The 207,944-nt window shown below is 38.5% G+C and overlaps 2 protein-coding genes across 7 annotated transcripts; one reads left to right on the top strand and one right to left on the bottom strand.

The window, feature by feature from the left end:
* Positions 1-17,127: 17,127 nt before the first annotated feature.
* Positions 17,128-139,761, bottom strand: SLC49A4 (solute carrier family 49 member 4). The gene is made up of 9 exons (XM_020985954.2): positions 139,213-139,761; positions 115,986-116,082; positions 94,101-94,366; positions 81,863-81,992; positions 75,296-75,404; positions 71,759-71,826; positions 54,643-54,770; positions 38,267-38,449; positions 17,128-17,806 (listed from the first exon to the last, which is right to left on the bottom strand). The coding sequence occupies exons 1-9, from the start codon at positions 139,598-139,600 to the stop codon at positions 17,691-17,693; spliced, it is 1,485 nt and encodes a 494-aa protein (XP_020841613.1). The 5' UTR covers positions 139,601-139,761; the 3' UTR covers positions 17,128-17,690.
* Positions 139,762-141,273: 1,512 nt separating this feature from the next.
* HSPBAP1 (HSPB1 associated protein 1) lies at positions 141,274-197,224 on the top strand. 6 transcript variants are annotated; one of them, XM_078146739.1, is made up of 10 exons: positions 141,292-141,431; positions 141,770-141,882; positions 167,692-167,877; positions 177,533-177,616; positions 177,874-178,058; positions 179,100-179,236; positions 186,004-186,175; positions 188,995-189,078; positions 196,349-196,459; positions 196,593-197,224. In XM_078146739.1, exons 3-10 carry the CDS (start codon positions 167,739-167,741, stop codon positions 197,142-197,144), a joined length of 1,464 nt encoding a protein of 487 aa, XP_078002865.1. In that variant the 5' UTR covers positions 141,292-141,431; positions 141,770-141,882; positions 167,692-167,738; the 3' UTR covers positions 197,145-197,224. The 6 variants fall into 6 exon arrangements, with proteins under 6 accessions (XP_078002864.1, XP_078002863.1, XP_020841608.1 ...); XM_078146738.1 differs by lacking the exon at positions 141,770-141,882 and having other exon boundaries at positions 141,274-141,431; positions 188,995-189,051; XM_078146737.1 differs by lacking the exon at positions 141,770-141,882 and having other exon boundaries at positions 141,275-141,431.
* Positions 197,225-207,944: the final 10,720 nt, after the last annotated feature.

Here is a 207,944-nt window from a genome sequence, read left to right as displayed (position 1 = left end):
TTTAAATGGTGCTTTTGGGGGTACCAAACCTATGACTTTCATCAGTTTAGGGAGCTCTGGGGGAACAGCTCTTCCTTGTATCAACACAGATGGCGGCTGCTCTGCAGATGATAGTCTTGGAGAGTTGCTGGGGGCAGTGAAAGATTTAGTGACTTGCCCAAGGTCACACAGCTAGTAGAAGTCAGGAGTGACTTGCCCCCCAAGTTTTACCGATTTTGAAGGCAGCTTGCTATCTGCTACATCATAGCGCCATTTTAAACATCAGACGGGGAAAACAATGGGAACCGCCCAATGAAGTTGTGATTGTCCTCTAACGTGCACATATGTATTGTGAGTGCCCAGAGAAGGACACTAAAGAGGAGGAGAGTATAAACCAGAGTGTAGGGATGGGTGAACAGCCTAGGAGGAGCAAGACCTAAGGCCATCAAGAAAGCTGGATTCCTAGGGCCGGTGCTAGGGGCACACCAGATAACTTGCTAAGTAAGGTAGCAGCTAACGAGCTAGAGGAGTTTCCTTGGGGCTCAAAGACCTTCTCTAGTGACCAAATTGGGCCTAAAAGGTAATATTGCTTCTTTTGGGACCAGAGGGAGGAGGAAAAAAAAGTGTGTGCCCTAACTCCAAAGGGCAAGGCCTAGAGGAGTAACAGCAGGGTACACCTGGAAAGAAACTAGTGCTTGAAGGAGGCAGCAAAGAACACTTGACTTGAAGCCAAAAGACCTGAATCTCAGTCCCCATTTATTAGCCATAAAACTGCAGACAAGTCACTTAATCTCTCTGAGTCTCAGTTTCTTCATCTGTAAAATGGGGGTTAATAGTAGCACCTACTTCACCGGGTTGTAGTGAGGTTCAAATGAGATACTATAAAGTGCTTCACAAACCTGAAAGTCCTCTATAAAGGTGAAATCATCATCATCATCATCATTATTTTTACTTACACAACTTTTTTCAAAGGGGAAAGGAAACTTCTCTCACCCACAAAGGGCCATGGAAGTGTGAGTTATTACTGAAACCTGTGTTTTCACAGGTATGAAGACCAACTCAACGACTATTTGTCAAGCTGTCTCTCTTCTGGCACTTGGCTATACCTCCTGGAGCCTGTTTCTGTTCAGTCTCCTTTTCCCTTTGGAGCTTGTTGTCCTAGAGCTAGTTTGCCTCCCAGGTCGGAAGAACTTCAGGGCCCATCTAATCCAAACCATACCAGAACAAGAATTTCACCTTCCAGCTGATTATCCTCTACATACCTGATAAGAGGGGCTCCAGTGGGTTGAATTCAGACCTCTGGAAGCAGGTCATTCCACCTTTGACAAACCTAATTGCTCAGTAAGTTTTTACTTACATCAAACCCAAATCTGCCTCTTCCCATCTTCCACCCATGACTTCTAGCTCTTCCCACTAGGGCCAAGCCAGACAGCATCACCTGTCCTTCTGGCTGATCCTCATGTGGCACCATTTCAAGACCCATAGCTACACCGGTTGTCCCCTTTTGGTCAAAGTCCTTCCAGAAATGTGGACAAGAAACTGAACACAACACACAGCTGGAGAGGTCTGACCAGGGCAGAGCACCATGGACCGTCAACTCCCAAGTTCTGGAACATGTGATTCATGTAAAGCAACCTAAGATCATGCTAGCTGGTTTTTTTTTTTTTGGCTATCACACTACAACACTACACACTACAACCAAGCTTGTAGGCCACAAAAAACAAAACAACAACACACTCCAACCAACTCCCTCAAAACAATAACAACAAAAACTGATTATTTTTTAGACGAACTGTAATATAGTACAAAACTGTGGATTTACAGAGAAATCCAAATAAACAAGTGTTATGTATATACAAATAAAATATGTTGTGTGCCTCTGAGAACGGAGGCAGTAGAATAAGGAGCCTGGACTGGGTGGAAGAGTTATTTTTCTTGAATTAGAGTTTCTTTGGCTAGCTTCCATCTTTATGGCTATCCCTGGAAGGTTGCAGTTGCTGGAATTCTGCCCACCCACTAAGTGCAAAATTACATCAACCTGAAGTCAGAAGTCCCAGGTTCCACTCCAGATTCTGCCCCTAACTTGCCTAGAAGATCTGGGGAAGTCACTTCAAATTTCTAGGCTTTAGTTTCCTCATCTATAAAACGAGGCAGTAGGACTCAATCTCTTAAGGCCCTTTTCTATTTAAAAAAATTCTAAGATCCTAATGAATCATGTGAAGTTGTTTTATTGTCTAAGGATTGTAAGGCAAATCAATTTCCCTGGTATGTTGCATAACCAATAATTCGAACAGCCCAGCTGCAAACTTGAAAAATTATTTTTGTCTTAGAGGTTAAGGTGGGCAACTAGATGGCAAAACGGATAGAGCATGGGGCCTGGAGCCAGGAAGACTCATCTTTGTGAGATTAAATCTGGCATTAGATGCTTACTAGCTGTGTGACGCTTGGTAAGTCACTTAACTCTGCCTCAGTTTCCTCATCTGTAAAATGAGCCGGAGAAGGAAATGGCAAACCACTCCAGTACCTTTGCCAAGAAAACCACAAATGGGGTCATCAAAACTCAGACATGAGTGCAAAACAACAAAGAGGTTAGGGTAGTGGATAGGATGTTTGCCTGATTATTCTTTGGACTTCTGAATAAAAGATGTGTTCTTCATTTGACTGGCTCATGGTCACACAGCTGGCGTCGTCACTGGGATTAGAACTAAGGTGAAATGATTTCAAGTACGGTCCAGTTATCACTACACCAGCTGTTTCTCTTAGCTACTTTTGCCACAGGTGATTTCATAGTTAAGAATATTTTCTGAGGACCAAGTGGTTGGTCTTAGGAGACGTTCCTTCTCTAGCATATTTTTCTCACTTGCTCTGTGGACATCTGCCTGGGTTTGGTCCATTTTCCCACTTGCTCTTTCCCCACTTGGGAAGAACTTCCTAACTATCAAGGGATTTGGCACAAATAGAGGACTGAAGGTTATAAGAAACTCAATATTTTAGTGTCAGTATCAATGTACTTGGAAGCAAGAGGCTGAATCTGATGACTTTCTTAAGATTGTTAACAGAGCTGGAAGGAAGGCCACCTACAGATGAGAAAACTGAGGTTCAGAGAGGTCAGGTGACTTGCCCACACTGTTTGCGTTAGAGGTAAGATGAATCCAGGACTTCCTGATTCCAAGGCTGGCTTTTTATCCATTTCATGCTTCCTTGGAAGATCTTTGCAAGAGCCCATCCAGTTTTATGATTCTCTTTACATTTACATAATCAGTACTTATTATTTGTTGAATTGCATTTGTTGAATTGACCAGCTTCTATATATTAGTAACTTCTGAAGGTTCCTGGAGCCAGACCTTTATCTTGTACTGTAATGGAAAGTTAAGAAATGGAAGGTCACCTAGTTTAATCTTACCATTTGGCTGAGGGGAAACAGATTCAGAAAGGACTTGTCCAAGGTTTTACACGTAAGTGGCAAATCTAGGATTTTAACTCCAGAGTCAGTGTTCTTCCCACTACAACATGCTGCCTCCTCAGCCTCTTTCTAGTAGACATGAGCTGCTTTGTTCCTTGGCCTCCATTTTTATAAGACTTCTTTCTGCTAAGTCTCCCAGACCTTCAGGGGCAGGAGTTGTTAACCTAGTATTCATGAACTTAAAAAAAAAATCTTGATAAGGAATTTCAATATAATTGGGCTCCTTTGTGATCCAATTTTATTGTATATATTTAAAGACATTATTTTGCAAAGGGGTCTGTAGGCTTCATCAGCCTGCCAAAGGGGTCTATGACACAAGAAAGGTGAAAAATCCCTCTTCTAGGGAGTCTGTATACATCTACCTTCTTGAAATTTCCATCTACAGTTTCCTCATCTGACCTTTATGGACCTGGACTGATACCAGCAAACTTGCTTTTTCCAAAACCAGCCAGAGGAACTGAATGTCTTTCCCTCTCTTTAAAGTGCCACATGCCATTTTACACACCACAAAACATGTTTTGACAGAACAGTAATCAGGGCTAAAGGGAGAACTTTAAGAACCCCGAGAGCATGGGACTGGGGATTAGCACAACATTTCTCAGATAGGGTTGGAGCCCACATTGCACAGATGAGCCATAGTATTCCCCACAGGCCATCTGGTGGTATAGACATTGATTTACGGGCTGAGCTAGCTTTCTCTCCCTCTCTCAAGCCCCTGCTTCCCTCCTAGAATAGAACAATGGTTATGAGGCTGTAAGGGAACTACTCTCTAACAAACAGTTGTGTGGGTGGAGGAAATCCACCCTTTGTAATGGTGAAACTGAGTTTTAAAATGTTCAGAAAGAAAATAAGGCAGAGTTCCTTCACACACAAAAAAGGCAGTTTGTGTTAGAAAACCTAGTTTTAAAAAATCCACAGGAACTGACAGGTTGATATGAAAAGGAATTCAATATTAAAGAGAGAAGGGGTAGAGTGAGTGAAATAATATCGCTGTCAACAGTAACCTTTTCCTAACTAGAGGGGAGGACAGAGAGTGACTGAATTCTGTGTATGACTCCATTCTCTTTGTGTTCTCATTGCCTCATATAAAAAGGGAACCAGATTAAGGAGGGGCTTTCCTCCTCTGATCCTGGAGAACACACAGGTGTTAACGGCCCTCCAGTTACCGAGCAGGTAAGGGGGCAAACTGAGGCTTTTGTTTTGAATAAGGTCGTTAGTTCATAAGATCAGATCATCCATTCCAACCCTCTTATTTTACAGCTGGGTACCTGAAAGGTTAAATTCCTTGCTCAAAGTCAGAGAGGTAAGTGGCAGAGATGAATTAAAGGCTGGCCTTTGAGAGCCTTTTAATGCAAAATTACACCAACCCCAGAAGCACCTCTACTTGAATGGCTGAGAAGACTTGTAACTCAACCTCAGATCTGAGAGTGAGATTCATAACTTAGGCCTGGGAGAGAGAAAGCCAGAGTGATTGAAGAGTAAGAGATGTTGAAGTGGAAGGTGAACACAGTAGCAAGCTGTAGGAATCTTGCTCTAAATAGTGTTTTCACTGCTGATCTCTCACTGTTTAAATAATTTATTCTACTTTAACCTTTTTTTTTATAAAGTGCATTTTTAGAGAAAAGGAAATAATTGCTGAATCCAAGCAGGAGGAAAGCTTATCATCTGGATCTGAGCCCTCTTATCCAGGATTATTATTTACCTGGTGGCAGCTACCAAAACTGCAAAGTGAGTGACCAAGAGGATTTGACAAGTGCCTACAGAACTCTCCTTAAGATTTAAAGCAAAAAGGGACCTTAAAGGTCATCTACTGCAACCTCCTCATTAAAAAAGAAAGAAAGAAATACAGAAATTGAAGTGTAAGTGATTTGCCCAAGGTCACACAGGCAGTGAGTAGGTCCTGGGATTTGAATCTAGCTCCCCTGACTCCATATCCAGGGCTCTTCCCACTGCACCATACTGCCTTGAAAAAGCAAAATTGTTAAGTGAAGCGATGGGAAATGTTGACATCAAGAGGGAAGCCTAAGAGAGCTGCGGTGCTTCTAACAGCTGCTCAGAGGTCATGGTAGCTGGGAGATTAAGTGTTAGAACTTTGGGTTATTTCAGTGAAGATTATCCTGCAGTCTATTCCTCTGAGTTTGGTGTCTGAAAACGTGTAAAATATGAGTGTTCCCTAACCTCACATAGTCTCCAAGACGGCAACGGCACAACACCAAACTTAGTTATCTTACCATTTAAAAATGCTGTCTTTCTATTTTCAGACCTGTTTCCTGCAGGGTTCTCAATACATACCAACAACCACCTAACTCTGGTTGGCCAGGAGGGCTTTTCAAAGTGGCAGAAGGGGAGTCCCTGGGTCCATGAATCCGCTCTAGATTGGCCACTCTTCTGCAGTGGGTGTCAAGTGTGCAATGACTAATTAACTCCCCTTTCCATACTTTGATCTATTCCTTTTTCTGCAGGTTAGATTCCTGCTGTTTTATAGCACCACGGACTTAGAGCTAGAAGGGACTTTGAAGGCCATTGAGTCCAATTTAAAGGAGGTCATTGAAGCCCAAAGTGGTGAAGGACACACAAGAATTAAGTGGCAGAGCCAGAATTCAGAATCAAGTCTTTTGACTCTAAACCCTGAGCCTTGATTACTGTGCAATACTGCCAGTCCCCTCTTTTACACCTTCACCTTTATTTCCAGCCCTTGCTCTTGGCTGGACCCCAACTTTGAGGGCCTCCTGAAGGAAAACAAGAGAGGGGTTCAGGATGTTAGGGAGAGGAAAAGGAAAACGGAGCCCAAATCTAGGGATATAAACCAAAGTGTTTACACCTCACCAATAACGCAGATAAGAAAAAGCTGTGTCCTATGAATTAGTTTAGATCATTATCTACAAAAGGACAAAAACAGGACTAATAAAAATAGATGGCACATATTACACTTAGTTTCAGAAGTGTACTCCATTGATATTTCATTAAGCACTGCCTTTCAGTAGATGGAATGGGTGGCTGGACAGATGACCTCTTTCAAGGTCCCTTCTAGCCCTATGATTTTAAAAATCGTTTTATCTATTTAGATAAAAGCATTGGATTTTTAGTACCATATATGTAGGTCAAAGAAGCGATTGATCTGAATCTGTGGGGGTTGGGGTTATTTCAGAACTTCCTTAACATGGGGTTTTCAAGTCTTTAAAAGGATAGTTTATCTTTTCTTTGGGGTGGGGGAGTATGGCATAGGAGAAGGAGAAAAATAATTAAATTCAGAGGTGGAGAGGTTTTTTGGCAAATGAAATCACTTTGCAGGATTAGAAATTATGAAAATTTTATGGCTTTTTCCAGGGATCTCCAGTTGCTTTTGGGATTCAGAGTTTCAAGAATAGCTGTACTAGGTATGGATTAACCCATATGACCAAAACATGTAGACAAGGTTGGGTTCCGAGGGCTCCAAGGAACAGCTCCTTGATTTCCAGAATAAGCCTTTCCTTCCTGCAATTTCACAATTAGGCATTCATTATTTTGATTTAATTTTGTTCCCTTTTAAAATACATAGAAGCAAAATGTTATCAGTCATTTCTGTAAGAAGATACATGAATTTATGAGTCTTTCCTCAAAGCAAGTTTGGATAGAAGGGCTATAAAGGCAAACAGCACAGGAAGGAAAGAGGGGGAAGAAGGGAGGCAAGCCAGAAGGGGAGAAAAAAGAAAGGGAGGTGGAAGAAGAGAGATGAGGAAAAAACTTTGCTACCTGGCAATTTTGTCTACACCTAGGCTTGGGTTTGAACCTTTATTCTAGGATCTGGAATACAATTAAAGAATCCAGTTCAGCCAGGAGAACTGATGGGATGGCTATCTATTCTCTGCTGCATAATTATCTATGCATGTGTGAATGTCGTATATGCGTATTACTGAACATTTTGGTGTATAAGACTCTTTGTGGACAACTTTATGGATTTTAGGCTTACATGATAGCAACAAATTGACTTATTTAACAACACCTATACACACAGATGACATTTTTACTAGGTGGGAGTAAAGATTTAGCCCATTTTATGTACCTGGAAAATATCTGCACGCTTTGCAGAAACAATTTGGCAGCGTAGACAAATACTGTAATTTTCACAAAAAGAAATCCTGTATGTTATTTCAAATTAACTTTGCTGTCTCTGAATACCACACTGCTGCAGAGAAAGAAGTTCAAAGAACAATTGGAAAGATTGACACGACAGTCTGATTTCTACAGACATGAAACTTTGCTTCCTTAGAATGAATCAAACCAATCCAACAGAGATTTTATTGGTTTAGATTTGTTCTCTCAACTCACTTTCCATATTGCTATCTGAACATCAGAAGATAGACTTTCTTTTATTGTATTTGGCGAATTTAATAAACCACGAATTTTGTATGAGAAGTCCTTCAGGAAAACAGAGTAGCAGCTTATCTCCCACTGACTAGAACCTCACAAATCATTTCCTTTTCACAACAAAGGGTATATACCAGGTATTGGAGCCATGAGGTTCTTTGTTTTTGTAAAGCACCTACTTGTTGACAACTTCAGTAATTTATGAGTATTGACAATATTGGGTTTCAATAGATAACAGGATTTCAGAGCTTGGAGAGACTTTAAAGTCACCTACTTCAATCCTCTTGCTTTTATAGATGAGGAAATGGACATTAAAAGACGTAGTGACTTGCCCAAGGTCACACAGGTAGCTAGATAAAGGCAGTATGATCTCATTGAGAGAGTGCTAGATGTGGTGTTAGGAAGACACAGATTAGGATTCCATTTAAAACACATTAGCAGTGAAACTGTAGGAAAATCAATTAACCTCTCTAAGCCTTGGTTTCCTCACCTGAAAAATGGAGATAATGATACCCATTTCACAAGGTTGTTTTGAGGCTCAAATGAGATAAGGTATTCAACGTGCTTTGCAAGCCTTGAAGTGATACATACACATGAGCTATTTTATAGTTAATATTAGATTACATCAAGCCATCGAACACTGCAGGACCTCTTAAAAGAGATCCATAATTACTCAAAAGAAGTTGGCCTGAAAAATGCCTGAAACCAGATTTCCTAAATAAATCCTAGTTCATCCCTTTCCCTACTCTCCAACACTGATATTGCCAGACAAGCTTTCCTCCCCCAAACTGGCAATTCAGAAATACCACAATCCATAAATTCACATTAACTAGGTCAAAAATAAATAAAAAAGATATGGAGACAAGGGAGAAAGCTGGATGAGAGAGAGGAAGGGGAAGGAAGAATTGACAAGAAGGAAGCTAAACTCTCGTCCTACTTAAAGTTCATCTGTTTCATAAGCAGCATGAGACAGAACCACTAAAGCACCAGAGAAAGCATACCCAGAAGTTGAATTTTCAGTTTGCAACCAATCAACCAGGAAATATTGGAATGGGCTTTCAATAAAGACAAAAAAAATTGAAGAAAAGGAATTGTACAATGTTACTCATTCTTCCCCCAAGATACAGAACATTGCTTCCCACAGTCTTTGATTTCCGTAGCATGAGTTAGGGGCCCAAGGAATAGTTTTCTCTGATATTTCCTATTTAAAAATTAAAGATGATCTTTACCACTAAAAAATAATTTGTAAAGACATGAGAAGAAAGTATGCCCTTTCTCTATACACAGAGTTTGGAGTGAGTGAGGCTAAATTAAAACACAAACCATCTATACCTCTAATAGGGAAACTAGAAACATTTTGGCATGCATTGTTTAATCTTAGAATGCAATAAAAAGTTAGATAGCATATTGTCTCTAAGGCAGGTATTCTTCACCTTTTTTTTTTTGCAATGGACTTTTTATGGAATTCTGGTGAAGCCATAATGCTTTTAAACATATAAAATAAAATACACAAGATTGTAAAGGAAACCACTTATATTGAAATATAGGGATCAAAAAATAAGAGTCCATGGACCCCAGGTTAAGAACCTCTGCTCTCGGTGAAATTTCTTTATGCATAATTAGCTATATTTGGTACAATCTCATTTGGAAGAGAAGTGAAATAATAACTGACATTTATGTCTAAGTTAGCTCCATGAAGTCTTATCCTAATGTCGTAAATGGGCACGCAGGGTAACCTGGGTTTGTAAAGGCTAATTGAGCAGAGAACAACTAAGCTTTGGCAAGTTTTATCATGCTGGAGAAGAGAGGAAAGTAAGGTCTGGGTGTCCGAACTGATTCTGATCTTGGCCTGACTGTCCAAGGACCAAACTACAGCTTAGTGAGAAGATAGATGTTCATCATGAGTAATTCCTCTGGCCATAGCGACCCATAAAACAAAAATAAAAAATGACTCCCATTCCCAGGCATTCTCCTCTATTTCTGTAGTGACAGTTGGCAGAATGGAGATAAATAAGGGAGAGGGTGTTAGGAACCATATAACTTGTAGACTGTCTACAAATGTTAATTTTTTTCTGTAGTCACCCTACATGCGTGATCTTCGCCCAAAGACAAACCAAGTGACATACTGCTGGAAGAACTGTAGTACATCAGTACTGATATTCTTGTGAACAGATGAAACTAGAAGGCAAAAGGAAGTTACAACTAAATGGAAGGAGGCTCTACATATTTTATTTGGAGAGGGGAACAAAGGATTTGGCAGAGCTGGTTCCATCATGTTCCCCAAAGCAACAAGAAGTGTCATTTCACAGGACAGCCATCTCTGTCTGTCTTTCAGTCTGTGCTCACGGATGAATACAAACAACAACAACAGCAATGACAAGGAACCTTCACGAAGATAACTGCAGCTGATAACATTCCCCAAACCAAACAAATGCATACTCTATGTACTTGTACATATGCCAGAGGAGCATATCAACTGGGAAATACGGCTCAAGTTTGAGAGACGGAAGAGGCCAGAAGCTTGTTTTAGACTATTCACAAGCCTCATGCCTATATATCATAAACGCTTTATTCCAGAAGAGAGTCGGAAGCTGATAGAGACGGCAAGCACCAAACGACCTCACAAAAATGAAACCAACTATAGACGGGGAATGGCTGCTTCCTATTGCCAGAGTCATATCTGAATCAGCTTTCTGTGTGCAGTTAGACCACTGCAGAAGGTCAAAATCAACATCAGATTGGAGGATAAAAGATTAGATGATATGGTATACTACTGCAACAACTTCAACCTAATGTATTCAAAGGAACCATTAATGTGAAAACAGCAAATGGAAAAAGGCAATGCCACTGACCTTGATTATCACCATTTCTGCAAAGGCTTAATAGAAATTAAGCATCTGACTCAACGAGGGGGGCCAGAAATCATGTTTAGCCAGCAATCACTTGATCTTCTTGCCAAGATGAGAGAAATACCAGCCAAGAGTAACAATAGTTTAGAATACAAACTCATTTGTAAAAGACATTTGTATATTATATATGTAGGCTGGTGGTAGATGATTGCAACCAGCAGAGTCTCATAAAACAGGGAAAAGCAATGGAAACAAAAACAATTTACAGAGAGCTTAATATAAAAGCCTACTGGATTATATCATCTTGAGAGGACTGAGAGGTGAAAATGCCAGGACAACAAATGGAAAACGGAACAAACTTGTCATTGTTTCTATGCCAATCAGTATTCATCATTAGTAATGGTCAAAGCACAAAATTTGAACTCTAACACCTCAGACTACGTTGTAAGGTATTTAAGATGGTACTTGAGAAGATGAACTTGGGAAGAATGGATAGACTAGAAAATGGACACTGAAGAAATCCGTGGAAATCCACCATCTCCAAATTTATTTTTTTAGAAGACATCACAGTGAGAGGAACAGTAGTAAAAAAAAAAAGTAAAAAATATTATTTTTTAAAAGGTGAATGAGAACATCATTAACTATAGACTCATATGCCTACCTTCTTATCTTGGTACAATCTTTATGAGAAAGACCTACACACACACAGTGAGGATACCCTTGATGAAAATGGAATGGGTCGGTTTCTTAAACAATTCTCTACGGTAATCCCAAAGAGATCAAACAAATGGGAAAAGGACCCATATGTACAAAAATATACATAGCAGCTCTTTTTGTGGTGGCAAAGAATTGGAAATTGAGAGGATGCCCATCAAATGGGGAATGGCTGAGCAAGTTGTGGTATATGAATGTAATGGAATACTATTGTGATGTAAGAAATGATGAACAGGCTGATTTCAGAAAAACCTGGAAGGACTTATACGGTCTGATGCTGAGTGAAGTGAGCAGAACCAAGAGGACTTTGTACACAATAACAGCCACGTTATGCAATGACTAAGATTGTTAAACTGAACCTTTCTCAGCATTATGAGGATCTAAGACATCTCCAGAGGCCTCGGGATGGATAATGCTGTTCACATTCAAAGAAAGAACTATGGAAGTCGAATCGCTATCACTTATTTTTATCTTCTGTTGAGTTTTGTTTCATCTTTCTGATGGTTCCTCGTATTGGTTTTAATTTTCCTTACAACTTCACTAATGTCTAATGTGAAATGTGTGTTTTAATGGTATGTAAATGTAAAGTCTATATCAGATTGTGTGCCGTCTTGGGGAGGGTGGGGGGGAGGAAAAGGGAGAAAAATTTTCAACTCAAAAGCATATGGAAAAAATAAAAAAAATTTTAAAAAACCCACAACAATTCTCTATGGTAGACCACATCTTTATAGTCACATAGTTGCTTGAAAAGTGCAGAGAATATAAGATTCCACTGTATATACTGTTTGTTGATTAAAAAATCATTTGACTTTGTAATGCCACAGAAAATCTCTCATACATGTGTTATTATCACATAAGATTACTTGAAAAGTGTAACCACAGAGATAATTCCTTTCAATGACCTTATGATTATTGTCAGGCAAAGGATAAAACAGGCATTTGCCACTGTCATACAGGATATCTTGCTCAATGTCTAAAATGAAAAGGGATCCCTTATACATAAGTGATATTCTCCAGATGCTTCTGACAGCGGATGAAATTATGTTTATTATATCAAGTCACAGAACACTGCATGACCTCTTCAAAGAGATCCAAGATTACACTCAAGAGAAGCTGGTCTGAAAAATGCCTTAAAATGGACTTTTGTCCAGATTATGATGTACTGTTGGATGGTCAATTCACTGAGTTAACAGAATCACAGAAGCTTGGGGGCCACCTAGTCCAATTTGTAATTGAACAAGAATCCTCTCTATGAAGTACCTAAGTGATCATTCACTCTCTGAGTGAAGACTTCTGGGGAGGGAAGGAGCAAAACTGATTATTCCTGAAGGAGACCATTTCACTCTTGGATGGCTCTAATTTTTAGGAAGTTTCCCCCTTACATCAAGCCAAAATATGCCTCTATGCAACTTCTACTCATTGCTCCTAGTTCAGCTCTCTGGGGCCAACTAGAACAGGTCTAATCATTAGCACATCATAGCATACATCTGGGACAAGCATAGTAGATGGACAATGAATCAGCCTCAGATTTGAACAGAAGGAATAAAGTTAGCTGGACTGCATTTGGGAAACTGCTTTCAATGATCTCAATATGCTCCCTAGAACAAAAGCCTATATTTAACTCCCTCTCCCATCCCCCACCCCTCCAAAAAAAAAAATTCTCCCAGCAATGCTGTCTGGTTGTGAATCTTGGAAGATCATAATTTCTCAAGAATCAAAATTGTGGATGACCCAAAAAGTAACAGAGAAACAAATGGTGTCTGGAAGTAGGCCTTAGTATTATTTCCAATGATAACCAATAAACAAGAAATGACATGAAGGATATCATCAAGGAAATGGATGACGGGAAAAGTGAGGTGAGGGACTGGAACCCACAAAATATAAAAATGACCTTATGGAAGGCCTCCAACACATTAGGTGGATCTATGAAAATAAGTAAGAATTACACAGGATGAGGCAGTATAGATAGTTAGCTAACTGTATCAATGGAAGAAATAGCCACACTGATGAGATTTATAGTATTGAAGTATTAACATTCCTGGTCCAGTTAAAAAGTGTGTTCACACACGTTATTTCATTTGATCTAAGTCCTGTGAGGTAGCTAAGGCTAATAGGATTATTGCCATTTTAAAGAAAAGAAACTGAGGCTCATTATAAGTTCAGGGATTTGTCCAAGGTCATACGACGACTAAGTGGCAAAACCAGAATTTAAACCTAGGTCACCTGACACTAAGTCAAGTGCTTTTTCTATGACACCAGGACATCTCTATGAAATCCTCTCTACTGAAAAGTTTGTTCGTATGGCTATGAAAGAGTTCCCAACATGCTTCAGTTTCAAAAGCCATTTTGAGAATTCTGCCTGCGGTACTCAAAGAGAACACATTCACAAAGAGAACTACACTGGAAGTTGGGTCACCTGCGTTCTGGTCCCAGGGCTTACACTGACTAGCCCTGTGATCCAGGCTGCCTCTTCATCTCTCTGAGCCCAAGTTTCCTCATGAGTAAAAAGTGAGTGATTATGATACTGTCCTGCTTATAAAAGAGGATTGTTGGGACCACATGAGACACATGGGACTGCTTTTTAACTATAAAGTACTATATAAATATCAGTCACTTTTCTACTTTCCTACCACATAAAGTCTCAGAGAAAAATGACTGTCAAGGTCCTTTCTTAGCTTTAACATTCCTTGAGCATATAATGGTAATTCACAATTATATGGCACTTGACAGTGTAATTTTGAGTAAATGTGAAGGCTGCTCTGATTTAGTCAAAAGTCTGAATTATAAAAGTTATGATTTCATATATATAGTCACCCACTCTCCGGTTTAATCCAGATTACTTTTCATTGCAATATTACAGAAACATTTGTCAGCCCTCTTTGTGAAAGGGAAGTATGTGGCCCATGGGGCTAGCATAACATGAGGGCAACAAGAGATGACCGAAAATGTCATGGGTTTGCAGTTAGAATAGTCATTTCAGTGTGTCACTACAGAAATGAACATATTTCACATTAACTTAAATTTCCTACTTGGTTTGTCTTTAAATTTGATTTAAAAACGTGGATTTATCTTAAACATAAATAGCAAAATGCTTTCTGTGACTTAACAAAAGGAGTTACTGAAAGGTAAGTACATTAGTGTTTAACATCTTCAACTAGAAAATTCTTTAGTAAATGATACTTTAATAGCTGAACTTCATACAAGCAAATTTTAACTTCCTCCTTCAACAGACAGATGTGGACGTTGAATGGTGTTAAAGGTCTCTCTCAAACCACAAACATTTAAACACACACTACAAAGTTTATTTGTAGCCTTTTGTCTTTTTAATAATAGTACCTTTCTTCACATTTAGGCAATAGTGTAGGTACACAAATTCGACCACTTTCACTGTGGATACTGCACAAAAAGATCCTATGCATTAAAATGAAGCCTGTCTACTGGTATGGTGCTTGTAGCACAAATTAGCTTCTCTCCTATACTGTTTAATTTAGTAAGACTAGGCTCTCCTCTTCTATGGAATCTTATATTATTCCATCCATTCCAATGTAAGATCTAGAGGTCTCATAGAACTAAAGATGCTTATGAAGGAGAAGAAAAAAATCTCATCTACAAACAGCTAACTTCAATCTCTGTATCTCTTGCTTCAGGTCATGACATTTTAATAGCCTCACTACCATTAACTCATCTTTTTATGAGTTACGAGAAAAATTATTCATGAGCACTACAAAGATGCTAAAATTAGACTGAAATTCTGGTGTAGTGGAAGGAGCACTGAACTGGAAGTTGGACCTAGGGGTCTAGTCCTGGCTATACCTCTCACTGCTTTTGTGACCTTCTTTAAGAGACATCTTGCTGTTTCTTCATATGTAAAACGAGCAGCTTGGACCAGATGATCTCTTAATAGTTCTTTGGAGCTCTACCACTTCATAATTTTATGATCTATCTCATTCATATGGTATCCAAGACAGCCCCCCTCACTATATTTTGATGTACACAGTTACAGGCAAAAATACCAAGAAAAAGAAAATGTGACTTTTACTGTTGAGCTGGCTTGAAGTTTTTAAAATTCTTATTATTTTTTAAAAAAGATGTTTCCTCCTAAATCCTTTTGTCTCTTTCTAACAGCTTTCCCATATGAGGCCTAACTGTTTGAAAGAAAAAAACCTGAACTATACTGATCTGATAGAGAAGCAAAGACCAAACCCATCTCAGGCATGCTGTCTAACTTAACAAAGGGGTATCCTGTTAGGTGACAGAGTTACAATCATTCCTCACCTGGGCTGGACTAGAACCAGTAAGTTATTCGTGTATGATACTAGATACACTAGATCCCACACTTTATTCATGAATGCCACTCAAGCCTTCCTGCTGTACTGTGATTTCAAAGAGCCATTAATTACAAATAGAATATTCTCCAGAAAGAATTCTTGCTGGAGCAGAACTCTATACACCAAAATTTTCAAATGTATACTTTTGACATTAAATACATATCTTTTTTTTCCCATCAGTTCCCCTGATACCTTCACTACAAAATAAAGATTACGGTTTACCCAAACCCTCAGCAACCTGAATTAATCTTTGAGATTCTCACTTCCATTTACTAAAATAAAGTAATAATGTTAATAATAGGTGTCATGGTTAACTGGAACACAGCTTTCTCAAAATTCTTCCCTTCCTCTGTCCCTCCAACAAATTCCTTCCATTACTGAAAAGTAATGCCCAGAGAGCACTGAGGTTGCAGATGGAGATAATACGCAAGTGACTGACAGGTGCTATTTTTAGATTTGGGACTTAGAGAAAGACAACCAGGAAGCTGCTGCTGTCTCAGTTCACTCCTGTGACTCCTCATGGTTGAGGCTGTGATGGAAAGCCTTTTAATTCTAAACACAAGGGACACAGAAGAGAGGCAGAGGGAAGGGAAGCAGAGGCAGCTGGGTTGTGTGTATTTGGGATAGACATGGCGTGTAAAATGGTGAGCTCTGATGAACTCTCTCCTCATCAAGCTAGAACAGTCAGCTGGTTGTTCCATTAATTTAACCCTTTGTCTGCCTCAGGCCAAAAAAAATAGCAGAGGCTGGAGAAGATGACAAATTCCCCTGGATATTCTCTTAAGTATGTTCTGTGTGCCCCAAGCCCACCATTCTTTATGTCACTGAATGACTTTCCTGAGAGGTAACCACTGGATTCTTCTTGACAAAGCTACCATCTCACAATGGGATATTCCAAAAGCACAAATGCACACAAACACACACACTAAGCACATCCAAAACTGAATACTTTGCAAAACAAACTAAGCTACGAGAATATAATTCAGAAACCACCAGCAGACTGACCAAGCTTCAAAGTGACTGGAAGCCATAAGATATGTCCAGTTAACCAAGATGCAGACAGGCACATGTTGGCCCCGGACTTTCCACTCCACACTTAAATCTATGGAATGGGAAGGTTTAACATGCCCATATGATTTGTCATTTCGCTATAAACAAAACCATTATATACCAATTCAGAAAGAAAGGACTTACAATACTGAAAGTGAACTATCGCACTGAAAGTGAATATGCTAAAAATTTAAGAAATCTGAAACTAGAAATCACTTTTTAGGGTACATTTAGGAAAAAACTATATTTCAAAGTAAAAATGAGAGTCTGAATCCAAGATAAAATGATGGATGTGCTAGAAGGCAGTCAAACTGTAGGTGCAGCTGGAAAACAGCCAGCATTTGGACTAGTACACTGGAAACAGCTGGAGGAGTTTGACCCAATCATAAATAAAGAGTCATATGAGAAATGGTTTTATTAGAAAAAAAAAAGTAGTGTACAAGTAGGTCATTACTGTAATTTACACATTCGTTGGCCACTTAATATTAAAATCTGGTAACATGTTTTAAACTTCTAAGGAAGTTACTGGAATTTTTCCTATTCTGATCTGTGACTCAGGGAAGGAATCTTGATAGTAGAGGAAACTGACCCAATATCACCCTTCAGTTCCTCTTCATGACTACATTTAATCACTTAGTAGTCTAGCACTAGTACAAAAAAATGGACAGTAAACTGTTTCAGGGAGTGCTTTTTCTGAAAGAGAAGAGGCCTCCAGCCCACAAATCAGGCGTCTATACACCAAACAGGTATATTTTAAAATCATCTATTACCACTCAAGTCTTGCATTATTGTTACCTAGTAGTAATTAAATAAACATAAAAATAAAAATCTGTACCCTAATAAAACCTCCGAAAGTTTAATTTCTTCTCTTCCCTCTCCATTTAGTTGTGCAATTCCAAGCAAACATCTGGTATGCTGTTGTGATGGCCAGTCTCTGTAAATTCCTCCCAGTCTGTGCTATCAAACTGAGACAACAACATCAAGGTAGAGTCTATCATAGGATTCCCTGAAGCACAAAATGAGGAGCAGACTGAGCAAACAGGACCCAGGAAGGCACCAGTTGAACCAAGACAACTCTGCAAAAACAAAACAAAACAAAATTTGTAGTTAAAAAAAAATCCAGGTAATACACTAGCAAAATGCCAGCTACAGCTCCAAAGCAATCTACTTGGCACTTCAAAAGGCAGTTAAAACAAAACTTACCTGACAGGGTGGAAACAGCTTTCAATAAACACTGACAATCTGGCTTGTGACTGAATGATATACAACACAGATGCTGGGGCTTTGCTGTGGAGTTCTTTTAGTCAACATTATTGATGACTTTTCACAGCTGACTTTAGGGGCAAAAAAAATCTATCACTTTCAAGTGAAAACAAATCACTCTCAAATGTCAATTTGTTAATTTTAAAATGCCTTCTATGGTGTTCCCAAATGGAGTCTCCCTCTCCCCCAAAATTTCTACCCAGGAAATAATAACTAAGTGTGCTAGATTTTGAGATGTAAGAGCTACACCTCTTTAGGTAGGGAAATTAAATCTTAGTATAATTTTTTGTTATATATTTAAAACTATTAATAAACAAATAATCTAATAAATATGCAAAATAAGGAGTAAAATCTTACATAAAATCTATCAAACAAATTAAACCACAGACAAGCAAAAAAAAAAAGGCTTTGTTCTGTGTTCCTGTTCCATAACATTCCCCTAATGGGTATATAGTTTTAGTTCCTGGGAACAGCAAATGATTTTTAAGTGCTATCTTAAAATTCAATCTTTTAATCTAATCCTTTTTCTACTCTGGCTTTAATTTGTTAAACATCTATTTCTGAGGGGTTCCAAAACTCTCCCTCTTAGTCACTTAAATCAGGAGTCCCTAACAGGCTGACCGTTGGCTGGTAAGTGTCACCTCAGCCTCTCACTTCCTTTTCACACTACAGCATGAACTTGGTGGAGCCTGGAAGGTGGGTAGCGAAGGGTAGAAAGAATTGAGTCTGTTCTGCCCTCCTCCAGCATCAGTCCTCTCCCTCTCCATCCTTTGTACAGAGCTCTCTTCCAAATCTCAGTTGAGAGTGGGCCTCTGGGTGAAGTGGAATGTACAATATCCTTACCCTGAAAAGTTTATTTATTTGGAAATGAAAACAAAATAAAGCCCCAAACCAGGAGGATATGTACAAAAGCTACAATACGGTAAATTAAACAACACTGTGGTCAGCAGCAGTACTCATCTGAAATGCCAGGATCAATCTTGTTTCTAGACAGACGATGAAGCACACTTCTCCCCTTTTGGAAGAGACTCTAGGCACAGAATGTTACATTTCCTTTTAGATATAGTCTCTGTGCTGATTGGTTTTACTTAACTGTTTTTCTTTATTACAAGGGAGTATTCTAGTGGGGTTGGGAGGTGTAATACTGGAAAACAAAAAAGAAATACAACTCCGTCCTTTTTATTAAAGCAATGCAAATGGCTACATCTAAAACACTTTACCTCCAATTTACTGAAGAAGCGTAGCCATTTAAAACTGCATGTAGTATTTTACCTCAGTAGTTCTGCAGAATTCTGAATCCTGCCTCAGTTTCCAGTAGTTATATTAAGAAATTTAGCACTGCTGCTTCAGAGGAATCCAGAATTCATATCGCTAAAAAAAGCAATTTATGTTTAAGAATGGAAAACACAATTAGGAGCTTAAAATCAAGCTGCAGGGAGCTTCTCTCTAGATTATGTTTAGCATACTTTGTAGACCCATACTTTTCCTCATTTTTGAAGTAGATATGTTATCTCACAGGTTGACAGTATAGGTCATCTTCTAGCTGAAGTTTTTCTAACACAAAGACTTACATTTTCAATGCTCCTTTCATAGAAAGCTGTATTTCAGGCTTTCCCTGATTTGACTATATGATGAATATTTTAAAAGGTCATTTTGACCTTAATAAATCCTGTATGTTTTCTGATTATTACCTCAAAATGGAAAAACTTGTCAATTTTCACTAACACAAGGATGGGTCATTAATTAAGGTGACTTGGGCATATGTTCAAAGTGCTTTATTTCTGACACATGAATAAAAATACTGCCAATTTCATATTGTTGAAGCTAGGAGAAGTACACATTCAGACTTGGTAATAAGTAAACACTTTATCAAAAATAAAAATTTACCTTAGTTAATGATTTGTCCTCACAGTGTATATAATCTGAGTTTTTTCTAAAACAATAATCTCAAAACAAGCAAAAAGAAGTAAAATGAAGGTACTATTTTTCAAGTATATATTGTGACTTTGGGTAATGTGTAGCCTCCCTGAGAATCCCAGGTGCTCTGATTTAGACAGTTCAGAGGCTCTAGAACTGGCAGGAATCTCAGGGAAAGTGATTTGCTCAAGGTCACAAAGGTAGTTAGTGGCAGAGATAGGTCCTGAATCCAGGTCACCCCAATCATATACTCTTTCCGTGACTTCATAGTTGTCGCTCACGTTCAACTAAGACTGCAGACTGCTGCTCAAATCCTAAGACATCTCATTCCTCTGCGTAACAGATCTCCAAACCTTTACTACTCCACTCATCTCACTGATCCAGGTATTCCTTCCAGGGATGAAAATCACAGCCCACCAGTACTTGAATATCCTGTGCTAGTCTTGTTTACATGCTCCCATAAATGATATATCACAGGGGGCCCTACCAATATGCCAAGAGCCTTCCTCACATTCTCTTAATGGTATGCAATCTGTCCATCAGTTGGTTATTCCTCACTTTAACCACGCGACTAGTCCCCACCCCCCCAACTCTCCTCCATTCCCTTTTGAGTCTAGGTCTTTCTATCTTGTCCAGGCTGGCTATGCAGTGGTCACTCCTAAGCCTGGTCCCACTGTTTACGGGTATGGAAGCTTTCACCTGCTCTGCTCCTGAGCTGGGCTGGCTTGCCACTCATTAGACAGCCTGGTCCCCTCTACCCCTTGAACTCGCCATATCAGTAGTAGGCTTAGTGCTGCTCAGATCTCTCAAACTCAGGCAATCCACCAATCAGCCTCCTTGTGAACAGGGATTACAGGAACAGGCCACCACATCTGGGCCCATCTTTTCTGAACATAAACTTTCTTTGACGACATCCTTTATATTGCTTCTCTTACCTAATTCTTTGTGATGCATCATAGCCTGCTCTCACCCACCACATAACTCTCTACTATGTTTCATTTTTCAGAAGCTAATATTCCATGACAACCTCATATATTATCAATGGAAGAATATGAGCATTAAAAAGATGGGACTTTTATTTCAGGGAAAACGCTTGGGGTCAGTAAAAACTGTATAGTTTCCCAAAGGCAAACCTTCCTCAGTTCAATTTGAAGCCCAGCTCACTCCCTGTTCGTTTGCAGTTTGTCCAAGAAATATATACTGGTGGACAAGACCTACAAGTTTGACCACACAGCTGTATATCAGTCTGAACAGGCATTTATTTCTTTATCCCCTAAATTTCTCCTGTATGAATAGATAAGCTAAATTCTTTTGAGTGATGATGAATACCATTTAGTAAGCTCTTTAGTGTTTTCAAGTCTGGTGCAACGCTAATTGCAAATAGCAGCATCTGAAAGCCCTCACCCAACTATAAGGAAGCCCCTTCCCCCCAATTTACACTTGATCTGTCTCTGTAACAGTGGCAAACATCCGACGACCACATGTCTCCTGGTCTTAAGTCTCCCTTGATATTACTAATTTTGAAACGATATCCACTAATAATAACAACTCACACTTAGTTGGTGCTATAATTTTTTTTACAAGGCGCTTTCCTTCCTGTCACATGATAGGGCAGGGTTAAAAAAAAAACAGATTCAGAGAGCAGGTACCAAAGCTAGGAACAGAACCCAGATCTCCTACCATAAAGTCCAACGGCTCTTTCCATAATATTTGCTGCCTCCTTTAAATAACTAATCTGTCTAGGTATGTGGAAAGCTCTAATTTTAAGGGAGATGGGTCTAACAAAAATTATCACAATAACATTCCAAATGAAATTTAACTGACCACAGCTTAGGGCACCCGGTAATATGCAGGGATGAAAGGTTTAGGAGTACTAATAGGCTTTATTTGTTTCAGAAAATATGGCTGATTAGTTTTCCCTTATAGACCTCAGTGCTGTAAGACATGGATGAATCAATGTTATATGATCTATCAAAATTTTCTTATTTTCACCCTTTTAAAAATAGGTTTAGGTTCCAATTTTCACATTTAAAATTAGGACATCTTTCTTGTACATCTATCCTGAGCTTCTTTCTAAAGATGATTTGATTCCTGGTGAATGTGGATGACATCTATGGCTCGTTTAGACCAAGAATCTATGAAAACCAAGTCATGGGCCTTCTCACAATACATCATGCAGCATCCTGTAGAAGATAAAAGTATTTTTCCAGACTGCTGCTTAGCTTGAAATTCCCAAATACATGTTGACCAAATGATTATATTATAAGCAGGAGTGTGCTGGCAAATATTTAACAACCAGCTCTTGGGGGAAGGAAATGTGCCCACAACATACTTTTACATTTAATCTGTACTACAGTATTAATAGTTCCTCCCTTACTTTAAATACAGACAATCAACAAAACAATAAATCGCGCCCTGACTTGTAGTGTGTGCTGATTACTTAGGTGTGAAAGCTTCTGAAGAAGGAAATGATAAACCACTCCAGTATCTGCCAAAAAACCCCAAATGGGATCACGAAGAGTCAGACACGAATGAAATGACTGAACAACAACAAAAAAAAGCTCATACTAAAAATTTAACAATCAATTCTTGAGCTGGTTTGAGTTGGATCCAGCCCACCTTTGATTATAAGTCCCCAAGTCCTAGGAAATAGCGTGGAGCTACATGGGGTATACAGGATCACAGAGAATGCTAGAGCTGGAAAAGACCTTGGAGATCATTTAGTCCAGGTGTCCAACACTTAGGGTGGAGCCTGAAATCGATTAAAATGCAATTGGGAAATATATAACAAAATAAATAAAAACACAACAGAATGTGGATAATGTGAATAAGAGGTTTTCTAAGTCAACATGTAGTCGCAGGGATCCCCATGCGGAGCTTAGGGGCTGGCTCCCTGTTTCTATCTGAGCTTGCCACCCTCAGCTAGTCTAATTCCCATTTTTTTTTTAAGGCAATTGGGGTTAAGTAACTTGCCCAGGGTCACACAGCTAGTAAGTATCAAGTGTTTGGTCTGAGGCCGGATTTGAACTCAGGTCCTCCTGACTTCAGGGCCAGTGCTCTATCCACTGTGCCACCTAGCTGCCCCCATTCCCTCCCATTTTTCAAATGACAAAGCAGAGGCTAGATGAGAACTGAGGTCTCCTGGTGCCTAATTCATTCAGTACTCCTTCTACTGCACCAGCTTGTTACAAGAAATCAGAAATGTTAATTTCCTGGGCTGCTATACTTGATCCTTCTAAGGCCCCCCAAGAAGTTCATAAAATTCATGCTCTAATGAAGGAGGGAAATGGGTTTACAATTTTAACCATAAGCCTGTTACAAGGTCTTCTAAAGCAAAATTTTTAAAAAATGCCAGACTTGTCCTATCTGCTGCATTTTGCTACACCTCTATTACTTGTAAATCAGAATCCACGTTGATTTCTTGGGTCTTAATAGCTATTTCTTAACCATAATTGCTCTTCTAAAAAACAGATACTGCTACATAGCTGACTCTGTAGAGGCAGCCAGTGGCACGGAGGAGAGAGGGCTGGAACTGGAATGAGGAAGACCTGAATCCAAATCCTGCCACTGACACTAATCAGCTAGATCACCCTGGGCAAGTCATTAAACCGTAATAGTACCCACCTCAAAGAGTTGTTGTGAGAATGAAGGATAATATATGGAAAGTATTTTGTAAACCTGAAAGCGATAGGTAAATTCAACTACCTATTATTTCTACTACCACCACCACTACCACCACCACCACCACCTCCACCACCACTACTATTCTGTTAGAAAAAGTACCCACTCTGGGCAAACCCAAACTTCAAAACTGATCCAGTAAAGAAGCAGGTGGAAACACTGGCCCTCCTATCTGGATGGTGGGGGTCTGAATGAATTTAGTTTTGTAAAATACAGAAGTAATCCTAACTCATCTGTAGCAAAGTACCATTTCAGACGCAAGGGGAAAAAAAATCACCTGAAAAATTTTTGCCAAACTAAAGTGGAAAAGATGCTACCAGGAACTCTTTCCCACTTTCCCCTTTTTAGACCAATATTACTCAATAGTCTATGGTAAAGATAATTGAAATTGTACATGACTCTATAATATTAGGAGTTCTTAAGTTCTCTGCAGACTCTGCTAAGGTCTAAGGTTTCTTTCAAAGGTACTGGCAGAATAGTCTACAGTTTTTCACAGTGTATGCATGGACAAGTCAGCTACTACTTTATTTGTCTTAGAGGCAAGAGGAAAGGGAAATCTAAATTTAAAGTCCCCCTTTCTTAGAGACCTGGATGAGTAGGAGTTGTAAGGCGATGTGGACCAGTGCAAAGAACAAAGTATTTGGAGTCTCTGAAACTCTGTTTTCTAATTTGAGAAAAGGGGATAATGCTTTCACTCCACACCTCACAGGACTGTTGCAATGAAAAAGGTTTTGTAAATGCTAACGTTCTAGTGCTATATATAAGTTCTTATTCTTGTTCTGGGGTGGGGAGGGAAAGAGTTTCAAGACAGCTCAAGTTACCACGTGATGCTAAAGAAAGACTCTCAGCTTCAACTTCCCAACCTATAAAGTGCAGTAATGATAATTCACAGGGTTGATTTGGGGGAAATGATTGATAGACCTTAAAGCATTTCATAACTGTGAGTTGATATCAACTATAAAGTAACACTTCTAAGGAAGCAATCACCTTTTCAAAGGAATTCTCAAACTCATCGTTCCACTTCCTTTTCTCCTGATAAGCCAAAATGTTCTTTCCCTAGTATTTGATTCTAGATTCAAGTTTTCTGGAGATGTAGGTCTCCAATCAATATGTGTGTCTGGCCTTAATTTTTACCTGGATTTGAAGTTCAAAAGACGGAGAATACAAAGTGTTTTTAAATATATAGGTAAGCATTACTCCCTTCTTCCACAGCATATTTTTAGGTTTCACAATAAAAGATGCAACAATGAAATCTACAAAAGTAGACTCTTTATCTGACAACAACCATGAAATAGTTTAACTATTTTTAGGATCTCTTGCTCAGGGCTACAATCTGACAAAATATTCAAATGTCATATGGCTCTTGACTTGAAATGCCACAATGGAAATTAGTCAATAAGAATGGGAAGACTTCCTAGACCAATTTGGTGAAGCTGAAGCAAAAAACTGGGTGGCAACTTTCACTTTTTCTTTATGTGTGTGTCTCATTAAAATTCTAACCCTACAAAGAACCTCTAAAGGCTTAATGCTGCCCTTTTCCCAAACAACTGGGCCTAGTGAGGCTATTTTTACCTTAGGGGAATATTGGTTTCCAGGATGGTCTGCTGAATAGATTGATTTTCTAATATTATTCTCCTTCACGTGAAACATCAAGCTTAAAAAGTTTATCTAGGTTAAAATTTATTTTGAATTACTCATTTAAAGAAAAAAAAATCTAATTTATTAGTTATATTTAGCAAGTCAAATATTAGTTGGTTAGTTCTTGCCACCTGGTAAAACCTTCTCAGTATACAGATAAGGAGATTTTTTTCAATCGTAGATCTGGCCACATTTCCTATTCAATAAACTCCATTGACTTCCTTTTGCCTCTAGGATAAAACAGAACTTCCTCTGTCTGGCTTTTTAAGCCCTTTGCCACCTGGCCCTAAACCATTTTTCTGGCTTTACAGTACACTACTAACCTTCCTGAACTCCATGTTTCAACCAGAGGTGGTCTCTCTGTCCGTCACACATGACATTTCATTTTCCATCTTCAGCTTTTTTACTGGCTATCTCTCATGCCTGGAATGTACCTCTCCTTACTTTCATCTTCTAGAACCCCTCTGTTCGTTCAAGACTCTCAGATCCAAGCACCACCTTCTAAATGAAGCCTTTACCAATCTCTGGTGCCCCTCCCCCAACAACCTTGTACTTATTCCATATCTCTTTAATCTGCATAAATTTATATGTACATATGTTATCTCCTCTATCAGACTGCAAACATTAAGATCAAGGATTGTTTCATTCTTTGTATCACCAATGCCTAAGCACAGTGCCTGGAAAGTAGGAGAAGGTTAAAAGAAAATGCTTGTGAATTAACTGACTGATGGACAAAATCTGTTCTTGAGTTTTTTCAATATGTTCTCTAGGTGCTATACTCAATATGCCAGCAAATTCAGAAAACTCACCAGTGACCACTGGATAGGAAAAGATCAGTTTATGTTCCAATCCTAAAGAAGGGCAATGTGAAGGAATGTTCGAATTACTGAATTGTTGCACTCGTTTCACATGAAAGCAAGGTTATGCTTAAGATTTTGCAAGTTAGGCCTCAGTAATATGTGAACTGAGAATTGCCAGAAGAGCAGGCTGATTTTCAGAGAGACAGAAGAACTAGAGACCAAATTGCCTACATTCACTAGGTTATGGAAAAAGCAAGGGGATTCCAGAAAAGCATCTACTTCTGCTTCATTGTCTGCACTAAAGCTTTTGGTGCGGCAGGTCCTCAAAGAGATGGGAGCACCAGATCATCTTACTTGTCTCCCGAAGAACCTGGATGCAGGTGAAGAAGCAACAGTTAGAACCTAACATGGAACAACTGAATGGTTTAAGGCTGTATGTTGTCACTTTACTTAACTTAACATGCAAGTACTTCATATAAAATGTCAGGCTGGATGAATCTAAACTTGGAATTAAGGTTGCTGGGAAAAATACCAACAATCTCAGATATGTAGATGATACCACTGTGAAAATGGTATCAGAAAAAAGAATCAAGAAGCCTCTTGATGAGGGTGAAAGAGGAGAGTATAAAAGATAGCTTGAAGCTTAACATAAAAAAAGTAAGATCTTGGCAATTACTCCCATTGCTTCCTGGCAAACAGAGGGAGAAGAAATGGAAGCAGTGTCAGATTTTATATTCTTGGGCTCAAAGATCACTGCAAATGGTGACTGCAGCCATGAAATTAAAAGAAGCTCGCCCCTCCGAAGGAAGCTATGGCAAATCTGGACAGCATACTAAAAAGTACAGACATTACCTTGCTGACAAAGGTCCCTACAGTCAAAACTATGGTTTTTCCAACAGCAATGTACGGCTGTGAGAGGTGGACTATAGCGAAAGCTGAGTGCTGCAGAATCGACACTTTTGAATTGTGGTGCTAGAGAAGACTTTTGAGAGTTCCCTGGACAGCAAGGAGATGAAATTAGTCAATACTTAAAGAAATTAATTCAGGCTATTCACTGGAAGGTCAAATACTGAAGCTGAAGTTTAAACACTTTGGCCTCCTATTGAGAAGAAGGAACTCAATGGAAAAGACTGATGTTAAAGGCAAAAGGCAAAGAGGACAGCAGAGGATCAGATGGATGGTGTTACAGAAACAATGAATATGAACTTGGACAGACTTCGAGAGATAGTAGAAGATAGAAGGGCCTGGTGTGCTATGGCCCATGGGGTCATGAAGAGTTGGACAATGCTGAACAACAAAATCTCTAGGGTACCAATGAATACCCAATGAAATAAGCTACCTTAGACTCCAATATATTTGATTCTTTCAAGTTCAAATGCTCTAACCTATTTAACATTGGAGGACAAATTATTTTGCATCTGACGATGAGATCAACAACCAAAAAAAATCAGTTGTGGGGTTTTTGTATTTGGAAGACTGATATGAGATAGTTCTTGCTCATCCTTTTCTGGAGTATAATTGCTTTGAAAAAAGGTAACTAAAACTAGTCCAGACTAAAAAAGAATCTAAATAAAAGTCTCAAATAGCAGTCCTTCACTTAAGATGCTAAAAATGATCTTAAAATAATCATGCCAAAGGTTTTTTAAACTAATAAAAGACTGTACCAAGAAAGTACAAAAAGAAACTTACAGCCTTAAATATAAAATATAAAAGCATGTACATAACAAAGAAATTATCTACCCTAATTTGTAGATTCTTTAATTCTTTCATCTACCTTTTTTCAGCAGTTATTCTACAGCTTTGTCTCACTGGGCTTTAAACAGTTTAATACCCCTGTAAAGGACTAGCGTAAAAATCTCCATAATGGTAAAAAAACATAAATACATGACAAATACATGATAACGCAGAGGCTAAGGATGTTGGCAGAGTTTAAATAATCTTTGGTCAGTGGTAAGCACAGAAAGGGCCCACTGTGTTCCTAGTCTGTTTCTGGTGGTTTTTTTTTTTTTTGGCAAGGCAATTGGGGTTAAGTGACTTGCCCGGGGTCACACAGCTAGTAAGTGCCAAGTGTCTGAAGCTAGATGTGAACTCAGGTCCTGTTGACTCCAAGGCTGGTGCTCTATCCACTGCGCTACCTAGCTGCACCCCCCCCAGTCTATTTTTATTTTCCTGTTGTCCCCACTAGCATCAAAGTATATCTGATTCTCTGAATTTCTATTGTGCTGGCTGTGCTAATCCTAAACTCTTGTTCATTTCAACTGCCCTATTCTCTACTTCCAGTGGCAGTCATAGAGACACAGAATCATGCAGACTTAGCTTGCCACAAATTAAAGCAGTTCAACTTCATCCTAAAAACTCCTTAGCAAAATCTTTAAATTCTCCTTTGTTGATTCCCTAAATATAGCAGCTATTCCAAGACTCACCCACTTAGGAAATTCCTTTGGAATTGGGAAACCCCTAATCTACCTATCCTTCCTAGCTCTCAGGAAATGACTTATTTTCTACTTTACTTAATTCAGGAATAATACTGAGACTTCTCATTGCCTTCCATTCCACCTCAGCAATTTCCTGTACCAACCCTCTCATGCTGTCCTCCAATCTCAGCAGAAGAGCTGTCCCTGCCCTTAGCAACTCTAATTCTTTTACCTGTGCTTGCCAGATCATTCCCTATCTCCTAGGAGATTTCGCTCTCTCATTTATCCTCTTTATAGTATATTTGGTGTTTCCTTCTGTCTTTAAACATGTATGGATCTCTCTAGAACTCTTGTCCTGTGTCACTTTTTACTGCCAAAATTCTTGAGTTAAGTATTCTATAACTTTTGCTTTTATTTCCTCACTCTTTAATCCTTTGCACTCTGGTTTCTATTTTCTCCTGTCCTCCACCAAAACAGATGACTCCTAATCACCAAATCCAACAGCTTTCTCCCAGACTTCGCTTTTCTTGACCCTCTTTTCAACTTTAGATCACCTTCCTTAAAATTCCTCTTCTTCCACTGGCCTCCGAGGCACTGGTTCTCCTGACAGTGCATTATAACAGAGAGAGCTGGACTTGATTTCAGGTGATTTGACTCTTATGCAAACACTCAAACACCAGGTCTTACCTGAGGCCTTTCCTAAGTCTCTCAATCTTTTAACTTCTCCCTACCCTCAAATTACCTTGTTTTACTTTGTATATATTTTATACATGCTTTATCTGTATAAGTTATTTCCTCCAAAGAAGGTGGGGCAGAGGCTGTCTCATGTATGTGTTTGTATACCATTTAAATGCTGCAATCCCATTCCAAATACTTACTAGCTGTGTGAACAGAGGCAGGCTACTTAATATCTCAAAGATTTAGCTCCTCATCTATAAGATGGGGATAATCATGTCTGCAATACTTATCTCACATGACTGTTTGAAAGAAAGAGCTTTTCAAACCTAAAAGCAACATATAAATGTAAGTTCCATGTCCCAAGATAGCCCATCCCATTTTTGAATTATTCTAATTTTGGGGCATATTCCCTTACATTAAAACCTAAATCTGCTTTTCTGAAATTTTCACCCACTGCTGCTACGTTTACTCTTTGGGGCCAAGCCAAACAAATCTAGTCCCACTTCAATGGGACTCTCCATCAAATTGAAGATAGAGATCACGTCCCACAGAAGTATTCTCTTCCCTAAGTTAAAAGCCCCAGTTCCTTTTCCAGGTTAAACATTTCCACTTCTTTGAACCAACCCCTATATGGCATGATCTTGGGGCACTTCAGCATCTTCTGAACACTTTACAGATGATCAACAGCCTTCCTAAAATCTGGCAGCCAGGACCGAACACAATACTGCAGATGTGGTCTTGTGAAGGCACAATACAATAGAATTTTCACATCTCTAGTTTTGAATGAATGTATGAAACATCTATTAATCACTTACTATGTGAAAAATATAGTGCTAAGCTCTAGGCATAAAACAGAAAAGCACGACAGGCCCTGATCTCAAGGAGTTCACATTCTAATGAAGGAGACAACACATATAGACAAGCCAGATGTCCCATGGTCCTTAAAGTGCAGCAACAAAGCAGATGTTGATGCCTCTTCCTTAATGTCATTATTGAATGTAACTCTTTTAAGGGTTCTTGGATTCATGGTCCTGGGCTGCCTCTGTTAGGATTTGAAGGGAGATGTGGTGAAAGTGGTGGTGGTGGTGGTTAGGCCTGCCCGGCACATGTTGCCGCCTATCTTTCCCAAAGGCACCATTCTGCTTCAGCTAGATTTGCCCTGTATATAGCAGCTGGTTGGCACGGCTGGACTTCCTCATGGATGATAGCTGTGAGGGCGGGGCTGGAAGCAGAAATGGTGCTCTTGGGGGTGATTTCCCTCCCAGGGCTCCCATGCCTATCTACCCTTTGCTGGCAGTTGGTCAGCAGTTGTTGCTGGTAGTGAAGAGGAAGGTGGTCCCCTTCTCCACAATGATTTCTCCCCTCAATGATGAAAGTAGAGGCTGGGTGGGAAGCAGGTTTGGTGATCTGGAGGGCACTGCTACTCCCAAGGTTTTGGGGTTTGAGACTTTGGGCTTATCCCCATTAGGGTCTGAAGGTGGATGATGGGTCAAGGTGGTGGTTAGAAATCTGACTTGCTTGGCACACATTTCCTCCTTTCTCTAGCTCCGGCCTTCTTGCTGTGTTAGCTTATATGACATTCAAGAAGTTTCTTAGACATTACGCTTCTTAATGTAACCTAAGATTGCATTAGTAATCTGTTGATTTCACACAGTTGATTCATATAGGTCACTAAAATCCTCAGATCTATTTGAGTCACACTGTTATCTAGCTACAACTCCCACATCATGTACTTGTGAAACTGATTTTTTAAAAAAAATTCAAATATAAGACTTTACATTAATCACCATGACATTTTTTCTTATTAGATTCAGCCCAATGTTCTAGCCTAATGAGTTGGATCTTCATAAAAAGGATAAATGGTATAGGGCCAAACACAGATGCTAAGGGCACTCTAGCCAAGACCTTCTAAGCTGACAAAGGACCATTATTGTGGACTGTTTGGGTTTGAACATTCAATCTATTCTGAATTCACCCAACTGGACAAGTGCTTTGGTCTGTCTTGTCCATAATAGTGTAACAGACTTTGCCAAATGCTTTACTTAAACAGAGGTAAGCTCCATCTGCACTTTCCCTGATCTACCATTCTGGGGGCTCTGTCAAAAAAATGACATGAAGTCAACCCTGAATGACTGTTCTTGATGAACTTATGCTGACTCCTGATGACCACTACTTTCTTTTTACCAATGAACCTTTTAATACTCTTTTCTAGAATTTCATCAGGAATTAAAGTCAAGTTCCTTTTCTTAAAGGTTTACAGACTCCATTCTTTTCTCCTTTTCTTTAACCCCAGGCCACTGCTTACGTTGGTCTCTCTCTAGTTTTCTGTTATTTTTCAAAGACCAATTAGTGACAGTGGTTTGGGGATCCCATCTACCAGTTCTCTCAGCACCCTGGGAAGGAACTACTTCTATGACGTTGGCTGGTAGTCTCAAAGGCAGCTAAAAAAAGATGTTCTCTCCCTTATTTGAGTATCAACTTCCTATTAGCCATTTGTATTCTGTCCTAAAGATCATTCTCCTTTGCAGAGAAGAGTGACCTGTTCTGCTGTCAGTTACCATACCCTTCATCTCATATAGCAGCCCAATTCTTTCTTTTATCCTCCTCCTTTTCCCAATATGGCTTAAAACAAAACAAAACAAGAAAACACTTTTCAATTACCCTTAGCTTTTTTCACCAATCTTGGCTCATCCGGAGCTTTATCACTCTTGACACTATTCTCACATGCTCATGCCACATTTTTTTTACTCCTCTTCCCTTGCTTCACTCTTTGGTACATAACTCAAAAAAAAAATAATAAGTTGGTCAATAAATTCTCTGTATAACCACATTATTCTTTTTTAAACAATTCCTCTTCATTGAAATTGTTTTATGTTTGTTTGCTTTCACAATTTCATTCTCATGTGCCTCTCATCCCACCTGGGCTGATTTACCCTGATAGAATTTGAGTCCAAGGAATCCTCTCTATCCTTTCTCTGAACCCTTTGAAAATTTCTCCCAGTATCTAGGATGATGTCAGATTTTGCTCAGAGGTCCTTTGCTTCTCTATCACAAATTCTAGGCACACTCCATCTATGCTTTAAGCCATGGTTCAGAAAGCTCAATTCTTCTCAGATGTCATCTTCTTAACTGACAGTCTTTATTATCACTTTTTTTTTCACTGTCAACCCTTCCCAGTGTCATCATTTCTAATATCTACCACTTCTGCCACCCAAAGATTCTGTCACATTTCTTCTTTAGACCACTTTTCCTTTTCCTTTCGTCTCTCTTCTTTCCTATTCCCACCATTTCTTCTTTGCTTTGCTGCTATCAAGAAATGGCTTTAACATGAATCACATAACAAAATGGTTCTGTTTCTTCTCTCAGAAAGACTAACTAGGGGGGCGGAGCCAAGATGGCAGAGTGAAAGCAGTGACTTGCTTGAGCTCTCCCCCAAACCCCTCCAAATACTCATAAAAAATGGCTCTAAACAAATTCTGAAGCAGCAGAACCCACAAGAAGAAAGAGTGAAACAAATTTCCAGCCCAAGATAACCTGGATGGTTGATCAGAAAGATGTATCCCACCAGGGTGGGAGAGCAGCGCAGCGTGGGTGCGCAGGCCGCAGCAAACCTGGAGCAGGCCTCAGAGGAATGAATTGTGGGCAGCTGTGGAGGTTTCCAGACTCCTCAATCCACAAATGCCACAACTTTGAAGGTCAGTGGGAAAAGTCTGTTTCTGCGGTGCTGAGAAAGGAAGGTGGGGTTTCAGATCCATTCCCCAAACGCTGGCCCTGGGGGGGGGGGGCAGCTGCTTCCCAGCTTCTGGCCCACAGACTGAGGGGGAATCCAGTGGCTGATCAGAGAGGGATTGCAGGGATCTCTTTGCCAGTGCTGAAGCAGGAATCTCTTGCTTTGCCTGTGTTTGGATCACAGTTCTGGGTGGCGGTGCTGGGGTGAGGAGGGGCACTGGCGTGGTGGAGCTTGTAGTGGCTGTGGAGAGGAATCCTTCCTCACAGTTACAGGAGAGAAAGGATACTTGTGGTCACAGGCCAGGAAAGGAGTAAACACCTGCCCCTTATCATACCACCTTGGAAGAACTGAAAATTTACAGGTCCCTACAAGTATCTCTGAAAACAGCTATACAAACCCCTGAAGCTTGGGACAGTAAATTCTCCACATTGGAAGCAGACTTAACAAAGAGTTTAAAACTCAAGTAACTGGCTGGGATCATGAGCAAGCAGCACAAAAAGAGTCAGACTGTATTATCTTACTTTGGTGAAAAAGAAGATCAAAATATACAACCAGAAGAAGACAACAAAGTCAAAGCTCCTACATCCAAAGCCTCCAAGAAAAATATGAATCAGTCCCAGGCCTTGGAAGAGCTCAAAAGGGATTTTGAGAAGCAAGTAAGGGAAGTAGAGGAAAAACTGGGAAGAGAAATGAGAGTGATGCAAGAAAAATGAAAAACAAGTCAACAGCTTGCTAAAGGAGACCCAAAAAAATACTGAAGAAAATAACACCTTAAAAAACAGCCTAACCCAAATGGCAAAAGAGGTCCAAAAAGCCAATGAGAAGAATGCCCTAAAAAGCAAAATTGGCCAAATGGAAAAGGAAGTCCAAAAGCTTACTGAAGAAAATACTTCCTTAAAAATTAATAGAGCAATTGGAAGCTAGTGACTTTATGAGAAATCAAGACACTGTAAAACAAATCCAAAAGAATAAAAATTAGAAAACAATGTGAAATATCTCATTGGAAAAACAACTGACCTGGAAAATAGATCCAGGAGAGAGAATTTAAAAATTATTGGACTATCTGAAAGCCATGATCAAAAAAAGAGCCTAGATCATCTTTCAAGAAATTATCAAGGAAAACTGCCCTGATTTTAGAACCAGAGGGCAAAATAGAAATTGAAAGAATCCACAGATCTCCTCCTGAAAGAGATCCCAAAGGAAAACTTCTAGGAATATTGTAGCCAAATTCCAGAGTTCCCTGGTCAAGGAGAAAATATTACAAGCTGCCAGAAGGAAACAATTCAAGTACTGTGGAAACACAATCAGGATAACACAAGATTTAGCAGCTTCTACATTAAAGGACTACAGGGCATGGAATATAATATTCCGGAGGGCAAAGGAGATAGGATTACAACCAAGAATCACCTACCCAGCAAAACTGAGTATAATCCTTCAGGGGAAAAAATGGTCATTCAGTGAAATAGAGGACTTTCAAGCATTCCTGATGAAAAGACCAGAGCTAAATAGAAAATCTGACTTTCAAATACAGGACTCCAGTGGAACATAAAGAGGTAAACAGGAAAGAGAAATCATAAGAGACTTCTTAAGATTGAACTGTTTACATTCCTGCATGGAAAGATGATATTTGTAACTCATGAGAACTTTGTCAGTACTAGGGTAGTTGAAGGAAAAAAATTATATGTATGTATATATAGATAGATAGATAGAGGGCACAGGGTGAGTTGAAGATTAAGGGGTCACATCTGGAGAATAAAATTAAGGGATGAGAGAGGATGATACTCGGAGAAGAAAGGGAGAGGCAGAATGGGGTAAATTATCTCACAAAAAAAACAAAAGAAAAGTCTCTCACAGTGGAGGGGAAACAGGGGAAGGTGAGAGGGAATGAGGGAATCTTATTCTCATGATTTGGCTTAAGGAGGGAATAACATACACATTCAACTGGGTATGGAAATCTGTCTTACCCTACAGGAAAATAGGGGGAGAAGGGGACAAGAGAGCAGGGGGATGATAGAGAGGAGGGCAGGTTGGGAAAGAGGGTAATCAGAAGCAAATACTTCTGAGGAGAGACAGGATCAAAAGAAAGAATAGAATAAATGGGAGGGCAGGACAAGATTAAGGGAAATAGAGTTAGTTTTTCACAACATGTCTACTATGGAAGTGTTCTGCATAACTGCACATGTACAACCTATACTGAGTTGCTTGCCTTTTCAATGAGGGGGTGGGGGGGAGGGAGGAAGGGAGAAAATTTGGAACTCAAAGTTTTAAAAACACATGTTTTAAAAAAAATGTGTTCACATGCAACTGGGAAATAAGAAATACAGGAAATGGGGTACAGAAGTCTATCCTGCTCTACAGGAAAATAGAAGGGGAAGGGGATAAGAGAAGGGAAGGGGGAGAGATAGAAGAGAAGGTAAACTAGGGGAAGGGGTATTCAGAATGCATGCCATCTTGGGGTGGGAGGAGGGGGGAGAAATTTGGAACTCAAAAACTTGTAGAAGTGAATGTTGAAAACTAAAAATAAATAAATTTATATTTTAAAAAAAGAAAGACTAATTGTATCACTGTAACTACAATCTTCAAATTTTTGGTGTAGCTCAATTATTTTTATTGCTATAGATACTGGTAGGCATTTTGGATTACTTTCAGGTTCCTAGGTATTTAGTGCTATTGAGAATGTTTGATGTTTGACTGCTGGTTAAGTGGAAGAATCACTGTACTTAGGGATAATGCTACATTAAAAAAAAATACAAAATAAAGTTGATAAGCGTCCTCATTTTAATTTTAATACTTTGGTTTCTTAAATGTGCAATGATCAATCTTTCCATGAGCTCAAGAATAATGCTGCTTTTATTCTTTAGTAAGATGAGTATTTATAGAAAATGTTATATCTCTGATTTTATTTTTCTCAAAGAACAGGAACAACTACAACACTAATTTTTGTGTTGTTTTATTTACTGTATTGACAAAAATATTGATTCCTTAAGATTTCTACTTCAATTTTTGCACTTCAATAGTTATATGGCATGAAATACATAAAGTTTAACCATAAAATGAATTTGTATAGTAGTTTTTAATTCAATTAAAATTAGCTTTACACTGAATACAAATTTAAATCTAATGGCAGAAACCTGAATTAATTTTCTCACTGCAACTTATTTGTCACTTCGTTATTGTCAGTCAGCACAATTGAAATAGTTCTACATTTTGTAAAGATGACATCTGAATATATTACCTCTCACCTATATTTTATACATCTTTTATGTTTGTAGCTGTTTTCATATTACCCCCTCCCCTCATTAGAATGTGAGCTCTTTGAGGGCAGGGATTATATTTTTACCTTTCTTTATATCCTTAGCACACTGCCTGGCACATGGTAAAATATTTAATAAATGCTTGTTAACTGATATACTGGAAACTATTAATCAAAATATGTGTTCAGGCATTTTTCACATAGGATACTATCAATACAAACTATTTAGGTCTAATTTAAGTAACACCAAATGATACAAAAGACAAAAAGAACCACAAAACAAAACATCTTGGAAATGAATTTACTTATTTTTGATGTAAAATCAATCAGTTAACAAGCATTTAATTAGTAATTACTATATTCAAAGCACTGTACTAAGCACTGAGGACACAAAGGCAAAATCAAATAATTTATCATTTTAGCCTTCATTAAGGAAATGTGGCACAGGGGTTAGATAGTTTTCCTCAGGGTCAGGCAGACTTAGGTTCAAGTCCTGACTCTATTAATCATGTGACATGGGTCAAGTCGTTTAACCCCTCAGGGCCCCAGACAACTCTCTAAGATATAAGTTGTGGAACATTTGCCAATCTTCATTGATGGAAGGAGTCTTCTCATTAGGATTTCCCTACAATGAAAATAGCCTAGGTCCTGACTAGATTTCCCCATCCTCTCCTCCAACAAAAGCCCATGTAGCAAAACACTGTATTATATTTGCCAAAATCCTTAAGCAAGAGAAAATCACAGCTCTTACCCAGTCCATACCAAATTGTCATTTGGATCTCCTGGGTGAGAGAACAGGAAAAGTCATACGGTAAGGGAAGGTAGGAAAATAAAGCTAGCATATTAGATAAGTCAATGCTCATCATTTGTTTAGAGAATGCTATTTAGAGAATCCCAATCAGGGAATTTTCAAATTTATGTGTATATTCCATAATAACTGTGATATGAGCCATTGGTTATATTAGAAATATCAACTGAATTATGATTTTTATATCCATTGTTTGTACCTATTATCTTAGGGTGCTTTTTTTAGGCATGTAGATAAGGCACAAGAATAAGAGAGAGGTCATTATAATGATAAGAGTCAGGAGATATAAGTTCTGGACCCAACTCTGCCACTGACTAAGTATGCAACTTTGGGCAAATCACTTCACATATTTGGGCCTCAGTTTCGTAGCCTATAAAAAAGAGGTTGGATTTCATGATCTTAAATATCCTTTCCAACTTAAATATTCTATAATTTGTATGTAGTCTCTTGTACAAGCGCTTTATTCAACAGAATCAGAGAGAATTGAGTGCTTTAAATTTAACAGAAAATAACTTAAAATGTTCCAAAATCAAATGTCCCTAAAATGACAAGATTGCAGAGGATCATGGAGGATCTCCGTGATTTTACAGATGAGAAAACTGAGTCCAGAGATGTTTATGTGAACTGACCACAGTCACACATGTTACTACCAGGATTCTTTCTACCCCACTCCTAGTAAATGTGTAAATATGAAATGGATCAATGACTGGAGCAGGGATTTCTAATCACTGCAGAGGATGTGAATTATCCTGATCAGGGTTTAAATCGGAATGCCTTCAAGTCTTTTGAATGATGCCTAAAGTAACTGCCCTCCACATAATCAAGTTGAAATGCACGTGCACAAACCTGTACTTACTTAATGTTCTATCTATCTACTATATTCATGTATACAAATACTACACAGAATATTCATATATAGATATAAAATATATGTACATTTCAAGATTCCTCCAAAAGTTTTAGAATGCCTACAGATTCATTCATCTATTAAGAAATATTTAACACGGCAAGTAGGGGCATCTCTGGCCTTGGAGTCGGAAGGACCTGAGTTCAAATCCGGCCTCAGACACTTGACACTTACTAGTTGTGTGACCCTGGGCAAGTCACTTAACCCCAACTGCCTCACCAAAAAGCACAAAACAAAAAAACATTTAACAAGTACCTACTATGTAGAAGAATCTGTGTTAGGCAATGGACACAACAAATGAGGGTGTCACTTTTGTCATTAGCATGTGAAAGATTCGTGAAAGGTAACTGATATCAACGAGAATTCAGCATATAAAATCCCATACGTTATTACTATATAATGTCCTTAGAATATATTTTGATAGTGAAACAAAGACTCCTTTCTTACCTGTATGATAAAATGTAAGAAAAAATAAAAGCACTCCCATAAACATGTTACTTAAGAAGGTAACAACTCCACAAGTAATTCCTTCTGGAACGGGGTAGACAGTTTCCACAAAAAGTTCAAAGAAGATGGGAACGCTGCTATTCAGGAATACTCCCAGCAGAATACAGGAGGCATATAATGTCACTAAAACAAAAATACAAACAGATTAGTTTTATGATAGAAGCAGCAGGTTACATCAGAGAGATCACCTGAGGGTTGTTTCTTAAGGACCAGCTCTGGCTAAAGTGGCTGACAAGGATATAAAAAACATCACTCATCTGTCAGCCCTCTTCTTTACCCCTGTTTTGTGGGGCAGGTGGGAAAAGATTTTGCAGCCAGCAGTTATCAGTGTCACCATTATTTTCTCCCTTTTAGAGCTGCTGTGTCAAAGTGCAACATGAATTTAATCACCAGAATATAATTTAAAAGATTAAGTTCTCTTTTGGTGTATTACTATAGCAAAAAGGGATATACAAAATTTATATCTGCTTTGAAACTGAAGGAAAAAATTAAACCAAAGGGTAAATCTATGAAGCATACAAGGAACCATGAAAATTATTTATGTGAGGAGACAAGTTGATATGGTTCCCAAGGGCCAAAGAGCCATTGAATTTCTGGTAATATATGACTACTACAGATAAAATTACAATACAGGGAGTCTCCAACTTATGAACACACTGCGTTCCAAGAGTTCCTCAAGTCAGATCTTTGTTTCTACAGGAAATACTTTCTGAATTTCAATGTCATAAATGATGGGTAGACTCCCAGGGCAGCCACAAAAGCCTATTAAACCCATATTGTGACAAAAAATACATATGCTATTAGAATAGTAAAGTGATACTAATTATTTAAACTCCAATACTAGTTAATTTAAAAAAAAACCCACAGGAACACAAAATCATTCATTTCTGTCAAAGGTGACATCTGAAGGAAGATCCACAGGAGTATATGAGCTCACTAAAGGAGAGAAAAGGACCTAAGACAGCAATAATATCTATGGGTAATATCTACATTTGGGGTATGTGCAATGTCATGTACTTAGGTTGGGGATGGATATATTAGCACCTAGACCTGGACAAGTGCTTAGTGAATCTTTGCTCAGAACAATGGATGGTATTGCTTTTTCTACTGAATTCCTTTCTTGAGCAGCAGCAAGTTTCTACATCCAATTGTGTTCTCACATTTCCTGTTAGGTAGCAAATGTTGTATTCTATTATGCTTTCATATATCATGTTACTCAGCACTACCGACTCACGAATGTGCCCATCTGGCTGTCCAGAATACAAAGGGGGATAGAATCCTCCCGTTCTCACTCACCCAGGGATCATTATACATGCCAGACACAGGCTTAACATGGAGTGAACATGAAGTGACTTTTGGTTAGTTTCCAAAGACTCCCCATCTAACTATTTTAACAGGTTGTCTGGACTAACACTGTTTTTGTGGCTACTCATTCCCCTACTGAGACTATAATAGGAGTGGGCAACAAAGGGAAATTTGACCACTCAACTACAATCTTTGACTTAAATTGTATGGTCTTCCCTATGCCTGAGGGCTAAAGATCCTAAGGCTCAGGAGTAATAACGTGGCTTATACATCTCCACTTGGCTCATCTCTTTAACTGGACAGTAGTTATGGATATTGACTTGTATAGATATTATTTAATAGTGCTCTTTGAAACTTAGTGAAATGCCATCAACTCGTAACAGTATTTTCATTTTCATTAATAACAATAAGTATAAATTGTTTTTTAAAATTCCATTTCTTTTTTTCTTTTACCCAGGTACAAGAATGGCAGATCAGGTGAATGCTATGGATAATTAACCTAAATTTTAGGACAACATATCTAACTCATGTTATTCTTGAGAGATGTGGGTTAGACAACCAGCCAGTTACTTAAAGTGCAGTCATCATTGGCACAATGTCAACTAAGTGCTCCAGAAACCTTGTCCTGTTTAGGAACAAATTTAAAGTCTTTCTTACATTTGGTTTCAAAAAAGGCCAACTTCACAAGCATAAGATGGGGGAAGAAACTGCTATAAAAAGATACGGACCTTTTATTAGACAATGAGCTCAGTAAGTCAACTGTATGATTCCAGTTAAGAAAGTTAATAGAAACGATGTTTTCAAAAAGACACAGTGTGTAAAATTACAGGGAAGTATTCAGGTTCAGTTCTGGGCATTATATTTTAAGATGGGCATGAACAAATTGAAGTGTGCCCAGAGCAGGGCAACCAAGACAGCGAAGCCTCTTGAGTTCATGCCATATGAATATCAGCTGAAGAAAAGTGGGGTTGCTTAGTCTAAGACTTGGGGAGGGAGGAAGGAAAAGGAGAGGATAGTTTTCTCCAAGTATGTGAAGGGCTGCCAAGAAGGATTAGACATGTTTTATGCATTTCCAGAAGACAGAAGTAGCATTAATGGATAGAAGCTGCAGAAAAGCATTACTTAGGTTTGATATAAGTAAAAACATCTTAAAAATTAATGTTACCTAAAAGTGGAACAGGCTGCATTCAGAGGGGGAGGGTTTTCCCTTCACTGGAGATCATGAAGGAAAAACTAACTGTCCACTTGTTGAGTCCAACATAGAAAAGATCCTTATAGAAAGGGAAAGCAGGACCCTTAAGGGGATCAGGTTGCCAGGAAGGTAAAGGGCTGACTGGTGAAAAGAACTAAGGGGAAAATGAATCAGTCAGGGTATTATCTATCTCTATTTGTATGAAGACTAAGAAGAGTTCTTCAAGCGTCTTGTAATTTTATAATTTTACCTTGTTGTTCTGTTATTTTCAACACTTTCTCTCCATTTAGTTACTTCAAGGATTCACAATTTCATCAGTGTGGCCACTCTGTTCCCTTAAGCCAAATGCCAACCCTTAGTACCTTTCCTGACGGTTTCACCAATCATCACACGATGATCAATTCCCTGGTGATGAGCCTGCTCACACTTAGTGAAGACTGTCTAAGCCTGTGCTTGAAGCCTTTCCAGACTGACAAGACCTTCCAGAGCTTTGTGCTCTCTTGTCATAGCCTTTGAGACTCCAGAGACACCTTCATCCCAAAATGAGGCAATGAAACAGAACTTTAGGGGTGGTCACTGTTGTTGATTTAAATAAAAACTTTTAGAGAAAAGTGAGTTTTGGAGATGATAAGTTAGAGGAAAAGTCCTTTTCAAAGAAATGCTGGGAGACAGGAACATAGCACAAAGAGAGAGGTAATGGCAGTGATTAATAAAGATGGGAAGAAAATGGGGACATAGAGAGAGACAATGTGAGATGGAGTCACCTTCCATGTGCTTCCTTCTCCTAAACTGGAGAATGATACAAAAGAGCCTAGCAGAATTCCATTCTCAGAGAAGAGAATGATATTTTACTGGTTTATTACTCAAAATGTAAAGAATTCAGATAAATGAATTAGAATCTAAAAGAACAATTCCCCTCTCTACCTCTATAGTATTTCTAACTCAATGATAGACCAGTTTCTAAACTAGTAATGAAAATAGTTGTGTGCAAGACCAGAGTCAGAGGGCCTAGATTTGAATCTTGGCTCTGCTGATTGTTAACTGAGTGGCTCTGCGTACATCCCTTAACCTCTTTACATTTAGATTTCCTCATTTTTAGATTAGAAATATTAAGACTGATGAGTTCTAAGGTCCTTCACTTCTTACAAATCACAGAAATTGAGAAATAAATGAAAAAAATTTAAACTTGCTTGACAAGAATAAAAATTCACTCCACTGGGCCATACATTATTTGAAGTTCTCAAGATTTTAAAAATTAATAATACTATAATGTTATACTAGTAAAATGTTTTCAACTTTTAAATGTAGTTGCACCCTACCCTTCATTCTTCTTTAGGCTTTACTCTTGACCCTCCTCTGGACTTTCTCTAATCATGTCCCCATGGCCAGATATCTTCATCTCTCTTCCTTCCCCACTTTTCAGCTTCCTTTTATGTCTTGTTTTCTCCTCTATTAGAATGTATGCTCCTTGAGGGCAGGGACTATCTTTCTTTCTGCTTCCATTTGTAATCCAGCACTTGGCACAGTGCCTGGTACAGATAGTAAGGGCTTAATAAGTGTTTGTTGATTTGATATCCATTATCTCATCTGATTACTGCATTAATCCTGTCAGGCTAGCAGAACAGCCTTGCTATTCCAATTGAACAAATGAAGAAATTGACTCACAAAGGGGACAAATGACTGGCTCAGGGTGGTCAAGTGTGTTAGTAGCAGAGCCAAGACTAGATTTCAGATCTCCTAATCCAGTATGCATCCCACTTCTAAAAACACTACATATAAAGTGATAACTTCAGGGAAATCCAGCAAGACTTTCATGAACTAATGCAGAGTGAACAGAACCAAGAAAACAATTTATACCATATCAACAGCATTGTAAATACTAACAACACTGAAAGACTTAAGAACTCTGATCAATGCAGTGCCACATCCCAATTCTAGAAGAGCAATAACAAAGTCTATCTCCCAATGGAGGAATGATGAACACAGGGTGCAGAATAAGACAGACAGACAGACACACACACACGGACATAGCCAGTACAGAAATTTGTTTTACTTGAGCATACAATATTACTATAAGCAAGAATGCACTTTGGAACAGAATCAAAAGACTACAAAAGTGAAGACAGAACTTTAAATAAGACAAAGACTATTCTGCAATAGGAGATTTGGTGAGAAGGTGTAGACCTATAAATGACCACCAAATTGTTAGACTCACCTATGAACAGAGACAAATAGGCATTGTCTTAACTCTTAGTCCTCTGGAAGAATGACTGAACCTGGTCTCCCTCCTTGTGTCCTAAAATATTCATTATTCTTAATAATAACTATAAGCTACAAGTGTTTTGCTATTCTTTATTTCAATATGACACTGGCAAGGGGTGGAAAGAGGAGAGAAAACAGATCTTCATTAATCAAAAAAGAAAAATGAAATGCTAAAAAAATCATACATAAAGAAGGGCTTTGTTCGATGTACCTAAAAAAAATAATTACAACTGCAGAAGTAGCAGAGCAGGTGGCTTAAAATTTTCGTAGGAAACCACAGACAATGTGAAATAACGTAACACATTTCATTACAAATTATTTTACTGATTATAATTAAAGAATTTCCTTCAAGGGGATATTCATATTAATATACTATATATAATAATATAATATATTGGATAAACTTTAATTTCTTTATGCATTGACTCACTTCTTGTGATAAAATTATGAACATTAGTGGAAATGATTAAACTGGATTTACCAAAAAAAATTTCCAAATTATTTAAGGTAAATTTGACATTGCAATAAAAGTAGTTTTTAAAGGGAACTTGGACAATTAAGAGATGCTAAGAGTAAAAGGAACCAAAAAACACTCGCACATTTCTTCCCATGGGTTTTCATAATGTTGATATACATTTGCATTTGTATATCAATATCCTGAAGCCCTACATTTTCTTTATTTTGAAAACCAGATGTTTTGTTCTTTACTAGAAACTAGTTCATATTAATAAAATAAGTAGTATATAAAATGAAGCTTGCAGAAAATGATGCAGATATTTTGGTAGAAAATTATTCCTGTTATTTTGTGTTACGTTTAATAATAATTTGCTTGCACCCTTTTGCTGATCTTCTTTGTTGCCATAGTTTAGTCTTGGAAAGATAGATAATTATGTTTACAGGTTCTTATCCCTAGAAAGCAAATTAATTATCTTATAGAAATGAAGCACAGCTAATAATCCTCAGTGTTAGTAGACATGGAGTTAAAGACTGATTGTGAAATCAGAATTAATGAGTCTGAACTTATTCATATTTTTCATGCCCCAAAGCAACATTTACAACCCCTGAAAAGATAATTTATTATTAAATCACAGAATAATAGGGCTGGAAGAGATGCTGACAGTTCATCTGGTCTAGCTTTCCTTTTGCATTTAAATAGCACTTTCTGCTTGAAGACTCAATTCTTTTCTCAACAATCTCCAGGAACGGTATTTATTCCAGTGTTTCATCACCTTGATAGTTAAAAAATTGTTTCCTAAGTCCTATTACAATTTCTCCTCTTAAGCTCATCTTCTCTTGTTTATTTATTCATGGATATGAGTAACAAGTAAGTACCTTACTCTAGAAAAAGTCATTCATATACTGGACTTAGAGACAAGAAATTTCTTCTTAAAGTTAAACAACATTAGTTCCTTTAAACTTTATTCATATCACTTCCTGTTTCTTGCCTTATATTTGTCATTTTTCTCTGAATTCTCTCCAGTTTCTCCACATCTTTTGGAAAGTGTCATTTATCAAAACTGCTCAATGGAAGCACAATGTAATGGAGTATCACTTTCTAGTCTTTACATGTCCAACACTAAACCATCCCAGTAGGAACATATATCAAATAGTTCTGTAGTACAATTCTAACTCTGATCCATATTTAGCAGGTGGTCAACTGTAACCTCTTCCAGGCCTTTTTCTTTTATACTAATGCCTAGACAGTTATAAACCTACCCTGTAACACCCTAGTAATCTTCTCAAAATAGCTGATTTGTATGCTATTCTGTTTGTTAAAAGCAGACAAATAATTTTGTTTTGGGAACTTCAATTCTAAAGCATTAGCATTTTAAAACAGCATTTTTAATATGAGCAGATAAATCTGACCATTTTATTCAACTTCTCAAGTACAGTAAATACCTTTTATCAATAACTTTCTATCTAAGATATAAACATCTAGATTTTGAAATTGGCAACATTTATCCCCCATGGGAAAAAAACTTTGGTTAATGGCACTAACACACAAGCCTGGATGATGCCCTGCAAAGCAATTCTAGCACTGAGAATTTAAAACTGTCAGCAGCAGGAGTAGATACACAGTGCTTAAATTAGATTTCTTTGATGGCATGATGAAATGGTATTACTGAATTTTAACTAATTTCTCATGTCAGTAGTTATGAGTCGCATATATTTTCCACATATATCCTTTTAAGATATAGCAGAAGCCATCAATTTGCCATGAAAAAAGAAGGGAAAAAATGCTTTAGATACTTTCCTGATCACAATGAAAATTATTCTTGGTTAAAGGAAATATGAATTTGCCAGGAACAGTAAAAAAGTAATTAGTAAGCTCTCTTCTACAAAATGTCTGTTGCTTAAAAGGAATTAAAACAGCTTCTTACTGTTAAGAGCTGTTAAGGGGTCCCCTGAACTTCGTCTTTCTGAGTAGCTAAATTTTCCAGAAACACTGGACCCAGAGCATGCAGGAGGCCCTGAATTGTCAAGGATGAAGCCCCACCAGCCGACATAATTTGTTGTTTGCACCCCAAGCTGGATTCCCTGTGTGCCCATGAGAGGCAAGACACGCGCCAGTCAGACTGTGCCAGGCTAGGAAAAATGCTTATGTAGCCCTTTGCAGATAAGCAGACCCTCCTATTTTAATTATCTACTGGTTCCCAAAGGAAAAGAATGCTTTTTGCCATCACCTTGCTCCTCCTCTTTGGGAGTGGTTTTGTTCTTTTCCCCCACCTGTACTGTACCTTTTCCTCCCTTGCCACGCCTCTTCCTGTTTTCTCCCCCTCCTTTTGTTGTACTCTCATAACTATGCAAACCTCTCTAAGGACTGTGAACTCTTTGGGTTCTACGTGAATGCTCATTTCTCTTGTAATAAACCTGGTTTTTACATGAGTCTCATGACATAGGGATTGCCTGTGGACATTACAGAGGCAGAAAGACTATCAGCAACAGATTTGTTGATTTTCATCAAGCCACATTAAAATGTGTCTTGGGTTTCCCTACATCTAGTTAGTGCTGAATAATAAAAGGTAGTCTATTATGGCTTTCATTAACAATAACTAATATTTACTGAAAGCTCTCAGAACACAAGAAGCCCAGGCTCAGCCATTCTCCCAGGTGACTAAATTGAGACAACGCCTCTCAGGAATGACTTAACCATGAAACAGACCCAAAATAGATACGTTTCTATTCACAGATGAATCTAGCAATTTGGTGGTCCTTTGTAAGTCTACCCCTTCTACACCAAATCTCCTACTTTATTTCAGTCTTTGTTTTATTTAAGATTCTATCCTCATTTCTGTAGTCTTTTGATTCTGTCCCAAACTGCATTCTTGTTCTCAAATTGGTATAACAGAGGTTTCTTGGGGGGAAAAAAATAGTTTAATGGAGTTTCTTAAAATTCAAATCCTCTATGAAAAAGGCAGTAAGTTAAAACATGTTAAAAGCTTAAAGATGCCACTTATGGAATGATAAGCTTCTAAGTATATAGTATTTGGGTTCAAGTGATCTTTAAAGAAAGGTTTTACAATAAGTTTCAATATACTCATGAGCTCTATTAGGTTTCCAGTCTAAAGGAGTTCCCAGAGAATCATTTATGAAAGTTAAAGACAAGCAGTCCAAGGATCAGTGTAAGACAAAAGACAACGGGGCCTAGAGTCAGAAGACCTGGGTTCCAATCCAAACTCATCTACTTAACGTCACGCAAGACAATGACGATGATAGCTAACATTTCTATAGCACTTTAAAGTCTGCAAAAGGCACCTTCCAAGTATTGTCTCACTGGGTCTTCACCACAACCCTGTGTGGTAGATGCTGTCATTATCCCCATTTTACAGAGAAGGAAGACGAAGCTGTGAGGGAAAGACTTGCCCAGGGACATGGCCAGGAAGCCAGTGAGGCTGGATTTCTGCTCAAGTCTTCCTGAATCTAAGTTCATCACATGATCTCTCTGTTTCTCTTTCTCTCAGTCCCTCCCTCTACTGGGCCACCAGAGGCTTGTCACTGGATAAGTCACTACTTCTCTGTATCTTAATTTCCTTATCTGTAAAAAGGAGATACTTGTTTTATCTACCTCACCATACTGTGAGGAAAATCACTTTGTAAACTCCCAAGTTTATATAAAAAGGATAATAATTGATAATGAAAATTATTATTACTTAATCTGAAAGAGATCATTTAACATTAATAAGAGCTAACATTTACATATGAATCTAAGGATTACAAAGCACTCTACAAATATTATCTCATTTGATCCTCACAGCAACCCTGTGAGGTAAGTGCTATTATTATCCCCATCTTACAGATGAGGTGACTGAGGCTGAAATCAGTTAAGTCACTTACCTAGGGTCCCCCAGTTAGAGTAGTGTTTGAGGGAGGATCTGAACTCAGATCCTCCTGATTCTCTATACCAAAGATATGCTTAGCTTCAGCTTTTACTCTTCTGGGACTCTTCAGTCCTAGTGTCTTTCTGAAAGTTTTGTATCACAGCAGTATTGATTCAATTGAATTTAATGGGTGATTTTAAGTATTATTGAAACAATGATTTGATTTAATTTAAACCTACCCCTATCGTGACTACTTTTAGGTAGTTAAATTGAAGACTACACCACAATGGCGTTTTTTAAAACCTGAAAGCAACATTTTCTTTGCATTTACGTTGTTGAATTTGTCTTGATTAGAATTTAACAAAAGAGGTAAACTGGGGCGAATCTCCACACTAGATATCATTTATTATGAGAGACATGTGACCTGATAATAAAGGCTAAGACCCCAAAGTGAGGGTGCAACACATTTTTATAAGCATAGAACAAAACAGAACTGCAATCATCTAATTGGTTAGTTCACAGAGGTGAAAGACCATTACTGGCTTCATCAAAGGAAGCAGGCCTAGCCCCCACATGCTATAAAGACCACCTCTCCCTATCTCTAAGGAATACCATGGTAAATTAACAGGTCCTAACTACATCCTGAGGTCCCTGATAAGGGCAGATTTACTGATAAATGGGGAATTAGACAAGACCCACTTAATTGTTAAAGATGGGACAAGGTCAGGTTGTCCTACCTTCTTACTGACACCCCACAAACCTTGGAGGAAATGTTGAAACGGTATTTTGTGAGAACATTAAGAACAGCATTTTTCTTTAACTAGCAGCAATTGTATCCTTGGTATTTCTATTCAGAATGGGGTAGGCTAAACTTTAGCACACATAAGCTTCTCCATTCAAACCTCAGAGAAGGGGCTTCAATTTGACAGAGTATTGTCACAGTATAAAATCAAATATAAAACACAGGATCAAAAATTAATTCCCTCACAGTCATTATGTATATTTGTTCTGCTAGTTCTGCTTACTTTGCACCAGTCTTCCTATACCTCTCTTATTTTTTGTATCCATCCTTTCTTACACCACAGCAATTGTCCATTCTATTTATGCACAACTTGTGTGGCCATTCCCCAATCAATGGGTACCACTTTGCTTCCAGTTCTTTGTTACTACAAAAAGTGGTAGTATAAATATTTTGGTCTGTATAAGAGCTTTCTTTTTAATACAGATCCCTTTGGGTATATGCCTAGCAGAGGGGTCTCTGGGTCAAACATTCTGACCTCATTGTAGATGTGAAACAGTACACTTCAACATTACCAATGATCTCAGCCCTCATTTTCCTTGAACTCCCTCTAGCGGGTGACACTGCTGATCATCCAATTCCTGGTCCCTAGCTGTGGGTCTCTCCCAAGACTATCCTGGGCTCTCTTTTCTCTCTTAGTGAGAGAGTACTCTCCATCCTCTCCCATTCACCCCTAGAAATTACTTTGTATTTACTTATCTGTGTACGTGCGATTTTCTTCCAATTGAATGTAAACTTCAGGACAGGATGGCTTTTCATTTTTGTCTTTAAATCTCCTGCACCTAGCACAAAGTCTAACATAGAAATTAATAAATGCTTCCTGAATGAGTGAATCAATCAATGACGCTGGTACTCATCAGTATTTGGTATTGATTTATATTTCTTCTTCATTCTGCGTGTGTGTGTATACATATTTATGGGGACTTCTTGTTGGCCCACTACAATGTGAGTTTCCTGAGAATAAGGATCGTTTCATTCTTTGGAATCCTATCCTCAGCACCTCACTGAGTGCCTGGCACATTGGAGGCACTGAGCCAATGCTTGTTGACTGACTGATCTTTCTATAAATTGACTTTGGATTATTTTTCCTTAAATATGCCCATAATGAGATTTACATGTCACTTTTCTGCTCAACTCATCCAGCTTTGAGGTTCATACCTGTCAGCTCAGCATTTTTTCATCTGGAGAGCACTGTTACTTAAACAGACCTGGAGATTCACATGGCATTGTCATGTCCAGATCACTGGTAAAAACATTCAGCAAAACTAGTTCCAGAGTTTGAGAGGCTTCTTCACCACACTGGGAGCACTTCTTTATAGAGAAGTTTATCTCCACCCTTTCTCTGAGTCAGATTGCTATCCATGACAAAATAGTAACAATAGTTGTCACTTATATAGAGAGATGTAAGGCTTTCAAAGGGCATTATACAGATTATCCTATTCAGATCCAACAATTATCCTATGAAGGAGGGACTAAAGGCTCGATTAACCTCAGTCTCTACTAAAACATTCTACAACCTATAGTCTTAAAGATGCCTGGGGCATCTTTAGAATGGCACATAAGTAGTACGTATGTGCCTATGTGCTGGGGGCAGGACCCAAACCCAAGTCCTCCCGGTTCCCAGGCTAGCTCTCTATCCATTTCTCTATACTGTCCTTACCCATGGAAATTACTTTGTGTTTTACACATACTTTGTATTTACTTACCTGCATACATTATTTTCCCTAAAGAGAAGGTAAGCTCCTTGAGGATAGTAACAGTTGGTGCCAGTGAGTTTCACACACACACACACACACACACACACACACACACACACACACACACACACACACACACACATACACACACACACACTCTTCAATACTCATAACAGACTCTTCAAACTAGCCAAAAAAACTCCAAGGACTAAAAGTAGCAGTCACCTTTAGAGCTTAAAAAAGACATTTTCTTGACCTTGCAGGACTCTGATGGCTGCCGATTAAAGGATAACTACTGTTTTACTCTTGGCTATATTCCTAGACTTAAAAATTACTGAATAGATTTGAACTTAAGTAAAATTTGGGGTGCTATTCAAGTAGACCTTAAGATAGTCCTTAACTTTGATTTGTGGTTGAATAAAAAAAGGTGAGAGAGATATGTGTGTGTGTGTGTGTGTGTGTGTGTGTGTATAATATATATATACACACATATATATGTATACACACATGCATATATATATGTATATATATTCCAATATAATTTTTAACAGATTTGAACAAAATCTGGTATATGTTTAAAGGTTACATAACTTCAGTGTGATTGCACTGAATTTCATAGTTCATAAGTCACTGGTACACTGACAATAAAAAAAGTATCACTTCCAATTCATTTGTTTTGTATAAACACAGCCTTGGTTCAACTTCATTCTCAGGATGTCAACATAATCTCTGACAGTCTGACTCAGCTCCCTCCTCTCCGTCCCCCTAATATCGCGGCAGGATATCTTCTGAATGCACCTCAAATCATTTATTTTTACAATGTTTTGATAAGCATTTATTAAGCGTTTACCATGTGCTAAGCACCGTGCCAGGTGCTAGGATTAAAAACACAAAATTAAACAATCCTTTCTTTCAAGTAGCTTATATTCTAATGAAGGAGAGACAATAGCTACATGTATAAATATGAAGAGAATAAATACAAAAATAAAAATACAAATAAATATAAACATTGGAACAGTTTGGGTGGGAAAGCATTAGCAGCTGAGGGGAAGGAGAATCAGTACAGTCTTCCAGCTGCCTCTCGAAGAAAGAAGATGACTTCTAGGAGACAGAAGTAAAGAGGGAATGTATTCCAGGCATGGAGGAGAGCCAGTACGAAGACATGAAGATGAGAGTTAGAGGACCACGTGTGAGAGGAGGAACAGGGACGGTCAATTTGGCTGTACTGCACAGCTGGGAGCAGGTGGGGGGAGAGGGAGCCTGGAATGATCACTTGGGGTCATGTCGCAGAGAATTTTAAAAGCTAAATGGGAAGAGTTTATATTGTATTCTAGAGATAGAAGTCACTAGACTTGATTGGGGAGAATTATGACATGGCCAGGTATGCACTAGAAAAATCATTTTGGCAGCAATGTGGAGTATTGACCGGAATGAAGAGAGACTCGATGCAGGGAGGCCAATTATGAGGCTGGCGCAATAGTCTATGGGAGAGGTGCTGAGGGTCTGAACTAAGGCTGTAGCTGTTTAATGGGTCAGATGTAAGAAATGTGAAGGTAAGATATGCCAAGATCTGACAAGTGATTACCTGGGGTGAGGGAGAGTAAGGAGTCAAGGACAACATGAAGGTTACATATCTGGGAGATAGGAAGGGTAGTGGCACAAGTTTGGAAAAGGGTATCGAGGGAAAGATTGGTCCAGTTTGGATATAATGAGTTTGAGACGTCTTGAGGACACCTAATTTGAAGTGTCCAACAGGCAACTGGAGGTGTAGAACTGAACATAAGAAGAGAGACTTGGGCTGAACACAGAGACCTGTAAGTGAGAAAGAGAAGTGTAGATGGAGAAGATGGCCTAGGACAGAAGCCTGGGAAACACCCAAAGCTGAGGGGTATAACTTGGATAAACCTGAAAAAGGAGATGGAGAAGAGAAGCCAGACACATAAGAGGCAGACCAAGAGAGGAGGGGCCAGGAACACCTAAAGACAGAATATTCAGTATCAAATGCAAAAGAGAGGCGGAGAAGGATGAGGTCTCAGAAAAGGCCATCAAACTTGACAATTACGAGATCACTGCTAACTTGGAAAAGAGCAGTTTTGTTTGATGACAGCTCAGAAGCCAGAACTGCAAGTGACACTGTTGTGACACTGCTCTATTTTGGTTCTCCCTCTTACCTGTCTGACCTTTCTTTATTAGTCTTCATTGGGTCATCACTTACTTCTTGCCCCCCAACCATGGGTTTTCTCTAAAGCTTTTCAGGAGGTCTTTCTCTGCTACACTCTCTCTCTCGTTGATCTTATTTCTACCGGTGGATTCAATAGTCTCTATGCTGATGCCTCAAATCTATACAAATTCTCTCTAGAATTCCAGTCCTGTATTGCTAAGTGCCTGCTGCACATCCTTACCTGGCTATGTCTTAGGAACATGGATACAGACCCAAGAAGTATCTCAGAGATCATCTTGTCCAATGCTCTCATTTTTTTTTTCTTTTTGGTGAGGCAATCGGGGGTAAGTGACTTGCCCAAAGTCATATAGCTAGTAAGCGTCAAGTGTCTAAGACTGGATGTGACAACCCGCTCACTTTTAAAGATGAGGGAACAGAGGCCCAGAGAGCTCCAGAGACTTTCAAAATGCACACAGTAAGTGGCAGAACCAGTATTCAAATCTAGACATTTTTGCTCCACATCTAGCATTCTCTTGTTGTTGTTGTTATTATTACACCACACAATCTCTTCAATCAGCCCCTGAATTTTAACACATCTGAAACAGAACTTATCATATTTCTGACTAAATCCACTTCTCCAAATTTAGGATCATCTGTCATAAATCCAGAGCTAGGAGATGCTGTAGAGATCAGTCCAACTTCCTCAGTTTTACAGATGAGAAAACCAAGGCTCAGAGTGTTATCAAAAATCACACAGATAGTAAGTATCAGAGCCAAGATTCACACTCAGGTCCAGATGCTTCACATGCGGCACACTTTCCTCTGTTCTGCACAGCCTCCCTGCCTATTCCATCCCCATATCCCAGGTTTGATACTTCAGAGTCATGCTTGTCTCTTCCTTCTCCCTCATCCTTTCACATCTAACCAGTTGCTGCGTCCTGTCCAATTCAATTCCAATAACTCTGGCATCCATTTACTTCTTTCTATTCAGAAGACCACCCTGTCAACCTTATAACTGGTTTCTCTGTTCCACTGTCTAAGATCAGAAAAATTTTAAAACTTCAAAACAAAAAAAGGATGCTTATAAATGTTTCCTATTAATAGTCAACAACTGCAGTGCAGCTCAGCTCAGCAAACAATTAAGAACTTGCACAAAGTTCTGCTTTGAACTGTTGAGGCAATAATTTTTGACTAATCAAAATTTTGGAGTTTCTTTTAGATGGGAAGTAAAATGAAATGCACAAAAAGTCAGTTTTCAGAACAGAATTTAGCTGAAAGGTATTTATTTTAAAACCTCCTGGGTTCTGTTTACACCAAACAATCTTGTAAAAGTAAACCGAGAGTAGAGTTTAGTAGCCAGAGCACCAACCTCAGGGTTAGGAGGACTTGAATTCAAATGCTAACTCTCCAACTGGCTGTGTGACAAAATCATTTAATTTCTGAGGGCCCGAGGCAAATCTCTAAGAATGAAATTGAAGAAGAGGTGCCCATCTGTATTGATTTATCAGAAGTATGCTATATAAATGAAATCACAGGTCTGGTCCAAAAAATCCCTAAGTAGTATGCCATGTCATATTCTAGATCCAAGGAAATTTAACGCCTGGTATAATACAAAGATGAAGCATGAATTCTCAAATGTAGATTGCTGGTGTTTATCAACAAGGTCATAGAATAGTACATAGGCTTAAGTAGAACAGGGATTTTGTATGGTGCAAGTGACTCCTTCTCCGGGACCACCATTTTAGGAAAGACCCTAGTCACGTATGCTTCACTCCATCCACACAACTGGATTTGCTTGGAAATACTCTTTCTCCTCATCTGCCTCATTGCCTCCCCGTGGGTACCCTTTCTCTCTCGCCCCTTTTCCAATTTCCCTTTATGGATTGTCTTACTCCATTAGAATATAAGCTCCTAGAGGGCAGGGACTGTCTTGTTTGCTTACATTTGTATCTCCAGCACTTAGCATAGTGCCTGGCATAGAGTAAGGTAGGTAGATGGCACAGTAGATAGAATGTGGGACCAGGATTCAGGAAGACCCAAGTTCAAATCTGGCCTCAGATATTTACTAGCTATGTGACCTTGAGTAAGTTACTTAACTGCTATATGACTCATTTCCTCATCTGTAAAATGCGAATAACAATAGCAACTATTTCTCAGGTTGTGAGGATAAAATGAAATATTATTTGAAAAATTCATTGCAAACCCTTAACACACTTACATAAATAACAGCTGTTATTATTATTAATAAATGTTCTATTTACCCATCTATTTTCTCTTATGATTCCTACATAGAGACATTTCCTGATGTAAATAAGTCAGCTACCTACCACTTTCCTAATTCAAAATCCTTACTGAAAAAAATAGTTTCAGATTCTGGGTGAAAACTAAACTTGGTCTTTGAGCTCTTTTAGATAAGATGACAATGTGAGGATTACCCAAGGGCATTATACTATCCTTTTCAAGTTTTACATGATCAAAAATTATCTACATGACAGCAGAAATCACTGCACAGTCCCCAGGTACATATTATAACATGAAACAGGAAAAACTTGTCCAGAGTCCTAAAAGATTCTATGTGTACCTGTAGTTAGAGGCAGGTGAGTAATGCTGTTCAAGCAGGTCAGAGTGAACCAAGTGGATGAGAGTGTAGCTCCAGAAAACAGTAACAGAAGGATTAGCTTCAACATGCCTCTGATAAAATCTGCAAACCTGACAGGAAAAAAAAAAGGATTCATTAACTCAAATCATATTTTTCTCATTATTTCAGTATATGACATTCTATAAATCAACTAAAATTAGGTTAAGATCAGAATTTCCATGTATTATTTTGAAATTTAGTGTTTTGACTGCCATTTCATTGTAGAAGTATGAAATCACATATCTCTGCTAAGAACCTCAACCTGTATGGAAGGATGTCTGGATTTGGAATTGCTATTAGAAGTGAACTTTCAAATTTTATTTCTTTACAGCTCCCAAAAGCTCAATATAGAGCTCATTTCTGTTCTCAGGTAGTATTAAATGTAGTGCCATTGTTCTTCCTTATGACTAAAGCAAAATACCTTTAAACCATATGAGAATCATCATTTTAGAAGCTGGTACTTTATAGACACAGTTCATTTAAATTAAAAAAAACCCCAACAACTTCCTAGAGCCAAGGAACATACCTGTCATTTTTAGGCGTAAGGAATTTGAAAGCAATTTGCTAACATTCAAAAGGAGAAACTATTCATGGCATAAGTCAGCCAAGAAAATACCAAGAATTAGGAACAAGAATATTTAAGAAGCCAAACAAGTTTTTACCAAACAAAGCCACCATCTTCTTGCAAGACTGTTTCAAATTCCAAAACCCTTGAACCTAAAAGCTATAGACAAATGGATAGCTCCCATTTCTTTCAAAGCAAGTATACAGGAAATAGTGTTAAACTCGGAATTGGAAGACCTGGTTTTGAACTGCTCTAGGCAGGTCACTTAACTCAGTTTTCTCATATATAAAACAGGAATAATAATATTTGCACTATTTAGACCCACAGGGTTGCTGTGATAAAAGCACACTGAAAACTTTCAGATGGTGTGAGGTGTTGTTTCATTCTCATTTATTCTATTGAATGGACTTCAGACAGGAATGGACTCAGGACTATTAGAACTAATATTGCTCTTTAATTATATTTAATATTTGGTGAACTATTATACATATAAATAAAATAGTTGATTTAAAAAAACTGAATGAAAGTACTGGGATGCAAGCTCATCTTCTGTGAATTTATAGAAACCATCTTTGGGGCAAATTCAGTAGCAGATATGACAACAAGAATGACATGTACCTCATCCTATTCCCACATAATTTTAATTTTTTCCCTTAAATTTCCATACTTTAAAATACGGGACAGTAGCAGAACAGATTAGAAAGCATAATCAAATAATATGCTATTTAAAAAAAAACCACTTAAAACACAAAAAAAATCACAGAAAGCTAAAGAGTAGGGCTCTAGTAGAATCTATTCTGCTTCAGGTGAATTTAAAAAAAGCTGGCATAGAAAGCAATCTCAGAAAAGATAACAGTAAAAATTGTCATGGTTAAAAGAGATGAGCAAGGAAAATATGCTTAAGGGTATCATAGATAAGGAAATGCTATCAATATTTCATATAAATACATACATACATACATACATACATACATATATATTAATGTATGGAACAAATAGCATGGAATCTAAGTTAACTGAATTATTGGGAAATGAAAAGTTAACTGAACTATTGGGAAAAACAGAAAGTAAAAGTATAATTATTAGGGATATCAATGTGCCCCTTTTATACCCCAAATAAGTCTAACAAAAAGATAAACAAGATGTTAAAGACTTGAATAGAATTTTACTTAAGTCAGATATAATAGATCTCTGGCAATTATTGAATAGAAATAGAAAAGAATATTCAGATTTCTCAGTTATATGCTTCATAGTTACAAAAACTGATTATGAGTCACAGCATAAAACACCTCTTAACAAATGCAGAAAAGAAGAAACATTAAACACATTCTTTACTGACCACAACACAATAAAATTGTAATCAATAAAGTACAATACCCTCCCTAATTAACTCAACTATGCTACTTACTACTCACCAAACCATTTCAATCCTCCTCAAACCTCTCATGGCTCCTCCTACCCTCACTACTCAGCTGAAGACCTTGCCTCATGTTTTACTGAAAAAAATGAAGCCTTTTGTCAAAAACTTCCTCCTCTCCCTTCTTCCTCATCTTATCACCCTGATGCCTTCTGTTACTATCTCCTCTTTCACCTGTCTCATATGAAGAAGTGACCCTTCTTCTTGTCCAGGCAAAACCCCTCTACATGTGCAATTATTCCCATTTTCTCTAGCAGGATGCTCCCTCTATCATTCCCACTCTTTCATGTATCTTCAAAGTCTCCCTGTTTAGTGATAGCTTTCCCTGCTGCCTAGGTGCCCATGGCTGTCCTATTCTCAAAAAACCCACACTCCATCCATCCATCCCTACTAGTTATCATTACCCCATATCTCTCCTGCCTTTTGGGCCTCAACTTCTTTACAATGCTGTCTACCACAGGTGCTACCATGTCCTTTCCTCTCACTCTCCTCTTAACTTTCTATAGCCTGACTTCTCACCTCAACATTCAAATGAAATTGTTTTCTCCAAAGTAACCAAAAATCTTTTAATTGTCAAATCTTACAGCCTTTTCAATCTTCATCTTTCTTGACCTCCCTGGAGTCTCTGACACTGTTAGTTACCCTCTTCACCTGGATATTCTCCTATCTAGGTTTTTGTGACACTACTACTCCCTTCTGGTTCTCTTCCTACCTATTTGACCAATACTTCTCACTCTACTTTGTAGGGTCTTCATCCAGGTAATACATGCTAACGTGGGATGTCCCACAGGAGTCTGTCCAGGGCCCACTGTTTTTCACTTGGTGATCTCACCAACTCCCACAGATTCAATTATCATCTTTATGCTGATGATTCTCAAATCTACTTATGCAGCCCTAACCTCTCTGCTGACCCACAGTCTCTCATCTCCGACTATCTATTAGACATCTTGAACTATCTGTCTCAGAGTCATCTAAAACTCAACACGCCTAAAACTGAACTCATTATCTTTTCCCCCAAAACACCCTGTCCCTGCAAAGCTTCCCTACCATTGTCCTGGGCAGCCCCATTCTCCCAGTCATTGAGGCTCAAAACTCAGGTGTCACCTTTGATTGCTCACTCTCTTTCATACCGCATGACCAATCAAACGTCAAGTCCTGTCATTCCTAACTTGGTACATCTCTCATATATGTCCCCTTCTCCCCTCTGACACTGCCACTACCCTGGTGTAGCCCTTTATCATGCCACCTGTGGATTATTACAATAGCCTTCTGGTTGGTCTTCTTGCTACAGTCAACTCTCCATTCAGCTGGAGGACACATGCGGTTAGTGGGAGGGACTTGAATGAATATCAAGCAAAGGAGACTACGAATGAGTGGTCAGACAGGTAGAAGTAGAACTCACACAAAAGAGAATACCCAGAGGTGGGTGATCAAGTCTCAAAGGCTAGAGACAAATAAAGAAAGATGAGGACTGAGGAAAGAGAATTTGATTTCACAATTAAGAAATCAGGGCATTTTTGGGGAGAGAGCAATTTCAGTTGAATGAGGCTAGAAGCCAGAAGGCAGATAATTATTAAAGTGAGAGGAAAGAAATGGAGGCCACAGCTATGGACGGCCTTTTCAAGTTTAGTCAAGAAAAGGGATGACAGTTAGCAAGGAGGGACAGATCAAGTGAGGGTTTTTAAGGATGGAGAAGATGCAGGTGTGTTTGTAGGCAGCACGGAAGTAGCTAGGGAGAGACTGAAGATTAGTGAGACAATATAGGTATGAAAGAGGGTGCTGTCTTCTGGAGAAAATGGGATTGCGTGGGATCACATATACATGTAGATGGATTTGCCTTGGCAAAGAGAAGGGTCGCATCTTCAAGTGAGATGAAGATGAAGAAGAGAGTTGGAGGGGCAGCTAGGTGGCTCAGTGAATAGAGCTCTGGCCTTGGAGTCAGGAGGACCTGAGTTCAAATTCAGCCTCAGACACTGAACACTTACTAGCTGTGTGACCCTAGGCAAGTCACTTCACCCTGATCACCTCACCAAAAAGAGAGAGAGAGAGGAGAGAGAGAGAGAGAGAGAGAGAGAGAGAGAGCGCTAGAGAAGGAATCTGAGTTTATGTGAGTTATGTGACAGAATTTAATCCTGAAGAATATATGAATCAAAGAAACAATAGAAAGATATCATCAAATCTAACGACAAGAGAACATGCAGCCAAAGTAGTCCTTAGGGAAAAGTTAATAATTCTAAACATTTTCAACAACAGAGAAAGAATAGATCAATCAACTGGAGATATAACTAAAAAACTGGGACAATAACAATGCCTAATATTGCTTTGCAAAGTACTTAACATATATATTCTTATTTGATTCTCACAACAACCCGAAGAGGTAGGTGTTTATATTATACTCACTTTATAGATGAGAAAACTGAGGATAAGAGAGGGTGACTTGCCCAGGGTCACACAACAGATAACTTGCCTGTGATTTATGGTGGAAATAATCTGCTTCTGAATCACTATCATAAACTCATTTCTATAAACAAAATCTACATAACTCAGTCACTTGTTTGATTCTGCTTTACTGACAAATTGTTGGTTGAGTTCATGTGGATTTTACCCAGGGAGAGCCTTCTGATTCCCCTCTTGGTTTTAGCTTTTTTATAGGCTCCACCCAGAGCTAAATCACTTCTGCTCACAGCTGACAAATTCAATGGCATATGGAGTTAACCACCTTTATTGTAAAGTATCTGTTTGTCCTAAAAGTACTTATGCAAATTTTTAACCTGTTGAGTCACATCAAGTGATCAATACAAGGTTCTGACACAACTTTCTCTTTCCTCAGTTTTGCTGAGGGATGATACTAAGGTTTAAGGCTAGGCAGAATTTTAGCAGGCTTAAATTGACCTCTTGGAAAATACAACCTTTTATAACAATTGTTCTTGATGTTATTGTGTTGATGGTGTGTTTTAAATCATTTACTGTCCATGAGGACATCAGCTTATTCTAACATTCTATGCGTGGAACCTCTTTATTCATTTGTGGTATATACCCTAAGCCATGCGTGTAGAACTGAGTCAAGGGCTTTGTCATAATCAACGAAGTTGGTGTAAATATTATGACATTTTTGGATAGCTTATTCAATAACCACTGAATTGATGAGGAATTGCTCTTACTCCCCTGGGAACTTTTGGTACACCTCTTTTGCTCTTCAGCCAGTATGTTTTCTTCTAAGTGTTTATATATTTTTTCAGGAATAGTGAATGTGAATGCTTCTTATAAAATACATAGACACATAACTGGTCTATATTAGGAAGGCTAACTGGCATCCTCATCTTTTGGTAATAAATATGTGATTCTTTATGTTAAGAAAGCTGGGATCAGGTATTCATCATGAAGGAAACTGGTAAAGTGTTTGATAGTAATTCCTGCACACTAAGTAATATTTGAGCCAATAATTATGGATTTTCTCCAGATTCCTCACTTCTTAATTCTACAGAAAGCTAATATTTCAGTCACCTTCCTTGACACAACCATTCCGTAATTCATTATGTCACTGATACACAAGCTTTTTGTTTTGAGTTTAATCCAACTTGTGTCTGCCTTGTATTGGTCTTCTTTGGACAACAGAGAGGACCAGAAATTTTTCACATCTTTCTCTTTCTCCTCTTAAATTCTTTATTTCTCAAGCCTCTGATATGTAGTATTTGCTTGATGCTGAATTGTTTATTTGGAGTTTTTTTGCACTACTTTGATTCCTTGTACGGTCATAACATTTGGTTGTTACTATTTTAACAAACCTACCTCGGTATTTTGTTAATTAGGTTACAACACCATTATGTAAATGATAATATCTAGGTTATAGGTGCTTGATCTGACCAGCTAGGCTTCCCACAGGAAGAGTTAACTGAAAGGTAAGATTGGCAATGTTTTTCTACTAAATTATGCCTTTTCAAAGGCATAACTCCATTGACAGATATACGCACATAGCCATTATTACTAATTACCATATCTTAAATGATGATTTGCCATTAGATCAAGAAAAAAAGATACACAATGAAAACATAAGCAAAAGTATTTTTTCACTAGTACTTATTTATTATCAATCACAATTTATTCCAATCCTAGTTTTCTACCAAGACTTGAAGAGAATACCTCTTTCAATTCATCCTGAATTTTTATAGTTTGAATCAAAAGCTTTTGCTGAACATATGTACAGCCATTCCCCTCAGAGAAAATGGGTGTCAAAAGCCATTGTTTTGGTTCATCTCTCTGGTAAGAGAGCCCTAACTACCTGCTTCCATTCAATAATGGGCAGTATTTGTTTGCTTTAACTACACATTACAAGTTCTTGCCTCTGGTGACTTTGAGTCTCCTAATGTTTCCTCACTGCTACTAGTTTTCTTGCTTCTTCATCCATGAACAGAAGCAAAAAGAGAAAGAAAAAAGCTATATAATAGAACATCTGTGAACTATAAGACTATTTTTTTTTTCAGTAAGAAAGATTCCTTCTTGCAATCACTGGTTTAACAATGTTTCAGACTTCTACTCTGGGCCAGAAATTCTAATTTTGAGTGTGTGGGTGAGTGATATACTGAAACAGAAGTTTATCAATAAAAAAGAAGGGATCTGCTTCCCTTCTGAACTTCAGCTCTTATTTCCTTGAAGCCAGAAGCTGCTACTCAAAATCTGCATGAATTAAAATGGTAAGATCATGGATTTACAGCTGCAAGAGACTTCAGAGGTCATACGATTCAACTCCTTCAATTTACAGATGAAGAAACTAGGGCCAAGAGAGGAAAAGTGACTTGTTCAAAGTCACAAAGGCAATGAATGGTGAAAATGGGACTCAAACCTAGGTACTTTGTTCTGGCCTTTAGCAACTATCATGTGCCTGTGATTTGACATACAAATGTTTCCAATAAAGCTTGAAGTTACAAAAATATCAGTTTTACCAGAACATTAATTTAAAAAAATTAAGCTGAACTTTAAGCAAGACTTAATAAAAGATATATATATATATATATATATATATATAGATAGATAGATAGATAGATAGATAGATATACACACACATACATATATAAATAAGTAAATAAAAAAGAGAGAGGTATATAGTGATAGCATGAGAATAAAAATGAAAAGTTCTAAAGAAAAGGCAGTTATAAAGCTAAGAAATGGGGCCATATGACAGGAAAGCAGGAACAATCCTTACATTTTGAAAAGGAGCTGAATGGTTCACAAGACAGAGTCAGGTAAATTCATATATCCTTCTTTCCATGAAAATGCTGATGCCCAGTAAATTATCTCCCTTGGCCTGAAAAATTAGGTGAACACTAAAATGTCATTTCACACTTCTTAAGCAAAATGCTTTCTGGTCAGAATTCCCCTCAGAAAGGAAAAGGCTACCTCCTATTCAGCCTCTAGCACTTATTGTGAAGGTGGGAGATAAAAAGATATCGGAATAAAATTTTGTTAAAATTTAATACTGTACCTAAATTGAAGAGTTTTTAGGCTGTTCCACATCTTTGAGATTTATAAATTTCATGAGCCCAGAAGCTTCAGGAAGGAGTGAGAAGTTAAAATACTTGCAGCATAAGGAACAAAACATTTACTTATAAAACTTGACTTAAAACGGAGAAAAAAACTTATAACTAGGGCAATTGTTAGTTGACCAAGGTTGGACTTATTAAGCTCAATAAAGGACAACATTCACATTGTGATTTCAAAAGGACTGGGAAGGTCCCTGCCCCCACCCAGTGCCTTTTCCATTTGACTGGCTTATAAACTGCACACCATAAGATCACAGATCTTAGATTATAGAGCACAACAAGAAGGACCCTGAGAGGCATCTAGTCCAAACATCTCATTCTGTAGATGAGGAAGCTGAGGCCAACAGAAATTAAATAACCTGCCCAAGATCAGACAGCTACTAAGAATGGTCCCTTTGGCTCAAGTTGACTAGGGCCATATTTCTTTGTTAAAATGCAAATTATCTTTAGAATAGGTGATACACTAATCCTCCTTTAAATCCTGGTCAGGCCTGGATATCCAAGAAACCCTGGTGAAGCAAGAAGAAACTGATGCCATCTCCAGCCAGCCATCTCTAGAGAAGTCCAAGCAGACACAGATTCTCCAACAAATGAACCACTAAGTTAGTCCAGACTACATGGTCCAATATGGTCACTCAATCAATAAGCTTTTATTAAGTGACCACCATAAGCCAGGCATTGTGCCAATCACTTCTGATACAAAGAGAGGCAAGAGTGGGTTAGCTCCTGTTCTTAAGGGGCTCACAAGCATGGCTATGGACTCTCTAGACGTGAGTCTGAGGATGACGAGGCACAGTACTTATATAAGGGCCCTCCAAAGAACTCTTATCAGGGGCCAGGAAGACTTAGGGACCCTTTTCACCTACCTGGATAAAAGCCAACAGAACCACAGAGATAATACCATAATTGTAGTAGCACTCTTACGGTGAAGTCTAGTGCCTAGGCTTTTACCTGAGCCCTCTCTGACCTCTCAGTCCTTGGCTTTGTTTGCTGGTGTATTCTATCTTGACTACCTCGAATCTTGCTATTTTTATAAGTCTCAATATATGCCCTGTCTGCTTCTGTTCCTGCTCTGAATCCTGCAAAACCACTGAATTCACAACTTCACCAACCATTTACAAATTTACACCTTGTTGGAGATGCTTTGACATGGCCTGGCAGCAAGGAGACCCTGTAGGAAAGAAACACAGAATAGGTACCTGGGAGAGGAAGGATACAAAGAGAGAGGAAAAGGGGTACAGCAAGGGAGAAGAAAAGGAACCAAAGAAAAACTATACCTATTTGACAAGTTTCCCCAAATGCCAGCTTTGCTAATTCCACAAAACAGAGCTTTTAGAAATAAAAGTGAAATGTGACATGCTTGGTTTCCAGGCCTAGGAATAATTAATTCACCTCTACCTCCCCTGGGCAGTTAGGTGGTGCAATGGATAGAGTGCAAGGCCTGGAGTCAGGAAGACTCATCTTCCCAAGTTCACATATGGCCTCAGACACTTACCAGCTGTGTGACCCTGGGTAAGTCACTTAACATTGTTTGCCTCAGTTTCCTCATAAGTAAAATGATCTGGAGAAGGCAATGGCAAACCACTCCAGCCAGTATCTTTCCCAAGAAAACAGCAAGTGGGGTCATGAAAAGTTGGACACAACTGAAAAAATGATCCTCTTCCCCCGACTCATTGAATGTAGAAGGGAAAGGGAATTTCAAGTAGGTCCAGGCCTTCAAAATTTAAATAAAAATACTTTTAATAACAAATAGTGGCAAAGTTTACCTGTTTTCCATATAGAGAAATATAGTTTTAAATTAGGTATTTGCCTCTAAGGGACTTGCAAGTGATGTTGCTTTTCCCAAGCTACAGCCAGATTCTTAATCAATGCCACTCTACACACACAAGGTACTTTTATATAAATGTCACTGGTCCATTTCCCTTGCCCCTACTCCCACTGGTCCATTACTGAGGAGCTTTTGGTTTTTCTGGGGCCTCTTGAGAAGAAAGAACAGCAAAGAACCAGAGGCAGATTTTTCTCTCCCTTTATCTGAATGTGATTTTACATTTGTTTTGTTTTGAGGTTAATCATATCACGGATTCATTCAGTTAGAATTTATTAATCAGCCACTATGTACAAGGCACTATACTGGACAATGGGGACACAGAGACAAAATGAAAAATGGTACTCACGGAATATGGAAAAGGTAAAGTTAAAGAAAGTCAGTTTTCTCAAGACTGCTCAGAGCAGCTCCTAAGAGGTAACTGCAGGTTTTCAAAAGGCAGGCCAAAGTAATAAAGGCTCTGGTGGACTGTGCCAAGCTAGAAAAGCTTCCAAGCATGTGCCTGGCAGTGGACTGTTCTTGGAGTCTCATCTCCAGGTGAGGAATCTTTTTGGTCAGAGAAACCCATAAAATTATCTGCTGAGGTGTGAAAACATTGCAAGTGTTAAATGTGGAAGTCAAATCACATTGATGAAATCACAAAACTTCTTTTTTTTTCTGGTGAGGCATTTGGGGTTAAATGGTCACACAGCTAGTAAGTATCATGTGTCTGAAGCCAAATTTTAACTCAGGTCCTCCTGACTCCAAAACCAGAGCTCATCCACTTAGCTGCCCCAATCATAGAACTTCTGAAGTATTAAAGTAAACCTAGAGGTGAGGGCAGTCTGGTTTTTAGACAAATGGTCTATTATTCACATAGACTTTTGACTGAAACATCACTTAACAACATACAATTCCTTCAGTTCTAATTTTATATTCATTAATCAAACCCTGGATCTATAACTAGGTCTCCTGGGAGGATCCATTCTCCAGAGAGGGGAAATATCCTATAGAGCTAATCTGCATATCCTCCAAGTATATTCTCCACTGTAAATTAATAGACTTTTTAGGACAAATCAGCCTCAAATGAACTTGAATGAGTCAAATTTTTCAGGACCTGGTTATCTCTGGAAATAAGCTGATCATAAAGGTCTCTGACTTATCAAAAGAGACCAGTCTCAGAACCCAAGAAGATCCTATTCATTTAAAGCAACCAATCATCCCCAAACTAAATAGCCTGTTGACCTATCAATATTACCACAATTACAATTACAGATATGTGGTCTCTTCCAAAAAGAGGTCCCACAGCATACACTCAAAGGACCACAGTAAATACAGAGCAGGGCTTTAATGTGGCAAAGGTTAAGTCTAAGGGATGCTAATATCTCTGTAATTGATGTGACATTGAAGTCAGACTGCAAAAGGTCACAATATTTTTCCGCACTCATAACCTTTCTTTTGAGATAATTAAAAAACCCTAATGGCTGCTTCCAAATTTGTCCCTCCTGTTCTAGCAACATATAGTTAAAACTAAAGCAGCTACAGGGGAAAATGGAATAGAACATATTTATTATATGTCACTTTTGATGGATGATTGCTCCTTCTTTGGCCTATTCAGTACTTATCTCTGTATGGCTGAATCAATGATGACTGAATGAAACTGGATAGAAGTTGTAATTAGAAAAATTAGGTATGATTCTTGTCAAGTATGACAGACTGATGTATTTCAATGTCAGTAAGTGCCTTCCCTGACAGTAGCTATCTCCCTTTTGGGGGGCTTTTATTTTTAGTTCAACAAGCTGCTAACAGGCAAAACCTTAGATGTGGGATTTTAGAAATTACAGTGTCAGTTTATTTTTTCCTTCCCCAGTACCGCTAGTGGGTTTAAGTCTAGATACAAAAGTACACGACGTCAAATATCCTTAAGCGTTTGGACGCTTCGTGACTTACAAACTTGATTTAACACCACTCTTTCTTCCCCCAAAAGATGTAATTAGGCCCTCCCATATCTGGTAAAGCAGAATGGCTACTCTGATGGGAATTTAGGTTAAATGTGTTAAGTGACCTGGGGACTGACGTTTCCATCACTTTTTTTTCTCCCCTGGATAAAGTAAACTGTTCTCCCCTCTTATAAAAATGACAGCTGGCATTTATATGCTTTCAGTCATGAAGCGCTTTACTTATATTATCTCATTCGTGTCTTACAACAACCCTGGGAAATAGGTGCTATAGGTATCATACCAGTATTATAATGAGGAAAATTGACATTTGAAGAAGATAAGTGACTTGTCCATGGTCACACAGTAACCAGGTCTCTCCTGATTCCCAAGTTCAGCATTCCCATCCTAAAAATGTCTTGACACTATGGGTGAAGATCATAACAGTACTCAAAAATAAAAAATAACCTTACTAAGCTTGGCATCAAAGAAGAGATAGGAGAATTTCCCTCCATCCCTTCTCTGATGAGGTGGGGCACTCTAGGTGTTGAACTCTGCATATGCCACACTTGGTTTTGCTGAGCTGTTTTTTTCTTTCTCCTTTAATTTTTTTGGTACAAGGGATGGCTCTCTGGGAGGAGGAAAATATTGGGAAATATTTATGACGTACAAAATTTAGACATTTTAAAAAAACACTAGAAGAAAAGAGATGATGAATATTTTTTTAAATAAGAAAAATTATAGATACTAAAAGGATCCCCAACCCTCATGTGTTTTCCCATGTAACAAGGGAAAAAACAGTTAAGCAAATTCTGAGACAGCAACAAAGTCTGAAAATATGTGCAACATGAAACACCCATAGTCTCCCACCTCTGCAATGAAAGGAGGAAGATGTGTTAAAGTTATCTCAAAAGACACCTGGCCTAGCCTGGAGAGCCTTCCTTGTCTCTAATAGGAATAAATCTACTTCAAAATTATTGTCAGAATATAGGTATCATAGATGACTAGAGTTGGAAAGGATCTGAAAAGATAATCTACTTCAGCATTGCCTAAAGGGTGGGGAGCCTGCGGCCCACAGACCACATATGGCCCTCTAGGTCCTCAAGTGCGGCCCTTTGACTGAATCCACATTTCACAGAACAAATCCCCTTAACAGAAGGATTTGTTCTGTAAAACTTGGACTCAGTCAAAATGCCATACCCAAGGACCTAGAAGGCAAGATGTGGCCCTGAGGCCGCAGGTTCCCTTGAACTATCTACATATCCCTGTGGTTTGGCAAAGCCTAAAGGGTCCCAAGAAGGGGAAAAATAAACCCTCATAAAGGCAGAGAAGCACACCCAGCAAACTCACCGCTTCAGTGTCTTGTCACTCTTCACCTGCCAAGTGGTGCTGTACCTGCAGGGCTGGGGGGTACTTGGTAACGTAAAAAAATGACACTCTGGAGCCTGCTACCATCTTTCATGTTTGATGCCTACTTGACTGTTGCTGGGCACAAAGGCCAGGTTGTGGGTGAGGCGCTGAGCTGAGTTGAGCCAAGCCACCTGAGGCAGGCTGAGACCTCTAGCACCAGGGACACCAATAACAGTACCGGGGCCATCATCAACTCATGCCTATGAGTCTCTGTGCTGGCCCTGGAATCAGAGACATCTCCTCCCCTGGAGGAGCTGTTTGTAGCCTCCACCCCTGGGGGTCATAATCGGGAGCCTTGGGGCTACCAACCAACTTAGAGAGCTCTGTATCTTCTGCCCTACACCCCACTCACTGTGCTCAGGGCACCTCTCACTTTTTTCTTTTTTTGCTTTTAGGCAATTGGGGTTAAGTGACTTGCCCAGGGTCACACAGCTAGTGAGTGTCAAGTATTTGGTCTGAGGCCAGATTTGAACTCAGGTCCTCCTGACTTCAGGGTCGGTGCTCCATCCACTGTGCCACCTAGCGGCCCCCAGGGCACCTCTCACTTCTCTTCTGCTGCCACACACTGGACTTTGGCTGCTCCGAAAGTCCCCATCACCGCCTGTAAGCTCCTCTCTGCCCGTCTCCCACTCTTCACTTACTTGCTACATATTCCTTTTTGCTATGTTATCCTTTATGTTAGGTCTCTCCAGGATACACCCCACCATATATCTTAGCTTTTCCAGAAAAGTCCCAATTTCAAATACTCTGTTTCACTCACAAAACAGCCAGATTTTTTTTTTTTGCCAAATCAATATTTGGTTTGGGAAAGCAAGGCTCTGAGGATAAAGAATCATCTTAACCTTTCATCTCTGTTTTCAGCTGCTATCACTCTTCTTCTGCATTGAACCCTAAAAGGAATAGTACTTCACTCCCTCCCACAACCCATTAAATTTCATCCTGCCTCCCTGTTCCCTTGTGCTTCTATCAAGGCCCAGCCTGTCTGTCATCCACAAAGCTTTTCCTCAATACTCCAGCGCACAATGATCAATTCCCTTTGGCACTTAATCATTCCTTAAATGTTTTGCATATCTTCTCTCCCAACTATTAAAAATTTTAAACTGTTTTGAAAGACTATGTCTTACTTATTTTTTATTTCCTACAAATACTTACACAATGAGTGGCACATAGTAAGTTCTCAATGAGTTATTGAGACTGAGTTAATAAAATGAAAACAGAGACTCCCTAAAAGAGGACAGACTCTTTCTTCCCTGAAAATGAGGGGAAAAGAAGCCATCAAAAAAGTCTGCTCCTAAACTTTAAGAAAGACTCAAAACCATTTGTTAATTAATGTTTACTTGCTTAAAACAGCAATTTAAAGTGTAGTTATTTCTTTCTCTAGAAGAAGTTTTAGGAAGGTTGATCCATATCTTTTTATCCCTTCTTCTTTAACACTGCTCTTTTGTAAATGATTAGAAATGGAGAGAAAAGGGCAGCTAGGTGGCACAGGGGATAGAGCACTGGTCCTGGAGTCAGGAAGACCTGACTTCAAATCTGGCCTCAGACACATAACACTTACTAGCTGTGCGTGATTCTGGGCAAGTCATTTAATTCCAATTGCCTCACCAAAAAAAAAAGAAAAGAAAAGAAAAGAAAAAGACAATACTGGTAGCTCTAGAGCAGGAAGGGTCAGTCCTTTCATTCTACTAATTAGGAAGTTATGTGACTGATCCAAAGTCATACAGCCAGTGTCAGAGGCAAGATTTGAACCTTAGTTTCAGAGCCACTGTGCCTTATACCTATTGAAAAGTTTTATGTACCCCATTTTAAATTTAATCTTTGATCTAGTTTAAAAGGGAGTAGAACATACAATTCCTTGCTTTAAAAAAAAAGCACCTGATTAATTTTTAAAAATCATAGAAATCAAAAATTTGAAAGGGACTGTAGAAGAGATTTCAATGCACTACATCCTTGACAGAAGGGCAGCCAGCACCTACTCGGACAAAATGACAAGGAACTCATCACTTTACAAATCTGCCTGTTTTATTATTGGGAATTTCCTTCCATACACAGTAATCAAGATCCATCTTTCTCTAACTTCTACCCAACTTCTTTAGTTCCTTTCTCTTGAAGTAACCCAGAATCAGTCTACTCACTCTCACACGTCAGCCCTTTATTTAAAGACAGCTACAAAAACTCCACTGAGTCTTTTGGTTTTTCAGACTAAATCTCCCTTGTTCCTTCGAGTGCTCCTCAAAAGAGCTCCCGCAGCCCTCATCATCTGGGGTACCCTTCTCCAGATGCATCCAAGTTGTCCAATGTCCCTTTTAAAGAGAAAGTACCCAGAACTGAAGACGAGACACTGCAGTTGCAGACTGGCTAGTACAGAGTGAACCAGGACCAGTATGTCCTTTGATCCTCACATAATGCAGGTAAAGATACGGTCCTTTTAGCAGGAACATCCCTGTAGTGGTTCATATTGAACCTACAGTCAGCCAAAAGCCTTGCTATTAACTGCTGTCATCTCTTCTACCTTAGAAACTGATTTTTGAACCTAAATCAGTTGGTCAGTCAGCCAACAAGCATTTACTAAGCACCTACTACGTGCCAGTCATTGTATTAATTGATGGGAATACAAAGAAAGACAAAAACACTGCCCCTGCACTCAAGGAGCTCACATTCTAATGGGGAAAACAATGTGTAAATACTGTACATATGAGATAGCCGTGTTAAATTTTACCTTTCGGTTATGAATTGCTAGCTTACTTTGAATCTTGATTCTGTCATATAACATATTAATTAGCCCTCTCAACTTGGTGTTCAGTTTGCATGGCCCTCACGTCTATTTTTGTTAATCAGTGGTCCCTGATTAGGAAAAAAAAAAGGTCATTGTACTTTTCTTTGAACACTGTTACTCAAATTTAGCATCAAGAATCTTTTGGGGGATCTTAGTAACTAAAATCAGCTTGCATGAAATCTACAGGGGACCTCCTCTATACCACGTTCTGCGATATAAAAGTGAACATTGTTTCATCATGGCTACAAATCCTATATTTCAGCCTATATTCAGAATGCTGCATAATTACCTACAGATGCACCTCTTTATATAAGGCCAGATGAACCCATCTGGAAAATCACTTTGTACCAATTCAAAATGAAGTATGGTGGATTAAGTTCCTAACCTGAGAGCCATGGAGTCCTCAAATCTATATGCACACCAAGCATGGTTATTCTAAAATCTTCACTCAGCTCCCCATAAAGAGGAGTCTGTGAACTTTCTTTTGATGTGAAAAAGAGGTCATGATGCTCAAAAAGGTTGGGAACCACTGGTGTAGTGGGAAGAACACCACGCTTAAAAGTAATGAATGACACCTGGGTTAGAGCCCCAACTCTGCCGCTAATTAGCAACGACAACTAGCAAGTCTCTTGGTGTCTTTGGGCCCAATGTCCTCATCTATAAAATGAGGAGAGGTTAGTACGGTTTCGAGCTTTAATAGTTTTCTTATGACATGACCAAGTCAAAAGTTCATGGGCCTCTGATCCTTTTTATTCATGTCATAAAATAGTAGCAGGGTGGCCTTCTCTGAAGCTATCCAGGGCTGGCTGAGGACTACTCACCTCTGACCTCTGAGTAGGCATTGCATGTAGGCTCTTCTAGTTTCCACCTGTGATTCTCTGGGCCCATGCCCAGCTGGAAGCAGCTCCACTGGGTGGTTCTTTCCTGCCTTTGGTTCCATGTGACAGCCATCCTCTACATGAGCTACCTTTAGATTTCATGCCCCAATCTCCTACAAACCACACATGCCCAAATCTGTAAAGGCTGTCTAGGAAAGTGCCTCTCTGAAGGTCTTAGGGTTGCTCCTGATTGTACCTTGTCCTTTCAAAGTAAGTCTCATTTTGATGTTTCAGTGGAAAAGAAGACCCTATCATCGGATGATTAGTGGTTTGCTCTTAGCTACAATATTCTAACTCTCACACTGTTAAGTTAGTTGGCTGTGTACCACTAAAACCACCTGCGTTCTTGATTTACAATCACATCAGTAAAAGATGCTTCCTTCACACAAAGTTCTGTTTCTGTACTAATTCTGCACTCCCCCTTCCCCCTCCATTCTAAAACATAACCCTCTTCCCTGTCTTATCCCATGAGTGGCTTGTCAATTATTCATCATCCTATGGAAAGCATTCAGTTCTAGCCTATGGGAAAAAAAAGAATTACAAAGGACACTGAAGGAGATGTAAAATAAAAATTAAAACTGTAATGCTGCATTCGGCAGTAAACAACTAGGAAAATATATGTGTAACTGTGTCTTCCTTGATGTAAAGAAGTGGAAATCAATGACAAACCTAAATATATCCACAGTCTACTTTAAGAAGGTAAGAATTTTAAAATGAAGCATGACTCATTCTCACCTTGCAATAGCTATTCCAACAATGCAGCCTCCAACTATAGACCAAAATCCAATCCAGCCAGCATCTACCTGATTAAAGAAAAAAGGGACAATATTTAGCATTAGGTTATTTATTACACTACTATTTAGAATAAAATGGAAAAAAGATCTCCAATGACCAACAACTTGGTAGGTAATTGGCAAATAAGAATTATAAAAATCTAGTAGGAAAGAAGATTTAATGAAATACCTGAATACAAGAAGGATCTGTTAACTTATCACTCAGAAAGTGTAGGGAGTTGTTTGATGTACACAAAGATTAAGTGACTTGCCTAGGGCCACAGCTAGTAAGTGTCAGAGGCAGGGCTTGAACACACATTTTCCAAGCTACAGCCACTATACCATGCTAGCTCTAATGAAACTGATAAAACAAGGAACTCATGTTCAAAGCAACACTTTATCTGAATATTTAAAATAAACAAATCAAAATAAATAGTTTGGTTCCTATGAATCAAATTTTGCTGCCCCTCAAGGAGTTTACAAGCTGACTAAATGAAGAGAACTAAAATATAACTTGATCAGATAACAACTGAGTATTAAACTGTACAATATTGACTACATATGTATTGTAAGTATAAATGTATAAATGAATATATATATTGGCTGCAGTAATCTGGGAACACTTCATGGTAGATGTGGGGCTTACGGTGGGCTTTCAAATGTGAGATACAAGTCCAAGTCTCCCTAGTCTGAAAAAACAATCTTGCTTTTTCTTCTAGAAACTCTCCCATTTCCCTTCTCCCTTTCATAGTTAAACTTTTGCAACACCCGCTGACCTTCATTTCCTTACCAAGAACCTCCTTTGTCCCTTGCTATAAATATAGCTTCTGACCCAAGTTCCTATTTAAACAACTCTCTCAGAAATCACCAGTGGCTCTGCCTCATCACTCAATTCAGTGTGCCTTTTCCCACTGCCTCTTGCATTTTCTCTGCAGTATTTCCCATAATTAATGATTTTTTTTCCCTTTTAGATACTCTTCTTCACTGGCTCCTATAACCCTCTACTATCCTGGTTCTCTTCCTACATCTCTCACATATCCTTGACTGTCTTCTTGTTTGTTTGTTTATTCTGTGAGGCAACTGGGGTTAAGTGACTTGCCCAGAGTCACCTAGCTAGTCAGTGTTATGTGTCTGAGGCTGGATTTGAACTCAGGTCCTCCTGACTCCAGGGCTGGTACTTCATCCGCTGTACCACCTAGCTGCCCCTCCTTGACTGTCTTCTTTAACTTGCTTCCCAAATGTTAGTGTTTTCATTTTTCTTTACTTCTGCCACTGTGGTGGTAGAGATTATTGTGATTTGCTTTCAGCATTCAAAAAACACAAAACCAAAAACTATCACTAAAACTTAAAAAAAAGCAACTACATAAAAACAACAAGCTAAAAAAAGCCAAGAACAACAAAACAAAATGTAGGCACTGTTCAAGATCAGTCTGCCTTTGCCTTTTACCGCTTCCTTTTCTCTTTCAGAGATTGAGAGCAGTTTGGTAAAGTGGAAAAAGCAATGGATTTGGAGTCAAGACGATCTGGATGCACATCCTGTTTCTGTGACCTACCACCTATGCAACTCTAAGCAAGTCACTTTATCTCTACAGGCCTCAGTTTCCTCATTTGTCCAATGCATGCAAGGTTTGGATTAGATGGCCCCTAAAGACCTTTCCAGTTCTGAATATATCAATCTATGATCCTATGGTCCCAATTCCATAGCTGAACTATCACCTCTATGTGGATGTCCTCGAACCTCTGTTTCTGCCCTCACCTTTCTAACCTCATAATTCCAACAGCCTACAGGACGTTTCTACCAGACTTCCATGTTTTCACAGAAAAGTATAACAGTGAAAAAAAGCACCAGACATTCATTAATGTACTATTAGTGGAGTTGTGAATTGGTACAGCCATTCTGGAAAGCAACTTGCAAATAGGTACCCAAAGTCAGTAAACCCTGCAAACTCCATGGCCCCAGAAATACTGTTATTAAGACTATATACCTCAAAGACATCAAAGAAAGAGGAAAAAGACTCACAGGTACGGAGATATTCATAGTAGGTCTTTTTTCATTTATCAGTAAAGAATGGGAAACTAATGGGGTACCTATTAATTATGGAATGGCTGAACAAATTATGGTGCACGAATATAATGCAATACTACTGTGCTGTAAGAAAATGATAAAAAGGAAGCTTTTGGTGAAACCTGGGAAGATCTGTATGAACTGATTTGGAATAAAGTGAGCAAAACGAGTAGAATAATTTATATAGTAACAACAACACTATAAAAACAAACAACTTTGGAAAACTTACGAATTCTGATTAACCCAATGACAAGCCACAAATCCAAAGGAGCAACAAAAAAGGATGCTGTCCACTTCTGACAGAGAGGTGATAGGCTCGGGATGCAGAATGAGATATTTTTTGGGGCATGACCAACACAGGAATTTATTCTGTTTGACTACATATGTATTTATTACAAGCAATTGCTTTTTCTTTTCTTTTCTTTTTTTTTAAATGGAGGGAAGGAAGCAAAAATTGATTTTGTTCATTTTTTATAAAGAAAAAGCTTTAAGCATGGAATGAGAAGATCAGAAAACCTGAGTCTGACTACTTACTAGCTGTTGGGGCCCTGGAAAAGGGATCTAACTCCAGACTCTGTTTTTAATAACAATACTTTGTTAAGAAACCCTACCCCATAGGGTTGTTAGGAAGATAAAAAGCATAAGACATATATTAACATTTTAAAACTGTAAATCACTATACAAATGCAAGGGATTATTTATTAACTCAATACCAAAAGTAAACGCATTATCTTCTCATGTCCAAACAAAACAGGTATTTTTTCTAATTTCCATTTTTCTGTTTAACAGCACCACAATTTCCCTGGTCATCCTTGTTGGAAACCTCAGATTCCTACCTGTCCTCACTTCTCATATCCAATCATTAAACCTTGTGAAAATCTCCTTTACAATGTCTGTTTCACCTCTACTCTTCCTTTCATTTTTTTTTTTTGCTGCCACTACTTTGGTTCAGGTCCTTCTTATGGAATACAAGAGTATAAATGGATTTCCTTATTTCCACCCTCTACTTCAGTTGGCCAGGTTAATTTTGCCAAAGTACAAAACAGCCCCATAAAGTCTGGGGTGAGATCAGGTATTGAAAATAAAGGTGAGGAAAAGAATCAATCAACAAAACTCATCTTTTTTTTCCTTAAAAAAATCATTTATAAGTATCTTTTTCATTACCCAAAGAAGCAAGAAATAAGTAGTTGTTACTATAACCAAAGGAAGCTGATATATTTTAAAAATTCTTTCATTGCACAACTCCTTTATGTGAAGTTCTCAGCATGTTACCATGTAAGGTTTTTGTTTTTTCAAATGACAGTATGGTAGTAATGGATTAAAAGTTATGAAGCTAAAATAACAAGTTATTTGTTATTTTAGTTAGAATGCTATTAATATTGCAATCTGCATAGGTTAAAATACCTCTATAATCTAAGCAAGAAAAATACTTACTTGGCTGACATGAACTGGTGTTAAAATTAAATCCAGAACTCCAGACCAGCCAGCAAATACACCTAGAGGTATAGCATAGGCTAATGCTATCATCAGAAACCTCAAATTGCTGTAAAAGATACATGAAAATTACATGTTATTATAAATGCAAAAAATACAATCTAGAGTTCAGAATCAATGATTTGTTGTTCAGTCATTTCAGTCAGGTCTGACTCTTCATGACCCCATTTTGGGGATTTTCTTAGCAAAGATACTGGAGTGGTTTGCCATTTCCTTCTCCAACTCATTTTACACATGAGGAAACTGAGGCAAACAGGGTTAAGTGACTTGCCCAGGGTCACACAGCTAGTAAGTATCTGAGGCCACATTTGAAGTTAGGAAGATGAGTCTTCCTAACTCCAGGCCTGACACTACCCACTGCACCATCTAGCTGCCCAAGAATCTATAATACAAGTCACTTAACTTTCCCGGGCCTCAGTTTCTTCATTTATAAACAAGAAGGTGGACTGGAAGGCTTCTGAGGTCCATTCTTGTCATAGATCTATGATCTAATGCTTATAAAAAATGTCGAGAGTTTGGAAAGTAAATGACCAGAGTTAGAAATAGAAAAAATTTGGCTAGTTAAAAAAAAAGCAAGCTTTCTGATGAGATGTTAATACTTAAGGCTAAGCATCCTTATTCTCCTTCAATTTCGAAAATTTGATCTTTATTAGAATAAACTCTTTACAATAATGTTTTTACATGAGGTTACATTAATTTTATTATGGAGATGAAATTTTAGCACAGTGAGAAAAATTTATCTATTTGAAGTATTGAGTTCTAGTTTCAACTCTGCAATTAATGAATTATGTGACTTTGTGTAAGTTGCTTGTTAAATGAGGATTGAGATGATTCCTAAGGTCTCTGCCAATTCTAAAATTTAGATTTTATTTTTTATTGAGTAGAAGACAGAAAATAAGATGGAAATGTTCAGATAGATGTAACTACATTATTGGTATGGGTAGTACCTCCACCAACATAGATAGCAACCACTATCAAAGTTAGTTCTGAGAGGCTACAGGTGAAAACTTCATCACCTTAAGGCTAACCTAGTATTGATCTTTTCTGAGAATAGTTAAAGTAGTCCTCCAACAAGAGATCTGCAGTGGGTTTTCAGATGCATACTCAGAGCTTCTTCAGAAAGAGAGCATGGGCAAGAGCTTGTGCTCAACTGGCACAGCCTCAAGAACCCGGGTACCTCCACGCCAACAGTGTGGCATGAGAGTAGGACCTACTAATATAGGAGTTATACAAGCCATTATCAGACTCAGAGATCTTTATAATTACAATTGTATAAAATATAAGAATGCCCTTGTGTAGAGAACAAGTAAGGCACATTTCTAACTACAAAGTGAAATACTGAATACCAATTTATTTTCTCATCAATTTCCGCTATATTATTATAAAGATGTTCATTTTTTAACAAAATAAAAGGCATTAACAATTTTACTTCTATTCTGGATGCCTATATATATCATCTGCCCAATTTTCTCAGTCTGTAACTAACCTGTTTTTGAAGACCTCCTTTTGTTCTTGAACTTAAATGTGAGGGAAATTAATATTATACTATTATATTAATAACAATTATTGTGATCCACCCTTTCTCCTCTTATTTGTTAAAACCCATTTCCTGAAAAGGTCAGTCAGCCTCTGAAGGTGATGGCTCAGAGATGAGATTTGCTCCCAGTCCCCAAGATACATGCTAGTTAACTTAGGGCCAGATACCATGCAACTGATGCTACTTCCTTAAATTAAAAGGTATATATATATTGTTTGCACAGCTGTTCCTAAGGTAACAACAACGACATTTATTAAATGCCTACTGTGTGCCAGGCACTGTGCTAAGGACTTTATAATTATTATCTCATTTGATACTCACCACAACCCTGGGAAGCAGTTGTTATTATTATCTCCATTTTACAATTGAGGAAACTGAGGCAAACAGAGGTTAAGTGACTTGCCCAGGCTTATGTATGGGTCTTCCTGACTCCAGGCCAGACTTTCTATCCATTGACCACAGCTGCTGTCAGAAAACAGGAGGTGGTGGTATAGTAGAAAGAACACGGGTCTGGCTCTGGCACAGGGCTTGTTGTGTGACCTGAAGCCAGTGACTTAATCTCACTGGGCTTTAGTTCCCTCAACTTTAAAATGTGGAGCCAGATGACTCTTTTCAATTCTAAGATACTATGATTCTAAGGTAAAAAGACAAGAAGAAAAGAAGTGACAAAGAAAATTTTGCAACTCTGATTTCTAAACTAATTCACTGCCTCAGGGAGCTGAGGTCTCTAGGGAAAGTGTCTTGGGGTCAACTTCAGTAAAATAGAGGCCAACCTAGGACTTGGAATATTTTTTAAAGGGTAAAAAGTTTTGCAGTTAAAGAACTTTTAAACCAACTACTGGAGGGTGCGGGTGCAGATTAAATAAATGCATGAGAATGGGACTTAAAATGCTTCCTGAGGCCCAAAGAAAAAAATGGCCTATAACACCAGCCAAAGCCAGGACACAGAATGCTGCAGGCACTGTCAGGCATGACTGGCATCTCAGGATGCTTAGGAGAGTCTGACTGGGAGGGGAACTGTCAGTGAAATAATTAAAAAGAATATCAATAGATTTTTTTTTTAAATTAAGGCTATAAAGAGGTCACAGAGAATACAAGTTTTAAGGATTTAATTTTCATTATTAATAATTAGAGATTTAATAGGAATCTATATGTAAAGTCTATATCAGATTACGCACAGTCTTGGGGAGGGAGGGGGTAGGGAGGTAGAGAAAAATTTTAAACTCAAAAGCTTATGGAAGTATTGTTGATAAATCAAAATAAATTAATAAAAATTTTTAAAAATTAGAGAAAGTTACTAGAGTTTAAGTCACATCATTTTTAATGTTCAATTATGTAAAATTTGAGAGACCATGGTCAACATACTCAAAATTTTTAAAAGATTTAAAAGAGCAGATAAATTACCTGACACTTTTCTAAGGTGTTTAAATTTGAGTAAAATGTAGACCTGAAGAATGGCAACTGCTATGCTTTTATCAGAATGCTGTCAAAAGAATTTCTATCTACAAAATCATACAAGTAGGAAGAGAGTTAATGGATTGTTAGAAGTGGAAAGGCTTCCACTCCTTCCACAGTGCAGACTCCTCCCACAGAATCACTGACAGATGGTCATTCGGCATCCACTGCAGCGGCAGAGAGCTTAACTGATTCCAGGGCGCCTTATTCCATTATTGGACAGCTTAGTTCAAAATATTTTGTTTTGTTAATTTTTATGTTGAGTCAAAACCTATGCCCCTTGTAACTTTTACATACTAGTCCTAATTTTATCCTCCTATACAGAAGAAACCTCAAAATAGTTCAGACTATTTTGTCACTTATTTCAAGGGCCCTGTCTGTGGGAATATATATGATCCAGAAATATTTACGGGACCAAAAAAAAAAAAATCTCTGTAGTAGGTAAAGGTGTACTTGATTGAAATTATCACAAACCAAGATACAAGTGTTTAAAGACATTGGTGTACCTTAAGGATCTCTCCTAATACCCTGGTTCTTAATTTGGGATCCATGGATTGGTTTCAGGGAATCCATGAACTTGGATGGGGAAAAAAAATCCATTTTCATCAACATCTAACTGAAATTTAGAATTTCTTTCCATTTTAGCAGCACAATAATATTAGGCTTCACCAAAGGGGTCCATAACACAAAAGAAGTTAAGAACTGGTGCCTTAAATCAATCTTTTAACGTGCAATTGAAAGGATTCAAAGGGGAGCTCAAAGCATCAAAAAGGGGAATTTAGGGAGAAAATCTGAAGTTCCTGATCCATATCTTACTATCATGCTTTTCATGAGTTTCTGTGGCCATCTTCTGCTGAAGAGCTTCTTTAAACTTGGCCCAGCTAGCTCCCAAAGACACCCAGCCTGTGACTAGGCTCATAATCAAAAAAACTGATCATTTGGTAGGTACTTCTGTTTCACGGGCATTACTTTAAAGAAGAAAGTCTGGTCCAGGACCATCTTCATACTACTTTGAGGCATTAGACCAGGGTTCAGTACCACTTAACTACATAAATAAAACTCTAATGATGTGATAATATAGATTCCAATACCTCCCAATTAAAACTAGGGAAGAGCTTGGTTACTGGCAGGAGGTAATGTGTAATGGCAAAACATCATCATCATTTAAGACAATATGTATTTAATTATGCCTGGTGCTTTGCTTATAATAAGCATGGTTCAAAGAAAAATTATTTCTATCTGGCCCTTGCTCACTAGGACCCTGTCATCTGAGAGATAAACGTCAATAATAAATCAGAAATGCAACAGAATGAAAGTATTACAGCAATGCTTTAAAACACAGAATAAAAAACATTCAACCAATATATACAAATGCATGGTAAGATCAAAGGATCAGAGATTTGGAGCTGGAAAGGACCTTGAAGATTGAGTCCCCACTTTTTTTTAAACAAATTAGAAAAGTGAGGCCAAGAGAAGAAGTGACAAGTGGCAGATTGGGGATTTGGGCCCAGATCCTCTGACTCCAAATGCCACGGCTTTGTTACTGCACTACACTGCTTCCCTATGAGGACACCTGCATTATCATTTGAGGTCATAGGTAAATGCACTTTAAGTGGTAGGGAATGGAAGCAGTACATAATGTGACTGAAAATCAGAAGACCGGCCCTGGGGGTGTTTTATGACTGGAGGCAAAGGAAAGCTGTCAAGCAATTCATGAAAGTGCTAAGATTTAGATCAGAGCTGGTGGGCTAGAGTAGCAGGTTTTGCACACAAGGCCCTACTTTAAAGAAAGTCTGGAGGCAGAAGTGGGGTAAGGAGATGAAGGGAATTTTAAGCAGATGTGTTTGAGTTAAGCTGAGGAAGTGAACTAATATATCGTTAACAAGGGAAGATGTAGGATGCAGAGAGGCATTCAAGTGAAGGACTTTAAAACGGAAGGTAAAAATAGTACAACTGCACCCATAAGACAAGTGGATGTAGTGATCAACTTAGGGTTTGTTATGTTTGCTCTAATGTCCCATATAGGTTGATCTGCTCCAGAACAGATTCTTAAATATAGTGTGTGTGCGTGCGTGTGTGTGTGTGTGTGCGTGTGTGTGTACACCGTATATGCATTCATTAGGTAAAAACATAAGAAGCTGATAGCTACAAAAAGGGGAAGAAATTGCCTTCTTTGGCTGTAGTAAAAACAAGCTAGCAAGTACTGATGGTCAGGTTCGTCACTTATACCATGGTGTAAATGAGGACAAGCTCACTGATGTGATTCCTGCGTGGGTCAGCTAGCTTTACACAGAGCAGTAATTCACTTAAAACACTAGTGACATCTTAACTATTGGCAGACATTCATCAGATATGTGTTATGGATCACAAGGGGCAGAAAGAAATAATGCACACAAATTCACCACCATTAATAGACAAACAACACAAAGCATGTTTTCCTGAGTCAGAGCAAAAGATGCAACTTTTATTTATGATACAATATGGACCCAAAGCATTAAATTCTGTACAGGAAACACTTGTGACCATCCAATTAAATTTAAGTTATGCCAACAAACTGAGAACATAGAATCTTGGCACCTTGAAGCATGGCATAACTGTCTGGAAATTAACAGCAGGATAGCTATTAGTTATATAGAGAGGGGGCAGCTAGATGGTTCAGTGGATAGAGCGCTGGGCCTGGAGTCAGGAAGACCTAAGTTCAAATCCGGCCTCTGACACTTAACTAGCTGTATAACCCTGGGCAAGTCACTTAACCTCTGTTTGCCTTAATCCTTTGGAGAAGGAAATGGCAAATCACCCCATTATCTTTGCCCAGAAAATCCCATGTATTAGTGTGCTATGGTCCATGGGGTCATAAAGAGTTGGGACGTGAACAACAAGTTATTAGCTATGCATATTTAGTTTCTTTCCCTGCCACACTAAGCACAGGATAATAGAACTAAGGCTAGAAAAGACCTCAGGGGCCATCTCATTTTCCTTACTCTATTAAGAGGTTAAGTGAGTTGTCCAAGGTCACATAAATTATTAATGGCAGAGCCAGGATTTGAACTCAAGTCTTGTAACTCCAAGTTCACAGCTCTTTCCAAGGCATTAAAATCACTCAAAAGAATTGAGTCTAACAATACATAACAAGGGGGAAAACCATGCTTGTGTAATTTTTTAAAAGTATGTCAGAATATTTTCAGTGATAGCTTTATATGTGGTTCAGAAGAACTCAACTGGAGGACCGTTAGTACTGTACAGCTATGATGCATTTTTTACGTTGCAGCAAAAAACTAGGAAATAAATTATTTGATTTTTTAGACTAAGATTTTTCACGCTAAATTTATTTTTATTTTTGACTGAAGAAATCATCCAGATATGCAACCACTCACTTCCTACTCACTTGTTTAACAATACTGCTGGAAGAGAGACTTTCCAAGATAATTTCCTTTTCTATTAGACTCAGAAAACCTGGAAATGTCTTTTAAACTGCTAAGGAAAATCATGCAACGACCCTAAGCACTCTCACTTACCTTAGGAGCCTACAGAAACTCCGCCTGTAGCTTAGCCGCTGGCTCGCCGCAGCCACACTAGGGGGAAATGGAGGCCGTGTTGGGAAATAGGCAATCGCTGCAAAAAAAGTCAGGCACACAATTCCAAATTCTAAAAAAGAGAGGAACAAAAGAGCAAGAGCGATTAACTAGTCGCCCTGCAACAACTGCAGATGTCAAATACAGCATTTATCATTGATTCCGAGCATCTATTAAGTGCTCATTACATACTTACTTATTGACCGAGGGTGTTAGTTAGGGCTTCACAAAAAACTGTAGGCATGCTCCCTGCTCTAAAAGAATATGCGCTCTAATTAACAATGGAAACATTGACAATGGAAAACCTGAACAATCAGGGGGCAAACGTTCCATGGAAAAGGAAAGACTGCTGCAGCGCCCTCAAAGTACCCGCACCACAGTTTCCGCCCGACCAAAACCTTTATTCTAGTTCATAGCTTATTGCTCCCTACCTTAGGGAGGCGTGTGCCTTCTTCTGGGGCTTTAGGCTGGGGAAAGAGAGGCAAAATCAGGCCCATAATCTACCGAACCTTAACCCCCATTACCCCACCAGGACTTCTGGCGCTCAAGAGACCCAAAGTTTCAGGAGCTTCTTGCCTACCTCCCACACCCGTTTAATTTTTTCCTAGCTTCTTTCACACAAACAACATTTTGAACGTATTCAGGCAAATTATGCTTTAAGCTGGATTGGGTGTATTTCTCTGCAGTGCGTTTTGCAAACTAAGAGTGTCTGCAATCTCTCTGAAGAGTAGGGGTCTATCTATACAGGTGCAGATGCATCTTGTTTGGTCGCTGCTGCTACTAGGCAGCTAGGCGGCACAATGAATAGAGCTCTGGGCTTGCAGTCAGGAAGACCTGAGTTCAAATCCAGTCTCAGGCACTCACTAGCTATGTGATTCTGGGCAAGTCACTTAACCCGGTTTGCCTCAGTTTCCTGATCTGTAAAATGAGCTGGAGAAGGATGTGGCAAAGCACTCCAATATGTCTGCCAAGAAAACCCCACCCAAATGGGGTCACAAAGAGGCAGACATGACCGAAAAAATGACTAAACTAAAAATAAAACAAAACCCAACAACTACTACTACCACCATTATCACCACCACCACCACTCCTACTACCAGCTAACATTTATATAGTTTACTATCTGCCAGGCACTAGGCTAAACACTTCACAAATACTATCTCATTTGTTCCTCACAACTTTGGAAGAGGCAGGTACTGTTATTACTCCCATTTTACAGAGCAGGAAACTGAGGCAAATAGCGTCTAAGTGACTTGCTCCAGGTCACATAGCTAGCAAGTGTCTGAGGCTATATTTGAACTCAGGAAGGTGAGCCTTCCTGACCCCAGGCCCAACACTCTTATCTACTGCACCATCTAATTGTCCTATTAGCATTTTCCTCCTTTATTCTGGCTTGTCTCACAGGGCAGATTGCTACATTTCCCCCACTACTGACAAATAGAAATTAAGTTCCTCCTCTCTGGACTCTCCCTGGGTGCCAAGTTTCCTGTTCATATGAGAAGTGGCACTTCTGTGCACTTTGGTTCACATGCTGGACACGACAGACTGGATGGAGCATTAAAAATAGGTAGAGTATATGAGATAAAAAGGTGGCAAAAACAAATAGAATGTAGTTGTAAAAGGCAAATCAATGAGTCTAGGATGATTAGATTTTTCCTAGAATGAATCATATTTATTAAATTAATAAAAATTAAAATAGTCATTCAGAAAAAATTCAGCAAAAACATATAGAAGGCTTTACTTTCAACCATAATATAACACTCTGAGGCATAAAGGAGGCCTGTGCTATTTGCAAAGATCTGGTAAACAGAGGAAGTTCTGAACAAACCAGAAGGGCATGTGAATAAGAAATTAAGATAGCAGTAACAGGATATGAAAATTAAGGGAATGTAGGTAGGCATGATACAGAATACAACCCCTTCCCCAGAAGAATAACTATATCCTGCAAATCCCTATAATGCTTGGGGCCTACCAAAGAAATCATATCTTCCCCTAGAGTACACAACGAAGGCGTTTCCTTTTCTAAAAATGTTTTGCTTATGCTTTTCATAAAAAAACCACTGTGGTCACTTCCACAGAGTGCTCCATTCTTCCAAACAGAACTCTCCCTTGCCTCAAAGAAACAGGCCAACAAACGGTAAAAGTGATCAAGTACATACCTTATATTCTGTGCTATAGCTTAATAAGCTCCTCCATACAGCAGTGTAGGCCAAGCACAATGCAGTGCAGTCAGCCAAAAGGACAGATTAGTGCCAAACTGAACATCAGACAGCTTAATCAATACATGCGTGCTGAAAGGCCTCTCTACAGAGATGCTTCTTAAAAGTCTGCTGTTTTAGCAAGCATTCTTTATCCTTATCCTATGCTCCACCACATCTCTACCAACATGCTTCTTCAACTGGCTGCTAGAGTCAAGATTAATGATTGCACTGATCTGAGTGCTCTTGGCTTTCAGTGTTGTTTTTCTTTACAACCTTTGTGATCATCAAATATACTGTTTTCTTGGTTCTTGGTTACCTCATTCTGTTTTAATTCACACCAGCCTTCACAAGTTTCTCATCTGTCACCTCTTTCAAAGCAGCTGTTTTGTATTTCATTCAGAGACCATAACCTGGTCCTTCCCTAATTTGTGGGCACTGGCTTAATTTCCCCTTTGCTGCTACAAAAAGTGTTTCTATAAATATCTTTAGTGTTTAGGGCATCTTTCCCTCAGTCTCTCACCTCCCTGAGTATGTGCCTAGCAGTGGTGTCAATGAATAGGCACAGTTTGGTAACTTTTATGGGATAGTTAACAAGGACATTTGTTTTTGGCAAAACTATTGCTTAAAGACTTAGAATCTAAACCTATAGTACTATGGAGTACTTTTACTAGCATCAAGAATGGAGTTTTTTTTTTAAGTGTGGTAATAGGTAAGGAGTATTAATTTCAAACTGTGCTGAAGTAGAATAGAGTGAATGTACTCTGAAGGTCACAGTGCGTGGCTGAGTAAGAACAGAGATTCTTCACTTACATCTTACAGACCTCTATTAGGAGAACCAGTACTCCAAATGACGGCACTGAGGCACTGTAAGATCTAGCCATATCCTTTGAAAACAAAGACTAAATCATGTTATACATAGTCTGAATAGTTTATTTTATTTTATTTAGAATATATTTACTTATATTAGCATGACATTTATTTATAATACAGCATCCTTTATTATATTCTGATTCTTTGAAAACTAGTTATCTAAATATTTGATGGCTTACTAGGGATATTTGGTTAATGCCTCGTTTCTTCACAATTTAGGATAAAGGAAGCTTATTCCATATGAAAAAAAAACCCCTGAACTTCTAAAAGTTAGATACAGTTAGAACTTTTATAAATTATGTAACAGATAAATTAAAGGGTGATTACTTCCTTATTATAAGAACATTGTCCCTTCAGAAATGAGTTGCCCTAATTAGGAACTCCTTATGGTTTAGCATATCTAAGTGTTTATTTACAATTCATTAATTACTTGGCAGGGAAATTTAAGGCTGAAATGTTAAAATTCATTGCTAACTGGATAATAATCAGAAATGAAGTTAAAGTATCTCAATAAATAACAGATGTCAATGGGAAAGTATTATTTATGAAAATCAATTTTACAAATGCCATGAGTAACATATGAAAAGCACTGGACTGGAGTTAGAAGACCTGGGCTTCGATTGTGGCTCTGCACTAAATAATTACTAAATAATCAAAGCAAGTCGATTATTTGCTCCGACTCTCACTTTCCTTGGTTATAAAATAAAGGCTGAAGGGTCAGACTAGATCAGGGGTCCTTTTTTGGGTCCTGGACTCCTCGACAAATCTGGTGGAGCCTACTGACCCTTTTTCAGAATGTCTTTAAATGTATAAAATAAAATATGTAGGATTTCAAAGAATATCAATTCTACTGAAATACAGTTAATAAAAATATTTTTTATAAAAAGTTTATGATCTCAGTTTAAGAACCCCTGCACTGCATGATTTAGTTTCCAATTAAATTTTTTTTTAAAAGGTGAGGTGATTTGGTTAAATGACTTGCCCAGGGTCACACAGCTAGTACGCATTAAGTGTCTGAGGCTGGATTTGAACTCAGGTCCTCCTGACTCCAAGGCCAGAGCTCTATTCGTTGCGTCACCTAGCTGCCACTAATTAAATTTTAAAAAAGAAAATACTGTTCATAAAGTGAGATAAAGCTATACAACATTTAATTATAAAGAGTTTTATTCAAGGGTGCAATTAGAAATGGACAATTTTGAATCTTGCACTTGAATGCCAAATAAACTCATTCTGATGCTTAGCTTTCTTTCCTTCCTGTAGTTCCGTTATCCACATATTAGATGATTTCAGAGTCTCTCATTTTAAAAGAATACAGACAATTCTTGGTTATTTGCATTAATGGAAGGAGGCAGTGGCAAGAGTAATCTAAAATTTCAAAATGATTTTTAAAACAAATTGTATTTATCTTTGGAGGCATACTGTTTGAAGATTTACTTTCATAATCATATATGCTCAAGTTAATATTAAAATTATTTTACATTGCCACAACACACCAAATGACAGATGAAGTCCAGAAATAATGGTTGTGATAAGAAGCTACTCTGTGATTACAGATGGCTAAACCATAAACTATACCTTTCATGTTCCAATAATCAAGAAGCAACTTTTCAAATTCCAGTTTAAAAGCTGGACCTAAACCAAAGATCTGTCACTGCTGTTGCAGTATGCAGAATGCGGAGCAGATAGGGCTGTACTTGGAGTGGAGACCTGACTTCTAATTTTGCCTCAGTTAGGAGCTACATGTGAACTCAGGGCTTTTGTGAAGATCAAATGTGATAATATATGTAAAGCACTTTTCAACCCTTACAGCACTATATAAAAAGGAGCCATTAGTATTAAGTATCTCCACTAGGGATTTCCAGATGTGTCATTCTTACCTGCTTACAACTTACATTAAATATTACAATAAAGCAATTTTATGTATATCTTAAGAACATGACTAGGTTTGCAAGTTTGTTTAGTTACTTGAAACCTGTCTAATTCTTCTTGCCTCTTACGAGAGGCAGCATGGCAGAGGAGACAGTGAACCAGACATGCTGTCATGAGACCCAGGGTTAGCTGTGCTATTTACTAATAAGGGACTTTGTAGACTTCCCTTCTGTTCTCTCACACCCAGGATTTCCTAGGTTTTTGTGCAACTCAACTGAGAAAACAAGTGGAAAGTGCTTTGTACCTGTAATGCACTACAGAAACACAGAGTGCTATTATATAGATTAGGAATGCAATTTCCTTAATTCAGGTTATAGATGGTTATGCAAGCTACTTTCCTATACCCCAGGCTGGCTCTCTGGGAGGAAAGGGAAGGTGAAGAGAGAAGAATGTAGAGGAAAATCTAGGCAATGCAAAAATAAAACATCAAAGAAAAAAAACTTTTTCAAAAAAATTTAAAAATAAAAGGTAGCTAAGTGGGGGGAAATAATTTATATCAAGTTCACAGATGATTATTTGATGACTATTCTAATTAATCCATTTTGTTTTACAAAGAAACCATGGATATACAAAAATCTAAAGTTAATACTACTCTTACTGGTCTATAGGCCCAAGAGAAACAGGTGGCAAGAAAATCTTGAAAATCTAACAGGTCACAGTGATGGACGACAAGAAAACTCTAACCCTGACATTTTACAACCTGCAACATCCGATCCCTGCACATTTCTCTCTGGCCACGTGTTCTAGATTACCTTCTCTGGATTCTGATCCTAGTACTTTGCTCTAGATGAGGAGGCCTGAATGCACAAAGGTTCCTGTGCTGTACGACAAAGCACAGACCTTTTTGCTTTCTTTGAGCTCTTCTTGTATTTCATCTTGTGATTTTCTCAGCACTGACAATTCTTGCTTAATTTCTTTGAATGTGCGGTTATCCATTTTAATCCATCTTGTGGGACAGGCTTGTGTTTTTTCTTTTTACAGCACCACTGTTTCTGTTACTGCAGAAGAACCAGATGCTCTACAGTACTACGAAATTTTTATCAGTATCACATTTTGTCATCTTTAAAAATTTTGGTTGGTTTTTCTTTTTTTGTACTTTTTTTAGCTGTTTCTCTTCTCTTGGATATTTTTTGGTTGCTGTTTGTGTGATGTGTAAGAAGTCAGGCTCCCCCTCACTCCAACCCCTGGGATCAGGCTGGTAATATATTTTTACAGACACCCACTCCACCTAAGCAGTATGCTAAAGAGACCAATCACTCCAGGTTTCTCTTTTTTGAGTAAGACAACTTTAATTTGTGCATTGGCCTCACAGTGCATCCTTAATACTTCTCTGTCACCTTGCATATATTGGTGGGACTGGCTTCATTGTACATCCAGATGCAATAAGACACATAATTTCAGAGGACAGCTGGTCATCTTGTATTGCAGTGCTCATAAGCATTTGAAAAAATATGACCATCAAAGTAACTGCAGCTTATACAACTACATCTGCTGCAGAGGATTAGAAGGTGGAAAAATTCTTTGTACTTAATAAAGCCCTCTAAATTAAATTAACTTAAACCTTAACACTCTGTGACTTCAATACAAAGGTGAACATCAGAAGGATAACAAAGATATACCGAAAATATGATTCAGGAATAAAATGAAAGAGGCTAAAGGCTTGGGGCTACACAGAAGCCTCATGCCTATATATAATGAATATTTCCTTTGAGAAAAGAGCTGGAAGATTAAATATGTTGGAACACAAAACAACGTAAAAAAATTGACATTTTTACCAGATAATAAAACTCATTATTAACACTGTAGCCATTGCCAAATCACCAATACAATCGAACCACTGATGTGTTAGAGCAAAGATCAACATTAAAAAAAGAACAAAAATGAGAAAAAGATATAGCATACAATTAAAGCAACTCCAATTAGACTATTTAAACAGGTTGTTTACATCAAAAAATGGCAAATGGACAGAAGAGTACACATATCAACAGCCATGTCACAATTAGATCAATAATGTAACTGCTGCTGGAAAAGGTGTGTCAATCTGTTTTCCTATGGGTTCACTCGCCAGTTCTGTGACTCTTCAAAATCAAAAACCCTTTCCCTGGCCCCTGCTCCCTTAAACGCGTTGTCTCCTCCTTTGGAAGGTGAGTTTCCCAAGAGGATGGGCTCTCTTAATTTTTTAACATGTATTTCCCATGACAGGAAGCACTAAATGCTTTTCATTCATTCATTTCCTAAAGACGTTTGACCAATGTAACTAAAATGCTACAAGAAGTGGAAGGAAAACTAAATTTTAAGAAAACCTGGCATAAAATGAAACTAAGAAAAGTCATCCCAAGGGCATTCAAAGACAAAACAGTAGGAGAACAACAACTGATGAAAAACGGAACCAATCTATCAAAATATTTGTATAAAACACACTGTCGTTGTCGTTGTTGCTGTTTGTCTTCTGTTCTACAGGAGGACCGTGACATCAGGGAGGTGATGCCGTGACAGGCAAGTGAATTGAATTACAGTGAAGGATGACCGTGCAAAGTCACCAGCCTCACTTTCTCCTCCGGAGCCATCTGGGTCCAGTGGCCAGATACAGATCAGGACAACTGGAGATGGCCCAGGATGCGGTGGGAGACCTTGGCCTTTTTAAGCTAAGGTCTTTAACAGGTCTCAGTTTGATTGCCCGTTCAGTGATTAAGGATAAGTAAGAAATGAGGCAGAGAATGGCCTCTTTTACCTAGTCAAAAAAAAAAAATCAATCTGGGAGGGGAAGACCCTAAAGGGTTTCTGGCCAAAACAGAGTCCCCTCATTGTGAAGATGAGAAAACAGTCTGAGAAGTAAGTAATCTACTCTTGACTACATAGCTAGTAAGGCCCATCTCCTGCTGTCCTGATCTATATCTGGCCACTGGACCCAAACGGCTCCAGAGGAGAAAGTGATGCTGGTGACTTTGCATGGCCCTCCTTCACTGTAATCCAGTTTACTTGTATGTCACAGTATCATGCCCCTGATGTCATGGTCCTCCTCGAGAACAAAGAACAAACAACAACCTCTGTGAGTAGTAGTAGGAGCTGCCCTATTAGGGACCCATCTGGAACTGGCCAGTTGGGAAATACAGCTCTCTTTTCCTTCTTTCCTTCCTTCCTTCCTTCCTTCCTTCCTTCCTTCCTTCCTTCCTTCCTTCCTTCCTTCCTTCCTTCCTTCTTCCTTCCTTCCTTCCTTCCTTCCTTCCCTCCTTCCTTCCCTCCTTCCTTCCCTCCTTCTTCCTCTTCCTTCCTTCCTTCCTTCCTTCCTTCCTTTTCCTTCCTTCCTTCCTTCCTTCCTTCCTTCCTTCCTTCCTTCCTTCCTTCCTTCCTTCCTTCTTTCCCTTCTTTTCCCTCTGTCCACACAGGGTATCATACCCTTACCTTTGGGTGCTCTGCCCAAAGAAATGTAAATTTTGATTACTGAAATCTTTCAAGATAAAACACATATCACTGTCAAGGGCAGTAGACATAGTTAGACTCTAACATCACAGTCTTGAACATGCTGAATAAATGGCACTGAAGAAATCCAAGACAAGTCGATAAAGATGGGGTGCACAGCTGGACTACAATAAATATACACAGAGGAAGCCCACGCTGGGGGTGACACGATTTTGTGGATATGCAGGGATAAGTTCTTAAGTACATGGGAGAAGAAATGATATGAAAGGCATGGGGGAAAATATCTCAGACCTTATTCTTACCAAAATAAAAAATGAGAAGAAGAAGAAGGAGGAGAAGAAGAGTGACAAAGAATAATAACTATTAATCTGTAGGTTTACCTTCACAACTCTAAAACACTTTAAAATAAACACAGGGGATCATTGTTAAAGGTATGAAATAGGAACAAGAAGGTTTCTGTAACTGATTCCAAGGCAGATCACATCTTTACCCATTACACAACTGATTGAAAGGATAAGAGAATATACAAGATCCCTAGTTGCTACTGTTTATTGAATATTAAAAAAACATTTGAGTCAGTAGAGAAAAATGAAGTCTTAACAACAAAATGTTTCCTACATATCAAACTCCTGTAAGAATACTTGAAAGATGGAAGGGAGATAATTTTGTTCACTAACCTCTGATGATTAATATTGAATGAAGCATAAAGAGGAAAATGTATGCTCCACAAATGTCTGCCTGCCACAAGTTTCTCCCTACTCCCTTCATAATCCACTCAATCATTGTGATTTTCCTCAAGGAGAAGTCTGACCATGTCGCCCTTCCACCCAATAAACTCCAGTGGCTCCTATCATCACCCCCAGGATCAAATACAAAATTCTGTTTGCTCTTCAAGCCTTTCACAATCTTCTTGCATCTTTCCAGTCTTCTTATACTTATGCTCCTCCAACATACTCTTTGATGCAGTGACATTAGCCTCCTTGAAGTTTCCTGAATATGTCACTCTATCTTTTGGCTCCAGGCATTTACTCTGGCTGTGCCCCATCCTTTGGATGATCTTCCTCCTTATCTCTGTCTCTCGGATTCCCTGGCTTCCTTCAAGTCTCAGATAAAAATCACACCTTCTACAAGATGTCTTTCTGAATCCCTCTAATTCTAACTCCTTCTCTCTGTTATTTCCTATTCATCCTGTATATAGCTTGTGTGTATATAAATGTTTGCACATTGTCTTCCCTACTGAATGTGAACTCCTTGAAGGCAAGGGACTGTATGTATCAGCAGCACTTAGCACAGTGACTGGTAAATGGTAGGCACTTAATAAATGCTTAACGACTGACTGCTTCCCTGCTGATTGTAAACATGCCCATGACTCCCCTATCCTTAAGAAGCCCTCACTTGATCCAACCATCCCCACCAGTCAGAATCCTCTATCTCTCTTTACTTTAATGGCTAAACTCCTAGAAAAAGCTATCTATAACTGTTGCCTTCACTTCCTTCCACTTTAGCGTCTTCTAAAACCTTTGCCATCTGGTTTCTGATCTCAACTGGAACTGCCCTCTCCAAAGTCAACAATGATCTCTTAATTGTCAAATCTCTTGGCCCTTTCTCAATCTTCACCCTTCTTGACCTCTTTGCAGCCTTTGACACTACCTGTCTGAATGTTCTTTTTCAGTTTCCTTTGCTGTATCTTCAACCAGGTCCCACCTCCCAAGTGCTAACTACGTAAGTACCTCACAAGGCTTGTCCTGCATTCTCTTCTCTTCTCCTGAGCCATCTTTTGTCTCCACTCTTACCCAGTCCTTAGTCATTGAATTGTGGCTTCAGACAAACTGAGACCTAGAAAGACCTCAATTTAGAAATGCCAAGGTCACCCGCTGCATCCCGGGCCACTGGCAGTCGTCTTGCCCTTTGTCTTGCCACTGGACTTTGATGACCCTGGAGGACAGAGTGAGGCTGAAGACTTTGAGAAGTTCTGCCCCACTCATATCCAATTCCAGAGCAAGTCAAGAAATTAACCTCCTAATGTCATTGGTCCTGAAGGACAAATAGCAACAATTATTTTGCTTGATGATCTCTTCAGATCCCAATGGATTCAATTATAACAGATCTTAACTGCAGATGATTCTCAGATCTATTTATCCAGCCCTGACCCCTCTCTCGATTTCCAATATGAAATCCTGAACTATCTATTGGCATCCCAAACCACATATGGCACAGATATATTAAACTCAAAATGTACAAAACTGAACTCACCATTTTTTCTTCTCCAAAACCTTCCCTCTTGGGAGCAGCTAGGTGGCGCAGTGGACAGAGCAGTGGCCTTGGAGTCAACAGGACCTGAGTTCAAATCCAGCCTCAGACACATAACACTTACTAGTTGTGCGACTTTGAGCAAATCATCTAACCCCAATTTCCTCACCAAAAACAACAACAACAACAACAACAACAACGACAACAACAACAACAACAACAACAACCACCAACCACCAAAAAACCCCTTCCCTCTTCCCAATCTCCCTATTACTACCAAAGCACCACCACCCTCCCAGTCACCTGCCAGGATCACAGCAAAGGTGTCACTCATGACTTCTTACTCTCACTCCCCCAACAGATGCAACATGCTGCCAAGCTCTACTGATTTACCTTCACAACACCTCTTCAGTATGTCCCCTTCTCTCTTTTGACACAGCTGCCACTCTGGTGCAGGCCCTCATCATCTCAAGCCTTGACTATCTGCCATAGCCTCCTGGTGGGTCAGCTGTCACAAGCTGCTCCCTACTCTAGTTTGTCCCCCACTCATGTATCAAAGTGACTTTCCTAAAGTGAAGGTCTGACCATGCCACTCTCCTATTCAATAAACTCCAGTAACTCCCCATTATTTCCAGAATCAAATATAAAATCCTGTTTGACTTTTAAAGCCCTTGACCCCAACCTGCCTTTCTAGTTTTCTCACATTTGATTCTCCTCCACATTTTTGTGACCCAGGGACACTGGCCTTCTTGCTGTAGCTCCCCGTCTCCATCCCTTTTTGCTGTTTGTTCCCCTATACAGGGAATGCTTTCCCTCCTTACCACCTCCTCTCGGCTTCCTGCAAGTTCCAATTCAAATCTTACCATTGGCAATAGGTCTTTCCCAGTCCCCCTTAATGCTAGCTCCTTCCCTCTAAGACTGCCTCCAATTTACCATGTATATACAGCCTGTATATACGTAGCTGTTTACACGTCTCCCCCATGAGAATGTGAGCTCCTTGTGGGCATGGCTATCTTGCTGGTCATGTGCTTAATAAGTGCTTACTGACATGTGCCTAGAGCTTCGATTTCATTGCTGTAGTGAACTCCTGGTGTGGAAACAGCTGCATATCAGCGACTCTTCCTTAGAGCACTGCCTGGGGACATTGAGAGGTTAAGCAACTTTCCTACTCAAACTCAAATATTCTTGACTACAAGGTCATATTGGGGGTCCAATATGCTGCCCCTTCTGGCTTACACATAGTGGTTATTGTTGATGAGGTGATTTTAGCTTTAGGTGTTGGTAAGGTATCCAAGAGGACACCCCACCCACACCCCCAAGTTTGAAAGAGATATCACTTAATAAGTGAAACTGAAGAAAGGGGGGGGAAATGGAAATAAGGAATAACCATCTATGCAGCAATAATATGTCTTAACAGTGAAAATTGTCTGCAAATGCTTAGGAAAATTCTAGCATAATAACTGAGGTGAAGGACACAGAATGAAATGAGAAAGAAGGAAACTTTAAAATACCTGCATATAATACCATCTCTATACGATCCTTAATATGGATGCTGTTACTTTCTGAGGTTAGTAGATGTGAGGTTTCATTGGGAGCTGGAACAATAAGAGGTCCAACTAGGAATGCACAAGCTCCACCAAGGTAACTGAGCATGGAGGCGATCGCTGTGGCAGTAGCTCGTTCGTCTGCAGAAAACCACGTAGTGGACAGGAATGGAGCAGCGTTCATTATGGTCGGGCCTGCTAATCCATTGAGCAGCTGTCCTCCATGGATCAGTCTGGAATTGGGGGGAGAGGGAAGGAGGAGAATGAGATACAAGTGACACAGATCTGAAGGAGTCATCCACTCTATCTTCTGACATGGGAAGTGGCACTTTCAGATGGGCGGAAGAATTTCTTAAGAAATGATGGTTTAAACAGAAAAGCAACCCAACACTACAAAAGGAAGAGCTAGTCACATGGAAAGGATTCCTCTGGCAAAGTCACCCCCCAGTTTACCTAAGCCTAGTCTTGTCCTCTCTGTGTGGAAGCCATCTCTTATGCCATATATTCTCCCAGCTAGATGGAGATCAGCGGTCACTGAATCCAGCCTACACATGAATATGACCTCTTCTGGCTGGTATATGTGGCAAGTGATCATCTGGCCACCACCTCCTGAGGGAAGCCCATTCTGTTTCTGGAAAGCTCTAATTATTATAAAATTTTTTCTTTGCACTTGATGACCTACATATGACTCTGAAAATTAACTGATCCCACTCTCATTGATACTGCTTCTGCCTCTGGGGCCCCGCAGAACAAGCTGAATGTCCTATCTCACATGACAGCCCTTCAATTAACTGAAGCCATCTGCTCTGTGTGCCCATTTTCTCCAAGTTACCTTCTCACCCTGTTTCTTCAAATGCTCTTCATATAACATGTTTTTCAGTGTTCATACATCCTAGGCTACCTCCTCTGGCAGTGCTCCAGCTTATCAGCATCTTTCTTAGTACGTGTTACCTAAAGCAGTATACAAAACTCTAGATGTCTCCCGACAAGGGAAGAGTACTGGATCTGGTACCAATGCATTAGTTGTTGGGATGGGATTTGAATTATAACGGCTCACAGGATATCCAGAGATCTTTTCCCTCTTATTTTTTAAAATAAATTTTTATTGATATCTTTGTTTTTGAGTCATCTAAACTTCTTCCTCCTCTATCTCTTCTTTTCTCAAAGAGCCATCCCACACAACAAAGAACATTTTTTAGAGTAAAGAAAGAGTAAGAGAGTATGTCTAATTTTCCACACTGATGGACCCCCCTCCCATGTCTGCAAGGGAGTGGCTCCTCTTTATTTTTAGATATTTATCAATCTTTTATTTTTTACATTAATTTTACTCTTCACCATCTCTAGGGCCATGTCTTATAATAATGAGTAAAATAGAAACAACATTAACAACAACAAAGAACAATTCAGCAGAAGTAACCAACCTTGGCTGCCTGGTGAACAAACTTGGTTATGAAACAAATCTGACAAGTATGACATTTTATACCTATGCTTCTCTACTGCTACAAAGAAAAGAGGGAGGTATTTGTTTATATCTCTTCATCAGGGTCAAGCTTGGCTGTTATAATTACACAGTATTTAGCTTCAATTTTTTGTTATTTTTTTCCATTTACATTGTTCTAGTTTTCACACATATTATATATTTTCTTGGTTCTGTTTACTTTGTTCAAATAAGTCTTCCCATGCTTTTCTATATTCTTCATATTCATCATTGTGTACAACACAATAACATTCCATTATATTCATATACCACAGCTTGTTTAGTCACTCCCAATCAAAGGCAATCTACTTTATTTCTAGTACTTTAAACAAAGCATGAAAGAAAGCATCATGGATCTAGAGCTGAAAGGGACCTCTGAGGCCACTTAAACCAATCTCAAGTTATATATGAGGAAACTGAGGCTAGGGGGGTTAAGTGACATTCCTATAGTCCCAAAGGTGGTGTCAGAGACCCGATTTGAACCCAAATCCTTTGACTCCAAACTCAGTACTCTCTCCATGGTATTATGCTGTGTTTAATCATTTGACATCCACATTTTTTGGCAGTCTGACTACTGAAGGTAGCAAGAGACTTCAATCAAGATTAGGTCAAATGCACTATTTTCTATGGAATGTAATGTCTGAGTATCCCTGAATAACCCACTGAACCTCATGCCCCTCTGTAAAACTCAACTACCAATACCATAGATCGTTCAATTATTCAATAAATCTTCCTCTTCCCATTCAAGCTGAACCTGCCAAGCTCTTCCAAGAGTCACCCTGTGAACCATTCACATTTTTCTGATCACATAATAAGATTCACTCCTTTCCAAGAAGGTTCTTCTGTATTCCTGTTTCAATAGGATGTTTTAGTATGAAATCAAATGGATTCTCACCTCCAAAAAGATTCACAGGACCTCTATTATGCAGAGGTGTGCTGATAAATGTTTAATGACACACTTTTTTAAAAAAATGCATATTCCAACACACTTTTAAGTTTAATCTGAATTATTAGCATTTTCCCCATCATATGCTCAAATGTAGACAACCAACTAAACAATAACTCAAGGCCTGATTTATCATGTTTGCTAATTTCTGAGGTATAAAAGCAAATTTAACAATCAGCTGTTGAAAGTCTGTCTGTGCTGGCTCCAGCAAAATTCAGTACTTGGTGGACTGGGAGAGCTATGGAACAGGTCAGTCCTGATACCCTCCACATAACGCCTTGCCAAACCAAGGCCTAGAAGAAAGGGGAGCCCTTTGCTGCAAACACCAGTACCTGCTAAGAAGTTTTTCCTAAATCTGCCCATTCAAATTCTACCCACTGCTGCTAGTTCTGCCCTATGAGGCAATGAAGAACAAGTCTATCATCCCTCTTTCCCGGGGTAGTCCTTCAAATAATGGAAGTCAGCTGTCACAGCCCCTCTTCAGACCTGTCTTCTCCAACCTATACATCTCTAATTCTCAATCAAGCAATCTTCATGGCATAATCTTAAGACCCAGATTACAAATGTGCAGAAATGAACAGATAAATGCTCCAGATGTGGATCCTGTCAGTCGTGTTGGCTAGCCCTCTGGGCTTTACACTATAGGGTGTGTTCTGAAAGCAGTAATGCCTACATAAGTGTCTAGTAGGGCCAAGCCCCCACATTTCCAACTTCAAGGCAGATATTTTGTTTTACTATGTCCACATAGAAATCTTCCTCAGCTCCAACTGATGCTATGGTGTCAACATACTCATCTGGGAGATGTTTGTTATTTACTCAACTCTAATGTCTGTTGTACTATCGTAGAAGGGAACCAATTTGGACAGGCATGATTGGTCCTTCAGAAAACTGCATGGGCTGTTGCCTAGATCATGGGGCTCTTTTAGATGACTGCCAAGGGACTGTTTTTTTTTAATATCTTTCTAAGCACTCAAGTTATGCTGACAGGTCTATAATTTAAGCTCATGTTTGTGCTTGCTCGCCCACGCTCTCTCTCTCTTCTCCCCCTCCCTCCACCAAAAGCACACTCACTATATATGTTCTTTTCTACTTTTTAGTGATTTCTTTTTCTGTGGGTCCTGGAAAATAATAGTAGTGCTTTTTTTTTTTAAATAACATCTGTCAATACCTTAAGTACAATGTGCAGGATAGATCTGACTACAAGACATTTTACATTTACAGAGATAACTATAATAAATTAGAAAGGGATTTATTTGCCCTACATTACTACAGAAATAATTTATAAATTTAGTTTATGTTAGATATTCATATTTCCAGAGTTTGGGAGGCTTGTTGTACTTTTGGTTACAGATGAATGATATAGATTACCTCAGAGGAGTAGTTAATAAACTTTTAAAAACATAAAAATATAAATGCAAAACAGAAAGTTCTGACAGAATATTAGACCTATATTTACCCTAAATTATTTTCATATAATTGTTCTTAGTTACAGTACTTCATTCATATTGGTCAGAAGAAAAGGTGGATTAGTGTAATATCACTGTGCTCAGCTTTGGAAATAGAATTTAAAATGCCTTTACATCAATATTCTGCTCACAGTTCTTCCATTTTACTTATAGGTCTTATTATCTCTGTTATATTACTTATGAATGAGTAGAATACAGTAGATCATACATTTTGGATCTATACCTCTTATTTTCCTTTTGGGTTAAAAAATTCTCCAAGGCTTTGAAAGACATAGTTTTTTATTCCTGAAACTTAAAATGATGACAAGGCATATAGTTATTCTTGTAACCAGAATTAGAAGCAAAATAGCCATTGTACCACGAAACCAAGGCACTGACAGACATTTTTGCCTCAAATGCTGAGAATTCAAAGACAACATAACCAATGATATAGCAAGGTAATAATAGCATGGTGGCAATTTCAGTCAAATTTGTACATCATAATACTGATGTGTGTGATTGTTCAGATATTATACTGTCACACTCTTCTGAATAGATATTTTCCCCCATTTTACTTTAAAGTGTTTGAAATGGAGACTTTGAAATTACCAAAGTTTTTTTCAAACAGGAAAAAGTGATCTCTAAAATCCCTTTCAGTATTCAAAAATGATGACTCCATGATTTTTTTTTAAATTAGGGGTTATTGGTCTAGATAGGGAGAATGAGGATTTGCTACTAATTGCTCATATTTAAGGTTACAAAGCACCTTCCTCACAACAACCCTGTGAGATAATTTAAGTATTACTGCCCTTTTTTTGTAGATGAGGAAACTGAGTCTCTGAGGAGTGTAATGATTTGTCCACTTTCCACAGCTAATGAGTATTTAAAGTGGGCTTGGACCCAAGTCTCTTGACTCCCAAATCCACTGCTCCTTCCACAATGAAATCTTCAGGAAGATAAATTACATAATTTAATTTTTACCAATGCCAGCCTCATAGAAGTGAAATTCAGTAGGTAAGTTTTATACCCCTGCTTCCTGGCTATCCTTCAGAATTTAGGATTTTAAAACTTGAGTTTGGAGCTGCTGTATTCCACTTCTGACTACAAATCAAGCTCCTAGCAACAAGACACTCCATAAAGTTGGTACTTAAAAAGTTTTACTGAGTGGAACCCAGAGTAAGGTGAAAAGGAGGAAATATGTCATTAGAAGTAGAACCAAAATCAATCTGCATGTTTTTTAACATCTTGAAGGGAGGGGCACTTCATCTTGTTCATATTTTGCCTGATCTTTTTTCTTCAAGGTTGATGGGTGTGGCAGTATTGCTTACTGAGGATGCTTACTTTTATCCCAACTGCCCTGCCCAATAATAACTCCATTCAGGCACGGGAACACAATGATTTTTAAAAATTTTTAGCAGCTCTCTCAATATTTAATAATATCCTGTTAGCATTAAATATTGAGATTATTTAAAATTCAGTATTGACAGAAGATATAAAACTTACTCTTCATTACTGAAGATTAGTTTTGATACTCAAGATGTGGTACTCAGTATGCCAAAGTGGGAAAAGGTCTATGCTCTCTAGCATTCATTGCATGAATAAAACAAAATTACACTGTACAGGCAGTCTCTGTTCTCTGCCATAATTTATTTCTGAAAACCAGGTGGTAAAAGGAAATCATTATAAAACAGACTCTGTTCTTTCTTTCTAAAAACATTTTTTTATTTGTCTTAAGACTTTTATATTGGTTATTTCCCAATATACTTCCCTATTCTGACTATACCCAACACTGTATTCCCCCAACTCTTTATGGAAAGGAAAGAAGTATGTCATTATCTGCTTTCTGCAATCAAAATCAGTATTTGCAATTAATATGAGTGAAATTAGTAAGAAAGTATGCTGTTTTTGTTTACATTATTGCAATAACTGTATATACTGTTCTCACTGTTCCAATCATTTTGCATTATCTGTTTTTCCATGATTCTCTGAATTCTTCCTATTTGACAAATTATATATTTTTAAAGGAATGACATGATAATGAGGAGGCAGATTACATTCTAAACCAAGCACTTAGCATGAGATAAACTGAATTCCTTTGAGAATAGGGGCTATGTCTTGTTTCATTTTTTTTTTCATCTCTTGTGCTCTGCATATGGTAGGCACTTAATAAATGCCTATTGAGTTGAATAGTTACTATTTAAAAATATCATATAAACAAAATAATTACAGCTGAAGACCTGAGGCGCAGAGCAGTTAAGTGACTTGTTCAACATCATAGGTAATAAATAGCAGAGCTGGCATTCAAATTCAGGTCTCGTGACTGAAGCTCAACATTCCTTCTGCTGTATTACTGTCTCTCAAAATATTTCAAAGTTTACAAATAGCACACAAAGATACTACATATACGTATATGCACACATACATATATGTATATATATATATATATATATATATATAATTTGTATATGAATTTGATAACATGCAACCTATAACAAACATTAAACATTTTGCAATAGGCTTTTAAGCTGAAAAGAATCTCAGACATATTCCAGTACCACCATTTTGAAGATAATGAAACTTGGGCCCATAAAGGTCAAGTGATTTGTACAAGGTCACATGAATTGTAAGTGGCTCATGCCTTTTGACTCCAAATCCAGAGCCCTTCTAATGACATCATGCCACTTTTCATTGTTTCTCCTTGATTTCACAGAATTTAGAAAGTATTTGGAAGGTCTAAACTTTAAAAAATTCTGTCCAGAGAAGTTTGAATTGATACCATCCTTTTTTCTTTTCACAATTATCCCTGAAGTTAAGCAAATACATTCAAAATTTTTACTTTCATTACAAGATGCTACAGAGGTTATTTTAAAAAAGAATCATGTACTGGGACTCCAAAGATTTGGATTCTAGTTCCCATTCTGTCACTAGGCAGAATTCTCTTGCCCAGGTGACTTGATTTCTCTGGGCCTTAGTTCGTACATGCAAGATAACTGATCAATTAATTATTTACTGAGGGCTTGCTACCGTATATGCCAGGCATTGCTGGGGACAGAGGGTAAAGACAAAAGCTGGATATCTTGACCAAGAAGCGTACAATCTAGCTCAGAAGAGACAACATATACAGGTATATACGATAGAGGTACTTAATATAATTCTGAAAAGAAGGAAGTAGCAGCAGGCGGAGAATGGAGGTGGGAGGAGAATCAGGAGAAGTTGTCTATACAAAGTGGTGCTTGAGTTGAACATTAAAGGAAACCAGGGATTTTAAGAGGTGGAAAAGAGAAGGGAGGACATTCCAGGTATGGGGAACAGCAGTGTAAAGTGACCATGATGACAGATGGAGTACTTACTGTGAATAAGGGACACTAAGAAGACCAGTTTGTCTGGACCATAGTATGTGTGAAGGGAAGGGACATGTAGAAAGACTGGAGAGACAGGCTGAGGCCAGGTTATAAAAGGCTTAGATTATTAGGTGATCTCCAATGTTCCTGCCATGTCTAAACCCACTATGATTCTGATTTTAGCGGTGAGGGCCTGGAAAGCAGTAGTCTCTTGAATATGGTTCTCTTGGTCATCTTTTCTATGTTTCCTCTCCCAAACAAAGAAGCTGTCAAAAGAGCCTGGAAAGGTAGAAGGACAGTCATACTCTTGCTCCAGTAATGCCGAGGTGGTCTTATGGGCTGAACGTATGGCTATAAGCATAAAGGTTTTTGGACGATGGCTAGTTAAGCAAACTCCTACCATTAGCCTCAGTCACTGCCCCCCAAAGGACTTCCAAGGCAAAGGCACTGAGAAATGAAGTAAAAATGTTAATTAGATAGCCCTGACTGATGAGAGCAGTAAAAAGCATAAAAAAAATCTGGGACCACTTCTCCTTGCCTAACAGTGGTTTAAAGATTAATATAACTCTCTAACTATAATTAATAACTTGAAAAATGGCACGTTTCCTCTGTCTTCCTACAAAAACAAGCATATTTTTTATATGTCAGAAACAATTAAAAATGTGGTAAAAAAAAAAAAGCTGACATCTCCTCCCAAAGCCATTCAATTCTTAGTTGTCACATAGTAATTTCATTGCAAAAATATTCTTGAAACAGTATCTTTCAATGGTTTAATTATGGATAATGTGAGCATAACATTCAGACAGTGCATCATAGCTTAAAAAAGGTAATGACTTTGATATTTAATACCTGTAATATAGCATTTTAATTATGTTGCCCTTCAGGCAGCACTACCCTAACTCATCTAGCAGGAGGAGGAGTGGAATGCTGAAGTTTTATGATTCCTAAAATTTTAAAGGGTAGAAGGAGAACAGGGAGAAAATAATCTGTCAAAAAATTCACAGTATGAATGCTGAATGTCAAGGTATGAAACTCAACTGCATAAACTTAACAGTCCAGTACTTTTCAGGCACTATTTTTTTCAAGAAGCAAACAACCAATTTATAGAATCATAGAATTTTAAAGGGGAAAAGGACCTCAGAGATCAAAACAGTCTAACTTTTCATATAGCAAATGAGAAAAGTAGAGTCCAGATAGTTCTAGTAATTCTCGTTTAGCGAGTAAATGAACGAACGGAAAAAAAAAAACATTTATTAAGCACTTACTCTGTGCCAGATACTGAGCAAAGTGTTTGGGGGGGAGAGGGAGACAAATGCAAGCAAGCAAGACAGTTGCTGCCCTCAGGAAGCTTGCATTCTTATTGGGGGACTCATAAAGGGGAACAATAAAGTAGAGGAAGATTGTTATTTGTCCTTCATTCACAAAGAGGACCATGACATCAGGGAGGTGATACCATGACATACAAGTGAACTGGATTGAAGCGAGGAGGGCTGTGCAAAGTTACCAGTTTCACTTTCTCGGTCAGAGCTATCTGGGTCCGGTGGCCAGAAATAGATCAGCACAATTGGAGATGGCCCAGGATGCAGTGGGGAAAGTAGAGGGAAGAGGGAGGCACTGGACAACACGGCTGAGAAACAGGTAGGAAGCCTGGTTCTAGGTAAGCTAAGTTGGAAGCTCACCTCTTAGCGCATTCCTGGAGCCCCAGAGGCACAGTCCAGGACCCAACTGGAAGGAGATGACAGGATGACCCAAGTGTAGGTAGCATAGTTTGGAAATGGCTGGGAAGTGACATAGAGACTTGGTTCTGGGCAAAGTAAGGCAAAAGCTAACCTATCAGAGCCCAAGGTACTAGAAGCAGAGCCTGTCACAATTTTATATTCATATCACCAGCATCTAGCACTATGCCTGGTATGTACTAGGTGCTTAATATTTGCTAGTTGATTAAATTACTCGACCAAATTCACACAGCAGTTAGTGGCAGAATCAGGATTAGAACCAGTTCTCTTGACTTCTAGCTTCTTCCTCCAGTCTGACATCAACACCAACTGGTGCCACAAAGTGGCAGCATCTACCGTACTGTCTACTCTGGGATAGCCCCATTATTCCAAGGCCTTCTAGACTGAAAGTTAGGTTGGTCTTACATATAATATCTTACTGGAATGTAGCCATGTCCCCAGAGGACCTTAGGTCTAAAAGACTGCCCCCTTCCCTAATATTATCTAAAATACTAATGATTAACTTGGTGTCTTTTAAAATTCAGTACCCAAGGATATTTTACTTAATATTTTTAGCTGTTTCATGTTTGTTGACTTTCCCCAAAAGATCTGAGGACACAGACCAAGTTTTACACTTCTTTATTGGCTAAAGATAATGCTTTACAATGCTGGGACTCTTAAGGTAGGGACTCATGAAATACTGTTAATTGATTGAGTGCGAGGACAACACCTTATAATATCCTCTACTAACTCTTAGCAGAGGGGCTAGACATGTGGTATATACTCACTAATATAATGACTGGCAGAGTGAAATAATAGAGGAGGTTATCATCTTCCCTCTTCCCTTTCTGTTTCCTTCTTTCCCCTGCCTTCCCCAAATCAGATCACCTATACCTTCCCAGTTTCGTCCCTGTATTTTGTTGTTGTTGCTTGGTTATTTCTGGTTATGACCAACTCTTCATTACCCCATTCAGGGTTTTTCTTGTCAAAGAAACTGGAGTGGTTTGCCATTTCCTTCTCCAGCTCATTTTACAGATGAAGAACTGAGGCAAACAGAGCTAAGTGACTTGTTCAGGGTCACACAGCTAGTAAGAAAATGTCTGAGGCCAGATTTGAACTGACAAACACAAGTCGTTCCGACTCCAGGCTTGGCATTCCATCTACCACACCACTTAGCTGCCTTTCTTGCCCCTCCATACTAGTAGAGGAAAAGGAGAAAAGAATTGAGATGTTGTCCAGCTGACAGGTAGGAAAGTTCTTCAGATGCAGCTAGAGAATCACAGTCCACCTCACCTACACAGATCACAGCTCTGGGTTAGTGGCAGAAGCCTAAACACTGCCCTCAAGCTAAACCTTGGGGGTTTGGTTGAGGCCCAAGGCAAGCTGGCTCACCTGAAGGTGGGGGAGAAGCAGATAAACTCTAGAACACAAGAGCTACTTACTATCAGGTATATTTGCTGTCCTTTGTAAGCAACTTTGAGCCATGCAGATAGTAGCTCTGTCAATCTAGAGGACAAGGATCAAAACACTTCAGTGTTTGGAAACAGCTATATTATTTTTATTTTAATCAATGTTCAGTGATTTTAAAAATAAATTTTAAATGTGAAAGTTTATGTTTTTCAAAAATGCATGATTTCACCACTATGGGTATATGTACTCCATTGATGCACAACTACTATGTTAGTTAGCATCAGAAAATGGAAACACAGCAGAATTTAGAGCTGGAAAGGATTTTACTAATCATCTAGTTCAACATCCTAATTTTAAAGATGAAGATACTAAAACCTAGAAGTTAAGCGAATTGTGTAAAATTCCAGAGATAGTTAATAATATATTTGGAGTCATAAGATCTTGACCTACAATCTAGCATTCTTTGCATTCTAGATACTCTGAAAGCACCTCTGGTTTTTGTATGCTCAAAATTCTTACAAGCAAAAAGTCACTAAGTAGCCATCAGGTTTGTATATGTTATGGCAATAAACAATCCCTACTGAGAGGCAGTAGAGCACAATGGATAGAGTTGATTTTAGTTAAGAAGACTTGAACTCAAATCTGCCTCTGACACAAACTAGATACATGACTTACCAAGCTGCTTAATTTCTCAGTGCCCTAGGCAACTCTCCAAGACTATAAATTGCAGAAGAGTTTCCAATCTGCATCTGTGGAGAGTGCTTCACAACTAGGAGTTACCTATACAGATGAACTCTCAGGTATGGACCTAAAGATGACTATACATATTTGAAATGAGTTTTGTTTTTCTTGGCTTCTCAATGGGTTCAGGAGAGGGAAGAGGAAGAGAGAGAATTCAAAACTGAAAATAAAATTGAATTAAAAATTCATTTCTACTATACTGGTACAGAATTAAAAAGGAGGAAGAGAGTGGGCTAAGCTGCATTTGGGAAATTGCTCTGTATTTTCCCTGCATTATCACAAGCAGCAACCTGAAAAAAAAAAGGTGACCTTTTTACATGAATATTCTTCTGGTTATGCTATATAAATGAATGTATGAATTTTTAGAAAGCATTTATTAGGTGCTTATTATATGTAAAGAAAGCACTGTGCTAAGTACCAGGGATATACAAAAATAAAAGAGTCATTGACCTCCAGTAGTTCACATTCTAATACAGGGAGACAAATCACTGTGGAACTCATGAAAGAAGAAAACACCGTGAGTGACCCAAAGGGTAATAGAGATGCATGATGATTATTAATAGTTTTACCAAGATTTTACCATATAAGAAATGGTATCACATACAGTAAATGTATGATTAGAAAAAGAGATAGGTTGGCATATACCAGCAACAAAAGACATACTATTAATCTCTTTAGTATTACAAAGCCACAGAGCATGGTCTCCAGTACAATGGGTAGATAGATGTCTTACAAGATAAGTAAGATTGGATTACAATTTAAAACACTAGAGGATATGAACAAATAGACAAGAACATGGATCCACTGAAATACTGAAATACTCTGTTATCTATTTTATTTTACTTAGTATTTATGAGAAAGTAGACTTTTAGCAAATGAAGACGTTAGATATTTTAATCAATATTCTGTATGCTGGCATCCTCATCCCAAATGAAAAGGTTATTTTTTGTTTTCTTTTGAGGTGAAACAATTTAGTCAAAGTCCATTAAAAAAACCTGACATTTATATAGCATTTTGAGGTTTGTGAAACTCTTTACATTTAACTTGAGCTACAGATATTGTTACCTGGTTTTACAAATGAGAAAATTGAGTCTCACAGAGTTTAAGTGACTTGCCTATGTTCACACAACTAGTTAAGTATCTGAGACAGCATTTGAATCCTGGTCCTTCCTGATACTAAGTATAGCAGTGTTACCACTGCAACATGGTGTTTCTAAATGCTTATCTCTGAGGACTAAGGTGTGCTGGTAGCGCTTTGACCTACCCTCTTACCTTTCACCAACTTTATATCAAAAGGAGAATAACCATTTATTGGGCACCTAGTATGTGCCCAACATTGGGCTTTACAAACATTAGCTCATTTGACCCTCACAACACCCTTTGAAGTAGGTGTTATTTACAGTTGAGGAAATTGAGGCAGAAAGAAAGTCAAGTTACTTGCCCAGGGTCATGAAGCTAGTATGTGTTCCTAATTCCAGGTCCAGCCCTATTCACTGCACTACCTAGTGGCCTGTAGAATTTGACTTGTTGCTAGAATTTTGATTCTAAAAAGAACCAAAATTAAACTGTATGATGGGATTGTCTTCTTTTGAGAAAAACTGTGACATTTTTACTTTCTTTAGTCCAAAATAAGAAGGGGTTATTTAAGTAGCTTAAAGGAGCAGAAAGATTATGAAGGAAATAGAGACATTGTATTAAAGCAGTGCCTCACTGGTTCAAACAACAATACAAAGCTACGTAATTTGTGGTCTTTGCAATTTCCTGACAGTAGCCCTCTTCTGATCATTTCAGAAGCTGTGGTCCAGCTGCTAATTCTTCTCTTCTGGTGATCCAAACCCTTACATAGTGGCCCAAGCTTGCTTCTAATTTCTCCTTTTAGGAAGAACTGCCAGGTAGTCTATGGCCAAGTAAGTGGACCTTCCTGCATCTACTTTATTCCATCAATAATTCTGCCTCACACAAGAATCATGAATACAGTGGATTTTTATGCCCAAAGACAAGAAATACCATTTCAAGTGGGACACTTTGTCATTTTGTCTTGCAGTGCAAATGACCACAAGCAAAAAGATCACCAAAAATGCAGGTTATATCTAAACATTAGTAGAGAATGAAGAGGTAGAGAAATTCTAGGAAAAATTTGATAAAATACTCAAGTAAGTAAGCCTATATACTCAGTGGATTCAATATGAAGGAGGCACAGGGAAGATGGCAATACACATGTTAAACAATATAGTTCAGGTTTAAGAAATGAAAGAGGCCAAAGGCTTGTAGACTATTAGAAGTCTCATGCTATCAAATGTTGACTACTTTCTTCAAGAAAAGTCAGAAAATACTGGATATGATGAGCACCAAATACTCTTTAATAGATACTTTAATAGAGATTAAACAAAAGACTGGCTAATGACGTGGGAGTGTTATAAGAAAGTATCTGTCTGTGTGGGGTCAGACCACAAATACAGCAAAGGTCAAAATCAACATCAAATTAAAAGAAAGGATGAAGATGAGAAGACACTGTATATCATTAAAATAGCTTTGATGTGACCTATTCAAATAAATCAAAGCCAGGGGCAGCTAGGTGGAGCAGTGGATAGAGCACTGGCCCTGAAGTCAGGAGAACCTGAGTTCAAATCCGGCCTCAGATCCAACACTTGACACTTACTAGCCTGTGTGACCCTGGGCAAGTCACTTAACCCCAACTGCCTAAAAAAAAAGAAAAAATAAATAAATCAAAGCCCAAAAATTGGAAAATGGAAAAAGCAGAGGACACTTATTTTAAATATCAACATTTCTGCAAAAGTTTCAGGAATGTAAAGGAGTGACCAAAACAAGGCCCACTGTAGATGGCAAACATTTGATTTCCACGCTAAGCTGAGAAACATTAATGCAACAGGACAGTGGGAATAGAAGATTACTAAAAATTTCACCTCAAAAAACAGCCAAGAATAGTGTTGGCAAAAGCAAGGATGAAGAAAGTTTCACATGGGATCAAAATGCCATTTCATCCCAAAAGTACCTGTTGATTAAAAAAAAAGTAGGATAACAAATAAGTGGAACAAAGAACAGATTTATCCATTTTTTCTGTAGTGATCAATTTCAATCATTAATGTTAGTAGAACTACCACATTTAAACCTCAGTCCCCAGTGTGCTATAGGGGGAAGCAGAAATGTCACTTAAGACAAAGTCAGGAAGACAAAGTTAGTTGTATTCAAGTACAAACATTGGAAATATGTGCTGGCAGTTATAAAAGCTTGAAAGTGCTGAAGAAACTGTCTGATAAGTTAATTGAGGCAAAGGAAAATACACCCAAAATGGGAAAAACCATGGATGACTGAGAAGATATCAATAACTACCAATTTGTATGCCATTCTTATTTTTACAAAGTCTTAATGAGAAAGATATATACACAGAGGGTATCCTTAATGAAAAATGAAAAGTGAAGAGGCAAACAATTTTTTACAGCAGACCACATCTTTATAGCCACACAACTGCAGAGAATACAAGGTGCAGAGAATACAAGATTCCATATGATTTATTGTTTATTGATTATAAAAAGCACTTAAACTCAGTATGAAGTTTTAAAGCCTCTCCCCCAACAAGGAATATCATGCATACTTTAAAAGCATACAGAATTCCTTGATAAATGAACCACAGAAAACTATTCAATGACCCTCTGATTATTATACCAACTGAGGCATTAAATAGGAAGATACATGTACAATGAAGGCATTCATCATCATCATAGAGAATTTTCCTTTAAAGTCCAATGGAAGAGGGAATCCCTATAGTGAGGTCCTTCCGCTGCTCCTACTTACTCATGAAATTATAGTGAGTGCATCAAATCTAGACCACCACCAGAACTCCTAAGGGAGATTTACGATTACTGAAGCGACTGGTCTATCAATTCACACTGAAAAAACTAAATGAAAAACTATGTCCAGGCTAGGATATATATAGCTAGACAGCCAGTCTATTGAAGCAGTACATCAGTACATATATCTGGACAGATATTGCAGATGAACAGACCTGAATTAGTGGAAAAAATCATTCTGAGTTGCATTTGGGACACTGTGTCATGTCTTTAATGATCCCAAGTTGTGCCTCAACACAAAAACCCATCTTTTAAATTCCAATATACTCTTGAAGCATTTTGTTTCAATTCTTTTACTGTAGTTAATGTGTGTCTCTGTGTGTGTATATATATAAATATTTTTGGCTCTATTCACATCATTTGGTATGATATCATATAAGTCTTTCTACACTTCTCTGTATTCATCATATTTGTCATTTCTTACAGCATCATAATATTCCACTACATTCAAGTACCAAAATTTGTTTAGGTATCCCTCAATCAAGAGGCACCAGATGGCATCTCTGAAATAAGAAGTAAGCTTTGCCTAGTCAAATAGGTTTGTTTGAAAAAATATTCCTTTTCAGTAAATAAATAAATGAAAGGGCATTTATTAAGTGCTTATTATTTGCCAGGGCACTGTCTAAGGATACAAATAACAAAAAGAGACAGTGTCTGACCTCAAGGAACTGAGTTTGAGTATATGTGGAGCATGTTCTTATCAATCAGTGATAATGAAGTGCTTATCATTGACAGTGGTAAAACCACTACTGTAGTGTTATGATAACTATAAGACATTATAAAGATAAGAGTAGCTAATGAAAAGTCGCTATCTCAGAAAGAACCACATACAGGCAAGCACAAGAAAAGTAAAAAGTAAAAAAAAACTCCCTATGTATTCCCCAAATTTAGAGAGCAAATTATGCTTTTTCTCCACATTTATATCTATGCTCCTAGCATTTGATGAGTGCATCTTCCCAATTTTCCTCCTTATCTCCTATCTCATCAGAACTTAGAAATATTCATTTGGAACTCACCCCCTTTTTTCCTAAGAAGACCATATAAATGAAGCTATGAAATTCAAGGTGAGCTTCCATCCCCTCAAGAATATATGATAAGAGGATATGAACAGATTAAAAAAAAAAGAATGAGAGAAAAGAAACCAAAACAGTCAATAATGATATGGGCGAGGAAATGTCCTAAACCACTAATAAGAAAAATGCAAATTTTAAAAGCCTTAAAGTTTCATTTCATACCCTGCAAACGGGCAAATATGTTAAAAGACAGAAATAATCAATGTTGTAGGGTAATAGGAAGACACTCACACTAATACATTATTGGTGGAGCTATGACTTAGTTGAACCATTACAGAAAACAATTTTAGATTATGTGAGAAAAGTCACTAAACTATACATGTCCTTTGACCCAGTGATCTCACAATCAGGTTTATATATCCTAAGGAAGTTGAAGGCAGAAGCAAAGGTTCTATATGTATCAAAACATTCACAGAAACAGTTCTTATGGTTCAAGAAACTGGAAACAGTTGAGGTCTTGCATATGAAGATATTGGAATATTACTGTGCCAAAAGAAATGATAAAGATAAGAAATTCAAAGAAGCATGGAAAAGATGTATATGTGTATGAACTGATGAAGAGAGAAAGAAGAAGCAAAAGAACACAATGATTATGATAATATAAGGGGGGAAAATTCAAAAAGGCTAGATGAATTCAGGTAAAATATAATTATCAGTCTTGGTTCTGGAAGACACATGCTTTCCTCTTCATCACAGAAGACTACAGCAACAGAATAATGAATATTCTGTTGGACAAGGCCATTTTTTGCTTAACTGTTTTTCTTGGTTTGAAGGGGGGAAGGATAGATAAAGGAATAAGTATATAGCACTTACTATGTGCCAGGTACTGTGCTAAGCACTTTAATAATATCTCATTTGATCCTCACAGCAACCCTGCAAGGTAGGTGCTACTGTTATCCCCATTTTACAGTTGAGGAAGCTGAGGCAAACAAAGTTGTTAAGTGACTTGCCCAGGGTCACATACCTAGTAAATGTCTGAGACTTTTAACGGGTGAGTTCTGTTGGGGTAGGAGGTATAACAGATGACTGACGTATAAAAAAAGAAAAGACAAATTAAATTTTAAAAAAATTTCTCTAGGAAAATATAAGATATCATTGTGTGATGATCGAGGATAATGTTTTTAAAGTAATTCTCCACAGTTTAAAGGATTTATATTCTAGGATTAGCCTGAAGTACTTTGGGGAATCTAAGCTTTACGTATTTAACTGAAAAGGGTTTAGCTCTTGAACGAACAAATTTCTCAATTTTGCCACAAAAAAAGACAGCATTCCTATACTATGGAAAATAATAGGATCTGCATGTCATTCTTACTCTAAGCTCTCTTCTCTTGTTGTAATTACTGGGAGGTGAGGAGAGACATTAATTCATTCTTTTTAAAGGGAAATATGTAAATTAAAATGAACTTGGAAATAATTTAGAATCTTTTACCCTGAAGTGGGCTTTAAGCATATTAACAGTTATGAAACCCAGAGCCAATATGGTGAAATAGGAAGAAGTAGTACAGTCCAGCTCCCAGCAACCCCAGACCAGAGGACCAAGGCCCTAAACAGGGCTTGGCCAGCAGCCTGGGGCTGCCCAGTCTGACTGGAACTAAGCCCAAGGCCCACAACAAGGCTAGTCCAGAAGCATAGTTGCTTTGAAAATGCTGAGTCCTTCAACTAGATCACAGGCACTAAGGCCAACTGCTGTTTACTGCAGAACCACCCATGGGCAGCTGGCTGCCTAGATACAAAATGGGGTCTGGAGCCTGAAAGTCCAAGAGAGCGATCAGACAGCGCCCTCTATACGACTGCATATGAGGCCTGCGCAAAGATTTCAGCTGCCTGGCTTAGGCCACCGCTAAGATCCTTGCAAAACATAGTACTCATAGCAGCAATACCCTAGACAAACAGACCGTGACCATACAGGGGCCCAAAAGTCATGTGCAGAGCCTAGTCCTAACACAAAGTTCCAATACAGGAAGTAAAGTTGGAAGAATGAGTAAAATAAAAGAGAGAAAGAGCAAGGATGATGTCGGGGAGGCCTAAAACACACACCTTAAAGAGAATAACTTCAAAATACCTATAAACAAAGCCTCAAAAACAAACAAACAAACAGCCTGGCCACAAGATCAAATACAATTCTTAGAAGAAATTAAACAAAAGTTTAATAAATATTATAAATAAAATGAATAAGACAGAGAAAAGAAATGGAAAAGAAATGAGAACCCTGAGGCAAAGCCTTGGAAAGAGAATTAACAGGTACCAAAAACATTACCCTAGTGGCAGGTTCCTTGAAAATTAGAGTGGTCCAATGATCCAAGACAAGTCAAAGGACTCACAAAGGAAAATGTCATCCATATCCAGATAAAAGAACTGATAGACTCAGAATGCAGATCACAGCATATTTTTTTCACTTTATTTTTTCTCATGGTTTTATTTTTGATCTGTTTCTTATTCCACAACTGTGATGAATATCAAAATATGTTTTACATGATAGCATATGTATAAACTATAACAAAGCACCCACCATTTTCAGAAAAGGGGAGGGGAGGGAGGGAGGGAGAAAAATTTGGAACTCAAACTCTTGTAAAAATGTTAAAAATTTTCTTAATATGTAATTAGGGGGAAAAAAAATACTATTAAAAAAATCAGAGTGGCCCAAACAGAAGTTATGACTCCAGGGGACCTCAAGAGTTACTAGAACTAGGCTGCTGGATTTTGGGGAAAAAATATAGTTTATCAACTGTTAGGCTAGAAGAGCATCTGTCACAACTGATGGATGTCCCATGGATTCTCCCAGGAGGCTGTTTTTCAGACACTTATTCTTTTATTTTTTCTTTAATTTTTTAGAAACTGGGACACATTAATATGATTTCAATTTCCATTTCTCCTCAGGTACACTGGGGCAATCAATGAATCATTTATTAAACACCTACGTTCCAGGCACTGTGGATATAAATAAAGAAACAAATAATCGGGCCACTCTAGTGACACTTTGGTTCTAAAAGGACAAACGAAGAGCTTCAGTTCTTTAACTACAGAACCAATGCTTACCAACTAGAGATAATACATATCACAGAAAACTCCATGGTGATTCACCACTAATTTTAATGGGGGCCATCAATCAACAATCAGGAGTAAAAAAATTAAATATAAATAATACCAAAAGTCGATTTGGCTGTGGGCTGGACTGATTCGATAACAAAGGAAATGATTCTGTGATCATTAATTCACTAAACTGAGCTACTGGTTCACTGATCACACAGCTAGCCCTCTTTATATCAGGTTAATATAATTTAGAGTTAGGAGTTCCTACAAATGTCCCTTCAGAACTCTGCAGTAAGCAGGCCCAGCCCTCATTTTGTGCTGTTCCCTCTCGTAAAGCCAGACCACACAATGGCACGGCACCAGCTGTGGCTCAGAAGTACATTGCAGACTCCCCTGCTAAGCTCACCTTCAGGGCATCATGGCATCATCTACGGGTACATATTACAACATTCAGCACTCAGCAGAGAAGGATGATTCTTATCCTTCAACAGCTCGAGATCCTTTATGTTACTTATGGTCTCAATGTATAAGAAGAGAAGTGGCCTGTCCATTAAATTATTTCCATCTCCTTTCATCTGCTTATGGTATTCATATGGAGAGGTCAAAATAATTTATTAAATTCTCTGTGACCTTTTAGGTATCAACCTGAAAGAATGAAGTCTGGGACAACTGAATAGTTCAAGAAGAGAATGCCTGTCCACCTCAATAGTTTGAGGAAGGGGATCTTTATATTTATGTAGTTGAAGGTAGACTGGGCTTGGGAGTCAGAGGACCTGCATTTGAGTCCCAGCTTAGTCATACTAGCTGTGTAATCTTGTGCAGTTTCCTCATTTGTAATATGGAGATAATAGTACCATCTACCTCACAGGGGGATCAAATGAGGTAACCTGCAGCAGATAAAGCCTTGGACTTGGAGTCAGGAAGATCATACTTTAAATATGCCTCAGACACTTACTAGCTTTGGGGCCCTGAGCAAGCCACTTAATCTAGGCCTCGATTTTCCTCATCTATAAAATGGGGATTAATAATTGCACCAATCTCACAGGGCTGTTGTGAGGTTCAAATGAGATAATATTTATAAAGTGCCTGGCATACATTAGATGCTTAATAAACGCTTGTTAAATTTTTTTTATTAAAAAATTCAAGTGCTTTGCAAACCTTAAAGTACTATATAAACACCAGCTATTACTATCAAGGAAAAGAGTGAAAACCTCAGAAAGCTCCAAGTAGAGTTTGCCAAAGAGCCAAGAGAGTGGATTGATACTTCAGTGGTAGTCTAATATACAGTGAAGGCTTTTATACCTGGTCTTTAGACTGGTAAATCTAAAAATAGATAAGTTTACCTCTTCTAAATTTCTCAGGGTCAGTTGGATAGTCTTATACCATAAAGTGACTGCAGGGTCCCTATTGTATGTTTCTGTTTCCCTAAGATTTGGATCCTTGGAAATCTCTTAAAGATCTACTATTGAATGCTCTGGGTTATCTGCTAGTTCTAGCTCACCCTCCAAGCAAGGTTCAAGACAGAACCATATATGAAAGAATCCTAAGTGAAAATTACTGTAGAAAAGGAGTTCTTGACCTTTCTTACATGTGCCAAGGATGTCCTTGAAAGACACACGAAGCCTATGTACTCTTTGTTGTTGGGTTGCTTCAGTTGTGTGTGACTCCATTTGGGGTTTTCTTGGCAAAGATACTGGAGTGATTCATCATTTCCTTCTCCAGTTTACTTTATGGATGAGGAAATTGAGGCAAACAGCATTAAGTTAAATAACTGCCCACTGCGCCACCTACCTGCCCTTTATGTTCCATGAATCCCAATAAAGATCCCAATATTTATATACCAATAGCTGCCCCATGCACTCCTTAGAATGTTTTTAAATGCATAAAATCAAGTGGGTGGGATCACAAAGGAAGCCAATTACATTGAAATACAGCTATCAAAATATTTTTTAAAAACAAGTTCAAGGACCCTAGGTTAAGAATTTGGGCTCTAAAAAGAAATACTTCCAATGGTTCACCTCAACAGATCTGCCAGCACACTTAAAATCAACAATGAACAAAAATCGCTGCTCCAATTACAGCCCATTAGATGAATGTGTATGTGCTTGTCTGAGAGAAGGCTGCAGTGTGAATTGTATGGAAGCTCCAAACCATAAAATGAGGTCTTTATTTAAAAGTGTTTTTTTATGATACCTTTTACATCTGAGTTGAATATATTCTATTCCTCCTATCACTAACTTATTCTCTCTCATCCTTTTAACTTACTTATCTGTTCCTAGCAATGCTGTCTCTAATTTCTTTTAATCTCCTTCCTAGCCAGCATGCCACAGTTAACTCAGCGCCACAGATAATACAAAAGAGCAGAAAACATGTATATTCGTTTGTACTTTTAAAGAATACATTTCTATACTTATATCTGAATAGGGATAGTCTCAGAATTAGCAATATATCAGACAAAATAATGTTACCATACCTAATTTATACTGCTTTGGAAAGACATCTCTAGTTCTTCACTAAAATCCAAACCAGTTTTAGTTCTTCTTTTTAAGATACAAAAATTTAAACTCCGAATTTCCCAAAATTGGCACATGTTTTTAAAACAACAAACTGAACAGTTTGCTATTTTCAAACACTAAAATAATAAACCCTGATAAAAGTGGAGAAGAAATTAAGTGCTACTACATACAACAGGGCCCTCTACTGATAGACACTCTCATAAAGAAAAAAATGTATACATATTGGAATCTGACTAGTAACAAAGGTTAAAAAAAAATGAAATTTTAAAAGTTAAACTACAGAATTTACCTTTTTTTAATCACTAAGTCTGATGATACAGGTATGCACCTTAGACCTGTTCCCGAAACCATAAGAAAGGATGTCAGCAACACAGTTACTCGGAGACCTAAAACACAAAACAATCTGAATTATTTTTCACTTTTTAATCACATTAATAACACATCTGTTTATATGATATACTATAAACACCACTCAAAGATACCTAGTTCAAAAAATTTTAGTGATTCTCCACCCCCTGCAAATAAATGTCTGATTTTAAAACTCTATGTTGAAAAGGACATTAGTCCACTACAGTTATACCCTGGAATTCTTGTATAACTGAGATAGCAAAAATTGGATGATTTCTAAGCCCTCATCAAAGAAGCAAAAAAGGAAGTAGGTATTCCACAGAATCAATAATCTATTCTCTCTCCTCTTCCTAGTCCTACTGAGGCACCAGAGCTTATCAATCATTCTAAGGAAGAGAATACGAGAGCCCTACCTGACCCTTGCAATACTACCTGCTAATTCATACTGTAAATCCTCAATCACCTGCTTCTGAGTTTCTCAGCTGGACAGTTTCCTCTGCCTTCATTGAAGAGTTTTGTTCTATGAGCCCCAAACGAATTCCTAAAGAGCCTCCTACTTTCTCTAGTCATATCCCACCTCCAAGGTGACTTCTGGTAAGTGGGACTTTGCCACCAATTGGTAAGTTGTAAGTAAGCAGTTCTCTCCCCCAAAACCACAATAAGTAGAAAATGACTCTAGGAGACTTACTTTCTTCTTCTGAATAGGGCCTTGCTCTGTTAGATCAAGGAGCCCCTAAAGATCTGAAAGGGTTCAAGAAACCAATCCAGAAGTTACTGTCCCATAGCTACCCAAAGAATAGCTCTATCACCTCAATGGACCCTTCAGACATACATGGTACAGGGAAAGAACAATGGATTTAGAGTAAATGTGGGTTCAAATCTTTCTGCTTACTACCTGTATTACTTTGGGAAATGAGCTTTAAAACTCTTTGGGCTTCAGTTTCTTCAGTGGCATAATGAGATGGTTATCTCTATTCAGAACTGGTCATTTCCTGCTCTAAATACTAGGATCCTACAGTTTAGGGGAGATAGTGGAAAGAGCACTGGTTCTGGGGTCAGGATACCTGGCTTCCTATTTTCTCTCTGATACTCATTCCTTTTGTGACTTGGCCAAGCCACTTAATCTCCCTAGGCCTCAGTTCTTCCTCTGTAAACTGAGTATAGGTTGGATCCACAGATGGCTTCTGAAATCCCTTTGCAGTTCTAGAACAACTCTATGATTTTGAGAATTATGTCTCTAATCCTGAAGAGGGCTACTGATCTCCTGTTACTAATATGAGTTAAATATAACAGCTTGAATTAATAAAGCATTTTCCTCACAATACTGGGTGGTAGGTAGTGCTTTATAGAGGAGAAAACCAGGACTCTGGGGGATTAAACAAATAGACCAGGTGTCCTATCTCCCAAGAATCCTACTGGTCATTCCAACAATTCCTTGTTTTACCTTAAGTATCCCCCATGCCTTAGGCACCTGTAGCATATTTCCAGGCCCTTGGATTGGAACCTTTTCTTTATTCTATCCTGTTCATAGGATTATACATTTACAGGTTCCTCTCAGAATCCTCAGCTTTCTTTAAGGTGCAGATGAGGTGCCACCTTCTGCCTCTATGATGCTTTCTCTGATTCCTGCCCTACCACCAAAAACACCTGTTAGACTTCTCCCCGTCCTCGAATAAACTTGTGTTTCCTTATTGGTACGTATGCTATATCATACTACCAAAATGTAGGCTCCCTAAAGACAGAACCTGTTTCATTTTTGTATTTTTATCCTTAATGGACATAACTGTGTTTTGCATATAGTTGGTGCCAAATTGAACTTCTGTCATTTCTGTACACCTCTTCTCCTCCCCACCCCTACTGGTCATTACTCAATCTCTTCCTTTCTATCTTAATCACTATAGCTCATTTATAATACCTATCATATCAGAACTAGATAACCTCATGACATGTTTTTATTGAGATCATAATTGTAAAATGCTTAGCATAGTGCCTGGTACATAGTGAGTTCTGTGTTTTGCCACTGTATCCCTTAGCCTAATACAGTTCTTGCACATATTCAGCACACGTTTGCTAGATTTGTTGATATGATACAAGATTCCTTAAAAAAATGCAACCATAACTTTTTTCAGTGATGCTTTAATTATTAACATCAAGTGAAGCATAAAACAGGATGACTTATATTCACTTCTTGGTGCAGTAGCCCAAACACTGGACTTCAACTCTGACCACAAAGTAGTTCAACATCTGCGGTTTGTATTAACAAAAACAACTCATTAGCATTAGTAGGAGATCCATTTTGAGAATTTGCTGGATGCGTTTTACATATGAGGGGAGGGACAGCTTCTTCAGGAAAAAGAAAACTTTGGTGGTAAAGAAAGGAGTGTGTGTGAGTGTATGAGTGTGAGTGTGAGTGTGAGTATGAGTATGTGTGTGTGTAACAAAAATGCAGAGAGACACAAACTAGAAATAGCTCCTTCACCTCTATTTCTTTCATGGGTTATCCCCCTTCTGAAGACCAACGTCTTTAAGGGGGCACCAGCTTACTCCACTTCCCCTATTCAAGAAGTGGGTACTTTCTGCTTTAAGGAAGCAGAAAGTACCTTGTTTCAAACTAGGCTCTGGGAGGTAATGACTGATTCAATAAGACTGACCCTAAGCAAATCACTTCAACTTTCTTGGCTTCACTTTCCCCATCTGTAAAATAAAAGTAAAACTGGATGACAGCTAAGGTCCCCTCCCTTCTAGTTATAAAATTCTGTGCTTTTAAGTTGACCACTGAGGCTCTTGTTCCGAGTCCTCCAAAAGAGTCCTGACAAAAAAAAAATCCTTAAGTTCAGTTTTATTCCTGGGGAAATTTCTGGGGAACAGAATACTTGGTCCAGAAAAATTACTGAAGAATCTGCCTGTTGCATCTCTCAGCGCACACCCTCCACTTTTAGTCCTGGCCATTAGTTTCACTTCTTGTTCTTCTTCAAGTTTGTCATCTCAAGAAATCATTAAAGAAATGGCAAGTTACCTCCCATAAATCACCCATTCAGTAAGGAAACATTGTTTGTGGATGTGCCTCAGGTTAGGCAGCAGAAAGATGAGACCGGGCTTGTTGGGAGTGTGGCCAAGGGAAACTGTGAATAGGTGATTCATTTACTTATACTGGCCACATTTTTGGCCTAAGTCCATTAGTGCTTAAAGTGGTGACTATTGCAGACCATGCATTATACAATTTTATGAGCCGACTGTGCATCTACATTAGGTAACAGCGTGGTATAGCAGAAGATCAGCAGAGAAGGATGAAAGCTGTAATAGAAGCATTTATTATGAGTCAACATCCCTTTGCAGATGTATCAAAAGATGGTAGTTCCAAAATATGTACCTTATTTACACAAAATCTATAATACTATATAGATAAAACATTGGCAATAAATATCACTCCATTTTTAAAAGTCCAAAATTTACCTGAATGTAAGTATTTCCAAAGTTTGGGATTGAATTCTAGACATTTTTAATGAATGTAAGAAACTAAAATTATTTGGGATTTGTGGGGACAGTGCTCAGGATCAAGGCTGAGGAAAATAAAGCTTGTAAACATCAGAAGCTCCTGTAAGTTGGTAATGAAGGTAGAATTAGAGTGTGGAGTCAGATGACCAGTTAGGGCTCATAATATTAGCATCTCCTCTACCACACCTATTAGTTACCTCTGTGTTCAACTGCGTTACTAAGAACAAGGACTCCAATGCAAAATAAATGGTCTCCTCAGAAGCACCACTACCTAGTACATGGGAGTCCGTGGGTACCTTTTGAAAGAACCCCGATCTGCCCAGAAATCTGCTCTTCCTCTGAAGGGCCAAAAGCTCCTGGGTAGACAAGAAGGATCTTGCATATTCAATAGCCACAGCCCCGCTAATTAGTTAAGGCCCCCTAAAGTTCTCCCCAGAGATACAGTTAAAACTGGGTAGCTCTGAAATGTCCAGGAGACAAGTCTTCATTTAGCTAAGAAAACTCACAAAAGGGCCTTTCCTTGGTGCTAAAACCAGGCCCAATTAAGTTGCACTTATATGCTGCTGTTATTAGATTACCTGATAGTAAACTGCACCGGGGCCCAATCCTGAATCATTACTAGTGCTGTGGGTACATACTGACTTAATTCTAAAATATAATATTATCTATGTTTTACTGTATTTTAATTTATTTTGTTAAATATTTCCCAATTACATTTTAATCTGGTTCAGCCCCATATAACCCAAAGGCAATGTTTTTGACACCTCTCTCTATAAAACTACCAAAATCCTGCTAATGTGTGTTTCAAGAATCATGTCAAGTGTATGTAGCCTGGCTGAGTCTAAATTTAACCTAGGATGTGGTTATGCTTTCATCCCTACTTTTATGCCTGGGGTGTGCTGTAGGTCTACTTCATCTGTTCTTGGGTTTGTCAAATGCAAGGATGGTCTGCAGAAAATCAGAGGTCAGAACAAGGAAAGGACTCAAAAACAGACAAAAGCCAGAAGCCCCAAAACACACAGATAGAAAGGAGAATAAAAAGGAAATATATTAGAAGACAAGGTGATAAGTTACAAAGCCAAAAAGGTGGCTTTAAAAAATGTACATGGAAAAATCTACAGGGATCAGAGGAAAGTAGTGACATTAGTATTTTAGCAAACAGCCTGAACAGCAGACACACTGAGGCAACCTCCTGTCCCAGCTAAGAAACCACTAATCAGTTTTCTGACAAAAGCCAAATCCAAGGTTTGCTCAGCCTGTGATTGTGGGGTGGAAGCAGTTAAGTGAGTACATTTTATAGGGCAGACCCTAATAAGAATTCTGTTGTTGTTGTTATTGTGTCTTTTTAGCTGTGTCTGATTTTTTGTGACCCCATTTTGGGGTTTTCTTGGCAGAGATACTGGAGTGGTTTGCCATTTTCTTCTCCAGCTCATTTTACTGATGAGGAAACCAAGGCAAACAGGGTTAAGTGACTCACCCAGGGTCACACAGCTAGCATCTTAGGTCAGATTTGAAATCCGAAAGATGAGTCTTCTTGACTCCAGGCCCAGCATTCTATTCACTGCACTACCCAGATGCCCTAATAGGAATACTCCATCCCTAAAGCATTCCCAATGAAGATTTTACTGTACTTTAATGCAGACTGGAATTACGGATAATAATTATTGGCTGGAGAGAACCTGAATTTCTCTGTAACTCAAGAGAAAGACAGCATGGTCTAACCACAGGATCAAAGAACTGGAGCTAGAAAGGCCTAGAGGTCACCTAGTCCAGAAGTGTCAAACTGAAATAGAAATAGAGGGGCCACTATAGGATCCCAGGTCACATACTGACTTAGAAAACCACCTATTACCATTATCCATATTCTATTGTATTTTTATTTATTTTGTTAAATATTTCCCAATTACATTTTAATCTGGTTCTGGCCACATCTGCTTTGGAAGGTCATGTATCTTATACCTCTGATCTAGTTCAGTCCCTCACTTTACAAGTGAAGTAACTGCAGTCCAGATAAGTCGAATGATTTGCCTAGAGTCACAGAGTATTAAGTGTCAGAGAAAGGATTTGAACCCAAGCCTTCATCATTTTTTCCACAAAAGAGTTTCCTTCTAAGAAGTAAAATTCCACATTTATGGAATTTGAACAAAATGCCTTGAAGGATAGATGGGATTTAGTTAAGTGAAATGGGAAGAAAGGAGTAAAGATTAAGTAAGAAGTAAAATTCCACATTTATGGAATTTGAACAAAATGCCTTGAAGGATAGATGGGATTTAGTTAAGTGAAATGGGAAGAAAGGAGTAAAGATTAAGTGTGAGGGTGGTAATGAATACAAATGAAGGACAGCAAACGAGGAAAAGTGGGGAATGATCACTGGAGTCAAAAGATCTAAATTAGAATCCAGGGCCTGACACAGTATGACCTCTGTGGCCTTAGGCAAACCACCTCCCTTCCTAGAGCCATGGTTTCTTCACCAGTTTAAAAAAGGGGGAGGGGGGGGATAATTAGCTTGTAAGTTACCTTCCAGCTCTAAATAATATAATCTAATGACAAACCAGATAAGAGGGTATGTGTTAGAAAGTGGAAGAAATTTTAATAGATAACATGGGGTCAAATTATAGTTGGCTTTTAATTTTAATACGGAAGAAAGATAGAGTCACTAAAGGTTTTTGAGAGGAGCCTAATGAAAGTGGCAGTTAAAGAAGGCAGCGAGGTGGCTCAGTGGATAGAATCCTGGGTCTGGAGTAAGGAAGACCTGAATTCAAATCCAACCTCAGACACTTACTTGCCGTGTGACCCTGGATAAGCCATTTAAGTTAAATCTGCCTTGATCTACTGAAGAAGGAAATAGCAAACCATTCCAGTATCCTTGCCAAGAAAACGACATGGGTAGTACTGGTGTGCTATGGTACACAGGGTCACAAAGAGTAAGACACAACTGAACAATAACAAAAGTTAAAGAAGATTCATCAGGTGGACCTGAGTATCACAGAGAGAGCTGACCCAAGTTCAAGTTCCACAACTCATATTTGTTGGCTGAGGGACTGGAAAAGTCACTTAACTTCTCAGTGCCCCAGGCTACTCTAAGACTGAAGTTGCAGAGCAGGTGCCACCATGAATTGGTAGACTTTATTTACTTGAAGTTCACTAGATTAATTTAATCATGGCACAAGTCACAGATTGGAATTAGGGAAGTCACGTGGCTACTGCACTAATTTAGATATGATGTGATAGCTTGGAATAGGGTGACAGAAATTAAGAATGGAAAAAAGAATTGGAATCAATGGATGCTTTCAGGGAAAACTTGATGATTCACAGAAATGTGTGAGAAGAAAACGAAGAGGCAAGAAAATTCTAAGGCTTCTCTGAATCTTAGGGAGGAAAGCAGTAGCACTGACACAAAGACTGCACACTTTGGAAGTGGCTCTAGTTGTGCTGGGAAGATGATGAGTTCAGTCATCCTAAAGTGACTTCTGAGTCTGAAGCAAAATGTATGTCAATAAGCCAAGCAGCAATACTAGCAAGTGGCACATAAAGCAGTACTGGAAACCAAGAAGTGGAAGTGACCCTATCAAGGTGACAGCTGTTGTTCGTCCTTTGTTTCAGAAGAGCACCAATGACATCACAGATGACGTGCTGATTCACACACAGAATGGACTGAAATGACGCACAGTAGCACAAAGTTGGCAGCCTCACTCCCTCTTCCCAAGTCACCGAAGTCCAATGGCAAGACCTTAGTGTCTTTGATATCTGACCAAGCTCGAAGTTCTCCACAGTACTTGCTTAAGCCACCTTCATGTCCATTGGAACAAACTGTTCTCGTCTGCCCATTCTGCTGGGGAAATCTTCATATGCTTAGGGGAGACATTCCCATCAGTTATCCTCAACCTGGGTTAGCCCATCTGCTGAGATGGTTTACCAGGATGTTATCAACCTCAAATGCCATAGCTTCTTGGAGCCAAGGTGAGAGCTGAGTGCACCAAAGGTGGATTAGCAGCCCTGAAAAGGGCTCAGCAAGCCATCATACCAGAGGTGCTATTCCTCCCTGAGTACTCACACACCCCATGGTGATAGCAGAAATTATGAGAATGAATAAATTCTCTAAGGGAAAATGTATAGAAAAGGAAGATCAGAAGGTCAGGAACTAAGGCTTGGGGAATGCCTCAGGTTAGGGTGTAAGAAAAGGAAAAGGAATAAGGGAAAGAAGCAGAAGGAACTCTGAATAAAGTAGAAATTCAGAGAAAAGAGTTTCAGGAAGAGAAGGATGCACAATGCCAAAAGCCATAAGTGTCAGACACAAAAGTGCCCCAAATTTCAGTATGGAAAAAATTCTTGTGGCTATCTGGCTGAGAGCAAGTCCAGTAGGGGAACTAAGAAAACATCTTCTCATTTGTTTATAAGGAAACAAAATAAGAGATCATGGTAAAGATATACATGTGAGTTTTCATGTTCTAAGATGTGATTCCATGGGGTAAAGGTATAACACCTCTTTATTTTCCACCCCATCTCTCTCAAGATCAACGTTTAAATGTCAAGACTAGGTTGAAGAAGTGGTTCTCAAAGGGTGGTCCCTTGGTCAGTAAGTAATTTAAAAGGGTCTTTTCTACAACAGGTGCATTGATATGACCTTGAAGGTATCAGGAAAATTATTATCTAGTTTGGACTTAAATGCAACAACAGTGGTTGAGTTCTGTTAAGAAATGGGCAAGACATTCCCCAGTTGATAAATGGTCAAAGGATATGAACAGACAGTTCTCAGATGAAGAAATTAAAGCTATCTATAGTCACATGAAAAAATGCTCTAAATCATTGCTGATTAGAGAAATGCAAATCAAAACCACCACATCACATCTATCAGACTGGCCAACATGACAAAACAGGGAATGATAAGTTGGAGAAGATGTGGCACTAATACATTGTTGGTGGAGTTATGAAATGATCCAACCATTTTGGAGAAGAATTTGGAGCTATACCCAAAGGGCTACAAAAATGTGCATACCCTTTGATCCAGCAATAGCAAACAAATGGGAAAAGGACCCACATGTATAAAAATATTCATAGCAGCTCTTTTTGTGGTGGCAAAGAATTGGAAATTGAGAGGATGCCTATCAATTGGGGAATGGCTGAGCAAGTTGTGGTATATGAATGTAATGGAATACTATTGTGCTATAAGAAATGATGAACAGGCTGACTTCAGAAAAACCTGAAAAGACTATATGGTTCTGAGTGAGTGAGTGAGCAGAACCAAGAGGACTTTGTACACAATAACAGCCACGTTATGCGATGACTAATATTGTTAAACTGAACCCTTCTCAGCATTATGAGGATCTAAGACATCTCCAGAGGCCTCGGGATGGAAAATGCTGAACACATCCAAAGAACGAACTATGGAAGTCGAATCACTATCACTTATTTTTACCTTCTGTTGAGTTTTGTTTCATCTTTCTGATGGTTCCTCCTATTGGTTTTAATTTTTCCTTACAACTTCACTAATGTGAAAACATGTTTAATAGGAATGTAAATGTAAAGCCTATATCAGGTTGTGCACCGTCTTGGGGAGGGTGGGGGGGAGGAAGGGGGAGAAAAATTTTCAACTCAAAAGCATATGGAAGTGATTGTTGATAAATCAAAATAAATTAATAAAATTTTAAAAAGAAAAAAAGAAATGGGCAAGAAATGAGATAATAGATACTCTTCTTAAGTTCACTTTTCATGTTGGTGTGTTCCCTAAGGATGTAAAAGTTACACAATAAAATACCATTTCTTCCTACACTAGAAGTTTAATGGAAATACCAGTTTTCCTAAGTAAAAATATGTAAAGAAGGTTTAAATATGGTACTTGTTCGCCATTATAAACTTATTTCCTTTCTGCCCTTTTTCTTATGGTTTACTTCTTCCTAGTAGTGCTGATAGGGTTCCTTTTTTCAAACAATTTACATTTTTTCTATAGAAATCTATTTTTCTAGAATGACCACTGTGATTCTAACTCATCCAAGAAAAAAACAGGGAGAGAGATTTCTGTTTAAATAAAGACCAAGACCACACCACTCTTTAAGTGACACAATTAATGATTTTAACTATAAAATGAGAAGTAGTCTGGCATAAGGAATAAAGAGCCAGCCTCCAAACCAGGGAAACTTGGATCCAATTTTCACCTCCAATACATAACGGCTACTCGATCCTACAACTCTGCACAAGTCAGTTAGCCTCTAGGCAACTCTCTAAGACTACAAATTGCAGAAATGGTACCAACTATATTGTTAAAGGAAGCTCCCTTACCCCGGGTTCCCTCTATAGTAAATAACAAGTCCAGGTCCCTGTCTCTACCACTGTCTCTTAGCTATATAAAATAAAATATAGGCAACAAATGAGGGAAGTGTACAAATAATAAGGTGGATTTTAAATCTGTAGTCACTGGACAGAGATATATAAAACTAACCATAAATTCAGTTTTTAGAAGATAAAGTCATGAAAAGGATGGGATAACCAGGTCAGGTTAAGTAAAAGCTACTTTCTTTGGCTAAGGTTAACCAACCAAATAAATTTTCCTATTTTTCAGATATTAGTAACAGCAATATAACTCAATTTTAACTTGGAAGTTATGATATGTTGTATAAATACGTTGGAACCATTTTATAATGATTATAGCCCAATTCTTTAGCATTGCCCAATGGCAATGATAACCCCAATCCTTATTAAAAAATAATACCACTGTGCTTTAATGTAACATTTGTACTCTTCAAAGTACTTTTTCACAAAAGGCTATCACCCAGAAGATCCAGCTTTAGTAAGACTTTAAAATAATAATAATTCACTATTTACATAATGCTTTAGAGTTGTCAAAGACACTGGAGTGGTTTACCATTTCCTTCTCCAGCTCATTTTACAGATGAGGAAATTGAGGCAAACAGGGTTAAAGGGACTTGCTCAGGGTCACACAGCTAGTGAGTATATGAGGCCATATTTGAACTCATGAAGATTCTTCCTGACTCCAGGCCCACTGCTCTATCCACTGCACCACTTAGCTGCTCTTCTGAGCCTTTTTGTGTGTGCATGGTTTGTCCTTCACACTTACTGTTCATACACTTTACATTCCAGACAAACTAGTCTACTTGCTCTCTTACTGACATTTTATCTCTTTTCCCCATGCTTTTGCACACACAGATTTGTCTCCTAGAATCCCCAGCTTTCTCTAAAGCTCAGCTGATGTCATCTCTTAGAGGTCTATCCTCATTCTTCCAGGTGCTGGTGTTTTCCCCTCTGGAAAATCATTTTTCTGGCAAGCATGTTTGCACCAGTAGAATGTGATTTCCTTGAAGGCAGGCACTGATTCACTTTTGTTCTATCACCTGAAAGGAGTCTAGCACACAGCAGACATTTTATTAAATGCTTTATGAAACGAAATGGACTGATGCTCCATTTACTTAATTGGCTAAGTGAAACATAATGCCTAAAATCACTTAATACAGCGCAAGAGTACTGACATGTCTTGAATGAAGAAGAGTTTCCAAGAAAAAAAATATGGCCTAATTAGTTTTCTTTCTTTTTTTCTTTTTTTAACCAAAAATGGTACAGCCCAGACTGATGAAGCCTCTTATTCATAACACTTGGTTCTAAACGACTTTTGTGAACTTCCAGTCATAGGCGCCAGTATCAAAAAACAAAGATTTGCCACCATTAAGGTTATTCCAAAGAATATGCCACAGATTCTAAACATATTTGCAAAAAAAGAAGTTTCATAAATGTTTTGAGCAATGACAACATCCTTGGAATAAGTTTCTCAAAGTAACCACTTTTTAAGGAGGCAACATGTATTTCAATGCATAAATTCTAGTAGGTTTATTTAAAAACTAGTAATATTTTATACTCACTCTTTATACTTTTGTTACTTTGTTTATAAATTAGTTCTTCCATCACTACCCCCATCCCACCAAGCCATCTCATCGTAATTATATACCTCCTAAGCTTCTTGACTAAATATAAATATACTTCAATGGATCAAGAAAAAAAAATACTTTTTTGTTTGTTCATCCTTGAGAAAATTCCATAATTACTTCTTATAAAATATGTATTCTTCCTTTCCTTACCAACCACTGATTTACTCTTTATCCACATTTGATGTAAATACCTTATTATTCATTCATTTATTGATTCTATTGACCATGTTTTATTCATCCCTTTGAGGCATTTGCATTAGGCTGTAAGCTCCTTGAAGGGTGAGAAATAATACCAAGCCCAAGCAATTCTCTACAGTATTTGATACTAACATATCCCTGTATGCAAACAGATGCTTAATAAATACATTTCACTCACAATGCTTATATGAAAATGGAATTCTGAAATAACAATTATAGACAGCACATATAGGTATACTGTAGAATAGTTAATGATGTAATATGACAATCAAAAAAGCCAATACAATCAATCTTATTAGCTGTAATAATGGAAGCATAACATCCAAAGGTATATATTCACTAAATCCTGTCCTAGTTAGACAGCATTTGAAGTATTACATTAAGTTGTAGACATAACATTTTAGGAAGGACACTGACAAGCTAGACCAGGATTGACAAAGGAGACCAACCAGGATTATGAAATGAATTAAAACCATGGGCTGTAGTTGAAAGGATTAGTGATATTTAATCTAGAGAAGTTGAGAAAAGGGCTGTTATAAAAAGAACTATATTTTTTTCTTTTGGCTTGGCTCAAGAGTGAAGAATTGGGAAGCAAGACATAGAAGATACAGTGAGGCTCAATGTAAGGAAAAGAGAACAAGGATTAACGAGAGGAAAAATTTTCTAACAATGAGAGCTATCTAAATCTGGAATGGATAGCCTTGTAAAATAGTAACTTCCCTCTTGCAGAGGTCTTCAAGCAGAGTCTGAATAAGCACTTCTCAGAGAATGCCATAGAAGAGATTCCTGTTCAGATATGGGCTGAATTGAGTGATCACTGATGTCTTTTCCAACTCAAATTCTTTGATTCTATTTGTGTTAATGCTGCTCTAGATCAAGAAGTCCTAAAAGAGAGGGACCATCTTGATATCATTTGTTCCATAAAACTATGAGCCAAGATTTGTAAATTTTGTGTCTGATCAATTAAAACAGACCTTTGATTCCTATGAAGATGCATGTAAGCAAATCTAAATTTTATTAAGTGAATCATTATTTTAAAAGGAGGCAAATTTTTTAAAATCCTACGGTAAATAAAAAGTATCATATTATAATTTAACTTCTTGGTCAACCATTCAGGCTTGCAAAAAACCAGTAAATGCTCCTGATGTGTCAATCTGATGAAAAGATCAAGGAATCAGAGTCATCTAAGTCTATTTTCTTAACCAGTGCCAGTCCTTAAAGGCAAGGTTTTATTTTTTTTCCCTGTATCCCCAATGTTCTGCACATAGTACATACTTAATAAATTCTAAATTAACTCCTTTTACAATATACATCCTGTGTTTAAACACTTCCAGTAAGTTGGATTTTAATACCTCATATGGCAGCACATTGCATTTTTTTTACAGCTTCCATTATTAGAAAGTTTCCTTATACTGAGCCAAAACTTACTTCTTTATAACTTCTGTTCATTGTTCTGAGTTCAATAAGTGAATCATAAGCTCACCTTGTACCAGGCACAGCATTGTAAAGTACGGGAGATAAAATTAGAGGAATGAGATAGTTCCTTTTCTCGAGGAGTTTAAATTCCAATAGAGAGTAAAATATGTTCACAGATAAGCAAACAAAGGCTATACTGAAAATCAGCACACAGCAGCTTGAAGGACTGGGGTCCTAATAACTGGAGACATCAGGAAAAACCTCTTGAAGAAGGTGGCACTTAAACTAAGCCTCAAAGGGAGAGAGGTATTTCAAGTGGTAGAGGTGAGGAAGGATAGTTCCATGGATGGGGCTAAGGGTTTGTGAAAGGGGAGGGAGGCAGGAGAAAGAGTGCTATAAAAGGAGGATGGTAAATTGGCTAGCATGATTGGATAGTAGACATTATTAAGGGAAGTGATATGTAATCAGTCTACAAATACGGACTGAAGCAAGATTATGAAAGGCTTTGAACGACAAAAGGAGGAGTTTCTATTTTGTACTAAAGGATATAAGGAACTGCTGAAGCTTTTTGAACAGAGAACACATCAGACCTGTTCTTTAGGAATTTGGTAACTCTGTTGAGTTGAGATTACAGAGAGTGAGAAAGACTTAAAACAAGGAGACCAATTAGGAGGCAAAAGAAATAAGGGGTTGAGAGCCTAGACTAGGGTGGCTGTGATATAAGTAGAGAGAAGGGGACAGCTGCAAAAGATTTTGAGGAAGTGGAGTCACTGACTCCACTGTCTCTCCTTTCACTCTCTACTAAACCCTCTGCTGTCTAATTTTCAACCACATCATTCAACTAAACTGCTCTCTTCAAAGCTACCAATGAGTTCTCAAAGTGCCGAACCTGTTTTTTTCTCAATCCTTGTCCTTCTTGATCTCTCTGCAACCCTGGAACTGTCAATCACTCCCTTCTCCTTTATCTGATCATAATTTATTCCTTTATGTGATCATAATCTGCTATTATCCACCTCTGCCTCTGCCTTGCAACCCCAAATTCTGTCCTTCATCCTCCCAATACTGCATCCTTCAATCCTTTTCCCAGGCCAGCATCCCCACACCAGCTGTAGTCTCTTCCCTCTCCTGAACCTTTGGTAAACAATTTCAACTCTACTTTCATTGTCTCTTTGAAATTCCTTGCCCCTTCTTCCTACCAAAGATCTTTTCCAGTCAAACTTCAGCCTTGGATTAGTCCCACTATCCTGTGCCTCCATTCCTACTTATGTTCTGGAGACTGACATTAGAGAAAATTATGAAATAATGCTGACTAGGTCCACTACAAATTTCTATTACATAATCTCAACTGGGCCCTCTCTGAGCTATGGTAATCCTTTTACACCTCCCTAACTGAGTTACTGTCCCATAACTCAAACCTGCCAAAGGGCAGGTACCCTCAAAGTCTCAATCAAGAACCTTGCCTCCTATTTCACTGAAAAGTGAGAGTCGTCCTTCTTTTTCATATTACAACACTCAAATGTTTCTCCCCCTTTACCCTTGTCTCATTAGAAGAGTTAGCCCCTTGCCAAAGCCACCCCATCTGCCTGCAAAAGTGATTTCATGCCATCCCATCTCCTCCAAATAATTGCTCCCTTTTCATCCCCACTCTTTCACTTACCTTCAATTCCTCCTATCTACTGGCTGCTTCCCTGCTGCCTACAAACATGCCCATGTCTCTCTCATCTGCAAAAATTCTCACTTGATCCATCCATTCTCAATAACTACTGAGCTATGTCTCTCCTTGCTTTAATCGAGAAATTCCATGAGAAATCCTTCTACAATTAGTGCCTTTACTTCTTTTTCTCTCATTCTTTAATTCTTCTCAGCCCATCTTCTAATCTCGCATTCAACTGAAATTGCTCTCTCCAAGGTTACCAATGATCTTTAAATTGCCAGATCTAATGTTCTTTCCTCAGTTCTTGACTTGTCTATAGCCTCTGGTGCTGTTGACCACCCTCCTCTGTATTTCTCTTCTCTCTAGACTTTTCTGACACTGATTTCTCTTGGTTCTATGCCTACCAGTCTTTCTCTTGTGCTAGATTTTTTCCAGGTCACATCCAGAATCATGGGTATCCTCCAAGGTTCTGGGCTAGGCCTTTTTCCTTCTCTTTTTATACTATTTTACTTGATCTTATCAGTTCCCATCATTTCAGCTACTACCTCTGTGAAGACAACTACTTGCCTAGCTCTATCTTCTCTTGTCCTCCAGGTTCACACATGTAACTGCCTATTAGACTTCCTGAACTGGATGTCCTATAGACACCTTAAACTTAAGATGTCCAAAACTAAATTCATTTATTTCGTCTTTCCCCTGATACCTCTACTCTTCCTATCTTTCCTATTATTGTCAAGGGCACTACCACCCTCCCAGTCAGTCAAGGTCAAAACCTGGGTACCATCCTCAACTCTTTATTCTTTTTTTTTTTTAAGGCAATGGGGGTTAAGTGACTTGCCCAGGGTCATACAGCTAGTAAGTGTCAAGTGTTTGGTCTGAGGCTGGATTTGAACTCAGGTCCTCCTAACTTCAGGACTGGTGCTCTATCCACTGCGCCACCTAGCTGCCCTCCCTCAACTCTTTATTCTCTTTCAGCCCCACATACAATCTTTTGTCAAGTTTTGTCAGTTCAACCTTTCCAACATCTCTCACACATACCCCTTTCTCTCCTCTGACCCTGCTACAGTCCTGGTGGACAATCTCATCATCTCACCCTAGACTATTGCAATAGTTTGCTAGTTAGTCTCTCACAATTTTCTCCATTCAGCAACCAAAGTGATCTTCCTAATAAGTGCAGGTCTGACCATATCTCATCCCCCTCAGTCAATAAATCTAGTTCCATATTACCTTATCTCTAATATCAATTACAAATTTTTTTTGGCTTCATAGCCCTTCATAATTTGGCTCCCCTTTATCTTTCCATTCTTCTTATACTTCACTCCTCTCCACATACTCAGTGATCCAATGACATAGAACTTCTTGCTGTCCCTCTCAATCTCCTGATTCTCTACCTTTTCATTAGCCGTCTCCCATGCTCTTCCTCCTCAGCTCCACCTTTCAACTTCCTTCAAGAATGAGCTTAAACCCACCTTCTTCAAGATGCCTTCCACCTCCCCCTACCTCATATCTTCCATCTCAGATTACCTCCCACTTATACTGCACATATCTTACATAGCTGCTTGCAACTTTGTCTCCCTCATTAAAATGTGAGCTCCTTGAGGACGGGACCATGTTTGTTTGTTTTAAAAATTGTTTTTCTTTGTATCTTGAGCACTTAGTAGAGTGACAAGCACAAGGCAAACCCTTAATTAATTATTTTTGTCTGACTAGAATCAGCAAGACTGGGCCATTTATCTGGGTATAAGGCAGGGATGGGGAACTTCCGGCCTTAAGGCCACAAGTTCCCCACCCCTGGTATAGGGGGATAAAGGAGAATGAGTAGTGGAGAAAGACTTACTCACTCAAGAGAACCAAAAGAATGTGCCCACAACAAAGGTCAGAAAGTTAATGGAGGTGTGGATTTAGGCGAAAAGACAACTTATTTGGGACTTATTTGAGTTTGACATCAATGAAGATGTTCAATAGTCAGTTTGATAAGTGGACTGAGGCTAAGGAAGGAGAAAGAAGAGGGCTGGATATGGAAACTTGGGAGTTATCTGCATAAACAAAAGAGTCAATCCAGAAAGTTGAAGAGTTCACCAAGAGTATGTAGAGAGAGAAGCTAAGAGAGCCCAGGACAGAGCCCTGGGGGACAGCTGTGATGATCCCGCAAAGGAGACAGAAAAATCTAATGTAGGAAGAGATCTACAAGAGGTCAATATCAAGAAAATCTAAGGAGAGAGTACCTGGAAGGAGGGTATGACCAACAACAAATGCTACAGAAATCCAGGATGAGGATTGAGAAAAGGCCATCGGATTTAGCAATAAAGAAATCACTGGTGAACTCAGAAAGAGCAGTTTCAGTTTAGTGGTAGTGATGGAAACTAGATTTTAACAGGCTGAAAAATGAGTGGAAGGTGAGAAAGTGGAGGCAATGAGTGTTGACAGTTTTTTCAAATTAATTTGTCTGTGTGAGAGAGATATATAGGATGATATAGCTCTCTATTCAGACTTTGCCTCATATTTCATTGCAAAAATTAAGGCCATTTATTGTGAGTTTCCTTTCCTCTCCCCACCCCACAATTACATGCTTAGGTCATCTCAGCACCAATCTACATCTTCTCTGCTTTAGTCTTGGAGGATGAGGTGACCCTTTCCTGGCCAATACCAACCTCTTTACTTATTCCCTAGACCAAAGGGCACCTAAACCAACCTCCTACCACTGCTTGCCTAGTTAAGAAGCTTGCCTCTTAAATGATCTCCTCTTGCCAATATTCTTAATCATTTCTGTTCCACTGTTCCACTGGCTCCTTCCCTACTGCCTTGAAACATGTCCTTCTTGTCAAATAGCAGCTAAGTGGTATAGTGGTTATAGCCTGGACTTGGAATGAGGAAGACCCGAGTTCAAATCTAACCTCACTCACTAGTGATGTGATCCTGGGCAAGTCACTTAATCTAAGCTTCAGTTTCCTTATCTGTAAAAGTAGAATAATAGTACCTACTTCTCAGGATTGTTGTAAGAATCAAATAAGTTAAAATATGGTCGACATTTTGCAAGCCTGAAAGTGTTCTATGAATGTTAGTGATGATGATGATGGTAATCTTACTTTTAAGAATTCTTTAACCTTCACTTTCCCCTACCATCCCCTCAGGTTCTCATCCTATATCCCACCCCATCATCCCCATTTGCTCATCTTGTCAACTGCACCTACGTAATCTATTCAGTTTTTGGACTTGTCCTGGGGCAAAATGAATAGTAAGGCAAACCTCACTACAACCTTTTATAACTAGCTTGCTGTTTGCTGCCTGGAACAACAAGGGATGAACCTAATTCTAAAGACTGAAGAAGAGAGCTTGAACACGACTATAATGGAAGTGTTTTGCATTTGCTTGGCTTCTCAATGAAGGTGGGTGGGGAGGGAGGAAAGGAGAAAATTTGGAACCGAAAGTTTTAAAAACAGATGTTAAAAACTGTTTTCACATGCAACTAGGAAATAAGATATATAGGCAATGGGGTATAGAAATCTATCCTGCCTTATAGGAAAATAACTTTTTTTTAGGCCTTATTCTCCTTGCCTTCTCCATAGCTTTTGACATTGGATCGTTCCCTGGCTGTAGGAGTCTTTACCTTTATGTAAGACTCAGCTCAGTGCTACATTCTTTGAGAAACCTTCTCTAATCATCCCAGGTGTTAGTGCTCTCACTTTTCTCAAGTTACCTTGTATTTGTCCTATCTGTGTATCTGCTGGATCTCATAGGCTAATGTAAGTTCTTTGAAAGCAGGGTTTGTTGTTTTTTTTGGGGGGGAGGCGGGTTTGTCTTTATTTTCTCAGTTTCTTGCTGATGCTAGGTAGGTTCTTATGTCTATTGGATTGAATATCAGGATTCTGATCAGCACCTAGAGCTTGTCTTGCACAAAGAATGCAGTTAATATTTACTGGTGATACTTTGGCAGCAATCCAGCTTTTAGATTTGTTAGTGATACAGACAACTGCTACAACAGGGTAAGTTACTACTTCTAGTAAGTGGGATAAGGCTGCCCAAAAAGCTAATGAAATCTCAGACTGTTTTAAAAGAAATACTGTCATTGTACTGGTCAGACTACATCTGGAATACAACCCTCAGTTCTAAGTGTCATCATTTTTAAAAATACAACTGATTACCTGGATTTTATCCAGAAGAGAGTAATAGGAATGGTGGCAAGTCTTAAAGTTATGTCATTTGGGTAGCAATTGACTCAGGATGTTTGGTTTAGAAAAGATTTAGGCAGGGATGGAATATGTAAAGGATGCTAATTCCTCCTCCATATTAGGAAAATAGAAGGGGAAGGGGATAAAAGAAGGGGGGGGAGATAGAAGGAAGGGCAGATTAGGGGAAAGGGTATTCAGAATGCAAGCTGTCTTGGGGTTGGGGGAGGGACGAGATGGGAGAAAATTTGGAACTCAAAATCTTGTCAAAGTGAATGCTGAAAACTAAAAATAAATAAATTAATAAAAAAAATTTTTAAGAAGAGCTTAAAAAAAGGCTTGGAATTGCTACGGTGGAGAATATATTAAAGAATCAATTAGGGAAGACTAAAAGAATTGTCACTCAGCAATGAGGGCGCAATTGAGATTGGATAATAAGAATCAGTAGTGGTCTTATCCAATATGATTGAACAGAAGCCCAAGAGTAAAAGTGCAGAAGGCAGATAGTTAACAAATTGATAGGACAAGAATAGCTGAATGATAAGGGGCAAGGAACTGGAGGACAGAAGAATATATATAACTGAATTGGTTATTTCTATAGTCAAGACTGTAAGAAGAAGAAAATGAGGTCAGAGAATGAGTAATACAGTAAAGGAGTTTTACATTTTATTCTCCTGGCCCAACATCTTGGGGCCCAACTGAAATAGCAACCAGCACTGGACAGGGTGGCCAAGGATATGATGCATTTTGGAAAGAATCCTGCTTCAACAAACACAAGACAAAAAGTTTGTTAATAGATCTAGGTTTAGAGGTAAGTAAACAGGACCAAGGGAATAATAAATACGAGCACTAGAATAATGTAAAGGAAAACAACATTACATGGCATCAGAATTCAAATCAACAATGCATGACTAATGGTGACACCAGATATGAAACATACTAGCTGATGAAACATTTCCATTTCCTCAGTAGGGAGGTGCTGGATTATGAAAATGGAATGAGGCACTCAATGTTGAACACCGTAAATGTGTTGCTTTGTTTCAATTTAATGTGCTTCTTTGTTACAAGGGAGTGTTCTTAGGGGAAGGGTTAACAGGAAGTGATGTTGAGATGAAAAAGAGAGGCAACAAAAAAAATTATTAGAGATCTAGTAGATACCAGGACTACTACTGTGCTGTAAGAAATGATGAGCAGGTTGATTTTAGAAAAAACATGTAAAGACTTACATGAAATAATGTTGCTATCCACTTCCAGAGAAAGAATTGATAAATAGAAGTATGCCCAATATGGTTTTACACACACACATACACATACACACACACACACACACACACACACACACACACCGTGTTAAATGGTGGCCTTCTCTAGTGTGGGATGGGGAGGGAGGAGAAAGTTTGAAACTTAAAATGTAACAAAAAAAAATTAAATTTAAAAAAAAAAAGAGATCTAAGATGGAGGGGAGTTGGCTAATGTAGTAATGATTTTAGAGTGCACAATAGAAGGGGATGGCAGAAAACTGAAGGACCCAGAGAGTAGTAGAGCAGAGCAAGATGAGAAGGACATTTGGGAAGAAGGAAATTTTTACCCAAGCAGCCCAAGAATCACAGGAATGGCCACTCAGTCTCAAAATATTAAGGAGCTGGGGATGGAGGTGGAAGGTATTTCCATAAACACCTGATGAATGGGTTCCTCAGGCACAGCATGAGCTCTGGAGACCCTTCCCAAGATATCCACAAAGGACACATTCAGAGGATATCTCCCTTTGGTATTGCTCCACCCCAAACACACAGAATAGGTATTATGCTCTAGGTCTGAAGGAAGAAGCCTTGGTCCAAGAAACACTGGTCCTGGTGGTACAAGACCTATTCTTAAGACCAATATGCCCAAAATGAGGAGAGACATTTAGCTTTGGTAATTCATCTAAAAAGACTCAAAACTTCGTTGGAATAAGTTTCTGGGTCGCAGCTCCTCAATAAGTTCACTGCTATCAAACTTAATCTACTTGCAAGGGAGTATTAGATCTGAATTCTTTAACATCTCCAGTGCTGGTGCCTAATCCTAAATAACTTCTTCTCATTACTCATTTGTAATAGAATCCACATTAACTAAAGGCCTGATTTCTCAAATATATAGAGAACTGAGTCAAATTTATAAGAATACAAGTCATTCTCCAATTGATAAACAGTCAAAGGATATGAACAGGCAGTTCTCAGATGAAGAAATCAAAGCTAGCTATAGCCATATGAAAAATGCTATAAATTACTATTGATTAGAGAAATACAAATTAAAACAACTCTGAGATACCACAGCATACCTATGAGATTGGCTAATATGACAGAAAAGGAAAATGAAAAATGTGGGAGGACATGAGGGAACATGGGGACACTCAAGCACCTCTGGAGTTGTGAACTCATCCAATCATTCTGCAAAAGGGCTATAAAACCACGCATAACTTTTGACCCAGCAATACCATTACTAGAGATTAAAAAAAAAAAAGGAAAAGGACCTACATGTACAAAAATATTTATAGCAGCTCTTTTTGTGGTAGCAAAGAATTGGAAATCAAAGGGATGCCTATCAATTAGGGAATGGCTGAACAAACTGTTGTATATGATTGTAAAGGAATACTATTGTGCTATAAAAAATGATAAGCAGGATGCTTTGAGAAAAACCTGGAAAGACTTACACTGATGCAAAGTGAAGTAAGCAGAACCAGAAGAGCGTGCACAGTAATAGCAATATTGTAAAGTGATCAACCCTGATGACTAAGCCATTCTCAGCAGTACAATGATCCAAGAAAATTCTGAGGGACTTAGGATGAAAAATGCTATCCATCTCCAGCGAAGAACTGAGGGAGTCTGAATGCAGCTCGAAGTACACTTTTTCTTTACTTTCTTTATTTTTCTTGGATTTTTTTTGGTCTGTTTTCTTTCACAACAACACTAATGTGGAAATATGTTTTGCATGACTGCACATGTATAACCTATATAAAATTGCTTGCCTTCTCAAAATGGGGGGGAAGGGAAGGAGAGAGGAAGAGAATTTGGAACTCCAAATTTATAAAAACAAATGTAAAAAGTTGTTTTTATCTGTAATTGGAAAAAAATAGAATATTAAAATTAGAATCCTCATCCACCCCGAGATATCCTTGACCTCTCGCCCCCAAATGCCTCAGGAAGTCAAAGTACTCACCAAGGGATAGCAGGAATAAACAATAGTTTTATATATTATGATTTAGAATGTATGATTTGCTACTTCCTCCACCATCAGAAAGTAAGAACTTTCAGGCCTCTGATCCTTGGTGTTACATAATAGTAACCCCTTTGACCTTACAAACTGAAATGTGATGCAAGAAACCTTCCTAAATTTCCTTCCGCTTAACAGGGTTTTTTTTTTTAACCCTTTTTGTACCATCAACTCTCTGGAAGTTTGGTGAAGCCTATGGATTCCTCAGAATGTTTTAATATGCACAAAATAAAATACATAGCATTTCAAAGGGAAACTTTGAATTGACATCTTGTTTTGAAATAGTTACAATTCTTTTTTTTTAAATTCGCAGACCACGTAAAGAAACTCTGAAGGTAAGGAGGCTTGTATAGCTTTGAGACAAGATGCCTAAGACGCTCCCTTATCAACAATCTCCAACACCTTTTTTGGGGGGGCATCGTTCCCTGGGGGGTGGTTTGGGGCTATGTGTCGGGGGTGCCTGGGAGTGTCTGTTGGGGTAGTGTGTTTGTGCAGCATTGGGGGGGTTATCCAGAGAGTTTGTGGCGGGGGAGGGGAGGTATTTGGCACGTGTATTAGGAAGGTAGTAAGGGTGTCTAGGTGTGTGCGAGGAGCCATTAAGAGTGGAAATATTTGGGCAGAGGTGGGTGTGTTTGGGGAGTGTGTTGGGGTTTTGAGTGTGTGTGGAGCGCTGTTTGGATGCATGTAGGGCCTTCTCAGGGTGGAAGTATTAGCCCTTTGGGTGTGTTTGTATAGCCTCTTCAGGTTCTGGGTATATATTGTGTTTTTGGGTGTGTTTGGGGAAGGTGTATGTGTTGGGGAAAATGTGTTTGGGTGTCTGTGGGGAGATTTTGGGGGGGAGTATTTGCGAAATGTTGGGGGCCTTTGGGAAGTGTCTTGGGGTTCTGGGTGTACTCGGGGCAGTGTTTGTATATTTGTTGTGTATGGGCGTGTGTTGTGTGTCTGGGGGTGTGTACGTGTGCCCGTCTTTTGGGATGTGCTTCTGTATGTGTATGTGTCTGTGTGTGTCTGCGCCTGGGTGTGTGTGCTGGGGCCGTGCTCCCCCCGCCCGCTCACCTCTTTTGTCCAGCAGCCACATGAAGGCGAAGCAGGGCAGAAAGCCGATGGGCCCCCAGAGCACCAGCAGCGCGATGTCCCAGCTGGAGAAGCCGTAGGCCCGGCGAGCCGAGTTCTGGATGGGGCCCCAGGTGTTCCACACCAGGCCCTGCAGGAAGGCCAGCAGCGAGAAGAGCAGCAGCACCAGCCAGCGCCGCCGGTACACGCGCCCGGGCCCGGCCAAGAGCTGCGCCGGCACCGCGGTCACCACCGGAGCGGCCCCTCCGCGCTCTGCGGCTGGGGCCCGGCTCCTCCCAGCCGCCCCGGCGCCAGCCCCGGGCCTGGGCCGTAGCAGCGGCCGCCGCTCCTCCTCCTCCTCCTCCTCCGCGATGCTCCAGCTGGAGCCCATGGCGACGCGGGGCCGGCTGCCCGCCCTCGAAGCCGGCTGCCCCTTACTCTACCCTGCCCTGCTCACGCTGGCGGCTGGAGCCGGAGGCGGCGGGCTCACTCCTTCCTCCTTGCTCCGACGAGCAGACGAGCCAGATTCCCGGAGTCCTACTCACGCGCCTGCGCAGCGCGAACCGGCCCGGGTGCGGGAGCCGGCGTTGGGGGAGGGAGGAGCAGCGCGCGGAGTCCGCACTCTGGAGCCAGCTCACCTGGTTCCCGCTCCTCCAGCTTACTTGCGGATTGGGAAACCGGCTCTCGGGGCCACGGGTCGAGGAAGTGCCCGGGGCGTGCGTTATGTGTTTCGTGAACAGCTCAGCCGAGTGGCATCGACTTATTTGTAACTTCATGGAATCACGGGACTGGAAGGGACATGAGGTCATCTAGGGGAGATAAACTAGGATCACTTTCAGGCTCTTCAGCCCCTCGTATCAAAGTTGAGGAACCTGAGTTCCACAGAAGCAACACCAACTGGTGGCAGAACTGGGAGGCGAACCTAGGCTCCCCCGAATCTTAGTCCTTTTATGTTGGTACTTGTTTATTGGATTTATACATCCTAAAAAGCTGCAGGCAACATTTATTAGGCGCTTACTTAACAGGCAATGTAATAAGAGCTGGGCGTAGAAATACAAGCAAAAAGACAGTCCTTGACCTTAAGCAGGGAAGGCAAAGAAAGCATCCAAGGGAGTTTTTAAAAAGCTGTGTGGAGGGGAGCGAGATGGGGGATGATGGGAGATAAAAGCAGAAAGGCCCAAAAAGATTTTTACAGAAAAATATCTTGTTCCTCCTAGTTTCCTTTTTTGTTTTCTTCCCCCTCAAAACTCTTGAGTTCCTTCGGTAATTAGCTGTCTGTAATGCTTATACATCCTTTATCATACTTATTTTTTTTCACGTATTTTAAGGGCATACGAGATTATAAATTCCTCGAGCACAGGAAGCATATTTTCTTTGTATTCGAGGCAATCAATATTTATTGATCGATTGACCAAAGAGGCTCTCGATAAAGTTAACGGGTAAACCGGAAATTGTGTGTGACATCCAGCTCGCTAGTTTGAATATGCAAACTCAAACCTGACGGCCTGTTTGTAGGTAACCCACTTCGGGTGACCTGCCCTTTCAGGAGAGGCAAATGAGTCACACCACGAATAAAGAAGCACACCATATCTGAACTTCGCGTCCCCAGGCCCGTATTTAAGCCGCCGGGCCGGGGGATCCCGTCATCCGGGCCAGGAGACAAAGGGTGGCCGGCCCGAGAAATCACCAAGGGGAAGAAGCCAGGAGACTCAGAGAGACCCACGCGGCCGCTTCTTCTCCCTCTGGCCTTCCCTAAAATTCAAGCACGAGCCCTCTTGAATGCAGTCAGAACTAGAAATAGAAAGGGAATAGAAAACGGGAAGTTTGAAGCAAAGCGAGAGTACAGCAGAAGCATTAGACCCGAAGGAGGAAGGAGTGTCCACAACAGAGGGGAATACAAACAAAACCCACGTGTCCCACGTTTCTTCTTCAGGGAAGAAAAATAAACAACCCCACGTGGTCCTGCCTCCGCCCTCCCTTCCCCCCACCCCCCCGGGCTGGGTGGGTTGGGCTATGGGTCACGTGACCATCGCCGAGCCCGAGACTGCACCGGGAGGTGCCACGTGATCGGCGCTGAGCGTTTGGACGTTTCCGGGGCATCTTGGGTAACAATGCCGGAGTGATCGCGCTCGCATCCCACGGGACCACTGAGGAACCTGGGAGTGAAGTAGTCATGACGACCGCGGCGGGAGCCGGTCGGGACAGCGGTGGTGGCGGAGAAGGTAGGTGCGAAGCTAGGTCAGGCCCTCTAGAAGGCCTAGGACCCTAAGAAATGAGGAAGGGAAAGAAGTGGGCAACAGCCTGACTCCGGGCTTCGGACTCCTTCCCAGTGGTGCGGGCCCTTTTGCTCCATGGACTGATGTTGCTTGAGTGCTCTTTAGACCAAGCCGCCCCTGACGTCGTGGGGAATGAGAATTGTATTTTCGTGATTCTTCTTTTAATGAGAGAATCCTCTCTTGCATGTAGAATAAAGCATATACATCTGGGTCATTTGCAGTCGGGATCTGGGTTTACTGGCAACAGAACGTTTATTTATTACTAAGCGTTTACTGTGTTCCAGGTACTGTGCCACGCTCCATCTCCCTTCTTTGTCCAGGGCTCCGCGAATACCTGCAAATACTCTCTTTACCTCTTCGCCTCAAAGTCCCTCTTTTGCTTTAAGATGCAACTCAGGTACCCTCTCTCTTTCTGCAGGAAGCCTTTCTCCAACTGGAGTACTTTCTCTTTCAAACTATCCATACTAAAAAGTGAATAGAACGCTGGGTCTGGAGTCAGGTGTGACTTCAAATGTGACTTCAGACACTTACTAGCTGTGTGACCCTGGGCAAGTCACTTGATCCCTGTTTGCCTAAGTTTCCTTCTCATCTGTAAAATGGGGACAAAGTAGCCACTTTTTCCCGAGGAATGTTGTGAGGATCAAATGAAATAATTGTAAAGCACTTGACACAGTTCCTGGCATGTAGTAGGTGTTGTGTGTGTACACACACACACACACACACACACACACACACATATATGTGTATATATATATATATATATATATATATATATATACCTATATGTAATATGTGGTTTTTTTGGTGAGGCAAAGGGGTTAAATGACTTGCCCAGGGTCACACAGCTAGTGAGTATCATGTGTCTGAGCCTGGATTTGAACTCTGGTCCTCCTGACTCCAGGGCTGGTGCTCTGTCCACTGCACCAGGCACTGTATATTTTAGCTATTATTATTACCTTGTATTTAACCACTTTGGGTATGTAAAGTTAGTAAAAAACATTTGTACATACATAAAAAACATACAAATATACATACATGTATATACAGGGTGTTCCAAAAGTCTCAGTACAGTTTTAAGCTATTAAAACTTAAAATTGCACAGATTCTTTTGGAATAACCTGTGCTAATTATATGCTGAATATATTTTTATATGTATTTGGCTCTTCAGTTAGAGTATAAACTCATTTTCAATAGGGATCCTTTAATTCTTTTGCATCCCTGATGCCTGGTCCAGTACAGGCATTTAGTAAATGCTTGTTGAATGATTGAAAACAGTCCTTGCCCTCAAAGAGCACACATTCTAGTGGGGAAGAGTGTAAATAAATTTGGAATATAAAAGAATTTTGTATGTATGTTGTGTATATATACACATACACACACATCAGAATAAGTATTCTGAGAGTAAGGTGCTAGCATTTTGGGGGAATAGGAAAGACCTGGCATCTGAGCTGTTTTGAAAGAAGCTGAGGAAGCCAAGAGCAGGATTTGAGGAGCAAAGTGTTGTGGGTGTGGGGGACAACCAGTACAAGAGCAGAAGAGTGTAGTCTGAAATAAACACAAGTTGCAGGTCTACTTAGCTGGATTATTGAGTGTGGGGAGGGAAGTAACATGTAAAAATACTGGAGAGTAGAAAATGGACAAACAGGCTGAAGAACTTTAAATGGCAGAGGACCTTATATTTAATCCTGGAGGCAATAAGGTAGCCACTGGAGTTTATGGGCTTGGGGGAGTGGGATTGGAGGCATGATCAGATCTCTTTTATGAAGATCACAGGCAACCAATTGAAGCAAGTTTGCTAGAGGTCTTAACTGCTAACTAAATGATTAGGAAAGTAGGGTCAGGTGAGTCTTGAATGTAGGCAGCACTTTGTAGACTGCGCTAGTAACAGGTCCGTAGATCTTTCTGAAACATTTTCTTTGGCTGTCATCGTAGGAGGTATGAATCCTCTATCAGTAGTCTAGTTTATTTCTTCAGGAAAAACAAGGCTCACATAAAAAAAGAATAAGGATATACAATGAGACAAATGTGTGCACTAAAATAGGGACTGGACCTGTGATTTCGTTAGTATAGGGAACTCCCAGATGAAGAAAGTCCTTTTACCAATTTGGGTCTGTATTTTCTTTGCATCTTTGACCTTTATTTGTGGCCTAGAGGAGAGGTAGCAAACACCTGGCCACATTCAGCTGACAGCAGTTTTAGGTGGGACCCAAACCAGATTAAAATGTAATTGGGAAATATTTAACAAAATAAGGAAAAGTATAATACAATATAGGTAGTATTACATTTTAAAACTAAGTCAGCACGTGGCCCACAGTGATCCTTATGTATGGATCAGTGGCTCTGAGTTTGACACCCCCCTGGCTTAGAGGACTGATGGGTTTGGATGGGATACCCAGGGTCATACAGCAGCAAGGTTTGAACCCAGGTACTTTGGGCTCTGGGGCCAGCTGTCTTAACTGTTAGGCACTCTTGCCTTTCACTTGTACATTAAGTATGAGTAAAAAGTATACGTTCTGTAATGGTAAAGAATGTGAGGCTTAGACCTTAGGGGACTATTACAATTAATAAATATTTGTGTTCCTATGTGAGGGCATAGTGATGTATCCTTTGAGGGGTAGGGATACAAAATTAATCAACATTAAGTACCTCCTATGCTCTGGGCACAGTGCTAAACTCGGGATACAAATACGAAGAAAAAGAAAATCCTTACCCTTAAGAAGTTTATACTGTAATGGCAAGCTGAGGAGGGAGGGGTAAAAAAGATACCAGTAGCTGGGGCACGAAGGAGCTTCCCAAAGAAGTCCAAAAGCAAGTGTAACTGGTGGGAAATGGAGAGAAAAGCTGTGCTGAGCCCTCCTTTCAAAAGAGGCCCTGGAGGCCATCACTCTGCCCTAGTCAGAGAGTTCATTGAGAAGTTCAGAGGTATTGAGTACAGGCAAATTGAATCTTACAGGATAATGAGATTTTCCAATGATTTTCTTGGGGAGGGAAAGCATGGGGGAGAGTTCCAAGAGTCTTTGACATGGGGATAGGGACTGGGCTTGTGATTTAATCCATATGAGGAAATTTCCTTCTAATGCAACTTAAAGAGTTAGCAAGAAAGAGCACTGAGAAGTTAAATGACTTGGCCCAGCTTTCCTTGCTGTCCTCCTGACTCGTCTCCATAGGGCTTTTTATACTATGTCTCCCCCTTCAGCTCCCTTTTAGGTGTTGTCTTCTCCCACTAGAATGCAAGGGCTATCTTTTTGCTTATGTTAATATTTCTAGCACTAAGCACAGTGCCTGGCACAGTTAACTTGTTAGCTTGTTAACTTATTGACTTTGGGTCGCTCAGTGTGGGACTTGAATGAACCCAGGTGTTGCTGGCTCTCCCTGTCCACTACCCCTGTTGCTTTTCGCTTGTCTGAAGGAGTTTAAAATCTTGTTAGGAAAGAAGTAAACATGTAAGTTAAATGTTACTATAAGAGACAACAGGTCTAAATATTATCTCGTAGGATTAATACAAGAGATAGTGCAGAGCATTGATTTGACAAATTTGTAAGGCATTATTAACCTCCAAGTCCTATGGTATTATGATGGTAAAGGTATTGAATACTGTGTAATTTTAGATAGAGAATCACTGTGGCCTGGATTGGGCCCACATTTAAGTTGGCTTCAGATAATGGAAAGATGGGACAATGATGTCAGCAAAGGCACAACTGTGGAAAAATTCCAGGGCTTGTCTTGTAAACAGTGAGTTTAACTAGCTGTGAAGTTGAAGGTTTGGTGATAAGGCTGGAAAGGTAGATTTGGGCCAGATTCTAGAAGACCCAGAGTGTCAGCCTAAAGAATTTAGATTTAATAATGGGCAATAACAAACTGTTTTAAGGTTTTAAGCATGGGTGAGACAATGTAGAGTTTTAGAAATCACTTGTTTGAAGGTGGAAATAGACTGACAAATGGTTGCTTAGTTATTCTTCCTAAGACGCATGTCTTCAGAAAGCATTCATTAGCTCCAGGTTGCCTCTGAGATAAAATATAAATTCCTTTGCCCCAGGGTTCAAGGCTCTCCATAATCTGAATCCAGCCTTTCTTTCTAACTTAATCATAATACCCTTTACACACAGTCTTTTCTAGACACACTGGACTATCTGAATTCAGAATCCATCTCCTACATCTGTGCATTTGTATAAGTCATCCTCTAGGCCTAACATGTACATAACTCAGCTCTGCCTCTCAGAATACTTATCCTTCTAGGTTTAGTTCTGGTTCCAGCTCCTGCTTGAAACCTTGCCTAATTCTTCCAGGTGTTAATGCCCTCTCTTTCCTCAAATTACCTTGGCATTTATTATATTTTATGTACATTTTTTATTCCCTCTTTCCTACAATAGAATGGAAGCTTGATATTAGTTGTTACAGTAAAAATATCCCCATTAAGTTCATATGATAGGTAACTGCTACCAGATAACTAAACTATCACAGTTCACAAATTCTAGAGGTTAAAACCTAGGTTTTATTATGCTTGAGCACAGATTCCAGGATCAGAAAAATAACAAAGATTAGGATTCTAATGAAGATTTTATAGAGAAAAAATGTCACAGAGAGATGTAATTTTTAACATTTAAGAGTCTTGAAATCCTCTCAGGTCATAAAAATCACACAGACCTCTAGTCAAACAGACTTAGTTACTTATTGAAAGTTATTTCCAAGGTTCAGAGTTTACAGTGGGTTAATTGAGAGGGCTTCTTGATTTAGAGGTAGGGGGATCCTTCCACAGAAAAGTAGGTTCAGTTACTTTGGGGAGCCCAAACTTCCTTTTGGCTTATCTCAGGAATGTAACTGGTTTCAGCCAGGTTGGTAACCTAACTAGGAGAAATGGCCTTGTACCCCAAAGAACAAAGATTAATAAAAGGAAGTAAAAAATTGTTGTAATACTGGCGCTGTTTCATTTTTGTAGTGAGAATTAAACCAGCATTGTTCCAGATGCTGAAGATGCAAACACAAAAACAAAACATTCTCACTTCATTTGATAGATGAAGCCCGGAGAGGCAGCAGCTTGTCAGTGTTCATCCCAGTAAGTTCTAGAGCCTGGACTTGGGCCTGAATCTTCTCATTATAAAGATTCTTACCTAACCCTCGGTTATATGTTGTTACCAACTGTGATATCAGCTGTGGACCTATAGGTAATTCTCCTGGCCATTTTGAGCTTTAGTTTTCCTCATCTGTACAGTGGAGATAATAAGAGTTAACGCCGTTTACCTTGCAGACTTGTCCTGAAGAAAGCACTTGGCAAGCCTTAAAGCATATACAAAGTATTATTGTTGTAATTAAGTATTTAGTATTAGTGTTTAGGACATAGGATTTATTTTTAAAATTTTATCAACAATCACTTCCATAAGCTTTTGAGTTTTAAATTTTTCTCCCCCTCCTTCCCTTCCTATGTCCCTCCCCAAGAAGACACACAATCTAATATAGGCTATACATATACATTCTTATTAAACATATTTTCACATTAGTGATGTAAATAAGAATTAGAACTAATAAGAGGAACCACCAGAAAGAGGAAACAAAACACAACAGAAGAAAAAAAAAATAGCAAATAGTATGCTTTGGTCTGCATTCAAACTCCATAGTCTATCAAAGGCAGTCATCACTCAGTGTGGCTGTTACTGTGTACAATGTTCTCCTGGTTCTGCTCACTTTACTCAGCATCAAACCATACAAGTCTTTCCGGGTTTATCTGAAGTCTGCTGTTCATCATTTCTTATAGCACAATAGTATTCCATTACATTCATATATCACATTCACAGTTATGATAACTATCTGTGTCTTTCCCTCCATCCTTTTTTCCCCCTTTTATGCTTTCCTTTCTCTTTTTCCCTCTTCACTAATGTTTTGCTTTTAACCACCACCTCACTCAGTCCCACTTCCCTTCTATTAGTCCCCTTTTCTCTCCTATTGCCTATAAGGCATGTTACATTTCTGTATCTGATTGTTATTCCCTTCTTAAGTCAAATCTGATGAGAGTAAGGTTCAAACAATGCTCATCTCCCTCCCTTTTTTCCCTCTGCTCTAATAGGTTTTTGTGCCTTTTCCTGTGATGTAATTTACCCTTGTCTGCCTCCTCTTTTCCTTTTCTCTTAGTACATTTTCTTAGATCAGATTAATTCACTTACTTGGATCCATTTAACCCACTTGATTAGATTTTTTTCATCATTACATCAAAGTCAATTTATACCCACCCCCTTTTATTTATACCCCTTTAGCATGGTGTAATAACAGTACCGTTCTCAAGAGTTACAAGTGTCATCTTCCCTTGTAGGGAGGTAGAGTTTGCCCTTATTAATAACATGTTGTTACTTTCTGTCCCATTTACCTTTTTATGTCTCTCTTGAGTCTTGTATTTTGAAGATCAGATTTTCTGTTGAACTCTGGTCTTTTTATCAGGAAGGTATGGAAGTCTGCTATTTCGTTGAGTATCCATATCCTCCCTTGAAAGATCATTCTCATTTTCGCTGGGTAGTTGATCCTTGGTTGTAATCCAAGCTCTTTTGCCTTAAGGAATATCATATTCTACACCCTATGGTCTTTTAATGTAGAAGCTGTGAGGTCCTGTGTAATCCTGACTATGGTTCTGTTATATTTAAATTGTTTCTCTGGCTGCTTGCAGTATTCTCTCTTTGACCTGGTAATTTTGGAATTTGGCTACTATATTCCTTGGTGTTTTCAATTGGTGGATTCTTTCTATGGCTATTTTACCCTCTGGTTCTAGGACCTCAGGGCAGTTTTCCTTAATGATTTCCTGAAAGATACTGTCCCGGCTCTTTTTTTTCCATCATGATTTTCAGGTAGACCAATACTTTTTAAATTGTCTCTCCTGGATCGATTTTATTTTATTTTTTCTGATTAGCAATTTTCTCTCTTCACTTCTCCCCAACAATTTTGAAGAAAAAGTCTCACATGTATACATTGTCAAAGAAACAAATTCCCATATTAGCCATATCTAAACATTTATGTCTCATTCTTCATTTTAATTCCATTACCCCTCTGTTAGGAAGTAGGTAGGTAGCATTATTGGTCCTCTGGAGATGTGGTTGGTCATCGCTTTGATCAGAGTTCTAAAGTCTTTCAAAGATGTTTTTCTTTATATTATTATTATATAATTATATAATTATATAAATTATTCTAGTTATGCATATTTCATTCTGAGCTAATAAAGAGTGAAGAGCATAAGATCATCTCTAGCAGTTCTCAAACTTCTTGCTCTTAGGAACTCTTTTCACTCTTAAAAATTATTGAGGACCCCCAAAAAGCTTTTGTTTATGTAGGTTATATGTCATTTTTTCTATATTTACAATAATAGAAATTAAAGCATCTTAGTATTTTTAGAATAGTTTTGACTTCTCAGACCCCCTTGAAAGAGTTTCAAGGACACTGAGGGATCACTGATATGGTCCATCTTCTTCATAGGGTGTATGTAATATGAGTACCAGGGTAGGAATCAAGAGCCATAATCTCAGATCTGCAACTGAATGATATTGCCCAAATAAGTCACTTATTCTCTTGACCTCAGTTTCCTGACATACCTTACAGGGATTAATGAACCTGCCTTAAATAAACCATTGATATGAAAATTTAAAAAAGATAATATGTATGAATGCCCTTTGAAAAGCTAAAAGTGCTATACCACTGTAAAGTAGTGGTGGTTTTTATTGTTCTGTAGCTACATCTTCATACAGCTCAGTAACAAATGGTGGTCAGGAAAGCAATTGTAGTTTTATAGGAAAAAAAAGCTATTCCAGCTGAAGGAAAGACCCTCCAGAAGAAACAAATGTATAGACTCTCAAGTTAATTAGCCTAAGAAGCAAGGCTTCTGAAATTTGACAACTGATTGGATATGTGAGGTGGAGAGTGAGGAGCCAAGAAAAATTCTAAGGTTATGAAGTTGGGAGATTGGAGAAATGGTGCTGCTTTCAATGGAAATAAAGGGAAGTTTGGGAAAAGGGGGGGGGGCGCAGCCCCCCCCCCCCCAAAGATAATGACTTTTGTTTTGGACGTGTTAAATTTGAGTTATTTCTGGGACAGCTAGTTTGGATCTAGTTTGAAATATCCAATAAGCAGTCAGTGATACTGGGACTTGATATTTAGATTTGTGAGCCATTTGCATAGAAATCATAATTAAACCCATGGGAAGTGATAGAGGTACCTTAAGTGAGTGGATAGAGAAGAGAGTCCAGGACACAGTCTTGGAGAACACCCACTATTGGGACATGATAAGGATGATGATCGAGTAAAGGTATTGGCAAGAAACAAATCAGACAAGTAGGAGGAAGATCAGGAGACAGTAATGTTAAGAAAACTCAGAGTGGAAATCTCCAAGAGGAGATGATGGTCGTAGTGTCACATGTAGCAGGGAGGTCAAGAAGGCATAGGACTAAGAAGAGACCATTAGAAGGAAATTAAACCCTAAAACTACCTCTCTGCTGAGGTATGATGCTGGTCCATGGGTATGGTATGTTTGCACTTATTTTCAGACTTTTTCAATCTGTTATTTCTTTAAAAATGTCATCAGGATAGTTTTCAGGGAAAGGGTAATAATACTAAGGGGAAATTTTGGTGATATAAAAAAGACATCAGTAAGCATTTATTTTTAGAAAGATCATTAATTCTTTATATATTTTGGATATCAGACTCTTATCAGAGATATTTCATGTAAAGGTCCTTCTCACTTGATAATTCTTTTGCAGTGATTTTGTACTTGCAAAGAGCCTTTTTCTTTTATATAATCAAAATTGTCTATTTTTATCTATTATAATCATTTCTATTTCTTGTTTGGTCAGAATTCTTCCTCTAACCATCTATGAGGTACCTACTTTATTTTCTGCTAATTTTAAAAAATGGTGTCACCGTTATTTAGGTATAATAGTCATCTGAATTTTGTTATAGTATATTGAATAAGATCCTGTCTCACCTATTTTTAAAAATGTTTTATTAATCCTTTTTTATTATTTTACATCACTGTCATTTCTCAGTGACTGCTACCTCTCTAAAAAAGAATCTTTCTCTGTAATATATAAGTATGATCAATCAAAATTAATCATACTGTCATACTAATCATATTCATTGGCCATGCTTGAGTATGTGTCCTACCACGCTGATAGTCACTACTTTTCTGCTGAAAGGAGGGCAACATGTATGTATCAGGGTCCTGAAATCTGTGAGTATTAATTTCCTTTACATTCTTGTATTTTTATATGAATTCTTATCCTGGTTCTTCTTCATTTTCCATCAGTTTATACAAATTTTCCCCAGTTTCTCTGAATTCTCTGTATTTGTCATTTCCCAGGATATAATATAATATTCCATTACATTTATTATGCCACAATTCAGCCATTTACCAGCTGATGGACACCTTCTGGTACTTGGATACTATAAACAATTTCATAGTAAAAAATATTCCCCATATATTTAACTAGTGTTTACCAGCCTTGTCTTACACTGCTTCTTTTCCTCCAGTGCTGCATCCTAACTGGATTATTTGTTATTTCCCCAAGGTGTCCAGTACTTTCCTATCTCTATGCCACAACCTTTTAAGGTTAAAATCACAGGTCTAGTCAGAAAAGAAAAAAATTTTTTTTGCCTCATATGCTAGGTAAGTAAAATTTATATGAATCAAATCCAAAGTTGTTTGAGGACCACTGCTCTAATATGTATCATGTAACTTCCCCTGTTGGCCTTTACCCCCCAACTCCCAAAGCTAGAAGTGAAACTAGAAGTGATTTCTGTTTTCGCATTTGTTCATATTACATTATTTGCCCTTCTTAAGTACTTGTTCTAATTTGTGTTGTCTGTATGCATTAAGGACTGTGACTTTCTTTCTCCTCCTTGTGTAGCACCCAGTGTCCTACATTGTGCATAATTCAATAAACACCTTAATGTTTATTGAATTAATACTAAATGAACAAGGAGTAAGCAATTCAGGTCTCTTCTTCTTCATTAGTTATAATGAAGCAAATCATATAACCATTCTGTATCTCAGTTTTTTCATGTTACCTATGGAGTAATGTACTCCTTTCCTGACTGCCTTTCAGAGTTGTTTTGAGAAACAAGTAAGGTAATGAATGGGAAAACAATTTAAAATTGTAAAGTACCCCACAGATATCAAGTTTTTGAACCTTATGAAAGCTACAATTTTCCCTTTAAAAACTATAGTATGTTTTTTCCTCTAGAATTGTATCTGGCATGGAAAAGATGGAATTGCTTTTGGTGTGAGGTATTTTGCCTTTGTCATGCACTATAGAATATTCAGGAAACTTGGTAATCTGTACTTATTATTTTCATATTCATTCTTACTACTCTTAGCATAGTATAGTAAGCTCTCAGTAAATGTTTGTTGACTTACGAGTTCTAATGCTTAGGTATAAATCTAGCCCAGGTATTAACTAGGTATTTACTGCAACATCGTCAGCAAATATAGAAAATTGTAACACTAGGCTTCAAATTGCCTTGCCTTATCACAGAAAAAAAGAGAAAACTTACTTTCAAATGGTATCTCTGTCCCAGAAGTTGACGACAGTTGTAACTGAGGCTGTGGAAAATTGGCTAAATAAAGTGAAACACTTAAGAGAGAGAAAGGACTATTGTGATAGCATGTACACTGCTGTTGTGGGTTTTTTAAGGAGTTTCCAAATTACTTAAAAGGAAAATATTGCACCATTTTAGATCTTAATGTAGTCTCCTTCCTTTTAAAGGCTATTGATGTTGCTTCAGAGTTTTTTAAAACTATGAGTGGATTTCCTGGCATGGGATAATCTGATGTATCCCAGGGCTATTGAATTAATGCTACATAGTATTGAATTCTTTTTTATAGGAACTCCAGTTTCATTAATTTAATGAAGCAGTACATTGCTGATTAAACTATTGAAAAACAAATTATCCCACAAGCAGCTTGTTTCATTATTTTACTTATGGGCATAATTTCTGTAAATATGCTTGTTTCAGTGTTGTAAAATATAACTTTTATTCCACTGACTTGTGATCAACTTTTGCAAACAAAAATCTCCCTCTTTTTTTTTTAAACCACCTGTTAAATAATTCCAAAAGACCAGTAGTGGTGATAAGACACCACATACAAATTGCTAAAGTATAGTTAAGTTTGCATAGAAAAAGTATAGAGGTCTAGACAAGCTGTGAAGAAGGATAGCTAAATCTGTGATGAGAGATCAAAGAAGAAGGACTTCATAGAGAAAGTAGCATTTGAACTGAATTTTGAAGGATGAGTAGAAATTCAATAAGCAGAGGTTGGAGTGAGATCGTTCCTGGTGTAAGAACTAGCATGAGCAACTGAGTCAAGAAGGAAAGAGTGGACCTTGTATAGAGAAGAGGGTTTGGCTTAGTATGTGGGAGGGAATAATCTGAGATAAAGTTGGGAAAGTTAGTTTGGAGCCATTTTGTGGTCTACCTTGAATGCCAACCTAAAGTGTTTGGGCTTGATTTAGTGGGTAATGGGGAACCTTTGAAGTTTTTTAAGTTGTGCAATGAGATGTAAACAGAATTGGACATTCAGAAGATTTGGGTAGTGGTTGAGCTAGATGGTCTCTGAGTTTCCTTCCAATTCTAACACATGGAATTTGACCCTCAGGGCAACCTTAATATTATCTGCATTTTAGAGGTGAGGAAAATGAGGAATCGAGAGATTAGGTGAATTTGCCCAGGGCCGCAGTGCTGTTAAATCTATTAATCTGAAGCAGAATTGGAACCCAGGTTTTCCTGATTCCAGTTTCAACATTCTATGAGCTAAACCTCATTGGCTGCTACTGTTCTTTTTAGCTATGTGGCATTATATAGAGAGCAGTGAACCCAACCATTCTATCAACCAATCAGCAAGCATTTTTAAGGGCCTACTATATGATTTTGCTAGGTAACTGAGGACAAAAATGAAGAGAAAACCATGGGTTCCCTCACGGAGTTTACATTCTAGTGGCACATCTTTATGTAGCTGTTACTGCCCTCTGTTGGCCATTTGTCTATTTGCATATGGATACAACTATATGTAAATAAATTTTGCAAGTGAGATAATTATTTTATTGCCATTCAAAACCATTGGGCAGTTTTCTCTGATACTTGAGCTAAACAATAAAAAAAAGACTCAAGTGGGTACCCCAGTTCTACCTTTTTCTTTCCTCCTTTTAAAGTCATGGAAATAAATTGTTAGGCATTTGTCTCACAAATATAGTACGTTAGAGCAGAGGTGTCAAATTTGGGACCAGATGTAATTCGGAAATGTTTAAAAAAATAAATAAAAATACAGTACATAATAGATAATATCAGTTTGTGATTTTCCAAGTTAATATGTAATCAGCAGGAATTCTTTTCTATTTGAATTTGATACCTGCTTTAAAACTTATAAAATGCAATGCTAAGTCAGGCCTATGATCCCCACTAGTAGTCAGTCTGTTTCTTAGAGTTGCATTAGATCAGGGTTACCCTTGTTGAAGGAAAAAATATTAATACTGTAATCTGAACAAGTCTTCTGGAAACAATTTTATTTTAATATTAGTATCCAGGCCATTTCTAGTTTACTGAGATGTCCAAAATGGCATAATTCCTCATATCTTATGTTGTGTAGCTACCCCAAGATGATATGAAGTAACGTTTATAGGAATCTTAAGAAGATCATAATATGTTAAAATACAGTTTTGGGTTCCAAAACAGTAATCACTCCCCCATTACTTTAGTATTAAAAATGGGTCCCTACTCTCAGATCAGTCTCATCCTTTCTTAGAGTGGATTGTAGCAGACCCTTACTTCAAGAATGGGGAAAGAAAAGATTTCTTTGTAGATGAGTCTAGAGTCCAGTCACTTCTTGTAGAGTGGAAGGCTAACTAGATCTAAACTAGACCAGAGTTAGGATGGGTATCAGAAAAGCCTTGACTTTAGTTCTACTTACTTGGGGGGGGGGGCAGTTGGGGTTAAATGATTTGCCCAGAGTCACACAGCTAGTAAGTATCAGAGGCTTCATTTGAATTCACATCCTTCTGACTCTAGGGTAGTGCTTTATCCACTGTGCCATCTAGCTGCTTCTGTACTTGCTTTCTAAAAGGAAAATCCAGAGAGGTTTTTAGACTAGAAAAAATATTATTTCTTAATGTTTTCAGTTTAACTAAAAAAGGAAGTTTTAAAAAAATTTTTGGATAGGCAATGGGGTTAAGTGACGAGGGTCATACAGCTAGTAAGTGTTATGTGTCCGAGGCTGGATTTGAGCTCAGGTCCTCCTGAATCCAGGGCTGGTGTGTATCCACTGGGCCACCTAGCTGCCCCCAAAAGGAAGTTTTTAACAGGCTACCACATTCTTCATGGTTCTGAGATATAAGCTCAAAAATTAATGGATGTACTTGCAAACATCTCCATATTTCCTTAATTAAATCCATATGGATGTGAAATATTTCTGTTGTCAGCCCTTTGTGCTACTCTTGGGATAACACGTACTATGATTTTTCAAGGCTTAGTTTTTTTTTTCCTTAGACCCTAGTCTTGAATTTCCAGCTTTCTCCTTTAATTTAAGGACCTTGTTATAATTCTTTATGTACCGTTCTAGCTACATAATGTGATCTGTTAAATTCATTCTTCTAACAAATATTTGTTCTTAAAATAGTAGGTACTCAATAATTATTTGCTGATGTCATTAAATAAGCAAAAGCCTATTCTCAAGTATTTTGGTGTTATAGCCACAACTTTCAAATGGATCCTTGAGTTCAGTTGATAGAGGAATTCTAAGGGGATCCAGAAGGTCCTGTTATTAAGAAAATAAGGTAGGGAAACCTTCTCTTCACCTTTATCATTCCCCAGAAGGGAGCCTTGAAAAGAGATAACAAGAGAGAGCTAGAGACATACCTATTTAACATCTTCTTCCAATCTTATTTTATGAACAGTTAAATTTTAATTTTTAAACTTAAATTCAAAGCATTTCAAAAACTTTAGTGTAATGGTCCTAAGGTGTGTGATCAACTGTTCAGAATACCACCAGCTGCCTAATAACTGGATGTCACAGTGTTATTCAAACCCAACATAATCTTTTGTTTGTTTGTTTTCTAAGCAATGGGGTTAAGTGACTTGCCCAGGGTTGCACAGCTAGTAAGTGTCAAGTGTCCCAGACTGGATTTGAACTCAGGTCCTCCTAACTCCAAGCCTGGTGCTCTGTGCACTGCCACCTAGCTGCCCCAAACCCAGCATAATCTAATACTGAACTAATTATCTTTTCCACCCCTTTTCCAAATTTCTGTTGAGGATATGGGCATAGCATCCTTCAGTTAGCCATGTTTGCAGCCTTGGCATGGTACTTGACTCCAGTTTTCTCTCAGACTAGTGATGTCAAACTTAAATAGAAAGAAAGAAATCCCTGCTGGTTACATATTTTCTTAGGAAATCACAGATTTATGAACTTTATTATGTTAAGTATTTCCCAATTACGTTTTCATCTGGTTGGGCAGCAATCTGGGCTAAGTTTGATGCTTCTTTCTTATATACCGCATAGTTAGTTGTCAGATCTTGTCATTTCCACCTCCACAACATATGTCAGTATCTGTTCCCTTCTTTCTACTCACCTGGACACCACCCTAATTCAGACCTTCATCATTGCTTACCTGGAGTATTGCAGCAGCCTCCTAATTGGTCTCCTTGTTTTAAGTCTCTTCTCTAACCTTTCTATCTTTCGCATAGCTGCCAAAGTGATTTTCCTAAAGCACAGGTCTGACCGTGTCACTTCCCTATTCAGTAAACTTCCATGCCTCATTTCAACTTCGTCTTATACTTTTTTATTTCTATTTTTGTGTGTTTTGTAATCGATAAAATAATTGATGTAATAGTACATCTACATAACATCTAAATGAATAAAAATTCATATCCAGGGTATATGCTCTTTTACCAGTAGAAGTGTCGGATACCACTAATCCAGTGTGTTGAATATAGGCTATCATTCATTCTATTAGATATGTTATTATTTTACACAACAACAGTTGACATATTTGTCAAGAACTGTGATTTCATAGGTAAATTCTCTTCAGTAGTACAAACTGCAGTCTCTGTAATTGATGGTCTTAGAGAGTTGGAGCACTAATAATTTTAGTGACTGTGGTCCCATAGCTAGTCTGTCTCTGTTCTCCATTTAGCACTGAAATGTGGTTGAACTGTGCCCAATAAGTACCAAAAATCTTCCGCAGAAACTCTCATTTGATAAGACTACTGAAATCAGGTAGTTTCCTGGGCTTCAGCTGTATTTCCCCTGCCTAAACCTGCTCAGTGGTTATTGCTCAGCCTAGGAAACCTGTTGCCTTTAAGCTGAAGGATTCACCAAAAGATTGTTACTGTGTGCCCTGTGAGTTCACTTCAACAGCTATTGATTGGGGCCCCACTAGGCCTCACAGTAATACAGAGGTGAGTAAGAAATGGTAGAAAGGCTTTCAAGGAGAGAGGCTACACATTTGAACTCTTGTGCTGCTATTAGTAGCAGCAAATATAGAGGAAAATAGTAGTTTATATTCCTTAACAGTAGAGTCCCAAGAGCTTATTTGTGGTCTTTTGTACATTACCCTTTTAGGGTGTTAACTATTCAGAAGGTTTGCATTGCTTGTTAAAAACAGCAGGATCATATGTAACTCATTTTTATAGAGTGCTTTCAGATTTATAAAGCACTTCTTTACAACAGCTCTATGAAGTAGATAGTACATTATTAGAGCAATCTAGTTCAGATACCTCATTTTATAAATGAGGAAACCAATAACCATCTCCTTTTACCAATGGAGAAACTGAGGATCAGGGAGATTAAGTGACTTGTCCATGAATGTCCAGCCAGTAAGTGTCAGAGATAAATGAACCCAGGTCTCCTGACTCTAGTGCACCTTCCACTCTATCATGCTGTCTGTCACTCTGTTTGCTCCATTTGTAGAGTGGCCAATTTTAATCCTTCTAGATTCAGCAGGGCCTGCTGAAATGACATGACTCTCAATAGAGGTTCACTACCATTACTCATTAAGGGACACATGGCATCTGCTGTGGTGGTCTCAGAACCAGCCATTGGGTTTTTAAAGCTCACATTTATGTTGCTAGAACCCACTGAAGAGGAGGAAAGCATTCTAGAAAAGAAAATGATATGCAATAGATATTGATTCTTTCTAATATATCCTAAGAAATAATGGAAGGATCATTGAACTAGGAGTCAGAAGACCAGAGTAGTAGTTCCCAGCATTGCTGAGAACTGTGTTTTACTCTCTTACTCTTCTCCTTCATCTATAAAATGAAGGACTTCTTCATCTGTAAAACCCGAGGGAATTGGACTAGATGACATCTAAGGTCTTTTCCACACCTAAATTCTGAGTCTGTTATGGCTCCCTCTTTTGCTATTCTTAATCTCTTCTTGGTTTGGGTCTTTCTGACCTCATACCTGAATTTCTGCTATTTCATATTACTCTCTGACTTGCTTCTCTCTTCCTCTCTCTGATGCCTTCTGCACTTTTTTTCTATTTCCTAAAATGCTGCTTTCATCATAGAAGGTTAGAACTAAAAGACCTTTCAGATCATCTAGTTCTAGTCCATTTGTTATTGTTGTTCAGTCATTTTTTCAGTCGTGTCCAACTCTTCATGACCCCATTTGGGGTTTTCTTGGCAAAGGTACTGGAGTGGTTAGCCATCTCCTTCCCCACCTCATTTTACAGATGAGAACATTGAGGCAAACAGGGTTACATGACTTGCCCAGAGTCACACAACTAGTTAAATACCTGAGACCAGATTTGAACTCAGGAAGATGAGTCTCCCTGACTCTAGGCCCAGCACTCTATTCACTGTGCCAACCTAGCTTTGCCATCTAGTCCAATCTCCTGATATTCAGGAGAAACTGAAATCCAGAGAAGTGGTTCCTTGTCCAACATCAGTTAGCTAGAGAGAGGAAAAGCAGAGGTAAGACTCTAGGTCTCCTGAATTCTGGTCCAGTGCTTTTTTTGGTATACTAGCCCATCTACCACTCCTGAGTGCAGTCTGAGCCAAATTAAGATACAACTGGGAAATATTTAACAATACAAAAATACAACAAAATATGAAGTTACATTTTAAAATTAAGTTACTATGTGGCCCTTGGGGATCCTTATGTATGGATTAATGACCATGTTTCTATTGTAGTAATACTCCCACTTGGACAAGACATCCAATTCCATTCTGTGTTCTCTAGCTGATTGCTTCCTGTAGTATGCCCATTTTCTCACTTATCTTCATTCTCTTCCTGTCAACTGGCAGCTTCCCTACTGCCTAAAAACATTGCCCATGTTTCCCCATCCTCAAAAAATCCTTACTTGAACCATCATTCTTGTTGTCATCCCATATCTCTTCTCCCGTTTGTGGTTAAATTCCTTGAGAAAACAGTCTACAATTGATGCCTCTGCTTCCTTTCATCATACTCTCTTGACTCTGGCTTTGGGCTTCCAACCACAACATTCAACTGAAACTGCTCTCTCCGAAGTTGATCTCTTTACCATTGATCTCTGTATTGCCAAATTGAATGCCCTTTTCTCAGTCCTTATCCTTCTTGTCCTTTCTGTAGCCTTTAACACCCTTGACCACTCTCTTCTCAATACTTTCTTCAGAACACAGCTCTCTCCTGGTCCTCCTGCCTATCTGACTACTCCTTCTTAGTCTCCTTTGCTGGATCTGCATTCAGGTCCCTTACCATAGGTGTCCCTCAGGGCTCTGTCTTGGGCCCTCTTCTCTCTACTATTTTACTTAGTGATTTCGTCAGCTTTCATGGATTCATTTATCATGTCTGTTTATTATTCTCAAATCTGCTTATCCAGCCTAACTTCTCTGCTGATCTCTAGTCTTACATCTCTAACTGCCTACTTGATATCAAACCTGAATGTCTCATAGACACCTCAAACTCGGCATGTCTAAAACTGAACTCATTATCTTTTCTCCTAAACCCTCCCCTGTTCCACACTTCCTTATTACTATTGAGGGCACCACTGTCCTCCTAGTCTCCCAAGCTCACAACTCTGTGTCATCCTTGAGTCTTCAATCTCTCTCATCCCTCCCCCTCATCAGGTGTTTTGCCAGGAATTGTTGTTTTGACTTCTGTAACATCCTTCACATATACCCCTTTTTCTCGTCTGACCCTGCCATCACCCTGGTGCAGACCCTCATCTCAGCCCAGGACTATTGCAATAGCCTGCTAGTTGGTCTGCCTTCCACAAGTCTCTTCCTATTCAGATCCCATAGATTCAGCCACCAAAATGATTTTCCTAAAGCATAGGTCCAGCCATGTGCTTCCCCTAGTCAATAAATTCCAGTGGTTCCCCATCACCAGGATCAAATACAAAAATCCTTTGGCATTCAAAGCCCTTCAGGATCTAACCCTGCCCCCAACTTTTCCACTCTTCTTGTACTTTATATCCTCTCTTCCCCCCATCCCCATCTCTGAGATCCAGTATCACTGTCTATCTCCTGTGTCTGGAATACTCTCCCTCATCTCTGCCTTATTACTTCCCTGGTTTTCATCAGATCTGAGCTAAAATCCCTTTTTTTTTTTTAACAGGAATTCTTTCCACCAATTCTCAGTTCTTAGTGCCTTCCCTCTGTTTATTATTTCCAATTTATCCTTTATAATTGCATGTTTGTGTAGTTGTTTGCATGTCTCTCCCATTAGATAGAAAACTCCTTGAGAGCAAGGTCTGTCTCACTTTTCTTTGTATATTTGAAGGGCGATCATGTGGGAAAAGGTTTAGATGTCTGTTCTGCATGGCCCCAGACAGCAGACCTACAAGGGGTGAGTAGAAGTTGCAGAGAGATTCAGCTTTAATGAGAGGAAGGGCTTTTTGACAATTAGAACTGTCCATTGTCTCAGTAGAATGAGCGGGCTCTGGAGGCAACGGCCCCCTGACCCCCGAAGGTTAAAAGCAGAAGATGGTTGGCCGATTGTCAGGATTTTCTGTAGGGGAGTCATGGTCAGGTATGCATTGGACTAGATGATGGCCTAAGAGACCTCTTCTTACTCTTGAGGTTATGTAATTGTTTTATTTCCTCCTGTTTACCTCTGCCTTTCAGCATGCTATTTACTTTGCCTAGATTAGGAGGTAGTAGGATATTGTATAAAAAGTTCAGAATTTGAATCTAGAGAAACTGAGTTCAAATTCTGTTTCTGCTGCTTACAACCTTTGTGACCTTGAGCAAGTCACTGCTCCCCGGATTTTCCTGTTTTGGAAACTTAAGAAAGGTGTAGGGGGATAGAAGGATGGACAAAATGATAACATCTGAGATCGAGTCCACCTTTTATTATGTGATCATTTGAATGTTTTTCCCTGCCACCATCCTGATGATCCAGGTCCTTTAATGCTTTTATGTGTGGCTCATGTCAATCCAGTTTTATCTCATAGCCTTCTGGAGATCATTTCCCCCCCTATATTCTCCATAGCATCTAATACAGTGAAAGGCATACATACATTGAGTAACTATTTCTTGATAGGCTTATGCTGTTTCCCTCCTCAAATTACTTTGTTAAGTACATGTATGCACCTATTTGTAAGCTCCTTAAGGGCAGAGACTGTTTCATTTCTGTATCCCCAGTTAACTTACACATGGCAAATGCTTACTTAATAAATCTTTATTTGAATTGAAGGGCAGGCTTCATGAAAATGTCATATTGCCCTGTTAAAAATGTGTGTATAGAAAGTCTAAGTCACAAATAATAAAGGAAATGCTCATCAAAACAACACTGAGGTTTCACCTCAGACCTTGCAGATTGGCAAAATAACAAAAAATGGCAATAATCAATGTTGGAGGGGTTGTAAGATGTGATAGGCACGTTGTTGGTGGAGTTGTAAAATGGTACAACCATTGTGCCTTGTAGCACACTGTAAGTACTTAATAAATATTTATTGACTTAACTTTCAGAGAAAGTCCAGAGAAGTCTTACAAATGAAGTTGGAAAGAGAGAGGCTACAAAAGGAGAGTGATAAAACGATAACACCACTGTGGGCAAGTAGATGGCGCCATGGTGCACAGAGTACTGGACCTAGATTTAGGAAGACTCTGAGTTAAAATCCGGCCTCAGACACTAGCTGTTTGTCTCAGTTTCCTCATCCATAAAATGAGCTGGGGAAAGAGTTGGCAAACCACTCTAGTGTTTTTGCCAAGAAAATCCTAAATGGGGTCACAAAGAGTTGGCCATGACTAAAACAAGTGAGCAATAACAACAAAGGATAACTATTTCAGTTATGGAATTACTTATACAAAGTCTAGCCACAGAGTACAAAAAAGAAAAAAAAAGGAGGAAGAAAGGCTCTTTTCATTCAGAAGCAATGAAATCACATCACAGGTCAGGTCTCCTCTATTTCTGTCCTGTTTCAAGTGCCAAGCAGTGGATGTCAGCAATTCAAGAAATATATTTTCTCTGAAAAATCACCTTCACCTATGGAATGCTGTTACACCACCTTTAGGTATATACCTAATAGCAGTATTACTGGTTCAAAGGGCATGCACAGTTTTATAGCCCTTTCAGCATGTTTCCAAATTGTTCTCCAGAATGGCTGGATCAGTTCACAACTCCTCCAACAGTGCATTAGTGTCTCTTTTTCCACACCCTCTCCAGTATTTGTCATTTTCCCTTTCTGTTATCTTACCCAATCTGATGGATGTGAGATGGTACCTCAGAGTTGTTTTAATTTTCATTTCTCTAATAGGTATTTAGAGCATTTTTTAATATAACTAGTGATAGCTTAGATTTTGCCCTCTGAAAACTGTCTATTCACATCTTTTGATCATTTACCAATTGTGGAATGGCACTTCTTATAAATTTGACTCATTTCTCATATTTTAGAAATGAAGCCTATATCAGAGAAACTTCTGCAAAGACTTTTCTTCCAATTTCTTTTTGTTTTCTTCTAATTTTCACTGTAGTGGCTTTATTTGTGCAAAAATCTTTATATAATCAAAATTATCAGTCTTACATAAGAGTATTTTTAAAAGACAAAAAAATAGAAAAAGAAGAAAAATCAGTATAATTGATCAATCAATACACTGAAAAAGTCCAAAAACATGTGTAATGTGTACACCTGTGGACCTCCCAACTCCACAGCAGAGTAGCTTTGAGGTATCTTCTAATTTCTCTCCATTCGAGTGCTGCTTGATCTGTATAATTTTGTTACATTATCTTTTGATTTTTTGGTGTGTCATTTTACTTACATTGTTGCAGTAATTGTGTATGTTGTTTTCTTGGCACTTTGTATTTATCACATATCGGGTTTTTTTAAAATTTTATTAATTTATTTTGATTTATCAGCAGTCACTTCCATATGCTTTTGAGTTGAAAATTTTTCTTCCCCTTCCTCCCCCCTACCCTCCCCAAGATGGTGCACAATCTGATATAGGCTTTACATTTACATACCCATTAAACATATTTTCACATTAGTGAAGTTGTAAGTAAAAATTGAAACCAATAGGAGAAACCATCAGAAAGATGAAACAAAACTCAACAGAAGGTAAAAATAGTTCTTTCTTTGGATGTGGACAGCATTTTCCATCCCGAGGCCTCTGGAGATGTCTTAGATCCTCATAATGCTGAGAAGGGTTCAGTTTAACAATATTAGTCATCGCATAATGTGGCTGTTATTGTGTACAAAGTCCTCTTGGTTCTGCTCACTTCGCTGAGCATCAGACCAGATAAGTCTTTCCAGGTTTTTCTGAAGTCAGCCTGTTTATCATTTCTTATAGCACGATAGTATTCTATTACATTCATGTACTACAACTTGCTCAGCCATTCCCCAGTTAATGGGCATTTATTTTGTTTCTAATTCTTTGCTGTCACAGAAAGAGCTAGCTGCTATAAATATTTTGGTGTTTATGGAGATTCTCTTCTTATGGCTTCCTTGGGGTACAAGCCCACTAATGGAATATATGGGTCAAAGGGTACAGACATTTTAGTCACTTTGTTTGAATGATTCCAGACTGCTTTCTAGAAGAAAACTTGTAAGTCATCGAGTCCAGCCTTCTTATTTTACAGGTAAGGAAACTGAGGCTGAGAGTAGTTAAGCCGTTTACCTAGAGTCACAGTAAGTTTCTGAAGAGTATTTGAATTGGTCTTCTTAACTCCAAACCTAGTGCTTTTTTTCACATGATCACCAGCCTGCATTGTTATAAGGTAATTTCCTATCCAATTCAATAAACATTTATTAAACACCTGCAGTGTGCCAAGCACTGTGCTGAACACTGGACATACAATTAATGAAAAGAAAGACAGTCCCTGTTGTCAAGCAAATTACAGTCTGAAGGGGGGGGGGAGACAGCACAAAAAGGGAGGCAGGAAAGGAGGAGTGCAGATAGGGGAGTGGAGGAGACACCCTTGTTCCATAGATTTGAAACCAGGCAGAGTAGCAGATGCAAAGTGGAGTGAGCTGAGTCCTGTTTCTACCCTCTGTAAAGGAAGGCATTGGAAGGAGTTTGGTACTCCATCCTCCAACTCATCAATCTGAGGGTAGAGGAGGCTGAGGGGAGGTGATGTCAATCAAAACTTCAGTTATCCATGTGGTGGTGAGTTTAGAGATGAGATTATGATGAGAGTGTCATCTTGTTCTGTGGGGTTAAAACTACGAAGAACAGCAGATATAAAGTGTAGATTTCCATTTGTACTACTTAAATACTTACATATTTAAGATCACTAACCACAAAATTTTTACTTTCTCCAATTTAGAAAAATTGTAATGATGTTAAAGGCTTTTATTTGTATAATGGAATCTAAGATATAGTTAGTATATTGAAAATCATAAGTACTTGCCAAACTTAAAAGTCTTTAATATGGAAGAAAAAAAGCAGTTCAACAGATATTTAAGTATCCCTCTAGGTTCTTTGGGAACCTACCAACATTTTGTGTAGAGTAATAAAAGAATAAAGCAAATTACAATTCTATTTGAAATCTAATTTTTATTGGTAGCCTAGTTTTTACATCATATTCCTTTATAAATGTGTCCTACCCAATTCCTTACCCAATGAGCCATAACTTCTAAGAAAGAGTTATTTAAAAATTAATTTATTTTCATTTATCAACAATCACTTCCATAAGCTTTTGAGTTTTAAATTTTTCTCCCTCTCCCTCCCCGCCTCCCTCTCGAAGATGGCACGCAATCTGATATAGGCTAATACATATACATTCCTATTAAACATATTTTCACATTAGTAATGTTGTAAATAAGAATTAAAACCAATAAGAGGAAACAAAACACAACAGAAGAAAAAAATAGCAAATAATATGCTTCGATCTGCATTCAAACTCCATATTTTTTTCTTTGGATGCGGATAGCATTTTCCATCATGAGGCCTTTGGAGACATCTTAGATTCTTGTGTTGCTGAGAAGGGTTAAGTCTATCAGAATTAGTCGTCACACAGTGTGGCTGTTACTGTGTCCAGCGTTCTCCTGATTCTGATCATTTCTCTCAGCATCAGTCCACGCAAACCTTTCCAGGTTTTACTGAAGTCCGCCTGTTCATTTCTTATAGCACAATAGTATTCCATTACATTCATATACCACAACTTGTTCAGCCATTCCCCACTTGATGGGCATCCTCTCAATTTCCAATTCTTTGCCACCACGAAAAGAGCTGCTTTGAATATTTTTATATATGTCGGTCCTTTTCCCATTTTTATGATCTCTTTGGAATACAGCCCTAGAAGTGCTATTGCTGGGTCAAAGGCTATGCATATTTTTATAGCCCTTTGGGCATAGTTCCAAATTGCTTTCCAAATGGTTGGATCATTTCACAACTCCACCAACAATGCATTAGTGTTCCAATTTTCCCATATCTTCTCTAACATTTATCATTATCCTGTTTTGTTTTTGTCATGTTTTGTCATGTTGGCCAATCTGATAGGTGTGATGTGGTACCTCAGAGTTGTTTTGATTTGCATTTATCTAATCAATAATGATTTAGAGCATTTTTTTATATGACTATAGATGGCTTTAATTTCTTCATCTGAGAACTGCCTGTTCATATCCTTTGACCATTTATTAATTGGGGAATGACTTGTATTCTTAAAAATTTGACTTAATTCTCTATATATTTTTGGAGTGAGGCCCTTATCAGAGAGCCTGGTTGTAAAAATTCTTTCCCAGTTTCCACTTTCCTTCTAATTTTGGTTGCATTGGCTTTGTTTGTGCAAAACCTTTTCAATTTAATGTAATCAGTAGTTATCCATTTTGCATTTTGTAATGTTCTCTATCTCCTGTTTGGTCATGCATTCTTCTCTTTGCCATAAATCTGAAAGATAAACTATTCCTTGCTCTCCCAGTTTGCTTACAGTATCAGCCTGTATATCTAAATCATGAGCCCACTTTGACTTTGTTTTGGTCTATGCCTAGTTTCTGCCATACTCTTTTCCAGTTTTCCCAGAAGTTTTTGTCAAGCAGTGAGTTCTTATCCCAGAAGCTGGGGTTTTGGGTTTATCAAATAATAGATTACTATAGTCATTGACTACTGTGTCTTGCATACTTAACCTATTCCACTGATCCACCTCTCTATTTCTTAGCCAGTACCAAGCAGTTTTGATGATTGCTGCTTTATAATACAATTTAAGATCTGGTATGGCTGGGCCACCTTCCTTAGCATTTCTTTTCATTAGTTCCCTTGATATTCTGGACCTTTTGTTATTCCAAATGAATCTTGTTATTATTTTTTCTAACTCTATAAAATAATTTTTTGGTAGCTTGATTGGTGTGGCACTGAATAAGTACACTAGCTTAGGTAGAATTGTCATTTTTGTTATATTAGCTTGGGCTTCCCATGAGCAACTGTTGTTTTTCCAAGACTTTATTTGTGTGAAAAGTGTTTTGTAACTGTGTTCACATAGTTCCTGGGTTTATTTCAGTAGGTAGACTCCTGAATATTTTATAATGTCTACAGTAACTTTAAATGGAATTTCTCTTTCTATCTGTTGCTGTTGGGCTTTGTTGGTAATATATAGAAATGGCGATGATTTATGTGGATTTATTTTATGGCCTGCAACTTTGCTAAAGTTGTTTATTATTTCAAGTAGTTTTTTACTTGATTCTCTAGGGTTCTCTATGTATACCATTTCGTCTGCAAAGAGTGATAGCTTTGTTTCTTCTTTGCCTATTCTAATACCTTCAGTTTCTTTTTCTTCTCTTATTTCAAAAGCTAACGTTTCCAGGACAATATTGAACAACAGTGGTGATAATGGACATCCTTGTTTCACCCGGATCTTATCGGAAATGCTTATAACTTGTCCCCATTATATATGATGCTTGCTGAAGGTTTTAGGTAGATGCTATTTATTGTTTTAAGGAAGACTACATTTATTCCTGTGTTCTCCAGTGTTTTTAATAGGAATGTGTGTTTAAGAAAGATTTTAAAAGGAGGTTTCAGGGGAGAGATTCAGCAAAAGCAATTAGCCCATCAACCAGTCTGACAGTGTTCAGGATGCCTCACCTGAAGTCCCACCACCTCTGCATTTTTTCAACTCTTCTCCAGAACCTATTTTTGTCATTGTAATCACACAGCATTCATTTAATTTTATTCTTTCTGTTTACATCATTGTAGCCATGTTTGTTTTCCTGGTTCTTCTTGCTAATTATTTGCATGTTGTCTTTCCTATTAATTAGAGTATGAGTTCCTTGAGCACAGGGACCATTACCTTTCTTCATATCCCCAGCACTTAGCACAATGTAACATAGTACATTTAATAAATGCTTGTTGACTAACTTTACTGAGCATCAGTTCATATCAGTCTTCCCATGCTTTTCTTCATTCTTCACATTCATCATTTTTTACAAGTGTAGTAGTGTTCCAGTACATGTTTGTACCACAATTTTTTTAACCATTCCCCAGGAGATGTATACTTATTTTTCCAGTTCTTTGATATCACGGAAAGGGCTCTTATGAATACTTTGATATGTAAAGGATTTATCCCTTCTGTTTTTGGTGTCCCTAAGGTGTAGATGACCGACCTGGGACCTCTAGATGAGAGGGTATGGACCTTTTGGTCATTTTTTTAGCATAATTACAAATTGCTTTCCAGAATAGCAGGACAGCTCCACCATCTGTATGTTAGTGTGTCATATAGTTGCAGTTCAGTAGGAAAATTCATAGTAGTCTGAAATGTTATCACTTAATTTTCCTTTTCCAACTTTTAGAAAATGATAGTTTTACACATTTATTAACCTAAAGCCATTTGTTTCTCTAGGTGAACTTGTGAAACCTTTTACTCCAGAGAAAGCAAAAGAAATTATAATGTCTTTGCAACAACCGGCAGTCTTCTGCAACATGGTTTTTGATTGGCCAGCCCAACACTGGAATGCCAAATGTCTTTCCAAGCTCTTGTGTGGAAAACAGATACGATTTAGAATGGGAATGAAAAAAACGGATACAGGTAGGACTCCAAGTAGATAAAATATTTATAATGACACTTCAATGCCATTTCTACTTTCTCAGCAGTGGTTTTCATGTTTCTAGAGAAATATTAACCTCTTTTCTTCTGTTTGTCCTTTTGTATTACAGAGATAAGAAGTTTATTGGAGGTTTTGGTTAAAATGTTAGCTGCTATACATTTTTTTTTTTTTATAACCAACACGTATTTCCTTGAGTAAGCCAATGTAATTCTTTATAAAAACACTTGTACATGTTTTATACACATGTATTGCTGTGTTTTATTTAAAAGATGTTCCTGAAGATACTACTATAATAGTACAAAAAGTTTATGCATTTCATGCATTCGGTAAATTTTTCTTTGATGCATTCTGCATAAGTGAGTTCAGGAAAGTCACCTCATTTTTCTCAGCCGCAATTTCCCCATAGGTAAAAAGAAGAGATTGGACTAGATGGTTTCTGAGGTTCTTTGCAGTTTTAAGTCATAGAATCTAGATTGTTCTTTCAGCTGTGGATTCACTGTCTAAAGAATCTTCTAGATAGACTGTTGTGTCATTCTGTATACAGTACCTGACCTTGGATGTGATTCTTCCCTCTTTGCCTGAAGGGAAAAACATGACATGTACTTGTTTGTAATAAAACATCGAAGCATTTAATTAGCTGTCTCTCATATACAACTCTTGGAATCCCTGTTTTTCTTCAAGACTGTGGTAAAACACACCTGCTGCTTGAAGCCTTTCTTGGTTCTCCTGGCAGGATACTGCTCTCCTTCCCTCTTTCTGGCCACCTACACTGCACAGCAGTCATTTTGCTTCCTTGCCCTGGAGGACTTCCTACAGCCTTTTGGTGTAGCAGATAGAGTTCTGGGCTTGAGTTAGGAAGAAGTGAGTTCAAATGCAGCCTTTAGGTGTGTGACCCGAGCAAGTCACTTAGCCTCTGATTATTTCACTTTCCCTATCCGCCAAATGGGGATAAAATTAATAGCTTCTACCTCCCATGGTTGTTGTGAGGATCAAATGAATTAATAATTATGAAGTTCATTGCAGCCCTTAAGGTGCTACCCCGATGCCACCTTCCTGAGGATCCATTCCATCCAGTCCCAGAACCTCTTCCAGGCACCTATAGTTCCACAGTTGCCTTGCTCTTCCCTGATTTCCAGCTGCACACTGCTGCCTCACATCCCAAGACAAACCCTATATAGACAGTAACTCACCTGAATTCCTTTCTTAGTGACAAAAAGTCAATTCTACTATATAACACAATATGTGTATTCCCAGAAAGCACCATAAAAAAACACAAGGTTTGTGGGAAAACTGGGGTTTGGACACATTATTCAAAAACTCCGCCAGTGACACACAGAAAATATATAATACATATTTTACACTTACATATGTATTCTGGGATCCATGGACAATGGCCTTCTTACTTTTCCTTGCATGTGACATTCCATCTTCTTACCCCTGGCACTTTCACAAGTTGTCCCATCTGTCTGGAACTCTCCCCTCATGTCTGCTGCCTGGCTTCCCTTCAGTCTCAGCTGGAGAGCCATCTTCTGCCAGAAAGCCCCCCTCAATTCTAGTGCCTTCTTTCTGAGGTCCATCTTACCCTGAATATATCCTGTTTGTACAGAGATGTTGGCATGTTGTCTCTCTTATTAGACTGTGAACTCCTGGAGAGGAGGCATTGTTTTTTTGCCTTAGTGTCCTCAGATTTTAGCTTATTGCATGACTCCCAAAACTACTTTCTCTTATATTTACACATGTTTACATATTCATGAGTATATATGTAATATGCAATAAAATGTCTGTACTTAGAGGGTTTCCCAAAAATAGTTCACTTTTAAGCTTAAATAACTTGAGATTCTACAAACTTAAAAATAACAACATTTGAAAGGTTAATTATTTAAAATTTCAAAATATTGATTTTTTTTTTACTGAAATTCAACATACCTACCATCTTGTGGTTTAAATTAGTCAGTTTTTGAACTTTGTGAAAAATTTCATTAGCTGCTGTTCAGTGACTGAAAGGATTGTGTTTGTAAATCTAGTCTTAAGATTATTGAGAGAATAAGATTTTGAAGCATACATAATAGTTTTTGGAGACCTTCTCAAGAAAAGGTCTAGTGAAAAATAGATCATGTGACTAGGTGGCCAAGCACATGGACCTCCTCCACCAATCCACTGGTTTCAAAAATTGTATTCCAGAAACTGACAGCTGTAGTGCACGATGACAAAGAGACTTATCTTGTTAAAAAATTTAAAATTATTGTTCAGAATTCACAAAACTACTTGTGAGAGAATTTTAAATAATTTAATTTCCAAATTTTTTTTAGGATAAGTTTGTAACAATATCTCTGAAGTTAATAATGCTTAAAGTGACACCAAGATTTTTGGGGATTCTCTGTGTGTGTGTGTGTGTGTGTGTGTGTGTGTGTGTGTGTGTGTGTGTGTTAAAGTCAAAGTTTTATCTTTGCATCCCAGTTTAGCACAGGGCAAGGTACTTAGTAAACATATAAAAAATATTTGTTGATTGATTGTGTCCATAATCCCTTTAAAGAGCCAAGCTTTGGCTATTTACTCTTCATCCATAAATATCTTTTAAACTTTTCTTTTTTTTTTCCCTTATTAACTTTCAGTATGAGGGATTATGGATGTTAGTAGTGGTACTCATTACTCAAAGCAGTGGTGAACTTCTGATTCGTTTTTACTTGACTTTGTAATGCCTTTTTATACTAATTAAAGTATTTCTCATATTCTAGGACTTATATGCAATATGTGAAGCTATGTGATATAAACCCAACCCCCAAAATGCCCAACTTTTCTTGCCAACACTTACTATTTCCTAAAACAGACTAAGATGACACCTTAAACAAAGTTTTCTTTTCTCCATAAACTTGTAGCTTAGGAGACAGCTGGGGGGGAAGGAATGGCTCTGGAGACAGAGGACCTGCATTCAAATCCCACCTGTGATGCTTTCTTCCTGTGTGGCCTTGGGCAAGTCATATAATCTCCCTGTGTCAGTTTCCTCAGTTGTAGAAAGGGCAGTTGGGGGGTGAAGAGGAAGAAGAGGCAGAGTTGGTCTAGATAGCCATTGAGGTCCCTTCTGAATCTACATGAGAATTGAGAGAAGCACCTTAGACTTGTCTAATTTGGAGAAGTTAAGTGGATTCCATTGACTGTAGCTCCCCAGGCAGATTATTCAACCCTGTGTTTAGACAAATATCCTATTAATAGGTCTTTGTGGAGAAAAAAGTGAAGATTTAGACAATAGTACAAATAGATAAGTAACTTTCAGTGTGAGTTTAAGACTTTTCATCTAGTCTTATACTCTCAGTCAGTAACTATGATTTTTTGCTTCGAAATCCACACTTCCACTGGTGTGCCTGGATTATTTTTGTAGACATTCACATGCCCCTACTGTAATAACAGTTTTTTTAAACTTTAAACCTTAAGTCTATCTCTGTTTCTCAGCAGTGTTTTTCCAGTATTCCTCAAAAATATCACTCTCATCAGATTAGTTTCCTCCCTGTCCCACAAACACACCATTTACATTGCATTGTCTTCATTCTTTATGTTATCCTTACCTGGAATCTCTTTCCCTCTTTCTGGCTCAGATAGAAACACGACACCATCTTTGAAGGGGTCCTTTCACGCCGCTGTCTCACTTTTTATTCTCTTCTCCTGCTCTAAATTCTTAGGGCATTTGTATCACGTAATTTGGTGTGATATTATACCTATTCTAGAATTTTTGCCATCATTTTATACGTGTTATTCTTGTCAGCTAAAGTAAGTGGGAAACTCCTTGGACGTTGAGACTTTGTATATTCCCTCAAAGTATTTGTCACAGTGATGTACAGATAGACACCCAGGAAATGTTGGTTGGTTATAGATAATTTGTTCTTGGATAATTCAAAATTTGATATACCTTAGCATCTTTCCACTATCTCTGGTTGTTGAAACAGGATAGTTTATTGTTCCCTTTTCTTTTCACTTGATTCTTTGCAGGGCCCAGGGAAAAAAATTAAGAGCATGTGAGCACATGAAGCACCTCATGTGCTTACCCTAAATAGTCAGTTGTCAGCTGCTAATGGTGAGTTTGACACTTTTCTCTTTATTACCACCAGAAAGTCCTTTATTATTTTGGAACTCTTTAATCTTAGCACTTATATTTCTCTATCTGTGAGTACTTCTCTCCCAGCCTTACCTCTAGGCATATTATTTGGCTATGTTAAAAGTAGTATCTCTTAATTGCTATAACTTTATCATTTTTAAATTAAATATCAGACAAGAATTAATATAAAATTTGTCTCATCCTTTTAAAAAAATTACTGAGGCATATATTTATACTTGTTAAGAGTTTCTAGATATTTTAAAGACTAATGTGAATTTAATCTCCTATAGTTTAAATGTTCATACTCATGCTGTCTAGGTTAAAATGCCTAAAATTCTCTGCTATTGTATGAGAAATTTCAAGTTACTTTTGTAGAAATAGTCATTTATTCTTGAATTAGGAAGTAAGATCATAGACTTTTAAATCTGGAAATAGCTAATTCTTGATACATAAATGCTCTTAGGCAATTTATGAGTCAATTTCTTTAGCCTAGTAGATGCACTTAATGGTAATTATCAAAGATCAGCATGCAGTATTGAATTGTAACATTGTAGAAAGAGCCCCAAACTATAACATGCCCATATTTTATTTTCATTGTATTTGACTATTCTGTTTTTGACTGGAAGAGTGATTTCCAGAAGCTTTTTTCACAGACTCAGAAACATGCTTATTTATAAGCTGCCAAATACCAAACTTAGCTGAATTTCCTCTTAAATAGCAAATTTGACAGCCAGCTAGATAGAGGTAGCGACTGCCTGAACTGCGTAGTGAAAAATGACAGAACATTAATGATAAAGTTTGAAAGGAAAGAGTTTATGTGCCTAAAATAAAAAATTTTAAAAACATGCACTCTGAAATTGTTATGATAGAAAAATCAGAACAGTGAAAAATAAATGTCAGTTACAACTGTCACAAAGAAAGAATGGAAGAATTCACTTTACAAGTAGCTGAATTACAAGGTTTCTGATCACATCATTCATTCCTTTGTATGGTAGTGTTGAGCTAGGTAGTGTGTCCAGTGTGAGTAAAAGGAAGGAAAAGCACCAAGGAACCTGTCATATTGAAACTCTGGGAAATGAGGTAGTAGTACAGGTGGATTTACTATCTATGTGAAGGCTTCAATGAATGAGAGATGGAGTGGGAATGGGGGGTGGTAAGGCCTCTCACCACAAAACCATTATAATGATAACTGTCAAGGCAGCATAGACCTCTTACCACTCCATGGATCTGTGATGTCATTGATTTCCATGCTCCCTACATCCATGCCTGCCCATCCTGAGCAGATGTTGTCCATTTCCTCACATAGCATTCCCCACATCAAAATACATCAATAGTTAATTAAAAGGTCATAATTATTATGATACAGCAGTTAAGAGTTAAAAGTAAAACATTCCTGTGTGTTGAGATATAATGTGTTGAGTGATATGAATAGTATTATTCTATTATACTAATTATCAGTTCTGCTAATTGATAATTATACTATTATATTAATATCAATAGTGTAGTTATTTTATCTTCATCCTCCCTTAACATTTTGTAATCTTATCTTTGGGTACCTCTCTCTTTGAGGAGACAGTTAGCTAGGTGAATGTCAAGAAATATCAACAGTCAAAGTGGTAGAGCAGTTTTAAAGTCTTTGGAAAAAGAGATTTCTGTACATTTGCCACACAACAGTGAATAACCATTGGAATCAGGTCTGTGATCCTACACAACAGCCATGTATGTGTCTCTTGGTCTCAAGCTGATCATGTGGGGCTTGCGTGTGTGTGTGTGTGTGTGTGTTTTGGTCAGTGAACTATCTCTGGGAGTTTCTAGGAGGAATAAATACTTAAACGTGCTTTGAACTACTCGAGTCGTGAGGAAATAATGTATCTTAAGCAGACAGGAGACATTTGCCTTTTTTTTTTTTTGAGCTGAATTCTATGGAGTGAAAACACGTGAATATTTGTTAATATTGCCAGGCTTATTGAAATGGTTACCCAACACATAAGTCATTTTCCTACCTGTATTTTTAAAAGGAATGTGTTATTAAACTACTTTACCACTTATGGTTTGTTTTTGTTGCTGTTTTCAAATGACCAGAGATATATGTACCTTCTGGATAAAGGTTATTCTAGTACAAAGATTCTTAACCTAGGGTCCTTGAAATTTTTTTAAAATAGTTTGATAACTGAATTTCAATGTAATTGGTTTCCTTTATAATCCTGTGTTATATTTCATGAATTTAAAAACATCCTGAGAAGGGATCTCTAGACTTCACCAGACTGACAAAGGAGTTCATAACATCCAAAAGTTAACCCTTGCAAATAAAAGTTTTCACGAGCTTTTCATGAGCAGCAAGTCTTAAGGTGAGCAAGAACAGAAATTAAGATGTCTCGTTGTCTCATCACCCACCCCCCACCTTCAACCCCCTGCCATGTTTCTCTGTTGTGTTGTGTTTTGGGGAATAGGAAAGGGGCAAAAGGAAAAGCAAATAGAAAGGCTGGTTTAATAATTTGGGAGAACTGTTCCAGGACAATTTCCTTAGAAAAGAGCTTCTCCCTGCCTGCCTCCTTCCAAGCCCTGAGCAGCACAACAGACCTAGAGAGGACTAGCTCTAGGGTGTGCTTAACTTAGAAAGGTCTCCACAAGAATACCTAAGCAAATGTTTAAATGAATAGACATTTTTTCACTGAAAATGAAGATGTTTATGATGTAAAAGGAGATTCTTAATTGGATCTCATTAAAGATAAGGAAGAATATTTAGAAGTATGTCTAACAGCCAGTTTTTTTTTTTGTTCTCTCTACAAATATGCCTCGTTAATTTAAGAAGGTAAACATATTTATAGATTTAGAACTGGAAAGGACCTTCAGAGAACATCTAGTCCAGTCACTCCATTTTTTACAGTTGAGGAAATGTTAGTCTCAAGTGAGGAGCAGCAGCCAAGTAAAAGAGAAGGGACCCTGGAGTTGAAACCTAACTGAGACTTCCTGACTGTCACTCTTGAGCAAGTCGCTCACTCTCTCTGAGCCCCAGTTTCCACCTTGATAAAAGAAAAAGAATGAGGAAAATGCTTTATAACCTTAAAATACTATAGAGATGAGCATTTTCTATGGCCAGGCCTTCAACAACAAGCTGTACTCCCCAAAAAGATAAATTAGAAGGTGATTATTTTTGTAGAAGGGTCCGTGGTCTGATGCTTTACAAATCAACTTCTCAAGAGACAGTGTGGAGTAGCGGATCAAGAACTGTACTCAGGAATCTAGAATACCTGGATTCAAGTCCAGCCTCCAATACACTGGCTTCATGACTTTGGATAAGTCACTTATGTGACTTTAAGTGCTTCAGGCAACTCAGTAAACATAGACATTGCAAAGAGGTGCTGATCTGCATTGGCGAAGGGGCTCTTTATGGGGAGCTCCCTACACCCATGAAATCACTGCTCTGGTCCAAAATAAATATCAGCTTTCCCTGGCACATTTATTTTCAGGGGGTGCACACAGCTTTTCCCGAGCATGTATACAATCTGTTGTATAAAGTGAAGCATTTCTGTGTAACACTTTATGTGAAAAGATCATGATCATAATAACAACAACAATAATAGCCAGCATCTACATAGCATTTATCAGCTGTGTCCATACATGTCATGGCATACAACAGGATATCATAGGAGTGGAGTACAGGTGATGTGAAAGAGACTGCTTGTTAGGCATTTGTCTCTCTTCCTGGAACTACACGTAAATGTATCCACAGTCGGGGGATCATCTCTAAAAACTAAGGGCAATGATAGGCATACACCAGGACTATTTGTCAGAGGCGCTTGGTATACTCAGTGCATATCCAGTGTTATTTGAGTTATTAGCCAGTCATTCTGTAAGTTTATATAAGAGCTTTATTTTGCATAAACCTTATTGGATCCTTTAGCAAAATAAGAACCCCAGTCTGTTGATAAGGGACTAGGAATAAGTATGATTAAATAGTCTTTTCTAGGTATTGGAGCTTGGGTGGGGGAAGGGGGGAAAAGGAGGGACTTAATTATTTGATTGCTTATAGAGCCATTTATCACCTTGCAAAAATAATGAAGTTAGATGGATTGTGATATCATAATGTCCTCTGGTCATCTCATTCATTTCTAGGCAAGGAAACTATCTCTTGCCCTGGAGATGTCTTTTCTCTTTCGGAAGATCTTCCAGAGTTAATGTTTTAAATTAGTTTCAATTAATATTTACAGTGTGCTGCCACGGGTTAAATGGTATAACACTTGCTGCATTGCAGTAAGGTTCAGAACAAAAGACCAGGATAAGGGAGGGATAAATATGGGGACAGACATACATTTATTTAGAACACAGAAGAATACAGTATCTAACAGAGTATCAAAATAGTAAACTGGATCAAGTAGCAGTTTATCCAGCTCAATATTCTGTCTTCTTACAGAGGAGAATATAATAGATGCCCTCCACGATACCACCTTAATAAGTTAGAAGTACATGCAGAACATCCGTAGATCCTCTTTAGAGATTTGTTATAGATCTTATATAGCTTTTATGTCGTTTCCATGTGTTTACTACCCACTGTAAAAAACAACAAAACAAAAAACCTCACTGAATCAGAGTAAATGGAGGGAAGGCCAGTCTGAATTAAATAATATTTTAAAGAAACGGAATCTTATTACTTTGAAGTCTGTTTTATACCTTGAACTATTAACAAGGTTACATAGGACCTTCTCTAATGAATATTTAAGACACATTGGTATGGACAGCATCCATTTTCATTCATTGTGTTGAAGTTCTAAGTAGGTTAAACATGCTCCTTTTAAACTATTAATTTATTTTTAAAGACCACTTCTTCATAGATTAAGTAAAAGCAAATTTTCCACCTAGGTCATATTATCACCAATTCTGAAATGGTAGGCTGTGAGTTCTGGGGATATTAATGTCACAGGATCATAGAATATAAAATATCAATGGACTTCAGAAATTATCTTCTCCAACTTTCCCGCTTACACAGTAGGAAATTAAGTCCCAGAGAAGTAAATTGATCTATTAAATTTCAAACAGCTGGGATTTGAACCCAGTCCTTCTTGACTTAGTTTTTAAATAATAAATGTTATTGATATTTTTGCTTTTATATCACAATCTTTTTTGAACATACCCTCCTACCACCACCTTATAATAAATAACAAGAATTACTAAACAAGTAAATACAGGGTCATATCTGACAGCACATGCAACTTTCTGTATCCATAGTCCCTTCTAACACTCTTCCAGGAGAGAAGTATGTTTCCTCATATACTCTCAGGCACTTAAATTTTCCCTCTTATGGTGTTGTTCCCAATAATACCATGTTTTCCCTTTTATTTTCCTTAAGATTCAAGGATAACTCTCCCCTCATCCCTTTTCCCCAAGTTCTAATACTTTAGAATTAGAAAAACAAGTCTAATTTCATCCTATCACATGAGAATTTAATAGACTTGGATTACATTCCTTCTGAGACTTCATTTTTCCAGACGAAAATGTGTGTTTTGTACAGAAGCCACTGTATTTCCTTCAACATTTTGATTATCTTTCAGTGAATCATCCCCAACTCGATGGAGCTGTGTTTGTCTGCATTTGCGATATAGCACATAGAAGTATACGGTGTGTCCTAAATGCAGGTACTGAGATGCAGTGTGTTTACCATCTTGAATCTTAAGGATTAAAAAGCGAAACATGGCAATTTGTGCTTAATCGTTAATGTTTTGGTATGGACTATTCTGCTGTGCTGTCATTTTACTTTTATTCTAATAAAGAAGCTTATGTTAGTAGTTTATTCATGGAAAGCTACAATTGTAATTGTCAGAATCAACATCCATTTTTCTTCTTGGAATGGGTATTCTGTATACATTTAGCATTGTTTTCATTTATGTTGCAGTTCCTCAGTTTGAAACGATGTGCAGTTATGTAGATGCCACACTTGAGGAATTTCTGGTCTGGAGCTGTGGCCAAAGTGTTAGTGTTGCTGGGCCGTTTAGCCATTATGATAATTCCAAGTTCTGGGCTTATGCTGACTACAAATATCTCGCCAGTGTATTTGAAGATAATACAGATGTTTTGCAGGTAAGGCATTATCTTACTTTTCATCTGGATAATAACTTGACCTTAAGAAAAATTTAAAAACCTTAAAAACTCATTAAAAGTCAAAATCCTTTGCAAGCAGTTTACCCTCTTTCTTCACGTATCTTCCCTCTCAAATGCCGTAGTTTAAAGTGTTTAATGTTTTACAAAACCAAGTTAATAGTATTGATACAGACTGAAGACAGCAGAACATAATTTATACAAGAATATCAGTGTTACTTTATTTTCAGTTCCAAATGCCCTTTCCCCCCTTGCCTTACCTATTGAGAAGGCAAGAAAACCAAAACTTATTATAAATATGTGCAGTCATGCAAAGCAAATTTCTGAATTATCACAGAGAGAAGAAGATAGGCTTCGTTCTGCACATTTATGGCTATCAGCTTTCTGTCTGCAGGTGGGTAGCTTGTCTCACCATGAGTCCTTTGGAATTGTGGTTAGTTATTGTGGTGATCACAGTTTCCAAGAAAAAGTTTTGAAAAGTTTAAGAACTTTGATCAGTGCAGTGACCCAACATGTTTCCAGAGGGCCTGTTATAAAGCACATTAACCCACCTCTGGACAGAGAAGTGATGGATATGAGGTACAAAAAAAAAGATACATTTTTGTACATGGCCGCTGTGTAGATTCATATTGCTTGACTTTGCCTGAGAAGTGATTTACCCAGAAATATACGTATCCCCTGTATACCTCGAGAGAAGGTGTGAGGGACTGTACTGCAGTGGGGAGACTAGCTCCTTTCTTTTGGAGTTGGACTTTGAAATGCAGTTTCCCTTCAGAACAATGACAAGTGGTTATTGTTGGCTTGTTGGAATTCGTTATTTTAGTACTTTATAAAGTTCATAGGTTCAGTAGGCTTCTGTGGGTTGACCTAGCCACTTGACCACCATGCCCAACTTCATTTATAAGGGACAGTGCCTCTGGAGTTCCAAACAACAGACTTTCAAATGAGCTAACTTCTGTGATGCAACTCGTCAAATAATTAGTTGATGGATTCATTGATTGTAGCTTCTTTTTTCCAAAACAGAATGTGGTATGGTCTGACTTTGGTTTTCCTGGAAGAAATGGAAGAGAAAGCACATTGTGGATCGGCTCACTGGGAGCCAACACACCCTGCCATTTGGATTCTTATGGTTGTAACTTAGTACTCCAGGTACAAGGAAGGTAACCAAGAATGTCTTTGTGAAGGCAGCATGATGTAGCACAGTAATTTCCAAACTGTTTTCGAGGAGCGTTGGTGTTCCCAGTGAGGGTTCCATAAGGATAAAGGTAGTCTTAATTCTTTGCCTCCTTTTATTACCTCAGCCTGAGAAGGAAAGGGAAGGAAATAAGCATTTATATAGTGCCCACTCTGTGCCAGGCACTGTGCCTTAGTGCCTTTTACAAAGATGATCTCATCTGATCACAACATCACACAAGACCTAGCGAGCTTCTGCTGTAAACAAGAGTCAATATTGGAATATAATATTCTGAGAGGCAAAAAATAGGGGCTTACAATCAATAATTTATCCTGCAAGGCTGAGTATAATCCTACTAGGGGAAAAAATAGACCTTTAGTTAGAGTATAAGACTTTCAAGCATATTTGACAAAAAGACCAGAGCTGAGTAGGAGCTTTAAGATAAAAACCTGAGACCAAAGAAACCTAAAAAGATAAATTTATCTGAGTAATTGGCAGGAAAAGAAACCATAGCCCCAGACCTATCTTCAAACATTTGTGAGCCGTTAGTGTATCGTAAGCCCCCAAGTGTTCTATGGCCAGAATATTTGTCAAAACACTGATGTACTCATCTTCTCTCTTCCTCTCTCATATACTGTATGTCCTTTCTCGCTTTAATGAAGCCAATTAATAGGTGCTGTTACACCAACATTATTATTTGAACCTTAGAATTAATCAAGCCTACAAGCTTCTGTCTTCCTATTTCTCCCGCTGCCTTATTTATTAGTAAACATTTTTAGTTTAATTAAATTTGTTAAACTAGTTTAACATTTTTCTTTCTGCTGCCCCTAATCTGTTGTTGAGAACTACCACTTGTCAAGGAGACAGTCCTTTTCCCTACTACATCTTTTTTTGTTAATTTATTTTGATTTATCAACCATCACTTCCATAAGCTTTTGAGTTTTAAATTTTTCTCCCCCTTCCCCCTCCCTCTCTCCCTAAGATGGTGTGCAATCTGATATAGGCTATACATATACATTCCTATTAAACATATTTTCATATTAGTGATGTTGCATTCCGTACCACATCTTATTCTTTTCTTACTCATCTCAGCTCTGTGCTTCCCCAACCCTATCCCATCTTTCACCTGCTGTTTCCTCCCTATACTCATTTCATGTAATTCTGTATTTCTTTGAATTTTCTTTGTAGTTGTTATCTCTTATGACATAATATTCCAGTTCATTGATATTCAATCATTTACTCATCTGTTTCCCACATTTTAAGCACTTTGTTGGTTTCTAGTTCGGGGAGGGATTTTTTTGTTTACTGTTACAGCTGATTCTATTAGAAATATTTCCTACCACTAATATTGCTGTGCTTTTGCTGTATGTTGCTATACGTTGTTGATCTCTTCCTCATCTACTTGTAATAGTTGTAGTTGTAGTAGTAGTAGTAGTGGTGGTGGTGGTGGTGGTGGTGGTGGTGGTGGTAGTGATAGTAAGTTGTCACTAACATTTATGTAGTGCTTTAAGGTTTACAGAGCACTTTGAGGTAGGTGCCATCATTATCTCCAGTTTATAGATTAGTAAATTGAACCTCAGAGAGGTAAGTGATTTGCTTAGGGTCACATAGCTTGTAAGTAGTACCTGAAGTGAAATTCAAACCCATCTTAACCTGACTATAGTGAAGTACTCTATCTTTGCTGCACTGAAGATGTCACTTCCCATTACATCCTCTAGTGCTGAACGTTCCTTTTCTCATGTTTTCACAACTCATGGGACTAGGAAGGATAGCTAGCATACTCAACATTGCCCTGGATTAGAATGAGATGACTTGGGTTAGAATCATGACTCTGTCATTTATTACCATTGTGACCTTTGGCAAGTTACTTTACCTGACTGGTCCCCCCAAAAGAGGGGGTTGGAATAGATGATTGCTAAGTTACATCCTTATTTTAAGTCTACAGCCTATGATCCTTATTTCACTGCCACTTGTAGACCCTTGCTCTGCCACCATCACTCAACAGCTTTTCCTTTGAAGTCTATTCCATGTGATTAAGTCACCCATACCTGATCCTTATCATTACCACCTACCATTCTCCAGGATGCTCTTCTGTCCTCAGTGACTTAAATACTTGGCTTGCCTTTTTCTCTACCTTAACTCATCATTCTCAGTGACTTCAAGTTGATGACTTTACTATTGGCTCTGGCTTTGGAATTCTTGCACTTCCTCACTCTTGGTGTTACCCTCCTTAGCTGGACCTCATCTATTCCTAGGAGTGACATACCCTGGACCTCACCATTATCATGAGTCACCAACTGCCATTATCTTGAGTTATGAAATTCTCCTCTCAGCAAAATCTCTTGCCCTTTTATGACCTCACTACCACCAAACCTTGCTTCTTTCTCTCATTTTGCCCTTAGGATCCTCAGTCTTGTTTTCTTAATCTGTCAACTTTGTTCTGGCTACACCTTCATCTTTATACAGTCCTGACCCATGAGTCAGAAGTTTCAGCAGCATGGCATCTCCACTCCTGAAATCCCTTGTGTCCTTCTCCTTCCACTATTCTTGTTAATCCCATGTCCTGGGTAACCTGTGCTATTTTCCTTCTCCATTCTCCTCTCTGAGTCGCTGAGCACTGAAGGACATTACAGATTGGTGTTGACTCGTTCACCTATAAGAAACAACTAACATTCAAATAGTACTTTAGAGTTTGCAAAGTGCTTTCCTCACAATAACCTTGTGAGGTAAGTAGTAGCAGTACTGTTAGTGGCAGGGTGGCATATTCAGTGGAAAGAGTCCTGGATGCAGAGCCATAGGCCTGTATTCAAAATGTGGCTCTACCACTTAGTATCTCTGTGACCTTGACCATATCTCTTACTGTCTTTGGGCCTCAGTTTGCAAAACTGTAAAATTATAGACTGCATGATCTCCAAGGTCCCTTCCTATTCTAAATATATGATTCTGTGGCCCATATTTTACAGATGGTTAAGCTGAGGCACAGGGAAGTGTAGTTACTTGTCTATGATCCTATAGTGATCAAGTGATAGAGCTTAGATAGGCTTCAGGGTCTTTCCCAAGTCCAGCACTGTGTCTGCTGTCACACTTATCTTATACAAAAACAAGCTCTCTAATTTCAGCTATGTCCTCTTATGTGATTGTATGACAGTCATTGTTCATTTCTGGTTAGCTAGATGCCTCACATATCACTACAGCTGTTCCGTGTTTCTGCAAGTCCTCCAGCTCCACAGTGATTGACTTTCTATAAGCAGTTGACCTTAATTCCTACTTTACTGAGAAGAATAAAGCCACCTGTCCTGAGCTCCATATCTCTCCCTCGTTCTCTCCCATCTAATTACATGTTTTTTAAAAATTTAATGTAATTTCTAATTGTATGTTTTTTAAATTAACGAGCATTTACTTTCTCCCTCTCTCAACTCTGCCCCCCCCCAGAAAAAAGGAAAGAAAAACACACCCTTTGTAACAAAGTCAAGCAAATTCCTGCATTTTAAGTCCATCATCCTTCTTTCAGGAAGTGGGAAACATTTTTCATCATTGGTCTTCTAAAATCATGGTTGTTATTGCATTTATCAGTTATTAAGTCTATCAAAGTTTACATTTGCAATGTTGTCATTATTGTATAGATTATTCTCCTGGTTGTGCTCACTTCACTCAGCATCAGTTCATACCAGATTTCCCGGGTTTCTCCTCTTCATTTTTTTCCTTACAGCACCATATGATTCCACTACATTCACATAGTATAATTTGTTCAGCCATTCTCCAATTGACAGTCACCCTCTTTAGTTCTAGGTCTTCCAAACCACCACCACGCCCTGCCCCCCTCCAAAAAAAAAGAGACTAAATATTTTTGTTAAATCTTTTCCCTCTTTCTTTGATTTCTTTGGGTTGTAGTCCTACTAGTGATACTAGTGGGTTCAGGGGTACGCAAAGTAAATTTTGGCTAATAGTTCCAAATTACTTTCCAGAACAGCCATACCAATTTACATTTCTTATCCAGACTTATGCCTAATACTTATACTCTTAATCCCTTGTCTTCCTACTTTCTGAAGGACCTTGTTTCATTCATCATCCTCACTTTTGTTCTCCCTTTACCCTTAAACATGCTCAGGTTTCCCCCATCCTACAAATAAAGTTCCCCTGTACTTGCTGCCCTGCCTCAGACCACCCATCTGTCTTAGAATCCTTTTATTGCTCAACACCTAGCAAAAACTAGTCTGTACTCACTGCTTCTTTCTTACTATCTTCATCTTTCTGAAATCTGTCACCACCATACCATTCTCTCTAACCAGTGACCCAGGTGAGAAATCTAAAGGCCTTTCTCATTCTTCATTCTGCCTCTACTTTTTGAAGTATTTTACACTGTTGACTACCCCATCCTTCTAGGAGAGGGCAGTGTCACAAGATCCTAGAGAGAAGAGAGTATCAAGGAGAAGAGGGTGATCCACCATGTTAGAGGCTGCAGAGAGGTCAAGAAGGATGAGGATTGAGAAAAGGCCAGTAGATTTGGCTATTTAGAGATCATTAGTAACATAATATAAACAACAAAACCAAATTCAAAAGGTGAAAAGAAAACAGTGATCATAAATATGTGTGTATTCTTAAAAAAAAGTGGTATCTATGTTAACTTTGTGAAGGTAGTAAAAAAGTTCTCGTGTGTTTATTATGATTGATGTTCCAGTGATGACTTAATTTACACAGATGTCAGTGTATTCCTTTGGTTCTGCTTTCTGTTCGCAATTTTTGTAGTCTGTGTTTCTTTGAATTCTTTGTATTTGTTATCTATTATGACACAATATTCCGGTTCAATGAAATGCCCTAATTTATTCATATCTTCTCCACATATTGGGCACTTAATTTGTTTCTAGCTTTTCGGGGTTTTTTATTTGCTATTACAGCTGGTTTTACGAGAAATATTTCCTACCAATAACATTGCTGTCCTTTTTTTTAATTGAGAAAGCAATTAATGACATCTGAAGGGTTAAAAACATATCTCAGTACCGTCATACTTATTAAGCTTTTCTTTCTTTTTCCTTTAACAAGTATTTATAAAATGCCCACCATGAAGAAGACATCTGTTTATCGATCTGTTGACATCAGGCTGCCAATCTATTGCGAACAAATAATACACTTTGAAATTTGAAATAAGTGTTTGCAGAGTCAAATCTGTTGGCTTAGTTTCTTGAGCAAAGATGGAGAAATGATTAGAGCTTTCAGAGTTAGCTTCATGTTTAGTGAAATCTGTCTTCATCTCTAAATAGAAAGATAAGATTGTAGTATATTTTGCATGTCAGGATGATATTGATAATCATGTAAATTGAGGGAAAACTCAGAGATCCAGAAGTAAGCTACTAAAATTCATTGTACTCTTGTAATATACAAAGTCTTATAATGGAAAACTATAATAGTGTATTTCTAAAAGTGAAGCCATAACTTCACTCATCTATCAGAGTCCTTCACAATTTTATGGGAAGATACACCTTCATTTCAGATAATTTAATTTGGAATTTGAAAAGCAAAGCAAAGGTAGATATTTCATTTTAGCTATTTGCTTTTGGGTGTGGGGAGTGGGGAAGGTAGATTGTGACTGTAGTATAAAAAAATTCATTAATTTTTTTGAGAGAATTTTTGAAAGATCAGGTTATGCATGAGAATGCTAAATAGTGTGCTGGACTTGTTAGGACGACCTGAGTTGGGCTTGTACTTGTGTTACAAGTGTGACCTTGAACAAGTCATTTAATCTCTGAAGCTTAGTTCCCTTATCTATAAAATGAAAATAGTAGTGCCAGTGCTATCTGCTCTATGCTGTTGAGCCTCAAGTGAGGTGCACTGTGTCACACTCTTTAGAGTACTTATATATTAGTTATTATTACAGCTCTGACAGCTACATCCCAATTGGTTATAGCAACAATAGCTTAACATTGACATTCTTGTCTCAGAGTCTCATAAGCCTTTTCGTTCTTCTTTTTAACACTGAAATATACCACTTCAGAGTGAAATGAGCACCTTATCATTCTTCTCCCTCGTCTCTCTCTTTCACTATAATTTAGTTCCTTTTTCCTTCTTGCATCTGTCCTCTTCACTCTAATTTCCTTCTTAATTAACTTAATTAACCGTAATCTAGTGTTTGTTTATATTTGAATAGTTTAATTTAAAAAATTAAAAGTGAATATACTAATTTACTGTTTTTCTTCAATAGTTAGCCCCTATTTCTGTTTTAAAGGCAGTGTACATATTCATTGCTTAAATGACACTCACTTAAAAGATTCTTAACTTGGGAAATTCATGACCAGCATAATTAAACTTTTAGAAACCATGTCATAGTTTGCATGGTTGAAAGTGCTGGTTGCATTTAGCCTGGAAGAGAGAAGGTGTATCTGCTAATTATCTTTGAATATTTGAAAAGCTATCATGTTGTAGAACAGAGAGTGGACTCAGTCCATAGGGCAGAACAGGGTGCAGTGGATGGAAGTCACAAGGATGTAGATTTCAGCTCAGCAGAAGATAGAACTGTATAAAAATTAAAGTCTACCAGCTGGGAAAGGCATCCAATATAGGCTAGATGTAGTATAGAGAGAATTTCTGCAGTTGGGTTACCTTTAAGGTCCCTTTCAGCTCTAAAAGTTTATGATTCTTTGAACTGAATTTATTTTACTTGAATTTTAATTAATTCAATTAATTAATTACTGTTACGTCACGTTGTCTGTTATCTAGTACATAGAGTATTAACCATAATCTTTTTTTCCCCTTGGTTAGGAAAAGATGGCATCTCTTCCCTCCTGAAGATACTGCTTTTCTTTATCCAACCAGAATCCCCTATGAAGAATCCAGTGTTTTCAGCAAAGTCAATGTTGTCAATCCTGATTTAAAACACTTTCCTCAGTTTCTGAAAGCTCAAAGGCATATGGTTACACTGTACCCAGGACAGGTAATTCTTTCATTTAAAAGGGAGAGAGGAGAAGACATTCCTTCTCATCCCTACTTCCTTACCTCTTCTAAGCTGAAAGCCTTTCCTTCTTTTCACTATCCCTGCCTGCTCTTTTTCCTTCAGAGAAACAAGTGTCTTCTGGCAGTGTATTGGAAATGGGCTGAGGGAAGAGAGTTTTGTTCCTGTTACTGAGGAGTGAGGAAAGATTAGCCTCCAAGAGTTTGCTGTGGCGCTTCGGCGCACTTCAGCCTCTCGGAATGTCCTCATAATTTCTTCAGATAGAGTAAGGATTAGACAGAAGAGAATGCAATGAGAGTTTGGACCAGTGAGTGCTGACCCATGAGGCAGATCAGATAAAATTTTAGGGCATCTCAATGACTGAGGTAGTTAGATGATCATCATGGATAGTGATGGACTGAGTTCAAATCCTGCATGAGCATTTACTGGCTTTGTGACTCTTGGGAAGCCATGTTAGCCTCTTTCAATTTCTTCATCTCTAAAATGTAGATAATAAGGGTTGTTTTAAGAATCAAATGAGACGATGAAGACAACAATGTTGATAGCTAGTATTTAGACAATGCTTTTAGGTTTACAAAGCATTTTTCAAATATTATAGGTGCTATGATATATAAAGTGCTTTGCAAACCTTTAAAGCACTATGTAAAGGCTAATAGTTATTTTGTTATTAAAATGAACCTGGTTGTGAACAATTGCCAAAAGTGAAATGGGTATCTGAATTAACTTCAAATAAATTATATTATGTTACATTACATTATATTATATTATATTATATCTTATATCATAGCATATTAATTATATTTAAATTATATATAGTTCAGTTCTCTAACTATAGATTTTTAAAAATACATTGTTATTTGCCTTCTGGTATTTGATTACTGGTTATGAAAGTTTTTGTGGTCTCCTATTAGTTGCCTTTTTTTCTTGAAAAGCTGTCCTGAAAACCCCTAAAGAAATATAATTGTTACAAATGTTATTTTTCAGTACTTATTTGTTCCCAGACACTGGTGATAATTGAAGTGGCCAAGAACCAGTAGATTATAAAGTATATACTTGATAAGTAGGCCTGTGAAGCAGAAACTGACTTTAAGTCTTTTTAGATAAAGAAGGAAGAGCTTTTCCTTTAGATAAGAATAAGCTTTACTGTTGAGGTGTCTACCAGATTTATAATAAAAGTACAAAATATTTCATTTCAAATATGCAACTGAAGGAAAACCTTCTGAAGAGATCACAAATTTTTGAAAATAGTTCTCCAGAGTTTATGATATTCAACTACTATTTGACATTCCTGGGTCTCTGGGTACATACGTGTGTGTTGTCAAATGTGAACATTACTTTAGATGCAAAAGAAGAGTAAGGGGGGAATGTATCATAGATTGATCTATTCACACTCTCACACTCTGTCAGAAAAAAATAAAAATGAAAAATACCTTACTTGCATTGAAAGTTGATCTGTTGGACTACTGGATCCATTAACAACCAGCAAAAAGATTTTCTAAGCCAAGGTTTCTATGTTGAACATACCTCTCTCCATATCCCTAGTACACAGCCATAGGATTTTGTTCATGCCCTGAGATATGACTGTCAGTCATGTAGGATGTTTTTATATTTATTCATATTGTCTGATCTGATCCTTAGCCTATATCCTTGGATCCCCAGCCCAGTAAACTGCCCCTGCTAACCTTAGTTATCCAAATAGCAAGAGAATATTCCTTTCAGGAGCTGATAAACTGGATGGAAGATAAAAATCTTCTACTCTTTAAACTCAAAGAAGTTCTCTTTCATATTACTGCAAAGCAATGTTTCATAATTAAATCTGGATAAAAAAAGTAAATTGTTTAATTTTAAGAGCTTATGAATAGGTAGTCTTCTCTCTTAAAATAACCCACTATTTAAACTCTCTCTTATCCTTCCCAACCCCAAGGAAGCAGGTATCTTTCCTTTCCAGTGATAACCCTGTCACCTGTGTTCTTAATTTCTGTCTCCCCTGTCTGGGAGCTTCCACATCTTTCTTTAGTATTTTAAATCTTCCCTTCTCCTCTGCCTCCTAGAAAAGGATGAATAGGGTTGGAGACAGGGAGAGGTGACTGGACAAGTTTCCCCTCTCTTGAAAAAGTCTTTATTTGACGTTGTTGCCTCCCTCTAGCTGCTCTCCCATTTTTCTTTCTTTTATTGCCAAATTCACATTAATAGTCTTTATCTGTTCCTTCCATTTGCTCACTGCCCACTGACTCCTGTAGTCTTAACTTCCCACCTTTCTCCTGAAGTAACACATAAAGGTCATCACTGAGCTCATCACCAGGTCCAGGGCCTTTTTTAAGTCTTAGTTTTCTTTGCCTACTTGACAGAATATTTTACTGCAAACCCTCTCCTCTCCCCTCTAACCTTGATCCTCAGTCTTCATGACACCACACACTCAAATTCTTCTGCCCCTTTTCCCTTTAGTTTATTTTTCCTCCCACACTCTGACAGCCTTTGGCAAGGCCCTACCTTGACTTAACCCTCTGTTCTCCATGTTGTACTCTATCCCTTCAAAGTCCTTTCTGCCATCATTTAAATCTCAACTTGTCTAAAATAGAACTTATCAATTCCCCATCTCCAGTTATCTGAATCCTATCCATTCTTTAAGAAATGTAGTTGTCTTTTAATCACTCGTCTATGAAGCATTTCCTGATTTTTCCAGCTTTAGTACCTATTCATTTATCCTCTGATTTTTTTTTTAGCAACCTAAGTCCCTGCTCCTAAATATTAAAAATGAAATGTCTTACTAATATACTAACAACTGTTTTTCTTACTTTCAGGTCTTGTTTGTTCCCAGACACTGGTGGCATTATGTAGAATCCATCGACCCCATCACTGTCAGTATAAACTCATGGATTGAACTGGTATTCTTTTTACTTTTGTGAATGAAAATAATTTCTTTAGGATCAGTGTAGAATATGTAAAAATAAAGCGAATGTTACTGATGTTTTAACAGACAACTTATATAGATGAATGAGGATTGATTGATCCTTTCAAAATAATCACCTGGAAAGTTACACACTTAATTAATGCTGCCATTACTCAAAACATTCTTGGGGTCCTCTTAGAATTGCCTTTAGAGCCAGCAGCATATTCTTTTGAAGATCTACCCTGTCAAGTCATCTTGCAAATCATTTTCTTTGAATTTATGCAAATCCATATGTGTGAGTATGGTGTACAGTACCAGTCATAGGAAGAAAGAGATATTGGGGCATATGCTGTGGACCAACTTGATTTAGGTCAGGTAGGGAGGCCTCATGAAGTTGATGGAACTGCAATAGTTTTTAATAAGGAGAACTAGGTTTCCCTAGAAGGATAAGGAACACTGTTCTAGGAAAATAAGACTACTTTAGAGAAATTTGTTCTTGCAGAATAGAGGCTAGTTGAAGGCACAGAATGATGGCTCAGAAGGGAGTTCCAGAAGGGATTCTAGTCTCCCAACTCAGTACAAAAATCACATCCACACCATAGCTGATAGATTTAAGAAGTCAGGCCCCATTCCATTTGGGGGTAGCTGCAATAGAATCTGAGTCTCACCAGTACCTGGTCAGGTATCCTTATGCTGACATCCCCAACAAGTGGTCAAGTGGTCATCCACTTCTGTTTGAACATCTCCGAGAAGGAAGACCCATAACCTCCAAGGCAGCCCTTTCACTTTTAAACAGCTCTAATTGTGTGTGTGTGTGTATGAGTGTATGAGTATGAGAGAGAGAGAAAATTTTCCTTGCTTGAAGCCTTAGTCTGCCTTTTCACAACTTGTACCCATCACTCCTAGTTCTGCCCTTTAAGCTGAGGCAGAACAAGTCTCATCCCTCTTCTATATGATAGCCTTTAAAAAACTTGCAGACTGTTATGGCCCTCCTTTACTTCTTCAGGCTAAACATCCAGTCTTCTTGTGACAAGTTGACTTACTTAAGTTTGTCTAATTTTCTCTGAAATCTACTTCAGATGTGGTCTGTCCTTGCTTTTATACACTGATTTTCTTTTCTTGCAGCGTTAAGATAATATGAATTTTTTTGGCTGTTCTGTCAAATTGCTAACTCATGTTAAGCTTGTAGTCCTCTAAAACATTATCTTTTTCATCAGAATTGGTTTGCCTAGAGTATGGACCAGCCTGTACTTATGAAGTTAATTTTTGGAACCCAAGTAAAGAACTTTACATCTATCTCTGTTAAATATAATATTAACATATTGTGCCCAACACTAGGCTTTCAAGATCCTTTTGGATCCTAGTTCTATCATCGAAAGTTTTTTTCCCCCCTAATTTCCTGTTGTTTGCAAATTTAACATATTCCATCTGTATTCTCAGCCAAGTAAAAATTTTGAACAGCTCAGGTGATAGGAGCCACTGAGTGAGATGACAGACTTGCACTTTAAGAAATCATTTTGACAACTGAATTGAGTGGGGAAAGACTTGAGGAAGGCAGACCCACTAATAGGCTATTACAGTAATCCAGATGTGAGGTGAGGAGGGCCTGCACCCAAGTGGTGGCACTGTTAGAGGAGAGATGGGGGCATATCCAAGAGATGGTGCAAAGGTGAAATCAGGCCTTAGCAACAGATTGGATATGGGGGGGGGAGGGGCGAGAGGTAGTAAGGAGTCCAGAATGGCTCCTAGGTTGCAAGCCTAAGGACTAGGAGGATAGTGATACCTTAAACAGTAGGGAAGTTTGGAAGGGAGGTGAGTTTTGGTGGAGGTTGGGAGGGGTGCATTGGAAGTGTGAGGAAGGTGGAATAATAAGTTCAGATTTTGTCATATTTAGTTTAAATTGTCTACTGCACATCCAGTCCAAGAAGTCTGGTAGGCAGATGAAGATATGAGACTGGAGGTCAACAGAGAGACTAAGGCTGATAAGTAGATTTGAAAATCATTAGCATAGAGATGATAATTGAATCTTTGGGAGCTGATGAGATTACCCAGAGAAATAATATAGAGGGAGAAAAGAAGAGGACCCAGGAAAGCCCTGTGGGACGCCCACAGTTAGTGGGAATGTCCTAGATGAAGATCCAGGAAAAGAGCCTGAAAAGCAGCGGTCACATGATAGGTAGGAGAACCAGGAGGAAAGAGTGTTTCAAAAACCTAGAGAAGAGAATATCATGGAGAAGAAGTTGATTGACAGTATTGGAGGCTTCAGAGAAGTCAAGAAGGATGAGTATTGAGGAAAGGCCATTGGATTTGGCAATTGAGATATCATTGGTAACTTCAAAGACAACAGTTTCAGGAGAATGATGCAGTCAGAAGCTAGGCTGTGGAGAGGGACGAGGAGGTGGAAGCACCAGTTGTAGATGGCCTTCTTAGGTTTATCCACAAAAGGTCAAAGAAATATAGGGCAATAGTAGGGATGGAAGGATCAAGTGAGGGTGGGAGAGAGAGACGTGAGCGTGCTTGTAGGCAGTAGGGAAGCAGTCAGTAGATTGAAGATAAATGACAGAGAAGCAGTCAGCTGTAGGAAGACAGGATGGAATGAGATCTCTTTTACAGCCAGTTTCTTGTTGGTCAGAATTGGATCCAGAAATGCAGTTCTTCCTATTGTTTCCGCAGTTTTTCAGAGGAAAAAAACATCATTAGAGAAGCTCACAAATTTATTAGCTGTTCTGTTTCAAGCAAAGGGGGTGTCAGCAGATGTTTGTATCATTAAATTTCCACTGTTAATACAATATCATGCTTCTGTACCAGGTTTATAAACTGTTTCCCAAATTCCTTACTTAATTCCATCTTCTATTCAGGTTGAAGGTAATATGACCCCATAGTATTCTCTGTCACCGTCCATTGAATCTTCCCAATTCTCTCTACTGTGTTTCCTTATCATATTCCTAGACTTCCTAAAACGACTATATCTTCTTAATATACAAGAATGCTCTGCCCACTTCCCTTTTTATCTGTTCTATTCCTTTTGTATCAAGAATATCCCCTTCTAGACAATTATTTCTGTCATGAGTCTTTGAAGCCAAATTTTCCTCTTACACTAGAGTCTCTCTATGCTTTACACAAGAGATTTTTACAAGAGGTTTTCCTCTTTATACTATTTTGCCTTGTACATTTTTATGTAGACGTGAGTCCTTGGGTTTTGTAGTTGGTTTTCTTCTTGGATGTTGTCATCCGTGAATCCTCTGGTGCTCTTTTTTTCCTGTGTTGTACCTGCTAATCTTTATGACATCAGTTTTCTCAGATCTATGTGTGCAGCCTTCTCTTTTGCTCCATTTTTAAGCCCTCTCTAATTAGATTTAACAATATCCTAGGCAAATATACTTTCATTAGCCCTTGTTAGCTATACTCCATCCCCAGCCCCCATAATTCCTATGTTTACAACTATGGTTCAGGACTTTGAATTTCATTCTCAACCACTGTCTGAACAGCCAACTGTCTATTCTCCAAATCTACCTCTTCTTAATTCACCTGCTTTCATTCAACAGCTAAGCTGAGCTTTAGAACTCCAGGTTATATTTTTATGGCACTGTGCCATGCTCTTTTATTCATCCCATTACTCTTGTTTTCCACCTCCTTTTTGTTTCATGGATTCCCTTTGCATCCATATCAGTCTTTTCAGACAAATATCATTTTTCCACATGATTATTTCTTGGAATACACATATAGATAGTTCTCTACTCCTCTCTGTGGAAAGAGCTTGATACTTATTAAGTAACTCTAAATGGTAATTGGTCCATCTTCCCCTCCTTCTCTACATCATTTTCTTCTGCATGCCAAGTGAGAATTTCCCTCTGCCCCATTACATCCTTATCTTTATTTTTTCTCTTCTCACCCTCCACCCTATCCCCCACGCTGTGAATATTAACCTTGGAATCAGCATTGATTTCTCACTCTCCCTCACTTCCCATATCTTATCAGTTGGCAAGGTCTCATTACTTCAGCCTCTGCAAATCTCTCAGATCAGTCCTGCTTTCTGCACACTTAGACTCTACCCTTGTCGCCCCCTTTTTCCTGGACTATTGCAGTAAGCTCCTAAATGATCTCCCTGCTGCTACTCCATTTACTTTCCTTACTTCCAGTAATCCATCTGTCATACCACTGCCAAGATGGTATTCCTATAGTCAGCTTTCCTGCTCAGAAAACCCTCCTGGCTTTCTGATGCCTTGAGGATAAAATACAGATTCCTCTGGTTACAACCTATCTTTCCATATTGATTTCACATTACTCTTCCTCACACCCTCAGTGATGGCAAATTGACCTACGTGCTGTTCCCCAGGCACAGCCTTCTGTCTGTCAACTCTGCTTATGCACAGCCTGCCCCTATGGTGGAATCCTCTTCTGTCCTTCCTCGCTCCCACCTCTTGGAATCCCTGGCTTCCTTCAAGGCACAGCCCGAGGACCACCTGCTTCATAAGGATTTTGCTATCACCCCCCACACTTCTAAGTGCCCCCCAATCCCTTTCTACATTTTTATATTTCCTTATCTGGGTGCATGTCATCTATCTCCTCCCAATTGTGAGGGTTTTAAGAACAGAGATAGTTTGATTTTGTCTTTCATCCCCTAGCATCTAGCACAGTATTTGGCACTAGTGGACATATAGCAATGTTTTTCAGATTGAATTTCAAGGAACATCTCATTCCTCCAATAACCTGGACACTAGAGATGCATTCTTTCAAACCCTTTACTTTTCTATTTTAAGACAGAAGATCTGGGTAGCTGTTACAAAGTACTTGGTAGAACACAAACCCAGAACATTCCCTGCAGGTTGCTGCAGAATTCCCCTTTCCTTCTCTACTTGCTTGAATAACCATTTTTGTCTTTTTTGTAGCTCTTTTGGTCAAATTTTAGACTAACAAGTGTGGCAAATAAAGCATGAGGTGGAGATTTTGTGAGATATACATACTTCATTTTGCCACAGATCTTCAGCCATTTCCCTCTGCTTCCCTGCATGCCGGGTTCTCTGTCCCCATTAAGGGGATAAAGCTTAGTTAATATCACAGAGAAAAGAAGACAGATGGCATGGTACATGTGGACACAAGTACAAGCTTGACAGAATCCAGTTATCTAATGAGATATTCTAACCTCATGTCACCTTTCTTCTTCTTTCTAGATAACTCCCTTTATTTCCCTGGGCTTTTAGGCTCCATGTCCTTTCTGGGAAAATGAAAGCATAATTTACTTAGCAGACAGAAAAAGACAAATCGCAAGGACATAAGGTGGTATCCAGTTATCTGAGGACTATTCACATCATTTCACCTCAACATTGATCTAACTTCCCTGGCCTCTAGGTTCTATGTAATTGTTAGGGGGAAAAAAGTCATTTTCATGTTAAGCTAAAACCTCGTAACTTTCATTTCAGTTGAATAATCAGTTTCTAAAAATCTCCTTTGCTGTATGTTCTCTAAACTTTGAAATGTATTCCTAAAGTCTAGAGTTTGTATACTCCTAACTATTAAAAAGAAGATAAAATTGACCCTTTCCTTTGTCTTCCTGTTCTCATCACCAACTACCTTCTACCTTCTTTTATATTACATTAACAAGAAGCTATATTGTGCCTATCAGGGAGGAGCCAGGGGTGGGACCTGTCTCTAGCCAAGCTGAAACTGAAAGTCTTCCTGGTACAGATGAAGCCTCTCAATCCAGGGATTGAGAAAAGACCTCAGGGAGGGGCCAGAAACATCAGAGTGGTTATGTAAAAAGAGTTAGTAGTTGCAGTCATGGGGTGGGAGGCAATATTTGGATAAGAGTACAAGCTCAGTGCCAGGATCAAAATGTAGTCAGACGTTCAAGTGAAAGAGCCTCACATTTGTCCAGAAAGATCTGGAACCTGGAACTAGGTACAAAAGATACTTTAAAATGACTCCCAAGTTTTGCATGTGCATCTACTGGCAAAATGGAGCAGCTGCTAAGGAACACAAAAAGACTAGTGATAAGAAAGATTTCTTGAGAAAGCTTTCTGGAAGCCTGCAGTGTATTAGGTGTTTCAAAGAGGTGAAATAGGAACAAATGTCTGTTGATATCTTTTTCTTTTCTTGATTCTTTCTCAATTACATTTAGTTGAAATGACAAGATTATGCAGTATCTTTCCCCATCTCTGTTTTAGATGTGTAGTATCTGCATATTTTAGCATTTTTTTTTACATTTAAAATAAGTGTTATTTCAGTGCTTTTTGTTAAGATAGACACCCCACTACCCACCAAATGAGCCTTCCCTTGGAATAAAGAAAACAAAAGCAATATCAACCTTCATAGTGACTTTTTGATAGTGTAGACAACGTTTTCACTTGTTGTCCCCCACCTCTCTGCCAAAAGAAAAGAGATACCTCTTTAACTCTTTACTAGGACCAAGACTTATCATAATTAATCAGCATTTAGTTATGTTCTTGGAGGGGGAGGGTGGCAAGGGGGAAGAGAGAGACTTTTAACACATCAAAGTAGTAATATGAGTAATTAACATTTATTTATTTAGTGCTTTTACAATATGCAAAGTGCTTTATGAATATTATCTAATTTGATTCTCACAATAACCATGGGAGGTAGGTGTTATTATAATCCATTTTATAGTCGAAGAAACTGAAGCAGAGTTTGCTGTTGACTTACCCAGAGTCACATAGCTAATAAGTTTCTGAGGCCATTTTGAGCTCAGGTCTTGACTCTAGGTCTGTGGTCCTATCCACTGAGATACCTAGCTGCCTCTTTAGATGAAGTGGGGACACTGACTCTTTCTTCCCTCTCCTTCTCATCCCAGACTGTCTTCAATATTGTAATCAAAAGTTTATAAAAGACTACCATTCATTTCCTTTGTTCCTCCTAAATACATAAATACATACAGTACCAGATTTTGTTGTGGTACTTTGTTGTTGTGTGTTGTTATATACCCCCATGCTTGGCATGTCTTAGAAGCTTCTAAAATTCCGGAATATCAAAATGAAAAAGGTTGAAAACATCTGAAATGAGTTGGATTAAACTAAGATGTTTTAGGTTAGTTTGTATACAGATGCTTCTGCAAGAAATATACTACCGAAATACATAGGAAGTGTGTGTCCATTTCTCATGGATTGGCCAGTGTGTTTTTAAAATACCATGTGTCATTGACAAGAAACCAGTAAAACTTCAAGGAAGTTAGACACATTTTCCTCAGTATTAGTCATGGTTCACAACACCATCTCTAAAACATCTTGTCTTTTTTTACCCCTTGTCCATAGGAGGAGGACCATCAGGCTCGGGTAGAAGAGGCCATCACCCGAATGCTAGTGTGTGCCTTGAAAGCTGCAGAAGATCCCACTAATACCAAAGCCTGGCTAAACCCTACAGAGGTAGGGAACCTCTTATTTTTATTATGTCAGTTGATAACTTATTGGGAAGATAGCTTCAGATGAAGCATTTTATTTTGTGGGAAAATCGAAGACAAACCTACATCTTAAAAAAATTTTCTTTCCTTTTCCTTAGGTGGAGGGAACATCTCATGAAATCAATAGTCAGTACTTAAATGGAGCCATTTCTGCCTATTTGGAACACAATAAAGTAGCAGAAGCATTAACATCCACAGAGTTTAAAATAAATGGTGAGCACAGAGTGGAGGCACCCTTGAAAAAGAGAAAGTTGGATGTACACACCAGAACAAAGGAGAAAAAATCACCTTGTCATAAATTAGCTACCGATACAGCAAAGCTTGAGGAGAACATTCCCTTTGGCCTGGATCTGATTCCAGTATTACCCAGTCTTCAGAATGAATCGTCAGAAAAAGGAACAGCTGAGAGCGATGTTAAAGGCCTTGTCAGTGAGAGTGGGGGACATGTGGAGAAATTAAATTGTGCACAAGAGCAACCAGTGATGAATAAAGCTGAGATACCACTTGCAGGTAACATTGTTTCTGACAGCACCACATGCCATTCTCAACCATTCATCTCTACGGATGACTTGCTAGATTGTTTGGTAGATCCAAAAGTAATCAGCCTAGTAGCACAACTTTTGTTACAGAAAAGAACTTGTAACTTGTAAGTATAATTTATTTAAAAATTAAATGATGCTACATTAAAAGGTACTTTTTCTTTCTTAAAATATATTTTTTAAATAACTTACCATTTGCTTTTGCCTTATCTTGTCGTTTCAGACTATTTCAGTGTTTGGAAGGGTTAATTAAGTGGGTGTGAGAATTAGCAAATGCAACATACTACAGTATTTCCAAAGAGATAACTAATGCTCCAGAATTAGTAGTGAGACTGGCATTTTTCTCTATGTCAATTGCTGTTTCCTCCCATTGCATTCAGGGTGCTGTGCTAAGATAATTTTTTCTGTGCCTCTTCTTATTGAAGTATGTAGTATAAAATTGGTAAGATGGAAAAACTGAGGCAAAGACAATGATAGTCACAGAACAAATGCACTTTAGAGCTTGATCCCAGAGAACCATAGAATTTTAGATCTGGAAGCAGCCATACAGATTTTCCTGTTCTCACCACATGTAGTTTAAAGAACCTGACACCTTAAGAAGTTAAGTAATTTGCTGAAGTGCACGTGGCTGATAAATGATTGAATTTGTGGCAGGATTTGAGCTCCTGCCTCCTCATCCATTGCTCCATGCAGTCTGCTTAGGATTGACTTGGCATCTCAGCCACATTATCCCTGATATTAAAAGAGAAAAGAGCTTCACCTTATACCCAAGCTTGCACTGTTTCTGTACCAGTGACTCACACCCAGAAAGCAAACACACCTAGAGTAGCTTTCATGCCGTTCTCAGCCCAAGTACTTGAAACAACCATGGCAGTGTGATCAGAAATTCAGCACCACTAGGGAGTGGTCCTTCATCTCTACCTCATAAAAATGTAAAGAAACCACCGTTTGCTCAAGAGCCCTTTCAAGAGCTGTTTGATCTCAAAAGCTAGTCCTTCACTAATCCCAATCTCTGTTGCCTTTGGGTGAGGACCTGTAATCCTTTTGCCCCTCCCCACTTCACTCAGACCTGTTCCTGGCTGCCATGACCCAGCAGTAACAGAAGTTAGGAAAAGCAGCTTCCTAATAATTGGAGCAGCTCAGTAGAATGGAGCATGATGGATGGATGGCCTCATGAGAGCATCAGGTTCACCCCACTGGTTAACACATACCAAAAAAAAGAATGTCAGGAAACTTTAGAGGGACCTTCTTTGCACGTAGGTGCAAGATTGGACTAGATATCTAAATATGGTGGCTTTATGTCTGTTAACATTTCTCACCACATGCAGGTTAAAAATACATATATGGAATGAGAAAATAATCATGTCGTGTCATCCATGTATCATAATTTGATGCTAGGCTCTTAAACAATTGTGCCCAACTTTGATTTAGGAACACCTCCAGATACTTCTAATTATCCAAGGGCTGTCATATTGTAAAATGAAAATGAGTTTTGGGGAAAATAAAATCTTAAATAAAAGAAAATGTGTAGTAAATAGGGAAAAGCACTGGACTGGGAGTTGGAAGGGCATGGCTTTGGATCCCAGTTCAGCTGCTCACTCTCTGGGAAACCGAGGCAAGCCACTCTCTGGGCCTCAGCCTCTTCAAATGTAAAATGATAAAGTTGAAAAAATACCCGTTAAAATATCTCACTTATTTAGGTAAAAAAAAAACCCTAAAAAACATGGCATAAAAAGTTCCTTCAATATGATGGAAAATATTTATCTCAATCGAAGAGCTAAATGGAGAAACACTGGATGCTTATCGTTTTTTGTTGTTGTTCTTCTGTGTGAATCTACAAATCTCTATTTTGTAGCACTTCACTTTTTTTAAAAAGTGTATAATAAATCCCAAACATTACTTTCAAAATGGCCCTTGCCTGTGCTTCCTTCTAACCACAGTATTTTCAAACGTGTTACAGTGGTCACCTTTTCTGACACTGCTAGCTCCCCATCCCCAACACAAGACCTCCTCCCAAGTTTAAAACCAAGAGAAAGAAAAAAAGAAACCCTTACAATAAATAAGCGTAGTCAAGCAAAACATTCACACAGTGACCATATCCAAAAGTGTGTAGTCTCCAACGTACTTCATCATAGATGTTTTGGAGATATGATTGTCATTGCATTGATTAGTCTTTTCGGAGTGGTTTTTCTTTACAATGTTGTTGGCCTTGTGCAAATTGTTCTAGTTTTGGTCACAGCAGTTCTAACTATGCAGCAATCTCTGAAATAGTCTCTTTTTTGTTAGTTCCTGTGATATAATCATATTCCATTCCATTATACTTTTATGTATCTTTGTAATGTACATTACATTAATAAACCAGAGTTTGTTCAGTTATTTCCCAGTTATCTAAGAAGGAATCTAAACTACTCCCTTAAGATTTTAATTCTTTCTTTTCTCCCTGGGTCTTGCAATCATTCCCCTCTTCTTCCTCATCATTTTTCTGTTGCTCATTCATAATCAAGAAGTTTTACTTCTGACTATCCTTAACCCTCACCCTTCCCTTTCTTTGAGTTTGTTATATTTCTGTTTGTATATTCAATCTTTCTTTGTCAGTGAGGTTCATCTGATGCTCACTCTTTCTACCCCTTCTTCATCTATATGTTCTTTCCACATAATTATGAGAAATTGCAAATTCCATTCCCTTCTTTCTCCTTTTTACACTAATACATATATGCATGCATACATACATACATATGTGTATGTATTACCCCTGGAAGTTTTCACATTAAATACAAGGGTAAAGCAAGGGTATCTTGTTTATCCACTGTTAGTTGGTGTTATACCAGGAGTGTGATCTTAAATAGTAAGACAAGAAATTAAAGGTACAAGTTAAAGGCAGTAAAGAGGAAACAGTTGTTGCTATTTGCAGATTAATGGTTCACTTGGAGGTAGTGTAGTACAGTGGAAAGAAGTTTGAAGGCCTGGGTTCATATCCTACTTCTGATGCTTATTTGTGTGACCTTGGATAAGTCCTCCCTGAGCCTCCCTATAAAGCATCAATTATCATTTAGTCAACATTTATTAAGTACCTAGTGTGTGCCAAGCAACTTTGCTAAACTCTGAGGATACAAAAAGGCAAAAGACAGTCCCTGCCCTCAAGGAGCTCACAGTCTAAAGGGAGAGACAGCAAGCAAATATGTACAAATAAATTACTGACAGGAAAAATGGGAGAGAAAGAAAGGGAAAGTATTAGAATTAGGAGTTGGGAAAAGCTTCCTGTGGAATGTGGGATTTTAGTTGGGACTTACAAGAAGCCAAGTAGTCAGAGATGAGGAGGGAGAGCGTTCCAGGCAAGAATGACAGCCAGAGAGAAAGACTGTAGCAGAGAGATGAAACAGCCAGGAGGCCAGTGTCACTAGATCAAAGAGTATGTAGGGAGTAAAGGGGGAAGGTAAGGTGTAAGAAGGCTAGAAAGGTAGGAGGGTGGTAGATTATGAAGAACTTTGAATGCCAAAGGCTTTTGTATTTGACCCTGGTGGCAATAGGGAGCTTAAGAATTTTATTGAAAGAGAGGAGAGGTGACAAGGTCACACCTACCTTTGGGAAAATCAGGCAGGCAGGCTATTGCAGTAGCCTAGGCTTGAGGAGATGAGGGCCTGCACCACAGTGGTGGCAGTGTCAGAGGAGAGAAAGGGGCCCAGTGGAGAGATGCTGCAAAGGTGAAATCAATGGCCCTTGGCAGCAGATTGGATTTGAGTGGATAAGAGTAAGGAGCTGAGGATGACTCCCAGGTTTGGAGCTTGGGAAGGGGTTGTGCTCCATAGTAATAAGGAAGGGAGTAGGGGTGGGTGGAGGGGAGGGTTTAAGAGAAAAAGATAATAAAACATCCATATACATATGTATAAGAGGGAGTGGTGGGAGAGGTAGGAGAAGAAACCAGGGTAGAAGAGATGAGAGTGGTCAATAGAGATGTTTCTCATAAATAGGCTATGTAGACTTTTCTATAATAAAACAGTTGTCAAAGGTTCGAAACAGAAATAAAAGGATAAACCACCTGATTGTAGATTTGGGAAAGACAGTGTAGCATAGGGGATAGAGAGCTAGTCTTTGAATCTGGAAAACCTAGGTTCAAGTCCAGCAGTTAGCACAGTGCCTGGCTCAAAGTAGGAGCTTCATAAATGTTTATTTATTGGAGGACTGAAGCCCTGTGTCCCAAAGCTTAAGGGCTGTGTGACACCTTCCCCTTCTCTCACCCCCAAATAATTCATTTGACCTCACTGCCCCAGGCAACACTCAAATCCCCTTTAAGTTGCAGATCTGCACTTGTTGTCAGGGTTTCCTCACCAGAAGTTCTCTGGGGTTGTTCTGTCCGTTCAGTCTTGTTGGACTCTTCACGAGCCCATTGGGGATTTTCTTGGCAAAGATACTGGTGTAGTTTGCCATTTTCTTCTCCAGCTCCTTTTATAAATGTGAAAGTGAGGCAAATAGGGTTAAGTGACGTTGCCCAGGATCAAACAGCTAGTCAGTGTCTGAGTCCAAATTTGAACTCGTGAAATTCTTCCTGACTTCAGGCCTGGTGTTCTGTCTACTGTACCAGCTAACTGCCCCATAAAAGTTCCCTACACTAATGAAATCGCAGGTCTGGACACACACAAAAAAATTAAATACATATTTAAAGCTGGAAGGAGCTGTGCAATCCAACCTTATTTTTGACAGGTAAGTAATTTGAGCCCAGAGAGGTAAAAATAACTTGCCCATCATCATGTAAGTAATAATTGGCAGAACTGGGATTCAACCCAAGGGTCTTGATTTAAAATTTAATTCTTTTCCTCCACTGCTATGCTACTTAAAATGTAATTTTTTTAAAATGACAAACCAGTTTTTCCGTAAAGTTTTTATAAATTTCATCTGGCATCTGAAGTCCTCTAAGATGAATCAAGATTTTATTTGCAGTCTGTGATCTTGGACTCACCTTTTTTTGCAGTGCATTCATATTGGTTAATGGAACTATAAGATTTTCAGTCCAACTCTCTACTTATGAATATCATTAAAAAAGAACCACATTCTGAAGGGCAGTATGGATTCTAGAATTTCCAATTAAACTTTTTAATAACTAAAACCTGTATACAGAATTAAAACCAATTTTAGGAATTATTAAGCATCGAAAATCACTTCAGCTATGTAAAACACAAAATTCGAAATGTGAGCAATATTCTTTGGTGTTATAATAACTCACATTACAATAGCGCTTTACAAAGGTGTTGCCAGACAAAGCTCTGTAATGGGGAAATGAACTCAGACTGAGAGGGTCGATGGCTTCCCTAAAGTGATCAAATTCAGTTCAGTCATTTTTTAGTTGTGTTCAACTTTTTATGACCACATTTAGGGTTTTCTTTGCAAAGATATTGGGGTGGTTTTCCATGCCCTTCTCCAGCATATTTTACAGATGAGGAAACTTGAGGCAAACAGAGCTAAATAACTTGTCTTGAGGCTAGATTTGAACTCAGGAAGATGGAGTCTTCCTAACTCCAGGCCCAGTACTCTATCCTTTTTTGCCACCTAGGTGTCCCTGTGACAACAAAGTAAATTGTTGATTTAAATTGAATAGCAACTACATAACAATTGAAAATGAATGTCCAGCATACAGAGGACTAGAATGTCCTCAAAGAAGAACTATATAAAGACCCTCCCTTCCCATCTCACTTCTTTGCAGAGATTAAGGGTCCATAGATACGGTGCATTTTTTTTTCAAACTTTTTTATGGTGTTGGTTGGCTTTTGCTGATTTTTTTCTCATCTTCCCCTTTTCTCTTTAAAAATATTATTTGTAATATGAGATTGCTCTCTGGGAGGAAAGAGAAGGAATGCTGGAAGAAATTCTGGTAGTAAGTCTGTCAACAAAAATTTATTTTGAATATAAATCCAACCTCCAAGCCTATTTGCATAACTCTTCATCGTCGGAGATTATTTAGTGTTCCATGTTTTGTGAGGGCAGAGTTGGCAAGAATTTGGGAGAGAAGGTAGATCTTGTCTTCTGGCTTCCAGCTTCAAGAGAGAAAACATGGAGTGCTAGACTTGATTTTGGTCTCTGAAGAAAGAGAAAGATTCTGGGATAAAGTCAACATGTAGAGAAGCCAGCACTCTTGATCATGTTCATATCCCCAGATTGCTACAGTACACTTTGGAGAATTTTTCCTTAAGTGAGATTTGAGACTCTCTTAATTGAGCTGAGTAGTCTTGCTCTCAATGGGAGCACATTCCTTCTTCTAATTCTGATTTCTATTTTGCTGTTGACTTGGAGAAATGGGCTTATTTCTATGTATATTCATTGTGGAGCTAGCATTTAGTAGGAAGGTAACCTTGGTGATAAATATTGGAGTCAGGCTTGAGACGCTCCTTCCCATCAAAAGATAGCAATCAAGAGCTCACCTTGAACCTAAAATATATCTCCCTTAGATTAACAAAATTTAGGTGGTACAGTGGATAGAGTGCCAGCCCTGGAATTGGGAGGACTTGAATTCAAATGTAGCCTCAGACTCTTACGAGCTATGTGACTGGGTAAGTCACTTGACCCTATTTGCCTCCGTTTCCTCATCGGTAAAATAAACTAGAGAAGGAAATGGCAAACCACTCCAGTGTCTTTGCCAAGAAACTCCGAAATGGGGTAATGAAAAGTCTGACACAACTGAAATAACTCAACAACAAACACTGAAATTTTAATGGAGCTTACCTGCTTAGAATACTTCAGAAGATAAAAACAACCCTAGCACCTAGTTAGCAGGAACAGTTAAAACAGGAAAGCTATCAGATAGCTGCTGTACCCCAAATAAGCTCCTACCCAACTGCTCCCAACTTGTTCTATCTCCTAGCACTGCCTTCCCCAGCAGAGTAACGAGGTCTAAAATATCTCTAGTTCCCTCTTCCCAACTTAACCTGACTTACTCTTTGCCCTAGGCACATTCTGAGGTAGTGACCTGGGGAGGCCAGAATTATTCTTTGTGATTCCAAGTAATCTGACTCCAAGTAGCACAACAAAGTATGAGAAATTGGCAGTAGAAGAGCGGTCCAGGATTGCTCAAAAGAGGTCATGATCCTTAAATGCCCCAGTGTAGGTATACATTCCTCATTAGGATCAAAGTCCAAAGCTGTCAGGCCAGCTCTGGAAGCACTTTACAATTTCCACTCTGACTCACTCCTCCACCCTACTTAACACCATCTCCACCAACTGCCCTCCCTGTGCCTTTGATTATGCTGTTCCTCCTCTTTCTAAAGCCTTTCTTCAACTTGACAGCCCAGCTCAAATCCTGCCTTTCACATGAAACCTAGTAAGGCTACTATAGCATACATCAATCTCCCCTTTTCTGAATTCCTTTAAAAAATTTTGTCATTTTTTTCAATTTAACAATCATTTTTTCCTTCCTCCTCCATATTGAACAATTTTTTAAAAAAGCAATAAAACAATGAAAGGACAACAATAAAAGGAAATGAAAACTTTTGCAATAACTATAGTTAAGCAAAATAAAATTTCATGTTGGCCGATAAGGTCTGAATTCTCCTGGTTGGGGAACCCTGTACCTCCCTCATAATCATGGGGTGTTTTTTTTTTGATACCAAAGGATAGGTAATAGTGTAATCACTAACAAGGGCAATCTGGGGTGGCTGCCAGAAAGTTCAGTGGATCCCAGCTAAAAAGACCCCCAAAAACCCTGTGGTAATTATAGTAAACAAAGGGAGGAGAAGTAGAGAGTGTATCACTACTGATTGGTGGATATTTTTGGTTTTCTGCTTAGTAATAAGCTTAGGGGTCAAGCCAGTGTTTTACGCAAACATAAATTTGTGCATTAACCACGTACTGGTTATGTGTGGTCATGATACTCTTGTTATGGCTTTCATCAGTCATAGTGAGGGGGTGCTTGGACACCAGCCTGACGACCATATTTCTTCTCAACCCAAAGACCCTGTCTCTGGCAATAACTCATGATTGGGCCCCAGTGAGGCAAACTGTCTCCCCCTGTTACAAGAACAAGCTGACTTCTGTAGAATTTTCTTTGTACTATCTTGTACCAGCAGAACTATCATATACTGATTTCCATAGTTACCGTATGCAATGCAGAGGTCAAGCTATAGACGTCAACTCCCAAGGCTATAGTGTTACAGAGGTAGCTGACCAAAAACACACCCCTTAAATTCCCCCCCTGCCATGTTTCCAGTAATGAATGATGCGTGCACCCAAGGTGCAGAAACTGTATGTTATCACCTAATTAGCATACTTGGCACAATACGCTGAACTTTTTCTATATAAGCTTTAGCATCATCTCCATTAAGTCGTAGAACTCTTGCCTGCTATATAGCATTACAATATACTTTTGCCACTTGACTGGAAGACTGTGTGAGTCTGAATTCTTTCCAGATGACTCTGCTTTGTATCTCTATAGTTTTGGGGTCCCTGTACCCCTAAACTACATCGATATTATCTAAGTTTTGACTCAGTCACTGAATTATGATTCAGTATCTAAGTTATGATTTCTAACAGGTTTGGGCTTGCAGCTTTCATAGAGTTTAATATTTTATGGCTTTTCACTTATTACTATATTTTATGACCTCCACAATTGGGACCCCACATGGCTTTCTCCAAAAATGTATGTCTCATTCTTTGTTTTAAGTGCATCTCTTCTCTGGCAGGAATTTTGGCAATATGCTCTATTTTCTGTCCTCTAGAATTGTGATTTATCATTATACTTTTCAGAGTTCTAATATTTTTTCTTTATAATGTTGTCATTGTTTGGAGATATTGTGGGTTTGGTTTAATAAAAAGTGGCTATCAAGCAAATCACGCAAATATTTTGGTTTCCTAGTACATGTAAAAGTTATGTTTACACTATACTATAGTCTGTTAAGTATGCTCACTTATTTGCAAAACATTAGTGATTAGTTTCCCTGGATACTCTTGCTTGTGGATAACATTATAAAGATTGACTCAAGTCCCAAGACTAAGATATTTTAGGATTTGGGGGCTAGGGTTTTTTTTTTTAATTTTCAAATCTTATTTATTTATATTTTTATGATTTTTTTTTTGGAGTTGAGACAATTTACTTTTAGTCCTGTGTAGTTTTTGTTTATGATTTTTTGAAATATTGTTCTGAAAAAACAAGGTTTAATAAAAGCCCATTGTAGAGCTGTGGTGGTTTCCAGACTTCTCAACCCATGAACACTAAAGAAAACTTAGAAGGTCAATAGGAAAGCTCTGTTAGACCTCAGTGGGAAAGAAGCTTGGTCCCAGCCCCAGGCTCCATGCAGCCCCGGGTGGCAGCTGCCTCCAGAGCTCCTGGCCCACAGATGGAGGAGGGATCAAGCAGCTGATCAGAAAGGATTTGCAGGAATATCTTTGCTGGTGCTGAGGCAGGATTCTCTTGCTTTGCCTTTGCTTGGATGTGGGTCACAGTTCTGGGTGGTGGTCCTGAGGTGAGGAGGAGCCTTGACATGGTGGAGCTTGAGGTGGCAGTGGAGAGTGAATCCTCTTCACAGTTCCAAGGCAGAAATGAGCACTTGTGGTCACAGGCCAGAAAAGGAGTAAACACCTCACCCCTTATCATACCACCTTGGAAGAACTGACAATTTACAGGTCCTTAGAAGTATCTCTGAAAACAGCTGCACAAAACCCCCAAAGCTTGAGGCAGTACATTCTCCACACTGGAAGCAGACCCCTACCTTAACAAAGAGTTTAAAAGTCAAATAATTGGCTGAGATCATGAGCAAACAGCACACAAAAAAAGTCAGACCACAGAATCATTCTTTGGTGAGAAAGAAGATCAAAACATATGAGCAGAAGAAGACAACAAAGTCAAAGCTCCTGCATCCAAAGCCTCCAAGAAAAATATGAATCAGTCCCAGGCCATGGAAGAGCTGAAGAGGGGTTTTGAGAAGCAAGTAAGAGAAATAGAGGAAAAATTGAGCAGAGAAATGAGAGTGATGCAAGAAAATCATGAAAAACAAGTTGACAGCTTGCTAAAGGTGACCCAAAAGAATGCTGAAGAAAATAACACCTTAAAAAATAGCCTAACCCAAATGGCAAAAGAGGTCCAAAAAGCCAATGAGGAGAAGAATGCCTTAAAAAGCAGAATTGGCCAAATGGAAAAGGAAGTCCAAAAGCTTACTGAAGAAAATACTTCCTTAAAAATTAGAATGGAGCAATTGGAAGCTAGTGACTTTATGAGAAATTAAGAAATTGTAAAATAAAATCAAAAGAATGAAAAATAGAAGACGATGTGAAATATCTCCTTGGAAAAACAACTGACCTGGAAAATAGATCCAGGACAGAAAATTTAAAAATTGTTGGACTGTCTGAAAGCCATGATCAAAAAAAGGGCCTAGACAGCATCTTTCAAGAAATTATCAAGGAAAATTGCCCTGATAATCACCAGTCATCTTGACATTTGTCTTGCCACTGAACTTTGGTGACTCTGGAGGAGAGAGAGATACTGAGGATTTTGGGCTGTCCTGCTTCCCTTAAATCCAATTCACTGGCAAGTCAAGACATCCTCATGATGTCGTTGGTCCTCTTTGAGAAGGAAGGATGAACAACAATTCAGGATCTCATAGCTAGAAAGTGGCTGAACTAAGACTCAAATTTGGACCTTCTCCCTTGAAATCCAAAGCTTGTTCTGCTAGAACCTAGTGACTATATCATGTTATCTATCACTTTCCTACAGAGCTAAACACAGTCAAATATTATGAATTCATTGCTCACTCATTCAGTAAGCATTTATTAAGTGCTTACTATGTGCAAGGAGACAGCTTTGGCATAGTGGCTAGAGTGTGCTTTGAAGCCAGGGACATGTGGGCCCAATATCTGTTTCTGACATGAACTTGGGCAAGTCACTTTGGACTCTATCAACTCTTCAAGACTGAGGTACAGAGAAGGTGCTAATGT

This window comes from Phascolarctos cinereus, unplaced genomic scaffold (genome assembly GCF_003287225.1).
Source record: "Phascolarctos cinereus isolate Bilbo 61053 unplaced genomic scaffold, phaCin_HiC Scaffold_726;HRSCAF=1367, whole genome shotgun sequence".
NCBI lineage: Eukaryota > Metazoa > Chordata > Mammalia > Diprotodontia > Phascolarctidae > Phascolarctos > Phascolarctos cinereus.
The sequence above is the reverse complement of the archived record's forward strand: the minus strand, read 5'-3'. Positions and strand labels throughout refer to the sequence as shown.

Excerpts from the sequence above, each read along its gene's own strand:
- SLC49A4 (XM_020985954.2), bottom strand. The coding sequence starts at position 139,600 with ATGGGCTCCAGCTGGAGCATCGCGGAGGAGGAGGAGGAGGAGGAGCGG. Across the intron at positions 94,367-115,985 it reads GACTTAGTGATTAAAAAAAG|ACTGATCCATGGAGGACAGC; the intron begins GTAAATTCTGTA and ends CCCCAATTCCAG. Across the intron at positions 71,827-75,295 it reads CACCAGTTCATGTCAGCCAA|GTAGATGCTGGCTGGATTGG; the intron begins GTAAGTATTTTT and ends TTCTTTAATCAG.
- HSPBAP1 (XM_078146737.1), top strand. The coding sequence starts at position 141,383 with ATGACGACCGCGGCGGGAGCCGGTCGGGACAGCGGTGGTGGCGGAGAA. Across the intron at positions 178,059-179,099 it reads ATAATACAGATGTTTTGCAG|AATGTGGTATGGTCTGACTT; the intron begins GTAAGGCATTAT and ends TTTCCAAAACAG. Across the intron at positions 179,237-186,003 it reads GTACTCCAGGTACAAGGAAG|GAAAAGATGGCATCTCTTCC; the intron begins GTAACCAAGAAT and ends CCCCTTGGTTAG.